We start from the raw sequence: 282971 nt of genomic DNA, 5'->3' as shown, positions 1-282971 counted from the left end.
TCTTGGTGTGACGTAGCGCGGTAATGGCCGACACCGAAAGGCCTATTTCTATAGATTATGCATATTATTCTATTAGGGAGATGGGTATACCGCTATTTAAACCAAGACATCTAACAATGCCAATGCGCGCGATGCGCGAAAAAAATTTGAAATAAGTTCAATAACTCTCCAAACAATACTCCATAATTTATGTTGATTCATGAGATAATTCTGGCCCCTCTTCAAGCTCGATGCACCAATTGGGGGATTGGGGTGGGACAGTTAAGGTCCTGCATGTAACAGATGATTACAGACGTGAAACGCGTATCTAGACTCCTCGTCATCCGATCTGCTTAAGCGGTGTTTTAAAAATGTCTGGAAGTGAGCCGTGCTCCAAGTCGTCTGATGCGGAATCATAATCAAAAATATCGGCCTGGTGTAAATTACCATTGAAACACCACCACGAATACCATGAATCCACAAACAAATCGGGCTGGTTTGCTGCATTTCCCGATCAACGTTCGCAAACCCTTTGGAGGAAAGAATGAATTTCAATCTCAAGCATACACAATAACGCACTGTCGGATTTCACGCTGCAACCAATATGACTGTGACGAAAACCTGGCTCACGAATTATTGTGAGCACGGCAACGTGGCTTGTGGCGCTTATGGGCGCAAAACAATTTAATTTTGAGGAGAATGTACATTAACTCTTCTAATCTTGAGAATATAAAGTGTTCAGAATAGTTGGAAAATTGAATACGAAAGTGTAACAGTTCGAACGTCTTCGCAGCCCACCTAAAATAGCTTCGCGGCCTACTGGTGGGTCGCGACCCGCCGGTTGAGAAGCACTGATCTAGTGTATTTCGTTCTTGATGTTGTGTGATTGCGGGTCAAGCTCACAGCAGAGAGTCACTAAATACTCACAAACGGAAAGCTGAATATTTCGAGCAAACCTATATAACAAAGCAAGTGAGAAATTTGAGATTGACAAGGTGCATCCTCGTTTAGTGTTGATTTTTTTATGCTGCCAGCGCCTTGCATATAGTGGTCCGAAGTTGAGATGACAAGAATTTAAACCAAAGATGTTAGAATGACGTGGAAAATTGTAATACATGAAAAAGGTTCACAGTGCAGAACCGAACAAAGTTCGTTTGTGAACGTGAAACTCTAAATTTCTGAGGTTCACGCACAGAACGTGAACGTGAACCTCACGTTTATACCATCCCCAGACTACACGTGACATCGACATCAACATGTAGACCCTCTAAACTTCGGGTATACGGCATCTTGACAACACCAGTAGCATCTCACGTGTTCCACGAAGGACAAGACACACAATCTACTCATGCATGTTGTTCGTGATGGAACACCGTCTTACCGTCGATCAGTGTTGGGATCAAGTCACTACCTTCGAGTCACGAGTCATCTCGAGTCATTGCACATTTTGACTCGAGTCAAGTCAAGTCAATCGATTTTCGAAGGTGACTCGAGTCAAGTCAAGTCAAGTCAAGTCAAGTCACGAGTCAAGTCACAATTCAAGTCAAATTGAATTTTCGAAGTATGAATGATGATTCAACGTCATTAACTATTGCTAGTTGTGTGAAAGACAGATTAATTGACCATTTATCTTGAATCAAACAACGAATATAAAGTTAAATACACATGCAAAAATGGGTTGTATTGCTCACGCACACCTAGAATTGCTAATAAAATACCTGAGTAACTGTGTACCTGCATGCTACAGTCTGGTATTATCAGTCAAACTAGAGGATCAAATAGGAATCCTCGTGAAGTCGATATAAATTGATATGTACATTACACTACCCATCTACACAGCCACGATCATATATACGCATTACCATATTCGTTTGATTCAAACTATACAAGAGGGTAGGCAAAGAGCACCACGGTGCAATGTAAGCATCGAGCCGTCTAAGAAACAGAGATACGTTGCTTTCAGATTCATATTCTACTACTACGACAACGTAAGCTGTGATCATTTCGTTTGCGGTCAATTTTTTTGTGATGTAATAATGGAGGTCCAGTGAGAAGTACAATCAGTGAACGCCCGGTTGTTCTCACGAGTGACACCCGCGTATCGCGAACAATCGTAACATATTTAAGATTCGGTGATTTAATCGACACTGTGTACTTGATGACTTGAAATTGACTCGTAAATTTTGCTTCGAGTCACGAGTCAATCCACATTTTTGAAGGGCCGAGTCAAGTCAAGTCAAGTCATTTTTGGAAAGTGACTCGAGTCAAGTCAAGTCATACGAAAAAGTTGACTCGAGTCTGACTCGAGTCAAGTCATGACTCGAGTCATCCCAACACTGCCGTCGATTCACTGAAATTTACCGGTGCATATGGCGAAAAACTATGTCCGGTTTTTGAACGACAAACGTTATCCAACAATAAACCGCATTCGCATATCTTTTCGAAAAATTAGACGAAAAAAAATAGAAACCAATAAAATCTGCGGGTGGATTTAGGGAAAATAACTGAATGAAGTCACAGTGATTCTAATCAGCGTAATTTAAAACAGAACCCTAAATTAAAGTACTCCCCTGCGAAATCGCTTCAAGCTGTTGTTCCTGTTGTTGTATTACCTTTGCAGACTTGTAGCGCGACTCACTTGTAGGCGTTTCAATACAACACTCAAGCATGCGCTTAAGCTTCAAGTTGAAAATAATAACTGAGTACGTCATTGTCACTTATTTCACATTTCCGATACATTTATTATTCCTATTGCTACTACACCCATTGATATTCCCTAATATTGCTAAGTGCCAGTCAGGGCTTTGGCGTTGGCACAAATCTTTAACTGCTCCAGCTCCGGCTCCGGAGCTCTCTTCTATGGTGAATTAGTTCCGGCTCCAAGCTCCGGAGATCACTGATACCGCTGCTCCGGCTCCAGCTCCGGCTCCATGAACTGTCGAATGGTTCAGTCATGTACGGGAGACCGGGGACAGTTGTAACACTTTTCGTATTTTTCAACATTACGTGTTCTTCTCGTGGAAATTTCACTTCCAAAGTTTTATATAAAGAAGCCAACAACTCGATAGTTGATATGAAAACTAAATTGGAACTCAATCAACAATCTATCATGGAAATTTTGGGTCGCAAAAATCGCTGCTCAAATGTTACAATCGCCCCGTACCCAGGGGCAATTGTACCACCCTTGCGGGGCAATTGTAACAGTGGTATTTATAACTAAACACAAACTGAATGAACAACGAAAACGGAAGCACAAATTGTAATATTGCATGAAACTAAAGGAAGAGACGTTTGAACGCTTCCAGGCTACGCCCCATCGCATTTATGGCATCTGAATGCAATATCACCCTTCGTGTCTTGTTCAAGCTTAAAGTGTACAAGAGACACATTCATTCCATCATCTCCCTACACATAGTCGGCCTCTTCTACCAAGGTTCTGTTGTTCAGCGGGCATAATGGGTTGGTCATTCAGTCACCTGCGAAGGTGCGAAACCGACCTGGCTAACATATCTTGGTTGAATGGGCCGATGATAGTATAGTAAAACGAGGACGCAACATTGTGTGGCGTCAAAGCTATAATGACATTTATCTGTGCTGTAGAAAATTAACATAAATTGTTTACATCAAATATCAAAATGTAAGTGGGTCATGATCAAAGTCAGAGGACGAGAATTAAGACATGACTATTGAAGTTCGACACACCAAAAGTCGATCAACATGAGAAAGGGTGGTTGAATCACGAAATAACCGAACCGTCAGATTCACATCACCACTATTGTATGGCCGTTTCGACAGATGATCATGTTAGAATTGGTATCGCAAGGCAGTATCTGTTCTGGTGAACTTCTGGCTGTTGCAAGATTATTCTGCAGTAGATGAATGGTAATACCAACATATGAACAAAGACATTCAGAATTGATAACATATTGTAACGGGGCAAAAGTAACAGAGTGTTACGATTGCCCCTGACACGCTCGACCATGATTTTTGTCTCAGTATGGTACCTTCCCGGCGATGCAAGTCCTATTCTTTCCACCACCACGGTAGACTATAGTAACATTGTTCCAACTACACATATTATTACGTTGTAACTACTTGAGGTACTATTCGTCCAGACAAATTATTCCAGACCAGAAAAACTTTACTCAAGGGTCAAAAATTTCGTTTTTTGCAAATTATTCCGGGGTTTCGCGTCGTAGCTCAACGTAACTCCAGGCATAATAGGGGAGATAACTACTGCATGCGCACTTAAAATATCAAGCTGATCTCTCCATCCTACTAGCGGTGAGGTCGATTGTTACATTTGCCCCTGGTTACATTTGTCCCCGGTCTCCCCTAGTCAGTAACTACCGTTGCGCCGGGGGCCGTTGCGCCGGGGGCCGTTGCGCCGAACTGTCATTTTGTGTGGGTATGTACAGTGTGACACCTGTAAAGTCCTGTGACGTCATAATTGTGTCGACTGTCGAAAACGTCATAGTCGCATGGGAACTCACTCCACGGCATTGCTGCGTACCGCATTGAAACACTAATGCAACGTTTAAAATTTAAACTTTAAGTACCGGCGCTGCGCTTAATCATATCAAGCCATGCAGTTGACTGTAATCTTGAATTTGTGGGATTGCTCAAGTGTAACAGCAGCAAGCGCAACATGAGCGCGCGTCACGACCTGAAATTCGCTTTCCAAGCCCAAATTCCCAATGGGTTGATGGTTGATGCACTCGTTCGCGTCCTTCCGGTGTCGATCAAGTTTACTGGAATATAGAAAGTTTTCCTTCAAAAGAACCGAATAAATGCTGAACAAGTGCCACTAAGAATCTGGTGTGCACTGCACCGTGTCAGTAACGAATTAAACTATACAGCAGTATACACGCTCATTGCTAGACAATAAAGGAATGCGACTGTTACAAGCAGACCAGACTGTATCCACAGAACAGATGATTACTAGGGCTGGGCACAATGATTCGAGTACTCGAATCTGGATCGAGTATTAATTTTAATGATTCGAGTCGAGTAGCAAAAGACGTTTTTTTCGAGTACTGAAATTATACGTGTCTCGTCACTGAAAGTTATTTTATCGACCAGAATTATAGTTTCGATACAAATTTTCACTGATGGAGCCTTGAAACCTTGATTGGCGGTATTGTAACATACGAAACATATAGTACAGCTACGAAGGCTAGTGGACGTAGCACATTTCCAAAGTCATGATTATCCCACAACATTGTCACCAGGAGCAATGAAATCAGTATGGTCGTAAAATACTAAGGTATCATTTATGAGATGGATACCGGGCATTATATTCTTTGTGGTGACACCATAGTGTCCTATATGGTGTCGACACAGGCAAATCTCACGCCTCAGTAAAATTGTATCACGTCACAATTTCCATTTGGCTACAGGCAATTTGACGGTCATTTTTGACCGGCTTGACGAGCATTAAATTTGGTAAAACGGGTATCAATGGAAAGCTGACTCTGCACTGATTACGAAAATATAAATTTTATTCCGCTCGTGTCCCTGGAACTCCCACAATCAGCCTCGAATTTTTCATTGTTATGGAGATTGGCATTGGGACGCAACAATGGTGTCTGGCTCTTTTTCTCTTGAGCTACTCTCTCGTTTCGCCATACAGCATTGTTACGTCCTGAGCTACTCTCTCGTTTCGCCAGACAGCATTGTGTGTGTGTGGGGGGGGGTCCGTGCCTCACCAGCCATGAACTTCACCGCACGTCACTGCTCAATCCTGTGAACGCGATTAATCTTATCCACGAACGAACACACTAATATCGGCGGGAGTAGACTTTACAGCGTTAAGGGGCTGGGCAGTTTCCAATCATTGTATAATGTATATCATTGGCTCATGCTTGGTTGCCGGTGAACTCGGACCTCGGTGAACCCGGCCTTACAAACTCGGCCCTCGGTGAACACGGCCCTCGGTGAATTATTCCGCCCTCGTAAAATTTTGTAATTGAGTGTATTAATATGGATTATTAAACTAATAATGTTATTATCAACTAATTTCTCAATCTTGTAAGGAGGTCAGGGCATGCGTAGATCACGCAGTCACGGCGTGATCACGGATTGCGCAAGCGCCAAGCGCGGGAAATAACGCGACGTTCACATGTTGACCACGCGTGGTCGGCAGAGATGCCACTCCTGGGTTTTTCCACCCAGATCTGGGTTTTTTCAGCATCATCTGGGTTTCTGGGTTTTTATCCTTGAAATCTGGGTTTTTTTCAACATCCAGTTCGCCAGGTCAGTTTTACGCTCGAAAATTAATTATTAGATTAGTATGGTCGCAATATCGTAAAATGCACGCACTTGAGTTCGCCATTGTCGATGGATTTTGCTGTTATTGTAACGACAGAGTGTTGAAAATCTATTTCACTACTAAAATGAGAGGCTTCGGCTTGGTGCGAGGGAGCTTCATTGAATGGTAACTTCCAGGTCGCAGAAAGTCATGTTCATATAGGACGATTGCCAGTAGCGAACTCGGCACTTGGTGAACAATTCGGCATGTATCGATAAATGTCATGTAACTGTATGGTATGCACAAGCACATGAACAGACCAGGTGATGATCCGACTAATATAATCCTATTGTTATCTGAGTATATTTATAGTTCCAACAGGGACACTCAGAGAGAGAGAGAGAGAGTTAGTTAGTTGGACACCCCTACCAAGTTAATAGTAGTTGGACACCCCTAGCAAGTTAATAGGAGGTATTGATTATCAGCACATTCGAACCCTAACCCTAACCCTGAATTTCATGATTTGGCAGTTATTTATTTCCACTATACATTGGTATGTCTGTGATTACTCCGAATAAAAGTGGTTGTCGTAGGAATAATCAATCGAAAGCTACTTTCAATCTGTTCAGGTCTCTGAAAATACATGAAATCATCCTTAGAAATAGGGAATGGATGGCATTGTATTGAACTTTCGCAGAGCGATGATATAATTAGTACCGGTACACTATCAAGTATTCACGCTGCGCCCCAATTGTTTCATTGCGATGTGTCGAAAGGAAAACAACATGTTTTTTGTGCGATTCGCAGTGTTAACCAAGCAAAATGTGTACTATGAACTGTTGTCAATTCAATATCAAAGGCTTCAATGACTGTATGAGTGTATTCGACGACTGTCAGGCTCCATTTTCACAGCTATCTCGTGTCTTTTGAGTGAAATATAGGATCTGGGTTTTTCTGGGTTTATTTCTCCTCCAATTCTGGGTTTTTCCGAAATATCCCAGTGGCATCTCTGGTGGTCGGCTCAGTGTTGAATTGACTTGGCGAGGGGCATACGTGCGACGCTCGACATCCTCGTATCTGTTCATGACATCGCATTGGGTCTTATCGCATTGTACATTGTGTGTGACTTGTTCAGATGAAAAATATATCCCAACGATTGTTATTGCTCACATATCAACCACGCGTGGTCTGCTCGTTATTGCAACTGTAGGTTGAGGTGGGGTGTTAGGGTTGGGTAGGGACGTAGCGTAGTGGGGAAGGGAGACATTAGGGTTAGGGTTGGGGTAGGATTAGGGTTGGGGGAGATAAATATTAGGGTTGGGGAAGGGGGACATTAGGGTAGGGGTGGCATTAGGGTTGGGGGAGGGATATATTAGGGTTGGGGTGGCATTAGGGTTGGGGTGGGGGATATTAGGGTTGGTGGTGGTTTAGGGTCCAAGTTGGGGTTAAGGTATCCCAAGATTAGGGTTAGGGGAGGAGGGACATTAGGGTTAGGGGTGGCATTAGGGTTGGGGAGGCATTGGGGTGGGGGATATTAGGGTTGATGGTGGGTTAGGGTCCAAGTTGGGGTTAAGGTATCCCAAGATTAGGGTTAGGGTATCCTAAAATTAGGGTGCCCTGACATGAATATCCACCAGTCATATTATCTAGGGTTACCATATTTTGGAAGTCTGAAAAGAGGACCACATTTTCATTTATAGTTACGGAATCAGTGCGACAGTAGCTTTTGATCAAGACCAAATTCAGTAAATTTTGTTTTAATACAAAATTCACCGAGGGCCGAGTTCACTGGTAATCTCATGCTTACTTGGTTTGTTTACTCCGACACCTTTTGATCTCGATGGACTATCGATGTCAACTTTTAAATTAAGAGCCTGTAAATTAGAGTTCCCTATAATCTGCGCACGTGCGCAAATGCGCAGAGCTGACACGGTCTCTCTATATATCATTGGTTTAATCAAATGTATAGGTATAGGAAGCTCACAAAGTTTAATATGATAGGAGAATTTGACGGAAATACGAATAAATAGTACATTTTTGTGTTGGATACATGGACAAGAATAAATATGCAGCACAGCTTCATTCAGCTGATCTAGGCTAATTGTGCCTTTACCTTTCGCACATCCTCGTATGATTTCCGTGCGGACAGATTTACTAAAATATTTATTATAGGCTGTTCGCATAAAATGGAACCGAGTTAATGAAAAATATATCAATCTGAGCTATCTTGGAAACTGGAGTTAACATGCAGAAACTAGTGCCATTTTCGAGCTCAGCGTCCCTTATATACCTTAATCGTCCTTACCTTCCATGATGAACTGTTTTGTGACCAGTGTAATTTGATTGCAACTTGTTTCTGTTCATTTTTAAGACAGGTTCCATGGAAGTGAGATAGAAACATGGTGCGTCCGGCTACTTCACATTTGAAGTAGCTAAATTTATACATCAATATTTTTCAAATGAATTGCCTCCTGTGTTTAATGATTTCTTCGTCCTTGCTCAAACTGTTCACTCACACAATACCAGATTTTCTTCCCAGGGCAACATCTATTTTCATCGACCCACCAGTAACCTCACAAACAAATCGATCGACTATGCCGGTCCTGTCATATGGAATGCTATACCCTCATCAGAGAGAGAGATATGATATTCTTTTTCGCCTGCACCATCGAGATGCTTTGACGACGGAGTTGCGATACGGCCCCATGAGGTCATCTAGTCTGCGCCCCCGGTTTTTTTTTCTCCTCCATGCTATCCGTGATTGCTGAGCGCCTAGCAGGATAGCTGCGGATACCAATTTTCGAGTGTTTGGTATTACACTATCTCGTACGGGACCTCCCATACCACTCCTTCAAAAAGGAATTATTCAGTCACCTCATCTCCCATTACCAATGATCCGCTTGTCTCACACCAAATTTGTAGTTTCTTTAGTATTTTATTATTATGCTGAGCTGAATTGATTGATCCCAACCAAATGCATCCAAATTTATGACACAATATCTGTATTTGTTAATGCAGGGTGTAATCAGACCAGTTGACCCTACCCATAGTCATATCGGTCACACCCTGTCCTATACCGTTAAGTTCATTTAGTATTGTTTCATGTGCCAATGATGTTTTCTTTACGGTTGGACAAATCAATAAATATCTCTCTCTCTCTTGATCGGTAGTTCGTGGGATCGATCCCCGGCCGGGTCAGAATAAAGACCTGATAAGTAACAATGGTATCCATGACTCCCCTGCTTGGCGCTCATGCATTCATTACTGGGATAGCATGAAGGGGTGGTGCAAGACTTCCAATCGAAAGCCGTAAAAGGCTATATCTGCACCTTATTTGTCCAGCGGCAATGCACATCATGCACTCATGGTATGTATATGCAATATGCATATGCACAGATCGTGTGTGGGTATGTATATCATGAGTAGGGCTGGGCAGAATGATTCGAGTACTCGAATCTGAATCGAGTAATCATTTTAATGAGTCGAGTCGAGTAGCAAAAGACGATTTTTTCGAGTAATGAAATTATACTCTCCTCGCAACTGAAAATTATTTTATCAACGAGAGATATTGTTCATATGCTATTTTCCACTGTGGGAGCCTTGAAACCTTGATTGGGCGTATCGCAGCCTATGAAACATATGATACAAAGCTACGAACGCTACTGGGAAAACATTTCTGAAGTCATGACTCTTCTACAACATTGTCACAAAGTGCAATGAAATCGGTAGGGTCGAAGAAATACCCAAAGTATCTTCAAATTGCTACATAACAGGCATTATATCCTTTGTGGTGGCAAGAAAGGCACATATTGGAACTTTAACATATTACATTTTGTTGTGACGTCATAATGAGTGGTACTCGATTACTCGACTCGACTCGAAGCATATTACGTGATTCAGAATCGAATCACTCAGGTACTCGATTTTGCCCAGCCCTAATCATGAGTCGGTGTATGTGCCGCAAAAACATCAATGATAAAATAAACTACGTCCTTTCCTTAGGCGAGATCGCACGGCCGATAGAGGGTATACGAACCCAAAATCATGATAGAAATATTCAAATTGATACCATATCAAAACCAACTTTTGAAATCCATTTTTTTCACGGCACCCTACACGGGTATGATGATACGTGTTTTACAGCTGTCGTTCTAAAACTACATTATTTTCTTATCTTTCGTGTATCGAAGTCTTGTGGTGTATCGAAATAAAATGATTAGCAACAAATTGAATTGCAAATCCCCTACTAGAATCAGAACTACTCAAAACAACAGTATAGTTAGTTAACCCTCAACTAACCAGACTGGTAATTCAAGAGAGTCCGGCGATAGGCTTCGTTTGACGTACCAAACAACATCAGCACTACAAGGACGCCTATATACATATTAATCATTTTTTTATATAACACAGAAACTTTTATGTAAATGCAGCAAGGAACATGCGGTCATGCGATAGTAGTAGAATTTAATAAGTGATAGGTAACACTATTGAGGTATTGAAACGGAACTATAGTAATGCTGGGGTTGCTTTGTCGTCCAAAACCACTGGTCTCCTCTTCTTAGCCTTTCTGTACTTCACATACGCCACACAAGCAATTACGAAGACAATCAATGATATGACTGCAGAAACTGCTTTCACGGCGAGATTTCTGAAATGCAAAAATGAACTGAGGAATTTGTCAGTACAATGCACATTCCGTTGACCAGTGGTTCCCAACCTTTTTGACCCCGCGGACCGGTAAAACTTTAAAACAAATGTTGCGGTCCGGTGAACCCTCAAAAATCAAAATTAACCCTAAAATTAATTACGAAAAATGTATGCAAATCAAATGTAATATTGGATACTTCATTCAGTGCTACTTTACTCTATTGAAGTTTAAGCCAGGCGAAGGTCACAAAGTTATCTTGAATACCACTAACTTCAGTGCGATTGTTAGGTATGCTTTGAAAGAAATACGACATTGCTGTTTGCTATATAGCCTAGGGTGACTTGACTTGAGTCATTTTTTTCAAATGCGTGAAATAACCCGACTCGGCTTGAACGAACCAAGTCATATGACTCGAGAGTAGGAAGGCCAAGACAGACATTTCATTGTATCCTCGAAGAATAGTGAAGTCAATGCATTATCGGTATATCATCTGTCGGTCCCAATACTTCGAAAATAGGGCCAGAGACTGTTAGGACTGAGGAAAATTATGATATCATGAATGTGAGCCATTCTATATCACTCAAGCAGAGTTGAAGAATGTAGATTGAATCGGATCGAACTCAGATGTGAGCAGTAAACACAATGACTTGGACTCGGACTCAAGTCACTGCACTATGACTCGGACTCGACCCTCTGCTCACTGATCTGGACTCGGACTTGATTCGAGTCGAAACTATAAAAGTGAGATTTACTTTCGACTCGGAACCTTGCGACTTGGTAACAGCCCTGCTATAGCCTACATTATGCGGCAGTAGTACTGCCAAGTGTCGCTTTGTTACAATTTAACGAAGCTGGTTCAAAATTTTCCATAACTTCAACATAAAACGAGTTACATGCTACTAGAGTTTCGTACAACACTTTCACCATTGTTACATACGCCCACAGTAGACAATGAACTCTCTATTACAACCCCACGATGAAAAATATGTTTCGAAATTCTAAAGCAATATAAAGTTTGAAGTTTTATTGTGTCCAGCTTCTTGCATTGTGTAATTGATATAAAAAATTCTAATATATTTGGCGGGCCGACAGGAGACTTGTCATGGACAGGCCATTGAGAACCACTGATCTAAACCATAACGACTTCAGGATGTAATGCAAGCAGGAAAAAGTATGCAGTTACTGATCACCTCGAATGGCCAAAGCACCAAATGCCACACTTTGGTATGGGCTGAAAATATCATCATCATCGACGATAACGGTAATGGCTCAAAATTCTGATACCAGTCAGAAAATTTAGAAAATGCTAGCATTTTTGTTGCTCAAAAACATAGAACTTTAAACGTAGTAATGATATGATTGCTTATACTCACAGAATATTAATTCCCGTTTGGCCAAATATGATTCTTATACTGCAGCACTTCCCCTTTGAACAACAATAAGGACTAGATGTTCTCAAACATTGCGAATCGTTCGAACAAGTCTCGTTATCTCGGTCTTCTCTAGAGCAGCATGTTGCTGTCAAGTCGCAGCAATATCTCTTGCCTCCTTCACAGACCGAGGACGAGTTGCAGGGTATTACTTCCGCGTCGTAGTCCGCTTTGGAGCAGCACTTGGTGCTGCAGCAATATGGCTTGAGAGGATCGCGACATAGAGAGTTATAGTAGCATTTCCTATCTTCCGGTTTTTCAGAGAAGGTACAACGTCTCGATGTCGAATTACAGCAGAATCGTGAGTAGCCAAATCTGCAGCGATCGAAGTCAGCAGTGATGCAAGGACCCTTTTCTGATTTCGTACAGCATGACGAGTTCTTGTTGCAGCAGTACGACTTTGCTGGCTCTATAAAATCCTCATAATTCACACAATCCGCACCTTGAACAAAATATTTTTATTAAATTTTTTTGTTCAATAACTGGTGCCGAACATTTTATAAAACACTTTCCTTGCATGTTTTGTTGTCTTTTTTCATATACAGACCGAGGTTTACAGCTAGTTCATGCAGTACGGCTGTTCAAAAATTGTTAGGTTGGCTAAAACACAATGCACACCAGTTTTAACTCTATTCAAATTGGCTACTGCAATAACTTTACTGCTACGGGTTAGAGTTGAGCCAAATTTGAAATGCATGCAAAAATTTCATCAGACAGCCAGTAAAATTCGATGTTTGGTTACTATGAATCTTCTGTTAAAAATGTCTTGCAGCTATGCTTCTAGCTTCTAGGGTCCGTCTACTTTGTGCATGTCAACTATGTCGGGTATGTAGTCTATGACACAGCTATGTCGGTAGGAAATCACCTCCAGAGCATACCAATGTGCAACGTATAATGTCCGCAAAAAGACTTTACGGTAATTTGTAAACGGAGACCAGGGGCATGACCAAAATGCCACGAAACGTTCATCATATCCGCCACATCAAATATATGATCAAACGTCTGTGAACATTCATGCGAAGGGAGGATGTTGCAGTGTAAAATCTTTTTCGTTGGTCTTTATGGAATTACACTATCTTATGAAGTGGTCTATGACCTTGGGCAATTTAAAGGGGAATGTGCAGTTTGTGGGTTTTTCATTGTAACACCAATAGGCAATAGCTGTGACATAGCCAACACACTCGACATGCACAGAGTAGACGTAGCCATGCTTCTACAGGTTGGAATGAAGCCAAATTTGATGCTCAGTGGTTTTTTAGACATTGTGTATGTCTAAAACTATGAACATGACTACTGACGAACGCATGAGATGAGAATGGAGATTGGATGAATGAATTGCCAGACAGTTATGTCTATCTGTTTATCAATCGCACACATCTTACAAGGGGTTGGCTTGGCCTACGTAACGCAGACTTCAATATTGACCTTCACTTTCAGAATAGCAGAATACTTATTAGCCTACAACTCTACAATATACGCTCTCTTTGAATCTCTATGGCAATAAAAATAACAAGATTATGACAACATTATGAGATATACTATTGCACTTGATCATTCTTGGGTAACTCTTGAGGGATTTTTACTGTTAGCCTACATGTTAGAATCAGAATCGGTTAACAATTTGCAAATGCAACTTACCTACTGCATCCTCTGTTGTCGTCGTACATCCAACAATAACCACGCTCCAGATGAATATTGAAAATATTTTTACTTTCATAATATCTAACTGATGAATGATGATTAATAGGAGTTATAAAACTAGAAGACTTTCTTTCGGGTAATATATATATTGCAACTATATACGGTATAGAATCAAACTATTTTACTCACGTCAGGACTCAAGGGGGTGAATTTAGATGCAGTCTAAAATTATTCAACATTGTCATTATACAACTTGCCTATTGTAATCCACTTAGAACACCGTGATAGCGGTGGTGCTGCTACAGGTAAATTCAGACAAGTGATTGAATATTGATTAAATGAATCGCTCATATACGTAGCACTGTAGCAGCAATGCAATGCAGCATATATTGCATGTTTTCGGTCATTCTTGCAATCACAATGTAATAACTAACTTGACACAAAATCTGTTTACGTGCGCTATCATCTGCTGCAATTCCCGTCGACATATTCGTTCGCCTCCGCCACATGCCACCTCATTTTGTCGCTTGCGTCTTATATTCTCTGCATTACTTTTCATTCAGTGTGCATGCCTCTTATTTACTTCACCTAGGCTAAGGTGGGTGTCTGATCTTAAAGGCTACTCCAAGTTGTTTCGACACCTTCCTATCTTCTCATTGTATCGCAGTCTTGTGATGTTTTGAAACGATGAAAATATTAATAAACCTGATTGATTGATTGATAATAATCATGCATCTCTATTCCGCACAACCCTATTTGCTGATGATACTCACCTCTTTATGAACTCCAGCACTGTCGATGATTTGCATGCATCTGTAAATAGGGAACTCCCAAAAGTGTCGAAATGGCTACAAGCAAACAAACTAAGTCTGAATGCAGATAAGACCGAGATGCTCCTTTTAAATAATGCCAATCATAATATCACTGTGAACATCGATCATAAAAAAATCTCCATATGTGACTCAGCAAGATATCTCGGCGTCACCATTGATGCCATGCCAAAATGTCTTGGAAGCAGCATATTGAATGCACAATATCAAGACTAGCTCGAAGCTCGGCGTGTGGGAATAATGACCCGACTGCAATCTCTGGTTTCTAGATCAGCACTACGAACCATCTACTTCTCTCTTTTCCACTCTCACCTGCAATATGGAATTGTAGTATGGGGAAATGCATGCACAACATTTCTGTGCAGAATTCGAACGCTGCAAAACCGTGCGATACGGCTGATCTCATCTGTACCTTTACGTACCAATTTATCGCCTTACTACCGTAAGCATCGAATTTTGCGAGTTGACGAACAATATCGCTTCGAAGTATCAAAAGTTATTCACAAATATTTTTCCAATAGTCTGCCTCATGTGTTTGATGACTTTTTCATACCTGCTAAAAATGTTCATTCCCATTAAACGAGATCCTTGTCAAAGGGAAATATCTACTTACCCCCACCCAATAGCAACTGGCACTTCTTCGATGGCAGTCAGAGATCGAAAAGTGTTCACCATGATCACCAATGATTGTTTTCCATGAACACGAATAAAAATTTATAAACGTCAAAATATATTGTTTTTGCGTTTGGAGAGGGGTAGGGGGATATTAGGGTTGTGGGTGGAGGGATATTAGGGTTGTGGGAGGGGGATATTAGGGTTGCGGGATGGGGGTTATTAGGGTTGGGGGAGGGGAGATATTAGGGTTGGGGAAGGGGGGATATTAGGGTTGTGGAAGGACGGATATTATGGTTGTGGGAGGGGGGATATTAGTGTTGCCGGAGGAAGGATATTAGGGAAGGGGATATTGGGGTTGTGGAGGGGGATATAAGGGTTGGAGGTGGGTTAGGTTCAAAGTTGGGGTGAAATTACCCCAAACCGGGGTTTAACCCACTTCCAATCTCCCTTTTCCCCCACCCTAATACCCCCCGCCCCAACCCTAATATCCGTCTCTCCAAAGGCACACAAAAACAATTTATTTTGACGTTTATAAATTTTTGTTCGTGTTCATGGAAAACATTCATTGGTGATCATGGTGAACACTTTTCGATCTCTGACTGCCATTGAAGAAATACCTAGCAACCTAACTAAGAGATCTATTGACTACTCGGGACCTATCATTTGGAATGCATTACCACCACATATCCGTGAATTGCCTTATAATAGATTCAAAAAAGACCTACTTGATCACCTCCTGTCGTTATACTAACACTGCCCTACCTTGCCCAGACATTGCTTCATTGATCATTTGCTACAATCGTTTAATTTTTCTTCTATTTTCCTTTTTTAACTAAACAGTTTTTACAGCCAGACTGTTCAGAGTCAAGTGTACCTGTTTGATGCTGGTGTGATCAGACTAGATGACCTTCACGGTCTAATCGATCATTCCTATCTAATACCGAATACTATGCAAGTATATTTTCTGTACCACTGTCACTGCTGTTTGTTATTTATTTTGGTCGGATGATCGTACGGCAGTACAATTTTGTTATGTTATGTCACATTTCTCGCTACAGCAAATTAAGAACATAAGCCTTCTAAAAGTGTGCAATGATATAAATGTAATCGTCACAAGAGAGAGAGAGAGAGAGAGTCTTTGTTTTCATCGAACCAATATAATATTATCAATATCATATTATATATTTTCATTCGCTGAAGACGCTCACAATGTACAATACGATACACAAGACACAATGCGATGTAATGAACAGATAGGGGGATGCCAGAACGACCAGTTACGGCATCAACCTCAACCTCGGCCTCATGGCCGACGTTAATCGTTATTCGGCTGTCTTTATGACGCTCTTACCATAGCAATTTACAACGTAGCTGCGTTGTAAATTGCTATGCTCTTACTCTTTCCATTTGCGTCTTTTAGTACCTCCTTCATTGGGTCTTTTGTTTTGTCACTGTAAGAACGATCGGCACATGGGATGAGCCCCAGATAAATCTCATCCTTCGCTGCTATTTGTGTTCGGGTTCGAGCCAGTATTGCCAGCGTAGCTGGCGGCGGATTATCACCACTACGCCAACTCACAAACAATCTATACCCGGCACGTTCTCGACCATCACTACGTGATTACTAGGGCGATTTTTTTACCTAAAAAAGATTGATTTTGACCTCACGTATGCAAATTATATAGGTGTTTCGCACGTAATGTTAGAAATGTACTACTTATATCATCATTTCTGATTGGAACTGTCTGATCCTGACAAATAAGCTTGGCCTGAAAAATCGTTTTTACTTAAAAACTGACAAATTTTTACATGGAAAAAACTTTATTTTAACGAAATCTGGCCCCATGAAGAATTCCAGTAGCCTATACCTAGTTACATTACGTATTATGGTAGAAATAATAAAATTTATTGTAGTACAACGAAAGATACTTTCCAGCATTCTCGGGTAGAAAGTGTCTGTTCTTACTAAATAGCTTGCCAAGAATGGAGAAGAACGTTTAACAGCAGCAGTTGTTTGCTGACAACACTGAAGTTGTGCGTAGGCCTACACTAGACCAAGGGCCAAAAGACCAAAGTCCCATGAAACCGATTCTTTTCCATTAAATATTTTGCGACTACCGATCTAACGGGAACTGCAATTCCGGCAAATTATAGCCTTACAGTTCGCAAAAACAAAACGAAAGTTGATTCTCAGGCACGCCTTGGGCTGTCAGTATATTTAAAACATTAGCAGCTGTCGCGGTCTACATCCGTTGTACAAACTACAAATTTACAGTAATATACAATGTAGCCTAGGCCTACATGCCGCTTCAATCGATACGCGCTACCGTCGCGATGACATCACATGATTATTTGTCTCTTTCCTTATCTGGTCGACTGCAAGCGGCATGGGAAGAGGAAAGAGATAAATCCCACTAGCAAATAGAGCGAACGCGCGTTCTGGCCTGCAGCTTTATTGGCCGCAATATCGTGACTTCGGAACTGTGCACGTTACGGAATTTTAACCTAGTGTGTTAACCATGATTTCGAGCAAGGCAAAAATCGTGGGGTGTTATGCCCTCAACTCACATGGCCACGTCACCAGTTGAATCATTTTGCGTTCACGAGTTCCGTTCGGATATAGTAGGCGGGTTACCAAACGTCCTCATGCATTTATAGGAGGATTTGTCCTCCTTTTTGACAATTTGTCCTTCTTTTTAGCCTGAAAATGCCCAAAAATACCACGATCGAAAGACGTTATATAAGTCTTGGCCTAAAACAGGCCTGGGCAAAGTGCGGCCCGCGAAGCTATTCTGTGCGGCCCGCGACAGGTTGCTTGAAATTGAAAAGATAAAACCTACTTTTTAATGTTGCTGCATGGATTAAATCCATAGGATGTATAACTGAACCAGAAATTTACTATCAAGCCTGTTCATTAACATACCACAATTACGCAGATTACATACGTGCCCCAGATGCCTAATCCAGATTCAAAGTAAAGTCAATGTAGCAAATTATGCCATTACAATCGAAGTCGCAGGAAGTCACCAAACCTTCTTTGTTGCCATTGCTACATTACGCATTACACGGCCTGCGTTTCAAATTGTTACGTGATGCGTTTCCAAATCGACAAGTCAAACAGTGCCCGTGATTTCTATGAGTATATCACCACCCATAAAGAATGTCAAAAAATGAAATCCGAAAGTTTAAATTCAAATATGGTTCGGAGGACTAAATATTTGTTTACTACCTACCCGTCTTTTAGGAGTTAGTGCCGAGAAAGAGAAATTTTGGAATATTGTATCGCCCATTTTCTTGACTTCGTCATTGATATTGATATTCGCAATATTTGAGGGCAATGGTTTCATGAAATATTCGGTTCGGGGTGACGATTGCGGGAGCGTTCGTTTTTGGTATTTTTTAACATAAAGAAAAATGTAGCCCGATCTGGACATGACATCGAATGCTTGAGTGGTATCGACAAATCTCACATGTTCGTCGTCGCATATCTGCACTGATCTCTTTGGGCTCATTAAATATGTAGTATAATGCCCGTTTTGGGCCGTTCCGTTGTGTGCGATCACCGCCATGAGGGCATATCCAACCCGGATTTGGTCAGATCCTTGGATATTTAGATTTTTACTGGGAATGACGATATTTTCCAACTTTTGAGCTTCATCACTCAAACGGTTAAGGCGCGCAGTCAGTATCTTTGGAGTTTCGTGGAATTTGACATTGGTATCCGTCATGGAACCACATTTTCACATGGTCGTTTCAAAATTTCAAATGAGTCAGCTATCGATTTTACTTCGCAATCAACGTCGAACATTTTTTGATGGTACGTTTCTGTTTGATTGGAAGTGCATGTTTCGCATTGAGTAATCTTTTCATAGTTCAATTCATGCTTCAATCCGAGCTCTTTCAATACTTTTGGCAAAGGCGAAATCCAAAAGAAGTCACAGCAATCGTGCTGACTACCGAATTCCAAATTAGTTGTGTCGCATACAGTTCGAACAGCATTCAATAACACGTCACGTGCAACCGTCTTCAAGTTTGTCAATGGAACGAGTATATTTGTTATTTCTGGATGAATTTTCATACTGTCGTCCATTGGCCCCGACAGCATACGTATAACATGAGAGTATGCCAGTAGTATATAGTTTGGGCGGAAGGTGCCCATTCGCGATTTATAAAGAACAAACAAACATTATCAAAATAATAAACAGTGTAAGAATTAGCTCATTCTCAGTTTTGCAGCAATACTCGAGGGGAATTCCCTTCTGGCTGTGCGGCAATTAAAAAAGGGGAATAATTACCAATAGAGAGAAAACGAACAAAGAATCTGGATTGACCTTTGTACTCAGACTGGAGTACTTCTACTTGTACTTTTCCACTCCTGATTCTACCTCGCCTCTGGACACGAGACTTGTATATTTGATATATATTATATTTTCCCTCGAATAACAATGGATTGACTTTTAATTTCAATGGTGTGCACGCCGACGAATCGGTATAGTTCTCCTGGCTTGACTTGTCGCTCCGCGGTGGGTTGATTAATCCAATTGCGTGTAAACATGATGGGATTTGGGAATATTTGTCCGTCAAACATGACGTCAGTATAGTATTTGTTCCTCCGGATCCGTATGTGAGATCCCGGATCGTGTTTTAGGTAGATGGTCAACGCGTTCGGCCAGACGAAACGATGCAAGGTAACGATTCTGGTCTGCGTCATACTGTCGTAGTGGTCCTCTTTTTGCTCCCTGGATAGTAGCGAGTATGATCTTTATCAACACCTCCACGCATATTTACAATATCATACTAAGGAACTATTGCTTCGGCAGCCACGCACTGTCGTATGAATTCGACAAATTTCGCTGCAGACAGTCAGTTGTGTTCGCGTATGTGTCGTAAATATATCCTCAGCACATGCTATGCCAATACCTCCAAGCATATTTACATCATACTTAGGGTTCTGGTCAGGTTGATTTAAATCATCACGTGTCGACAATCGCTCGAAGCCCGTCAACTGGTATTTTGAAAGCTCCCGGTATGGTGTATTATTGTGTATGGATTGTTGCGGTATTAGAATTGTGGTTACGGGTCGTTGGCGGTGCGAGGATCAGGTTTATAGTAGCTATAACTACTTAGCTCGGATGTTATACGACGCGCTGCTATCGTTGCTTTGTCCAAGACCTGATCCCCGATAATCGATCTCGCTGTCGAAAATGACATGCGGCCGCGTAGACTGCATAGCGCCATTTTGTTTTGTGATCCATCCTGCTGTGCCGAGGATCGAAACATATCCTCAGCACATGTTATGCCAACACCGCCAAACATATTTGCGGCATCATACTACGGATATATGGATTCGGGGGGAGTGTTACCGTCAGAGAATTGCTGTGTCACGCCTTCGGGCCTTGCATTTTCCTCTCGGTAACTGCGAGTACGATGTCAGATTCAATTGTACAGTGACGAATCTGGGATAGCTCGCTTTAGCGCGGATCAGTGGACCGACGTTATTTTGTTGAAACACGCTCGGTTGCGGTGGTGCAATAATGGGGCGATGAATTGTGTCAGATCATACGAGATGCGATCTAGCCTACTTTCGGTGAGGTGTAAAGATGAGCGAGAGATTTCGAATTCTGACTCCACCCCGACTCGGGTTGCCAAATCAAAGTCCAGAAAATGTGGCTAGCACGTAAAGTCCTGTTATTTTCACATGTTGTGAGGACAAAATATAGTATAAATCCGACTCTCAAGGTCATTTGGCCGCATCCAGACTGGCTTCCCTGAAAACTGATGAAATCTGCGCCGGGTCCGGAGATGTTTCGTGACCTCCGCCGTCCAGACAAGATTGTTCTGCTGTAATATAGGTGTCGTTGTATAATAATTTACGTACAAGGAGACTTGGTATCGACCCTTTGGCGGAATTCTGTTTGGTTCGTCTGTACAGGTGTTATTAGTGCGATCAGATTTGGCACCTCAAGGAGTATATTGGTAAAAATCACACAACGATGACAATAACTTTACCGGTCAACATTCAGTCAACGGTCAACGATGCGGTGTGATGTACGTAACAGAGATGAGCGGATTTGAAATTTCTATGTCCTAATCCAATCCAAATCCGAACCTTCAAATCCAAATCCATATCCTAATCCATAACTTTTTCATATTCAAGTCCATGTCCAATCCTAATCCGATTCCAACTGGAAATTCAGAAAAAAATACTAATTTATGCAATGGAGGGATTCGAAAATTTTCTTTCACAACCAACGATTCACTTGATTCAAGATAACTTAGTAACCATAAGTACATTAATAACTGATCTGAATAAAGTTTGTCGCCATTCGCCACACGACATTTCAATCTCCCAGAAAACATGTAAATCCAATCCAAATCCTAATCCGTTCTGAAAAAAAAAATGTCTAATCCAAATCCAATCCAAATCCGACAAAATTTCACAAATCCTGTTTTTTCAAAACCTAATCCTAATCCATGCTCATCTCTGGTACGTAAATCAGCTGTGATCAATCGAGCGTGACACAGTCGATGTCAGTCATCAATCCGCTTGTTTGACAAAACTCTCGTTTTCTGGTTGATAGCAACACAGTGCGATATATTTGATGTCCCCGTCGACCCTCCTATTTTAACGTGGTTACCATGCGGCCTCATTTAGGGGAGCATATGTCCTCCATTTCCCAGATATGTCACCCAATTCACCTAAATGTACTCTCTTTCTGTCAGTTTGTCCTCCTTGTTAGCTCAACATTTCCAAAAAAAAACTCCACGAGTAACGCAAAATGTGGGCCTAGATTACGAAAAGTCGGGTATTTACGTAGCCAAATCGGAAAAATGACCCTATGATGGTATTGTGCAGGCTATGACGTGGATACGTGGGCGTGTGTAAACATGTGAATAGTAAAAGCGCCCCAAACTACCATGAAAAAAGATCGAGCGCACTCGACCATGACGGGGCCACCTTAGTACAGCCAAATGATCCCGTGTCGTACCGGGAATAGCCGAGGTGGTGGTACATCATTCTCACAAGATGCACTTTGGAATGCGTGTGAAATCGACATCGTCCGTTACTCGACTGAAGCAAAATATAGTTTTGAAGTACTCAAGTAGAAGTAGTGTTAAAGAAATGTCGTGAAATCGCTTTCTATCCTAATGATAAAGAGTAGGTCCGCATAAAACTGTCGAGCCAAAATGCAGTTTCGAAGCGATCCGGTAATTTGTAAATCTTATTTATGGGTAGCACGCTGTGTTAATTGATTAGAGAGAAGCAGACACGGCGGTGCCTGTATAACAAGGCGGTTCTCAAATCCACATTGTCTTCGGTATCATCGGCGAGATATGGCTTTGCAGTGACATTGCGGTCGTTAAATACATTGGTTAAATACGATTTATTCCTCATATTTGGGGATCAATGGGTGAATAATGTATCGATTCAGCAATTCGCTCCGCCAAGGACTTAATTTTCTTATATCCGGCCCGCCCCCTTGTATAACACATATGTGAATGGTACAATAGCGACATCTAACGGTTGTCAATCATCCATAAAAAATACAGCTAACCAGTAATTTATACAGCTTTCAAGGATAAACTAGGAATATATGTGTGAGTCACCTCGATTGAGCCATGAGGCAAGTTTAGACACGAAAAGCTTTTTGAGGTGTGATATAATCCCAGTAATTGTACAGTATTTTTCCACGGACACATAGCGCAATCGAAAACGGATTTCATCTGTCTCATTCCCCGCGGCTGCCTCGAGCAAAAGTATAGGGTATAAGTGACCATGAGTCCACGCCAAGCCTGTCCACCGCTTTTGAGTAGGTATTTTGAAAGACCGGCTCGTGATCACCTCCATACAAGGCCTAATAGTTCTGCGTACAGCGAAACTTTGTAGCGACCTATTGGCGGGCTGTGCATGTGTTGTTAGTGCAATCGTGTTTAGCCCCACAAGAACGTAATCATTTGAGGATGAATAAAATCTTACCCCACAACGATACCAAATTTACCCCCTCAACGACTCCAACGGTATGTATTTATGTAGATTTCATATTTTATGAAAAAGCTAATCGACCACAAGATACTGTTACGTACCATCTCTTTCGGTAGGGTTTATTAGTATTGTAACATGATGATCGGGAGCTATGGTCTTTTACACTAGGTCTAAAAGGGTAGGGGTATTCGTTAGTGATACACCCGTCTGACGATGGGGTATTCGACAAAATCACTCTGTTTTTACTACGGAAACCATGATCACACTTACGAGCTCTCATCACTTGTCGTACGAATGCTTGTAATATCGGTGTGATGTACTCAAAACAGCTGTGATCACTCGAGTGTGACGCGATCGAAGTCAGTCCTATCAGCTGTCCGAGGAAACTCGTATTCTCAGTAAGAGAGAGAGAGTCTTTATTTTCATCCAACCAAAATACATAACACACGGCAGTGATGGTGGTACAGAAAATATGCTTGCACAGTATTCGGTATTAGATAGAATTGATCGATAAGACCGTGAGGTCATCTAGTCTGATCACACCAGCATCAAACAGGTACACTTGACTCTAAACAGTCTGACTGTAAAGGTTGACGGCAATGCGATATATTTGATGTCCCCATCGATCCTCATACTAATGGGGTTGGCGTACGTCCTCCTTCTCCAGGAAAATATCCTCGCGTAAATGTACTCCTTTTTGTGAATTTGTCTTCCGTTTTAGCTTAAAATACCCAAAAAGACCGTGAATAACGCGAAATAGGGACCTACGAGAAGCGGGTAGGGTCTATCTTGCTGTTTTCGCATAATCCTGTTATTCAAATGTAGGATTTTGATGTAGGTCTGATTTCTAACTTTGTAAAAGTGAGGTAAACTCATTACAAAATTACTTTCTGCTTTTAAAGTCAAACGTGCAAAGAGTAAGTAATTTCACCTGAAACGGTTGAGGAGTAAGTTACAACGACTTGGATATATAGCACTAGTACCGAGTACTCGAATCAGTAGCGTCTTTTTACACCATTACTCAACCCAAGTCCACAACATACCTAAAAACGTGGTATTGTTTTGTGTATTTCTGTGAAGCAAATTCAATTTAAATCTCAAACCATTTTATCCTGTGCCCGACCTCATTAAAAATCGATCAAAACCTGATCACCACCTGCGTAATCAATCCGCTGTGTGTAAAATGGTATACCATGTTCGTGTCGATCGTATATTAATTTTGCTTGCGATTTGCGTCGATCTGCTGTCGAACAGATATACTTTTGCCTACCCCTGAAGTATACAGTATCACCACGTTGTCTATATTACGGCTCTGTGGTTAGACAATACAGATTAGAGACGCCCCGGACTGATCAATATAGTCGGATACTCCCAATCTGCTCAGTCGCGGTTCTTGACCCTCCAAGACCTCTGTTAGCATCGGTCTATTTCACTGTTTGTAGTGCCAATTTCAAACTTCGTAATAGTGATCACTCGCTCATGTGTAGAATATAGAAATTGACGCCTGGACTATTTGCACGAGCTCATGGTTTATGGTAAACTTACTAAAGCGGAAAGTCACTGCCAAGTTGAACATTGACTGATCGTTTTCTTGTTAGCGTCGATATTCGTTCGTACGTTCTTTCATGCCTTTGAATGTTTGTTATCATCGAGTCTGGTCATAAATAGACAGGGGGGGGGACAAATTCGATGCGTTCAACACAATGCGCGTTTGCCACATCTCAGTCCGGACCGTAACCGATCGTTTACCGCACCTACGATAAATGTCGCCTTTTACTCATAGGTAAGCCGATGATCTGTGAAAACACAGGCGCTAACGTGCGATTTCGTTATTCCTTCAGCGTCACATGACCGCCTATGAAGGCTTTTTGGGTGCCCACCAATACAGTGTTGAAACGTGATCCATAGGGCCCCCACTGCGTGCTATACGCCTAAATAAATATGTTTACTCGAGTTTACACCTGGTGTGGAGCAGTGAAGTGGATGCAGAAAGTAAATTAGACAACGCAAACCAGTTGACAACGTCGATTAATATACGGGGGTTGATAAATTTTGTCAAGTGACTTTTGAATGGATGTTATTTGTTTGTTGTTTGATGGATAAGATTGTATTCATTCATAAACTACTAATATACTTCTTGTGGTGCTAAACCTGATTATACAGATGAATCAGACAGTATTCCGCCAATTGGGACTAGTTGCCCGTCGTCGTGATTGATCTCCTAGTTCGTGGTGGTAACAAAAAAAATGTATAACACAAAGTGTAAATCGTACAATAGCGACAACTAACTGTTGTCAGTCGTCCACAAAAATACAGCTAACCAGTAATCTATAGAGCTTTCAAGAATAAACTAGGGGTATAAACGGTTAGCCCTAACTTATCGTTCCACAACTGATTAATCCAATTTCGTCACGACGGGGCTAGGCAGTTGTAGCCTGTACGATATAGTAAATCAATCTCAAAATCTAATGCAATCCTAATCCAGCAAAATCTCACAAATACGTTTTTTTCTAAATCCTAATCAATACTCATCTCTGGCGTATACGTACAAGTTTTGTCAAAGCAACAGATTGATGGAGCGTGGCTGACATTGATTGCGACACTCGATAACAGCTTCTTCCGGTGGAGTTTTTCGAACGGTAAATCCAAGGCTAGGTCGAGGGGATCAAACAGCATTTCTCTCACGGTAGCACTCCGCCGAGTCAATACGTCCATAGTATGATATTTTTCGCAACTATGTTTTGTTGGGGGTGATGAGGATATTTTGCGGTACACGTTTTTCACAGGTTGCAAGTTACGATTGGGGAAGACGTATTTTTATATTTATACCGCTAATTTCATTAGATTGACTAGAAAACAATGTCATTTCTTCTGACTTGACTACCGAAATACCCGTCAATTACTTGTGTTGTGCGAGTTAGCTAAATGAAAGGTCACTCACCGAAATCGACCAGACCTACATTTCGCGTTATTCGTGGTGTTTTTTGTTATTTTAAGTTGAAAATAAGGATAAATTTACAAAAAAGGATTACATTTGGGTGAAGGCTGTACATATTTGGGAAAAGGAGTGGGACAACCCTATAAATATAAGGATCGATGTGAACATCAAATGTATCGCATTGCTGTCAACCCGCTCAAATATGCGAGTTTAGTCAAACAGGAGAGTGACGACTGACACCGTTTGTGTCACACTCGATTAATCACAGCTGGTTTGTGTACATCACACCGATATTACAAGCATTCGGACGACGAGTGATGACCGTTGAGTTTGCCGATAGTTAAGATGTTATCGTTGTGTGATGGATAAGATTTTGCCAATATACTTCCTGTGGTGCTAAATCCTACTGCAATAACAACACATGTACCGACAAATCAAACATAATTCCTCCAATGGTTCGATACAAAGTCTCACTGTACGCAAATGAAAATGCAACGAAACCCCGCATATCGTGTAATGACAGCAGAACCATTTTGCCTGGACGGAAGTGGTCACAAATCGGTTCCGGACCCCCGAATTTCATCGGTTTTGAGTAAAGTCGGGACTGGATACGGCCACGTATCTTTGAGAGTCAGATTTATACTAGATTTTGTCCTCACAATATGTGGGAATAACAGGACTTTGCGTACCAGCCTGGATTTACTCCAATTCGCAGTGCAAACAGCCTTTCGGTACACCCGATAACGCGCGTCCACCCCTCCAAACACATAGTTACGGGGTATGGCGGCGACCCGGAAACTCGGGGCATAGCTTATTAGTAATTTTACCGGATGACTTATTTTAGCACCGGTTGGTTTTAATGCTTTGCCGTTGTCGTGTTTTATCAGACGAGTTTAAAATTTCAACTAGATGTACGCTGTACACTGTGCATACCACCGACCAAGCAGCAGCGTTCAAAGTGCGTTTACCCAAACGAAACACCAATAATTACGTTACTATTTGAAACTACAGACAGAGTGGGGGTTTATTTGGCAAAAATAACATCCATTCAAAAGTCACTTGACAAAATTTATCAACCCCCGTATATTAATCGACGTTGTCAACTGGTTTGCGTTGTCTAATTTACTTTCTGCATCCACTTCACTGCTCCACACCAGGTGTAAACTCGAGTAAACATATTTATTTAGGCGTATAGCACGCAGTGGGGGCCCTATGGATCACGTTTCAACACTGTATTGGTGGGCACCCAAAAAGCCTTCATAGGCGGTCATGTGACGCTGAAGGAATAACGAAATCGCACGTTAGCGCCTGTGTTTTCACAGATCATCGGCTTACCTATGAGTAAAAGGCGACATTTATCGTAGGTGCGGTAAACGATCGGTTACGGTCCGGACTGAGATGTGGCAAACGCGCATTGTGTTGAACGCATCGAATTTGTCCCCCCCCCTGTCTATTTATGACCAGACTCGATGATAACAAACATTCAAAGGCATGAAAGAACGTACGAACGAATATCGACGCTAACAAGAAAACGATCAGTCAATGTTCAACTTGGCAGTGACTTTCCGCTTTAGTAAGTTTACCATAAACCATGAGCTCGTGCAAATAGTCCAGGCGTCAATTTCTATATTCTACACATGAGCGAGTGATCACTATTACGAAGTTTGAAATTGGCACTACAAACAGTGAAATAGACCGATGCTAACAGAGGTCTTGGAGGGTCAAGAACCGCGACTGAGCAGATTGGGAGTATCCGACTATATTGATCAGTCCGGGGCGTCTCTAATCTGTATTGTCTAACCACAGAGCCGTAATATAGACAACGTGGTGATACTGTATACTTCAGGGGTAGGCAAAAGTATATCTGTTCGACAGCAGATCGACGCAAATCGCAAGCAAAATTAATATACGATCGACACGAACATGGTATACCATTTTACACACAGCGGATTGATTACGCAGGTGGTGATCAGGTTTTGATCGATTTTTAATGAGGTCGGGCACAGGATAAAATGGTTTGAGATTTAAATTGAATTTGCTTCACAGAAATACACAAAACAATACCACGTTTTTAGGTATGTTGTGGACTTGGGTTGAGTAATGGTGTAAAAAGACGCTACTGATTCGAGTACTCGGTACTAGTGCTATATATCCAAGTCGTTGTAACTTACTCCTCAACCGTTTCAGGTGAAATTACTTACTCTTTGCACGTTTGACTTTAAAAGCAGAAAGTAATTTTGTAATGAGTTTACCTCACTTTTACAAAGTTAGAAATCAGACCTACATCAAAATCCTACATTTGAATAACAGGATTATGCGAAAACAGCAAGATAGACCCTACCCGCTTCTCGTAGGTCCCTATTTCGCGTTATTCACGGTCTTTTTGGGTATTTTAAGCTAAAACGGAAGACAAATTCACAAAAAGGAGTACATTTACGCGAGGATATTTTCCTGGAGAAGGAGGACGTACGCCAACCCCATTAGTATGAGGATCGATGGGGACATCAAATATATCGCATTGCCGTCAACCTTTACAGTCAGACTGTTTAGAGTCAAGTGTACCTGTTTGATGCTGGTGTGATCAGACTAGATGACCTCACGGTCTTATCGATCAATTCTATCTAATACCGAATACTGTGCAAGCATATTTTCTGTACCACCATCACTGCCGTGTGTTATGTATTTTGGTTGGATGAAAATAAAGACTCTCTCTCTCTTACTGAGAATACGAGTTTCCTCGGACAGCTGATAGGACTGACTTCGATCGCGTCACACTCGAGTGATCACAGCTGTTTTGAGTACATCACACCGATATTACAAGCATTCGTACGACAAGTGATGAGAGCTCGTAAGTGTGATCATGGTTTCCGTAGTAAAAACAGAGTGATTTTGTCGAATACCCCATCGTCAGACGGGTGTATCACTAACGAATACCCCTACCCTTTTAGACCTAGTGTAAAAGACCATAGCTCCCGATCATCATGTTACAATACTAATAAACCCTACCGAAAGAGATGGTACGTAACAGTATCTTGTGGTCGATTAGCTTTTTCATAAAATATGAAATCTACATAAATACATACCGTTGGAGTCGTTGAGGGGGTAAATTTGGTATCGTTGTGGGGTAAGATTTTATTCATCCTCAAATGATTACGTTCTTGTGGGGCTAAACACGATTGCACTAACAACACATGCACAGCCCGCCAATAGGTCGCTACAAAGTTTCGCTGTACGCAGAACTATTAGGCCTTGTATGGAGGTGATCACGAGCCGGTCTTTCAAAATACCTACTCAAAAGCGGTGGACAGGCTTGGCGTGGACTCATGGTCACTTATACCCTATACTTTTGCTCGAGGCAGCCGCGGGGAATGAGACAGATGAAATCCGTTTTCGATTGCGCTATGTGTCCGTGGAAAAATACTGTACAATTACTGGGATTATATCACACCTCAAAAAGCTTTTCGTGTCTAAACTTGCCTCATGGCTCAATCGAGGTGACTCACACATATATTCCTAGTTTATCCTTGAAAGCTGTATAAATTACTGGTTAGCTGTATTTTTTATGGATGATTGACAACCGTTAGATGTCGCTATTGTACCATTCACATATGTGTTATACAAGGGGGCGGGCCGGATATAAGAAAATTAAGTCCTTGGCGGAGCGAATTGCTGAATCGATACATTATTCACCCATTGATCCCCAAATATGAGGAATAAATCGTATTTAACCAATGTATTTAACGACCGCAATGTCACTGCAAAGCCATATCTCGCCGATGATACCGAAGACAATGTGGATTTGAGAACCGCCTTGTTATACAGGCACCGCCGTGTCTGCTTCTCTCTAATCAATTAACACAGCGTGCTACCCATAAATAAGATTTACAAATTACCGGATCGCTTCGAAACTGCATTTTGGCTCGACAGTTTTATGCGGACCTACTCTTTATCATTAGGATAGAAAGCGATTTCACGACATTTCTTTAACACTACTTCTACTTGAGTACTTCAAAACTATATTTTGCTTCAGTCGAGTAACGGACGATGTCGATTTCACACGCATTCCAAAGTGCATCTTGTGAGAATGATGTACCACCACCTCGGCTATTCCCGGTACGACACGGGATCATTTGGCTGTACTAAGGTGGCCCCGTCATGGTCGAGTGCGCTCGATCTTTTTTCATGGTAGTTTGGGGCGCTTTTACTATTCACATGTTTACACACGCCCACGTATCCACGTAATAGCCTGCACAATACCATCATAGGGTCATTTTTCCGATTTGGCTACGTAAATACCCGACTTTTCGTAATCTAGGCCCACATTTTGCGTTACTCGTGGAGTTTTTTTTTGGAAATGTTGAGCTAACAAGGAGGACAAACTGACAGAAAGAGAGTACATTTAGGTGAATTGGGTGACATATCTGGGAAATGGAGGACATATGCTCCCCTAAATGAGGCCGCATGGTAACCACGTTAAAATAGGAGGGTCGACGGGGACATCAAATATATCGCACTGTGTTGCTATCAACCAGAAAACGAGAGTTTTGTCAAACAAGCGGATTGATGACTGACATCGACTGTGTCACGCTCGATTGATCACAGCTGATTTACGTACCAGAGATGAGCATGGATTAGGATTAGGTTTTGAAAAAACAGGATTTGTGAAATTTTGTCGGATTTGGATTGGATTTGGATTAGACATTTTTTTTTTCAGAACGGATTAGGATTTGGATTGGATTTACATATTTTCTGGGAGATTGAAATGTCGTGTGGCGAATGGCGACAAACTTTATTCAGATCAGTTATTAATGTACTTATGGTTACTAAGTTATCTTGAATCAAGTGAATCGTTGGTTGTGAAAGAAAATTTTCGAATCCCTCCATTGCATAAATTAGTATTTTTTTCTGAATTTCCAGTTGGAATCGGATTAGGATTGGACATGGACTTGAATATGAAAAAGTTATGGATTAGGATATGGATTTGGATTTGAAGGTTCGGATTTGGATTGGATTAGGACATAGAAATTTCAAATCCGCTCATCTCTGTTACGTACATCACACCGCATCGTTGACCGTTGACTGAATGTTGACCGGTAAAGTTATTGTCATCGTTGTGTGATTTTTACCAATATACTCCTTGAGGTGCCAAATCTGATCGCACTAATAACACCTGTACAGACGAACCAAACAGAATTCCGCCAAAGGGTCGATACCAAGTCTCCTTGTACGTAAATTATTATACAACGACACCTATATTACAGCAGAACAATCTTGTCTGGACGGAGGAGGTCACGAAACATCTCCGGACCCGGCGCAGATTTCATCAGTTTTCAGGGAAGCCAGTCTGGATGCGGCCAAATGACCTTGAGAGTCGGATTTATACTATATTTTGTCCTCACAACATGTGAAAATAACAGGACTTTACGTGCTAGCCACATTTTCTGGACTTTGATTTGGCAACCCGAGTCGGGGTGGAGTCAGAATTCGAAATCTCTCGCTCATCTTTACACCTCACCGAAAGTAGGCTAGATCGCATCTCGTATGATCTGACACAATTCATCGCCCCATTATTGCACCACCGCAACCGAGCGTGTTTCAACAAAATAACGTCGGTCCACTGATCCGCGCTAAAGCGAGCTATCCCAGATTCGTCACTGTACAATTGAATCTGACATCGTACTCGCAGTTACCGAGAGGAAAATGCAAGGCCCGAAGGCGTGACACAGCAATTCTCTGACGGTAACACTCCCCCCGAATCCATATATCCGTAGTATGATGCCGCAAATATGTTTGGCGGTGTTGGCATAACATGTGCTGAGGATATGTTTCGATCCTCGGCACAGCAGGATGGATCACAAAACAAAATGGCGCTATGCAGTCTACGCGGCCGCATGTCATTTTCGACAGCGAGATCGATTATCGGTGATCAGGTCTTGGACAAAGCAACGATAGCAGCGCGTCGTATAACATCCGAGCTAAGTAGTTATAGCTACTATAAACCTGATCCTCGCACCGCCAACGACCCGTAACCACAATTCTAATACCGCAACAATCCATACACAATAATACACCATACCGGGAGCTTTCAAAATACCAGTTGACGGGCTTCGAGCGATTGTCGACACGTGATGATTTAAATCAACCTGACCAGAACCCTAAGTATGATGTAAATATGCTTGGAGGTATTGGCATAGCATGTGCTGAGGATATATTTACGACACATACGCGAACACAACTGACTGTCTGCAGCGAAATTTGTCGAATTCATACGACAGTGCGTGGCTGCCGAAGCAATAGTTCCTTAGTATGATATTGTAAATATGCGTGGAGGTGTTGATAAAGATCATACTCGCTACTATCCAGGGAGCAAAAAGAGGACCACTACGACAGTATGACGCAGACCAGAATCGTTACCTTGCATCGTTTCGTCTGGCCGAACGCGTTGACCATCTACCTAAAACACGATCCGGGATCTCACATACGGATCCGGAGGAACAAATACTATACTGACGTCATGTTTGACGGACAAATATTCCCAAATCCCATCATGTTTACACGCAATTGGATTAATCAACCCACCGCGGAGCGACAAGTCAAGCCAGGAGAACTATACCGATTCGTCGGCGTGCACACCATTGAAATTAAAAGTCAATCCATTGTTATTCGAGGGAAAATATAATATATATCAAATATACAAGTCTCGTGTCCAGAGGCGAGGTAGAATCAGGAGTGGAAAAGTACAAGTAGAAGTACTCCAGTCTGAGTACAAAGGTCAATCCAGATTCTTTGTTCGTTTTCTCTCTATTGGTAATTATTCCCCTTTTTTAATTGCCGCACAGCCAGAAGGGAATTCCCCTCGAGTATTGCTGCAAAACTGAGAATGAGCTAATTCTTACACTGTTTATTATTTTGATAATGTTTGTTTGTTCTTTATAAATCGCGAATGGGCACCTTCCGCCCAAACTATATACTACTTATGCCTGTGCAACGGAATTAAACCAGCATGTATTTCCCAAGTTTGTGAGTCCAGGAATTTGTGTGATTATGCCACTTTCAACCTTCGCATTCTTTACAATGTCAGATGACGTTATGCATTGTTGAAGCAAGTCCCAAATTATTTTCCCGCGAAATTCATTTTGTGAATACGTTTGGTGATGCTGTTGAAAACAAATATTCCACGCTGACATACATACGCAAACGCCGCATGATGACGAGTCATTTTGAATGAACTTGTCACAAAATTCCTCCCTTACGTTGTTCATATTTGCACCAGAAATATCAGAAAGGTATTTCGTAATCGAAGATAAAATTTGTTTTTGTTGGTCCGTCTCACGGTCACCGGAAGAGTCGTAAAATGTGATCTTTTTACGCATTTCTTGATAATGTAGCAGAGCAAAATGATTGGATTCCTGACGAATAAGAACTGGAAAGAGAATTTCCTTGCGAATTTGCTGATTTTTATCAACAATAGTGGCCGCAACTGAATGAGGCTGTCTTCCACTGATAATCATGTCACAGATGTCCGTATCCAAATACCCAAAATTATCTTCATTCGATTGAGGATTTCTAATCCCAACACACTGCTTAACAAATGCATTAACAATGCTGTCTGTGAGCCATCCTGCGCTCGTGTGATTTGACGTGATGTCATTAAGGTGTTCAATGGTTTCCTCCGATGCGTTGGGACAAACAGAAATTATATCAGTATACGTCACACCGACATTGAATTTCGTTGTTATAGCAGTATTCATCAAGTCAGCCCCGACCGTCGCCACGGTCTTTTGCTCTATTGCACTCCACAATATTTCTGCAAATTTCCGCTGATTTGAAATTAAGGATTTGAAATTATGATCCCGAATATTCTTTGCAGCTGCAGGAGTTCCATAATACGCTGTTCTTCTGGTGGTTCTTTTCTTGAACTTCGACTCCACAAATTTAGGCTTTTTCATCGTTGGCCGCCCTCCCTGCTCTGTCAGTTTTCGTCGGGCCTGAGAGCCGTACTTCACTTTAACCAAATCATCGGCAAACGTTTTACCGGTGACTCTTATCTCATCTTCGTACTTCCACACGAAATCTGGTATGCTTGAAGCGCGTTTGTTATTTAGATAGGTACGCTTCAACTGCATTTGCCGTTCATTGAATTGATCTCAATACAATGCCCGGCAGCGCAATGCAATGGATTTTTGGCACTGTTATTTCTAATTAACCTGGCCGATGTTGAAAACGAAAATGGGTTTTTATTGAAGTACTTTGCAAGCCCTTTCCGATGACGTGTTCATTATAGGAATTGCAAGTGAGGTACAATCTCAAAAACCCGCCTGAAATTTGGCATTTGCCGTTCATTGAATTGATCCCGATACAATGCCCGGCAGCGCAATGCGATGCATTTTTGGCAGTCTTATTTCTAATTAACCTGGCCGATGTTGAAAACGAAAATGGGTTTTTATTGAAGTACTTTGCAAGCCCTTTCCGATGATGTGTTCATTATAGGAATTGCAAGTGAGGTACAATCTCAAAAACCCGCCTGAAATTTGGCATTTGCCGTTCATTGAATTGATCTCAATACAATGGCCGGCAGCGCAATGCAATGGATTTTTGGCACTGATATTTCTAATTAACCTGGCCGATGTTGAAAATGAAAATGGGTTTTTATTGAAGTACTTTGCAAGCCCTTTCCGATGATGTGTTCATTATAGGAATTGCAAGTGAGGTACAATCTCAAAAACCCGCCTGAAATTTTGCATTTGCCGTTCATTGAATTGATCCCGATACAATGCCCGGCATCGCAATGCAATGCATATTTTGGCAGTCTTATTTCTAATTAACCTGGCCGATGTTGAAAACGAAAATGGGTTTTTATTGAAGTACTTTGCAAGCCCTTTCCGATGATGTGTTCATTATAGGAATTGCAAGTGAGGTACAATCTCAAAAACCCGCCTGAAATTTTGCATTTGCCGTTCATTGAATTGATCTCAATAAAATGCCCGGCAGCGCAATGCAATAGATTTTTGGCACTGTTATTTCTAATTAACCTGGACGATGTTGAAAACGAAAATGGGTTTTTATTGAAGTACTTTGCAAGCCCTTTCCGGTGATGTGTTCATTATAGGAATTGCAAGTGAGGTACAATCTCAAAAACCCGCCTGAAATTTGGCATTTGCCGTTCATTGAATTGATCCCGATACAATGCCCGGCAGCGCAATGCGATGCATTTTTGGCAGTCTTATTTCTAATTAACCTGGCCGATGTTGAAAACGAAAATGGGTTTTTATTGAAGTACTTTGCAAGCCCATTCCGATGATGTGTTCATTATAGTAATTGCAAGTGAGGTACAATCTCAAAAACCCGCCTGAAATTTTGCATTTGCCGTTCATTGAATTGATCCCGATACAATGCCCGGCAGCGCAATGCAATGCATATTTTGGCAGTCTTATTTCTAATTAACCTGGCCGATGTTGAAAACGAAAATGGGTTTTTATTGAAGTACTTTGCAAGCCCTTTCCGATGATGTGTTCATTATAGGAATTGCAAGTGAGGTACAATCTCAAAAATCCGCCTGAAATTTTGCATTTGCCGTTCATTGAATTGATCTCAATAAAATGCCCGGCAGCGCAATGCAATAGATTTTTGGCACTGTTATTTCTAATTAACCTGGACGATGTTGAAAACGAAAATGGGTTTTTATTGAAGTACTTTGCAAGCCCTTTCCGATGATGTGTTCATTATAGGAATTGCAAGTGAGGTACAATCTCAAAAACCCGCCTGAAATTTGGCATTTGCCGTTCATTGAATTGATCTCAATACAATGGCCGGCAGCGCAATGCAATGGATTTTTGGCACTGTTATTTCTAATTAACCTGGCCGATGTTGAAAATGAAAATGGGTTTTTATTGAAGTACTTTGCAAGCCCTTTCCGATGATGTGTTCATTATAGGAATTGCAAGTGAGGTACAATCTCAAAAACCCGCCTGAAATTTTGCATTTGCCGTTCATTGAATTGATCCCGATACAATGCCCGGCAGCGCAATGCAATGCATATTTTGGCAGTCTTATTTCTAATTAACCTGGCCGATGTTGAAAACGAAAATGGGTTTTTATTGAAGTACTTTGCAAGCCCTTTCCGATGATGTGTTCATTATAGGAATTGCAAGTGAGGTACAATCTCAAAAACCCGCCTGAAATTTTGCATTTGCCGTTCATTGAATTGATCTCAATACAATGCCCGGCAGCGCAATGCAATAGATTTTTGGCACTGTTATTTCTAATTAACCTGGACGATGTTGAAAACGAAAATGGGTTTTTATTGAAGTACTTTGCAAGCCCTTTCCGATGATGTGTTCATTATAGGAATTGCAAGTGAGGTACAATCTCAAAAACCCGCCTGAAATTTGGCATTTGCCGTTCATTGAATTGATCCCGATACAATGCCCGGCAGCGCAATGCGATGCATTTTTGGCAGTCTTATTTCTAATTAACCTGGCCGATGTTGAAAACGAAAATGGGTTTTTATTGAAGTACTTTGCAAGCCCATTCCGATGATGTGTTCATTATAGGAATTGCAAGTGAGGTACAATCTCAAAAACCCGCCTGAAATTTGGCATTTGCCGTTCATTGAATTGATCTCAATACAATGCCCGGCAGCGCAATGCAATGCATTTTTTGGCAGTCTTATTTCTAATTAACCTGGCCGATGTTGAAAATGAAAATGGATTTTTATTAAAGCACTTTGCAAGATCTTTCCGATGATGTGTCCATTGGCGGAATTGTATGTCAGGTACACTCTCAAATCCAGTCTGAAAATAGGCATTTGCTGTACATCGGCAGTTCGGTACTCAAACAAGAGCGAAATATAGCGTAAAAGTTGCTAATCGTATTCAAAATTAAGCAGGACAAAAGACAATCCCTAAATACAGTATGCCCGAATGTGTATTTTGTGAAAATCGTAATATTTCGATACAGGATAGATCCGTTTCAATGGAGCAATCGGTGGATCGTCAAGTTGAGGGTTAATATTTCGTCATGTCAAAAATCGTGTTTCACATGATCACAAAGATTTCGCCGAAATTTCGCCAGGACGACTCGAGTGAACCACTGCTATAACATCAGGATCGCACGGGGGCTATCTAATTTGTATATGTCGACGTTTGGCGTCGGATATATCAGCTATCAAGACGCCACGTGCTGCATCTAATTTGTGCATGTCGATTGTCACCGTTTGGCGTCTGAAGGGAAATATCGACTATCAAGACTCCATCGAATGCATCTCATTTGTACATGCCACCGTTTGCAGTCTGATATATCAACTATCCAGACGCCCCGGAGTGCATCTAATTTGTATATGTCGACGATTGGCGTCGAATATATCAGCTATCAACACGCCACGGGCTGCATTTAATTTGTGCATGTCGATTGTCGTCATTTGGCGTCTGGACGTATATATTGACTATCAAAACGCCATAGGACGCATCTAATTTGTACATACCGTCGTTTGGTGTCTGATATATCAACTATACAGACGCGACGGGGTGCACCTAACTTGTACATGCCTACGTGTGGCGTCGGATGTATCAACTGTGAAGACGCCACGGGCTGCATCTAATTTGTGCATGTCGATTGTCGCTGTTTGGCGTCTGAACGGATATATCGACTATCAAGACGCCACCGAATGCATATAATTTGTGCATACCGGCGTTTGGAGTCTGATATATCAACTATCAAGACGCCACGGGTGCATCTCATCTGTAGCCTACATGTCGACGTTTGTCGCATGTGAGGGCTATGCCGTAAATGCGTGGAATTTAGTTGATAGACAGCAAGCGCTAGCTAGCTATGTCATACGAGGATGAATGAATAGGCTATTTCTAAGAAGTCTGAAGGACAGAATGTAAGTAGTCTATATAAAAAAAACTTGTAATTCGGGGCTGACGTTGTGTTCTACAAAGTTAATCCAGTGTACTAGCACAACAGGATCATACAACTTTCAAAACTGATTTCGCATATACTGCAACTATCTTCTTCACAGTAACGATTTTAATAAGGTGCGTAAAGTCCTCAGCTCAAGTCATTGCTGCCAATGCTACAAGAAAACTCGTGCAGCAATCAAACAAATAACTGTAGCAGACATTATTCCTCTATCGACGAATATAATAATGCAGCGATCAATCCCTTTTATCCACCAGCCTTCCCTTCCATATGGATGAGTAACTTTGCCTATAAATCAGATCCTGTACACCAGACGCTGTGCAACTGGCTACCTACACAGTACACACGGCACGGCGGTCTCAAAATTGCCAGACGCCGAACGCCATGTCGCAGTACGGCATCCTAAAATGTTCATCAGCCAGTCTGCGTTTCAACCCATTCACACGCCAGACGCCATGTAGCAATGCAGCCGCCAGTCTGCGTTTCAATCCGTTCAGACGCCATGTAGCAATTCAGCCGCCAGTCTGCGTTTCAACCCGTTCAGACGCGACGTAAAGACCCAGCCGCAGGGTGGCGTTTGGCATGTGGCGGGTTGGCGTCTAGCGGGTTTAACCCCATCTCCAACGAACCGGCCCTCCCGAATATTTCCGAGACAGCTTCTAACTCAGCTCTAGCGGAAAAAAACTGAGTACGTGGGCTGAGAGAGGTTAACAAAATATAGCAATATATATGCAATTGCCAATATTATTGACCGATTGAATCACGAATCATGGAAAAATTCCGCGCTACGCGCGATTAGGACGTAAAACGTTGCCATACCGTGCCATACCATAAAACGTTGTATACAAGAAATCTGGCTCAGAAGTAGTGTTAAGAACGTGCATCCCGACAGGGTTTGGTCTAGGAGCGAAGCCCCAGGAGTTTGATTTATAACTCTATTAGGGGCCGAAGACCAAAGTTTGGGGCTGATGACGGGCTGTTTCTACCATCCAAGATACTTTATAATGCATTAATAGAAAAGCGCGGATAGGGGTTTAAAGAATAAGGATCAAAATGTATCATGTTTTACATTGTTTCAAAAGATGACAACAAATAAATATTATTTTGTAATCAACTGTGATTTTCTCATTCCCTAATATCAACACATCCACTGAGCACCATTTAGTGTAATTCACTGCCTTCAATTTCGAAAAAAATTCAATACGCTGGAGAATACAGCTAAAATTTCTGACTCGGCCCGCCAACATATTTTATGATTCTCATTTGGCCCGCGGAGAAAAATAATTGCCCACCCCTGGCCTAAAAGATAGACGACGGGTTACGCGGAGTCAAACCTGAAAAATGACCTTTATTTATTTTCTTTTTTTCAATCAACACGACAAAACTATAAGTAAAAAGTATAGGTGGTTTGGGAGTCAAGGCAGAGTGATGACCTTTTATTTTTAATCAATAAAACAAGATCTCCAGAAAATATTTCATTATCAGATGCTTTTAATTTCGGTAAACTAACTTTTATGATTTGATAAAAGTGTTTTCCTTTCCCGATACCAAAACATGGTAACCCTACGATATACACACCACTGGAGTAAATCCAATTTTTCGGCCGAAACCGCCGTTCTCTCTTTCAAAATGTTAAGATTCCGGTGGGTTTATTATACCTAGCGCTGGTCAAAATCGAGTACCTGAGTTATACGATTCTGAATCGAGTTTTAGGCTTCTATCCGCGTCGAATATTCGAGTATCACTAATTATGACGTCATAACGGTATGGATTTATGCAATGTGGAAATATATGTACTTTACATGCTACCAGAAAGAATACAATGCCAGTTCTACATCATTAAAGATAATAATTCGGTATAGGCCATGACTATTTCATTGCACTTTGTGATAATGCATGTTGTAGCTTGATCCAGGGCTTTGGAGCAGCCGTAAATTTAAACTGCTCCAGCTCCGGCTCCGGAGCTGTCTTCTATCATACATTAGCTCCGGCTCCAGCTCCGGAGCCGCATTATTACCACTGCTCCGGCTCCAGCTCCGGCTCCGGCTCTGAAATTATCGAATGGGTCTGTCTATATCAGGGGTAGCCAACCCGCGGGGAAAATGTGGCCCGCGAGAGGGTTTTGCGTGGCCCGCGAGGTAATTTCCTATTATATTATCGAAAATAACTTGCTCAGATTGTGAACTTGCAATGCCAATCAAAAATTACAATTCTGGCTGCGACACTTGGGATGTTGAGGACTAAAATATCAGTTCCAACGCATTGGCAGATCCAGGGTCCAGTCACATTTTCAGTAAATCGTGGTACATTACAATAAACTAAAATAGTAGCGAAATTCTTCTTCACGCTTCGCGTGTTTAATTGTCACACGAGTTCTTGCTTGGTAGCCTACCCCCTACTGAAAATGAAAAAAACGCCTAATTTACCCGATTGAGTCTAACTGTATTCGCAATTACGGGTGAAAGACGGTGAAATGTAGGCACAAAGAGATTGTCGCATATTATAGGAGACCTTCGATATCGATGTGGCCAGACGCCGAATAGTCGTGTCCTTGCAAACTGAGCCTAGCGGGCGGTATACAATAGACCCGAAATATTAGGCTTACCATATTTCGGAAATGAAAAAAGAGGACACTTTTTCAGAAATTTCTGACATGCAAAACTGGAGAAGAATTCTCAAAAACCGGTAAATTTTTCCCACTTCACGATCGGTTGACTAAAAAAAAAGGTCATCACTTCCGCTCAAAGCTTAAAATCACGTTCTTCACTCCACATTGCCAGGTGGATGACTAAAAAAAAAAAAAAAAAAAAAAAAAGGTCTTCTTTTCGCTCAGAGCTGAAATCACCGCTTTTCCCTCCGAAATACCCGCCGGAGCTTCACTTCTGCGCTAATTTGCGGCATATCACTCGCAATTTCCTCTAAATCTGACCTAAATTTTCAAAAAAGAGGACAAATCTCAAAAAAGAGGACAAAAGGGCGTCCTCCGAGGACACTTTCAAAAAAGTCAAAAAAGAGGACAAATCCTCTTAAAAGAGGACGTATGGTAAGCCTACGCAATATACTCAACTAATAATATTATTGACCTAGTTTATTTATGAACTTAATTTTACCCGCTTGGCGCGGCTATTGGACCGTGCACTCGTGCACTCGTTCGTCAATTGCATGTGTCCCTTCAACTGAAAAGGTTGGCCATTCCTGGTCTGTATAGATAACTAATCTACCCATAGGTTAGTTATCTATAGTAATCTATAGAGTCTGTCAGCTGTCAGTAACATCCGATGTAGCAACGAAGACATATAGGTGCCGCCGTGCCGGCTTTTGACGTCGTAATGAATACTTGTCAATTGTCGACAATATCATAGTTGCATTAGAACGCCCTTTTTACTCTATGCCATTGCTGTTCACAGCATTAAAATTCAGGCCTGCTGTTCAATTATGATAAATCAGCAAATGTGGTTGTTGCATATATAATAGCATCTTATGAAATAGGTCGGAGCCGGAGCTACTCCTCAAATAACGGGCTCCAGCTCCGGCTCCGGCTCCGGCTAAATTTTATGTAGAGCTCCGGCTCCGGCTCCAGCTCCGGTGAAAATGCACGGCTCCGGGGCTCCGGCTCCGGCTCCGGCTCCAAAGCCCTGGCTTGATCATTACTTTGGAGCTCGTTTGTTAGGAGTGGTTGTTGTAGGCTCATAAAACACGTTTTTTGAAAAGTATTTACACAATTAGGGCATAATTTTACAACTTAAAAAAAATAAGTTTTTTTAAAATGCCTTTGCCTAAATCACTGTTTAAAACATGTTTTAAGCAAAGTGGTGTAAAACACCGTTTGTTTTAAATGCAACCCTACTTATCAAGCTCGAAACTAACTATCGCTCCCATATTTACGAAAAAGAGGACGTATAAACGGGAAATTCATTCACCTAGCTCTGATCGCTGATGAATTGACTAAGATAGGCCAGTATGTCGAGTAGGTGCTGGGAAAACCGGTTTCCGCGTTTAATTTCCGTTGAGTTGATCTTTTTTCGCGTCATATGCAGAATAAGCCGTCACCAACACGAGTGTCGCGGCAAATCACCATAAGAACCCCATGTCTCTCGCCACCGATCAATACTACTACTCTCGGGCAATGTTCCCTCTAATTTTTGACGAGTCTGCGCTCACTCACCTACTCACTGCGCAAACCCTTGGACAACAGTGCGTAACGACTAAAAAAAAGGTCATCACTTCGGATTTGTTGTGCGCAACTTGGATTTTCTGTGCGCAGAGACCGTGTCAGCTTAGAGGGAACATTGCTCTCGGGCCAGCTACATTTTTCGTAGATGTTTGTATATGACCATAGAGTAGCATATTTCGTTTAAGATTTATTTGACTTGATATTTTTCTTGACACTTTGCGCGATTTATTGTCACTTAAATTAGTGCTTTTAGTATTGTTGCCGCCTCCAGAAAATTAAAAATACCCCCAATTTACAGAATTGAGTCGAACTATATTCGCAATTATGAGAGCAGACGTCACAAAATTATAGACGCATATGTTCACCGAAATCTTCGATATTAATATGTCCAAGCGCCCAATAACCATGTATTTGCCAAATGAGGCCAGCAGTGTACAGAGGCTACCCACAATATATGCAAGTAACATTAATATTGAGCGGATTCATTCATTAACTATGGAAAAATTTCGCGTTTAGTGCGGTTACGACATCACTGCGCATTGAGTTTTCATGACATAATTGTCCTCGATTTCGATGCGGAGTAATACAAGTCTCATTTTCACCATCGCTTAATCCTGTTCGCACCTATCGGACGACTAAAAAAGGTCAGCAACATTCAAGTGGCCTGCGCAACAGTCCGAAAATCTCATTCGGCTTGTGGGTCGAAAAGGTTGGCCACCTTAATAACTTTTCCTAACATTCTTTACTCGCGATTTTGGTGCATCTGAGAGGGTTCTCTGTTTCTACAAGTGAAACTATCATAGGCAAAATATATCTCAAGAAAACGTTGATTGCACAAAACAGTACAAGGAGTCTCAGCGTAGCGAACTGCGAAGGGTTTACTACGGAATCGGTGAGTGGTCAGGCGTGTACGAGTTTTGAGTATACGTTAAAACGGTTTGCCACGAAGAAAAAGGTTGAAGAGCATTGTTCTAGTCACCTCAAAAATTTGACTGACTTGACTCGAGTCACCTTTGAAAATCGATTGACTTGACTCAAAATGTGCAATGACCCAAGATGACTTGTGACTCGATCCCAACACTGGTCTGTAGCACCTAAGCTACGCTGGCTGTAAAAAATCAAAATTCTTCGTCATTACTGTTCACTGCCCTTATGTGTAAATTTTTTGCACAACATATCAATGCCAAAATGATGGTGTAGTCCCAACATGAAGATATGCTACCAACGTCTTGGTTAATGCCCTACCCAGTGGTAACAACTCAACTCTCGTCGACTGGAACGAAGCTGTACTGACGAACAAAATACCAGGCTGTTAAAACATTGTATTCAACGGCAAACACAATTAGACAAGAGCACGGACCTTACACAAAAGGCAATACAATATAAAGCTAACACGCGTTCTTTATAAACAAAGCTTCAAGTTGAAAAAATTGCACATTTCAAGATTACAACAAAGTCCCCCTACGGAGGGTGAATAAATCATACTATCTCTAACAAGCAATTAACGTTACTCAATTCAAAGCTTATACCCGCAAACCTGACCAGCATGTAACTCACTGTAAGCAAGGAACTGCGAAGGACCTTCCCGATTTAAGATTGTTGTATTTACAAATTTTCATCATGTTGACATTACTTCTTCAATCTCAACCTGAGCAGAGCACAGCTACGAAAGTACTTGAATACTGAGATCCACGACATATTATCGAGATGACATGAAATATTAATTCACTACAATTCCATCAGAAGGTAGGCTAGTTATGATATGAGAAATGAAGGCATTGTTCTAAGACAGAAATGGGATGTGGGGTGGGAGTTCAAGTACCAGAAACAACATGATATACCAGATTCACCCCGGTGATGAAAATATCTCGGGTGCCGCATAGCTTGGGTACACAGAGTTATTTTTGAACAGCCCTAATATCCGATAACACTCAACGGAACTGCAATATCATCACATTATCGCTGATAAGAATTTGAATTTGCTGGCCCAAAATTGTAATCATTTCAACGATTTGAGTCGAGTAGCGGCGAGATGAGCTTGTGGAGTACTGAACTAAAACTATATTTGCCACAAAGAGCTGAATTATCAACCAGAAAGATAGCTTCGATACTATTCTTAACTGTGGAAGCCGTGCAGTACAAAGCCACACATGTTACCGGAAACAACATATCCGTGAAGTCGTGATTGATCAACCACAGATTGTCACAGAGCGTCATGAAATAAGGATAGTCAAAAATGCCTAATTCAGCTTCACCTGATATAGAACTAGCATTGTGTTCCTTGCAGACGCATAAAAGGTACACATCACATCATTCATACAGTTATCATGTCCAAGTGAGTGGTCCTCGAGGCCAAACACTCGCTCAGGTTCTCGATTTTGCACAGCCCTAGTTATTACAGAGCGCAAGCGACAAACGGACATCTCCAGCCCTTCATTTTGGCAACGATGAAAAAGTGTTCGATTTCACGTCAAATCGATCGTACTTTTTGCCGGTTTGAAAATTGGTTTGCGGCAATTTAAAGCCGGCGGCTTTGTACATCCTCGCGATATCTCCGTGCGAAGAACGTGGCTTGATGATCGGAGGCACGCCGCCGGACGCACCGGGTGTTGAAAAACTAAAGTCAGGTACTGTGTTTGCGGGCGATTGAGGCGATACTTGCAGATAAGGAGCCACCGCGGCGGCGGGCTTGTTGAACCCGGTGATGTAAGACGAATGCTTGGGAGTGCCTTGCTGTAAAGCTTTCATGGGAATGCTGACGGAGATGGAGCTGGCGCCGGGACTGGCCGTCCAATCGTCTTTCATCACCTGCGGAAGATTTTGACGCGGGTTAGTTCGCTTCTATATATATTAATGTGTCTTAGGTAGGACAAAGCACAATGACTCCAGTACTCAATCCGAATTGAGTAATAATTATATTGATTCGAGATTTTTTCGAGTGCTGAAGTAACACACCCACTTTCAAAGAGTTGAATTATTGACAATTGTAGTTTGGATGCTTTTTTCCCAGCATGGAACCCTTTTGAACCGTAACTGTCTGTATACCAGCATCCAAAACGTGTAGTTTGAAGCTGCCTAGTATTCACGTTAGTGGCAATGACATTTTCTGTGAAGCCGTCATCAATCTACGCATTTTCTAGTTAAGACAGTGCTACTCCACCGGGATGCCGATTCGACTGCTCAGGGTGCTGCGAGAAAATGAAGTACCGTACCATAATGAAATTTGCACCGCCATCAACATATTCCCGAGTATCAAATGGGATGGGAGAGGCTGATGAATAAAAATTTGCCATCACATGCAACTGGCCGTGAGCGTGTGCTTACAGACGGACCGAAAATGATTACCTTTTTTGTCTGGTTTTATAGCTGTTTTTTAATTCATAGTAATCAGCTTCCCAAATCTCACACTCAGGATGTTAGGGTGCCGACAACTACATAACCTTGTCAGATGATGACGCGAGGTGAAGAAGGTTGAGAACCACCGACTTGGAAGTTAATTAGGTGAAACGACTCTATTATACATTTTGAATTTCGAAAAGCAGTAGTTCAGGGTACGGTGGCATCACTTTTACGAGTAAAATTTTGCCATAGCAATGAACGTAGTCTCGATAGCAACAATAATAACAGAATGAAAAAAGTCTGCACAAAAGATAGCTTTCCGGGTAACGAGATTGGTAGAAAGCTACCTGTATTGTGAGGACGGGCACCAGATTGGAAAATCGACTTTTCACGTGCGCCAACACCATCTGTTCGTCGGCGTCCCTCCTGACACGAACTTGAAGCGATCCGGCCAGCGCCGGGCTGCACTTCTTCCCCTCTCTATCCCTCGTTCCCACTTTCAGAGTGTAGAACTTTTCACATTTTATCTCCAGCACGCCATCTGTCGACAATAAACAAAATCCGAAATGGCGAATGAGTCAATAGGACAGTCGCATTACTGGGTAATCAGTCCTGACATTCTGAATATGTGGTTCAAAACAGAGCTTCCAACTCAGGTTTGCCAAGCCAGTTTCAGGGGTTCAGCAGACGTAAAGACATGCATACGGACTCATGTAGCAGATATTCATTACTCTTGCAGTAAATATTCATTACAATCTTTTCTTCGTTATGTGAGAAAATCTTGTTTTAATGGATTGGCTGCACAGTTCATTTTTTGCGCTAATTCTATAGCAATTTATTACATGTGTAGGTGGTGGATTTTTGTTTCCGGGATTCCTTAAAAATTTTGGGTTAGCCGAAGTTTTGCAGATTAGCGACAGGGTTTGCCAAGTTAGTATAGGTTAAAAATTACTACTCTATCGTGTTCGGGGATAAATACACAATTTTGACTGGTCAGATATGGTCAAATAAAAATTTTGTAGGTACCCATATCGATTCAAATTATCAGAGAATTGCGAACAATTCAGCATTTCGAGTATTTAGCATACAACACGTGAGCATGGAGCATATAACACTATCACCAATCTCAACATTAGTCCGTAGAATATCATGTTCCGCTTCAACCTGTTACAAGTGGGCGGGGTTTAACCAAGTCGCAAGTCAATCTCACTTATAGTTTTGAATCGAGTCAAGTCGAGTCATTTTCAATTCGTCACCAGGTCCAGTCCGAATCCAACTCGGCGAGCAGAGGGTCGAGTCCGAGTCATAGTGCTATGACTCGATTCCTAGTTATTGTGTTGAATTCTCAGTTTCGAGTAAAAATCTGGTTCAACCCATATTTTACAACTTTGCTTTGTGATATTGAATGCTTCACATTCAGAATGTAGTAATTTTCGTCGCTTTACCTATAGACGAAATACCAATAGCGTGGTAATTTTACTAATATCGATATTATACAAAGAAATGATGGTCTTGGCTGTCCGATTCTCAATTCATATGATGTGGTACAAGTCATGCGCAATGACCCGAGTACAAGTCGAGTCAATACGCAGATCGAATGAAGTCGAGTCACAAAAAAATGGCGACTCGAGTCGAGTCAGGACTCGAGTCATAACAACCCTGCTAGCGAGTTTACTTTGCAACGCACAATACTTCAACGATTGCCAAATGCACAATTCCCGAAAGGCCGCAGGATACTAACATTTCAAAGGATAGCTTCATGGACCCAAAAAGTAAAAAGTTTCGCATAAATAGAACATGATACGTACCCAACGTGCGAGCTTCACTCAAAATTTTATCAAGTTGACTCAGAAGGTAAGGCGGTATGGAGTGAAGCAACACCTTCCCACTGCATGCGGCAATCGGCCACATCGTTCCGATCGTAACAAAAGCTATGCAAATTCCCACGAAAGTATCGATTGCGTAATATGAGCTGCGGCATAAAAAGAATTAGCTGCGGTTGGGATCGCAAGAGTGCGACGCAGACTTACTCGATTTGTAGCAGCAAGTCAACGATAAGAACTCCGCATGCCGCAGTGAATGAGATGAGAAAAAACGGGTTCAGTCTCGGTACGAGTAGAGATTCAAACACTGGCAATACTCCGCATATCCCTCTGGTCATGTCCGCAATATGTTCCTGTACCCATGAAGATGAAGCCACTGTGGAAGACAGGATTGATGTTATTTTCAAATCAGATTTGAGACGAAGATAATTATGTCTGGACCCAGGGTTGTAACCAAGTCACAAGGCTCCGAGTCACAAGTCAATCTCACTTTCATATTTTTGACTCGAGTCAAGTCGAGTCATTTTCAATTCCTACCGAGTCAAGTCCGAGTCCAAGTCAGCGAACAGAGGATCGAGTCCGAGTCATGGTATTATGACTCGAGTCCGAGTCCAAGTCATTGTGTTGATTGCTCAGTTTCCAGTTAAAGTCTTCCTAAACCCACTTTTTTAACTCTGTTTGGTGATATTGAATGGTTCGCATTTATAATATATCAATTTTCCTCACTTTTAGCAGTTTCTGGTCGCATTTTCAAGCACCAGTACCAACAAGCGAAATCCCAATAGTGTGTTGGCTTCGAAATTACAATGATATGTCGGTCTTGGCCGTCTGAATCTCGAGTCAATGACTTGCATCGAGTCATGCGCAATGACTCGAGTCCAAGTCGAGTCAATACACAGATGGACTCGAGTCGAGTCATTTCCGTATTTTGAGAAAATGACTCGAGTCGAGTCGAGTCATCCGAAAATCGTGACTCGAGTCGAGTCATGACTCGAGTCATTACAACCCTGTCTGGACCCCATGCAGTACAGTTTGATGATGGGACACGGCTCTCCAATAAAATTTTAGTTTGGGACTTTCTTAACATCTTATTCATCAACAATGCTGAAATTTGTTGGAAAGGATGTAATGTATTTTTCTCCTTGATTTTTTGTGGCATATACACTAGCTCATGATATACATACACTGATACAGACAAATCTGTGTATAAATAAGCACACACAAAATTAAGACTTCATAGTTCCGCTTCCGAGTGTCAATGAATAGTATATGGGAAACTTACCTTCACATACATTTCGGAACGCATGATTAACAACGCAGTAGTTCGCAATGATATGAAAGACTAAAGCAAGAAGTGCCCCAGGCAGCAGTCGGCCTGCGTGGACCTCTGGTTGTTCAGATATTCTGCAAGCGAAACGCACCGAAAATGGTAGAAGATGGATGCAATCGTAAAAACCAGGGCCATTTCCATGTTAGTGATGAAACATTCAGGTTTTGCTAAGTAAAATTGAGTCCTGAGAACTCAGAAACTCAAGTCACCATGACTCCACAAGATTGTGAAAGATTTTGACTGCCTTATATAAAGAATCAATGTGTCATTAAAAATAAACATTTCATATATAACGAATAACAACACTTAGGCCATGTGATAGCCGCACCTTACTTGCACAAAACGCTGAAGTTGCAGAAAGTGTGTGATAGCTCTATGCACTCAAATAATTTGTTACTATAGAGATGTGTTTTGTTCATCCCATGGTAAAATTGAGTTAGAAATACCTTGAAATGACGAAATATTATTTTACCAACGTAGGTGGTAGCATACCATGGATGAACATTGTTGGAATGACAAATTCTATGCGATTTAGTGAATCACTTCAGTCATGGAGTTGAGAGCTGGTAAAATACTAAATGTTATTGAGCTATGCAAATGCAAAGATAAGCATCGTGGAGAATGGTTAACAGTAAGAAGCATCAAGACTCTTTACATTGAAGTGAACCACTGCCACCTTGAGGTTGTACATTGAAGTAGACGCCTCACAAAGCTTACCTTTCCAAAGCATCCTTGATGACGAAAACTGCACCAATTTGTGCAACAACAACGCAGGAAAATACCGACAGTACTTCAAACCGTTCGAAACCCAGCGTATACGTGTTCACGAAGCTAGTTTTTGCCTTATATTCTTGCCTTGATACCCAAGCAGACAATATGTTTGTGGAAAGCGCCAACACGTCAAATAAAGTGATGAGACTGTACGCTTTTAAAGCTGAAATGAAAGAAGAGATTTTACCAAATTAGGCATGATTCAGGTACGCAACTCAACATTGACGATAATTATCCAAAGCCCAATAGCAGAATTAGCACAAAACCAGTTGCATATAAACAGATGATATTCAGCTGGTAGGCCTATGCCCCAGACTTCATTAGTTCAGCCTTAGCATTGACAGCTGTCACTTTGGATTACCTTGAACTTGATCATAAATAGGAGCTATACGGGTACTAGAGTTGTTCAAAAATGACTTTTTTTCTGGATTCCGGGGCTTCACTGATCGAATAGCTAGGTTGCCTAAATAGACGGTGCACGCCAAATTTGGCTCTACTCCAACCGGTAGATGTGAACGCACTGGAGTTTAAAAATTTTGAATTTATTGAAAATCAATTTTGAAAAAATATTTACATTTCACTATCAACCCCAAGAAATTATCAAGTTATCTGAAAGAACGATGTTCAGCAACTATTGCTTACTTCCAATCAGTAAAAGCGAAGTTACTGCAGTTTAATAGTTTATATTTGAAAAAATAGCCTGGACAGTGGGTAATCGCAGCTTATTATTAATGAAAAACTCAAATAACTTTGCTTCCACAGGTTGGAATCTGCGTCTAATTTGTTTTCCATCATTTTTGTAGACAATTCCACTATTTCATGTGGTTGGACTCATCCCAGAAACGTGATTCAAATCTTTTCACACAAGTTCTTTCAATACAGCAAAATTCAGCAATCTTATTCGAATGACGTAGTCTGGTATATCTTACCTAAACTATTTGTGGATGAAGACCATACCGAAAGACATGCATACACAACGGTGTTGATAACGATCAGAAATGCTGCGATACGAACATTCCGTGTACGAAAAAGACCGCTGAATTCTTCATGAAAATATCCAACGACCGTCGTATGAGATTTGTGGAAAGGGTGAACTGTGCCCTGACAACAGAAAATAAATTTTTGATTGAATTATTATTACAAGAAAAGAACAATTTTCTTACCGTTAACAAAGGCTTTAAACCTTTTTTCTCCGACTGTTTGTCTGAAATATATGAGAACTTGAAGGAGTTTATCAGTATAAGATAGTATGTACAATTCAAGTTTCCCTATTGAACGTTAGACAGCCTTTACTGTAAAGTGCCAGCCGATTTGATAAGATCGTGATAACTGCACAGTGCATATACATATCAACGACAGAAGAAAATTGTTTTGACTGCTTCTTCTTGTCTTTTCTTACGGTATTTTGAACTGGTGAAATTGCTGATCAAAATATCAATTGATTTTGATGTCAGACAAGTGCTTGTGAATTCGGAACGCTCGGGCACTGGCATGGTATCAGTTGTTTAGTAACCTACCGGTCCTTTATTGTTCAGTGGGTGTCTGATTTCAAAGACTACTTCAAGTCGTTTCGACACCTTCCTATCTTTTCCTTGTATCGCAGTCTTGTGGTGTTTTGAATTGATGAAAATTATTGATAAACTGAACTGTTGTTGCAGTATACAGCTTTCAAATTATTGGATTCATGATCATGTTCGGGACAGATGGCACAATACTTGAACAATGAGAAGCTGCAGAAAAGCAGTCGGGCAATAAAGTGACCTAGTTGTAGTCACAGTTTGATTTGATGATAACACTTCGAAAAATGATGATAATCTGGTCAAAAATGTATGAATTACCGCGGTCGCGGTACATACTAACCTTGGTCGATGTTCAATGTGCAATCGTTCAAAACACTTGACGACGCTCTGGCATAATGACGCATGGCTTACAACTGACAATGACAATGATCACATGAACTAGACACAGCTGCGACGACACAAATTATTATGGATAGTATACCGAGGTGGATGAAATAAATACTGCATCCACATTACAAACCGCCGTCCAGCAGTGAACAGGCAGCTGTCAATCAACATCCATAATCGTCATCGTAGAGGTATCGCAAAATGGATGTAATCAACAATGCTCGCATCAATCAGCAGAGACCCCATTGACCATATTCAAACCTTCGTATGGAAAGAGAAGGTGATTATAATTTTCAGTGTTGGTATCAAGTCATTTACAGTAACCACGTCTTTTGAGTCGACTCAAGTCAGGAATCAAGTAACCTAGATTTTTAAATTGACTCGAGTCAAGCCAAGCGTCGAGAACACAGGGTTGTAACCAAGTCACAAGGCTCCGAGTCACAAGTCTATCTCACTTTTATATTTTTGACTCGAGTCAAGTCGAGTCATTTTCAATTCCCACCGAGTCAAGTCTGAGTCCAAGTCAGCGAACAGAGGTTCGAGTCCGAGTCATGGTATTATGACTTGAGTCCGAGTCCAAGTCATTGTGTTGACTGCTCAGTTTCCAGTTAAAGTCTCCCTAAACCCACTTTTCTAACTCTGTTTGGTGATATTGAATGGTTCTCATTTATAATATATCAACTTTCCTCACTTTTAGCAGTTTCTGGTCGCATTTTCAAGCACCAGTACCAACAAACGAAATCCCAATAGTGTGTTGGCTTCGAAATTACAATGAAATGTCGGTCTTCGCCGTCTGAATCTCGAGTCAATGACTTGCTTCGAGTCATGCGCAATGACTCGAGTCCAAGTCGAGTCAATACACAGATTGACTCGAGTCGAGTCGAGTCATTTCCGTATTTTGAGAAAATGACTCGAGTCGAGTCATCCGAAAATCGTGACTCGAGTCTGACTCGAGTCGAGTCATGACTCGAGTCATTACAACCCTGCGAGAACAATGCTTGATGAAAGTAAGTCAAGGAAAAGCGAAATGACAGCAGAAGGATCAACATCGAACATTGTTACATAGCGTACGAAGCCAGGATGGATGCTGGATTAAGAAAGGACAACTAGTCGTTTCGAACATCCTCCTGTCTGCTTGTTGTGTCGCACTGTGTCGTCTGTGTCTTATGGGCCGAAAAAATATGAAAGCCTATACTAAGATTACTATTACTACGATTGCTACACAGAGTTATGAGCTATATTACGGATGAATGGTTCAGAAAAAGTATACTATGGCAAAAAAGTATTTTAGCTCATCTGTCATCACTCAATTTTAGCGTCATAAGCGTCTCACCTCGCCTGACTTTATGCTCTCGAAAATGGACTGTTTCTCAAGTAGGCCTATATATTCGTCAATTCAGATTTGAAGTTTTAGTTGAATTAATTTTATTTTAATTTATTATATTTAAATCACGAAAAGATTCTTGACGATAAAACAACAAAGGATTCTCGAGCATTGGTGACAGCCGCAGCCGACTCCGATAGCGGTCGCTCTTGAGAACTACCGCCAGAGGACTCTGGTTACCAGCATGTGTCCACTGTCCTCGTTTGAAGGGATTTGTCCTCATTTTTCAAGAAATCGGAAATGTCCTCCGAGGATGCATGAATGTCCTCCTATATAGTGTTAAGAGTCAGGCGATTGTACAGGGACAACTATAAAATGCCATAAATGACGCGAAATCTTGATTTTGACGGCAGTGATGGCATAGTTGGTCAACGAAAACCGATTTTATGTGGGAACGTGCCTTTCAGGAGTCGAGTTGGGTTAGTCAAACCAATCAAATTGACCAAAAAAACTTCCAAATTGGCCGTTTTTTCGTTCGATAGTAATTTTGTGCCTTGTAAAAAGTGTCCTCTGTCTCGGATATGTCAAAATATGGTAATACCCAACATTATATCCTTTGACATGACGATGCCACGAAAGATGTAAACTGGAATGAATACGGCAATGATTCTGAAAACGGTCGCCAAGGCACCGGAATGCTCAAGATGCCGAGAGTTAAAAGACTACAGCATATTACCCGGTGACGTTGAATGAATATGTGGTCACACCGTTCGCTTGTACAAAACGCATTCAATCTGAAATCGTCGCTACAATATCGGATAATCCGTATAATTGCCAGGGCCTGGGTGTGCAACTGATAGGTCAGAAGATTTTGTGATTTACAACCTTCAAAATTGATTGGTTGTAGCTCATGCTCTACAAGCTCAATAACAAGTGTGCAGTAAGGCATCATCACACATCTTTCCATTAACAACTTCAACTTGGATTCTGTGCCTTCACTTAACTTGCAAAAGTAGGCTATACACGAACTTCTCGCGGACCTGCTCAATAGGTTGCCGACGACTGCTTTAAAGGTAGGCTGATATACCTGAACAAACAATTGCTTTTGTAGCCTAGCCCTATTTGTATTCAAGCAATAATTCCACATGACAAAATCCGGAGTCCGTCTTGAAAGTGGATGTGTACAAATCAGGTTGCAGATTTCGAGTCCAGATTCGGAGTCTTGCAACAGTCGGGGATGGCGAGTCGCATGAGCAATTTTTTATTCTTCAGACCCGTTTACAAGGCTCAGCATCGCACACTGCAAAAAAGGCTTTGCCGGTTATCGAATGAAGTTTATCAAAAATTACTCATGAGCAATAAACATATCAAATCAAACTTATCGCCTACGCTTGCTAGATTTTTACATCAGATAACGATGCACTCTTTGTATGAATACCGTTAATGTCAATAATTGCTGATTAATTGTGTAAGCACAATTCGCTGTCTCGCTAGAAGTAGTGTGTTTTGCTTTTCGTGTTGTGTAATTGCTGAATATTTTGAGAAAACGTTTCTTACAAATAAAATAAAATTTTAAAATTGGCAAGGTGCATGCTCGATTATTGCTGCTTTGTTTTCGTGCTGCCAGCTCAATGCATACAGTGGTTCGGAGTTAAGATGGAAAGAAATCGAACCAAAGATGCTATATAGGCGTGACTAATTGCAATCATGTAAAACAGTGGTTCTTAACCTTGCCCCCAGAGCCCCCCAGGGGGCGCTGGCGATCTTGAAGGGGGGCGGAAACGCTCAGGGGGCGATATGGGGGGCGCTGGGCTCAGGGGGGCGGTATGGGGGGCGCTGGAGAAAAATGGCTTCGCAGTAGATGATGTGGTGATAGGACATATCCTTAATGAGTATTTAGAGCAAATTAACACCGAAAACTTCGTTACATATAGCCTTCAAAATACATATAGGTTTAATTGTCCATGGGCGCCTAAATGACTGACACCGAATGTTCCTGTCTTGGCAATCTGAACCCCAGAAGACGAATTCCATCTGGCAGGGAAAAATTATATGTCAGTGAAGAAATGCCAATCTGAAATCGTGTGCGTCTTTTAGTTTAGTACGATTGGGCGACAGTGATATTCCTGTTGGGCGATATCCCCGTTGAGCGATTCTATATTTTTTGATATCGCAGACAAGGGGGTCACGAAATGACATCATGCAACGAAGTCATACCAACGGGTTCGCCCGCCCGAATATATTTATTGTTTAATTATTAGTAACGGACCCTACAGTTTCCAAGAAACCTCACAATGTTCGCTTTAAGTTTTGATGAGTCTGCGCACACTCAACAACTCACTGCGCTGACTCTTGGACAACAGTGCGTAACGACTAAAAAAAGGTAATAACTCCGGATTTGTTGTGCGCAACGTAGATTTTCTGTGCGCAGAGACCGTGTCAGCACTGCGCACGTGCGCAGCTTAGAGGGAACATTGCACCTCACTCAGCTCTACCGGTAAATGTGTTTACGTGAGCAGAGAGAGGATAAAAATTGATCTCAAATTACATGCAATTCCCGATGATATTGACCAATTCAATCATTAATTAGTGAAATTTTTCGCGAATAGGCGGGAATAGCTGCCTCAGTAAATGGACACCCAATGTAGATACCTAATAGGCTATCAGCAAATAGCGGACAGCCTAATGGGGGTCTGGGAGTGAAGTCCCCCGGAAGTTTGGTTTATCACCCGATGGGGGCCCAGGACCAACGTTTTTTTTTTTTTTTTATGGGGGGGGGGAGGGCTGACGAAGTGCTGTTACGGCCCTGGTAACGAATAATTGTCCTGCGAGCACGCCCGAATATGTTTAATTATTAATTACGTGCCCTTTATTTTCCTATAAAACAGCTCACTCAGTGTTACTGGTAAATCTGATTACGTGGGCTGAGAGGCTAAAAAGTTGATAGCGACTTATATATGTAATTACCACCTATTCATTCATGCATTATGGAAAATTTTCGTACCTAGGGCGACCAGGCCACACAAACTTTGCTGACTATCAAAATCACGACATGGGGTTTGTGGGGGCGAAGCCCTCAGAAGTTCGGTTTATCACGCTATGGGTGCGCAAGGCAATCGTTTTTAGGGGGGTTAACGAAGTGCTGTTACGACCCTACATTTTACTCATTGTCTTTATTACATTCCTTACAATATAAAGTTGGGGGGCGCTGGAGCACGATAATTTTTGAAAGGGGGCGCTGGAAGAAAAAAGGTTAAGAACCACTGATGTAAAAGGTTCACAGTGTAGAACCTGCTATGGTTAGTTGGCGAACACGAACCGCCGTATTTCTGCGGTTCACACGCCTAACGCGTACGTGAACCACCTATTCGCATCATCCCTATTGTTGACATCTTTTTCCATGGCAAATTTCAGATAAGAGTTGTTGTTGTTGTTGTTGTTTATTACACAAAATTAGGTGCTTATAACGTAGGACGGAGCATGAACCGGGGCCGGATTGAATAACCTGTCGGAGTTTCTCATTTTTAGTCGGAGCAGGTTCGGAGCCGGATCAGTACCTAGGAATATGACATGCAGCTTTACCCTCGAATCAATAGTTAAAGTGAAACGTTCATGAAGATAACCCACATGCTAAGTCCAAGTTGGCATGATTACTTCAGATAAGGGTTGGGTTTGATGTTTTGGTTTTTAACTTCCTGTTACCATTGCTTCAATCATATTCAATGTCATCCTGTGAGTAGATCGGATTTTGTCGGACCGGATCACAGTCATTTGTAAAATCCGGCCTATATGAGTCGGACCGGAATCGGACCAGAGAATTTGTCGATCCATGCACTCCGCACTAAAAGAAATGCACCAGGGCTAGGTAAGGATGTAGCCTATTTCATTTAATTTGTTCAAAAACAAATCACACTCGAAATTATTCGTGAACGTGACGAAGGTGTTACCCACTTATCGGTAATACATCAATGGTTGATCAATGTCGCTGAATGGCTACGTTGTTGTCACGAATTTTTACGATAAGGTGGTATTGCACGAGTCTTGGTGTATATCCATTGCCTCGAGCTTACCGGATGGCACAATGCACGAAACTCAATTATGTAAAAAATTCTTGATCCGCGCGAGTCTCTGACGTGACCACCTTTAATTCATATTTGTTACTTCGTTTGTGCATTTATGCATTTGACACTACAAAAATTTGGCGATTTAGCAGTGAATCGTTTTTACGCTTAGAGTTTTTATTCCCTTCCACCTCAAACCATTAATTTAGAAAACAATATATGAACTATTGTAATTTCCGTTTTCGAGAAAGGAGACCACAATCGTTCACCGCATAGCATCACATGTCATCATTCAGTCAATGCAGACGATTTCTGAGATCTGCTAGAAATCATTTAGCATGTTTTTGAGTCAAATTTTCATACAAATTGTTTGTGTCCAAATTGTGACGAGCCACGAATTGCTAATATAGGCAGACATTTGAGCCAAACACCAAAACAGTTGAAGAACCCCAAGATGAGTGTGACATTCTGTTCTAATCGTATAATCGCAGTAATGGCTGAATGTCTTACTGATAGTAAACACTGATTGCCTTCCGTTCGATAACAACCACCAGGTAGACCAATCCTTGTACACTGTACAGCGCACACTGTACAGTCGCTCATCAGGCACAGTTTAGTTGGAGGTTTACACCTCGGCTGTTTCGGGGAAGGAACGGAATTCGTTGCAGCCTGCGCATTGAAATTAATATGTACAATGTACAGTATGTTGCCAGTAAATCGATGTTAGTGTGAAAACGTCGGCCCCGTTAAATGTAAAACTGCTATACTCCTACTCGTTTTATTAACTTTTGTGCTGTGTACATCGATTGTTTTATCCGCAGTGTACGGGTATCCAAATTAGCTAGTACAAAAATGCAGCAAGCGATCATAACAACCCGATGTAGGGATCATTGCAGGATAATGTAGAACACTAATATACGATTTACTGCGCCTCGGAATCAAATGATAGGCTTCTGACAATGCTGCGAAGCATGTTCAATTCAACGTTGGCTGTTGCCAACAGCCAGAAATATTGATACTTATAAAAAGGAAAGAATGACGTACTGAACAAAGCACAACTGAATGTAGCCTAAGAGCTAATATTGAAACCAAACAGGGAAACGGATTGGCTGATGCATCAGAACCTGACTGAGGCAGATCGCAAAGACATATGATTTGTGGCATTTACTTCTCTATAAGGACGAATTCTGTAGCAAATAGATTCTCGATGTTGATGCTATTCTGAACCAACCCAAATAATTCGTAAGAGATCGAGACCATTCACATTTAAATCGAATAAGTTATTCAAGATCCGGTACCTCTAGTGTAGGGTTTGTCCGGGGATACGTGTACTCATTCGGGGTTGTTATTCTTCTTATTATTATTGTTAAAAGTTTAGGATGACACGCACTTTTCACCTGTTAGGTCGTATGTGTCACGGACTACAACGCAAACAAATTCAGGAAATCGGCAGTAAAATGAATCTACTACCATAGACAGAAAAAATTCAGCTACAACAGACGATAGGGGGTGGGAGTAGTAGGGGGATCCGGCCGCGCAGGGATTACGAAGTACCAACGTAGGGGGTGCGACATGCAATGTAAGATCATACGTTATTTAGTGCCCAAAATTGCTCCGCATGCGGTGTGATTACACGGGCAACGTGAGTGTTAATGAGCTTTTACTAGCTAGTGAGGCAGTGATTGGAATTGAGCACTGACTGAAAGTGGTAACCATTTTATTCATTTCAAGTTTTGAGGTCAGGCTACTCGGAATTTGTTGCTGTAACCCTGGCTATACTCAGGGCTAAGCTTGGGAAAAATCGACGGGGAAAGAGGGGTAGGTAGGGGTTCAATATTTGATGAGTTCAAGGGAACTATTAGAAATGTCATTCTTAAACTTTTTAGAGCTCGACTCAAATCTCGGTTTTATTACAACGATTTAGACACACCGTATTCCAAATCCCATATGACCAATTTCGGTATGGAACACAAATACAATAAATCCAGACTACAGCAGCTTTTTCGTAAAACCTGTTTGCAATATGTGACGGACCAGAGCTTTCAAAACTCCTCTCAATGCGTTCAGTGCATCTTTCAGACCTGCCTATACCTACCAGGTGCATTCCGGTGTGTACTGCGTAAGGTAATTACGCGGCATCTTTTTCCATAATCTGGTGGAAACTTACAGTGCATGTAAATCTCGGAGACAGCCGATCAAACATATGTAGACTACCTTAAGTCTACATGTCCTCTCCGTTTAGATATCTTTATCATTTATTCCTACTCACCATCAATTGCAGGATAAATGACACACGGCGCAGGTTGATTCTGAGATTCAGTCGATCTACTCCGCCTTCACCAATTCGTGTTTCATTGCAGCAAACATTGCGTTGGATCATCACTTCTCCGTCGTTGTTTTCATAAAATACTGACACTAAATTATGAATGTATCTATCGACTTAGTACGTCGATAGAAGTGACTAAATTAATGCAATAATTTGAAAGTTATCCGTGATTCGTGTAACATATAGGCTTAGGCCTACTCGACGGAATTTAATTGAGAATTAATTCTCGTATTCGTATGAATAAAATGTTGGTAGCGTACCTATAATTACCTATGGTTAAGCCTATCATTCTTTTTTTAAATTAGGAGATAACGAGAAAGGCTCGATTGAAAAACCGCGTGGCCCGCAATTGCAAATAGAAGGGGGTAATAAAAAAAAGTCAAATATCTCGGTCTCCGTAGATATCAGGAACTTGGATGATGACTACGGCGATCTCTTATCTTACAGTATCGAAATATAAATTCCTGAGATTGACCTATTTACCGGAACTGCTGTACATTCCAATTAATCGCACTGAACCGCATAGTAATCTGGTTTCACATGAATTCAACATCCGCACCAACTGAAAATGTAACTAATGCAAGTCTGATCCTGGATGACTCTGGACGGATGCTGTCAGATAATGAAATTTTATTTAGCCGGATAGTATTCGGGGTCGTGTGGAATTTTGGATTTGCTGCCAATGTGATTACTATCGTGGAATTATGCAAAATGAAACATACACCTCTCAATGTCATTATCATGGGCTTATGCTGATCTGACATCATCTCAACACTTGTATCGCCGTTCCTCGTCAAACAAATATCCAGCACGTCAGTAAATGAAGATTATCCATGGAGCAGGCTTCTTTGCATGACGCTACTTCCAGTACAAAATACAACATCGGCTGTCACAATTCAATTGGTGCTCGCACTGTCGATATGGAGATTGTATGCAGTCCATAATCCAAATAAATCAGGTGACTTTATGAATGTGAGAAGAGCGAAAATATTGGTGATCAGCGTTTGGTTGACTGTGGCTGCAGTCACCCTATTCCCGGCACCATACTATCTAGTATCTAGACATCTTCCCATCAACTGGTGCGAACAAGAAGATTTGCTTCTACAAAATGTCAGCTATGGCAATTGTGCACGTATATCTTTTCATTGACACAGTGCTCTTGACTCTTATACCGGTATCGTCAATCGTGATACTGTGCATTGCCATCGCGGCGTCGCTGCTTCGAAAGAAGATAAAGAGACAGAAACTCACTGGTGCCAGGCAATTTCGGAGAGGGGAGAAACATGCTTTGGTACAACTTTCGGCAATCACATCCATATTCCTAGTTGGCTATATCCCGAAAATTGCTTTCCGTATTTGGGCTTCCACTGGACACAGTGGACACGTACGGCGGAGTAATCGTTCCATTGCGCCGGCCTTCCTGGCGTCGCGCTGGATTGTGAATTTACCGGAATCAATCAACCCCATCATCTACATCGGTTCCAAAGATCTCTGGAAATCAGTGAAGAAGACCCTGAAACGATCGAAATGTAACTGTGCGATGTTTAGACAGTCAACGGTGACAGAGGATCCATCGGGACCGTGAATTGAAACCCAAGCGACCACTAAAAAGGAATACCTACCAAGGAAGAGCGTGTGACAGAATTATATTACTGTATTTATACTGACAATCCTATCGCTTTGCAGGTTAGGTAGCCTATTATGTCAATGAGATATAAATATATGTTGTAAGTAAATCCCTAATGCAAAAATTTTATATTTTTGGGCATGTGAGCTAACGGCGGATGATGTTTACAACCTGTAGTACCGTAGTAGCATCGTGCTCAATCCGTGACGTTTTTGTAGTTTCGATCATTGGATTAGAGTAGGAAGAGTCGATATTTCGAATACTGAAATGATACGCAATCTCGATTGTTCGTATCACAGCATTTAAAACATGTTGTAATGGAATTACTCTTCTGTGGTCTGTGATCAACACATAACAACAAGTAGGCCTACAACGATATAGGACGTAAGAAAATCAAATTATCTTTAACTTTAAAGTCTTTGTCGTCTTCCATCATTATCCTGACTGTTATGATTATAGGGCTGCGCAAAATCGAGTATACCTGAGTGATTCGATTCTGAACGTCACAACAAAATATAATATGTCAAAGTTCAAATATGTACCTTTTGTGACACCACAAAGAATATAATGCCTGTTATGCATCACATTAAAGATGATTTTGGTATTTCTTCGACCGTACCGATTTCATTGCACTTCGTGACAAAGTTGCGGGAGGATCATGACTTCCAGTAAAGGTCGTACCCTTGCACTATATGTTTCATATGCTGCGATACGCCCAATCGAGGTTTTAAGGCTTCCACGGTGGAAAATAGTATCGGAGCGTATAATTTCGGTAGTCGAAAACATCGTCTTTTGCTACTCGATTCGAATCATTAAAATAATTACTCGATTCAGATTCGAGTACTCGAATCATTAGTTATGACGGTAAGGAGTAGAACAGTGGTTCCCAAACGTCGGGGAATTCCCCACTGGTGGGGAATTCAATGGTTTCTGGTGGGGAATAGTCGCATTTCTTGAAAATTATATACAGGACAGTCAACATATTCAGATTCATGGAGACACATGCGCTATTACCGTTACCAGTTAACTGCTCTGGAATGTATATGTATCGAAAATTATACTGCGTGTTGTTCACAAAACCTCATTTTTAACTCTGGATGGTCGATGATGGCGTCACAAACGAATCCAGCACGACTAATTTGACGTGAAATAACGCTTTCGCGAAATTTTGAGCGTTACTGGTATCGGTTTAGAATACGTTTTACATTGCACTTATATTGTCTGGCGTACTGGTGTGATTGTGTGTCTTGTGTAGTCAAACCAGCAAATAGCTGCCTGCGATGACAAAAGTGCTGGGTAGTGGGGAACAGGACCGTAACTGCCGGACCTCAAACCCCCCAATTGGGGGCACGGCGAGCTCGAAGAGGCCCAAAATTATTTCGTAAATTAACATAAATTTATGCCACTTTTTCAAAAAATTTTCGCGCTACTTGCACGATTTAATATTGCCGAACAACTGATTATTGGGTACCCTTCCCCCACGAAAATACGTAGAATTTATAGAAATGGAGACTTCTGCGTCGGCCACTACTTCGCCACGACGCACCAAGGCATATGAAGTTATAGGCCATGTAACATGCAGCTCCGAGAAGTGTGTCAGAACGATCAGCAGCGATAAGACTTTGACCGAGAAGGACTGACTTGTGCTGACCGAAAACTTCGATATATACAATATACATATGGATCTGTTTGATTGTCCATAGGTGGCTAAATGGCCGGCGCCGAATGTTCCCGTCCTGGCGATCTGAAGCTCACAGGGCAAATGCCATCCCTCAGAAAAAAATTAATTGCCAGTAGGTAATACCAATTTGAAATCGTGTGTGCCTTTTACTTTGGGCAATTTCCATATCTTTTGACATAGCAGATATAGAAGGTCACGAAATAGCATAATGTAACGAAGTCATTATACCAATGGGTCCACCCGAAGATATTTAATTCTTATTTAGGGGTCACACCTTTTCCAACACACCTCACCCAGCTCTACCGGTAAATCTGACTACGTGAGCAGAGAGGGGATAAAAAATTGATAGCAAAATATATGCAATTCCCAATCATATTGACCGATTCAAACACGAATGATATAATTTTTTTGCGCCTCACGCGTTTGGTCGAAATAAGGCGACGCACTGAACGGTAGACCCAATGCAGCTGCCGATAAGTAGCGGGGAAAAAGCTTACAGGCTCAGCGGCGCTGAAGGGGTTCTTGGGGGCTTGGCTCCCCTAGAAATTGGGTTTATCACCATGTGGGGGCGCAAGAACAACGTTTTTTAGCGGGGCTGACGAAGTGCTGTTACGGTCCTGGTGGGGAATGAAGGCTCGGAATAAATATGAAGTGGGGAATGAAGACAAAAAGGTTGGGAACCACTGTTCTAGAATCTAGATATAGGCCTACCATATTTTTGTGGCTGAAATTCCGGACACTCTTTAGCGCCTACTAGCGAATTTTACAATCAGCTGTGGACACATCCACTGTCAATATGACGTCACACTAGCAAAAAATTGCCTATCGACTGTGTATTAGAGGTTGACCGATTATCGAAGTGGCCGATCATCGAGGCCGATATTTAAAGCTTTTCCGATTATCGATATCGGCCTATGAAGGCCGATATTGGGACCAATATATTACATTTGAAAAAAATTCAAAAAATACTGGAAATTCAATGCTCCGTGTTCTCAATCTCAAGAAATCGACGACGCAAAGGGTGATATATGACAGATTTATCCTTGCAGGACGGGTTTAACTGGGTGAGCATGCAGAGAAACTATGCTTCCTGCATTTCAATCTACCTTTTCTGAACTGATCTGCAATTCTGTATCATGTTTTGCTTTTTGGGTTATCCCGATTTTCAACGAATGTGTAAATTAAGCAATAATTCTTTTCAATTTCAGTTTTCTCCTTTGTTGTTCAGATTTTTGTGGCATGAACAATTGCCATCTTGCCTAATATATAATATTTTTGGTGAAATTATTCTCAGCTCCTTCCATATTAATATCGGCCTATGATATCGGTTATAAGCCTTGCGAGTCTGCCGATATATCGGTATCAGTATCGGCCTCTAAAAATCAATATCGGTCGACCTCTACTGTGTATTCGGAAGTGTAGCGTGTAGTGGTGATACTCCTAGCGTTTTAACACTAGATCCAGTGGCGTAGCAGCCACTTGGCGGTTCTGCCTCTGCGGCAGGCTCCAGGGGAGCGGCAAAATGAGGCTGCACAGTGACAGAGAGATATATATGGTATTATTTTTCGCCTGCACCATCGATATGCTGTGACGACGGAGATGCGATACAAACTTTATAGTAAGGTCATCTAGTTTGCACCCCCGCTTGTTCTCCACCGTGATTGCTGAGCGCCTAACGGGATAACCGCATAGACCAGTTTTCGAGTCTTTGGTCTGACCCGGCCGGGTATCGAACCCACGACCTACCGATCAAGAAGGCAGACGCACCACTATTACACTATCTCGCTCGGCACAGTGTACACAGCCGGCTAAAAGAAGTGTAACTGGTAGTCCTATATAGCTGGCGTCCCGTGAGCTGAAATTTAATCAAACAGGTCTCAACCGAAAGCTAGTGTCGCGTTGATTCTGAAAACACGAATTAATATGTTAACGTGGCGATGGAACCACTCCGAAATAGCTGTCAAGGCCGATTGTTCGGAGAGTTCCCAGATAAAGGAGAATGCATGGCAAACAATCAGAGTATGCTGGCCTCAGTGTTGTTGAAGAAGTTAGATGATGCATGTTTCGAGCTTTGGACGGATTTAAACTTGAAGCTGAAACTAGGTTTACCGGCATATACCCCTTAAATGATTTGTTTGGATTTTCAAATTCCTACGCGCTGCTGCAAAGCGAAAGTCACAATTTACTCAACAGCGCTTCTAGAAGCACTTATGACGACGAGGAGGAATTTTTGAAGTTAGCTGCGAAAATTGCCATGCCTTATACCTTCGAATTAGGGATCATATAAATCAGAAAATTGCTAGCTTTTCGTATAAATCAATATGATGCCTCTAGGACAGTGTTTCTCAACCTTTTTGTTTTCGCGGACCCCTTTCGGACAGTCACGGGCCCCAGCGGACCCCCACTAAATTTTTTGTCAAATTTAACTCAATTATCGCGCAGTAGTCATATGTCTTGTGCAAGTGACAACTGTAGGCTTAGTGCTAAACAACAACAAAATGACCCTTCTTGAAAATTATATCATACTATTCATGTAGAAATTAGGTTCACTTCTATTATTTCAAAGCGAATCCTGCAACGGCATTTCTTGAAATGCGTGGTCGTGTCTTGAAAATTCGCGCCTTCGATTTGGATTGGATATGAACGAGTGCCGAAAATCCTTCTCCACAAATATAGGTAGCGGCGAATGTAATGATAACGCGTAACGCATTCGACGATACACATTTGTGAATGATCGCAACAAATATGGTATTAGAATCGACAACCAATTTTTTGATGAACATAGCGTCCAGCCTGGTCATTTCTATCTAGCAGCTTATTTTGAGGTTATTATGGAAAATTGGTTGTGTATATCATAGGAGAAAATGGATATTTGTAAACATTAGGGATGGTGTGAACCTCTGAAAGGTTCAGGTTCGTGTGAACGCAAACCTTTTTGAAAGGTTCTGTGTGAACGCGAACGTGAACCCCATGACGTCACGTGACGTCATATTGCTAATTCCAACTCTACATTTCAGTGAAGTGATAGCCTATATTAACGTACACAATACCTAGCGACGATTTGGTCCTCATAATGCCACAATGCTGAAGTAGATATTCACGTTTTGAATGCCGCCAAAAATATCAACAGGGGCAATCAAATGATATAATAATCACATAATATCAATATCTTTCGTCGCTTTGCCAACAATTTCGACAAGGACTTGCAAGGGATTATAAGCTTACGCCGTAACGGTCTAGGCCAGACCGGACAATGTATTCGGCGTCTGAGTATTGCTATGTTGATATTGAGCTGAGTGTAAAACGGGTTTCTATACTTGGTACCGATATTACACCCTTTAGCAATTCGTTGAATAATTCGTTGAACCGATAGCAGACGATATAGATAATATTAAGATCTTGGTTGCTTTCACAACTTATTTAACGTCCACTTGCAAAGTAATAATTTATATTTATTACACGAGCTTTCGGAGCGCCGCTTTTTCATCAGGTGTTAAAGTGGAAGTAACGCAAAAGATTTTGAATTCGAACATATACGCATATTGTGCATACGCATATAACATACGCATATAACAAGTTATACAGCAGCAGCTAACACCCAAATCGCAAGGATTTGGTTTTTATGATACAATAAACATATGAAATCAAGATTGACCCAGTACGCCTGCTAGATTTTTTACTTCAAACAACGATATCAATTTCATCGAATAACCATCATTTGCTGACTACCTACATGTAGTGTATTCCACTCTTGCTGTTGTGTGATTGCGGGTCAAGCTCACAGCATTGAGTGTCACTATATATCCACAAACGGAGAGCTGGATATTTCGAGCAAACATTTGTAACAAAGCAAGCAAAATTTTGAGATTGCCAAGGTGCATGCTCGTTTGGTGTTGATTTCTGATGCTGCCAGCGCCATGCATAGAGTGGCCCGCAGTTGAAATGCAATAAATTTTAACCAAATAAGGTATAATGAAATGAAACTTGTAATATATGAAAAAGGTTCACAGTGCAGAGGCTACCAAGGTTCGTTTGTGAACGAGAACCTCTGAATTTCCGAGGTTCGCACACAGAACGCGAACGTGAACCTTACGTTCACGCCATCCCTAGTAAACATTTCAAAGTCACCGTGATAGACTTTACTCATCCAGCCTTTTCCCCGCAATCCTTAACAAAACATCTCTAAACAGCAAAATGTTTGTATCGGTTGGCTATTGGCAATTTAATAATTAAAATGAGTCTGCACAGTAGGATATTTTATTTCAGACGGTCATTCTGTTGATGTGAGCTCTGGAGTTTTACCAGTAATGAAGCGAAACTGCCTCGTGATTTTCCGAATTTAAAAGAATACAAATTAGGTTGTCAACAGTTTTGAGGCTTCGCGGACCCCCTGAAAATGCTTCGCGGACCCCCGATTGAGAACCGCTGCTCTAGCACGAACACAAATTAAGATATGACCAATTGACCATATGAAGTTGTTCAATTTGAGATTTTAAACGGGTTAAGAGGTTGGTGGTGTTCTGGAAGTAAAGGATTGGCTTTTCAAATTGTTCTGAAGCACGTGCAACTCAAAATTAGCTGTTGCCATGCGAGTACTGAAATAAAAACCAGGACCGACCATTACAATTTCGGAGGAATGGACAATTGAAAAGTAATCAAGAACATAAATGAGCGATTTTCAACACTTAGGAATCGAATGATCAGTTTTACAAATGCTTTTAAGAATATGCGATACAAAATTACCCCTATACATACACCCAGAAATACTGATATTCATCGGCAAAAAAGCGCGTACTTCAATCGAGTGTTGAGATGACTCGAGTCAACTTTTTCATATGACTTGACCTGACTCGAGTCACTTTGCAAAAATGACTCGACTTGACCTGACTCGGCGCTTGAGAAATGTGGATTGACTCGTGACTTGGAGCAAAATTTACGAGTTAATTTCAAATCATCAAGTAAACGGTGTCGATTAAATCACCCTATCTTATGTATGTTCGGGTTGTTCGCGATACGACGGTGTCACTTGTGCGAGCAACCCGTCATTCACTGATTGTACGTTTCACTGATCCTCAATCTACATTTTAATAATATATTCATTGCAGAAATATAATAGAACCCGAAGCTTTTCGAGCTGACACTCTACAAGGGCAATCGTCAGCAAATGGAGAATTTCAAAAACATGCATCTAGCTACATTGCATTCAACCAATTATGACGTCATAGAAACAAACAACATGAAATACAGGCAAACCGCGAGCGCAGCTAGTGGCCAATTTTTAGATTGACTAAAAATTCCTTCAGCTGACTGACACAAACGCGGTCGGTGGATTTTAATGTAAGTCGATTCCAGTGCAGACAGATGGAAATGAGTGCGGCCTCTACCTGATATAGAGAATCTTTCATCGCAATAGTTTTTGCTGCCGATACTACCCCATTACCAAGTTATACAGCAGTAGCCAACACCTCAATCGCAAGGATTTGATTTTAATGATGCAGTAAAGATATGAAGTCAAGATTGACGCCTGCTAGTTTTTTTTGCATCAGAAATGATATCAATCTCATTGATTGCTTGAATAAGCATCATTCGCTGACTAGCCTTCGTATTTCACTAGGGATGTTGTGTGATTGCGGGTCAAACTCACAGCAGAGAGTCACTAAATATTCACAAACGGAAAGCTGGATATTTCGAGCAAATTTTTGTAACAAGCAAGTAAGACTTTTGAGATTGTCAAGGTGCATGCTCGTTTAGTGTTGATTTCTAAGGCTGCCAGCGCCATGCATAGAGTGCCCACAGTTGAAATGCAATAAATATGAACCAAAGATGTTAAAATGAAGTGAAAATTTTAATATATGAAAAAGGCTCACAGTGCAGAACCTACCGATGTTCTGTAGTGAACGCGAACCTCTAAATTTCCGAGGTTCACACACAGAACGCAAACGTGAACCTCACGTTCACACCATCCCTACTCATAGCCATGGCTTGATTACGTTCTAGTAATCGCAGATCAGTTACGGCTGCATCTTCGCGAGAGTTTAATGTGCGCGATCTAAGAACGCTCGGAAAATGTTGTTTGATGCGTTCCAGCAAGCGCTGAGTTGTTCTTCCCACGTACCGACAATCACAGTGGCACTTGAAATCATAGACTATATTGCTTTTTTGAGAAGCAGGAAGAACATCATTGCGCGATGCAGGAAGTAATTGTTTGGTGGTAAACACAACATTAGTTTTTACGTTATCGTAACAGCGACTTACAGCAGAAATCAATTGCTTTTCAAAACGGGAAGAGATGGAGCCCAGCCACGGTATATGTATATATACATTCTCCTCAGACCGTGTGTTCGTGTTTTGTGATTTGCTGGGATTGAAATTACTGAGTTTTCTGTCCACAGAACTCGTAATGATGTGTTCGGGGTACCCGTTTTCGATTAGAATTTTTGCAGATATATTCTAGCTCCGCGTGTAATTTTACATCCGAACATATCATCAAGGCTCTGTGCACCAACATGCCAATCAAATTTAGTTTACGGCGATTCGGGCTAAACGAATTCCAGCGTATATATTGCCCAGTAAACGTTGGCTTCCGGTAAACCGAAGTGACAAAGCTAATACTCCGTTTTTCCACTAGATCGTCTAAGAATGGTAACAAGTTAGCACGCTCTTTTCAAATGTGAATTTTAGAGACGAGTGTAGATAATTCAAGTTATCAAAAAATCCATCGAACTCCGTCTCATTTTGACAGATAACGAAGGTGTCGTGGACATAGCGACGGTGCATGAATGAACATGTACATGTACAATTGTACACGGTATTGTTAAAACTAAACTCAACAGAGCAAAGCCGTATTAAGAAGTTCAACGAATACTTTACGCGAGAAGGAAGGTGGTGCTAAATAATCACCACCATATAGCGCGTCCGCACAAATATCAATGGTCTCCTTCAGCGGCACGTCCGTGAAGAGGCTAACGATATCATAAGAACCGAGAAACATATTCGAGTTTGGAAGGTCGGTGGTTTTCATCTCGTATACGCGAATGTAAAGGAATCAGCGACACAATGCGAATCATACATGGAACGCACTGGTTCCAAAATACCGATAAGTCACTTCGCGAGCTTGTGCTGAGCCGATCCAATCATAGAAAGAATTGGTCGAACGGGCACGTTGGTTTTATGTGTTTTTGGCAGTCCGTACATACGTGGACTCTGTGCCCCAACCGGTCTGATGGAGGCGTAGACCTCAGGTGTTATGGAGCCGTTTTTCTTGAGGCTTGGGCGCTGTATCCATATTTTGATCTTCGCAATGTCATCGCATTCAGCAGCGGGATCGAGTGTCTTGGATTTTGATTCGTCACCCAAGATTGCTTCCATTTTGAGTATGTAATCCCGTTTGTTTAGGATTACAACCACAGACCCCTTATCCGGTTCGCTAATGTGAATGTCTGGATTTTGTCGCAATGCTTTTATTGCACGAAAACATTCCTTCGTCATTAAGAAATTTGCTGAATCAATAGGATATCCACAATAGGCATGTGCCAAATCACTCAATCTTGCTTTGAGGGAAGGCAAATTATCAGCGGAGTTCGCTTTGCGATGATATAGTTGAGCCATTAACACTTCAAATTCGCGAAGATGCAGCCGTAACTGATCTGCGATTACTAGAACGTATTCAAGTCATGGCTATGAGCTCTGCCATCGGCAAGCATTTGGCTGAGAATGCAACTTGCGCTAAAACTATCTCGATGAAAGATTCTCTATATTAGGTGGAGGCCGCACTCATTTCCATCTGTCTGCACTGGAACCGACTTATATTAAAATTCACCGACCGCGCTTGTGTCAGTCAGCTGAAGGAATTTTTAGTCAATCTAAAATTGGCCACTAGCTGCGCTCGCGGTTTGCCTGTATTTCATGTAGTTTGTTCCTATGACGTCATTATTGGTTGTATGCAATGCAGCTAGATGCATGTTTTTGAAATTCTCCATTTTCTGACGATTGCCCTTGAAGAGTGTCAGCTCGAAAAGCTTCGGGTTTTAATATATTTCTGCAATGAATATATTATTAAAATGTATATTAAGGTTCTGTACCCCAAAGAGTATGATCCTCAATCGTTATACATCACAAATAAATTGGGCGCAAACGAAACGATCAGTAGGGTAGATTGATCAAATTGTAACGTATGTTTGTTTCTTAGACTTACATTTCGCAGTGCTCACCTTTACACACACTCTTGTATGATTTAAATCGAACGAATATAGTTTATGCTCTTATATTCTCACGGATGTGTAGATGGGTATTGTCTTGTACCACATCCATTTGTTCAACTTTTTGAGGCTTCGTAATCGATTCTCTATATTGACTGATAATGACATGCTGTAGCATGTAGCTATACCGTGCAAAACCGTGCGATACGGCTGATCTCATCTGTACCTTTACGTACCAACTTATCGCCTTACTACCGTAAGCATCGAATTTTGCGAGTTGATGAACTATATCGCTTCGAAGTATCAAAAGTTGTTCACAAATATTTTTCCAATAGTCTGCCTACTGTGTTTGATGACTTTTTCATACCTGCTAAACATGCCCATTCCCATTACACGAGATCCTCGTCTAAAGGAAACATCTACTTACCCCCACCCAATAGCAACCTAACTAAGAGATCTATCGACTACTCGGGACCTATCATCTGGAATGCATTACCAGGACATATCCGTGAATTGCCTTATAATAGATTCAAAAAAGCCCTACTTGATCACCTCTTGTCGTTACACTAACACTGTTGCCCTACCTCGCCCAGACATTGCTTCATTGATCATTTGCCACCATTGTTTAATTTTTTTTCTATTTTCCTTTAACTAAACATTTCTTTACAGCCAGACTGTTCAGAGTCAAGTGTACCTGTTTGATTCTGGTGTGATCAGACTAGATGACCTTTACGGTCTTATCGATCATTCCTATCTAATACCGAATTCTGTGCACGCATATTTTCTGTACCACCATCACTGCCGTTTGTTATGTATTTTGGTTCGATGAAAATAAAGACTCTCTCTCTCTCTCTCTCTCTGCTGCACTGACATCCTCTTAACACTCGTATCGCCATTCATCGTCAAACAGATTTTCACCGCGTCAGTTAATGAAGATTAATATCCTCGGAACAGACTGCTTTTTAAAAACGTAGCATCGGCCATCACGATGCAATTGGTTCTCGCTCTGTCGATTTGCAGATTCTATGCAAGCCAGAATCCAACTAAATCATAAGGTTTTAAGAATTTCAGGAGAGCGAACACATTAGTGATTAGTGCAGCGTGGCCAGCCTTTCCGCGAAAGGGCCACATGAAATTTATGAACCGTTACGCTGGCCACTCGAATACTTTTAGTCGTCCAATAGGTGTTAACCGGACTATGTAATGGTGAAAACAAGACTTATCTTAGTTCGCATCAAAATCGATAACAATATACATTATGTCATGAAACCTCCTAGGCTCGCAAAGTGCGAGATATTTTTCAAAATTAATGACTGAATTCGCACAAATTGTGACTTGCATGTTTTGCGCTGGGTTCATTTGGCAATTACTGGATTATTCGGCACATGGACTGACATATTACTATCGACGATTTCGGCGAACATGCGTCTATCATTTTCTGCAAAGTTGTCGTCGCGGATGATCTTTCTACGAGTGCAGCCTGCAGACGCGAAGTCGCATGTTGGACGACACGTTCTCACATAATTGCGAATATAGTTCAGTTATAATTTCCAGGAGTGGTACCACTACTAAAAGCAAGAAATCTAGTGACAATAAATCGCGCGAAGGGCTGAAAATAATTTCAAGTCAAATACATCTGCAACTAAATATTATACATTATGGTCATATACGAAGATTTACGAAATAGTGACCGGCCCCTGACCACGCCAATGCGTCGGAACTGGCATTTTAGTCATAAAAATCCAAATTTCGCGGTCGGGCTTATCAAATTTTGGTTGGACTTCCAAGTTCATAATAAATTAACTGGGTGATTATAGCTAATTTCAGGAAATGCCTCGCGTGCCTCGCGTATCCTATTTCATTGAAACGGTGCTCATGACGATTTTACCGGTATTGTTAATTGTCGTACTGTGCATCGTCACTGCGCTGTCGCTGCATCGAAAGAAGCTGAAGAGACAGGTTAGGCACCATTTGATTGGCAGGCACCACTTGATTGGAGGATAAGCAGGGAATTATCAACGATAAACTCAAATAACTCCGCTTCTATAGGTTGGAATCAAGTCAAATTTGTTTTGCATCGTTTTTGAAGACAACTCAACAATTTCATGGCGTAGACAGAAAAATTTGTAAATTTATTTCTCAATTATCCCTAATAAACTAAATTTGTAATTGGCTCTGTGCCGGCATATACTTGTTAGAATTGAACCAAATTTGGTTTGCAACGTCTTTTAGGGTAACCTGACAATCTAATCAATGAATGGCTGGAATCCGGAAAAAAGCTTTTTTTGAACAGTCCAAATATATAAGGACATGTGACCAAATGTGAGCTTGCAATTGTGATGAACCTGAATTTTGCCTTCATTTTCCGTACTGCCCCCGTGCCCTCTGTAGTCATTTCGACCATTAAATGTATTGATGGGCTTCTGATTAAGTAATATGGTGTAAGTGTAGGTGTCTGCTGTAGGTGTCTGCTGTACGACAAGTTCGGAGATATTATCTTAGTGTTGCAGATAATATCATATACCTGAAACATTTTCTTGTTAACCGGGTTGTCGGCGTAGGTTGCTAACTGGAATTGATCAATCAAAATTTGCGTATATCATCCTAAATTGTGATTGTAATACTGAATTGCTAAAATTAGTTTACGCAAGACCTTGGTAGCTTTCACACTCTATTTAACGTCCAATTGCGAATAAATATAACTTTATTAGTCACACGAACTTTCGGATCGCCGCTCCTTCATCAGGTGTTAAAGCGAAAGTTTGGAGGTTGGCTACACAAACCAAAATCACAACCATTTTCCAACGTAGCTCTAATTATGTTGTATATATCAAAACGTAGCCTACTTTGCGCCTGGCAATTCAAAGCGTATGTTACTATCAATGCGTTGTTGTTTATTTTGATGACCATGTTTGTTTGACGATTACAACGTAATTGGTTTTATGTCTCATATCCAAGTATTATTTCGCAAATATACATAAAATTGCTTTTAAATATGCATAATGTACAGAAATGAGTTCGCCCATATTAGCAATTATGAAAGAACGGCAACTGAATATATAGTATGAAACCGTTCGGACGATTTAGTGCAGCCTGCGGGAGCGCCACTAGTACATGAACTTGAACTGGCATTTCGGCGCTGGGCATTTTCACGTTAGAAGACACGACCTAGGTCATAACATGCAACTTCATGCGGTGTGTGCGCTGCCAAAATGATTGGCGGCGATGATGAATAAAATAACCGCCGCACGTTGGCCAAAACGTGGGACTTTCTTATGCCCACTGTCCAGGTGCCGAATAGTTAATGCACCTAAGCTTTACCCCCACGTATCAAATAGGACCCGCCGAGGAAAATAATGAGTCCCGTATCGAAATACGAATTCGGAATCGTGTTCGTCTCACGAAAGGAGATATATTCTTTTAGTTTCGTCTGATACGTGTAAGCGATTACAATATATCTGAACAACGACCTTGACCGCTTTACCGCGACCTTTGGAGCTTTGTAGACAAATCTAGTGCCGGACCAACCCTAGCCTGAAGTGAAGGTTGGGCAAATTTTTCATCATCAGGCCATATCATCGTAACAGCAGCATTTATGTGCCTGTCGCTTATTGGCTATGGTACCGAATATAGCGGACTTGGAAACGACCAAAGCAACCACAGAATATCGATCACAGCGTGACTAAAAATAAATGATGCAACTACTACGTACGTTAAGCGTTTAGTGCAGTGGTTCCTTGAATTTTCTCCTTATTCCCCACTTCCGAATTATTCCGAGCTTGCCTTCCCCACCTGAAATCTCTATATCCGCCCTTTAAAAATGCTACCTCCAAAAAATATGGCAAGACTTTGCTTAGTAAATAGGCCTACGTGATATTTGTGATTGTTACGATTCCCGGAATTGATCAGCACACAACTAAATTACCACAACAGTGAAGTGGTATTCTGGTAACCATAAACGCGCCTCCGTAAATATATATCTACCCAGGCGCACAACCAACAGAAAAACAGGAGGCTTTTGAAAATTTTCCAAAAGTTGCGAGGTAGCATCAATTGGCATGCGTAAATGCCGAATATTACATGGGTTGGATAAACTTCCTGATGCTATGAGGAGCCCATGCGTGTGATAGCCTATATATAAGCTGCAGTAAGCTACGCGTTCGTACGCTTCTAAGAGAACTCGAAATTAAATAAATATGTAGCTTCATTAATAACGAGTCCGGATGTGCTATCAATTATCGCGTCCGCAATCTCCCTTCAATACATATTCAGCAATATGAGCTCCTATTTCTATTACAACGAATTAGGATATTCCAATCGCTCCATTTCGTGTATAAATGAAGAACAACATATGCTGGAGATCACGTGCCGCTGTCCAGGCGATTTGGGCTAATTGGAGGCACTGATAATATGAATTGCTGAATTGCAAATGACCAAAGAAATATTAGAGATACGATCGGCATTTCAAAAGGACATTTAGTCATGGATATCTAGTCTAAGTATCCCTGCATTTAGTAAAGGAGATTATTGCTGTAAATATTTTTACAAAAGTTAGTCTATTCCCTACAAGAAATCCCGAAATTCCCAATGGTGGAGACTTCCCCACCGGTTGGGAACCACCGGTCTAGTGCTTTGCTTAAGTCTATTGCGATAACGACCAAAATATACGCTTCGCGACCAATACTTTAGGATGCACTGGCGTAACTGATGATGTTACCAGCTGCGATTAAGCGCTTGGTGGGATTCCTCGCCTGAAACCCCAAATATGACAAAATTAAAAATGTTTGCCATGCGAATTGGTAATATTTCTACATTTTGGCACGCTTCATGCGAAAGGTTACCGGGCTCTGCTATAAAAGTGATTTGGCTTCGATGTTTTTAATTTATTAAAATGCCCCTGTGTGTGTAGCTTTCTTTGAGTCTTTGACTATGGAAAAGCTGGAAACCATTCATTGACATCTGAGTGTGTGACGATCCACCAATTTTTGTATCCCTCAAGGTGATTGGATGGAATCAATGATGGAATCGATTTTATTTATATTCGCGAGAATCTGTTTTAGTTTAGAACCGAGAAAATTTGAATTTGCTATGGGGAAATAAAATAATAATCGATATTGTCTGATGTGAAAAAGATTGCAGAAAACGTGATGAATTTGTCATTTGTTATGAGTCTTCTCGTATCTTCATTGATGTTAACCCATGCATCCCCTCGTATTTTAGGATTTATGCAAAAGATTTGCCCTAAATTTCAAAAGTAGTGTATATTTTGTCGATCTAGTGTTTTCTAGTTGGGAAATCGAGTGTTTTGTCACTATAACCGAATATATTGTTAACGCCATTTTAAGATTTGATCAATGAGGAGTCTTGCCAACAAAGCTTAATTCCATGAAGTGAAATTCCCGATAAGAACATTCGTGATACCTGGTAATCTATATGCCGTGTGAAGTAGAGATAAGCTGTAATAAATGGTACGATGTTTTGTGCATGCAATCTCTCGCGGCTATGATATATATACGAATGTAATACCACGTAGAGATATTCATTCATTCATTATTTCGCTGATTCGGAAGTCTGCGGCATTGCCGTACGTGATTCAATAAAGTTACAAGTCGTGAAGACAGAAACAAAATATATTCGTCAGTGTGATCCATCGAATACGTGTGCAATAGACAGGCTTCGTGATACGTCAGCCTACAAGGCCGTACGGCGTGGTTACGTCGGTCCGTCGAACGGAAGGGAACACGCAGCGAATTGTAAACGCAACCTTCTGGAGTCAGATTATACAACTATAGCATCTACAAACATTCGCTCTGCGTTATAGTCACGAACATCGAGTGGCAACACTGCTTGTAACTAACCATACAGTGTCGTCACACTTGATTTCCCACACCCGAGCTTTCTTCCTATTATCCCAGAGGATATTCGATGAGGTTCTTCTGTCTACTTTACACGTCAGAGATGGTGCTTGGCTATTAGCTGGAGTAGGCGCCGGACGCTAATTTTCCGCGGGTGTGTGGTTTCAATGACGTCACAAAGAGATGACGTCATAATGTGACAGAATTGATAATTAGGCTGTGTAAATCCCAAATAAGTGGTATTAGAGCGTTTATGGAGCAAATCCCAAGCCTTAGCACACATCTTCTCAGGCAGGTTATGTTCAAGTATTAGCGGGAATCAATTCAATGTCATTCAGTTTCGCGATGCCACTTTTTAATCACATTCGCTAATCAGCATATGCACTTAATGGCATTGTCTTTAAGTCTAAGCCATCGCGAGATACGAGCCAACGCATGCTAGGCCCGAGACGCGATAGTTAGGCCAGCGATGTTATCTTTCGTACCAGGATTATTCCATATGCGATCGTTTAGGCTAGCGATGATATCGTACGCCTCAAGCCAATGCAGATGCGATTGTGCAGGCCAGTGACGGTACAGGGCTTATCGCAGATGCGATTCTTCATCTTCATAAGCCAGCGGAACTAGGCTTGTTAGAGACGCGGCAAATCAGGTCAGCGACGATTGCCAAGCGGACGGCAATCAATGACTTAATTTCGCGATCATCTCAGCGAGAGATCGCGTCGCGTTACGTTATAGATAACTAACCGACTATAGTTTAGTTATCTATAGTTATATTGTGCAGGTGCAGGTGCACACTGCACAGGCGAATCTCGCCAATTGGCAACGCGCTACTCGCTAATTGGTGCGCGCAACACTAATATGATACTACTTATCAAACGGACAGGCAAGATAGTGTGTTACGGCTCTTGTAAAACCGACGACGTCTTTATTACCGAATCGCTTACGTATCAGTCTGCGTCGCTTCTAATTACTGACATTCGATCAAAAAGTCACCTCGCTCATATAAGCGGCAGCCTGCGTTAGCGTTAGCTCATTATATTGGTACTGTGCTGATTGGAGTATTTGGTTGTATTAAGGTCGGCTCGTATTTTGTTTACAGGGATTTGTAGGTGGATACGGAACCATGAAGGTGGAGTAGGAGTTTGATAAAATGAATCCAGTAAAGGTAGCAATTAGAGTGCATCCACTCGTTTCCAGGTAAGATATATACCAAGTCTTTGATGAAATCCTAACACCTGCTGCATTGATCTGAACTAGGCTATACGAATAGAATGCAGAAATTCACATTATTTGTTCTATCTCTCTCTCGGCATTGTAACATGGCATTGACTCTTGTCTTGGAATAAATTTTTTCATTTTATTGCAGCGAAGTGTGAAACTTGATGTCTCCCTTTGCCAACCCCTGGCTCAAATAACTCAACAACTCAACTTTCTGTTACTTCTGAGAAGTCAACTTGTATTTTCAGAGAGAAAAGCGCCAAAGTATATTGGACTTACGACACTCACGAAATCAAATCCGAACATTGTAAAGATCCTTACATTTTCGGTGAGATCACATTAAGTGTTATATAATGCGGTCGTCCGAACCTCATTGTTCTTCATCACAAAACTCAGAAAGTGACTGCCTGAAAAACTCTCCCAGGCAGGCGCGTAGCCATGCGGAAAATGAGGGGGGGGAGGGGGTGTTTCGATTTTACCAAAAATTTACGAATACTGTGAATGTTACTAATAGGCTATAGCAGTAATTCATTAGCAGTAAACAGTCTCCTCATGTTGACGCACTTACGCGCAGGATAAGCTTGCCAACAAGTCCGGAAGTTCTGGAAATTAGCGAGTCCCTGATCTCTCGTGAACAATTGAATACGTGCGGTAATAATGTGCATTACATAGCCTCGGCAGCGATTTTGACTCAAGCCTTGACACGTATCTTGTGATGGATATGTCCAAGTATTAGTGGAACACTAGGGTTGTTCAAATTTTTTTTAAGGATTCGGGCCATTCACTGATTGAATTGTCAGATTACCATTAAAAACGTTGCACACCCCATTTAATTCAAATCTAACAAGTAGGCTAGCCTATTAGCCGCCGCAGAGATACCGTAATTTAAATTTTTAATCAAAATTCATTTTTTGTCAACTCCATAAAATTGTTGAGTTGTAATAAGGACATATGGTAACTTTCCACATCATCCACATTCTAATGATGTTATAATAGTCATGCTCGTCTCGAAGCTTCAGATACTCAAATTTACCCAGTCCTTGTTATGACCAAATCGCAGAAAAACGTTAGTGCAGTTCTTGAATTCCCTCAGCAACTTTTGATGCCCCATTCGCGCGAAGGTCAAGCTCTTGGCACTTCTTCGATGGCAGTCAGACATCGAAAAGTGTTCACCATGATCACCGATGAATGTTTTCCATGAACACGAAAAAAAAATTATAAACGTCAAAATATATTTTTTTTTGTGCCTTTCGAAAGATGAATGTTAGGGTTGGGGTGGGGGGTATTAGGGTGGGGGAAAGGGGGATATTAGGGTTGTCGGAGGCGATATTAGTGTTAGGATTGGTGGATGGGGATATTAGGGTTGGCGGAGGGGATATTAGTGTTAGGATTGGTGGATATTAGTGTTAGGATTGGTGGATAGTAATATCAGGGTTGGGGTATGGGGGGTATTAGGGTGGGGGAAAGGGGGATATTAGGGTTGGCGGAGGGGATATTAGTGTTAGGATTGGTGGATGGGGATATTAGGGTTGGCGGAGGGGATATTAGTGTTAGGATTGGTGGATATTAGTGTTAGGATTGGTGGACAGGGATATTAGGGTTGGGGTGGGGGGTATTAGGGTGGGGGAAAGGGGGATATTAGGGTTGGCGGAGGGGACATTAGTGTTAGGATTGGTGGATAGTAATATTAGGGTTGGGGGAGGGGGAGATAGCGTAGTCGTAACGATAAGCGCCCACCAATCTGGCGGACCCGGTTCGATTCCCGTCGGAGGTTTATGTGGGCTCCTCTTCCCTCGCCGTTGCCGCTCTTACGGAGACAAAAAAGACCAACGAAAGAAAGCACTCACAAGGAATGGAAAGAACTAGTAGAAAGGACCGCGGCTTAATAAGATCAACATCGAAATGAACTGCGACATCGGGCACGGCTTCGATAAGATCAACATAGAAAAGAACTGCGACATCGGGCACTCTAGACCGAGGTGGAAATTAGATTAAAAGGATCGCAACTGCATGCGTGTCGTTCGACATCCTCCTATCTGCTCATTACATCGCATTTTGTCTTATCGCATGTACATTGTGTGTGACTTGTTCAGATGAAACATATAACCCAACGATTAATAATATGATATTATTACTATTAGGGTTGAGGTGGGGAATGTTAGGGTCCATTCATTACATTCAGCACCAATTACCATCCGTTCAAAAGATACATATTTTCCAATTGCCAAGACAGAAAGTATCGAATCTTTCATTCGAGCACGGGGTTAGATCGTTCTAGTTCATTACAAAACTGATTCAAATATAAGCGAGTGATTAATATGATGCCTATTGAATCAATAGGTTACGTCAATTCACGCGGAGTCATCATTACAAACGATGGAAAAACATAAGCGGGTGAATTCAAGCCTGCAGGCTCGTGCCGCTAGGACATACTTTGCGATAGGTGATGCTGGAGCAAACTGATGATAATCAGTATGTTGATATTTCATCCTTTCGAATACACGAAAAGATTGCGATTGAACGAAAAAATTGGAAGGTATTGAAACGATATTTAGTAGTCGTTGAAACCGGACATTCGGACACCACACTTCCTGTAGCCATAAGACAATGTAAAGAGGCACTTACGTCGTTGTAGCCTTGTAGGATGGGCAGTTGGACACTGAATATAAAGTAACAGAAGTGATGGGATGATAGCCTAATGAAGTGGCATGTTTCGGAATGATGGGCCGATATATCAAATTGAGATTTGAATGTGGACGTTCTTGACGACTGTCGGGATGGCCTTCGAGGCTTTTAGCGATGTCTTTCCCAAACTTATTTCCACGGCGTATTTCAATATCGAATATATTTTACATATAGATAGAAAGTCTCGAATCGAGAGGTGAAGTCAATACACGCATTCATGGTTAACACGACCATATGGAATTAGAGATAACTGACCTACCGTATGTTAGTTAATTATCTATAATGGAATCAAGATTATATAGGCTTGCATCGCTGGGATAGAGATTGACCTTAATAATGTTATAGTGGACCGGACTTTCTGCCAGCACGTGAACGACCAACTGAGGCAAGGCGATATATACCCTTCGAAGAATGATGATCTTCATCGGAATCCATTGTGACACACAGAAAACGAATGTCATCAGAAAATTGGCACTAGCCAACCCAATATTGCATAATGACATATTCAAACTTATCTATAGTATACGTCCATAATATATTTAGGTCGATAGAACGTAATTGGGCTACCGCTACGGTCAATTCTAATGTCTATTGCGTGCTACACGATAAAGGCGCGGTATGTCTTGGTGAACGGGACTTTGGAATGTTCATTGCCAACCTAATAATATTGATTTTCTCGACGGCAAATTGAAAGTTCAAAATTATCTGGCTGGACGTCTCTGAACTACCAGTAGGCAAAACTACTCTTCAAAATATTGTGAAGTATACACAGTAGAGATCGTGTCGATTCCATACAGCAATTAACAATTTGCAAGTATACGCGTTGAAATTGCATGGCGATACCGAGTGATGTAATTCTCTTTAGATGGATTTCAGGTGCGATGTCAGGGTCACCAATATAGCAATCTGTCTTAGCAGCTGCGTTGACCTCCGGTTGACTCGGCATACGGGTCTCTCGATTTCGCAATACTCAACATTTATTCAATGCCGTGAACCTATGACACCAGGTCTGACAATACACGAATCGTTATTCTGACTATACGTTCATCTACAAACCTATCATATATGGCGGGCGTGGGCTGATATGGGAAAATGAAGTACTTTGCGGAACGCTTTCCTCAATCATAATACTATTCGCCTATTTCTCCACCTATACAAGGAACAAACCGTGTTTAATGTGAACTTCAAGTTGAAAACGTAGAGACCAAAAACAGTATTCAGTGAAATAATTAACGTAATGCACATGAATAGCTATTGAAGTCAAGATATATAAGCTGTTGAACTCTGACTGTGTGTCGGACGTAGAAAACGTAGTTTATATGGGCATCATATGGTCTTTAACTCGCTCTACCCTGTCCGTGCATTAGTCGAGCGTCTTCATAATTAATAATCCGTATTGCCGTAACCACTTTTCAGCGTTTCTGGATCATTGGCTGTGGACCTGTGGTACCCAACACAGTGACGTTGAAAATATACAAAATGTAGGCTACATAGGACATTGTTGGATGATATGTAACAAATATCACATAAATGTTTAACGATCGCGCTAATGCGATCGCAACCAGAATTTATTCCCTTAGCGACCTATATGTTTGAGTTGTGACAGAGAAGACATTCAACTATGGGTAGCGGTGATAAGAGTAATCAACGTTGCTACTCAAGTAGTACAAGTAGCGACTTCAAACTTGGTCAAGAACGTCCACATTCAAATCTCAATTTGATATATCGGCCCATCATTCCGAAACATGCCACTTCATTAGGCTATCATCCCATCACTTCTGTTACTTTATATTCAGTGTCCAACTGCCCATCCTACAAGGCTACAACGACGTAAGTGCCTCTTTACACTGTCTTATGGCTACAGGAAGTGTGGTGTCCGAATGTCCGGTTTCAACGACTACTAAATATCGTTTCAATACCTTCCAATTTTTTCGTTCAATCGCAATCTTTTCGTGTATTCGAAAGGATGAAATATCAACATACTGATTATCATCAGTTTGCTCCAGCATCACCTATCGCAAAGTATGTCCTAGCGGCACGAGCCTGCAGGCTTGAATTCACCCGCTTATGTTTTTCCATCGTTTGTAATGATGACTCCGCGTGAATTGACGTAACCTATTGATTCAATAGGCATCATATTAATCACTCGCTTATATTTGAATCAGTTTTGTAATGAACTAGAACGATCTAACCCCGTGCTCGAATGAAAGATTCGATACTTTCTGTCTTGGCAATTGGAAAATATGTATCTTTTGAACGGATGGTAATTGGTGCTGAATGTAATGAATGGACCCTAACATTCCCCACCTCAACCCTAATAGTAATAATATCATATTATTAATCGTTGGGTTATATGTTTCATCTGAACAAGTCACACACAATGTACATGCGATAAGACAAAATGCGATGTAATGAGCAGATAGGAGGATGTCGAACGACACGCATGCAGTTGCGATCCTTTTAATCTAATTTCCACCTCGGTCTAGAGTGCCCGATGTCGCAGTTCTTTTCTATGTTGATCTTATCGAAGCCGTGCCCGATGTCGCAGTTCATTTCGATGTTGATCTTATTGAAGCCGCGGTCCTTTCTACTAGTTCTTTCCATTCCTTGTGAGTGCTTTCTTTCGTTGGTCTTTTTTGTCTCCGTAAGAGCGGCAACGGCGAGGGAAGAGGAGCCCACATAAACCTCCGACGGGAATCGAACCGGGTCCGCCAGATTGGTGGGCGCTTATCGTTACGACTACGCTATCTCCCCCTCCCCCAACCCTAATATTACTATCCACCAATCCTAACACTAATGTCCCCTCCGCCAACCCTAATATCCCCATCCACCAATCCTAACACTAATGTCCCCTCCGCCAACCCTAATATCCCCATCCACCAATCCTAACACTAATATCCCCTCCGCCAACCCTAATATCCCCATCCACCAATCCTAACACTAATATCCCCTCCGCCAACCCTAATATCCCCCTTTCCCCCACCCCAACCCTAATATTACTATCCACCAATCCTAACACTAATATCCCCTCCGCCAACCCTAATATCCCCATCCACCAATCCTAACACTAATATCGCCTCCGACAACCCTAATATCCCCCTTTCCCCCCACCCTAATACCCCCCACCCCAACCCTAACATTCGTCTTTCGAAAGGCACAAAAAAAAATATATTTTGACGTTTATAATTTTTTTTTCGTGTTCATGGAAAACATTCATCGGTGATCATGGTGAACACTTTTCGATGTCTGACTGCCATCGAAGAAGTGCCAAGCTCTTTGTGAAATTCCTGGCGTCTTTGTTTTAGTAGCATCACGTTAGCACCTCTTGCATGACGACACCTTGTTTCAGCAAGGTTGGAACCATGTCGCAAGGTTCCGAGTCACAAGTCAATCTCACTTTTATATTTTGACTCGAGTCATTTTCAATTCACCACTGAGTCAAGTCCGCGTTCAAGTCAGTGAGTAGAGGGTCGTGTCCAAGTTATAGCATTGTGACGCGAGTCCAAGTCATTGAGTTCACTGTTCAGATTAGAGTTCAATCCGGTTAAACCCACTGCTTCCAACTCGACTCGAGTGATATAGAATGACTTGCTTTCATAATATCGTAGTTTTCCCCAAGTCCTAACAGCGTCTGGCCCTATTTTCCAAATATCAGGACTGGTAGACGAAATACCAATAATGTGGTGACTTTACTATTCTTGGAAGGTACAATGAAATGTCCGTCTTTGCCGTCCTAGTCTCGAGTCATGCCCAATGACTGGAATACATGTTGAGTCAATGTACAAATTGATTCGATTCAGGCCATTTTACGCGTTTGGAAAAATATGACTGGAGTCAAGTCGAGTCACCACAAAATATTGACTCGAATCATTACAATCCTGTGTTTCAGACCGTGTCTTCGGCAGCGACGAAGAAACAAGAGATGTTTACAATGAGATCGTTGAGCCCATTGTCAAAGAGGCCATGGAAGGATTTAACGGTAACGTCCAGGCATGGTGCGAAATATCTCGGCTGCTCATTATAGTCTTTGTTTCACGTCAGGCACTGTATTAGCGTACGGTCAAACGTCCAGCGGAAAGACCTACACCATGATGGGTAGGCCGGCTGGTCACAATCCTGGGATTATTCCCATGGCGATACGGGACACTTTTTCTCGCATACAAAAGGTACGGCTTTGAATGAACTCTTTAGGCCGATAACGGTAACAATCGATAATAAGCAGGGTTGTAACCACGTGGCAAGCTTTCGAGTCATAAGTCAATTTTACTTTTTTTTTAGTTTCGACTCGAGTCAGGTCGAATCATTTACAATTCACTACCTAGTCAAGTGAGGGTTCAAAGGTTTGAGTCCAAGTTATTGTGTCCGCTGGTCATTTTCAATTTGAACTCGCGTTTTTACAACTCTGTTTGGGTGATGTTGAATCCCTCACTGTATATTCACACTATACTAATTTTCCTAACTTTACCCAGTTTCTGGCCCGAATTCACAAACACCAGTACTGATAAACGAAATACCAATAATGTGGTAGCTGACTATTTTCGAAGTTACAACGTAGTGTCTGTCTTGGCCGTCTGTGTCTGAAGTCATATGTGATGACTCGAGTACAAGTCGAGTCAATACGCACAAATGCGTCATTTTAGGCAATTTAGAGAATGACTCGAGTCAAATCGAGTCCCCAAAAAGTTGCGGCTTGAGTCATTACAACTCCGGTAATATGCACCTTTGATTCTACTTCGATTAGACTTCTACGAGACTGGTTATGTTTCTGACCACTTCCATTTATAGTTTTGTAGACTTCCATTAGTTTCTAAAGCGGTTAAGTGGTTTGACGACTGCTGTTAGTACTTGAGTAGTAATTTATGCAGAGGTGGTCAGTATTTCTAATTATTAGGGCAAGTTTTGTTGGAGACGAATCCGTGGAATGTTGCATTTATTTTTCACAAAAGTTGCATTTATGGATAAGTTCCTTGGAATTACTTGGGTACGAGATACCTTAATCGATCCGTATCCAAGGCACTGTAGCAATACTCGGTGTCGGCGACTTCAACAAAATCAACAGCTTGAAAAAATTGACAGAGTGAAAATATAATTTTCGGCGGTCTAGCCTGAGTGTACGTCAAATCAGAAAGGCCCTCAAATTTAAACGTCGGTGAAATGATTAAGAGATCTATTTACATATAGTGCCAAATATTTCCAGTAAAAAGTTGGTTGCATGAAAAATCGAGAAAACTCGCAAAAATTTGCATAGAAAAATTGAAAAAACTGGAAAAATGTTTCATGAAAAAAATGGAGAAAAGTTGCAATGTAAGAATCCTCCAAAACAGCTTAAAACACCATACTGCATAACTTCTGAGTATTTAGGAAGCTGCCGGAGGCTGTAAAAATAAGTTGCAAACGTTGCAAAAAACTTGCCCTACTTGGAATAAGTTTTGTCGACTTCCGCTACTAACTATCGCAATTGTAGAATACTTCTGCTTCTACCTTAGAATTTTCCAGGCAAAACTAGGCCTAGAATGCTTCTATACTTGGAAATCACGACTGTACTTTTACAACATTACCGCCGGTTCTCCCATCGTATTCTATTGTTGCCGCAGACTCCGGAAAGAGAGTTTCTCCTACGCGTGTCCTACCTGGAAATCTACAACGAGGTGCTGAAAGACCTGCTGGTGCCCGCCAGCGACACAACCCCGTTGCAAATTCGCGAAGATGAGCTTGTGAGTATTGTCTGTGTGTGTGTGGCCAGTAGCCCAGTACCTTCTGAACTACTTTCCAAGGCGCAGAAATTACATTTTATGTGGACTTTACTGATGTGATCTTGTTTAGTTTTCTATTCGCTATGTGTTATCAGGTAGCTCCGACTAGGCCGCTTACCCTATTTCCGACAGCTCAAGCTTGTTTAAAAGATATTTTACAACTTGCAGTAGCCTACTGATGTATTACCATCACGTAACTTTATACAGCACTTCATTTTTTCAAGCGGTCGTGCGGATCCCCTATTGTGACTTAGTGCCTGAGAAAATTTGCTGCACTTCATAACCAGGATTTCTGTGCCAAGAATTTTGAGTAGCCTAAGCCTGAAATTCTGGGAAGACAACGACTAAAAAATGTCATTCCTAGAGACTGACCGATTATTATTATCTGTTCTCTGACACGGAGTCGATATCGTTATTGGCTATGAGAGGTAAAAATATAGCAATTTTTGTGTCACAACATGGCGTAGAAAGCAAGAGAACTATTTTCTGTGACTGTTAGACTAGGAATTTTGATCTATTTCTTATAGCTTACATGTGTCCAGGTGCAACATATCTAGTTTGTTTCGCGTCCAAGCATAATTATAGCTGCAAAGCTGCTCAAATAAATGTCCCGAAGTTAGTATCATATCTTCAAATATGTGAGCCGAGTATATATCAGAGTTATCCATGAAGGCTGTAGTTATCGATATAGGCTCTGGTCATATCTGGTCAACCTGATTACCAGTTAATTTTTTCGTCCTAAAATCGAGGATGCGCAGTATTCATCGGTACAAGTCTTGATAAAAATCTCTTTCGGAATGAAACTTGAAATCACACATTTCTTCATGTTTGTTGTCAATCGCGCATCACATTCAGCCATATTGCGAGTGTTGCGAATTAGATAGAAGCGTGTTATCAATTAGCGAGATTCCTCTGCCCTGCACAACAGCACGCGGCGACCTGCTGAGTTGGTTTGGTTTGTGCACGAGCGAAATTAGGGCATTGATCCATGATCCTTGCTAATTTATCGCATCAACAACCGGCCTGAACAATTGCTTCTACAACAGTCCATGCGCGCAAGATATAACCTTTTGTGAACCGCGAGCCTCTATGCAAAAATTTAAGTGGGTTTACAGAAATGTTCATAAAATCCGAATCGACTTGAAATTGAAATTGATATTCGCCGGTTTCAAAGACGGAAGATCATAGTGTAATAAGGCCAAGTGTTCTCGATTTTTCATCAAGAAAAGAGAAAACTGAGATTCATTTGGCTTGTTATGTTATGATGATCGCTTGGCTATCTTCAGAGTAATGTCATCCTCGAGAGAGCCCTGATTGACACGTTTACCATAATATGTAGTTTTTTAGAAATGAATTGAGGTGTAAAGTATGGTTTGCGCATGCAGTTCGCGGTTTGCGTACGATGACTCATAACACGTGTCGATTACGCTCACTGGGCAGCCACTTCTCAGCCACCAAGCTCTTCTGTTTGTGTTTCTAACTAACATGGGGGCGTATTTATAGCCTACATAAAAAATTAAAGTTTATCTGAAACTGAAACTACCGTGTAAAACAGCATTATTTATTTTACCGTCTCATTGGTTGGCTATTAGACCGTGACATATCGCAATATCATTTTAGGGCAACGTAGTAGTGCAGGGTTTGAGAAAACAGTTGGTGAGCTCTGAAGCTGACGTTTTGGATCTAATACGACAAGGAGACGAAAGGATACAAACCGATGTCACCAACATAAACGAACGGAGCAGCAGGTCGCACACTGTCTTCAGTATGGTGAGTATTCCATGTTCAGTTTTTCATGCTGTCGTGGACAAGGATTCTCGAACACGACAGCCCATTTAAAAAGCACTATTCAGACACGCGACTAGCGAGGTCCTATTTAGCGGCCCGCGACCTGATTTCAGATTTTGAAAGAACGCTTGGTAAAGCATTTTGAAATGCTGAAATTGATTACAGTTCAAGAATACTGTTGTTGTTGTTGTTCAAAATAAGCTATTCTCATGTGCCCAACATCACTATTCCTCACTAGCTGATACGGTTTGGGCGATGGTAGGTATTAGCATTCCATGGCGGAAGAATTAGCTAATACAAATGGGAAATTGTACATATTATCTTGACATGCAATGGCCCAGATATTGCCAAGACGAGAGGCTTAGAAAACGACTTGAGGCTTCCCCACCAGATCCAACTTTACGAGGAAGATCGTTTTCTTGAAAGTACCGTGTCTAGCTAACCCCAATATTGGTTATTAAGTCGCTGTTTTCAGTTGTCGCGTGCAGCTCATAATTCAAAGTAGAATGAAAACGCCCATCTTAATATTGTTTGTTGTGTATGCATTTCTTTTGTGTATTTTTTTGCGGTAATTATGCCCGTCGCCCATGTTAGAGAGCACAGCGTTGCGCTGACGTAAAGTTTGAAAAACATGTTTCTTTGGCTGTGTGCACCATTTTATCTCTATCGAATTCATGCGGCCCGCGGCTTCTACGAAATTTGAAAAGTGGCCCGCGACCGATTTTGAGTTGGTAACCCTTGGGCCATACCAACCTCGGGTTAAATTTATGTTTGTGCTTCTCAACTGGTTGCTGACGATTACATTATACCAATGTCAGCCGAAAAATATTCGGGTCTAGTTAAATATGAATATATTTTATAACTGAAGTACTGTACCTGTGTAAGTGTTGTCTTGTGTATTTCACCCAATTTTATGACAACAAAGTGCCTTGTATGGTAGATCTTGGAAAGCCACGAGCGCGTAGACGTCAACACCACCAAGGATTCAGTGACTTGCGATACGGCCGTAAAGATCTCTCAGCTGGTAAGCTGTTTTTATCATCCAATCGAACAATTGGTTTGATGACACGATTTTCTTGTTGCAGAATTTGGTGGATCTGGCCGGTTCGGAACGGGCGGACCAAACTGGTGCCGAGGGCCAGCACTTCAAAGAGGGCTGCCACATCAACAAGAGTATTTCCGTGCTTGGACTGGTCATCGATCAGATTTGTAAAGCATCTGAAAACAGCCAGGGCTCTGCGTGAGTTTGCCAGAGTTTGAACCTGTACCTCGATTGCCTTGATTTGTACTAGCCTGGTGCGGTTGTCAGTTAGAGCGCCCAAGTACTCTTGTGTATTAAGAGTAGATTTTTCGACTACTTTTATAATCACTCTTTGCCACCAAGAGTAGATATATCAACAAGAATTATAGTTTCGAACCTCGATTGTTCGTATCGCAGCATACAAAACATGCATTACTATGCTACACACGTTGGTGAAAATGACGTATCTGTGAAGTAATGATCAAATCGCAGCATTGTGACAAAGTGCAATGACCCTAGTTGTCATGGAACTGGATTCAATGGTTTGTGTTATTCTTATTTGATTGCCTGATGCCGGGGTCCCAATTGCTTTTATAGATATTTTTGGAATCAGGACATGGCGAATTTGCGATGTTCAATTTCATGAGATTTTTTACAGAATTTGCAACCTTCCAGGATTGTTATGTAACAAAATTATTTGTATTGGTAGCAGACATGGGGTAATCGCGATTAGTAATCGTAATCGATTACGACGATTACAGCATTTTCAAGTAATCGTAATCGCAATCGATTACATTCGAAAAAATTCCAAAGTAATCGTAATCGTAATCGACTACTTCCCATATCTAATCGATTTCTTTGTGAAAGAACGATTACTTTTTATTTGTACAAGGACTATGACATAAACTGAACATTTGTAGACAATGAAGTGATATTATACCAGGCTCATGATAGCACAAACGTCTGATTTTCAAATGCCATTGCTCATTATTATGTCAGAAGTAGCCTATTAGCTTTGCTAGTGATTGCGTAAGAAGTATCCACAGGAAATAGATATATTGGATGTACGTACATTAGTCTGATGGTAAGAACACCCGCCGATGCTGTATATCAGGTTATCAAAACGTTCCACACGTAATTCATAATTATAACGTCTGGTATCCTGTTTTACTTTAGTGTATGTTGTTAATTCGTGACCTCCGGTCTGTTGTATAATCAAAAGATATTGTTGTATCCCGTGCCCGGCTAAAATAAAAACTTTAGTGAGACGCAGACACAAATTGTCATGTCTTTAATGCTCTGTGGGTGCCCGGGTGGCATTTTCATTGTGGGCTCGGATTGGAAGGACCGTGGAATATTAGTCACGTCCACCCAGCGCGGCTATTGGCAATGGACACATACACTAAATTACGGCCAAGGTCTTTTTATAGTAGCACACTTCGTGAAGTCGCGTGTTGGTCGAAACTGTATATGTCTTTTGGCGCGTCGTGGCACGGTATTGACTGGAACCTTAATTCCTATTACTATAAACTATGGTTGCATTTAAAACAAAAATCAATTTAAAGCAAACATGTTTGAATCATGTTTTTTTTCCGCCATGACGTCACGAATGTGTATCGACATTGACAATAAAAAATATAGGGTAAATATAGCTCCTTTGACGAAATATCCGTCCTATAACTGTTGAACCGACTATTTTGAGGATTCCAACCATCCCGTATCGATGTATGTCGGCTAAATCGGGTGGTCACTGTCCATATAGGCTCATTCAACATGTTTTTTGAAAAGTATTTACACAATTATGGCACAATTTTACAACTTAAAAAAACACATTTTTTTTAAAACATGTTTTGAACAAAGTGTTTTAAACAACCATTTGTTTTAAATGCAGACCTACTATAATTAATGTAGGCTACGCTTTTTTTGTTGGTCTACGAAATACTTTGAGTCATGTTCGATCTCGCTCCTCACCCTATTGGGAAATTTGGGGTGTGGCAGTCATGGACCTGGCAAGAATGCAAATCGTTGGGTGCGTTGAATCGTCCTCTATAAAAATAGGCAATAGGTGGGCTCCATTATGACGCAACAAGCAAATGACGCATCTTTTTTAAAAGAAGTTTGTTATCTCATTAGGCTTTTACAGCGCAATCCATATATTGTCTTCCAATATAACTTCTAATATGCCAAATAAATGTAATCGTGAGTAATCGTGATTACTTTCCAAATGTAATCGTAATCGACTACTTCCTGATTTTGCTGTAATCGTAATAGTAATCGTAATTGCGTCATTCAGAAGTAATCGTAATCGCAATCGATTACGTTCAAGAAGTAATCACCCCATGTCTGATTGGTGGCGTCTGGATAGCAATCGTATTAAATGTAACCATCTGTTACAGCTTTCTAATCTTTGGTTATTGAAACCGGACATCAGTCGGATGATAATCAGAAGTTTTGATCACTTTCGCATTTCGTATCTTCCATGTAATATTACAGGTGTTATTTGCGCAGTGTAGCTTCAGAACTGTACTTTGTAGTGTCCGCGATGTTCTCTATCGTCTGACTCATTTTTGACAGGCATATCAGCTTCAGGGATTCTAAATTGACTCGTATCCTCCAACCTTCTCTAGGCGGGAATGCCTTGACTGCAATTATCTGCGTTGTTACTCTGGTGTCTTATGACGACACAGATAGCACGCTTCGGGTATGTCTGCTCAAATTCGCTCTTACAAGCGTTCCTGATGAATTCGACATTAGAATCATTGTCATCAAGACATGAAAATCTATTATTATTATGAAAGTGAGGCATCAATATTGTAATAATATATCCGGGGTTAAAGGTCAGATAACATTTAATTGGGGGCCTAAAAAAAGAAAATGAAACCTGACATGGAAGACGGGGTGGACACCATATTGGCACACTGGCTGGACCCCAATTTTAGAGGGAGGCAATGATCTAGGTCTGCACCTCAGTAGTTGCAGAGTTGGTTCAAGTAGTCACTGTGGCTACTCCGGTAGAAGTAAAAGTAAAATTTATATATATCTACTCAGATACAAGTAGACACAGCGATTTTCAAGTAAGCAAACAAGTATATGTAAACAAAACCTGCTCGCAGTACTTTGTTAGTTGTCAACTTTAGTTATAGTAGGGTCATGGGCCAAGAAGTGCCGATTTCAACATTCCAATTCACTGGTAACCTTTGCAGAGTAAATGGAATGCACACATACAATTTTTTGTCTCTCGGCTTAAGCTTTACCTGCTGTTCACTTACAGTTTGCCAGCAAAGCGAAACTGGTCAACAACAAAGCTCGTGTCAATGAAATGTTTTCGGAGAAAGTGCTGTTGAACGAGGTTAGTGGTGTACCGAAGGTTTTTTGGTGTTGTTGATCAATACCCCTCCCATTTCAAAATTTCTTGCTCTTTTGAAGCGGCGATTCTGTCTCAATTTTCTTGGCTCATATGCAAATAGTAGCACACCCCGCCTTGCACTTAGACTTTTGAATACATTGGCTTGTATTTCTCTCTCCTGTGCACGAACGAGAATACCGTAACTAACCCATCGCTATTCTGAATGCACTTCATCATAAGTTGCAGTGGATATATGCAAACGAAATCACATCTTGGTTTCTCTTCGATTTCTTGTAGTACCATGCGAGAGTGGAACTCATACCGCCTTATTTATATCACAAGTCCGTCAACACAAGGAAGCTTATATGAACCTTATATTACCGGCATTTACGCGTGTACTTACACCTAATGTAGCGATGCCTCCGTGATCAACATCAATAATCGTCGATAATCTTTCTCGGCACAAGGTTATCTGAGTTTGTAAAAGCATGTCCAATTGAAAAAAGTAGATTAGATAGTTTTATCAGCTAATCGGAGGTGACTACTTTAAAAATTCTCAGGTGATTATAGGTATAGGAACACAAAATGACTGATAATGGGTACGATCTTCGAAAATATATTCAGTTGCCGGGACACAGGGCTTCTAATGGTGATTTCAATTAATCGATTGGCACCGGCGAGTTTTTTCGTCAAAATTAAGTTTTCAAGGTAAAAACATGTCAAAATGTCAAAGAAATCTTCCGTTTTTCAATCGCTCAGTTAATAGGCATTCATTTCCTATCCTGTTCTCTTCCATCATAATCAGGCCGTGTTATTTTTGGCATTTCAGGAGCCAGATGCCAAAACTGCCAAAAATAAAAATTTGAAAATGCCAGAAATAAGCAATTTTTGGCATATGCCAAAAATAACACGGCCTGCCAAATAGTGTATTTCGTTCATGGTGTTGTGTTAACAGGACCGCGTTAGAAGCGAGAAGAGCGTTTGTGAAAGGCAGGTTTCTTAATCTGGGTCCAGCCCAACCATTAGGGGTGAAAGCATGGTGTCCTAAATGGTGTGGGCACAGTGTGATTGAACGGCTGACTGCATTTGGTTTACGTCATACTTTCCATTTGTCCAAAGGCAATTTTACGACCATTTTCGACCGGCTTGTCGAGCGCTAAATTTGATAAAACGGGTATCAATGAGAAGCTGCCGCAGTACTGATTATTAAAGTATAAATTTTATTCTGCTCATGGAACTGGAACCCCCAATATCAACCACGATTTTTGCATTGCGATCGAGTTGAACATCGTGACGCAACAAACTGTCTGGCTATTTCTGAGCTGCATGGGTCTCGTTTTGCCAGACAGTCTTGTTGCGTCAATGTTCTTAAACAAGCAAACCTTCCCAGGACTCTTCCATGCGGGTTGGTGATATTAAAGCCACCTGAAGTGACAAAAGTCCTCCGAAAATATATCGGTAGACTGAAGGAGAAATGATAGTCGGGCTACTAAATAGAATGTGTTGAGAGACAACACAGGAAACTCCTGGAAAAGGATGAGGAAGAAAATTATTTCCGCGATGAGATCGATGGCACTGGCGAAGTGATCTCTTTTCATGATGCATGGAAGCCGGTTCGGCCCTCCAAAGATTTTGAAGCTCTGAAAACCTTTTGTGGATGACTGGCAACATTCTTTCCCTCAGCGGCTACTGTTGAAGCCGATATTTCCCAGATTCGCTGGGCGAGAAATGAATTTAGGAGAAACTTAGCTGACCTGAGTTTGGAAGCACTGCTACAGTGCAACGATTTAAGTCTATTCAACAGCTATAACAATCAGCTGTTGAGTGTGTTTGTTAGGCTTTTCTTTCATTGGCACCGATTCCGATGGATACTGCACATTTTGTGGTTCCGTTTGATATAATTAACCTATGAAATCGTTAGGTTTTTTCTTCTTCTTATTGTTTTTTGGCACTGATTATATACGTGGCTGCTGCACATTTTGTGGTGTCTTTTGACAAACTATCCCAAATAAAGCGTTTTTGTGACTAATTCGAGGCTGAAACTATCTATTTAGAGGACGATGCCAAAACTGCCAAAAATAAAAATCGAAAAATGCCAAAATAAGATATTTTTGGCAGTTTTGGCATATGCCAAAAATAACACGGCCTGATCATTATCCATGCTCACTTGACTTTTTTTGTTCAGAGGCAAAGCGACACCAGCAGAGAGACGGGGCCCCCCGGCCTGAAGTCGGGCTTGGCGGTCTCGCCGAAGTTGGATTCGTCAAAGCGTCAATTGACCGCTACTAACCAATCTACACGTAAGTTTCGCTGTTTCTTAATTGCTTTTGGAAGTTGTTTACGTTGCGTAATTTTGCAGTGTTGAATCCTGATCATGACTTAAGTGACGTGGAATTTGCGCCTTGCATTAAACGGTCTCGCTTTTCCGATGATCCTGTGACGACACATTTTCCACCGGTATGCATTGGAGAGGGTTATTGTAGCACTTGGAGATGTTAATTGCCGATTGTACTAGGAAACGAGTAGATATGTTTTTTAAGGGAGAACTGGCTTGTGCCCGAAGTTTCATTAGAGATAATGATAAAGTTAATTTGTAATTTTTCTTATCCCGTTTTTTTAGGAATAGTGTCATTCCAAATCAGACTCGTCGGGATAGTCGTCAGCAATTAGTTGAAAATTAAATAAAGCATTGTATATCAACAATCATAATGAAGTCATATTTGGTGGTGCGATTGTTGATATACGCTTACAATGTTCTTTTCAATTCTCTACTAGTCCCTCTGGATTACCCCTGACGAGTGTCAGCCGAAAACATCCGGGTTTATTTATATGAGTATATATTATTCAATTGTATATTAACATTAGCGTAGTGAACAAAACTCCAATGCCCCGTGTCTTAAAACTTGAAGTAATTTCTTATTTCTTTCGTCACGATCGTCAGGGGCGGGAATTGGAAAAGATCCATGGCAACGAGGTTTCGATCATACCGAGAGGGCAGGTCCAGGATCCCGAGAAAATGACGGCCAAAATCAAGAGCCTGCAGTGGCCGGTGGACGTCAAAAAGCAGACTTGCCAGAAATGGGAAGAGGCGAACCAAGTGCTTGCGGGTAGGAGCAATGCTTGGTAGATTTGTGTTTTTTGTGCCGGGCTGATGCTGAATTTCGGGTTGCGTGCGCCATCAACTCTTGGAAATAGATCCACGCTCTGAATATGTACCTAAACCCATTATATGCCGTTTTAGGAACCCATCTATCCAAGGAGACCGAAGAAAACCCAGGGTGCTCCGTGATGCAGTTAATGCTAGGGTAGTCCAAACGGTCGCTTACATAGCTGAGCTCCTTACAGCACACTGACACTCTGCCTACCCTCATAACATGACACAGCGAGCACTGGTACCTTAAGATACAATATAGATTTGAACAGATGTTGGACAAATGACGAGAGGAATCGCCTTGTCTTGTGCTTTTGCTGTCAGGTACTGGGGATGGATTGATGGTGATAACCTCTCCATTCAAAACCATGGATTCTAACTCGGTAGGATCAAGAACGTCTAAAATCACATGTCGGTTGATAAAGAGACATTGTCTATCTGTTTATTTGATTTCACATACAATTGATACCTTCGTTGGAAAATTCTTCCGAATAGCTTCCGCTTCCGGATGTATCACTGCAATCTATTTCCATTGTTATTGAGCGTTGAGTTGTATATGACTATGTAGATCACATCAGATGTAGAAGGCATCACCTTCAAAAATGAGAACATATCTTAGAAATGAGGACAATGTAATATGGCCACGCTGGATATAATCGTAATCACCGTCCCCATCTCCCTACCCCCCCCCCCTTCCCGGTCCCAGTCTGTTGATTCTTTGCGGACGTATCACAAAGTTCACCTTTCTATCTTCAGAGGAAAACAAGAAACTCGAAGCCGAAGTGGTGATGGTGTTGCAAGCGGAAGTCGACAAACTGAAAGCTATTTTTGAGCAGGAGAAAATGACCAGAACTAAAAACGGGGCTGAGCAACGATCGCTATGGCAGCAGTCGGATTTGAGGAGAGAAAGGATCGTGGAACTAGGAAAGCAGCTCAACGAGGTAAAGCAGAAATACGACTTCACTGCAACATCTCACAAATATACATAGAGCGTGGGTGTGCTGTGCACTGTGTTCGTTTTTTGACAACTGAGCCAAATAGCAATAACTTGAGAAACCGGGCAGGGTTTTTAATAGTGGCAAGGCCCATCATCTCAGTAAAAATCTATGTCGGATGGCACATAGCAACTGGAACCACCAGGAGTTGAAGCACAAAAAATATTTGATGTTCTGAATTATTTTTCGCGAGATTGGCATAGGAATATTTTGATCATTTTGAATTGTCATGTCCATTCCCGTAGCTCGCTTGAGATTCAAACGTACCCACTTGTTCAAGTGGTAATGGTTTTATATGTTCCTCCTTGCGCTCGAACGAGTGCAAAACCACTTGCTGACTTTACTTAGTTATGGTAAAAGACCCAAATCTTCTTTTGAAAACTACTTGAATGCATTCTATACCTTTCATTGTCTTGAAAATATACATTTCTACATTTAATGGAAGTAGTAGAAATTTACTTGTACTTCTACTGTAATCCAGAGTTTGTAATGTCTCACAGGTCAGAGGTCTGCTTGCCATGAAAACCGAAAAATTTATGACACACGCCGAAGCGAGGGGCCAAGAAAAGGCGTCACTCGAACGCAAAGTCGAGGAGGTGCGACCTCGCTTGAAGGAATTGAGCCGCGAAATCGCTGCTTTCAAAGAAAAATCTGAAGAGTTACCAAAAAAAGGCTCCTACGAGGCCACGGAGAAGACGAGGATCTCGCTGGAGGAAGCTGAATCCCGGGAAGCCGAGAATCTCAAGTCGTTCGAATCTTTACAGGACAGGCTAGGACACGCCACGAACTCTCTCAAAAAACATACGGAAGCCGTAGCCGAGGCTGAAGAGAATTTAGCGGCTGTGACATCACACTTGCGATCAAAGTCGGATGAATTGTCCGCCAAATGTGCTTTTGTAAAAGAATTGCCAGAGAAGATGGAACTGTTTAGTCAAAGCGTTGATAAAATGAGAGAGAAAATTGGCGAGGGCGATCTGGAGATTGAAAAGAAAGATGCGAAACCCTCTGAATTCAAAGACACTATTTCTCGAAGTAAAGAGGAGCTTGAAAAGTACGAAGCCAGGCTCAAGCTGTTGACTGGTGAGGAACAGGTGCTCGACAATAAAATTCCGGCTTTAGAATCTGGATCTAAAACCGAGGACTTGGAGAAGGAGACTTCTTACAGAATCTTGCCCGAGCAATTCGAAGAAGCCACGCAAGAGAGAGATACTCTGCAGTCTCGTGTTTGTGAACTCGAAGTCTCTTCCGATGTCGAAGGAGAGATGCGTTGCAATCCGGATTGTGAGAAAGTTGAATCGCAGCAGTGTCGAGATTTGAAGGATGACGTCGCCAAAAAGGAGAGAGAAATCGAGAGGTTAACCCGAGAATTAGACGCTGTCCGAGCTCAAACCACCAACCAAAAGGTATCTGTGTCGAATCCCGGGATGAATGTTTCCATGTCAATCGATCAGGAGATGGTGGACCGCCTGTATGATGAGATTTCGGAGCTCAAATTACAACTGGAGGAGAAAAACGACGTCATCGAAGGCTTGGGCATCATCGCACGTCATTGCCAGGACGATGATGAACTTACTAGTCTTCGTCGGGAGGTAGTGGATTTGAAACTGTGCATTGAACAGATGGTGAGAGACGCCGGAGAGAAAGATCAAAGAAGTGTGTTTGAAGATCAAAGCAACATCAAAGTAGAAGATCAAAGCCAGATTTGTGAACATCAAAAGAAAGATTCTCTTTCAAGCGACATCAAAGTAAAAGATCAAAGCCAGATTTTTGAACATCTAAAGAAAGATTCTCTTTCAAGCGACATCAAAGTTAATCAAAGCGATTACACTGCTCTGGCAGAGGAGAACAGAGAGCTGCAGGAGAAAGTTGCGGAACTCCGTGAAATTTTGAGAAATAACGAGATTTTCTGTGGAAAACTGCTCGAAAACGCGGATCCAGCTGCCTTTGAGGAGCTGAAAACTCTCCGTAAACAGAAAGCGGCTGACGAAGAGAGAATCTCAGAGCTCGCCACCCTGCTGCGGCTTGAGGAAAACGAGAATATTAGACTACAAGAGGAGAACATAAATCTCATAATGAGATTGAGCGAGACTGATCTGGAGTTTAAGGCTAAACTCAACGTGAGCGAAGCCGAGAACAAGCGTCTAGTGGAATTATGTAGGAATTTTGAGGCTGCATTCCATAGCTACGAAGATACCTACGAAAAGTTGTTGGAAAAAGTCGATGCGGCTGTCATTGATAGAGAATCGATAGAGTCGCTTGAAAAGGAATTGGAAGACTGCAATCTCGCTAAAAAGAGAGATATCGCGGAAATGAACGCACGCATTTCAGACTTGATAAGTAAAAATGAGGAACTGACTGATAAATTGAGGAAGTCGAATGAATCAGACAAGGAGTCTCAGTTTGAGTACAGCGTAAACGAATCCGACACGCTGATTGAGAGTTTGCGGGATGGGATGTTGCAGGAGGCCAAGGATTCTCTAGATAGGCGGATTAACAAAATAGATACCAAGGAAGAGACGAGAAGGGAGGTTGAGAAGAGGGAGCGTATGGAGAATGTGAAGGAATTGAGCGTTGGTTTCGCTCGGGCTAAGGAGGAGTTAGCGGTGGCTGTTGCAGCACGGGAGGTACAAGGAGCTTGCGGAAGAGAGGGGGGAACAGGAGTGATTTGATGACTGAGGTTGAGGCGTTGACGGTATGGTATTTTGTGTGTTCTCTACAGTGTTTTTTGTTTGTTTTTCTAATAACCAACATAGGCCCACGAAATCAGCCATGGGTAGATCTGTGTGAAGGTGCTTGCTGTTTGTAATCAGCTACCGAATTTGAACGCAAGGTCGCGGAACATTTTCAACTCGGAAATTGGGCGTGATGTAAAAATTGACGAACGGCTGTCAGGGCTGTGGAGTCGGGGTGGGAGTTCGGCAATTTTTTTCTTAATGAAGTCGGAGTCTCTTTTTGACGCGCCTTGGAGTCGGAAAAAAAGCTATGGCGGCTGGAGTCAGAGTTTGTGAAAATTACCGTGACTCTAACTCCTTTATTATGAAAACAATTAGCTTTTCAATGGCGTCCAAAGCTATCTTTAAATCACTAATAGTAACTAGAATATGATTTTTACACACCATCAATCACTGTTTTTACTAACGATATTTATAAAATTGGACATTTCAAATTGCAATTCAGTTGCATAACGAAAGAAAATAGCAATATGAATCTTTGCGATGCAGTCACAAATTGATGCAATAGTTGAAATTAGACCATGATAACGTGACAGATTAAATAAATCGTCTGGTTTTGCAAAATTGATCAATTGATGTAAATATAACCAAACGCTGCTTCCCACTTGACAAAATTGGAAATCTTTGTAGTGTAGCTCAGCTGCTTGGCTGCAAGACTGCAAGTCCTAGTCCTTGAATACTTGGCTAAGTGCATGCAGATAGTCACACCGGTATGCTATTTGACTACCTAAATTTCGTTTCTGACCAATGTCTACTAGTAGTGAGAGTTTGTGTGCTTGTAATCAGCATAATGTGCCATAAGAAAATTAGCAATTTACATCTCTGCAGAGGTAGTCAAATTAGTCAAGAAAGCTACTCAAGTTAGAAGTAGAAGTAGCGATGAAAAAAATCTACTCAAGTACGAGTAGAAGTACTTCCTCAAGCAACCTAAAACTACTTGAAGTAGAAGTAGAATTGATCGACTAATCCACTCAAGTAAGTAAGTAGTCGTGAAAACGATCGTAATTCGTTCGCATGGACTGTCAAAAGCGGCAAATTGAGCTATGCAAAAGGTGCAGAGCTTGATTCATATTGATGCATACCAGCAGGTATCGAATTTTCGACAACGTATGCATTCGTCCACATCACGGGATGAGAATGCCGGTATTGATATGGAAATCCGATACTAATCCTCTATTTACTTGAACAGCCCGTTTTAGAAAATATGTTATGGAACCGTCCCCCATATTATAGGACCCATAGATTAGTCGAAGAGCAATACAGAGAAGTTGTATAGGATACGGTGTAAACACTTTGCACGATTAGTAAACGTCAATCAAAAATATGGTGGATCGTAAAATGCCATATTGCGTAGCTTTATTTCCAGAAATTAAAGGCATTACTACACTTTCTTCTATACTTCAACATGTGTGTTCTTGAGACAAAAGAAATGAAACTAATTAGTACTCAAAGTATGATACTGGGAATTGAAAGAGAAATATAAATATTACTTCCAAAAGCGGAAAATATATTTCGTGTCTTCAATCCATGGTGATGAAATATTTCATATGGGCGACAATGCGGTGCGAACGGAACCACGCAACCCGCTACCTAAATTTCATTCACCGATACTTTCGTGAAATATACTGGTCACTCCACTGCGCGCGAAGCGCAACGAAAATTCTGGGCTTTACTAAATTTCTATGAAAATTAAATATAGATACTCCACGAAAGCAGCACCAAAATTCCTCAGGCTATCTTCGTGGTTGGAGTATCAACTACTTCTACTTGACAAACTGAAAATAGCGAAAAGCAAATAAGTAGATCACAAGATATTACGAAGTAGAAGTAGAGGGAAATTTGAATTACTACTTGAGCACTTGAAAAAAGTAGACTTTGTTACTGACCACCTCTGCATCTCTGTATTACGGTAATTGCTGACTCATACATAGGAGCCTTGATAGTTTTATCTACATTTTAATGTTGCAGGATTAGATCTATGTCTATGAATGATTCATACATATTAGGGTATTATGAAATATGAAAAAGGAAGGATATTTGAAAAGGCGTTTTCAAATGTTAATTGCATAATGAATAATTCTATGCCACAATGAAACAATTTGCATGCCATCCTTGAACATGAACATATGTTTATTGGTCACATGATAGTCATTTAACTGTGGCATATAATCTCCGAATTGCTATTGGAGTCGGGAGCTCTCTTCAGAAAATGTCGGAGCCGGTACGTTTAAAGACTCGGCAGTGAGTTGGAGTCGCTATATTGAAAATGTGTGGAATGTCTGGAGTCAGAGTTCGAGTAATGACTCAAGTCACGATTTTCTAATGACTTGACTTGAGTCATTTTGTCAAAATGCGGAAATCACTCGGCTCGAGTCAATCTGTGTATTGAATCGACTTGGGACGCGAGTCATTGCACATGACTCAAACCAAGTCATATGACTCGAGACTAGGGCTGGGCATAATCGAGTACCTGGGGATTCATTTCTGAACCATGTACCGGTATTATGCGTCAAGTGAAGTAATTGAGTATCACACATTATGACGTCATGACATAATGTAAGATGTCCAAGTTCAGATATGGATCTTTTATGCCACCACAAATAATATAATGCCTGTTATACATCACATTAACACTAGAACTACCGGAACTTCGAACTACCTAGAACTACCATGTGGCTTTTTTGACGCATGTTGAATTTTCTTCGATTAAATGCATTTACCGGAGCTAAAAATCAGCACAAATCTCAACAAACGTTATCAGAAACCATTGTTTATTGTGCTCATAGCTACTTGCAATATTTTACTTACACCTTAGGTCAACACTTATAAAACAAATTGCCGTTTTTTGGTGTCAAATTGCCGTTTTTTGGTGTAACATATAAGTGTTGCTCTGGTGCGCATTTGGTATTTGAGCACGTTCTTTAAAAATTTAGAGTAGGTTCCAGATCCGCTTTAGCCACATCATCATTGTTGGTTATTGCTGACATATCATAAAGCTTATCAGATAACATTTGCATAATTCAATTTTGCAACTAATCCTCGATTTGCATATTTTTAGAGTATCGGCATTCTGGCAAGTAGACGATCAATCACATTCTAAGAAAACATGCACGGACCATCGTCGACTTGTTGGTACCCTCATAGAATACTGCTTTGCAACCTGACCAATAATATCCCCCTGGTTTTGTTTCGTTATAACATTTAACCGTCACTGGTTTCTTGTTTGTGTTGTTTCTGAAGGAAACAGTTACCTCAGGTTGCAGTGAACTCAATATATATGTGTACAAATTCGATCTCTACACTGGCATCTCGCCGTTACGCATATCAACAAGATGATAGCTTTAAAAAGTGTGGCTACATGAAGCTGCCTGTGCTCCTTCTGGTCCTGGGTAGCTTCAAGCAACTTTTGACAATAGTGTCAACTGGGACATCGTTTGCTTCTTCAAGCGTATACAGCCACATTCACGTAACATTGTTTCGAGATGGATTACATCAGACTCTTCACATTACTATGCTTGGCAAATGTATAGATTATGGAGGAGGTGTCCTGTCCCATCCTTGCCTAAATATGAGACGCCTTTGTATAGATACTTGGTAGCAGCAGCCTCCACCATCTGACATTTTACCCCAATTATTTGCTGGCATTTCGACCATGTAATGAGCGAAAACCATATTATCTTTATCGAATCCACACCTTTTTTACTCCTTATGTCAATGGAAAGCTCATGACTTCCATAAATCTGTTCTTCGAGGGGGCCTGACTAAACATAATGCACCCATGCCCTCAGTCCTCATATGCATTCAATTCACTAGATTCAGCTCACTCTCCCCCCGAAGATCCATCTCGTAGACCGGAGCAAAGGCCCTTTGCCCTTGTACAAGCCTAGTATATTAGTATGGACAATACAGATGTCGGCGTGGTCTAATGGTGCATTTCAAATTTCATGTCCTGTAACACGCTGAGCTTCAGAAATATAATATTACAGAGCTTCGGTGACTTGGAACGAGGAAGATCCAGGGCCTTCTATTACAAGGGATGTTGTTGCTAACAGAGTTAGACTGAATCGATATTAACAAAGTTCTGTTGTTACAAACGGTTTTCTGCGTTTATCAGATACGTAACCACTTTCAAGAATATGAAACTGCGATGCCTGAAGGTAGAAAAAGTGTAATGCGTCAAAAAAGCCACTCGGTAGCTCTAGGTAGCTCTGTGTATAACTTTTTTATTTGTACTAGATGAGTGATGAAAATCATGGGTAAGGTGGCCTACATAAAATTAATAAAAGTCAAGAAGTTTCAGCCGAACAGCGTAAGATTTGACTAAATGCCAGCTCTTCAAAAATGAAAATGTGTCAAAAAAGCCACTTGATCGTTCTAGTGTTAAAGATACTTTGCTACTTTTCACCATACCTATTTTGTTGCACTTCGTGACGATGTTGTGGGATGATCATGATTTCGGAAATATGTTATTTCCAGGAACGTTTGTAGCTTTGTACTATATGTTTCATATCTTTCAATAGGCCAATGAAGGTTTCAAGGCTTCCAGAGTGGAAAATAGTAACAAAGTTACAATTTTCATTGATAAATCAACTTGCATTGGCGAGGAGTGTATAATTTCAGTACCCGAAATATCGTCTTTTACTACTCGACTCGACTCAATAAAATTAATACTCCATTCAGATTCGAGTACTCGAATCATTGTGCCCAGTCCTACTCGAGACTCAGACGGCCATCGTAATCTGAAAGAATAGTGAAGAAACCACCCTATTGGGATTTCGTCTCTTGGCACTGGTGCTTGAAAATGCGGCCGGAAACTGCTAAAAGCGAGGAAGATTAGTAAATTATAAATGCGAACCATTCGATATTGCCCAACAGAGTTATAAAAAGTGGGTTTAACAAGACTTTAACTGGAAACTGAGCAGTCAACACAATGATTTGGACTCGCACTAGAGTCATACTATCATGACTCGGACTCGACCCTCTGCTTGCTGACTTGGACTCGGACTTTACTGGGTGGTGAATTGAAAATGACTCGACATGACTTGAGTCAAAACTATAAAAGTGAGATTGACCTGTGACTTGGTTACAACCCTGTTGAAACTAATCACTTTTCAATACTTGCAATAAGAAATAGATCTATTCCGTTTGAAAACTCGCAACTAGAACTACTCGCCTATCAAAATCTGTAACTAGAACTTATATATCGATGTTCGAGAAGTGAAGCTTGTTCACGTGTTTTGATCAATATTGATAATTAATAAAAAATATCTTTAATTCTACGTGTTTGTAATGAGCCAAATAGGACGTAGGATTTCTTTGGAACCTTAACAATTTCATGGGTTCACAAGTCAATATCGCTTTTATTCTCGACTCTACTTGAGTCATTTTCAATTCACCAACGAATAAGTCCCGAGTCATTTTGTTCACTGTTGATTGACGAGATCTATTCCGGTTCAAATCACTCTGTGAACTTTTATTGGGATTTGAGCGGAAGGAAGGTCACGGGGAAGATGACCAAAATTGCGTGTAAAAGTATAAACGTACTAAACTTCATTAGGAAGGGTGTGACCGAGGTTTCCTGACAACTTGAAATCTGAACAACCCTAATGCATATGTGACAATACATTGTCGTTTCAGTGAATATTATTCGGGTTGTACGATATTCCGACTTGTTTTCCATACTGCACTCGAGTCATGTGACTGGAAACTCAGATGCTCACTTCGAAGAAGAGTAAAGTTACTGCAGTATTGGTATTTCGTTTATTAGCACTGGTACTTATTAAAGGTCCAGAAACTGTAAAGAGTAAGAAAATTAGTATATTATGGATGTAAGGCAATTCATATCGCCAAAGCATAGTTCTGAAAAGTGGGATGAGCGTGATTGAACTCGGAACTGAGTGAACAGTCAACACAATGACTGAAACTTGGACTGACAGAACCTGTTGTCAAAAAATTTGAATCCAACTGCTGAATACGCCCCATGTGTAACGAAAGCGTTTCTCTTTTTAGAAACCACTGCCATACTGAACTCTGCCACGTAACTGCTCAAGTCTCACACCGTGCAGGATAACTGGAAAAACCAATGAGCATCGGCCCTCCTTATATCTTCATTTCTTTCCTAGTTTGCGCACGTCATCTGATACACGGCGCATTTCTTTTGTGCACGTCATCTAATACACGATTTCGTTGCTCGGAATGTTTGTAGTGTTCCTGTTTCGGGGCTGCTGATGATATCGAGCCAGGTAACATTCAGCAGAGGTGGTCAGTTCTACTTTTACCTAGTTTTACCTGCTTAATTAGGGTTGGGCGATATCATGTATCGAAAATTATGACGTCATAACCAGTATTGGATTCAAGTCACTACCTTCGAGTCGTATATTTTGACTCAAGTCAAGCCGCTGGATTTTCGGAAATGACTCGGGTGATGAAGTGATCGACATCGAAGTATGAGAAACAAACACCAAACCGCTCATGCCCTCCTAACAGTGGCCGAACAGTATTATATCTCAGAGAAGCGAAATGTGGGATGTAGCATTTTTCTCGATCTAAAAAAAGCGTTTGACTGCGTAGATCATAAAATTCTCATCTCGAAACTGGCGCGTTACGGACTTCGGGGCCCACAACTTGAGCTCATGAAAAGTTACCTCACTGGACGCCAACAAATGGTTGCGATCTCAGACACCTTGTCCTCTCCTCACCTGGTGACCTGTGGTGTGCCCCAGGGCTCAGTACTTGGACCGGTCCTTTTCACCTTATATGTCAACGACATTTTTGAAACCCATACTGTTCGCTGATGATACTCACCTCCTCTCTTCCGCATCTTCGACGGCAGAGCTGGATGCCTTGACTGGTGACCAAATGCCTAAAGTCCATGAGTGGACGGCCCAGAACAACCTTTGCATAAACACCTCGAAATCGCAATTGCTGACAGTAAATTCAAAAAATACCCTAACCGTTAATATCGCTGGTCAGCCCGTTTCCAACACCGATAATGCCAAATATCTTGGGGTTTTACTGGACTCGAACATGTCCTGGAAGAGTCATATTCAGTCCCTAGAAACTAAATTATCGCCGAAGTGCGGCCGGTTCTACAGCCTTAGGTGCTTCATGCCAGCATAGGTTCTTCTGATACTCTTTAAATCCTTAATCCAATCGAAGTTACACTATGGCATCCTATGTTGGGGGGCTGCCAGTAAAACTGCACTCAAGCCACTGCAAAAACTACAACATAAAGCACTCCAAATCATAGCTAGGGGCCTGGCTGCCCATCCAACAAGTCGCTGCTGAAGAGATTCGGCGTCCTAAACATAGAAGATATGCGGAAACTAGAAATCGCCAAGTTTATGTATCAGTTCCACTGCGGTCGTTGCCCCGAATATTTCAATGACTTCTTTACCCCGGAATCAAAAGCGCACAAGTACAACACACGCGCGTTCACGTCGTCCAAATATCATATGATCGACCGAAAAGATCATCGCTCCATCAAATATGCCCGACCTGATGTGTGGAACAGTATCCCGCCGGCCATCCGACAGTCGACGAGCATCTCCACATTCAAGTCGAAATACAATCAATTACTACTAAATAAATACAGTCCATCCTCAAGATTACCGGACCACGACTGACGTATCGATCTCGCTTCCCATGACATGCCGCCCTATTTCTTGTCGCTTTCTTTTTCTATACTATCTTCTTTACTTTCATTTAGTGTGCATGCCTCCTCTTTACATCGCCTAGGCCAAGGTGGGTGTCAGATTCCATAGACTACTCCTTGTCGCTTCGACATCTTCCTGTCTTTTCATTGTATCGCATTTTTTGTGGTGTATTGAACTGATAAAATTGCTAATAAACCAATGATGATGATGATGGGTGAAAGCATCGGCCTGGATCGATACCGCTGCCTTCTTTCTTAATAATTCAATTGAGCCCTTGGCGATATAACTTATTATATGGTAAAAGTGTGGATTTTTAAATGGTATGGAAAAGTAATATTGCTAAATTCGGGAAAATTTGCATATTTTGGGCATATGTCGTAGAGCAAGAACTTGACGTGATAGAAGAAAACCAGGGGCATTTCTGGAATCAGCACGTCAAAATTAGCCTAAATCAAGTGCAAAATCAAAGTCAACAAATTTTGCGTTCAAAACTGTTGCCCAGTGTTATTGTTGTTGACTGAGTAATATATATGTACAAACTACACTATATCACTTCGATTTATAGCGTAAAAGAGGGTAGTTAATGTGAATGCTGAGCACTGTATCAAATATAATACACTGCTTTAGATATATCCAGGCCGTGTTATTTTTGGCATATGCCAAAATAGCTTGTTTGTGGCATTTTCGGGTTGGTATTCTATTTCGCCTGCACCATCGAGATGCTTTGACGACGGAGATGCGATACGGCCTTTTATAGTAAGGTCATCTCGTCTACATTCCCGTTTTTTTCTCCTCCATGCTATCCGGGATTGCTGAGCGCTTAACAGGATAGCCGTGGATACCAGTTTTCGAGTCTTTAGTCTGACCCAGCCGGGGATCGAACCCACGAGAATCCGGACGCATCAGCTTTACACTATCTGGAAGTCATAAAATATGCTATATCCGCACTTCTGCAATATCTATTCTCAATATTCGATTCGCTATGCGTGCATTCACACACTCACACAATACCTATGATAACAATTAGGGATGGTGTGAACCTCTGAAAGGTTCAGGTTCGTGTGAACGCGAACCAATTTGAAAGGTTCCGTGTGAACGCAAACGTGAACCCCATGACGTCACGTGACGTCATATTGCTAATTCCAACCCTATACATTTCAGTGAAGTGATAGCCTATCTTAATGTACATTACACAATGTACACGGTACCCAGCGACGACTCGGGCCACATAATGCTACCAGGCTGAAGGGCATATTAACGTTTTAAGCTTCGCCAAGTGTATTAACTGGGGCAATCAAATGATGTAATAATCCCATAAAATCAATATCTTCCGTCGCTCTGCCAACAAGTTCGACAGGGAAGTAGAGGAATATAAGCCCCCTTGATGGTCTAGACCAGACCGGATAATGTATTCGGCGTCTGAGTGTAAAACGGGTTTCTATATTTGCTACAGATGCTACGCCATTAACAAGTTATTCAGCACTAGCCAACACCCCAATCGCACGGATTTGTTTTTTTATGATACAATAAACATATGAAATCAAGATTGACCCCGTAAGCCTGCTAGATTTTTACATCAGACAACGATATCAATTTCATTGATTGGTTGAATTTAAGCATAATTCGCTGAATACCTACATGTAGTGTATTTCGCTCTTGATGCGGTGTGATAACGGGTCAAGCTCGCAGCAGATAGTCACTAAATATTCAAGTAAACTTTTGTAACAAACAGGGCTTTGGAGCCGGAGCCGGAGCCCCGGAGCCGCGCATTTTTACCGGAGATGGAGCCGGAGCCGGAGCTATACATAAAATTCAGCCGGAGCCGGAGCTCGAGCCAGTTATTTTAGGGGAAGCTCCGGCTCCGACGTAGGCTATTTCATAAGATGTTATTATATATGCAACAACCATATCGCTGAGCTCAGATAATTCAACAGCAGGCCTTCGCGAAATTAAGAATCTTTTCCTCTTTGGCGCTACCTTTTCCGACTAACCATGTTTCTGGGGATTTAACAGCAGAGCAGTCACATGTTCAATGTTCAATTTTCATTCATGAGTGCCGAACCTCGGTATGCGAAATATGCCTTTGAATATTGTGGGTATTCGGCATACCCGCAATTTCATCATCAGCACAACCTTGTTGGCCAATTGTACGGTTCGAAAATAATGATCACTTTGTATTACGCGAAATGGGAGAGGATAAAAACGTGATTTAGCTGCACATGTCGATATGACGAGTACGAGTCGAGAAATTCCATCTCATCGTCGGATGAGCAAATTCTCGTTCTTTCGTGATTGTTCTTTAATCGGACCGCGAAATTGGACAGTATTACTGTGTATGCAATTATGCATGCGAACTGGAGTTCATTACTGCGCATGATCGTCATTCACTCCTATGAGGATTTTCGAGCGTAAATAGGGGGTGGAAGAAGAGTAGACCAAAACACCGTTACACTCAGCAAACAATTGTCGCGGTGCGAACTACTCAATGCGATGGCAGCACCCCATGGTATTTTATGTTGGAGACAAATTACTGATTTGATACCCGATTTCCAATTTGTAATCATCTGTTTCGTAAATTCATTCTTGATGTCTGCTTGATACTCTAGTATTCCCGAATTATCGCGCACTGTGACTTGTAAATGTGCAATGTGCATACTGCATAGTGTAATTCGTTATCGGCATGGCACAGTGTTTAATTCGGTTATTCTATTCGTTTAAACGGGAAAATATTATATTCCGATATACTTGATCGACACCAGAGTTGGATCAATTGCAATTTGTAATTGAGCTGAATGTAATTATTACATTTTTTCATGTAATTGTAATTGTAATTGTAATTGAATCATTCCTATTTTGTGTAATTGTAATTGTAATTGTAATTTGATCAAAATGTTGCTCAATTACAATCTCAATTACATTTTCATGGAAACCTGACAATCACAACATAAAATAATCATTTAATCAATCATTTATTCGTCGCACCAGTGAAAATCCGGTACGAACCAGGATGACGACGAGGCGCCTTAAGGCCTTGGTAAACAGTCACCATGTAATAATTAGCCTATTTACATCGGTGTTCTATGCGTGCTGCGTTATGACTAGATAATTCAGTCACGCTAAACTGTTTCGCATACTTCGGTAGCAACAGAAAACTTTGTGAATTACAATATAGGCTAAACCAGTGGTTCTCAAACTGGGGGTGTGCCTCCTTGGGCGGCGTGAAAGCATCTGAACGGGGCGCGACGGTCCAGTGAACTGAAATCTTTTCCGCGCTTGGCCCGATTCACCTCCGTTTTAGGGTTATTGCTCGGTGTATAGTCTGAATTTCATATTGTAGAATTCTCTCATCAACAGTCATAACCTTCCATACCATCAAACTATATGTAAGGATTGCTAACTTTCTGATTTCATTGAGTGCTATGACGATGGGGCACGAAATATTCACTTTCATAAAGGGGGGAGTGTCTAAAAAAGTTAGAGAACCAGTGGGCTAAACTAAATCTTAATATTTCAAAAATGGATGAACAGCAAATAAACTCGTCTGAAACCTGTGCTGAACCATTTCTTACACCACGGTCAAACCTTTTTTAATCGCTGGCCAGCACCGAGGCTTGTTGCAACAATAGCAAAAAAAATTCAAGTTTCCAACCAAGGCTTCATCAAACTTGATCACGCATTTGCAGAGATGTTATCCCAATTTTACCTCCAATCTTGGTCAAATTTACTGGGGCCAGAAACTTTTCGCACCCTAATGTTCATCAAATGCAATCTAACAGTTTCCGAGCAACTGAAAATGTAAATGCGAACCAAAATATTGTAATTCTTAGTTATCAGGAGGCTCTTTCCTTTTGCATTTATTTTAATTTTACGCAACTTATCGGTATCATCCTTATCGCTGACGCCTTACCAATTACATTTCATTATCCTAACTCAGCGAGATAGTGTAATGGTTATGCGTCCGGTTTTCTCGATCGGTAGGTCGTGGGTTCGTTCCCCGGCCGGGTCATACCAAAGACTCGAAAATTGGTATCCGCAGCTATCCTGCTAGACGCTCAGCAATCGCGGATAGCATGGAGAAAAATACGGAGGCGTAGACTAGATGACTTCACGGCCGTATCGCAAGCCCGTCGTCAAAGCATCTCGATGGTGCAGGCAAAAAAGAATATCATATCTCTCATTGCACAGTTTAACATTCGGCAAAAAAAAATGACTCAGCTCCGAGTAGCCTAATCGTTTGATTACATTTCATTGACTGTCCTGTAGCATATTCGTTGTTAGTCGCTCAAACCTTTGGTTCTTAACAGTCGCTTGTAACATTTTTCTGTGCTATTAGTTTTCAGTACTCATGATTAGGAATACGTTCGAGTTTTTTTTAAAAAGGGTATTCTACATATCAGGAATGAAACATGCATAGCTTGAGTTTGTTGCTAATTACGTCGCTACGGTTGTCAAAGAACACCTCTTTACTTAATAAATTACCTGTTTAAAAGTAATTGTAATTGTCATTGTAATTGTAATTTGATATTTTAAGCATTGAGTTATTGTAATTGTAATATAATTGAAACATGCAAGGAAGTAATTGTAATTGTAATTGTAATTGAATAAAAATATTGTAATTGATCCAACTCTGATCGACACCTGATTGACTGATAGCGAGTGCACGAATACCGAACGTTAAACCATTGACCATTTGGTACAAATCGAATTTGTATTGATGAGGTCGTGATATATGCCCATATTGCTCTTACTACAGTTACAGTTGAATAATAATCGCACATTTAAAGATTGAATTGTGATGTATGGCTTAATGTTAACGAGTACGGCGCCAGTGTTAAAACACCGAATCAGAATTTTAATGCTGTACACAGCAATGGCATGGATTAAAGTGCGTTCTAGTGCAACGATGATGTTATCGACAATTGACAAGTATTCATTATGACGGCACAAGTCGATGTTACTGACGGCTGACAGGCTCTCTAGATTACCATAGATAACTAACCTACAAGGTAAATTGGTAATCTATATAGACCAGGGGGGCAACCTTTTCGGCTAAAGTGCAATATGAAATTGACGAACGAGTGCGCTGCCCACTAGCCGCGCCAGGCGCGTAAAATTTTCAAAGTTTATATTATTATTACTTGGGTATATTGCGGGTCGACTGTATACCGCTTGCTGGGCTCAGTTTGCAAGAACAGGACTATTCGGCATCTGGACATATAGATATCGAAGATTTCCGCTAATATACGACAATCATTTTGTGCCTTATACATGTCATCGTCGGCGATCTTTCTGCGAGCGCAAACGCTAAAAGACTTTCTCTCGTAACTGCGAATATAATTAGACTCAATCGGCTAAATCAGGCGTTTTTTTCATTTTCAGGAGGGGGTAGGCTACAAAGAAAGAAATCGTGTGATAATTAAACACGCGAAGCGTGAAGTAAAATTTTACCACTCTTTTAGTTTATTGTAATGTACGACGATTTACTAAAAATGCGACTGAACCCTGGATCTGCCAATGCGTCGGAACCGATATTTTAGTCATCAACATCCCAAGTGTCTCGGCCAGACAAATCATATTTTTGGTTGGCCTTGCAAGTTCACAATCTGAGCAATTCAATTTCGATAATATAATGGGAAATGAGCTCGCGGACTACTCAAAACCTCCTCGCGGACCACATATGGACCTGAGGCCGAGGGTTGCCCCCCCTTGATATATAGACAGACATCTTCGATAGTTTTCAGAGCCGGAGCCGGAGCTGGAGCCAGAGCAGTGGTAATAATGCGGCTCCGGAGCTGGAGCCAGAGCTATTGTATGATAGAAGAAAGCTCCGGAGCCGGAGCTGGAGCAATGCAAATTTACGGCTGCTCCAAAGCCCTGGGCCCCTGGTAACAAAGCAACTTAAAGTTTTGAGATTGTCAAGGTGCATGCTCGTTTAGTGTTGATGTTTTATGCTACCAGCACCATGCATGTATTGGCCCGCAGTTGAAGTGCAATAAATTTTAACCAAAGAAGTTATAATGAAGTGAAAATTATGACATATGAAACATGTTCACAGTGCAGAACCTACCAAGGTTCGTTTGTGAACGTGAACCTATAAATTTCCAAGGTTCACACATAGAACACGAACGTGAACCTCACGTTCACACCATCCCTAATAGCAATTCAGAAGAGTTTCTGACACGTTTTGATCGCAGCGTTCACTACCCTACCAATGGTTAGGAATCATGAGTGACTTTAATAATAATCAATAGTATATGAAAAATTATCCACCCATAAATGAAAAACTAAGAAAGGACTGAATGTATAGGCCTATGTATTGTACGTATGGATCTGGAGACCTGGCCGTTCATCCCTATTGAAAAACTTGACAATTTGTATTTAATTGCAACATCCATCTAGCCGCTACCATTGGGAAATCCGGTGTGCTTATTCGTAATCTCTGGAAAATAGAAAAAATCACTGTTAGTTGTATTTCTCAAAAAACAAGTGCTGCAAATAGATAGCCTATGCAGTATCGGATGCTGCACATCTTTGCGAATAGTTATTGCAGACCAACGCCGCCTCGGAAATGACGTTTCCGTACAATATACGATCGGGGGTCGGCTCTTCGCCATCTCATCCGCGTAAGCGGTGTCTAATAAAGAGCCTAGCAGTGGGCCGTGCTTCAAGTCGGCAGCTTCGGAATGAAAATGAAAAAATCTGGGCCTTGTGTAAATTACCATAGTAGTCGACAAACACCATGAATAACAAAAACAAACAACCCCTGGCACGCGTGACATTTGTGACACGAGAGATGATTTTTCATGGCACCCCGAACGACTTGACGTGTTTATGTAAAAACTGGAAAAGAAGTTTTTAAATGTACAAAGCTCGTAAGCGACCTGAAATTATTTCGTAAATCAATATAAAATAGAGTCTTTTGGGCAGTTTTATGTATCTCGGTATAATTTTCCGCGCTCCGGTACATGATTTCTTGTGGGAAAGACTCCAACATGCACCTCCACGGCTGATGGAGGCAAATTTATCATTACACCAACTCCCCCTCGAGTGGAACTCCATTTCGTGACTCGAAGCCTAATATTAGATTCAAACAAATTGTGTGGATCCCTAGAAGCCAAGATCGGGTTGCCCTCGTTTTAAGATGATCATTGACGTTGACGAGAAACAGCATCAAAAAGTTATTAGTAAATTGACCGACTGACTGATTGTTCGTGTGCTGTAAATGTTTTTAAACTATTTTAGTGTATGCATTCAACAAGTAAGTTGTAAATCAATTGAGCATGCTGCCTATTAGGCTACCAACATTTTAATATACTTCAACCGATCATTGTACACGAGGGGATCGAGAAAATCGCATGAATGCTCGTCATCAATCTATACCACCAACCAGTTATTCAAAACTATTTGTGCTTGCAATTATCAGAAAGCCCCCACTGAAAAACATTGTGGGCCATTGCTGCAACCAGTTAGGCTACTTCTTTCTGGCCCCGTAAGAAAAAAAGATTATGCACCTCCCATGTAATCTAGAAATTTGACGATGATCTCACTATCTCTTGTCTTATACAATCAAAGGTTACAATTCAGAGATTGTATTTTTACCGCACCTGCTGTACATTTCAGTGGTCATATAGGTCATTACAATCTAGTTCAGTATGAATGCAACAACATCATTATCGACAAATAACACTATTGAAATTATGATTGGGGATATCTCTGGACGAAGTCTATCAGAAAATGAAATGCTGTCGATCGGGGTCGTTTTTGGCATCGTGTGGAGTTTCCGATTTGCTGCAAATGTGATAACTCTCGTGGGACTATGTAAAATGAAACAAAACCCTCTCAGTGTTATTACCATGGGCTTATGCTGCTCTGATATCATCTCAACACTCGTATCGCTATTCATTGTCAAACAAATATTCGTCACGTCAGTTAATGAAGATTGTCCTTGGAACAGGCTCCTTTGCAAGACGCTAATTTCGGTACAAAATGTAACATCAGCTGTCACGATTCAAATGGTCCTCGCTTTGTCGATTGGGAGATTTCAGGCAATCCAGAATCCAACCAAATCATTCAGTTCCATGAGTTTGAAGCAGTATTGGGATCAAGTCACTACCTTCGAGTCACGAGTCATTTCGAGTCATTGCACATTTTGACTCGAGTCAAGTCAAGTCAGTCGATTTTTGAAGGTGACTCGAGTCAAGTCAAGTCACTCGATTTTTGGAGGTGACTCGATTCAAGTCGATTCAAGCCAAATCAAGTTACGAGTCAAGTCACGATTCAAGTCAAGTTACCTTTTAAAAGCATGAGACATGATTACGTCATTGCATTTTGCTAGCAGTCTGATATACAGATTGAGTGGTCATTGATTTTGAACCGATGAACGAATATGAAGTTTAATATACGTAGAACTGCTGAACTACCTAAGTAATTGCATAGCAAGATAAGATACAATACATTACCCATTTTTAAATTGATATGGTATAATTCGAGCCTGCGCAAGTGGTGCTATTGTCGTACACTATCAACTATATTCTAATTCAATTTCAATGAAGCAAGAGGTTTGGTTAAGGTAAGTCATGACTCGAGTCATCCCAACACTGGTTTGAAGAGAGTGAAAACATTAGTGATTAGTGTATGGCTGACGGTAACCGCTTTCATCCAATATCTGTCGTCATATTATTTTGACATCATTCCATCAACTAAAGCGAGCAAGCAGATATGATTTGTAAAAAGGTCTGCCATGACAATTTTTCGCGTATCCTTCTTAATTGAAACAGTACTCATGACACTTTTGCCGGTATCGTTAACTGTCGTAATCGTTAATTGCATTGTTTTTCACAGGTAGAACCGCAGATAATCTTCATGACGAAATCTCTGATGCCTGCAACGCAAAAGGATGTGCTACCTGCTACAGATCAAAGCAACATTATATATGAATACACGTGCCGATGTGACAGTCGGTATGTAGGTCGCACGTCTCAGCGCTTGCAGCAAAGAATTCGCCAGAATATCCCACGGCAAATTAGAATAAGTAATGTTTCTCCAACTCCATCATCGCAGTCTGTTGACACACTGCGTGATTATGATCAAGTTACTGCTTGCAGTTCGGCTATTGGGCAGCATCTCATATCCCATCCAGAATGTGCTGATCATTACAATGACAGTCAATTTTCTATAGTTGCTCGTGCTCTTTTTCATTTGAAGGTCCTGGAATCTACGATCATAAAGCTGCGAAAGCCGATTCTCTGTCGCCAGAAGGAACGCCTCTAGATCATTTCATTAATGTTGTGTGGTGCTGTGTTCTCGGTTATTTATAACCGAATATGTGCTCGTTAACGTTTTTTTTTTCTCGTTACTGCCGTATCTTGTCCGCCTACTAGTTGTTTGTTTCGGTTATTATTACGTCATAGACACAAAATAGATCTTACATTTCGAATTTGATTCACCCTATCACTGACGTTCGCTACTGATGAGGGTCAGTCGAAAAGCTTTAAGCGAATAAATTAACAATATGAAGTTATTGTTTCGCGTGATTGTCATACTGTGCATCGCCGCTGTGGTGTCGTTGCATCAATAGAAGATGAAGAGACAGCAAATTACAGGCGACCAGGAATTTCGCGAAGGGGAGAAAATGCTTTGGTACAAGTTTCTGCTATTATATCGTTATTCCTAGTTGGTTATATCCCAAATGTTGCTTTCGACGTATGGTAACCCTGTGATAACTAGATGTGCAAGACGTGACTCACGGTTGAATACGCCAAGATGCATACTGCTTAGCCGGCTAAAAGCAGCATAATTGGTAGTCCTATAGTCAGGGCCGTAACTGCCGCACCCAACCCCCCCCCCCCCAATTGAGGGGGGGCTGAGCTCGGAGGGGGGCGAAAATTATTTCGTGAATTAGCATAAATTAAAGAGCATTTTTTGAAAATTTATGCAACTTTTCAAAAAAATTTCGCGCTGTGCGATTTCAATTCGCAACATATCTTGATTATTGGGTACTCTTCCCCAAGAAAAAATACGCAAGATTTAGAGAAATGGGCACATCAGCGTGTGCCATGACCGCACCACAACGCACCAAGACATATAACGTTTTAGGCCATGTAACATGTGACTCCAAGAGGTGTGTCAGAACGATCGGCAGCGAGAACGCCTTGGCCGTAAAGGATTGCTTTTATGCTGACCAAAAACTTAGAAATACCAATAACTTCGTTGTATATACAAAATACACATAAGTTTAATTGTCCATATAGGCGCCTAAATGACTGGCGCCGAATGTTCTTGTCTTGGCAATCGGAACCTCAGAAAACAAATACCATCACGCAGGAATGAAAATTATATGCCAGTGAAGAAATACCAATCTGAAATCGTGTGATGTTTCAGTTTTTTGATATAGCAGACAGAAGGTGACGAAATAACATCATGTAAAGAAGTCATACCTAGGGATCCACCCGCCCGAAGATGTTTAATTTTAGGGGGTCTGCAGTTTCAAAGACACCTCTCACTCAGCTCTACCGGTAAATCTGATTACGTGGGCAAAGAGGACAACCATGCAATTCCCGATCCTATTCACCGATTTTATCATGAATTATCGAAATATTCGCGCGTCGCGCTGTCTCCCTAAACAGTACAACTTTAATTTCGTGGCAAAAGCGAACAACGTGATGCGGGGTCAGTTTATCATCCTATGGGAGCCCGGGGTCCTGACGAAGTGCTATTACGTTCCTGCCAACGGGTATACCCCCGGAGATGTTTAATTACTATTGTGGGGGCCTATACCTTTTCAAACACACCTCACTCAGCTCTACCGGTAAATAAGATGACGTGAACAGAGACAGGATGAAAAGTGATAGCAATACATGCAATTCTCGATCATATTGACCAATTCAGTCATGAAACCAAAGAAATTTCTCGCGCGTTTAAGCGAGAAAAGCTGATTCACTCAACGGACACCCAATGCCGCGGATAAGTAGCGGTAAACAGTTTACAGTTTTGAAATCTCGCCAGGGCAATAAAACTACTCCGAAATCGCCATGATGACTGTTTGGGTCCGTTTCCAAGCCGTAGTATGCGTGCGGCCCCGACCATACTCTGAAATTCTAAATTTGGCCCTCACACCGAAAAAGGTTGGGAACCACTATTCAAGACCCTTCCTTGTGATATGATTGGTACTCATATAATTAAGATAGTATCTCTGTTTACATATTTAGGCTATAAATTTGTAAAACTATAGATTTTTATTGTGAGTGACCCGTTATGCAACTATATATGTATATAATAGACACATACGGGGTTCGTCCTACAATACAAATACATAAACTCAAACGTCCATAAAGTAGTCACAATAGCGTGATATCACCAGGGCTGGAATTCGCATCTTTTAAATTTCATCTCGGGAGTTCGAAGGGCCGCGGAGTCGGAGTTTAGCAATTTTTCGCTTAATGGAGTCGGATTCGGAATCAGAGTCTCTTTTTAGCACGCCTTGGAGTCGGAGTCATGAAAACTACAGTGGCTGAAGTCGGAGTCGCACAAAAATATTGACTGGAGTCGGAGTCGAAGTTTGTGAAACTGACCCTGACTCCGACTTCTTTATTATGAAAGCAATAGCTTTCAAAGCTATCTTTAAATTACTAATAATAAGTAAAATGTGATTTTTATACTCCATCAATCACTTGGTCTTATTACCGATATTGATGAAATTGGACATTATTTGCAAATTGCAATATATTTGCATAGAGGAAGAAAATCGCAATATGTATCTTCGCCATGCGCCAATATATCCAAACGCTGCTTCCCACTTGACAAAATTGAAAATATTTATAGTGTAGCTCAGCTGCTCGCGTCGAACAAATGATTAAGAAAGACTGCAAGTCCTGGTCCTTGAATACTTGACTAAGTGCATGTAAATAGACATATGTTATTTGACTACTTCCTAAATCTCGTTTCTGGTCAATGTTTACTAGTATAGTGAGAGTTTGTGTAATTGTAATTAGTATAGTGTGTAATGAGAAAATTAGTAAGCTAGGCTATAGTTGCTGACTCATACACAAGAGCTACCCTTCGATTGTTTTATCTACATTATAATGATACAGGATTGGATCCATGTCATCGTGGAATGATTCAGACATATTAGGGTATGAGGGAGTCCATGTTATAAAAATTCATAAAATATGAAAAAGGGAAGGATATTTAGAAAGGCATTCTTTCATATAAATTGCATAATGAATAACTCTGCGCCACAAGGAAACAATTTTGCATGTCATCGTTAATCATATGTTCGCATCATTATGTTTAAGGTTATATGATAGTCATTTAGCTGCCACTCGGGGATATAATTTTCGAAGTAAATTCGTGGTACTGTCGGAGTCAGTGCGTTTAAAGGCTCAGGAGTCAAAGTCGGAGTTGGAGTCGGTATAATGAAAATGACTGGAGTCGGAGTCGGAATATGTGGTAAAATCTACCGACTCCACAGCCCTGAGTTCGGTTTGAGTCAGGGTCGTTGATAAGGATGAGAAAAATCGAGTGCCTGAGTGGTTCGATTGTAAATCTAGTAGTAGGTTTCGAGACGAATATTTGAGTCTCACTAATGACGTCATAACAGTTTGAAAGATGCTGAAGTATAAGTATTTACCTTTTATGTTGCTACAAAGAATATAATGCAAGATAATTTGTTGGTACTATGCTTTTTGTATTTATTACCCCTTCACAGTAGCTTTGTACTGCATGTTTCGTAAGCTGCGATACGACCAATCGAGTTTCAAGACTTTCACGGTGGCAAGAATCGCGGCAATATTGTCCAGACATCCCATTGGCTGTTTGCAGGAGTTCTGTCACTTGATTGGTTGCGCACACAAACTATATCGACTGGTTATCAAGCTACTCTGTACTGTGCCTGTGCTTATCGTAACAGTTTCATAATAAATATTTGTGTTAGGGTGGAAAACTGATAAAAACGTTGGAGCAAGAGTAATTTGAGACGTGGTGAATGTGTTATGTCGACGGGTACCGACTCATTTCATTGCAGTACCATAGTGACTGTAGATTGTCAAAATATATAGATTACAATTCTTGCAGTTATTGTGGGACTCGGCAGGGAATGTAGGTAGGCCTACGGTACTTGCCGGAACTAGTGTAATGTTCAAATACCGCGTACATCGGATATAGAATGACCGTAGATACTACGAAACCATAAACAACACTAACGGAGATTATATTAGTGATCGTTTACCCAAATTCAAGATAAACTCAAGTTACAAGCTAATTTGTGTATCCGGAGATGCAACATATTATCACGCGAGATCTGGGTGTATGAAAGTTTGCTTTGTTACGAGCTTTTTTCGACATGTGCAGAATACATCTATTTGCATCAGACTAGTGTGTCTGTCTATAGGCCAACATCTTTTATGCATCACTATATCTTACAATGTGAAATAGCAATTCATCGTTAGAAATCCATTCGTTCAACTCGGTTTCGTACAGTTGCTACTGCACACTACTTTCTGTTAAATTCAGTCTTGATCTCGGCAAATGATTTATTTCTCGTTTCCGGCACTCTCCACGCAGTAAACGCAACGGTAGCCACTGCCAAGATGCAGAACAAGACAAAGGTGTATCCCCCGATGTAGGCCTGAAACAAATATGTAATGTCTCGCCGCGCTGGCAATGGCAGATCTCGCAAAGAAATGCTTAGCCGTATTCAATGATATTGATATATATACGGACGTCGATTACGATGTAGGCCTACCTCTACTTTTTGGGGTACTCAAGTAGATTTTTTTTACTTTCAGTACTTACGAACTCAAATAGATAAGGGTTTAGACAATTTCTACCTATGCGTCATAGCTTTCAGGTATTTAGGCAAAATTATAGGTCTAAAATATTCCAATTTTATTTACTCGGAAATCGCTACTACTACTTGTACTTGCGTGAGAATTCACGGCGTTACTTTTATTTCTACTTGATTACCATGGGTGATTACTTTCACTAACTATGTATGTATATAACGATTGATAATACCCATGATATCTACGCTTCACGCTCATACGGTAGCTTTACATGTAAATGAGTTTGTGTTGCAGAGTCAGAGACTCGTTGAATTTTCTCTTTTTGGAGTTAGAGCCATTGTCGGACTTTGTCAAAATGCCCCAATCCCATCCTCAATCACTTAAAAAGCGATCCAAATGTCCAAATATTATTTAAAAATAAAAGTGCTGTTTCAGTCACCGACGTTATGTTTTTCACGTCTACGGACCTTTACAAGCTTAATTTCTTACTTCGAGCAGAACGTTTTCCTTTTTACTTTGATTATTGTCGGTGTAATAAATAGCATGACAATGTGGACCAACTGGCACATCCATTGCTGTTCATTTAGGCCAGATTTAAACGGCATAATTACCAAGTGCTTCAATAATACATGCTATTGGTGGCGGCATAACCATCGAATTTTGAAATGATCCATATAAACCTAATCCAGTCATATAATTACATCAAAATCCATGCCATATCCAGTGAACAGAAAGTGATATTTGCAAATTTACGATGGATTGCATTCAATTTTAGATTGAGCTCTATTATATTTTAACGTCTCTGCTTTTATTGTCACTGTAAACTGACCGACGCTAAGCCCAGTTCTTACCAGCATGTAAGGGGTGACGACGGCACATAATGCGAACGATATCCAAATGACTGCGGACGAAATCATCATTCCTGCAGAACGAGACGCTTGATCGAACAACTCCGGGATGATCACGTGGGTCACGCAACCGCCGCCTAGTCCGAAACCGCAAAAGAATCCTGTGAAAACACCAACGATAGCAACGAATGAACAGCAGAACACATAGAAGGTTTTACGCAATCTCAAATCGTCGTTACTGTCACAATACGATGTTAATGCATATCAGCAGCATTTTATTGCTGCGTATACCTTCTTCAAGTACATGTGAAGGCGGTAAGTTGGTTTGAATCCGGGCTGCATTTGAAACAAATGGTGTTTTAAAACACTTTGTTTGACACATGTTTTAAACAGCGTTTTAAACAGATGCCTTTTAAAAAATTGTGTTTTTTAAGTTGTATAGTTATGCCATAATTGTGTATAAACAAGCAGTATGAGCGTAACGACGATTTGCACCCGATATATATAGCACGAATGGAGGTTCTAATGATGATGACGGCCGACCGTAAAATGTTGCATAACTATGTAGTCCAATTCAGAGATAGTTTTTGGTCCGTTTATGACAGGGTTCGGAAGACTTTTTCGTCAACGGAGACATATTGACCTTATATTTAATATTGTCAATGTTGATCCGCTGTGACGTCACAATGAATATTCGTGACGATATGGTCAATAAAAACTAAACGAAAACGATAAATACATATTTTGAACAACAAAGGGCCATGCTTTAAACAAGTTTGTTTTTGAATGATTTTTGTTTTAAATGCAACCCTAATTTGAATATAGTGCATAGAGTGCTTTTTTTCACTTTGTCAATAGTATGAAATTATAGCAATAGAGGCACCCACTATTATTTGTAGTAAAAGGTTCTTTTACAGAAAGTGGTATAAAAACTACTGCTAGCACGTTGCTCACAATTTGACGCAATGCCAATAACCGAGATTGTGTATTGATGCTTTGGCCTTCAATAATAACTCAACTTGTGTTAATGGTCAATGCTAAGAATATCACCCAGAAAGTATTCTCATATAAAGCTAAAACAAGTAACGCAGCATAATTCATGCAAAACTGGCCTCAGCTTGTGACAGAATTAACGTGAGTATTCTTGCATCCACTACGTGACGGCAGGTGATACAATGACGGGTGTCGGTGGTATATTGTCCAGCACATGGAGCCAATGACCAAGAACGACACTTTTTGCAGCTGACTTTTTGGAGCCTACTTTGAGGCACTACTGTGATACAGGGTTGTGATCTGCTTCACGGCCTATGTGGAATTCGGTATAGTATTTGGAGGACTATTAGAGTGTTTTTTCCAACTGGTGCTCTAACTAGAAAATATTTGGAAACCACTGTCCTAAACCAAATTCTCCTTGACTTCACTAGCGAATGACGTTACCTTTTGCTATCTTGTCTGACTAACGCCAAATACTATACATGACTCGCCGATTTTACGGTACGTACGCGAGAGAAATGACCAACCTATTGATGATGCCACAGTCATGTATGGAAGCATTGCAGACATATGCTGGGTCTTCATGAAAATCGATATCATCAGCAGGCTGACTGCTTCGAGGGAGTATCCCAGACATAACATCGATTTTCTCCCATATTTTTCAGTAAGGAATGCCTGAAATTTCAAAATATCGCCTTTTGCGTTTCTTTGCATGGCTTGTTGCAGAATTATGGTGGTTAATTTCTATTCCACAATGGGTGTCCTGTGATGAAGTGACTGTACCTTAATTGATATAAACACTTTGCATTGGTTGGGAGGAAGACACCGTCTGGCAATCTATTTCAATATCTCTAACCGGCGATGATTGACTAAGAATGGTATAAATAGTACACATTACACAATGCATCGTGGTCATCATAAATATAGAATACTCCGTTTCTAAAGTAAGAGTCTGCAATTACCAACAATATCGGCGGCAATTAAATAGATCCCGCGTAACGCGTAACGCGCAAGAGAAGGAGGTAACTACCGAGGCCACTAACCCGTTTTAACGCAGGTGTAATTGTCTTACTAAATGCTCGCGACTATGCGTCGCATAGTTTTGTGCATACTTACACAAGCCAGATTGATGAATATAACCGATCCGGATACAGCCATAGTGGCGTATGGCACGATTTGAAAGGTCAGCCCGGCTTCCACGAACGCTTTATTCATATTAAAAGCGATGCCGTTGACACCAGTCAGTTGCTGTGCTGCTGCCAATATCGACGAAGCAATCAGAGGCCACATAAGAGATCTTGTACTGAAAATCTTGTAAAAACAGAAGACTTGATGCGATTGCGTTCCCGCAATTTACGAGGTAAAAATGCCTACTTGACGTATGGTCAATTGTGTGCGCGAATCACCACATTTCTTTTCCTTGGCCATTTCGTTCAGTATCGAAGAGACATCGGCTATTCCGTTCACCTTTCGCAGTACCTCAGTAGCTTTTTCTGTCTCGCCGTTTTCAAAGTATAGTTGCCTGTACATGGGATTGATTTATAAAACGTGAAGTTTTCAAAATATCAAATGTAAGCCATTGAACCTTGGACTCTCTGGAAGTGTCTTACATAGCGCAATAAACAGCAAGGATGGAACACCAGTTAGCGCAAATAACAGCGGCCACATTGCGTCGTTGCTCAGAAGCTGTAACGGCATAAATATAGCCATGTAGGCCCACTCACCCAGATTACAATTTTGATTTCACTTACCGATGGCAATCCCAATGTGTTGGCCGCAAATATACCGACGCTTATTCCGGTTCCAACAAAAACTCCAAATTTACCACGAACTTTCATCGGACTAACTTCTGCCACGTACATAGGGCATATGCCTGCAAGAACACCGGAAAGGTTTCATTTCTCAACCAATTCTTGCAGTGGTGATAAATTACTATCTTCACTGACAATACCATAATGTAAAAGTATTATACCTATCGCTCCCGCACCGCTGGTAACTCCAAGGCCGAATCGAGCAAGGATTACTAGCTCTGGAAGATGACAAAATTTACTCAATCCCAGGATTGTTGAAAGTATCACAACGGCTACATGACAGAATAGAATCGATCTCTGTTTAAAACAAAGCATAGACTGTATATATACGTAAGTCCGGTATAAATAACTCAACATCAACAAGCTACTGTAACTCACCAATCTACCGAAACGAGTGATCAAGGGGCCGATTACGAAGCTCCCGAAGAGACCTCCAATTGGAAAGATAGAAGACGTTGTCACCCAAATTGCGTCGACGAATTCTGAGGAGACGTTACTTTGATAACGGTCCTGTGACAAGATCAAGAGGTGGTGGTATTTTCGCAAAGATAACAACACCCGCCACTGTCCAAATTCCACAGTGCATGGTAAACTGCGGACTGGCAAGTCGGTATCTTCATGTAAATTCGCTTGGTTGGGATATCATCTGACCAATGGTGAAGATAGGATAATACCCTGTGCGCCTGGACACAGCTCTGATGAGAACATATAGTCGGCATGTAAGGAAGCATCGTAGTGATCCAGATGATATTGGTGCTTCAATCGACTATAAGATTTGTAATATTAGACACTCATGTCCACACTTTTATACGTCACTCTCGTTCTAGTGGGTTACATTGCCACAGAATCGCCCAAATCGAGCGACATAAATTGAGAGAAATATGAAATGCGTATCAGTGATATCACTGATAACTGATAAGTGTTGAGTGGGAATATGGCGGCTAGGTGTTGTCGTTGTTATCTATCCAACAATATCTTTTGTCGCTTGCCCCTTATTCGCTTGAGAATATCCAGATTTGTACAAATCTGATAAATCAAGCTATATCTCAAGAGAGATCATATAGCAGGCATCAAAATCTCGCAAGGAATATTACATTATAGATATACGAAAAGGCGACATTATAAAAGTACAAATTCATGAAATTTAATATATAAGGGATAACTATAGGCATATGGTCATTATTGTGAAGGGAAGAATTCGCTTTCAACTCGGGACATTTATACCCCCATTTATGCCACTGATGGAAGTAGCATTTCCAGAAACGATGTAAAGCCGATTGGATGAAAAGATACGAACAGGATCGCCGCCGATAGAAGTTTCTGGGAATTTCTGCAAAGAGCTTAGTTCTCAGCACATAGTTCTGAATTCAGTATGCGGTGATCAGATTAATACTGTGCAAAATTCGCATTGTATTGACATAGAGACCCCAGGCAAGGCCCCAGTACGTGCGTTCAAGCCTATTGTACTCAAAAGAGTAAGTGCATATGCTGCATTCAGTCAGGTATATCGATATATCCTTGCCTTCAGCATCCACGAAGTTGAGGATATAGATTGATATTGTCAACAGTCGTTTACTGCTACTCGGGAAATCTGACATTTGTTCAGCGTGTGATGTAATTCCCCACTTCATATTTATTCTGAGTCTTCATTCCCCACTACCCGAAACTCCTATACCCTTCAAAATACGGTTACCATATTTTTAGATCCTAAAAAACGGACACTTTTTATCAATTCTGAAAGCTCCAAGAAAACTAGGGATTTAAAAAAAAACTCGACCCATAGTATTGTATTGACCAAAGAAATGTCCTCACTTTGACTCGGCTCCCGAGTTTTTACGAAACTCTGACGTTCGCCGCGTCGGAGTCGCATTTTTTGTGGCATTTAAATCCTTTTCAGAGAAAAAAAAGAGGACAAATTCACAACAAAGAGGACATTTGGGTCTCTTCCGAGGACAATTTCAATTTATAAGTTTCGATACATACATTCCAGAGCATGTAACTGGTAACGGTAATCGCGCATGTGTCTCCGTAAATATGTAGACTATCCTGTATAAAATGTTTAACATATGCGTCTATTCCCCACCATAGAAACCGTTTAATTCCCCACCGGTTGGGAGCCACTGGCCTAGACCGCGTCAATAATGAAATATGATACAAATTTAAAGATGTTTATGAGTACGGCGCCCTGATTAGTAACTTACAAATGTGGTTATTTGTGGAGACCCTGTATTTTGTATCCAAACGGTATTCGTTGTTGCGTATTTCCTCGAGAATTTTGCGGAGCCTGCACTGCACAGCATTGTGAACAACAGCTAATAGTTCTCTACGTCTGATTACTTCTGCGTTTGCATTATCACGATATACTACTACACCGAGATTAAATTCTGTATTAATATATATTATATATATATGTGTGTTTTATTAAGTTGGCAACTATCGTTTCGGAGCACTGATAAAACACCCCATTTTAATAATACATCATACGTCAATTACATTGTAGAAACTAAAATTAAATTCCTTGATTAAAACCTTATTTCTGAATTTACAGATAATTCTATTACGTATTCATATGCCGGTTACAGAAGACATTTCCCCTGTGCACATTTCCAACGTGGCCAACTTACTTCAAACTCCATTCGTATGAACTTGGTCAGTGGAACGCAGGCAGCATTTACAGACCCAATGGAGTATCCGAAATGCCACGTCCCGGTAAATGCTACGAAAGCCGCGATCCACGTAGCCCGCGCTGTTACCTTTGCTGTTTCTGGTTTTGTTGGAGCGCGTATGCTTACCTGGCACTCCTGTTCCATTATCATAACGGCTTACTAGCAAACTGTACTTAGAAATTGGGTAAAAGTCCGAGTGTTAACACAGTGATCAACTATTCACTTGAAAAAGCGAGTGCAATGCCACTAACTTGAATGTGGTATTATTATGACACTAAATAATTTGACCCTTGCTGTCTTGAATGACTCTCCATTTTCAATGCTATACTTCGAACTGGTTTGGTCCTCGAATCATACCAAATTCATTACGTGACCAATTCAGAGACCTGCAAACTTGCATCTCATGCAGTGCCAACCTGATGTCCATCTCCTAACAACAATATAGATGCGAATCAAGTTACAAGGCCCTTGAAATTTGGATGAGGAAATCTTCGTTCTTCAATATAATCTGACTCTCGCATTACGTGTCGCAAAATGCGGGTCGCAGGACGCTGACCATACCAATTCGGATGTCTGTCAAACTGAAGATTACGGGACTAGCATAAATTTTAAATTGGTTGAATCGATTGAAAAACTTAATTACGAAGCAATGTAACGGCGCGGTGCCGTTTATATATTGCGAGGGATTTCTAAGGGCTGACATAACAGTTTCTCAACCGGATAACTACCACTGTAAGTGACATATAAGCAAGAAATAATGTGACTATAATACATTTACATCAACGTAACGATCTGGAAATCGCCCGCGGGTTTAGTTGGAGCACATCCCAAAGTTTGGGTAATCGGTATATGGCGCTCTCTGTAATGGCAAGAAAGCGCCTGAAGTGAGAGTCAACTGGCCGAGCTATTTTCTATATATGATATCGGAACTGCTTTCTTTCCTACACTTACGAAAGTTGTGTATAGACTTCTTTCGACATTCTATTCAGATATACTAGCAGATATGACTGCAATCATCACAGAGAATTAACATTCGTTGCAGTAACAAATGGGGGCTTCAGAATTGAAGCGGTTTGCCTATAGCGAATAAAAGTGATCCCGACTCATTTTTACACACGAGACATTTTATACAGTAAGTGTAGTGCAAATCCCTAGTCAACGACTTTCCAGCCGAGTGGAATCATATAATGCATATTTTAGGTGAAATAAATTTATTCATGTTTTACTAACCATGCAAACTACATTGTACAGTAAGAACTAGGGATGATGTGAACGTGAGGTTCACGTTCGCGTTCTGTGTGTGAACCTCAGAAATTAAGAGGTTCGTGTTCACAAATGAACCTTGATAGGTTCTGCACTGTGAACCTTTTTCGTATGTTACATTTTTCACGCCATTAAAACATATTTAGTTGAAATTCTTTGCATTTCAATTTCGGACCACTATATGCATAACGCTGGCAGCATAGAGAAATTAACACTAAACAAGCATACACCGCCTCGCCTATCTCAAAAACTTTGCTTGCTTTGTTAGAAAAGTTTGCTCGAAACAAGCAGCTTTCCGTTTGGGAATATTTAGTGACTATCTGCTGCGAGCTTGACCCGCAATCACACAACATCAAGAGCGAAATACACGGCCATGCATGTATAGCCAGCGCATGATGCTTATTCAACCAATCAATGAAATTGATATAAATAATACATCGTTATGTTCGTAAAACATCTAGCAGGCGTACGGCATCCATCTTGATTTGATATGTTGATTGTATACTAAACACCAAATCCGTGGGGTGTTGGATACTGCATACCTTGTTTATGGGGTAATATCGGTAGCAAGTTTAGAAACCCGTTCACTCCGCTCAGTGTCAATGTGCATTGTACAATAGTCAGACGCAAAATACATTGCCCGGTCTGGCCTAGACCGTGAATTCGTAATATTTCCTTGGCAAGTCCTCGTCGAAATTGTTGGCAAAGCCACCGAAGGTATTGATTTTATGGGATTATTATAGCATATGATGGCTCCAGTTGATGCATTTGGTGACGTATAAAAAGTCAGCAAGTTGTCGCTAGGTATCTTGTATATCCCTTCACTGAAATGTAGTGCTGGAAGTAGCAATATGACGTCACGTGACGTCATGAAGTTCACGTTCGCGTTCACACAGAACCTTTCAAAAAGGTTCGCGTTCACACGAACCTGAACCTTTCAGATGTTCACACCATCCCTAATGCTTATTCAACCAATCAATGAGATTGATATCGTTGTCGTGATGTAAAAAATCTAGCAATATTGACTTCATATGTTTACTGTATCATAAAAACCAAATCTGTGCGATTGGGGTGTTGGCTACTGCTGTATAACTTTGTTAATGGGGTAATATCGGTAGCAAGTATAGAAAGCCGTTTTACACTCTTATCAATATCAACGTAGCAATAATCAGACGCCGAATACATTGTCCGGTCTGGCCTAGACCGTTAAGCCGTAAGCTTACATTCCCTTGCAAGCCTCGTCGAAATTGTTGACAAAGGGACGGAAGATATTGATTTTATGGGATTATTATATCATTTGATTGCCCCAGTTGATACATTTAGCGACGTTTAAAACTTCAATATGGACTTCAGCATTACGGCATTATGTGGCCCCAGTCGTCGCTAGGTATCGTGTACAATATAGGTTATGACTTCACTGAAATATAACGTTGGCATTAGCAATATGACATCACGTGACGTCATGAGGTTCACGTTCCCCGTTCACACAGAACCTTTCAAAAAGGTTCACGCTCACAAGAACCTGAACCTTTCAGAGGTTCACACCATCCCTATTAGATAGCATACGTGCGGCCAGTTGGTAACGCTATCGTTACCCATCATTCAACTGTGGTCCGCTTATAAAAAGGCTGCGCAACCCTGTAATATAGACAAACGTTGAACTTGTGCGTATTTCAAATTCTATCGACCGAATTCAAATCCTTCTGCGAAACTTCATCTCGGTGTAGTTCCTGATTTTGCGGTCATGACCCCACCAAATTCTCTTGTCTCCTGTTTCGTTGGAATAACCATTGAGATTGCTTACGGAGCACCAATTATACCACCAAGCCCCTTTAAATCGCGAAGCGCAATTGCCGCCTTCGTATTTATCGTGATCCGCATCTTTCGTTGTAAATGGATCAGCGTTGTGACTTGTGATCTGGTCGGTTGCATTTCCAGAGTATCCGGACACAGTCAATATGTAATAGTGAGATCCGGGCCCGATTTGAAAATTACTGAATACAAAAGATCTTGGGTATGCTATGATGAATAGCAGCAAGTGTAAGTTAATGATGGACTGGGTGCAGTTGCTATCTCCAGTTTAAAGCATATTTTTTGTGTTGTCTGACAAACGGATATCGGCGGGTGAAGCATATTTCAATCTCTTATATCGCGATAGGAACACAAGCCTATTACTTGATGCTACCATGGTGTAGTGAAATGACTGCAGCACAGACTTTGACTTACATAAAATGAGAACGATCGTACTGCATATTACAGGACTGCGTGCTGAAAAGGGAAGTTAAATTTGTTGCCTTCTAACGTGAAAGAAATTGGATTTATCAAAACGCAATGCACCTTACATATATAGTTGCATAATCGACATCTACCAGTAAAATGCAGCAAACAATCTATCAATAGCGTGATGACTATGAACAGGCCACAACTTATTATCATGATGCCATACGTATAGTTTCAAAACAGCTACCTTACGACTAAAAAGATCATCACTTTCGCTTGTGACTTGTGGGTATGCGCTAAAAAGAAGACACTTAATAAGATTGCATGTCTCATACGGATAGATGTTATAAATGGCAATTTAATTTTATAGTTATCGGGTGGTTTCAACATTGGCTTTCAATGGACCCCTTAAAACTACTCCGCGGACTCCCAAGGGATAATGGACCCCGGTTAACATCCCATATGCTCTAAGGATAAGCAATCTTCACCTGCATTTAGCAACCAAATAGACTCCACTGGTAGTAAGCATGTTGATTTGCAGCTCAAAATCTCCTGTCTTTGTTCTTTGATGCAATTCCTCAAGTCCTGGACAGAAACATGTTTTCAGTTGTTGTGATCAAAAAAAAGCCAGTATTAAAATGCGTATGCCAGTATTAAAAATCTACATTCACTAAAAACGGATCTTGGCGCCACGGTGAAGCGGTGGTGTCAGTCAAAAGCAATTACGCTGTTGAATGGTTTATAATTGTTGCTCAATACTTTATAACATTTTATATCTCGCAAATAACAATAGCTATCTTCGGTATACTTACAAACATTCAGGATGTATAACAAAACACTCAGATGTAATAGGAAACCATATGAACTAAAGTCCAGTCTGTATGCGACAACGTCAATCATATAATTTTTCAAATGGTCATATTGAGCACAAGATATTGTTGCATCCTTTGGAGTCGGTGTGAATATGAGTGATTCACCGCACTTGCCTATATCTGATGGGAACGTTGTGATGGAATATAAACGTTGCTTCTACCACTGCAATGATTATCAGTCAGCTTCCTAATACGCGAATTTGGCGTTGTAAAATCATTGTATCGTAACACATAACGACTAAAATGACGAGGAAGTTCTGAATCACCGCGGCAAAAGGAGTGTGAATCATTGACACAGATACCTAACTATGTAATTATAACTATCAACTATAGTAAAAATCTTTATTGGCAAAATTTGTAAACGTTCACAATCCTAATCAGGCAGGCGATGATCATAATGGTACAAGCGAGGAAACATGTCGCCATTTGTTGCATGCTAACCCAGGATTGTATCTAAGACACCAGGTCGCGAGTCACAAGTTAACCCTACTTCTATACTTTTCACTCGAGTCAAGACGAGGCATTTTCAATTCGCCAACGAGTGAAGTTCGAGTCCGAGTCACAGTGTCTAGAGCCGAGTCTGAGTCCAAGTTGTTATGTTACTGTTCAGTTTATATACTTCAAGTCCTGTACAGTTCACTTTCTTTACTACTCTGATTGGGTGATATCGAAAGCCTCGCATTATAATATAGTGATATACCTAACTTTTAACAATTTCTGGTCCTATTTTACAAATACCAATACTGATAGACGAAATATATATAATGCGGTAGCTTACCATTATTCGAAATTACAATGAAATACCTGCCGTCCTAGTCTCGAATCAAAGGACAAAGACATGCGGCTGTCTTACTAACTAATACCGTGCGTTTTTATTGAATTGCACAGGTCAAACCCCCATACCGAGCCAGAAATTTCTTTCAGGATTTCCAAATCCATTCACGTATTCGTCCCAGCCTCGATAAAAGTCCACGCTTCCGTTCACTCTTCGCTGGAAAACCTTCAATGAAATTAAACCATCGATCGCCGTTTCTGAATTACTAATTATTAGATTTCATCTCGTGATATATTTGACTGACTGATTGTTATCAATTTCGCTGAGTTTATCAGTTCATGACGTTGCCGATATGTCAGAAGTTCACCTCGCAACAGATGTTTTCAAATGATTCCGATTGTTGATATACAATGTTCTTTCCAATTCTCTACTAGTTGCTGACGATTACCCCTGACGAGTGTCAGCCGAAAATATTCGGGTTCATTTCAATATAAATATGCTATTCTAAAGATTCCCTGGAGAAACAGAGATAGATTTCATAAATTATAGAAATGAAAAATTAATTCTCTGATCAAAGGAGTGGAAATGTTTCGAGACATTCGGATACTCATAACGTTAGGAAGAAGTAAAATCCATGATAAACTCACAATCCAATTGTTCTCGTCTTCTGCTTTAACTTTACCTTGGTTCTTTATCTCCGACATCCTTTTTGGATCCTCCATGCAAGGTACGCAAGAATATAACCTTCAGTGACGAACTAACACTACGTGTACTAACCTCACAATCCCCTTTTGAGATCCATTTACCGTCGACGTATCTTCTCATGCAGAATTGCGCTTAAATAGGAGATGTTCAATCATCTCTAAACGGAACTTGAGTTAAAACTTATCTCCGTACCTGACGAATGCAAGTAGATCTGCACAGTTCCAACCATCAGAAGGATCCAAATCTTGTGCGATATTTTTAGAAATTCGATTCAATGTCGCCAGATGTGTTCTCCTAATGAATTTAATGTCGATCTTAAACTAAATAATGTAGGTATCAAGGATAGGTGTAGTTGCAACAGAAAACGCTAACAACTTTCATCGAGTCAGGCGATGAAATGGGTATCCATTGTGCGTATAAACCAGGGGTGGGGAACATACGGCCCGCGGGCCGGATCCGGCCCGCAAAGGGATTTTGTCCGGCCCGCGTACAGTTTTCCGTTTTACATGATAATGTGGCCCGCGGCCCTAGTCTGCCGAGATTTCCCACTACTTGCTTACAACGTCAAATATTAGTTACTGCATGTGCAATGTGCATGTTATTATATACGTATATGCGCAGCGTGCTAGAGTGGAGCTTACGCGTAAGTTCGTCGAAGCGAGAAGACTTGCATTATCGGCATTTGCGATGTACTCAACCCTAATTTCGTTTGTGGTAATCGTGGTGTTTGTCGACTATACAATGGTCAATTACACCAGGCTGATATTTCTTATTTTTCATTCTGTAACCGCCGACTTGTAGCACGGCACACTTCTAGGCTTTTGTAAGACGAAAACACTGCTTATACCAGGGGTCGCCAACTCAAAACGGGTCGCGGGCCACTTTTCAAATTTCGTAGAGGTCGCGGACCGCATGAATTCATTATCGAGATTTCTCAGGCCACACAGTTGAACAACGATGCTATCTCGTCACCTAGTCAACCCTAACGAATATATGTGTTGGTAAATTAGGGGTACCGGAGTTATCGAACTCCTTGAAATCCTAATTGAGGATTGCACCGTGCGTTGAATGATCAGATAGAAGCAGACATGGCGGCGCCTGTATGACAATGCTATTCTCAAATCCACATGGTCTTCGTCATTATCGGCGAGAAATGGCTTTGAAGTGACATTACTGTCGTTAAAATGTATTCATTAAATGCGATTTATTCCTTGTATATGTGGAATGTGGATAAATGGGCGAATATTGTATCGATTCAGCAATCCGGCCCGCCAAGTACTTAATTTTCCTATATCCGGCCCGCCGACTCGAGAAGTTGCCCGCCCCTGGTATAAACGGATTTCTAATGATATCGCGTTTAGGCAGATCGCGGTTTAACATGTTCCTCACTATAATTGCACTACGTTTGTGATGATAATTTGCCGCCTGCATATATTGCGAAATTACTGAATTCCTGAAATTCAGAGGAATCTAACGCCTTTCTTACGAAGTGTTACAACTTACAACCATGGGGGAAAATAAAACTGTGATATGATAACCGCCCCTATCACGATTGGACTAATACTAACCGTAATAACAAGGTGTTAGTGTATTCATAGGTATTATAAAACCTTTATGAAATAGGCTACACGGAACCTCTTTCTTTTGCATTTCCCGGAACGTCCAATCGAGTCCATAACTATTTCATAGTAGCAAACACGGAAATTTACGCGTTTCGCGCTGGTGTGTGGCCTTCATCTAACCCCGCCAAACACTATATTAGGGTTTAGCTGCATTTGTTCATCGGCGAGATTGCAACTACTGTATATTTGAACATCGCGTTTCATCATAACTTTACGCGGCAATTCATCTGGTAGTTATCTAGGGCTGGACATAATGATTCGAATACTCGAATCTGAATCGATATTATTTATTTTAATTATTCGAGTCGAGTAGTAAAAGAATATTTTTTCAAGTACTGAAATTATGCGCTCCTCGCCACTGAAAATTAATTTATCATAAAAAAATTGTAGCTTCGATACTATTTTCCACTGCGGAAGCCATGAAACCTTGATTGGCCGTACCGCAGCATACAAAACAGGGTACAAATTACTAGTGCAAAGCTACGAACGTTAATGGAAATGCCATATTTCCGAAGTCATGATCATCCTACAACATTGTCACAAAGTGCAATGAAATCGGTACGGTCGAAAAAATACAAAGTATCTGCAATGTGATGGATAGCAGCCATTCTATTTTTTGTGGTCACATAAAAGGTACATTTTTGAACTTTGACATATTATATCCTTTTATGGCGTCATAATGAGCGATACTCGAATGCTCGACTCGACTCGAGGCATAGTACGTGATTCAGAATCGAATCACTCAGGTACTCGAATTTGTCCAGCCCTATAGTCATGACAAGTTAACGCGGATAGCTGCGACATTAGCTGAAGTATTGACTACGCATGTAGGACTCTTCATAATCTGACTTGAACCACTATATAATTCTAGTTGTATAATTTCACTAAATTAGAGCGATGTATCGGCATATTTGTCTTTACCATATCTACGCAACAGCTGAATAATGCATTTGCACGTCATAGTCAGTTATCGAAATCCACTAAAATACATAACTAAATAAGTAAATACCTTCAATGACGTGTTGCTTTCGGATCGAATAGCACCTACATTACAGGATCGGCATAATACGCAGGCACCCAGTGCAGAGAAAGAAGCAATTATAATAAGCGATGGCAACAGAGACCGGATATTTTGCTTCGTGGACTTTTCTTCGGAATCACAAATTTGCTATAAACCTGACTATCAGTTTATTTGTTTTGAGGTATTCAAGGCGTGTGTCGACTGCTATGGTCATTTACACCAGGCCAATTTTCTTCATTTTTATTCCGTAGCTGCCGACTTGTAGTACGGCCCACTTCTAGGCTTATACGGATGAGATGGCGAGGATGAGCCTGAATACGAGTGAAGCCAACTTGAACTTTCAATACTGCGATCGCTTGCGACATAGCATAGCAGGATCATTGATCCGTCATGAGATCCGTGCAATATTAGATATTCTCGTTTGGGTTTCGAGGAAGAGTAGCTGGCAAGATTGTAATAACTCGAGTCCGAATCGAGTCGCAATTTTTCGGTTACTCGACTTGACTCGGGTCATTTTCTGAAATATGGTAAATGACTCGGCTCGACTTGAGTCACTTTGCGCATGCGCATTGACCCGACCAAGTCACATATGACTCGAGGAAAATTGGGTCGGAAACTACTATCTGTTATCTATTTCAACAAACCTGTAAAGAGTAAAGCTCGTCAAAGTACTCATCGTTGCCCATCCATTTAAGTAAAAGTAATGACATAAATTAACGTAAAGCTAGCGGTTTTAAATAAGTAAAAGAAATATTCCAGCGCACTTTTGACTAAATGCCTGAACTGTGAAGTAGAAGTAGTCTAAAATCATAATGACTTGAGGAATTAGTACAGGTAGGCAACACCTACTTGAGTGCTTCGACAAAGTAGGAGTGCTTCTTTACCGACCATAGCAAGTTAAGAGTGAGGCAAATGAGTATATTGTGAATGCGAGGGATTCGTTTTACCCGAGTACACTCTCAACGAGAAGAGTGTGTACTGTGTATTAACACCCTAAAAGTGGTCCATGATAACAAGAATTATATCAGTCAGAATTATATCGACGTTATAAATACTACGTGCGTACGCGCTAGAGCTGGACATGGATCGGAGCCAGATTGTAAAGCCGGCTGGATTTTTTAGTTTCTGGCCGGAGCCCGTTCGGAGCCGGATCAGTCATTTTTCTGATACGGCCGGGGTCGAATCGGACTCGGATCAGTGCTTTTTACGAAGAATAGGGCAGGCTTACCCAATGGGGGAGCGAGCTCGAACGGGGCTCAAAATTATTTCGTGAATTAGCATAAATTAAAGAGCAGTTTTGAGAATTTATGCGTCTTTTTCAGTTTTTTGTTCTATAGGCGTGATTTCATGTGCCAAATATCTTGATTTCTGGGTACTCAGCCCCAAGACAAATTGCGCAGGATTTATAGAAATGGGCATTGGGCATATTGGCGTTGGCTATTACCGCGCCACGACGCACCAATACTAATTATGTTTTAGGCCATGTAACATGCGACTCCAAGAAGTGTGTCAGAACGATCGGCAGCGAGAAAACCCTGGCCGAACAGGACTGCCCTTATGTTGACCAAAAACTTCGCTATATATACAAAATACTGTCTTGGCAATCTGAGCCTCAAGAGATAAATACCATCCCACAGGGGAATACTTTATTCCAGTGAAGTAATATCAATTTGAAATCGTGTATGTCTCTTAGTTTAGCAGCCTACATTTGGGCGATTCCATATTTTTTTTGATATAGCAGACAGGAGGTCACGAAATAACATGTTACGGAATCATACTAATGGGCCCTACAGTTTCCAAGACACCTCACTCAGCTCTACCGGTAAATCTGATTACGTGAGCAGCGAGGACAAGAAATTGATAACAATATATATGCAATTCCCGATCATATTGACCGATTTTATCATGAATTATCGAAAATTTTCGCGCTTTGGCTGGCTCACTTGACAGTACAAATAGTTTCGTGTCAAAAGCGAACAAGGTGATACGGGTAGGTTTATCACCCTATATGAGAGCCCAAGACCCAAGTTTATTATTATAATATTTTTTTAGGGGGGGGGCTGACGAAGCGCTGTTTCGTTCCTGCCAACGGGTATACGCACGAAGATGTTTAATTATATTGTTGAGGGGGCTCTACCTTTTCAAACACACATCCTTCGGCTCTACCTGTAAAACTGATTACGTGAACAGCGAGAGGATAAAATCGATGGTAATATATATGCAATTCCCGACAATATTGACCGATTCAATCATGAATTACAGAAAAATTTCGCGCTTCACGCGTCTAGGCGGTAAAACCTGTCTCATTAAATCGCGACAAAAGCAGCATAATTGGTAGTCCTATATAGCTCATGACCGAAGCATCCGTATAATTTGATAGGTCCGGTCTTTATTGAAAGCTACAGTGTCGCACTGATTCCAAAATACAAATTGCAATAATCCACCCAGGGCAATAAAACTACTCCGAAATAGCCACCAAAGGTCGACTGCTCTAAGCAATATAGCGCAGCAACACAATGACGATACAATGGCCATGGCGTCAAGCGATTGATCGGAACAATGCCCATTTTCATATTTTGACGACTATTTTAGGTCCGTTTCAATGCCCTGGTATTCGTGCGGCCCCTACCGTACTCTGAAATTCTAAATTTGGCCCTGACACCGAAAAAGGTTGGGAAGCACTGGTGTAGAGTTTTAAAAGATTGGTTGAACATGACTTGCAAGGACGACACTTTTCGGTACCGATCATTTTGGAGTCCAGCGACGGTCATTTTGGGCCTCGCTTTCATCGCCGCCTATCACGTTGGCACCACCGTTTTCCCCGCCGTATGCTGGCCAAACTACATGTCTACCGCCGGCGTGGAGTGGATCAGCCCCGAAATACCTGTGTCTAGTAATCCCGCAACTGCCTGTTTCACACTCCTTGACGACAGTATTCGAACAATGTCCGGCAGCGTTAAGCGATACTATAGGGAAACACCGGTCTTTCACAATTTCGAATACATTTTGATTCATTTATGTACATTGTACATCATATATGTGGGGTGCGGTAATTACGGTCCCATTCTTTCCCTCGACCTCGACCGCATCATGTGATATAATGTTGTTAAAGAACTGCGGTTCCTAACTTTCTTTTGCCACAGATCCCATTTCAGAAAATACCATGGTCTGGCGCCCTTCCCCATAAAATAAGGCCTGTACAGTGTACATACCTGAGATATACGTAATTCTATTGGATACTGCGTTAACGGTTTGCGTCATTAGGAAACTAACTCAAAATATGTTAGATAGCATCAATACATTAACATTTAATTTTACTTACGGAAAATAGACAGATGCAATGATGCACTTTTTTTTTTAATTTCAACAATAAATTTCATGTCTTTTGCCAAGAAAGCTTCAACGTTATAGTTGGTCTGCAAAAGCAATGTCCAACGCTCAAACGTAGATGTGTGGCTCACGTCACCGGTTTCAACATCACGAACTACATATACCGGGAGTTTTCAAACTGAGGTAGCCTACGCGAGAATATTTTCGTGGGTACCGGAGCAACTTCTAGTTTTCTCGGGTATTGTGACAATTTTCTGCCACATCGATTATAACGTTTATGTGACAAGCGGTGGAAAAGTTCAAGCTTACCAAATACAGCGTATATTACGGCTTGAACTATCTTGCTTTTATATTGCCCATTAACACCTTTCTCGCCTCATCTTCACGCTTACTTGGGTGAAGTTTTGAGAGGCACGTGTACGTAGCCTAGTGTAGGTCTCATATTGGTCCTACCATAACCAGTATCATATGCTCATTATGAAGGTTACTTGATTACTTGAAATCGTCAGTGTTAAGCTCATTGGATTCTTCAACTTTTTTGATCGCAGACCCGTTTAAGTTTTGTATAGACGGTTTAGCGTACCCCCAACATTTCAGAAGCCAATGGCTAAAATAAGGAAAAGGCTCATGACATCAAGCTCAACTCTATTTAGGCTATCCCGTGCCTAAAATAAGCTGACTAATGACTAAACAAGGTAGTGGCGTCATGACCGACGTCATTGCCGACTGACAATAATCTGGTTTTGCAGTTTCATTGCCTTTCACGGAGTCTTAACACTATAACTCAGAGACCCCAGTTTAAGAACGAAGGCTTTAGCCCAGTGGTTCTCAACCGGCACATTAGTGAGCTGATTGGACTGCTCAAGGGTGCCGCGAGAAAATATGGTAAACAAGGTCGACAACTCGACATATGCCAAAAATGAAGGGAATCCAAATTCTGAGAGTGGCATAATCGGTGGTTCTATTATTTTTACCCACTCAAGAAAAACATTATACGATGCGATGCAATGAACTGATAGGAAGATGTCGAAACGACCAAGTTTTGACCTTGGGCTTATTTTGAATTCTATCGGCCAGATTTAGACAACTAAAATCTTTTCGGCTTTCCCAAATTCGATTAGAATTCGAAATGCAGCTACATAGTTTTCCAAATTATAGATTCGAATTTGAATTACTGAATTCGCAAAAACTTGGGAATTAAAATTGATTCGGAATTAGAAACTGATACGACAAATTTCACGTTCAGTGCATATCAAATCAGAATTCATTCTCATACGCATGACAATGGCATGTGTCTACACACCAAGTCAGGCTGGTTTTGAACGACGCAGTTATCTCGTAACATTTCAGGAAAGCTTGAAATTAGATTGGAATTCAAATAAAGCATGGAAGCAATTCACAAATTAGAATATAAATACATTTCCGGCATTTCATGGTATTTAATCGAATTATACAACTAGAATCATATAGATATCCAAGTTTGCTATCGGTCGAATTCAAATTCTTCTGCGAAACTTCATCTCGGTCTCGATCATGATTTTGCGGTCTTTACCCCACCAAATTCTCTTGTCTCCTGTTCCCTTGAAATCCCCGTTGAGATTGCTGGCGGAGCACCACCTATACCACCAAGCCCCTTTGAATCGAATAGCACAATTGCCAGCACCGTATATATCGTGGTCCGCATCCTTCGTTGTAAACGAATGACCGTTGTGCTTTGTGATGTGATCGGTTGCATTTCCAGAGTATCCGGACGCGGTCAATTTGTAATAGTCAGACCCGTTTCCGATTCGAAAATTACTGAACACAAAATATTTTAAGTATGGTGAATACCAGCAAATCTAAGTTCGTCCCATTCTGTGACAGAAATTGGATTTATCGAGACTCAGTGTACCTTACGGTCGGATCGCAACAGCGTATAATAACAAACGCAATTATTTTTCCCGCAGATAATAGCAGATAAAGCAGATAATACATTGACGGGCCAAGTTGAAGATGTTAACTATATTCTGCGGCGTAATAATTGTATTCCTAAATTGAAAGCAGTTGTTGTTGTTTGCGGTATTCATGGTGTTTGTCGATTACTATGGTCATTTACACCAGGCCGATATGTTTGATTTTTATTCCGTAACTGCCGTCTTGTAGCACGGCCCACTTCTAGGCTTTTTGTAAGACACCGCTTACGCGGATGAGGTGACGAGGAGGAGCCTAAATAAACCTCCAACACTTAGGTACAGGTATTCGGAAGTCGACCCCGAACCCGCAACCCGCAACCCGTTGGTGTCGCAGCCGCGGATTATACCATACTGCGCTATCTCGCCACATTGAAAGCAGTGAACTACATTGTTACTACATGGTGTTCAGTGGATATATTGATATTAGGTAATGAGAAAGTGACGACGAATTAACAAAAAATATATTGATTCGCCATCATAATTAAAAACAATAATGAACATGATATTATTTAAACTCTTTTTTAACCCACAGACACGCCTTTTTTTATTAAATATACATTAGAACGTAATTGGAATACCACAAAGCGTGTTTTGTTCGCTGCCTCCCGAGCAGTGTATTTATATATAGCGTGGTGAAATATGGAAACTAGCAGTACTTCCGAAATTAGCCCTCCCTTAGTCGAGTGTCTGTCTTCATGTTTTTGCCATAATACCGACTTAAATTATACTCCAGAGCGACCTGCTCGCCACAAACTAAAAGGACGGATCCAACCCTGACTCCAGTTAACAAATATTTAATGCTCCGAATATTCTTGGAATTTCGGCCGTCGGCCCGCAACTTTCTATTTTTTGAGATGCTGCCCGCCCGTTCATCGTTTCATCACGAGCACTGATTGACTTGTTGTACGAATTAGGGATTTGGAAGCGTATCACGTAGCAATTTGAAGCGCGGAGTATGTAAATGTGATACTGGCAACAAAAAAAGTTTGAACGAAACTATATGGAAACTGTGTTTTTTTGTGACTTTGATTGTTACTGCACACTTTTCTACATTGGTTTAATTTTGAATATCTATTACTCGTATGACGTACGTAAACGTAATCGCGGCAAATGCATAAACAGGATTGACAGTGAACGAATGTCCGATTCAGTTTATACAGCTTATGATTCCGGTCCACGGATTAACAGGATTAACATTGAAAAGTAGGTTTTATGTTCTGAATTCCAGCTAACTTTTTGCGGGCCACATATAATCGCGTCGCGGGCCGCACTTTGCCCAGGTCTGATGTAGCAGATACCGATATTTGAAGAGTTACTGATATGTGGCACGACGTCAAACGGGATGGATTGCACAGCGGCGATTTCGTACGTCATCGTCTTACTTTACAGAGCTGACTGGAGTGCCGATTATGGTGAGGATTAATATCAGGATTATGGTGGGGGTTCGGGTAGGTTTTTGGGTTGTAAGGCCGCGCGCGAAAGTGACGCATGCTGATCTGATCGTTTTTCATTGAGTCGCATGCTCATGAGCAGTTACGCGCACTGTGCCTGACGAATAGCCTGAGAAATTATTTTTCCGGTACCGGACGAATAGCCACTGCCTTAGTGAAATTCGTCTATCTATCATTTTTTCAAATTTGGAAACGTTCACAATCCTAATCAAGCAGGCGATGCTTGCAATATTACAAGTTGTTACGAAGACACAATATCCCGAGTCACAAGTCAATCCTAGTTGATTTTGATTTTCTACTAATAGCTCATAAGTGCCTGAAACTAATGATGGCCAAGACATGCGTGTCATCACATACCATATACGAGCTGAGTGTATGTCGTGACCTCCAGAGATCCTCTGAGACTGTCTCAGGGTTATGGAACACCGTTTAAGAACTACTGCAATGGTGTAAAGTTATATTTAAAAATATCACTGTAGCTCGCTCTAAGTTTTAAGCAACATTTACCTGCATTTAGCAACCAAATGGGTTCCGTTGGTAGTAGTCATGTCGATTTGCAGCTCAAAATCTCCTGTCTTTGTCATTTGGTGCATTTCCTCAAGTCCTATGGACAAAGGCATTTTGGTAGTTTTGTTCAAGTAAAGTGAATATCAAAATTCTCTGAGTGCTATGTAATTTGCATACAACGATTTACTGTTGGCGTTTTCGCTTCTGAAATCTTCTGGTCGATTTTGCCTGAATAAAACTCTGAACCGGATGTGTCACAGACTTGTTACTAATGATGACCAGGGTGGAAACTCCGACGAAGGACGATTCTAATGAGCCATATAAATATGTTCGAGATTTGCTTTCTTGGGAGATTATTTACGGGAAGTATTTCCGTGACAGAAATCTATTACGCGCATTGCTTCCGCATCCGGCCCGCGAGTCGTATGTTGCACACGTCAGATATACACGGATGCTTCATAATCGACCGGTATTGCCATCTCCAGTAATATTCCGCTCTATTTCAATATGACATCGCGCGTTAGGAAGCATGCCTCAGTCTGCGACACGCTATAGGCTACTTCAGGCTCTAATTCTAGGGGAAACGAATCCAAAGTCCTGTAAGTACGCCTCGCTGCAGAAATGCGACCGTCTTGTCCAATAGCATAGTACTTTTTCAATGAATTGCAAAAGTAAACAGCCATACCGAGCCAGAAATTACTTTCGGGATTTCCAAATCCATTCACGTATTCGTCCCAGCCTCGATAAAAGTTCACGCTTCCGTTCACTCTTCGTTGGAAAACCTTCAATCAAAGTCAACTAACAGTCAAACAAATGCACCCTAAACTTGTGACAGATATAAAAAAGACCAATCATTTGATCTCGTGACACATTCGAGTGGTTAAATTTTAACAATTTTCGCCCGAGTTTCTCCGTTCATAACATTGCAACGATGCCGGAATTTCGCCTCACAAAAGATGTTGCATAAAGACTCTTCGGATAAACATTGACAGATCCACGGATTCAATTCTCGAGTCAAACGAGTGGAAATGTTCCGAGACCTTTGAATACTCACAGTCCACTTCTTTTCGTCGTCTGCCCGAGCTTGAAGTTCCGTCATTATCTCCGACATCGTTTTTTGACCCTTCATTAAAAGGTATACGTGGCATATTATCATCAGTGACGACGGCGTGTATACTAACCTCACAATCCCCATCTGATATCCATTTACCGTGGACGTATTGTCTCGAGCAGAATTGTGCTAAAAATGGAGATTTTAAATTCGTTTGGTACAGAAAGTTAAATTTTTTCTCCGCACCTGACGTATGCAAGTAGATCACAGTTCCAAACATGAGAAGAATCCTAATCTTGTGTGACATGTTTAGAAATTCGATTCCATGTCGCCTAACATAACCGTCTAATGAATTGAATATCGATCTCAAACCAAATAATGTGGATGTGATGGATATACGAAGCTGCAAAAGGAAACGATATAAATTTTACTGAGCTGAGCGATGAAATGTCTCTCTTTTTCTGCGTATGAACGGAATGGTATCGCTTTTTTCGGGTACTTCCCTGTTTTAGCCTACATGTTTTTTTTTATCAATTGCACAACGTTTGCAATGATCATTCGCGAGCTACAAATATTTCGTAACCTGCAATTCTAAGAAAGTTAACCCCCTAGATGCAAGGCTGTGGTACATAAAACCGATGAGATAAGCGCCAGTGTCACCATTTGACTAATAATTACAATAAAAAGAGGAGTTAGTATATCCACCATACGTATAATCAAGTGTTTATAAAATACACGGAAATCTCTTTCCATTTCCCTCAACATCTAATCGAATCTATGCTATTTCACAGTAGCCAACACGGAAATTTTCACGTATTAGTAAGGTCACAGAGGTGATAAAAGTAGTCACACTACTGCTAATGTAAAAGTATCATTACCGCCGTAAATTTATACTCAATTACAGAGGTAGCAATTTTCAAAACATGTCGAAATTACTTCAAGTAAAAGCAAAAAATTAAAGCTCCGAAAAGTACTCAAGCAACTCGTTTCAGTAAGTAGATTATTCGGTAAGGGTGTATGTAATCTACGTATACTTTTTATAGTCAATGGGAAATGGCTACAGTTACGAAACTTTATGATTTTGCTTCCCGACTAAGGCATATTGAATAATAATAATGCTACAAATAGGTAGAATCATCGAAAATACATTCCAGTTACAATTCAATGGCATATTCTTATTGAAATATACCCGAATATTTTCGGCTGACACTTAAATCAGTTCGGCACAAATTGTATCACGTGAAGGCAAGATTGGGTATGGAATATTTTGAAATCCTGACAAGACATAATCAATATCAATGCCCGATACAGCAAATCGCGCGAAGAACGGGAATTTTTCGTAGATTTGTTATATTTGTTCATAAACGTTCATCCAGTTGTCATAAAATGAGCTTTTGGGAGTTGAATCTCTCCTGGCTTGACTCGCGATTGCGTAATGCGTAATGGTGACCATCGGTGATTGTCTGATAAATTTCAATAACGTCGAAGATTATCAGTTAACTGGGACCATGTAACCCAACGTTAATTGGATACATAGCAAATCAGAAATCTTGACCTCAATATTTGTTTTTCAATTCATAAATTCATAGGTTCAATGAAGTTACTCGCTTACCACTTGAGGTGCTCCCCCGTACCACCTACGTGTGCCACAGTTTGGGAACCACTGAGGTAAGCAGATGGTACAAGCTCAATATGTAATTGTTAGGTTTTTTTGGCACAAAACTAGGTCGACTGATTTTAATAAATGTCGACTCCAGGTCACGTAATTGCAAGTATTAACAACCTCTCACTCTATATTATGCTACGACCTTTTCTTGCCATACCGTGCCACTTAGCTATGCCACATAGCTCTTATGACCCTTTCCCTCACGAAAGAGATGGAAACTTATACCAAAATATTAAAAAATTACGTGTTTTTTCCAAAACTATGCAAGTAGAAGTTGACGTAGTCTAACAACATCACCACTTAAGTAAGTCGAGCCAGTGAAAGCAACCGACTTGAGTGCTCCGAGAAGGTAGAAGCAATGCGTCACCAACCAGCTTTGGATACAATCATTTAAATACGGCGAACAGATGAATGTTATTGGCAGACACGCATTTAAACCGCCTCGATACGCTGTTTCCATTCGCATCTCAGTGATTACGCGTCAAACGAAAAGTGACATCATATTGTCCTAAATGGTGTAGAGTAGTGGTTCTCAACCGCCGGTTCGCGGACCGGTGCTGGTCCGCGACAACTTTCCTGCCGGTCCGCCAGGCATATTACAATTTTATAACTTGATTTAAAGATGCAATATGTTGAAGGCTTGTCCATTGGAAAAATAAATAAAACGTAAAATTTTTAACTGATTCAGAACTTCGTGAGGTGACATTATAGGTCTGGAAACATGTTTGATTTGACTTGACGTTTAAGACGTCATTCGACGACATGCGAGTCACAAGTTCGAGCTGACTCGCTATTCGCGCGATTTAGTGTCACTGAATGTCTTGCTTATTAGGTGCCTTTCTCCAAGAAATACAGATGATTTATAAAAATAGGCATTTCGTCGTCAAACATTACCGCGCTACGACGCACCCACACATATTGAAGTTTTGGCTAACACGGGACTCCGAAATGTGTGCCAGAAAAATCGGCAGCGAGTAATCCCGGACCGAAAAGGACTTCTCTTTGTCGACCGAAAACTTCGATATATAGATGTCTAATTGTCCATATGCGCCCAAATGGCTCGCGCCGAATTTCGCTATCCTGGCAATCTTGTACCCCACACGACAAATGCCATATCCTACAAAGAAAAATTATTTATCTGCCAGTGAGATAAATACAAATTTAGAGTATTTTCCGTCTTTTAGTTTCGTGCGCATGGGCGATTACAATATCTCTTCACTATATAACAGACAGTATAGGTCTCGAAATAATGACATGCAACGAAGTAATTACTTCAACACGCACGCCCGAATATGTTTAATTACTAAGTACGCGCCATAAATTTTCCAAGACGACACCTCACTCAATTCTACCTGAAAATCTGATAAATATGAGAGGATATAAAAATTTTGGAAATATATATGCAATTACCAATATCATTGACCGATTCAGTCATGAATTAAAGAAAATCCACTGTGGGGTCTGGGAGCGATGTCCACCAGAAGTTTGACTCACCATCATATGGTGGCCCAATACCAACGTTTTTTTGGGGTAGCTGAGGAAGTGCTTTTTCGGACCTGATTTTGTGGAATGCCGGTACAGCTGTTGTCAGGATTTTTCGTGCGGCACATTTTATTCGTAGCAGCCAGAGTAGCCTACGTCTGGTGATTTTGGGCAATGCGCAAGGTAGCACAATAAGGTGCTTTGTTCAATTCCGAAACGCTTCTTGTCTCGATGTTGTCGAAGAGAAGAATATTATTCGAGTTGCCGTGGTCAATTAAACCCACGGCATTTGGCGCGAAAGATTGTAAACGACTCTTGTCGGTAGTACGTTCATCTAGACAAGGCAATTTTACTTAGACTCAGCAGACTCACTATACCATGAAATCACATGGACGTCATCGTGAACATAATTAGTTACGATCAAAACCCCGTAAATGTCACTCTCTGGCAACAAATACCTGCAAAAAACAGTTGCATATTTACATTTTGGGTTGATTTCAATTTTAAATGTCCACCGGTCCGTCAATTATTTTTTGAAATTTTACCGGTCCGCGAGGAGAAAAAGGTTGAGAATCACTGGTGTAGAGCAGTCCCAGCGTGGAATATATCGCCCCCAGTGAGCGTTTTTGAGAAACAAATGAGATAAAATACCAAAGGGAGTGACAAGGGGCTATAGGGGGCGAAAATGTTGTAATGTCCTGTGAGATATATTTAATTTACACTGCTAAAAATGCTTGTGAAGACGACTTATTCTGCATATGACGCGAAAGGCGATGAACTCATCGGAAAGTAGACGCGGAAAATGGTTTTCCCAGCACCTATCACCTAGGAAAATGACCTATTTTTAGTAAATTTAACAGCGATCAGAGTTAGGTGGGAGAATAAATTCTTAATATTTTTCGACTTGTGGCGCATTAGAAAAATTATATAGAACGACCGCGGCACACAAAGAAGAAAGTTGCTGAAAATGCGATTCACGTGGTAATGCGATGGCTAGTGATTTAGTGTTTATACAAACATATCTTCGACTAAAACGAGGTTTAATTGTTGACAGACATACCCGCATTTTGGCGTTTTCTAAGCAATATTTCTCAGTCACCGCTTCAAACTTAGGTCAAAAGACGACAAAACATGTTCACAAACACATTAAGGTGCAGATGGCAATAAAATTTCAAAAATGATTTCAAAAATACAATTTAGGAATTGGAAGGAGACATCGAAAGCTGATCATTTGTTTGTGAAAACAGCCTTTTAAAAACGGCGCGTTTGGTATAGCAATGGGCTGTTCTTCTGCCAAACCATTGCTTGATTTAGGGCTTCCGAATGAACTACCCGCCTCTATTTATTCACAACAAATCCCGATAAGTGTTGTTGAAGTGTACGTTGAAGTCCAGACAATTTTTTCATGATTTACGGCGCGATTTCTTGTTTTTGAGTTGATTTGAAACGAATCAAGGAATTTCTTAGATACACAGCAACTCAATTATGATGTGGACATTATCCTACTCATCAGCAATGCCGCGATTGGTTTTATGGACATGGTCGGGTCAAATGCATAGGCGTCAACTTACGAGGTTACGAGGTGGCGCAGCTGCATGTAGTAAAGTGCTCATGGCTCTGAAATCCCCCATAATTAGTAATTAGCCTCGAACTTTGCATTGTGACTGGTTTGGATTTGTGACGCAACAAAGCCATCTGGCAACGCTAGGCCGTAGTTCAGGAGCGGTGAGCGGTGAGCAAGTTGGAGCTGCTCAGTCGGCGTCGCGGCAATGGGCAATAAGTGCAATCAGCGTGTACTCAAATGGTGTGGACCAGGGATTCCCAAGTGCGGCCCCGAGGGCCGCATGCGGCCCTCAGATAGCCTTCTTGTGGCCCCCAAAATATATTAGGAAATCGATTTATGACAAAAAATAAAATTTATTTATATAAAATACTCTTGCTTGGCTTGACCTCTGTAGTTTTTAATTATAGAATTGCAGGAAACTTGTGAGTATAGACTGCTAACGTTAAGTCACTACTGTTTCAATGCAATGTGCCCTAACTTTGCAGTTGAACGTGTAGTAGCTATAGATATAATAGGTACCGTATTGATAACTTTCAAAACCGGAGGGAAATCCTGAAAAAATGGTAAATTTTTCCCACTTCGTGGTTGCTTGACTAAAAATATAAAAGATGCTCAACTCCCGGAAAATACAGTTTTTCTTCCACATTAACTGGTGGTTGACTGAAAAAAAAGGTAAACTTTCCGGTCCAGCTCCGGAAATAGCCGCTGTAGCGTTCCTACAGTGCTGACTTTATGTTATCAGTCGAATTTGGCCCTATATGTAACCAAAATCCTCAAAAAAGAAGACAAAATCTCAAAAACAAAAAGCAGGACAAATCATCTTAAAAGAGAACGTATGGTAACCCTATGATAACTAGATGTGCAACACGTGACCCACGGTTGAATACGCCGAGATGCATACTGCTTAACCGGCTAAAAGCAGCATAATTGGCAGTCCTAAATAGTCAGGGCCATAACTTCCGCACCCCAAACCCCCCAATTGAGGGGGGCCGAGCTCGAAGGGTCCCAAAATTATTTCGTGAATTAGCATAAATTTTCACGCTAGGCGCGATTTCAATTCGCCATACATTGTGATTATTGGGTACTCTTCCCCAAGAAAAAATACGCAAGATTTATAGAAATGGGCATATCAGCGTTGGCCATGACCGCACCACAACGCACCAAGACATGTGACTCCAAGAAGTGTGTCAGAACGATCAGCAGCGATAAAGCCTTGGCCATGAAGGACTGCTTTTATGCTGACCAAAAACTTCGTTATATATACAAAACACATATAGGTTTAAATGTCCATATAGTTGCCTAAATGACTGGCGCCGAATGTTCTTGTCTTGGCAATCTGAACCTCAGAAGACAAAGGCTACCATCCCGCAGGAAAGAAAATTATATGCCAGTGAAGAAATACCAATCTGAAATCGTGTGACCTTTCAGTTTAGTAGGTTTGGGCAATTCTACATTTTTTAATATAGCACACTGGCGGTCACGAAATAACATCATGTAAAGTAGTCATATCTAGCGGTCCGCCAGCCCGAAGATGTTTAATTTTACGGGGTCTGCAGTTTCAAAGACACGTCTCACTCAGCCCTACCGGTAAATCTGATTACGTGGGCAAAGAGGACAACCATGCATTTCCCGATCTTATTCACCGATTTTATCATGAATTATCGAAATATTCGCGCGTCGCGCTGTCTCACTAAACAGTAGGCTACAGCTTTAATTTCGTGGCAAAAGCGAACAACGTGATGCGGGGTCAGTTCATCACCCTATGGGAACCCGGGGTCCTGACAAAGTGCTGTTACGTTCCTGCCAACGGGTTATACCCCCAGAGATGTTTAATTACTATTGAGGGGGAGTATACCTTTTCAAACACACCTCACTCAGCTCTTCCGGTAAATCAGATTACGAGATTACGAGACAGGATGAAAATTGATAGCAATACAGGCAATTCCCGATCATATTGACCGATTCGGTCATGAAACTAATGAAATTTCTCGCTTCGCGCGTTTAGGCTAGAAAAGCTGATTCACTCAACGGACACCCAATGCAGCAGATAAGTAGCGGTAAACAGTGTACAGTTTTGAAATCTCGCCAGGGCAATAAAACTACTCCGAAATAGTCATGATCACTGTTTGGGTCCGTTCCATAGCCGTAGTATTCGTGCGGCCCCGACCATACTATGAAATTCTAAATTTGGCCCTCGCACCGAAAAAGTTTGGGAACCACTGGTGTGGACACTCGGAAAATCACGTGACCGTCACGCCCTGATACCTTTTATGACTTTGTTATTGTCGACCCGTTAGCAGCACTAATTAAAGGCAGAGTCACTATTGGTCTTTGTTGATTTTTACTGTGTTCCATATCGAGTTGGGTGACAGGATTTAGTATGGTATATTTTGATGCTGCCATCTAGCACTGTACCAAGTTTCAAGGCTGTGACTCAATGATTAGCGTAGTAATTTCGCTGTCAAAGTCGAATATCTGGTAGATGAGCACGCACCGATATATTGCCGACTTTGATAACGGAATTACCATATGCTAATCATTGAATGACAATCCTGAAACTTACTGCGAAGTTAGATAACACAACCAGGATATGCCATACCGAATTTCGTCATCCATCTCGGGATGGAACACTTTCAAAATTCACATATACCAATATCAAATTTTACGAAAATTCATTTATGCGGTAGGCTCAAAGCCAAATCAGCGCACGCAGACCCTGGATACTAGACTTTGATAACGTACTTACTAGGGATGGTGTGAACCTCTGAAAGGTTCAGGTTCGTGTGAACGCGAACCTTTTTGAAAGGTTCTGTGTGAACGCGAACGTGAACCTCAAATCGTCACGTGACGTCATATTGCTAATGTTAACCCTGCATTTCAGTGAAGTTGTAGTCAATATTAATGTACACGATACCTGGCGACGACTCGTGCCACATAATGCCACAATGTTGAAGTACATATTGACGTACTAAACGTCGCCAAATGTATTAACTGGGGCAATCAAATGATATAATAATCTCATAAAATAATATCTTCCGTCGCTTTGCCAACAATTTCGACGACGATACTTCCTAGTGAATATATAAGCTCACGCCTTAACGGTATAGGCCGACCGAACAATGTATTCGGCATGTGGGTATGGCTACTTTGATATTGAGCAGAGTGTAAAACAGGTTTTTGTACTTGCTACGGATAATACTATAACAAGTTATACAGCAGTAGCCAACACCCCGATCGCACGGATTTGGTTTTTATGATACAATAAACTATAGATAACTAACCTACCTAGGTTAGTTATCTATAAATAAACATCTGAAATCGAGATTGACCCCGTTCGTTAGGGGTTCTCAACCCGCGGCCCACAGAGGTTTATTTTGTGGCCCGCGACATCTTTCATCATGAACGCAATTATTACTGACAGGGCATTGTTACATATTAATTTATCTGCATCGCACCGTCTCTGTTTCGTTTGATTACTCATTTTTGATGTGTTCTGGTTTCTTGATATATGCTCGACTTTAGATTGTTATTGTTTTGAATCTGTATTAGATTGGACTCTGTTTCAAGAGAATCCCGCTATGTAGTACATTTTTTAAAGAGTTTTTCACTCACCGCGAATGGTTTGAACAGAAACAGAATAAGGAATGGGAAATTAAACGGCGAAACTGGGTTTGTAACTTTGCGTGGAACAATGAAATTGCTTTCCCAGATAATAATAGAGAACCGATGTGTCATATTTGTCGAAAAACAGTTTTCACAATTCGTAACGAAGCGTTGAACTTTAAATTAAACTACAACAGTTTCGTCTGGTGTTATACATATCGACTGATCCTGAAAAAAACGTTGCTAGCTAGGTGTCAATCCATATTTCGAGGCATTTTAAAATTGCCGACGAAGTTGCAGACACATCGTTCAAAATTGCTGGGAATATCGCTGAACCCAAGAAATCTGCTAAAGAAGGTGTGATTTCACTATAACTGTACGAGTATTCACTGTTTCCGGAACTTAGCAGCAATTATAACACCACCTGACATATTTCGACGGTACAGTTGTCCGATTAAACCGTGACCAAAAGAGTAACAGCAATGTCAGTCAATATTCTATCGCATGTTCTGAAACACGTTGCCGTGTAGACCGCTTTAGCCTAGCATTGGACGAATTCACCGACTCCAGACATTGCATATCTAATTATCTGGGTGCATTTTATCAGAGTGGACATGGACAATCACGACATATTTGCAAAGGAAATGCTGGCTTGGCGAGCGTCGGAGGGTGACCAGCATAAAAATCCAACTTGACCAAGCTAACTTGTGTAACTAATTGTGCAGGGCCCCCGCCACGGATAACGGCCTCTGTAACGAAAAAGTGACCGTAATTTTATACTTGCTCGCTCACGCTTTGAAGCGGACAGTTTTGTTCTCGGGTGGAAGGGTTTAAAGGTGCATATACCGGCCCTTATACGACCGGTAAATAGGGTATGACAGCCTTAATTTGGTAGTAGCCCACAAATACACGGTATTAATGTTCTGCGGCCCACAGCGTCTTTTGCTGGTAAATGCGGCCCGTTATACAAGGGAAGTTGAGAACCCCTGCCGTACGCCTACTAGATTTTTATTTACAATGATTTCAATTTCATTGATTGGTTGAATAAGCAATATTCACTTACTACCTACATGTAGTGTATTTCGTTCTTGATGTTGTGAGATTGCGGGTCAACTCACAGCAGAGAGGCACTAAATATTCACGAACTGAAAGCTGGCTATTTCGAGCAAACTTTCGTAATTAAGCAGGTAAAATGTATGAGATTGTCAAGGTGCATGCTCGTTTAGTGTTGATTTTTATGCTGCCAGCGCCATGCATAGAGTGGCCCGCAGTTGAAATGCAATACATTTCAACCAAAGATGTTATAATGAAGTGAAAATTGTAATATATGAAAAAGGTTCACAGTGCAGAACCTACCAAGGTTCGTTTGTGAACGTGAACCTCTCAATTTCCGAGGTTCACACACAGAACGCGAACGTGAACCTCACGTTCATACCATCCCTAGTACTTACAACTGTAATTATTAAGTCACAGCCTTTAAACTTGGTACGGTGTTAGATTCCGTCATCAAGGAACCTATAGTGATACTATATTAGTTTTCTGATAGGCCTATACGTGGCAACACATGGATAACATTTCGGTCATATCTCATCTTCGTTTTTCTCGTGGTCATCTCCTAATCCCGCGGGGTGGTAGAAATCTATTCAACAAGTCCCATTTCCGCGACGGAATAGCTATATCAGTGGTTCTTAACCTTGCCTCCAGCGCGGAAACGCTCAGGAAGCGATATGGGGGGCGCTGGGCTCAGAAGGTCGATATGGGGGCGCTGAAGAAAAATGGCTTCGCAGTAGATAATGCAGTAGTAGGACATATCCTTAATTAGTATTCAGAGCTAATTAACATTCTCCAAAACATGTCAAATCTCGAAATGTTTGGTTGCGCTACGCGGCGACGTTTGCTACATATGTTTTCATAAATGTAGTGGGTTATTATAATTCATGTAAAATGAATTGCGCGTACTTTTGGATCGCCATTTTATCGTTAAAACACTACCGTCACGCTTGCTAGTGCTATTTGCAACAAAATGTTTCGAACTATGGATTTTATCCTGCAGCGCACAGCGTGTGGAAATCGAAGAAGGAGGCGGCACTGTATATCACTTTTGAAAGTGAGAGCCCCTTGTACATAAAATATGTTCTGTGCACGAAAGCAATATCTAAATATACTTGTATTGGAGAGCTACAAAATTAAATCGTCAGAATATTTCTTCATCGTATCATAAAGGATGATACTATCTAGTGCTGTGGTCCACAACCTTACATGAACGTTATATAAAATGAGTTGCTTTGTTTGGAATACATTAATGTTAAAGTTAATAACTGGGTTCAGTACTAAATTCAATGTGACCAGATCAATGCATCCCATTCGCAGTTGACGTACTTGGTCACACAAAGCGCTAAAACAAAATCCAATAGGGCCTACCATTAATTTCCCCGTATTGCCAATCACAGATGTGAGTTCGGGATGTGTACATCTGGTTCGAACTACAGGGTATGAGAACGTACCCGTTTGTTGTTATAACAACCTTGATTTGACCCTGAATATACCACATACAATTAATATATGGTTTATTATAATCGAGTGGTCCTCGAGCGCGATAAAATCACGAAATACTTCCAATTAGAGCCCGACCAATTATCGGCTCGCCGATAATATCGAGTCGATATCACGCTCGGAGAGAAATATCGGTATCGGCCATTGAAGGTAAAAAAATATCGGCCATTTTCGTGACGTCACAACATGGTGGCAGGGTGTCAAAGAAGTCGATAGAAGACGTGAGGACGGTAAATTATAAAAATAAATGGCCAAGCTGCATATAGTGCATACTGCATACAGGGCAGTAGGCGTGCCTATCTGAAAAATATTATAGATAACTAACCACCGTTATGCCCCACTGACTTCGTTGGAATCCCCCAGCAGTAATCGATCACCAACGACAGAGGGCAGCTGGATGGATAGTTGTCTGCAGAAGATTTCAATCAGTAAGAGAAATGAGAACTTCAATCATGCTGGACTGACCCTCGTAATGATAGAGAAAAGCGTCGCGTCGAAACATATCACGGTTCGGTACCAACAGAGCTAATCATTCCAGTAATGTAAGAAGTCGTCTGACTGAGGCCTGCGGGGCCACCATGATAGGAAATATGCAAGCATAGAGGGCAAGAAAATCAAGCAAACGTGGAGTAAAGCCAATAATTGATACCAAAATTTTTGATTCCATGATGACATTGGCCAATTCTGACAAAAGAGCGTAAAATGTTGATTGTTGAAATGCTTGTCATGGTCAAGGCCCAAGGGGAATGGGTGGAGCAGTTGCAGACGTGGACAATTTGAGTTGTTTTGCACATTCTCTTCAGCAATTTGTTAATGATTTGCTGAAGGCTCCAGGTGCATTGCCAGAAGAATATCAATAATAATATTAATATATGGTGAAACCATTGAAGGAAAGATCCCCTGCAATGGAGCGGTGGAACCGAAATGAAGAAAGATTTCCAATTCTTGCTGTGCCACTAACTATGGTACCAAGTGAAAGACTGCTCAATGTGTTTAGTACTATATACATCATCTATGGAAGACCACAGAAGTTCACTCCGAGAATTTGTGCTTCGTGAACTGTAATCTGCAATTGCTGGATTGGTGCTTTTGATATCATTTTATAGTTCCTGGATCATTTATTTCATGTTCAATCATATCAATGGCGGTAAAGTTGTTGAAAGAAATACTCTGATGTGTTAAATATGGACCTTAGCTAGATTCCATATCTTTTGAATATCGGCTGAATATATCGGTGTTATCGGTGGAGGTACTGGATATCGGTCTTATCGGTATCGGCTCAGAAATCCAATATCGGTCGGGCTCTACTTCCAATACTAAAGTCCCGAAAAGACCGACTGGACTTTCACTAGGGCTGTTCAATAATATAATCTTTTTTCCTGAATCTTACTGGCTACGTGATTAAATCGTTAGGTTGCCTTTAAAAACGACGCACACCGAATTTGAATTCATTATAACAAATATTCGCGGGTTTGGTACAGTTTGTAAATTTTGAATTTGCCCAAAAATGCCCAAAAAAATTTTTTTCAAAATTTTCTGGCAACCCTATGAAATTGTTGAGCTGTCTTCAAAAACTATGCAGAACAAATTTGACTCAATTCCAAGTCGTAGAAGCGGAGTTATTTCAGTTTTTCTCTTACAATTCTTGGATTATCCACTGATCATGGAGTTCGCAGAAAAATTTGAAATTTTTTTTTTTTGCATTTTTGGGCAGATTCAAAATTTTCAAACTGTACGAGACCCGCGAATATCGGTTGGAATGAATTTAAATTTGGTGTGCGTCGTTTTTTAAGGCAACCTAACGATTTAATCAAGTAACCAGCAAGATTCAGGAAAAAAAGTTATTTTTGAACAGCTCTAACTTTCACCTCTTACCAGAACCGAAACTGCTGCAACCCGAACCCCCAATCGAGGAGGTGAGCTCGAAGGTTGCCCTAAATTATTTCGGTGAAGGCACATAAATTACACATCATGTTTCAACGACTCCCCCACGAAAAAATACGCATAATTATAGAAAATAGAAATAGGCATTTCGGCGTCGGCCGTTACCACGCCACGATGCACGAAGACATATGAAGTTCCGGCCAATATGGGACTCCGAGAAATATTCCAAAAAATCGTCAGCGAGAAAAACTTAGCCGAAGAAGATTGCCCTTATGTTGACCGTAAACTTCAATGTATATAAGTCTAATTATCCATAGGGGCTTAAATCGCTCGTGCCGAATTATCACGTCGTAACGATCTGCACCCCACAGGACAGATAACATCCATTGGAGATAAATTGTTTACCAGTGAAGAAATACTAATTTTGAAACATGTGCTTACTTTAGTTTAATACGTTTATGCGTTTCAATATCTTTTGACTATATAGCGGACAAGAGGGAACAAAATAACAATATGTAATGAAGTAATTTGTACAAACGGGCACGCCCGAATATGTTCAATTATTAATTACCTACCTGGCCTTCATTTTCCAAGACAACAGCTCACTCATCGCTACTGGTAAATCGGATTACGTGGGCCGAGAGGATAAAAAGTTTATAGCGACATATATATGCAATTAGCAACTATTTATTCATGCATTACAGAAATTTTTGGCGTCTAGGGCGATCAGGCCTCACAAACTTTGCTAACTATCGAAATCACGCGTAGGGGTTCTTGGGGGCGAAGCCCCAAAAAGTTTGGTTTGTCGCGCTATGGGCACCCAATATAATCGTCGTTTTAGGGGGACTGACGAAGTGCTGTTACGGCCCTCCTTCTTACCCATTGGCTTTATTACAGTTCTTACAATATGGGCTGGGGGGCGCTGGAGGAAAAAGGTTAAGAACCACTGAGCTATATAATCAGTCCTCGGATAATGTGTGTTTGTTGAGGATGATCACAGGCCAAAAACTATAATGTCATATACGACTGCGTAAAATGTCTGAGATCGCATATCGGATCATCGCAATTTCTACGTAGGTACAAGTCCTGTTTCAATAATGGCCTTTATCATCCCAGTAACTCAGGAAAGGATGCAGATCGACGCTTTGTATCAGATATAGACGTAATCATCCTCGACTAGTAATTATTCAATCATCAATTTGTTATCGGGGCTTCCAAGTTATCATTGAAGTATCGTAGAGCCAGGATGGTCGCTATGAAAGCGCTCGGATTAGGAGTCTGTGAATACTGGGTGGTTATCTGTTATTGGAAGCGCCATGATTACTGTGCATATATTAGAGAGAGAGATTTTACACCGAATGGGAACTGGCTCACCAACTATCGCGTTCTTTGCTTGGTGGTTATAGTTATAGTATGTATTGGCCTTCATATGTATCAGGGTTGTATAGTCTTTCTGGTTTTCCGACATATTGCAATTTGGCGACGGAAGAATCCTGATCCGATTCTAAAGCCTGAGCAGTTGCGGCGATTTTAGCAAAACATGGTGTTTGTGTAACGTTGGCGAAGACTTTGGATCTATATTTCAAATTTGCGCTGAGCATAGGGTTTATTCCATATTTTCTTGAAATATAGAAATACCCAGAGCCTCGTTGTGCCGGGATTTTCGGTCCATTCTGAATTTCGAAACCTTAAGCATGACCGAGATTCATTCGGATTCCAAAATTGTATTTTAGATGATGGTCCAGTTCACTGCGGTCATCACATCATAAAGGATAACTCAGCGCAGAATATAAAAACTTCGACCGACTTCGGATTAAAAGCCAATTTCATTTGATACAGTCAGATTGGGGATAGTATAGCTTGGCCGTTAGCGTCGGAACAGAATGTATAGTTGACGAGTAAAGAAGTCAGCACCCTCCCCACTCGGGTGTTCGGATACCCATTTATAATAGCGATACGTTACTGTTGCCAATGCCTTCACTTTGAAGATAAACGTATTCCGATTAGTGCTGTATGTGTATAATACCCCTACCCATGGGTTTATCTGAATCATGGTGTCTTGGACGATCTCAGACGCAGGAATATTTTCAAGTGTTATTCATGATTTGTGATATAAGCAGGCAGCATGACGTTGAATATTTCATGTATTTATGTCTGATTTGAAACTTTGTTTTAAATTTGTTGACAGTAATTCAGGTTGTATCTTGCAATGGTCCCCCAACTTGGTGAGATAATACTATCAAACTGATTATTTGATTTGAATCCGATAGCTTCCAGGGATGGCCCTAAATACATTGGCGCTGTTTTTTTATTTATTTATTTTCATTGCACAGTTATATATATCATCCAGAGGCAAAATTGGTGGGCCTGTCCGCGCCATATCGTGTCCTAATTGTCTTTTTATCCGGAAAACGATAATTCCCTATTTTGCAGTTCCACTTTGCCATAGTTAACATGGTTCCTGACAACGACGACGACCGCAACTTATTGGTAGAAAATTTGGATTGCCGTGTGACAGAAGAGATTCTTCGCCAGCTGTTCTCGCAAGTCGGCCCTGTGGAGTCTGTGAAAATACTGACAAAGCACCAAAGAGAAGATTTGAAAAACATTGCGTTAATCGTATTTCGACTACAGGAATCAGTCGAATCTGTGATTAAATCTATGGACCAAATAAGATTCTATGATACACCATTGACTTTACAGCGGATAAATAGCTCAAACGATGGTAACGATGTTTATGTAAATCAGTATATTCCACTGCACAAGTATAATGCTGGCATAGACCGACTGAGCGCTGACGTTCCGATGTCTCCCTTCCGCCATGCTGTGAAGCAGTCGAAATTGCCATTCGATGTAATGGTGGCAGACTGGTCAAAAGAACCCGATTTGCGTACGTCGCATGATCGCAAAGAATATCAGAACCCACACCGTCGAAGATGGGAACTACATCTAATGCGCCAAAGATATGTGTCCTCACATGGTTCGCATGGAGTAAGTCGCAATCATGAGTCCTATCAGAAGAATAAATCAACGACTGATAATGATGCTAACGTAAATACGTATAATCTAACGCAGCGCGAATATGCAGTCACTGATCAATTCGGGAATAGCATTCCTAAGCCAGCTACCTACTCCACTAGGATGCAAACTATGACAACGTTTAGTGTATTGACGACACATCCTATTATGACGCCACACTGTTCGTCTGGCTCGCTTGATTGGGAAGAAAATCTGAACCCACACCGCCGCAGATGGCATAAGTTTCTAAAGGATAAAAGTAATTCGTTCCTCCATCACGGGCACGAGCCATACAGCCATGGTGAGCACCGTGTTAAGATTAAGTGCTGATTACATCGATGGGTTTTCTATTTCACGTAATAGTATAGCTGTCAATTTCTGTGACAATGTTTTTATTGACATTAACGTTTCTCTGGTAAACCAGTTACACACCGATCATGCATTCAAATCTTCGTACAATTGCTAATTCGTTGTTGTTGCTCTTTTCTTGATGTTGTGTTGCTTTCTACATTTCATCGTTTATTAAAGCTAATTTGTGCTATGACTGTCACAGTGTCTTCTTATCAAAGACAATCATATAATCCCGCCCAGGCTAAAGATTGCACCGAAAATGTCGGCACGAGGCTGTGGGTATTTGTATATTTTAAGAAAATATCGTATAAACCCTATGCTCAGCGCAATCTTCAAATATAAATCTAGAGCCTTCGCCAATGTTACATCAACACCATGTTTTGCTAAAATCGCCGCAACAGCTCAGGCTTTTGATTAGGATCATGATTCTTCACCTGCCAAATTTTTATGGCGTGATATGTATCGTTGGCATATTGATCATAATTCAATTTCGGACCGTCACGGACCCCGCGGACCCCCATGAAGTTTTAGTTCAAATTTAGCTCAATTATCATGCAATCGTCATCTGTCGTGTGCAAATGATAACTAAGAGCCTTGGTGATAAAGCGGCAGGGTTGTAATGACTCGAGTCATGACTCGACTCGAGTCAGACTCGAGTCACGATTTTCTGATGACTCGACTTGACTCGAGTCATTTTCTCAAAATGCAGAAATGACTCGACTCTAGTCAATCTGGGTATTGACTCGACTTGGACTCGAGTCATTGCGCATGACTCGAACCAAGTCATATGACTCGAGACACAGGCGGCCAAGACCGATATTTCATCGTAATTTTGAAAAATAGTAAAGTGACCAGTGACCACCCTATTGGGATTTTGTCTATTGATACTAGTACTTGAAAATGCGATCAGAAACTGCTAAAAGTGAGGAAAAGTAGTATATTATAAATGCGAACCATTCAATATCATCAAACAGAGTTATAAAAAGTGAGTTTAACAAGATTTTAGCTGGAAACTGAGCAGTCAGCACATTGACTTGGAATCGGACTCGAGTCATAATACCGTGACTAGGACTCGGCCCTCTTCTTGATGACTTGGACTCGGACTTGACTCGGTGGTGAGTTGAAAATGACTATAAAACTATAAAAGTGAAATCGATTTGTGACTCGGACCCTTGCGACTTGGTTACAACCCTGATAAACAGTGGTGGTTTTTGGGGTGGGCGAGGTGGGCGGTCGCCCGGGTCCCCCTAGTCGAAGGCCCCCCCTCCCCTATTTGGATGATGCTCTTTTTTCAAGGATAATAACGAAATAGCATGGAAATTCGTGTACCAAGCAAGAATATGATTCCGCACAGATGTGTCGTCAATCATCATCAAATCTCTGCATTTGTTAGAAAAGTCCCGCATCTCGATAATCATCACGTCTCTGCATGCGGTAGAATTACTTAGTTTTGATGTAGTCTATCCTTGCACACATGCAATAATAGACATGGCCGAATCCAGCACCTGACCGAACCTTACCAGGGTGAAAGCTAGATAATAATAAAAGATGGCAAGGGGGTCTGGGGGGCGTATCCCCCAGAAGTTACGGTTAGATGCTTATAGGGGGCCCCCGGTAAGTCTCGCACAGCCCCCCCCCCACGTTCTTAGGGCCACCACTGGTGATAAACATCAACAAAAAGTATTTTCATGAAAATAAGATCATAGGCTACTATTCATGTAGAAATTGGGTTGACTTCTCTTATTTCAAAGCGAATTCTGCAACTGTATTTCTAGAAATAAGTGGTTGTGTCTTGCAAATCCACGCCTTCGATTTGACATGAACGAGTGCCGAAAATCCACTTCCACAAATATAGATGGTGGCGAATGAAATGATAACGCGGAACGCGTCCGACGACACATTTGGGTACGATCACAACAAATATGGCACCAAAATGGACAGACAATTTTTTTTTATCCGGCAGCTTATCTTGAAATTATTATAGCAGAATCGTTATCTATCACAGTGTTGGAGGTTTACCTAGGCTCCTCCTTGACCCCTAATCCGCGCAAGCGGTGTCTAACAAAAGCCTAGAAGTGGGCCGTGCTATAAGTCGGCTGTTACGGAATAATTATGAAGAATATCGGCCTGGTGTGAATGACCTTGACCATAGTAGTCGACAAACACCATGAATACCTCAAAACAGACAAACAAACAAACAGGAAAAAATGGATTGTTGTAAGCATTTCGAAGTCACCGTTATTAACCTTACTCATCTAACTTTTCTTTCCCACAATCCCCAACCAAAATATCTAAACAGCAAAATGTTTGTATCAGTGGGCAATTTAGTAATTAAAATGGAAGGAAGGAAGGAAGGAAGGAAGGAAGGAAGAACGTAGTTTGCTTTTGTCCTTGATGTTTTTGCGGCATATACACCGACTCATAATATACATACACACGACCTGTGCATATGCATACCATGAGTGTATGATGTGCATATGCCGCTGGACAAAGAAGGTGCAGATATAGCCTTGTACGGCTTTCAAGGTCTTGCACCACCCCTTCATGCTATCCCAATGCATGAGCTCCATGCGGAGAGTCATGGATGCCAGTGTTACTAATTACGTCTTTGGTCTGTCCCGGCCGGTCTGTCCCGGCCACTATAGATAACTAACCTACGTCGGTTAGTTATCTATAAACCCTCGACCTGCCGATCAAGAAGCCGGACGCTTCATCATAACGCTATCTTGTCGGTAAAATGATCTGCCCAGTAGGATATTTCATCTCAGGCGGCCATTCTGTTGATTTGAGCTTTGGAGTTTAAGTAGTAATGAGGCGAAACTTCCTCGTGATTTTCCGAATTAAAAAGTACAAATTAGGCTATCAAATATTTTAAGGCTTCGCGGACCCCCTGAAAATTCTTCGCGGACCCTCGGCTGAGAATCGCTGCACTAGAACGCACTTTACTCTATGCCATTACTGTGTACAGCATTAAAATTCTGATGCGGCGTTTTAACACTGGCACTGTACTCGTTAACGTTAAACCGTACAGCTGAATTCAATATTTGAATGTGCGATTATTATTCAACTGCAACTGCAGTAAGAGCAATATGGGCGCATATCACGACCTGATCAATAAAAATTCTTTTTGCACTCGTTACCAGTCCATCCGGTGTCGACCAAGCTCATCGGATATAATATTTTCCCTTCGAAACGAATCGAATAATCTAATTAAACACTGTGCCATGCACATTGCGCTGTGCCCTTAACGAATTAAACTATGCACACTTTCAAATCACAGTGCGTGATAATTCGGGAATACTGGAATATCCAGCAGACATCAAGAATGAATACACGAAACAGATGATTACAAATTGGAAATCGCGTATCAAATCACTAATTTGTCTCAACATCATATACCATAGGGTTGTGACATCGCATTGAGTCGCTCCCACCGCGACAATTGTTTGCTGAGTTTTACGGCGTTTTGGGCTACGCTTCTTCCAATCTGCCATCCCCTATTTACGCTGGAAAATGCTTTCTGGAGTGCATGACGATCATACTCAGTACGGAATTCCAATTCACCTGCATAGTTGCATTCACAATAACACTGTCCAATTTCGTGGCCCGATTAAAAAACTATCACGAAAGAACAAATATTTGCTTATCCGATTCATAGCAACGATTAAATGCAATTTCTCGGCGCGTGCTCGTCATATCGACATATGGAACGAAATCACGTTTTTATCCTCTGTCCTATTTCGTGCAATACATACTAATCATTATTTTCGAACCGTACAATTGGCCAACAAGGTTGTGATGATGGTGAAATTGCGGGTACGCCGAATACCCACAATATTCACAGGCATATCTAGCATACAGAGGTTCGGCACTCATGTATGAAAATTTATTATTGAACATATGACTGCTCTGCTATTAAATCCCCAGGAACATGGTTAGTCGGAAAAGGTGGCGCCAAAGAAGCAAAGATTCTTAATTTCGCGACGGCCTGCTGTTAAATTATGTGAAATAAACAGATATATGGTTGTTGCATATATAATAGCATCTTATGAAATACGTCGGAGCCGGAGCTACTCCTCAAATAACTGGCTTCAGTTCCGGCTCCGGCTGAATTTGATCTGGAGCTCCGGCTCCAGCTCCGGATCCGGTGATAATGCACGGCTTCCGGGCTCCGGCTCCGAAGCCCTGGTCAAATGTGCTTATTCATCAGCATGCTGAAGAAGTTGCAGCGCTTTCAAGTTTTATCTGCTTGTCTGCATGCCTTATCTTCAATAATATAGCAACAGATTACAACACAATGCAATCGTTGAGTTATATTTTTCTTCTGAACAAGTCACATACAATGTACACTGCGATAAGACACAATGCAATGTATTGAACAGATAGGAGGATGTCGAACGACACGCTGTTGCGATCCTATTAATCTAACATCCACCTCGGCCTAGAGTGCCCTATGTTACAGTTCTTTTCGATGTTGATCTTTTTGAAGCCGCGGACCTTTCTACTAGTTCTTTCCATTCCTTGTGAGTGCTTTCTTTCGTCGGGTCTTTTTCTGGGCCTTTTGTCGCGGCGCACTCTTTGGAAATCTTTGCACTACCCAGTGATCTGAATGCCTAACTTAGTAAAGAAATCCATCATAACACGGATATATACCGTGGGAGTTACTGTTAGCCATTTCCATTAACCAGTACCCAAGAAGTAGCTCTTGGTTTCAAAAAGGGGGCTATCCCCTGGTGTAGACTCAGGCAAATCGCACGACTCACTGCGACTGGGTTACGTCACACTTTCCGTTTGGTCAAAGGCAATTTTACGGTAATTTTTACCCGGCTTGCAGAGCGTTAAATTTGATAAAACGAGTATCAATCGAAAGCTGCCGCTGTACTGATTACGAAAATATCAATTTGATTCTGCTCATGGCTCTGAAACTCGCCACAATTACCTTCGAACTTTGCATTGTGACGGATTTGACTTTGTGACGCAACTGAGCTATCTGGAACAGCGACACCGTAGTTCAGGAACGGTGAGCAAGTGAGAGTGCTCAGTCGGCGTCGCGGCAATGGGCAGTGAGCTTGCGCTTCGAAGTGCAATCGCATCGCAGATTAATGTTGGGCTGTTGATAGTTTCTGTAGGCGCCAGCCTGACCTTTACTTGTAAGGGTAGGACTTGTATACCACAAAATGCATGGGAACCTTAATATCTGTCGCACATTCTTCAGCAACTTTAAGAGATCTTTTATTCTAGGTAGCCTATAGCCATAAACATTGAACCTGTCAGATTTGATGAGGATTGGCTTAGTCCGGTGGTTGTGTAGCGCCGCAGAGGCTTATATGCAGAGGCTGTTGATGGCGAAGGTGTCGAAACTTTTTATAAACTTTTTATAAAATTTCTAAGTGTCTAGGACCCTATAGTGATATCATATTAGTTTTCTGATTGGCCTATACGTGGCATTACACGGATAGCATTTCGGTAATGTCCCATCTCCGTTGGTCTTCTGGTCATCTCCTAATCCCGCGGGGTGGTAGAAATCTATATAACCAGTCCTCGGATAATGTGTGCTTATTGAGAATGATTACAGGCCAAAAATTATAATGTCAAATGCGACTGAAAAAGGTCTGAGCCCGCTTATCGGATCACCGCAATTTCTACGTAGGTACAAGTCTTGTTTCAGTAATGGCATTTATCATCCCCGTAAATCAGAAAAGGATGTTGATCGACGCTTTGTATAAGATATAGACGTAATCATCCTCGACTAGTAATTATTCAATCATCAATTTGTTATCGGGGCTTCCAAGTTATCATTGAAGTTTCGTTTGGTCAGGATTGTCGCTATGAAAGCGCTCGGATTAGCGGTCTGTGAGGACTTGGCAGTTATCTGATTGTTGGAAGCGCCATGATTACTATGCGTGTATTAAATAGAGAGAGAGGGAGAGATTTTACACCGAAGGGGAACTGGCTCACCTACTATCGCGTTCTTTGCTTGGTGGTTATAGTTATACTATGTACCGGCCTACATACATATTAGGGTTGTATAGTCTTTCCGGGTTTCCGATGTATCGCAATTTGGCAAAGGAAGAATCCTGATCCGATTCCAAAGCCTGAGCAGTTGCGGCGATTTAAGCAAAGCATGGTGTTTGTATAACGTTGGCGACGGCTAAAGATTTATATTTCAAATTTGCGCTGAGCATAGGGTTTATTTGATATTTTCTTGAAATATGCAAATACCCACAGCCTCGTTGTGCTGAAATTCCCGGTCCATTCTGAATTTCAAAATCTAAGCCAGAGCGAGATTAATTCGGATTCCAAAATTATATTCTAAGTAATGTTCCAGTTCATAGCTGTTATCACGTCATAAAGGATAACTCAGCACAGAATATAAATACTTCGACCATAGTGTCCTATATGGTGTCGACACAAGCAAATCTCACGGCTCAGTGAAATTGTATCACGTCACATTTTCCATTTGGCTACAGGCAATTTGACGGTCCTTTTTGACCGGCTTGCCGAGCATTAAATTTGGTGAAACAGGTATCAATCGAAAGCTGACTCTGCACTGATTACGGAAATATAAATTTTCTTCCGCTCGGGGCCCTGGAACCCCCACAATCAGCCTCTAATTTCTCATTGTTATGGAGATTGGCATTGGGACGCAACAATGCTGTCTGGGTCCTTTTTTCTTGAGCTATTCTCTCGTTCCGCTAGACAGCATTTTTGCGTCCCAATGCCAATCTCCATAACAATGAAAAATTAGAGGCTGATTGTGGGGGTTTCAGGGCCTAGAGCGGAATAAAATTTATGTTTTCGTAATCAGTGCAGAGTCAGCTTCCGATTGATATCCGTTTTACCAAATTTAATGCTCGGCAAGCCGGTCAAAAATGACCGTCAAATTGCCTGTAGCCAAATGGAAATTGTGACGTGATACAATTTCACTGAGCCGTGAGATTTGCTTGTGTCGACACCATATAGGACACTATGCTTCGACCTTCTTGGACTAAAAGTCAAATGCATTCGATACACTCAGATTGGGGATAGTAGAGCATAGTATAGAACTATAGATAGTGTAGTATAGTATAGTTGACAAGTAAAGAAGTCAGCACCCTCCCCACACGGGCGTTCGGTTACCCATTTATAATAGTGGCACGTCACTGCTGCCAATGCCTTCACTTTGAAGATAAACGTATTCCGATTAGTGCTGTATGACTATAATACCCCTACCCATGGGTTTATCTGATCCATGGTGTCTTGGACGATCTCAGACTCAGGAATATTTTCAAGTGTTATTCATGTTTTGTGATATAAGCGGGCAGCATGACGTTGAATATTTCATGTATTTATGTCTGATTTGAAACTTCGTTTTAAATTTGTAGACAGTAATTCAGGTTGTATCTTGCAATGGTCCCTCAACTTGGTGAGATATTACTATCAAACTGATTATTTGATTTGAATCTGATAGCTTCCAGGGATGGCCCTGAATACATTCGCGGTAGTTTTTGTTTTGTTGCACAGTTATATATATCATCCAGAGGCAAAATTGGTGGGCCTGTCCGCGCCATATCGTGTCCTAATTGTCTATTTATCCGAAGAACGATAATTCCGTATTTTGCAGTTCCACTTTGCCATAGTTAACATGGTTCCTGAAAACGACGACGACCGTACCTTATTGGTAGAAAATTTGGATTGTCGTGTGACAGAAGAGATTCTTCGCCGGCTGTTCTCGCAAGTCGGCCCTGTGGAGTCAGTGAACATACTGACACGTCACCAAAGAGAAGATTTGAAAAACCTTGCGTTTATCGTATTTCGACAAGAGGAGTCAGTCGAATCTGTAATTAAATCTATGGACCAAATAAGATTATATGATATACCAATGACTTTACGGCGGATAAATAGCTCAAACGATGGTCATGATGTTTATGTAAATGAGTATATTCCAATGCACAAGCAAAATGCTGACATAGACCAATTGCGGGCTGACGCTCTGATGTTTCCCTTCCGCCTTGCTGTGAAGAAGTCGAAATCGCCATTCGATGTAACGGTGGAAGACCGCTCAAAAGAACCCGATTTGCGTATTTCGCATGACCACGAAGAATATCAGAACCCACACCGTCGAAGATGGGAACTACATCTAATGCGCCAAAGAAATGTGTCCTCGCATGGTTGGCATGGAGTAAGTCGCAAGCATGAGTCCTATCAGAAGAATAAATCAACCACTGATAATGCTGCTAACGTAAATACGTATAATCTAACGCAGCGCGAATATACAGTCACTGATCAATTCAGGAATAGCATTCCTAAGCCAGCTACATACTGCACGGGGATGCAAACTGTGACAACATTTAGTGTAATGACGACACATCCTATTACGACGAAACACTGTTCGTCTGTTTCGCTTGATTGGGAAGAAAATCTGAACCCACACCGCCGCAGATGGCATAAGTTTCTAATGGAAAAAAGTCATTCGTTTCTCCATCACCGGTACGAGCCATGCAGCCATGGCGAGCACCGTATTAAGATTAAGTGGTGATGACAGTGACTGGTTTTGCATTTCAGGCAATAGCATAGCTGTCAATATCTGTGACAATGTTTGTATTGACATTTCTCTGGTAAACCAGATACACACCGATCATGCATTCAAATCTTTGTACAATTGCAAATTCGTCGTTGTTGCTCTTTTCTTGTTGTTGTGTTGCTTTCTACGTTTCATCGTTTATTAAGGCTAATTTGTGCTATGACTGTCACAGTGTCTTCTCATCAAAGACAATCAACTCTTGAGTCTTGAGTACATAAGTAAATAGAATACGCAATCATATATTTCCGCTCATTGTGTTTGGCATCCTCCATGAGCCTTGAGCTGAGGGGGTCCAATTATTCATCATTGCTACTCAAATCGGTGTAGAACCAATGCCGCTAATTTCGACTCAATTACAATTAGAAAAGCGAATTCTAAAACAGATCAAAAGTACTTCATGTAGAGGCAGTGTTGAAATCTAGTCACTACCTTCGAGTCACAAGTCCTCTCGAGTCATTGCACATTTTGATTCGAGTCAAGTCAAGTCAATCGATTTTTGTAGGTAACTCGAGTCAAGTGAAGTCATTCGAATTTTTGAGGTGACTCGTGTCTAGTCAAGTGAAGTTGTCTTTACGAAGTACGAGGTATGATTTAGTCAATGTATTCGCCGTCGAGGACCGCAAATAGGAATAAATGGACATGGAAAAGGCGGTGTATAGCTCACGCATGCGTAGAATTGCTAAACTGCGTTAGTAACTGTCCCTCCGCATATAATGATCCGCCAAAATAGAGAATAGAATACGAAACTTCAGATGAAACTTCAGTGAATTGATATGATGCACTCCCCAAATACATATCCATGGGAGAGGTGGTCAAAGTAGTCAAGAAAGCTACTCTAGTAGAAGTAGAAGTAGCGACGAAAAAATCTACTCAAGTGCGAGTAGAAGTACTTCTTCCATAATCCACCTAAATCTACTTGAAGTGGACGTAGAATTGACTGATTTTAAATCTACTCGAGTTGGTATATAGTTTTGAAAACAGTCTTAATTCTTTCGCACTGGCTGTCAGAAGCTGCAAATTGAGCTATGCGGATAGTACGGAGAGAGCTTGATTCGTAGTGATGCATCCCAGGAGGTATCAATTTTCGACAGAATAAGCATTCTTACGCATCATGGGATGCAAATTATAGTATTGATATGAAATTGCGATAACCAACCCTTTGTTTACTATAGAAGACCCCGTTTTAGACAATATCATGGCATGGCGCCCTATACCCCATATTATAAGGCCCCAAGTTTAGGCAAAGAGCAATACGGAGAAATTGTATCGGATACGGTTTCAACACTCTGCGCGATTAGTATCACCAAATATTGTGGATGTGGATGGTAAAATTTATATTTAGTGTAGCTTTATTTTGGAAAAATAGAGGCATTACTACACTTGCTTTTATGCTTCAATAATCAACATGTATGTTCTGTAGACAAAAGAATTGAAAGTAATTAGAACTCAAAGTATGCACTCGGAATTGAAAGTGAAATACAAATACCGCTTCTAAAAAGCGGAAAATATATTTCATGTCTTTTGTCCATAAAGCTTCGACGGGGATCTGGTAAAACAAGCGTAACGTTAAAAAAGCCGGATTTCTCAGATTAGCAGGACACGTCATGGGCTGCTAGATTATACGATATGATAGGTAATTGCTGGATTGCGAAACGGCAGTTTCAAAAGCTATAATGGCCATATTTACTGTGATGAAATATTTGATATCGGCGGCAATGCGTTGTGCGCGGAATCAAGCAATCCGGTACCTAAATTATATTCACTGATACTTTCGTGAAAATATATGTGTCACTCCCTAACTACTTTGCGCGAAGCGCAACAAAATTTCATCACTTTTCTTGACTTTTATGAATATTAAATGTTGGTACTTCGTGAAAACAGCTCCGAAATTCCTCAGGCTATCTTTCGTATTGGGGGATTAAACTACTTCTACTTGACAAACTGAAAATAGCGAAAAGTAAGTAAGTAGATCACAAAATATTACGAAGTAGAAGTAGAAGTAGAGAAAATCAGATCTACTTGAGTATTTGCCAGTGGTAGAGGGAAACTACTTGAGTACTTCCAAAAAGTAGAAGTACTTCGTCACTGACGACCACCTCTGGATACAATTTAAGCCTGCGCCAATGGTTGACGAGTATAAAACTATATTCGAATTCAATTTAGATCATACAAGATGAGCACCGGGCACCAAAGACCAGTCAATATAACAAACATAGATACTTATTATATGATATTATATTACTTTCCTACTAGTACTAATACGACTAGCGAACAGCGAACGACGTGACAACATATTCATATATCGCTTGTCAGTGCACAGATATTAATAGACTATTAATTAATGGATTTCCCACAATGCTTTCAATAGTTCCAATTTGCTCTCGGCGCCCCCAATCGCCCTGTTGGTAACTAGCGCCCCATTCGGAAATGATCACTACCATAACATTGTAAGATTTTACCATGACCCTATAGCGATATCATATTAGTTTTCTGATAGGCCTATACGTGGCAACACGTGGATAACATTTCGGTCATGTCCCATCTCCGTTTGTCTCGTGGTCATCTAATCCCGCGGGATGGTAGAAATCTACTCAACAAGTCCCATTTCCGTGACGGAATAGCTATATAATAAGTCTTCCGATAATGTGTGCTTGTTGAGGACGATTACCAGCCAAAAACTATAATGTCATATACGACTGAAAAAAGTCTGAGACCGCTTATCGGATAATCGCAATTTCTACGTAGGTAGAAGTCCTGTTTCAATAATGGCCTTTATCATCCCTTTCCAATAACTCGGGAAAGGATGTTGATCGACGCTTTGTATCAGATATAGACGTAATCATCCTCGACTAGTAATTATTCATTCCTCAATTTGTCATCGGAGCTTCCAAGTTATCATTGAAGTATCGTAGGGTCAGGATTGTCGCTATGAAAGCGCTCGGATTAGGGGTCTGTGAGGACTTGGCAGTTATCTGTTGTTGGAAGCGCCATGATTACTATGCGTATATCAAAGAGAGATTTTACTTGGTGGTTATAGTTATAGTATGTATTGGCCTACATTAGGGTTGTCCAAAATTTGGAAAATCTCAAAAAGTCTCCGTGATTGTGTCTCATTCTATAGATTATTGATAAAAAACAACAATTAGCCTGAAAGAAGCTTACAGGAAAGCCGTTAAGATTTCGGACAAAGCGTTTGAAAGTAGCTGCTCAAGAATGGGCGTGCCACTGACCATAGAACGGCGAGAAGACTAGTAATCAAATAACCACGGCTCTTGATTGGCTAATCGGCTATGCTTCAATGACCACGGCAGCAGATGCTTGCTGATTAGGTGTTCGATAAGTCTGCTACCGGCGGGGATTCTGAGTGCGCATTGTTAGTAGTTTGGCAGGTGATGATTTAAGATCAATTCAGGACATGTTGAGGTACGAAATACATGATGAACAAACAACACCTGCTTCAGAAGCTTTTACAGCATGACTGCTTTATTGTGAAGGAAACGGCTGAAGCCTACATGTCGTGTTTTGATCGAGAGAAAGCAAAGGCGCTTATGCAAGTGTTGAGCAAATTCACCGTTTCAGTACGGATCCACCATCAGTGAATACAAATATATAAAGCTTAACAATGACACTATACTTTGTGTGATCTTATTGGGCTGAAGCTGTAGTATAGTTGAGGTTTTGAATGCTCTAGGGATCGGCGGAATCAGCCGGTTATGCTTGGCACTTATCAGATGCTTACAACAAATTGAATGTACTTGTAGGCGTTGTTAAGGTCCTTAATGATAACGCAGAAAATACGTGGTAATGTACGCGCACTCGCACAGGCTGTGCTGGCTACAGCCTATGGTATGTTAAAAGTCCTTATTGATCCCGCAGAAAAGAGGTGTGAAGAAAAGCACAGACTATACTGCATATGGTATCCAGCATAGTTTGGATATCATATTCAGCATAGCCTGTGCTTACCTTACACCTCACTCTGCAGCATCATTAAGGACTTTGACAACTCTTATAAGTGAATTCAATTTGCTGTAAGTATAACTGCCAAGCATAACCGGCCGATTCAGTCGACCCCTAGAACCTTCAATACTTCGACTATATACTACAACTTGGGTCCAATAAGATCACACAAAGTATAGTGTCATTGTCAAGCTTTATATATTTGTATTCACTGATGGTGGATCCGTACTGAAACGGCGAATTTGCTCAACACTTGCATAAGCGCCTTTGCTTTTTCTCGATCAAAACACGACATGTAGGCTTCAGCCGTTTCCTTCACAATAAAGCAGTCATGCTGTAAAAGATTTCGTGAAGCAGGTGTTGTTTGTTCATCATGTATTTCGTACCTCAACATGTCCTGAATTGATCTTAAATCATCACCTGCCAAACTACTAACAATGCGCACTCAGAATCCCCGCCGGTAGCAGACTTCTTGAACACCTAATCAGCAAGCTGCTGCTGCCGTGGTCATTAAAGCATAGCCGATTAGCCAATCAAGAGCCGTGGTTATTTGATTACTAGTCTTCTCGCCGTTCTATGGTCAGTGGCACGCCCATTCTTGAGCAGCTACTTTCAAACGCTTTGTCCGAAATCTTAACGGCTTTCCTGTAAGCTTCTTTCAGGCTAATTGTTGTCTTTTATCAATAATCTATACAATGAGACACAATAACGGAGACTTTTTGAGATTTTCCAAATTTTGGACAACCCTAGCCTACATACGTATCAGGGTTGTATAAAGTATCAGGTTTTCCGACATAGAATATCGCAATTTGGCAGCGGAAGAATCATGATCCGATTCCAAAGCCTAAGCAGTTGCGGCGATTTTAGCAAAACATGGTGTTTGTGTATAACATTGGCGAAGGCTATATATTTATAATTCAAATTTGCGCTGAGCATAGGGTTCATTCGATATTTTCTTGAAATATACAAATACCCACAGCCGCGTTGTGCCGAGATTTCCGGTCCATTCTGAACTTATAAATCTTAAGCCTGAGCGAGATTCATTCGGATTCCAAAATTGTATTTTTGGTGATGTTCCAGTTCACCGCGGTTATCACATCGTAAAGGATAACTCAGGGCAGAATATAAAAGCTTAGACCGACTTTGGATTAAAAGCCAATTGCATTTGATACAGTCAGATTATAGCTTGGCCGTTAGCGTCGAAACAGAATGTATAGTTGACGAGCAAAGAAGTCAGCACCGTCCCCACTCTGGTGTTCGGTAACCCATTTATAATAATGTTACGTTACTGTTGCCAATGCCCACACTTTGAAGATAAACGTATTCCGATTAGTGCTACATGTCCATAATATGCCTATACCCATGGGTTTATCTGATTCATGGTGTCTTTGACGATCTCAGACGCGGGAATATTTTCAAGTGTTATTCATGTTAGGTGATATGAGCGGCCAGCATGACGTGGAATATTTCATGCATTTATGTCTGATTTGAAAGTTCATTTTAAATTTGTTGACAGTAATTCAGGCTGTATCTTGCAATGGTCCCTCAACGCCTCCCGCTTAAATGCTTCTATTGTTTTCATAGTGAGATAATACTATCAAACTGATTATTTGATTTGAATCCGATAGCTTCCAGTGATAGCCCCAAATACATTCGCGGTGTTTTTTTTATTGCAGAAGTATATATATAATTTAGAGGCAAAATTGGTGGGCCTCTGTCCGCGCCATATCGTGTCCTAATTGTCTTTGTATATGGAGAACGATAATTCCCTATTTTGCAGTTCCACTTTGCCATAGTTAACATGGTTCCTGAAAACGACGACGATCGCACCTTGTTGGTAGGAAATTTGGATTGCCGTGTGACACAAGAGATTCTTCGCCAGCTGTTTTCGCAAGTCGGCCCTGTGGAGTCAGTGAACATACTGACACGTCACCAAAGAGAAGATTTGAAAAACCTTGCGTTTATCGTATTTCGACAAGAGGAGTCAGTCGAATCTGTAATTAAATCTATGGACCAAATAAGATTATATGATATACCAATGACTTTACGGCGGATAAATAGCTCAAACGATGGTCATGATGTTTATGTAAATGAGTATATTCCAATGCACAAGCAAAATGCTGACATAGACCAATTGCGGGCTGACGCTCTGATGTTTCCCTTCCGCCTTGCTGTGAAGAAGTCGAAATCGCCATTCGATGTAACGGTGGAAGACCGCTCAAAAGAACCCGATTTGCGTATTTCGCATGACCACGAAGAATATCAGAACCCACACCGTCGAAGATGGGAACTACATCTAATGCGCCAAAGAAATGTGTCCTCGCATGGTTGGCATGGAGTAAGTCGCAAGCATGAGTCATATCAGAAAAATAAATCAACGGCTGATAATGCTGGTAATATAAATACGTATAATCTAACGCAGCACGGAGATACAGTCACTGATCAATTCAGGAATAATATTCCTGAGGCAGCTACATACTCCACTAGGATGCAAACTGTGACAACATTTAGTGTAATGACGACACATCCCATTATGACGACACACTGTCGGTCTGTTCCGCTTGATTGGGAAGAAAATCTGACCCCACACCGCCGCAGATGGCAGAAATTTCTAATGGATAGGAGTGATTCGTTCCTCCATCACGGGCACGAGCCATACATTCATGGTGAGCACCGTGTTAAGATTAAGTGGTGATGACATTGATTGGTTTCGCATTTCAGGCAATAGTATGGCTGTCAATTTCTGTGACACTGTTTGTATTGCCATTGACTTTCTCTGGTAAACCAGTTAGAGACCGATCATACATTCAAATTTTCGTACAATTGCAAATTCCTTGTTGTTGCTCTTTTCTTGCTGTTGTGTTGCTTTCTACGTGTCATCGTTAATTAAAGCTAATTCGTGCTATGACTGTCACAGTGTCTTCTTATCAAAGACAATCAACTCTTGAATCTTGAGTACAGAAGTAAATAGAACACACAATCATATGTTTCCGCTCATTGTGTGTGGCATCCTTCATGAGCCTTGAGCTGAGGGGGTGGAATTATTCATCATTGTTACTCAAATCGGTGTAGAATCAATGCCGTAAATTTCGACTCAATTACAATTAGAAAAGCGAATTCTAAGTCAGATCAAAACTACTTCAGGTAGAGGCAGTGTTAGGATCAAGTGACTACCTTGGAGTCACAAGTTTACTCGAGTCATTGCACATTTTGACTTGAGTCAAGTCAAGTCAATCGATTTCTGAAGGTGAGTTGAGTCAAGTCACGTCACTCGAGTTTTTGAGGTGACTCGAGTCAACTCAAGTCAAGTCACGATTCAACTCAAGTCAAGTCACGATTCAAGCCACAATTCAAGTCAAATTGTCTTTTCGAAGTACGAGGCATTCGCCGTCGAGGACCGCAAATAGAACTGAGTAGACATGGAAAAGGGGTTGTTTAGCTCACGCATGCGCAGAATTGCTAAACTACGTTAGTAACTGTCCCTCCGTATATAATTATCTGCCAAAATAGAGAATAGAATGATATCACTTGAAGCTATGCTGGATCTTTATTTCTCACACTTGAGGTTTTTGCACTTATCAAGATGTTAAGACTCGTTGGAAATATTTGACATTTTTACGAATTGCATAGTGCAAATAAAAATGTTTCAGCCAACCCAAACATACTACACCAAAAGACAGAATGTATCTGTCAAACTCACAGACTCCATAACTCGTACAAACAGGTGATAATTGCGTATGAGGAAGTTCAGTGGCAGTATGTCATCATTACAAAGGAATATCTGAGTGGAACGATTCGACCATCGTATTGGTTGAGAACTATGAAAGTATTTCTGTCTAACTGTATAATCGTGACATTTTTACGAGTTGCTTAATGCAAATAAAAATGTTTCAGCTAACCCAAACTCACTCCACCAAAAGACAGAATGTCTGTGTCCAACTCGCCGAGTCAACAACTCGCACGAAGAGGTGATAATTGCGTATGAAGAAGTTTAGTGCCAGCATGCCATCATTATCAAGAAATGGCAGAGTGGAACGATTCGACCGTCGTATTGAGAACTATGAAAGTATTTCTGTCTAACTGTATAATCGGAAGCACATCTCCTTTACCTGTCAGATACCCCTTTTAAAATACGTTTCTCCTCGGCCCATGTAACAGATAAAAGGAAACTGGATTGATCGCGTAATATTTCAAAGAAAGCAAGTATATTTAGTATTTTGATCGTAAAGTGTAGACGTAAGTCAGTGACAAGGAGATATCGGAATTCTTAAATAAAGATTTACGAACATATTTTTACAAAATCAAGCTACTCCATTCCCCGTGCCTTTTTTATAGATGCGTTTTCCCAGCAACTCAGCATTAATTTCAGCAAACGACTTATTTTTAGTTTCCGGCACTTTCATGGCCGTAAAGAAGATGGTCGCAACGGCTAGAGCAAGAAAGGGAACGAAAGTGTATCCACCGATGTATGCCTGCAAATAAAATTGGACCCTTAGCAACCTATGTCTAAATCAGCGGTTTTTAACCTTGCCTCCAGCGCCCCCTAAGGGGCGCTGGCGATGTATAAGGGGGCGGAAACGCGGACGGGGCGATATGGCGGGCGCTAGGATCAGGGGGCGATATGGGGGCGCTGAAGAAAAATGGCTTCGCAGTAGATGATGTAGCAGTATTATGTACCCTTAATGAGTATTCAGAGCAGATTAACATTTCCACAAAACATGTCAAATCCTGAAATTTTTGGTCGCGCTGTTTTCGAGATGTGCTTTCATAAATGTAGTGGGTTATTATAATTCATGTAAAATGAATTGCGCGTACTTTTAGATCGATAATTTCCCGTTAAAACTCTGCCGTCATACTTGCTAGGGTCATTTTCAACAAAATGTCTGGAACTAGGTATTATATCCTGCAGCGCATAGCGTGTGGAAATCGAAGAAGGAGGCACTGTATATCACTTTTGAGAATGAGAGCCCCTAGTACATAAAATATGTTTTGAAGCTTTGTGCACGGACTGACTATTAAATATACTTGTATTTGAGCGAGCTACAAAATTAAATCTTTGTAATATATCTTCCAGGATGATATTATCTAGTGTTGTGGTCCACAACCTCACATGCCCGTTATATAATATGAGTTGCTTTGTTTGGAATAAAATCATGTTAAAATTAATAACTGGGTACAGTACCGAATTCAATGTGAGCAGATATATGCATCCCATTCCAGTTGACGAACTTAGTCACACAAAGCACTAAAACAAAATCCAATACCATTAATTTCCCCGTATTGCCAATTGCAGATGTGAATTCGGGATGGTTCGAACCACAGTGCATGGGACCGTACCCGGTTGTTGTTATAACAACCTTGATTTGACCCTGAATACATCACATACAATTATTATATGGTTTATTATAGTCTAGTGGTCCTCGAGCGCGTTTAAAGCGCGAAATATCTCCAATACTAAAGTCCCGAAAAGACCAACTGGACTTTGATCTCTTACCAGGACCAAAACTGCTGCAACCCAAACCCCCAATCCGGGGGGGGGTGGGTTGAGCTCGAAGGGTGCCCTAAATTATTTCGGTGAATTAACATAAATTGCGCGTAATGTTTTGACGTCTTCCCACGAAAAAATACGTGTAATTTCGGCGTCAGCTATTACCACGTCACAATGCACGAATACATATGAAGTTCCGGTCAATATGGGACTCCGAGAAGTGTGCCAAAAGATCGTCAGCGAAAAAGAAAGCTTAGCTGAAGAGGATTGCCCCTATGATGACCGTAAACATCCATGTATATAAGTCTAATTGTTCATATGTGCTTAAATCGCTCGTGCCGAATTATATTGCCGTAGCAATCTGCACCCCGCAGGACAAATAACATCCATCAGATGAAAATTACTAGCCAGTGAAGAAATACCAATTTTGAATCGTGTGCTCACTTTAGTTTAATACGTTTATGCGTTTCAATATCTTTCGACTATATAGCGGACAAGAAGTAACAAAATAACAACATTGTAACGAAGTAATTGTATCAACGGGCACGCTCGAATATGATAAATTATTATTACGTGACTTTAATTTTCCAAGACAACAGCTCACTTAGCGCTACTGGTAAATCTGATTACGTGGACTGAGAGGATAAAAAGTTTATAGCGACATATATATGCAATTACCACGTATTCATTCATGCATTATTGAAAATTTCGCCGCCTAAATAGGACGACCAGGTCACACACACTTTGCTGACCATCGAAATCACGCGACGGGGTTCTTGGGTTTATCACGCTATGGGTGCACAATACAATCGTTTTAGGGGGCAGACGAAGTGCTGTTACGGCCTCCCTCTTACTCATTGTCTTTATTACAGTCCTTACAATATGGGGAAAAAAGGTTAAGAACCACTGGTCTAAATGATGACATCAGGGTTACTATAGGTCATAAGGTCATAAGATCCGGCAACACGAGGCTCCCTGTTGCTTTATAAAATGTCAATAACTAACACTCTAAAATATTAGCTGAAGTCTGGGTAACATTAATATGAACTGTCTTCGAATCAGACATGGGGTAATCGCGATTAGTAATCGTAATCGATTACGACGATTACAGCATTTTCAAGTAATCGTAATCGCAATCGATTACATTCGAGAAAATTCCAAAGTAATCGTAATCGTATTTGACTACTTCCCTTATTTAATCGATTTCTTTGTGAAAGAGCGATTATTTTATACTTCTACAATACTATGACATAAACTGAACTTTCGTGAACAAGGAAGAGGTATTATACCAGTTAGTGATAGCACAAACGTCAGATTTTCAAACGCCACTGCTCATCATTACGTCAGAAGTGGCCTATTAGCTTTGTCTGTCATTGCGTAAGAAGTATCCAGCCAGTTATCCACACATAGTAAATAGATATTCGATGTAAATTAGTGTGATTCTAACTCTAAGAACACTCACCGTGCTGTCTATCAGGTTATCAATATATTCCAGACGCCACTACCTCGCATTAGGATAATTAATCACCACTCTGCCTAGTTTAAAATAGTAACTTTTGTATTGATGTTTGGTTTTGCTTAGTTCAACGCAGTTTGACCGTTGCTGCTTGGCGAGCAGTAGGCCTATGTAGTACGAACGTATATCTGACAAAGGTTTGAAATTTTGTAGCCTACTCGTCAAATAAAACATTACGGTTTCCATGACGAAGCATTAAAAATCGACAGCTGCTGATATATATCATAACCGAGCCGTTTCTCGTAATGGCCGCTTGCATCACATTATTGGTATTAAGTTGAAGGCAGAATTTTATGTTAACTTTCGCTTATTCTCATATGAATCTGCTTGAAACGGGCGCCAATCGTTATTTCACAATTCTTTACTCAACATTTGAACCTGCCGCCATAGCCATCGGCTTATATACAATGTTAGCGGGGCTTGTAGCTAGATCCAGGACAAAAACAGCAAATCGTCCCCAACTCCAGACGTTGGTCTTGGGCCCCCATAGGGTAGTTAATTTTCAAGTTGAAGATTTAATTTCGTCAATAATATTGGTATTTGCATTATATTACTATTCATTTTTAATCCTCTCTCAGCCCCCGATAGTCAGATTTACCTGAAGAGCTGGGAGCACGTAATTCATAATTATAACATCTGGTATCTTGTAATAACTACTTTAGGGTATGTGGTTAATTCGTGACCTCCGGTCTGTTATAAAATCAAAAGAATTTGTTGTGGCCAAAACGTAGCAGACTAAAAGAAATACTTGCGTGAGACGCACACGCAAATTGCCATGTCTTTAATGCTCTGTGGGTGCCCGGGTGGCATTTGCATTGTGGACTCAGATTGGAAGGACCGGACTATTAGTCTCGCCCACCCATAGCGGCTATTGACAATGGACACATACCCCAAGTTTCGGCCAATGTCTTTCATTAGTATCACACTTCGTGGATTCGCATGATGGCCGAAACTGCATATGTGTTTTGGTGTGTTTGTTTGTTTTGTGGTATTCATGGTGTTTCTCAACTACTATGGTCATTTACACCAGGTCGATATTTTTCTTTATGTTCCGTAACTGCCGACTTATAGCACGGTCCACCTCTATAGGCTTTTAGTAAGACACTGCTTGCGGATGAGGTGGCGAGGAGGGGCCTAGGTATCGGAATTGTGAAGTCGACCTCGTTCGGACTCGAACCCGCACCCATTGGTGTTGCAGCCGCGGACTGTCTTTTGGTGTGCCGTGGCGCGGTATTGACGGGCACCTAAATGCCTGTTACTATAAATTATGCATGTTTTTTCGAGGAGGAGACGTGGGCTATGTATTTCAAAATCAATCTATCTGGAGACATTTAAATCGCGATGCTCGTAGACAAATTTCAAGTTCATGAAATCTCTCGAAAATAGTCTATAATTTGTGTTGGTTTACGAAATACGTTTGAATCCCCTTCGAGCTCCATCCCCACCCTATTAGCAAATTTGGGGTTCGGCAGTTGTGGACCTGGCAAGAATGCAAATCGTTGGGTGCGATAAATCGTCCAATATAAAATGGGCAATGGGTACTTTATGACGTGACAAGCAAATGTGGCATCTTTTTTTAAAGGAAGTTGTTCTCATTAGGTCTTTTCAGCGCAATCCATATATTGTCTTACAATATAACTTCTAAGATGAAAAATAAATGTAATCGTGAGTAATCGTGATTACTTTTCCAATGTAATCGTAATCCTAATCGACTACTTCCTGATCTTGCTGTAATCGTAATCGCGTCATTCAGAAGTAATCGTAATCGCAATCGATTACATTCACGAAGTAATCACCCCATGTCTGCTTTGAATATCATTTCCTTGATTCGGTCCCGATTCATGTATGCCCTGTGTAGGGTTGCATTTAAAACAAACGGTGTGTGTTTTAAAACAATTTGTTTAAAACATGTTTTAAACAGTGTTTTAAACAAATGACTTTTAAAAAAATGTTTTTTTCTAACCTTGTATAATTATGCCATAATTGTGTAAATACTTTTGAAAAACATGTAGTATGAGCCTAAGCCTATAACGTACGATTCGCACCCAATGTAGTTGACGTATACGATATGGAGTGGCTGGCACCCTAAAAATAGTCTTTGGTTCGACAGTTATAGAAAGTAGATATAGATAATAATTGGTACGGAATAGGTGTTCTGATTGTGATAATGATGAGTTGATGACCGCTGACCGTACAAATGACTTATAACGATGCAGTTCTGGTTAAGGATATTTTTGATCTGTTTATGACAGTCGACGGACGCTCTTTTCGTCGAATGAGCCATATTTACTCTATATTTTCATTTGTCAATGTTAATCAACTGTGGCGTCACAATGAAAGTTCCATGACGTCATTTCTAGAAAGAAACATGTTTTAAAGGAGAGCCATGTTTTAAACAAGTTTGTTTTAAATGCAACCCTACCCCCCGTGTATTGACAAGTTAACCGATCCCAAGTATAAAATGAACTATTGGTTGTTACATACCAGCATGTAAGGTGTAATGACGACACATAGGGTAAACGATACCCAAATGACAACGGAGGATACCACCATTCCGGCAGAGCGGGACGATTGGTCGAATAGTTCCGGAATCACTACGTGCGTGACGATCCCACTTCCCAAGCCGAATCCGCAGAAAAACCCTGATAAATAACGCATGCGTCTGAGCTATTGTTAAAAATAAAACACGAGAAGATAGCGACTCTTTTCCCATTCAAGTCGTTTGCGTCAATTCCACGTAGGCCTACATATTATGAATCACGCATGAATATTATGCTATGAATGCTAGAATGATACAAACAGGCAAGTGCTCTTCGACAAATGAGCGGCACGGCGAAATATAGGCTAATTGCAAGTTCATATATATTTATATCTTCACACACAGCACGTAGCGCTGGCCCTGTTTCATTCGCATATTAAATTACAAGCTTCAGCGTGTAGTTTTATAGTTGCTCTGCTTTGAAAAGAAATTTACTTTCTACTAAAGCGTTTGTGGTTTACACTGTGTTTGCATAGTCCTAATTAATCAGTGCAATACATATTGTTCGACGGTATCGGGTGACAAGCATTGGTCGGAAAGAAAATTACTACTCATCCAATCTTCTGTAAGTGGTATAGTTGATTCGACAATGGCGCGACCACAAGCGCATGGATTGCTCTTTTTCCACTGCTAAGCATGATAATTTGTCGACAGTCATGTTTAGCGAGGTCACCTCCAACTAGACGTCTTAATTGTTTCAGTTAGCACTGTTAAGGCACTGCGATGTATTATTGGGGAAATTCGAATAGCAATTAAGTATAGACAACGGTGGTGGTGCGACAAATGTACAGTACACAGTATTTCTACCTAAGAGGAAGAGTCACTGGCCAAATTTGAGAACACGCCATTCAGTGTGATGGTTGCATTTAAAATAAATGGTTGTTTAAAACACTTTTTTAAACAAAGGCCTTATTAAAAAACTGTTTTTTTCTAAGTTGTATAATTATGCCATAATTGTGTAAATACTTTCCAATAACATGTTGTAGGAGCCTACGAACAACGATTACCACCCGATACAGCCGACGTATACGACATGGGATGGTTGGAACCCTCGAAATAGTCGGTTCAACAGCTGTATACGTAGATATAGATCATTGGTACGAAATGAATGATCTGATGATGATGACCAACCGTAAAATTGCTGCATGACGATGTAGTCCAGGTTAAAGATATTTTTGGTCCGTACCTAACAGAGGTTGGAAGCCTATTTCGTCAAATGAGCTATATTTACCCTATATATTCAATTGTGAATATCAATACACTATGACGTCACAATTGAATATGTGCGACGTCATGGCTTAGAATAAAAATAATGAAAAACATCTTTTAAAGAAGGGTCTTGTTTTAAACATGTTTGTTTTAAATTGATTTTTTTTAACACAACCCTAAGTGTGATGCTTTGTTTGGAAAAACAGGTATACTGCAGTAATGTAAGTCTATTCATAACTTTCTTGTACGTCAGCAATGTATACTGACAACAGCAAAATTCATCTCTGTTGTATACCCATATTCTGCAATTCACCATGAAATATTAATGAAAGTTTTCGTGAATTGGTGGCAAAAGCATCAATCACAATAATGAGTAGGCTATATGATCTTGGTGGTACGCGGGTACCGTCATATTCCAGAGCACGGCATTTCATATCGACAGTCTATATACGATCTAACACATAACTAGTCATCATCCAAACTTATTATATTACTCAGATTAAGCTAGTGTTACCATATTTTTGTAATCCGAATTCCGGGCGCTCGTTATCACTAGCGGATTTCAAAATGAGGTTTGAGGACATTTTGGATCAATATGACGTCACACCAGCAAATCTTTGCTTATCGATTAGAGGTAAGTGGTAAGTGGTTGTGTGTTGTGGGTTGTAACCATAGGGTCGAAGCCATATTTTTCAGCCTCCTCCCGCCGAAATAAACACTGATCTTGAGCTTACTACATGGCTTACTATATGCATGTGGTTTCTATGCATCTGGTCGTTAAATGATTTGAATGAATTATGCCAATAATATTGGTTCTTACATATATTACTAAATAATTTCATGCTCTCTCCGCCCACATGATCAGAGTTAGCGGTGGAGCAGGTGGAGGATGATGACTTCGAAAATGCAAGGAGCGTAATTGTACATGTACATCGTTAAGTCATGTCCAAACAGCCTAAACCGACTCTATGAAATTACCGTTATCTTGTAATTGCGATAACAATTAGACTCGTTTCGGTAACTCAATGTCATTTTTATTTATTTTTGATCGCAGTTTTGCGAGGGTGGTAGTCCCCGTATCAAAACCTATATACATGATACTAAATCGCGAAGAAAATGTTCATGTGGCATAAATCGGCGCAAAAATAATATTGTTTATGTTGATTTAGGAAAAATTATGAGCTCACTTCAAAATTCCGGACATTTAGGCATATTTTAAAAATTCCTCCCGGACGCAGTTTTAAAGGGGCACTGCACTCTAAAAGTGATGTGGTCTCGAATCGAAGGGCAAAACGAAAGAAAAATTTTGGCCGCAGCCGTTTTCTTCGGAACGCCACCGTAATGGAGCTGTAATGTATTGAAATTTCCAGAGTTGCAGCACGCTCCGGCAGTCACGCAGAGATCGAACTTTATATAGTTGTCAGCCGATGTTATGAAGGAACTACAATACACTAGGCCCGATTTTGACATAAATCTCCTGACTGGACATCTTCCGTTGAACGCGGTATCCAAACCACCTTGGCGTGTACGACATATTTCCTTCATAACATCGGCTGACAACTATATAAAGTTCGATCTCTGCGTGACTGCTGGAGCGTGCTGCAACTCTGGAAATTTCAATACATTACAGCTCCATTACGGTGGCGTTCTGAAGAGAACGGCTGCGGCCAAAATTTTTCTTTCGTTTTGCCCTTCAATTTGAGACCACATCATTTTTAAAGTGCAGTGCCCCTTTAACAATGAAACTCCGGACATGTCCGCGAAATTCCCGACGTATGGCAACCCTGGCATTAGGCTACCTAGAGATCCGACATAAAAAGACACTGCCAAAGATAGTCCTAATTTGATCAGGCACCTTTTTCGGACAGAATAGTTTCTACTATTCTGGTATAGTTGTCTGGTATAAGATAATTTCAAAGTATGAAATTCAGCTATGAGCAACAAACCTAATGAGGACACTACCGTCAGATACGGTAAAACCGGAGACAAATGTTGTAGCTGGATGAAGATGGTTATCAAAACCAAGCTCACAGCCTCAATAGTGTAACCTGAACACAGCATGATCTTTCTTCCGTATCTTTCGGTCATGAAAACCTGGAAAGTAAAACAAAACTTAAATATATGGCTGTTGTTGTCGGTGCTGCTTTGGTATCCATCGCGTTTCGACTCTTATGGTCATTGATCATTGGTCATTTACACCACGCCTACATTCCTTGCTATGATTCTAGATCTTCCGACTAGTAGTAAAGCCCACTTTCGTTATAGGCTTTTTGTAAGACACAGGTTACGCGGATCGATAGACGAGGGGTAGATGGGATGCTGTTTCAAATATGAATAATGACTACATAGCTGGGTGCAATGATTCGAGTACGAAAATTGCACTTCCGGTTTTATTTTACACCCTGGAAGGCTGTAAACTTCTATTGGTCATGACGAGGGCGGTTTTTTTTTACCTAAAAAAAAGTAAATTTTGACCTAAAAAATCAAAATTTTGACTAATTTTGACTAAATTTTGACCTAAGATATGCAAATTAGGTGTTTTCCCACATAATGTTAAAATTGTACCACTTATCTTCATTTCTGGTTGGAGCTGACTGTCCTAACGAAGTAGTTTGGCCTGAAAAAAACGTTTTTGGCTTAGAAACAGGCAACTTTTTACATGAAGAAATAAACAATATTTTAACGAAATCTGGCCCTATGAAGAATTCCAGTGGTTACAATATGTATTATGGTAGAAATAATTAGAATATATTTTATAGTACAACGAAAGATACTTTCCTACATTCCTGGGAAGAAAGTGCACGGACTGCACATCCTTACTAAGAAGCTTGCCAAGAACGTTCAACAGCAGCAGTTGTTGGCTGACAACACTCAACTTGTGCGTACACTGCTGGTGCTGGTGACTCACCGTGTTGCTTCATTCTGACAATGTTGTCTACATCACAATTTTTCATCATGCGCTTCTTAATATGAGAATGATGCATCGCACAAGAAAACCTTCTTCAGTTGGGATATTGCGGTACGTTGACCATAACACCATGCCTACCTATTATTTGTTTTATTCGACCGTTTATGATTCACAATGAGCAGACGATTAGCCGTTTACAACAGTAGGCCTATAAAATAGGCCAGTGGTTCTCAACCTTTTTCGCCTCGCGGACCGGTGAAATTTCAAAAAATGTCTGGCGGACCGGTGAGCTGTCAAAATTGAAATGAAGCCAAAATGTAAAGTATGCAACCGTTTTTGGCAATTATATGATGCTAGAGAGGGACATTTGGAGGGTTTTGATCGTATTCAATAATATTCATGATGGCATCCATGTGATTTTATGGTAGTAAGTCTGCCAAGTCGAGGTAAAATTGCCTTGTCCAGATAAACGTGCTACCGCTGAGAGTCGTTTACAGTCTTTCGCGCCAAAGGCCGTGGGTTTAAACGGCCACGCCAACTCAATACCGACCGACAATATCAAGACAAGAGAAGAACCGTATCGGAGTCGAACCAAGCACCTTGTAGTGCTACCTGGCTCATTGCCCACTGCCACCAGACGCAGTCTACTCCGGCAACTGCGAATACAGTGCGTGCCGCAATAAAACACATTACAGCAGCTATACCGGCCATCCGCAAATCCGGGCCGAAAAAGCACTTCGTCAGCCCACCCCCAAAACGTTGATCTTGGGGCCCCCACAGGGCGATAAGCCAAACTTCCGGGGGCTTCGCCCCAATACCCTACATTTGGGTGGATGTTTTCACCTGTACTTGTGATCACATCCATTCTACTCACCGTAAGCAGAGAGTTTACGTAGCTTATCGCGACAATGGCGACAATTTTCGATCATTCACGACTGAAGCGCTTTTCTCGCGATCGAATTTTAGGCCCAAATTTTGGAGTCCCATATGTTAACCTAAACTTCATTATGTGTGGATACGTCGTGGTGCGGCAATGGCTGACGCCGAAATGCCTATAAATCATGCGTATTTCTCGGAGAAGGGCACCTAATAAGCAAGACATTTAGGGACACTAAATCGTGCAAAGCCCGAAAAGAAATTGAAAAATGTTGGAAAAAGTTTCAAATAAAACGCTATGATTTATATTAATTTGCGAAATAATTTTGGGCCCTTTTCAACCTCGGCCACTCTCCAATTGGGCGGTATGGGGTGCCCCAGTTACGGTCCTGCACAAAATATATGAATCGAAAACCAATGATCAAACTGCGCTGCTTAGCGATGAGTGAGCTCGTATCTGTTCTGTATTTATTGCTCGCATATCGTCAAATGAAACGTCTTGTACTTTAAGTCAAATCGAACATGTTTCTAGCCCTAATGTTACCTCACGAAGTTTTGAATCAGTTTAAAATTAGATGTTTTATTTATTTCATCCAAGGACAAGCCTGCAACATTGCATCTTGAAATTAAAGTATAAAATTGTAATATTCCTCGCGGACCGGCAGGAATGTCGTCGCGGACCGGCACCGGTCCGCGGACCGGCAGTTGAGAACCACTGAAATAGGCTAAAAGCGGTAAAATATTACATTATAAGTTCACCAATAGTGCAAAATCTACGATACAAACAAAATGCAGACTTCAAAAAGTTTTTGACTTTATGAAAAAATTTGACAAATTTTGACCTAACGCTACAATTTTGACAAAATTTTGACAAATTTTGACATGTCAACAAAAACCGCCCTAGTCATGACAAACATGTTGTACGAAGCTGTGCGCTTTTGTGGAATTGACATTTCTGTGACGTCGTGATGGACCCACAGCATTGTCGCATATAGTACAAAGAAATAAGTAGAGTTGAAAAATATCAAATAATCTTTAATGCGATATAGAACTGGCAACATATTCTTTGTGATAGCATAAAAGTACATATACCATCATACTTACACAAGCGAGGTTGATGAATATAACGGTGCCCGAGACTCCCACCGCGGTATAAGGTACCACACCATCAGGTATCCCAGCTTCGACAAAGGCGTCGTTCATGTAGAATATAATTCCGTTCACTCCTGTCATCTGCTGGGCTGCGGCCAACACCAATGATGCGATAACAGCTGGATATAAACTCTTGCGACTTAGAAGCTGTGTAGGATTGACAGACAGTAAAGTTCGTGACACCGAGTGTCTTTTTTGTATTAGGCCAATAGATATACCTGCCTAACAGTTAACCGAACGGTCGATTTTGAGTTTACTTTCTCTTCGGCCATATCCTGTATGATTGGAGATACATTGAATATTCCGTTCATACTACGCAGCACATCAATGGCTCCTTCCGTATCGCCATTTTCCATGAACAATTCCCTGTTATTTTGTTAATTATTATTACTTTTCGCTTCAAGGATTTGGTATAGTTAAAGTTGTAAACTTAATTTGCTGACTTTCCGGCAAATTTTGTCGCAGTTTTGATATGCGAAGGCCTTCTAACCATGTTTATAAGACCAAATACGCAGAATTTTATGTAGATCTATAGATAATGTGCTGCCAAGCAGTAAAATGGTAGGGTGAAACTCGGCATAACAGCTAATAACAATAGAGTGGTGATGCTGAGACCAGGGTAAGTTATATGTAAACGTGATCTTACTGATCAGTCGAATTATCCATAGTAATCTCGAAATTCATACTGATCACACGCTTTGTCAATATATTTTTGATTGGTCGCAATCGCAACGCCAGAAAAGATCTTGAAGGATTTTACTTAGTCCGTGGGTGGAGACGTGGGTCAAATTCATAATATTACAGGCTCGATATATTTTGCATTTTGAACTTCAATAAAAAGGATTTCAATACCGGATAATGTCAGATCATCCGAAACCATCCCAAGAACAGCGATTTCTGTTTTTCACTGAGGTATTTCGGAGTTGACACATAGTAGGCTACCATATCTTGGAATCGGGAAAGGAGGACACTTTTATGGAAACATAAAAGTTTAAGAAAACAGCCGATTTTGCAATAATTACTGGAAACCTTGTTGTGTTGACTAAAAAACGGGCATTTTTCAGATATGACTCCCGCATAACCCGTCGTCTACCTTTTAGGTCAACATTTAACGTCTTTCGTGGTCTTTTCGGCATTTCAGGCCAAAAAGACGGACAAATTGTCAAAAAACTAGGAGGGCATTTGGGCGAAGAGGTGAAATTTTTTCAGAGAGGATGACAAAACCTCCCCCCAGAGGAGGTACGGCAACCCTACATATAGCCTACATAGCCTTTAAAGTTTGGAAAAATTACCAATCTCTTCCTTACCACCATTCAGATATCTCGTGAGCTGAAATGGCGCTAAAATCAGTTGGGTCGCTTCGTGCATGACTACTGAACACACACGGGGGCTTTGTAAAGGCTACCCTGCGAAAAAAACCTCAATCGCCGTGTTTAGGAAGCTTAACACGATGTCTCACTCAGCAAAATCACGCTGCAAAATATTTTAGCGCTCGCCCGGAATATTTATACGGTACGGTACCTGATAGCCCGCCCACAACCAAAAATATTAGAACTGTGACATCGGGCACTCTAGGCCGAGGTGGATGTTAGAGTAAAGGATCGCTACTGATGCGTGTCGTTCTACATCCTCCTATCTGTTCAAGACATCGCATTGTGTCTTATCGCATTGTACATTGTGTGTGACTTGTTCAGATAAAAATATAACCCAACCATGTTATGTTATGTTATGTTATTGTCACTGAAAGCGTGCACTCTAATGTCCACATTATCCGCGTTGAAATCGAATTTAACGCCCCCCGGCTCACACCATTCATGAGAAAATTTGAACATACCATTTCTTTTAACATACCTTGGACTTTCCGGAAGTAATTTGTAGAAGATAACAAAGAAAAGCGATGGTAATCCAGTCAACGCGAACAGAACGGGCCATAGCGCGTCAGTACTCAGCACCTGAAGAACAATGAATGTAACTATATAATTAATGACTTTCTAATAACGTATGTAATGATTAGTGTTGCATTTAGCAGTACTTATGAACTTTTGGCAATTTGTGTAGGCTATATATATTTCGAATTGCCATACACTTGAAAATTATCAGAACGCCGAAATGATATGTATTGTATATACATGAATTTCATTGCGCTGTCAGACAATGCTGCCGGTTCAGTACTACCTCGCATAAATATCGCCTCTATACTTGCGTGCCTAACTTTTGGTCACATGTTTGGACGCTATGATACGACCTATCGAGGGTTCAAGCACTCGCATCGTTGTGCTCAACCCTAAATCAAAACGTTACCCGATCCCGGCATCGACTGCGAAGCCCTTGATTCTCGAATGCGCAATTTTCATAGCCTCTGCGATCATTCAACCATGCAAGTGCATACCAATTAGGTAAAACCATGGACATTCAATAACTACCCAGCGCAGTGCTCAAGTGCTCATGCAGGGGTTGGGAACATTTTTCGTCCGAATAGCCATATTCGCCCTATATTTTCCATTGTAACTTCCAATGAGCCATACATGTCAATAATCTGTTACGCCACAATTGAAATTTCGCGACGTCACGGAAGCACTAAATCGAAGTCACTACATGCGATTCGCTGTGCGTGTGTGTCGTATTTTCTCTGTGAAAACAGAGGTGGTCAAAGTAGTCAAGAAAGCTACTGAAGTAGAAGTAGAAGTAGAGACGAAAAATTCTACTCAAGTACAAGTACTTTTCTCATAAGCAACCTGAAACTACTTGAAGTAGAAGTAGAATTGGCAGACTTTAAATGTACTCAAGTAAGTAAGTGGTTGTGAAAACGATCGTAATTCGTTCGCATGGACTGTCAAAAGTTGCAAATGGTGCTGGTAAAGAGCTTGATTCATATTGATGCATCCCAGTGTCAATTTTTGACAGACTAAGCAGTCGTCCACATCATGGGATGTAAATCATATTATTGATATGGAAATTCGATACTAATCCTTTGTTTACTCGAACACCCGGTTTTAGAGAATATCATAGCATGGCGCCCTCCCCCACAAAATAAGGCCCTTAATTCAGTCGCAGGGCAATACGAAGAAGCTGGGTCGGATACGGCTTTAATACATTCCGAGATTGGTATACGGCAGTGGTTCTCAGCCTTTTTGTCTTCGCGGACCCTCTTTGGACGGTCAAGGACCCCCGCGGACCCCCAAGTTTTTGTTCAAATTTAGCTCAATGATCGTGCAACCGTTATCTGTGTTTTGCGAATATTAACTGTATGCTAGTGACAAACAGTAATAAAATGATTATTCTTCAAAATAACTAAATAAATATGTATCACACTATTTATGTGGAAATCGGGTAGACGGTAGCGAATTCCGAAGCTGCATTTCTTGAAATACGTGGTGGTCGTATCTTGAAAACCCGCGCCTTCGATTTGATATGAGCGAGTGCCGAAAATTTATTTCCACAAAGATAGGCGGTGTCGACTGATATAAGAACAGGCAACGCTTCTGACGACCCCTTTGGGTATGATCACAGCATATATGCCGCCAAAATCGGGACACGTATTTTTATGGAACATATAACGTTGATTCTAGTCATTTCTATCTAGCAGGTCATCTCGAAGTTGTTATAGAATAGTGGTTATTCTTATCACAGGAAAAATGGACTTTTACAAACATTTGAAGTCACTCTGATTAACCTCTCTATTCCTACTTTTTTATTTTTTCCACAAACCCCAACAAAACATTTATAAACAGCAATATGTTTGTATCAGTATAGCAGAGATGAGCGGATTTGAAATTTCTATGTTCTAATCCAATCCAAATCCGAACCTTCAAATCCAAATCCAAATCCTCATCCATAACTTTTTCATATTCAAGTCCATGTCCAATCCTAATCCGATTCCAACTGGAAATTCAGAAAAAATACCAATTTATGCAATGGAGGGATTCGAAAATTTTCTTTCACAACCAACGATTCACTTGATTCAAGATAACTTAGTAACCATAAGTACATTAATAACTGATCTGAATAAAGTTTGTCGCCAATCGCCACACGACATTTCAATCTCCCAGAAAATAGGTAAATCCAATCCAAATCCTAATCCGTTCAGAAAAATATGTCTAATCCAAATCCAATCCAAATCCGAGAAAATTTCACAAATCCTGTTTTTTCAAAACCTAATCCTAATCCATGCTCATCTCTGCAGTATAGGCCAGGGGTTCTCAAAGGGTGGGCCATGGCCTACTGGTGGCCACAGAGCATTTTCAGGTGGGCCACAAAGCTATTTAGAAAATATTAGAATTCATGTAAGTTTAGTTATATTTGTTATGTTAAATGCTAGAAATATATTCATAAACTTTTCATCCGACTCTGATGAGACATAGTGGCACGTATGGAGTCAGCATGTACAAGTCGAAAACGGGAGGGACAAACGGCGGCTTTTTCCACTGGCTATGACAACCTACGGCTAACAGCAAATAAAGTAATTTCGAGTATATGATAACTGGACGGTAATGCTGAAGTAACCAAGTATTTCGGCAGGGTCATATGTCGTATGCCGTTGGAAGGGTGTGCAATAAACTCGGAATGAAGTGTAATTGATGTTTAGATTTACTGTACTTCGGCAGGTCGAATTATTGTAAGACAAAAATAGCCATAATTGAAAATTATTAGCAACTTCTGGTGAAGGTATACTGCACCACAGCAACGAATCGTGATCGATTGAGGATTTAGCGGAACTCATTAATCTTTGTAGTCGATTTAAAATGTCCGGCCGGGAAATCATTGAACATATAATGTAAGAGTCACATGAATTGTTTGTATCATTAGATTGAATATCCTGACATCGCTTCTTCAGTTGGTCTGGTACAAGACATACAATGTACATTGTACAGCATGCATGTTAAAAAACTCTTTCTCCACTCCTCTGTAGTACTATTAGCAAACCATTCAATAATGAATTGTTTGAAGCTGGCCCAGAATGATTATATTATTCCTCGCAATAGTGGAACTGAAACCCCAATCACACAGTGGATGTGGGGATTTGATCATTGTGCGAATGGAGCAGCGGACATAATATATAAAGGAGTTTTAGTCTATGATCTACCAGGGCCGTAACTGCTGCACTCTAACCCCCAATTGGGGGATCTCGAAGGGGCCCCAAGATTATTTCTTTGGTAGTTTGTTGGAGGATATATATTCAACTCAAAAGTTTCCGTCGCGCTTCGCGCGATTTCATATCGCTTAAGGTCCAGATTTAAATATCATCAGTAAATCAAGAGAAAAATGCTCATATTTTAGATGAATAGGCACACCGACGCCGTCGATTACCACGTATTGAACAGGATTATGACTCTAAGATAAGAGGTGGGTCACAGCACATTTTCAAACCGTAAAATGGGCCACAGCCAAGAAAGGGTTGAGAACCCCTGGTATAGGCTATTGTTAATTTGGAAAGTAAAATTTGCACAGTAGAATATTTCATCTCATACTGTCATTCTGTTGATGTGAGTCATGAAGCTGTAGCAGTAATGAAGCGAAACTCCCTCTCTATTGAAACATAAAATAAAAATACGGCTATTTTGTTAATTCAGAGGCTTCGCGGACCCCCTGAAAATGCTTCGCAAACCCACGTTTGAGAACCACTGGTATACAGTAATTCAAAATATGGCAGATCGTGAAAATGCCATATAGTGTATACTGTATAGATTCATTTTCGTAAAATATAAGGTATTACTACACTGGCTTTTATACTTCAACATCTTTGTTCTCTGGACAAAAGAACTGAAACTATAATTAGAACTTAACGTATAATACTTGTTATTGAAATAAAAACAAAAATACTACTTTTAAAAAGCGGAACAAATATTTCATGTCTTTTGTCCAGGAAGTTTCAACGGTGGTCTGCTAAAACAGATCAAACGATAAAAAAAAAGTCAAAGTCCACTTTTCCAAATTAGGTCAGAAAAAAATTGTGTTTTTTTTAAGTCGTAAAATTATGCCATATTTGCGTAAATACTTAAAAAAAACATGTTGCATGAGCCTACGGACAATTACCACCCGATATAGCCGACGTATATCGATATGGGATGGTTGGAACCCTCAAAATAGTCGTTTAACAGCAATAGTACTCATATTTCGTCAAAGGAGCTATTTTTACCCTATATTTACAATGGTCAATATTAATCAACCATGACGTCACAATTGAATATTCGTGACATCATGGTTTAAAAAAACAAACATAAAAAACAATAAAAAAACATGTTTTAAATTAGGGCCTTGTTTTAAACATGTTTGTTTTAAATTGATTTTTGTTTTAAATGCAACCCTAGGTAAGGTAATGATTTGGCCTGCTTTACGAGCATAATCAGCTTATCTGAAGCGAAGCGTCTGGTAGCGAGAAGCGAAATCGTGCATAAACGTGAATTTCAGTTTGGCGAACATCGGCCTGTTAGCTCATGCAAGCGCAATGTACCAGATAAGGCCGTAAGTATCGTAATCTCGTAAACAAAGTATCGTAATCGTATCGTAAAATCTAAATATTGATCGAATTCCCAGTTCTTAAAGTACGCGACGGTAACATATAACGTTGCACTATACACGCCTGCATTTAAACGACAGTACTAGAAAGCTTCTTACCAATCAAGAACGTGGATTGGATAGCTATGGTGTTGTTTGTAATTGCGAATGACACTTGAAAGGCAGTTCATTTCTTCCCGTAGATCAAGAAGACGATATGTATTTGAAAACTGCATTGTCATACGGGCGTAATCTTGTCTGCTATATTTTCTTTGATCAATCAACGTATGGTGCAATCCAAGATTTTGCGACGCGTAATGTCGGGTATATAGGATTCGTGACAGGTATTGGTCGCTAGCGCGACAGTAGCTTCAATTTGAGGATTTTTTTTAAAGGGAATCCTATAGGCCCATATCCTGGAACGCCACTATCGTGACCCCTCAAAGACATGCTCATGCTGCCACGAGAATAAAATTAATCTGACCGCTAAGAAAATTGATTGATAAGTCGCTGCAATTTTGACAAATTAGGTATACAAAATTAAGATTTGACGAAGAGCAATATGGCTCGTGATCCATAGGCTCCCGACCCCTGCTCTAGATGGAAATACGCATACATTTGTATTGGGTATTCTCAATTTTTTTACTGCCTTTATTTGGATGTGGGTTGTAGACCTATATATCACCATAGTGGGTTTTGTTTTCGAATATCAACACAAGAAGACACAAAATATGTTGACACACGTACGGTAAAAAAGATTTTTACCGATGGCAATCCAAATGTGTTGGCGCCAAATATCCCGATGCTCATGCCAGTTCCAACCAACGATCCAAATATCCCACGAACGTGCTTTGGGCTTATTTCCGTAATATACATAGGTGAAATCCCTGAATTATATTTAGAAACCATGAATATTCAAACAGCAGATTGATTCGTGGCTGAAATAGAAAGCCAGATCCCCGACCAAAACCTAATTTTCCTCGCCAGGGCAACTTCCGTATTCAATCTTATTTTCTCACAAGTTCGCGGGTGCATTCGTGCCACGCCCACTCACCGTCCCGAATTAGAAGTTGGTGGTCTAACGGCCATGGTCAGAATACGACTTCAACGGAAAAGTCATCAAAGAAGTAGTTATGTAAAGCAACGACATCGCAGTTTTTGTGGCTAAATTGGAGATAAATTACTATAGCAATTGACAGTCTATTCTAGGATTGGTTGGAGTCCCGTCCTTCTATGAATCATATTCCTAACACACTTTAGAAAGCATGTTGACACTTCGACAGCCCCAGAGCGTACATAATTATTAAACTTGCATTCAGTAAGTCTCAAAGACATCTGACAGATTTCGTGTTGTCCAATGATATTTCTGGTCACACAGCTGCCAATAAACTGTCGCTCTGCTTCAACAGCTTCGAGAAACCTTGACCCCATGAGCCCTAATGTCATTTACGCTTGCACCATGCACAACAAGTTAGTTCTGCCGTTGCCGGGGATTAGTATCTTGATACAATCGCTATTAGCCCGTGGCTGGATCAACTACACAGCAGTGAGTTAAGCGAGTCGTAATAATTTCTACACTTATAATAGCGTTATATTGGAACAAAACCTCTAAACAACCATGTTCACATAGCGAATAAGAATATGAGCCAAACGTTCGCATCATCCCTAAAGCTATCCGGTCTTCCGAAGCGGATTTCACAAATATTAAAACCGGACTTACCGGTTCCACCTGCTGCGCTCGTCACTCCGAGACAGAATCTGGCCAATATGATAATCTCGGGGAGTCGGAATACTTTACTCATGGCCAGTAAAAATGACATCATCAGAACCACCACGTGACATAGTAACAGCGATTTCTGTTGAAATATAAGATAAATCATTCTAACGTGTAGTTTATCAGTTTACAATTACATTTCAAGATCACGGATTCGAAGGTTTGGGCCGGATTCCAATCGCTGCCTGATAGGGGAGATGTGGTACCGATGGATCAAAAATTGGAAAATGATCGCTGGCCCCAAAATGTTCAGCCGAAAACAGCAGATCTTTTGCTGGCTCAGCACTTTGATACAAGCTCTACCTATCGCGCACATATACATGAATATCCGTCTTTTGGAAAAAATATTTATGAACGTTTAAAATTTGTTGCTCGAACGTGTCATCGGTCCCCACCCGGTGGGTCCAATGGCACACGACACATATACCCTAAAAAACTCAGATGTGACAACTTTTCTTGCTCAGTATTATAATCTAAGCTAAAGCAAGCCAAAGAAGAATTTTCGGTCGCAACCGTCAAAATATGGATTAAACATTAACTCAAATGTTGTCATAAAATCACGTTTCGATTCAGGCTCGGACTTATAAATTTGAGGGTACATGCATATTGCCAGAAAATCGACAGTGTGACTTCCAAATACCTCGTTATAGCGATAAAACATCATTATGCAATTATTACATAAAGATTTTCTGTACGTAGTCATCTCTCATTTGTTTCGTGATTAGTATGCTTGATTATTTTGCTTGATTTGGCTATTGTATCATCGGTCCCCACCCTACTAATTTTGTACATGAATCGAAAAAAAAATTCCACTCAAGGAAAGTACTGAAAAAATAATAGGTTCCATTATATAGCCTGATACAAGCCCTAGACTTCACAATAAAAATGATTGCTGGTTTATTCGTGTTGAAGGTTACAAAGAAAAACTTATATGTCGATCTAAATTTAGTTTACACCCCGCAAAACAAAAAACATCTGTGAGAGACCCCATAGTTCGCGCACGTCCAATTTTTTTGTATGTGAGGAAAGGTGTTGCCAGCATGCAATTGTAGACAAGTTCACGGAGTGTAATCATGGAATTATCATAGAGAATTTTCAAAGTATTTTCGGTCCCAGTGATCCATCGGTACCACATCTCCCCTACTCCTATGTATCTGATCACAATCCTAGATTTATTCATAATTTGTATTTGGAGATATAAATTCCTATAATTAGATAATAAGGATAACCATTTACACCTTCGGTCTCCAACCGAAATCTCTGGCGAAGAGGATATCCCTAGTATAGTATACATTATGCATTTAATACATTATATTCGGACATAGTATTGGCACGATAACGCGATGTTGGTCCACATTTGTACTTGGAATAGCATTAGCCCGGTTAAAAGCAGTCACCTGTCACTGTTTCCGTATCATCTATAAATCGAATCGCTAGAAGTAAAACATATTACAGTCCTTCGAACCGTGGCTATGCTTTCAAGAGTAAGGTTGGAGCATTTAGCTTTAGCAGGTCAGGTCAAACTACCCTTCTAACGTCACCACACCGCCAACCAATGCAGCGCTATCGCGGATATACAAGCTGAATAGCACACATATACTTGCCAATCTGCCGAAGCGTCCCACGAGGTTACCGATCAGAAGGCTACCAAAAAGTCCCCCAACTGGGAAGATGGAGGATGTAATCACCCAAACCGCATCAACGAATTCCGCCGTAACATTTTCCTGGTAACGTTGCTGCAAAAAGATCACCAAACCTCAATTTCATTATTCGTTGTCTGTTTACTGTAGGCCAGTGGTTCCTAACCGGGGGTCCGCAAAGCATTTTCAGGGGGTCCGCGGAACCTCTAGATTTGAAAAATGATTAATAACCTACTTTGTATTTTTTTAAATTAGGGGAAGCATGAGACAGTTTCGCTTTATAATTGCTAAAACTTCAGGACTCACATCATCAGAATAGTCGTCTGACATAAAATATCCTGCTGTGCAAACTCATTTTAATTGCACAAATTGCCAGTAGCCTACTGAAATTCCTGATTTTTCCCTAATCTTTTCCAGTAAAAGGATTGTAACCTCGCTACGAAATCCATTTTCTCCTGTGATATACATAATCACTATTTCATAGTAACTTCAAGATGAGATGCTATAGCTAGAAATGACTAGTCTGGACGTTTGTTCATTAAACACTATGTTTCCCAATTTTAGTTCCATATATGTTGCGGTGATACCAAAAGGAAGCGTTACGCTATAATATTTGGCCTGCATACGCCAGCACCTATCTTTGTGGAAATATTTTCGGCACTCGTTATTGAAATCGAAGACGGGGATCTTTAAGAGAATAAATACAGCTGCAAAATCCGTTTCGAAATAACAAAAGTCTGCCCAATTTGTACATATAGTACGACATTATTTTCACGAAAAGTCATTTTGTGGCTGTTTCTCACAAGCCTACCGTTAATATTTGCACAAGACAGATGACGGTTGCACGATAATTGGGCTAATTTTGAACGAAAACTTGAGGGCGTCCGCGGGGGTCCGTGAATGTCCAAAATTCGTCCGCAAAGACAAAAAGGTTAAGAACCACTGCTGCATGCCTACAATGAACTACATTTCACTAGAACGTCGTGTATTATCACAGTTTTATATAATATAGCGATAAGACATGGCCTACAGCAGGGGTCGGCAACCTTTTGCTAGTATAACGGACCAAATTTCTAGTGCACAACATTTTGGCGGGCCGGAATTTCTTTTAATACTATATTTATCGCTCACGTCGGTATATTACCCTAAAATGCTGCAATCTCAATCTTACAAATCACAAAAAGAGCAAAACACATGTATTTACACTTCGACAACGCAGGATAAATGTGGCACTTGGCGCAGCTTGCTTCGTGAAAGGTTTTCAACTTCTGGTAACAAGTCAGATGAAGAACGAATCAGACCATATTCTAAATGGGCGTTGGAATACGTGATCTTAGCTTGCTCTTCGTGAATTTCATTGTTGCCATTTCTTTTGCATTGTTGGTCAAGCCGCGATGAAGACCCATTTCAAGAAGTACTCTTTGTCAAAGTCTTTCAGCGATATGCTCTTTGTATGAAATTTGTCATTCAATTCAACTTCAACGCATTTCAAATGGGCGCATTTGAAATTTTCTGGCAATGGTTTTGGCGTCCACATTAAACAGAGTACTGAGTAGTCAGAATTTATTTTGTACAGAACGAATGTCGGAAAAGCGGGTGGAAATTCAGTAATTAAATTTCGTATATCACAGTTACAAATGTATAGTGCTGGTACTAGGTTTACTCTCCTCCAGTATAGGAAAGTGAGCATAATATTCTTTGTACTGTTGACACTCCCAGAGTCGCAATTTTGTTTCGAATGCGTGTCAACATCATGTATTTTGTTGTTTCCCCCTGATGTTGCATAGGCTTACCATACGTCCTCTTTTAAGAGGATTTGTCCTCTTTTTTGAATTTTTTGAAAGTGTCCTCGGAGGACGCCCTTTTGTCCTGTTTTTTGAGATTTTGTCCTCTTTTTTGAAAATTAAGGTCAGATTTAGAGGAAATTGCGAGTGGTATTCCGCAAATTAGCGCAGAAGTGAAGCTCCGGCGGGTATTTTGGAGGGAAAAGCGGTGATTTAAGGTCTGAGCGAAAAGAAGACTTTTTTTTTTTAGTCATCCACCTGGCAATGTGGAGAGAAAAACGTTATTTTGAGCTCTGAGCGAAAGTGATGACCTTTTTTTTTTGATCACGAAGTGGGAAAAATTTACCGGTTTTTGAGAATTCTTCTCCAGTTTTGCATGTCTGAAATTTCTGAAAAAGTGTCCTCTTTTTACATTTCCAAAATATGGTAAGCCTAATGTTGCATATTCAATTTGTTTAGATTTGACGTTAAATATAATACTAAAGCTAGATTAGATACCCATTTTCCATGACAAGATTATGAATCGGCGATGTTTGTATTTTCAAGTAAAGGGTTAGGAAAGGCAGATATGCAAGACATCGCCATATTGATGCTCTGCTTCGAGTAATATCTGAGGTAGGCTAACTGTCGGTGATTCAGTTTGTGAGACAAAATCAGCTTTCACCATTGTGTCCAAAACACCATTTAGGATTGTTGTCTTAGCGTAAAATGTCTTCTGGTGAATTAAGCTAGAGATTAGTAACCTACGGATGCTAGTTATCTATAATGAAACAGGGAAAGTTTTAGATTTTGTCATTGCGTCTGAGTTTATTGTCGCACCCTATCTGAGTGGCAAACCCTTAAAAAAGTAAGGTATACCCTCGGTTCCGCGACACACCCGCTTGATAAGCACTGGTCGAGTCTACTCCACAGACATTCTCCATCTCCTACTTTTAGTACGAGATTGGCTACTAGTCGACCGCCTTCGCACCAGTTTTATGGCGTTACAATAGACTAACACGACGTTGGATACTTTATATCGGAGCAATTCTTTCCAAGCAGTGCTGCACTGCAGATTAGAACTCATTACGAAACGGCGGGCCGTATTCTCGTGGTAACTAGTTATTTCGTCGCGGGCCGGACGATTTCGCTTGGCGGGCCGGATCCGGCCCGCGGGCCGTAGGTTGCCGACCCTTGGCCTACAGCTTCCCATACCATTGGACGTGATTCTGCACAATACTTCAGAACTCAGTATTAAAGCCACTGCCTGTAGACGTAACACTGGCACCCAAGCAACTGGTGTAGAGTACGAATATCAAATACGGCTTCGCGAGGCAGATACAGTCAGACTGTTTTGAATTAGCTTGATGTAACCGCATCCCTCGCCCATTCTAGGCCTAAGCCAGGTAGATTACCAGGTGTAAGCCAGGTGTAGGCCAGGTAGATTACACTTTTGAAAGGATGGCTTAAGCCACGTCACTATAAAATTGTATTCTGTCTCGTCAGACGACAGGGATTTTTAACAGAATGCTATGAATATTTCTTGGGCGTCAATGCATTGTTTAACCGCTGAAATCGCACTTTTTCAAACCCTTTCGATATCGTCGAAGTAAATCTGCTTTCACTTTAAAGAATCATAGTGAGAAGCCCTACCTCGTATTCTGACTTTATGAACTTGGTGAGTGGAACAGACGCAGCATTTACGGAACCGATGGAGAATCCCATGTGCCAAGTCCCTGCGAAAGCCACAAATGTAGCGGTCAACGCGGCTCTCGTTGTGGTCTTGGCTTTTTCTTGCTTCTCTGGATACGATGACCATGATGATTCATCCATATTCATATAGAATTCCTTCTACAAATAATTCGTATTCTATTCCTAACACATTTTATTACAAAATACCGAAGTAGCTGGGAATATGAAAAATGAAAGTGATTCGTCTAAAGTTACACCAAGGATGACGCTTGATGATAGTTTTTATTCGTGCATTATTCTAGTCTCATTTATTTTTCTCCGCGGGCAGGTTTACATGTAAAAATTCTATACTGCCCCATATCGAATAAGCGACAGAAATACTGCATATTATGCACCATTGCTAATTTTTTGCAATTGAATGAATAAATAAAAAGAAGAAATAATAGAATAAGATAGAAAACGTCTCATGTTCCTGTAACTCGCATGCTTGTTGCGTTGATCCGATGTCAATGCCATTGCAAAATCCTACTTCACATTAAAGAGGTGTTGAAACCGGATTTACCAATGGTAGCTGGGAGACGCATTTAGAAGTCAAACTAAAATGTTTTTAATACAGCAATCTTCAAAATGCGCTCACTGGAACTTTCAACGTTATATGGACGGTCATTATTAGGGCTGGGCATAATGATTCGAGTACTCGAATCTGAATCGAGTGTTAATTGTATGATCCAAGTCGAGTAGTAAAAGACGATTTTTCGAGTGTTAAGATAATACGCTTCTCGTCCCTTAAAGTTAGCTTATCAACGAGAATTATAGTTTCGATACTAATTTTCACTGTTGAGGCCTTGAAATCCTGATTGGAGGTATCGTAGCAAACGAAAAATATAGTACAAAGCTACGCAGGTTACTGGACATAGCACATTTCGGAACACATGATTATCCCACAACATTGCCACCAAGTGGAATGAAATCGGTATGGTCTGAAAAATACCAAAGTATCATTTATGAGATGGATAACAGGCATTATATTCTTTGCGGTGGCATAAACGGTGCATATTTGAACTTTAATGTATTACATTCCGTTATGATGTCATTATGGGTGATACTCGATTACTCGACTCGACTCGAAGCATATACGTGATTCAGAATCGAATCACTTAGATACTCGATTTTGCCCAGCCCTATAGTCATTATATGTAGCATACTCTGCTTGATATACATCATAAACACACACGGAATACTAGCTCTTTTAAGGCAGCTTATCAAACCTATCGAAGTGGAAGATATTCAAGTCGGAATTCGTCCAAAAATCGTTAAATGTAGATTTCTCAAGCAAATATATAATTACCCATTTGAAGGTGATAAGAACACACTTGATAAAACTATTGTGTTATGATGTGATGTGATGTAGCAATTACACTATTCCTCTGGATATTTATTTGTGTGACATTGACATTTTCTTCAAAGTTTTAGCGTCACTGCCCTTGGTCCGAGTACAAGACAGAGAATAAACGTGATATTTCATGTGGTTCAATTCCTGATTGCTTTCTTTAGCAGCCCCCAAATCTAGAATCACCACAAAAATAAGAAAGTAGCCTATAGTTTTGATATAGAAAAGTTAAGATTTAATATTCAATATGACAACAGATAGGTCTATATTGCATCAAACATGACATAAATTGTACTGTATGAAAATCCAGAGTTATTTTATATCTGTATTTCAGATGAACTATTCCCAATTATGGCTTTCCATTTCGACTTCCTTTCGAAAACACCCGACAATATCTTATGGCCGTCAAGGCGGCCCTTGCGCAGAATCGTGAATTGGGTGATCGATTGTGCAGGTTATGATACAATATATTCCGGATTTCCCATCGTCAAGATGAATTTCATTAGTCTGCCTTTATACCCGGACAAAAACGTCCATCACACGCCTACAAATTAACCGGCATTTACCGCTGGAATTCCACGTAAATAAAGGATTGCGGCCGATTATGTCATATGATATAGGGGCCTGTATAACTTACAGTTAACGCCCTAGAGCAATCGAAAATCGTGTGAAAGGTTATATGTAATGCCGCGGCTCTTGACCCTGAGTAGACCCATACCACAGCATCTCATGTCACAGTCAACCGCAGGTTCGTTACAATGTTTAGGTTTTGTCATAGAAAACATTGAATATCTAATTCATATTAAAGGCGAACGTCAAATTGCCTACCTCTTTTCTCATAAGTTCAGACATGTGTTAATCAGTAATCTCCAACAAATCGAACATTGACAGTTACCACTGAATGTTAACTAAATTTCAGAATGCTTCTCCGTAGCTTTATTTCATTAGAAGCATTTTATTAATTTTCACCAGTTACACTGCATACGACAGCATCTGACAATCCTCTTGAATATTTATGATTCCTTAGCTAGATCGGGTTGCACCAAACATAAGATTGTGAATTAACCGCGAACTTTTGCAGAGCGTTCTGTCGCATTGACTTCAATGTGGCGACGTGTTGACAGACTTTATCCTTTTGTCCATTTGTGCGATTAGAAAAGAGGTGACTGCGGATGATAGTGAAAGTTCGTACCGTGCAAATCTGTCGATTCGTAAATACACCATATCCAACACGAAATTATCATATCAGTGAAGCAGCACTATAATCGTAAACACACTAAGCTTTTCCAACGTAATGTGGCAAGCGGACCGAGATTAAGACCGAATCCTGTCTATGTATTTGTTGACGTATGAAGAATACTGCTCGGTGGCGTACTACGCGTGTACTTGCGATCACTGCAACGGTCCATAGCGAAAACAGAAATCCGCTACAAGAATAAAATTGGACAATCCTCTAGGTGACATTCTCAAAACCATGGCGTTCACCCTATATAACAATAAAAATATATAGTCTGCAGATTGCAATAAGTCATCGATACACATTGTATCATCGGTAACTGATAATTTTGCGCAGAACTTCACGAGGGACTGTTTATATATAACTTGATTGCGGGCTCCCTCTACGAAGCCAATGTTGCAGGGGAGATGGTGTAGTGGTTACGATAAGCGCCCACCAATCTGACGGATCGGGTTCGATTCCCGTCGGAGGTTTATCCGGGCTCCTCTTCCCCCGCAGTTGCCGTTCATACGGCGACAAAAAAGACCCGTAAAAGACTCGACGAAAGAAAGAACTCATAAGGAATGGAAAGAACTAGTAGAAAGGGCTTAAAAATAACAGATCAACATCGAAAAGAACTGTGACATCGGGCACTCTAAACCGAGGTGGATGTTAAAGTAAAAGAACTCTACCGATGCGTGTCGTTCGACATTCTGCTATCTGTTCATGACATCGCATTGTGTCTTATCGCATTGTACATAGTGTGTGACTTGTTCAGATGAAAAATACAACCCAAATGCATCTTGACTTATCATCCAAATAATAAAGTTTTTTCAATAAGCGCCAACTAACTTCTCCGACTTACCAGCCTGCCTATGCTTCACACTACATATTACAATTCAACTCCATTTACGCGCTTTTTTATTGCAATAGTAGGCGTATGTCTCCAACAGGAAGGAACGCCTCCTACTTATAGAGAATACGCCCTCGTTTAAGTACAAACGCAGTGTTGATTGCAACATTCCGTATTTGCATGGTAGGATTGCATGGCCACAAAAATTAACCAGCGACAATAGTACTTACTTCCGCTCAAGACCCGAAATGCTATGCAATGAACAAAAAGCCGTTAGAACAGTGTTTCTGATTCGGGCTTCCCGGTAGCCACAGGGGTTCCCTACGCCAGTCTCAGGCGGTCCAGTGAAGGTCAAAACATTGATTTTACTCGTACATATGATTTGGAATAACATCCCTGTCTTGACGATCAGTAACTACAGACAAGTGGGCGCGATCAGTAGTAGAATTGTGGTGGCACGACGTGTACAGTACAGTGGCGTCAGCAGGAGAGTTAATGGTTCGAAATCGAAATTCCGTTCTTCTGAAATGCCGATTCTATCTCCAATATTTTTAGCTCAATATAATTAAATCATACACTCTGCTGCATCGTTGTCTACTTTATCGTCATTTACTAATTCTCGAGCTATCATGAAATCCAGATACTTCCCGAAACCAAAAGACTTAACCGATAGTGTTCTACATCTACAGCATAAAATATCAACCGCGAGTACGGCCCAGTCAAAGTTTACGTCCAAACACCTGATTTATAAATATATATGTCATATCTGGGCAATGTGCGGCCTGTGGGCCAAATGTGGTCCACGACGCCATTTTGAGTGGCCCTATAAAAGATACCTGGAATTCAAAACATAAAACCTATACTTTTTAATGTTGATCCATGGACTAACATCATAGGCTATGTAAACTGAACCGGACATTAGTTCACTTTGAAGCCTGTTTACTTATTTGCCGCGATTACGTAGCCTGCGTACGTCGTACGAGTAATCCAGACTCAAAAATCCAAGAAGATTCGGGGCACTAAATATTTGCTTATTGGAATCAGGGGTGAACCCGTCTTCTTGGTCTATGGCGAGCAGGTGGCCGTGGGGTATAATTGAAGTCGGTATTGTGACAAAAACACGAAGACAGACACTCCGCAAAGGGAGAGCGAATTTCATAAGCACTGCTAGTATCCATCAACACCAAGCTGCACATGCACAATGCACACTGCTCGAGAGGCAGCGACAAGACAAATTTTGTAATATGCCAAACACATTTTAATGTCCTAACAGAAAAACGTAAATGTGGGTGAAATAGAGTTATGAATGTATCATGTTTACCATTGTTTTGAAGACGGCGAATGAATATTATTTCTTGTTAATTAACCGTCACTTTTTTATTGCCTAATATCAATACATACACCGATGAGCAGGTATTAACAATGTAATTCATTGCTTTCAATTTGGAAATACAATTAATACGCCGCAGAATACAGTTAAAATGTTTGAATCTGCTCGCCAACGTAGTTTATGCTATTCATTTATCCCGTGCGGAAAATAATTCCTCACCCCTGATCTATGTCGTGGATTAAGTTTACTGGGGCGATCTTTAAGAGTCACGTATTTAGATGAGTGATGAGATGAAGTTCGTGCAGCTCCAAAATCAATATTGTGGAGAGTGTTAGCTGCCTGTGAAGATATAGATGAGCTCTCTGTAAGTTCACCTTCACTACTTGATGCTGGTTCAGGCTTTCCCGCGGTTGTGTTTTCTTGTTCCGTCATTTACACTATCAGCACTTTTATCTTTGCCACGGTTCCATCCTATTTTAGAACCCTCTGATCACGATAAAATGCTATACGCCTTAACCTGTTTCATCGTATGGAAGAGGTCCTTTTTCTTGGATAGTTGAAATCGCGTGAGGGCTTCCATATTCTACAGCGTACTCAGATCTGTTATAGATTTCATTTGCTTTCTTGTCGCATTTCGCGAGCCCGCAGTTTTATTTAGTGGCGGCAGATTTTCCAGTCCATCAAATGTTTTGTGATTGACTTTGCTGCTGAAATTGGTCTACAGCGGGCACAGGTACGGTGACTACGTAGCAGTTGGCACCACTTTCAGCGTGTAAAGCGACGTACTTGCATCAATGCGACGCCAAGCGCTGATTACCAACATTCCATTAGCGATTGATTGTAAACTACGCTTCGCCAAAGCGGGCGTCCCAAAATTCTTGAAGTAGTTTTGAGAAGAGGAAGTCGCAAACAGTATGTTTGATCGAACAAACAATACTAACAGTTACGCGGAGCGCAAAAGGCGATACGGAAAAGAGACCCGTTGTTTCATCAATCAATTGTGTTCAGATGTGTCGCTTTCTGGGCACATGATCTGGCAGCACATGGTTCCTAAATTGCCTCAGAGCTGCTACGGGATATGCAGCCTTGACGCCATTTACTGTGATCAGAGGTGTCCCAGATTATGAAAGATTAGTGGCAAAGATAAAGTGCATTCATTGTCCTGATTTGAACTTGTGTCCTTATTTCGGTAAGTTTGTCAATATTTTTTACAATGAGGCCGTGATTTTTATGCTTTTGCGTCGTCAAATGGAAGATACTTCCTTAGCGTACACCTTACATTTCACACTGTTGGCATGAGTGCGATCGTTGGGTGCGATAAATCGTCCCCTTATGAAGTTCGACAACGGGTACATTATGACGTATCAAGCAAATGACGTATCATTTATAAAGAAATTTATTATCTCATTAGGTCTTTTCATCGCAATCCTCATATTCTCTTCCAATACTTCTACGATTTTAGTTCTAAGAAGCAAAATAAATGTAATCGTGAGTAATCGTTACTTATTTTCCTATGTAATCGTAATCGACTACTTCCTGATTTTGCTGTAATTAGGGCTGGGCACAATGATTCGAGTACTCGAATCTGAATCGAGTATTAATTTTAATGATTCGAGTCGAGTAGTAAAAGACGATTTTTTCGAGTACTGAAATTATACGCTCCTCACCACTGAAAGTTGATTTATCAACGAGGAGTTTATCAACGATCAACGAATTTATGCTAATTGCACTATTGAAGCCTTGATTGGCCGTATCGTACCATACGTAACATAAAGTACAAAGCTGCGAACGTTACTGGAAATAGCACATTTCCGAAGTCATGATCATCCCACAATGTTGTCACCAAGTGCAATGAAATCGGTATGGTCGAAAAAAATAACAAAGTATCCTTAATATGATGGATAACAGGCATTATATTCTTTGTGGTCGGTTAAAAGGTACATATTTGAACTTTGACAAATAATATTCTGCTATGACGTCATAATGAGTGATACTCGATTACTCGACTCGACTCGAAGCATTTTACGTGATTCAGAATCGAATCACTCAGGTACTCGATTTTGCCCAGCCCTAGCTGTAATCGTAATCATAATCGCGTGGTTTAGAACTAATCGTAATCGCAATCTATTACATTCATGAAGTAATCATGTCTGAATCCGAGCAGCCAATGTAGTGGCCATCGAGTCCGCAGTGACCGGTGCATAGTTTCACCTCCCGGTTTGGTTTAAAGATTTTTAATGTCTTCCAGCTTCGGAAATTAGATAATCCAGGTTACAAATAGTTTTGCATTTCCGGTAAAGCGCTCTTCTTTGCATCCTTTATTCATTGAAAATTCGTGAATTGTAAGGGCACGACGTGAGGATACCGCCAGGCTAAACGATCGGCCACTTTATATCCGGAAATCCCTGCATGGGCCGAAATCCATATGAGCGTGATTGACCTTCATTCGGCTGTCAATCTGTAAGTAGGCTACCTAAACGATTTGATTAGTGCTCACTTTGGTTTTCAACCACTGGCAGTGTTTTAAGGCATCTGAAGCAAAGTACCTTTGAATCCCATAGCTTCCTGAACAGTTTGAGCGTGGATTGTCGTCACTGTGTTTTACGTGTGTATAAGGAAGATATGGCGGATTGTAATATATATCATCACTGTAATGCATATCATGCACATACCACATAGTTGGTTATAGTCACATTTTCGGAATTGGTAGTATAATCAGAAGTTCTATCATTTGATCCGCTCAAGACACACAATGCCCAATGCGATGCAATAAACAGAACAGATTGACGAACGCTAAACTACCAAGTACGGTCTCTTTATCGAACACCTAATGTCTGATGTAACAATGTTCGATAATGATCTCTTCGGCTATCATATTTGCTCTTTTTAATTGGGGTTCCTTGTAATAGTGCTTCACCCGGTATTTGTCTGGACATTTTATGTAAAGGCGCCGTAAGAACAGTGACGCAGAGCAAGGGGAGCCAAGATAATAAATCTCCGATACTTCGAAAGTTGCTACATCTGAAAACCGAACTGGAGCCTGAGCATGGATGGCGGTGATTAGGGGAGATGTGGTACCGATGGATCACTGGGACCGAAAATACTTTGAAAATTCTCTATGATAATTCCATGATTACACTCCGTGAACTTGTCTACAATTGCATGCTGGCAACATCTTTCCTAGCATACAAAAAAATCCGACGCGCGCGAACTATGGGATCTCTCACAGATGCTTTTTGTTTTGGAGGGTGTAAACTAAATTTAGATCGACATATACATTTTTCTTTGTAACCTTCAACACGAACAAACCAGCAATCATTTTTATTGTGAAGTCTAGAGCTTGTATCACGCAATATAATGGAACCTATTATTTTTTTCAGTACTTTCCTTGAGTGGAATTTTTTTTTGATTCATGTACAAAATTAGTAGGGTGGGGGCCGATGATACAATAGCCAATTCAAGCAAAATAATCTAGCATACTAATCATGAAACAAATGAAACATCACTATGTACAGAAAATTTTTATGTAATAATTGCATATGATGTTTTATCGCTATAACGAGGTATTTGGAAGTCACACTGTCGATTTTCGGGCAATATATATGTACCCTCAAATTTATAAGTCCGAGCCTAAATCGAAACGTGATTTTATGACAACATTTGAGTTAATATTTAATCTATTTTGGACGGTTGCGACCGAAAATTCTTCTTTGGCTTGCTGTAGCTTAGATTATAATACTGAGCAAGAAAAGTTGTCACATCTGAATTTTTTAGGGTATATGTGTCATAGGTCCCCGGGTCGTGTGCCATTGGACCCACCGGGTGGGGACCGATGACACGTTCGAGCAACAAATTTTAAACGTCCATAAATATTTTTCGAAAATACGGATATTCATGTATATGTGCGCGATAGGTAGAGCTTGTATCAAAGTGCTGAGCCAGCAAAATATCTGCTGTTTTCGGCTGAACATTTTGGGGCCAGCGATCGTTTTCCAATTTTTGATCCATCGGTACCACATCTCCCCTATGCCACTCCGACAACTCTCACTGCACTTAAATTGAGTACCATTCAGTTCGGCGACAAGAGTTCTAATCCCACAGCTGTCACATCCGCAGGAATCTTTGTTATTGTACTATAAAGTAGGGATGGTATGAACACCTGAAAGGTTCAGGTTCGTGTGAACGAGAACGTTTTTGACAGGTTCTGTGTGAACAAGAACGTCATGACGTCACGTGACGTCATATTGTTAATTCCAACCCTACATTTCAGGGAAGTGATGGCTTATATTAATGTGCAGTAGTACACGATGCCCAGTGACGACTCGGGTCACATAATGCCACAATGCTGGAGTACACATTGACGACGTCGACGATGTATCAACTGAGGCGATCAAACGATACAATAATCCCATATAATCAATATCTTCCGTCGCATTGCCAACAAATTCGACGAGGACTTGCAAGGGAATATAAGCTTATAGGCTTTAACGGTAGGCTTACCATATTTTGGAAATGTAAAAAGAGGACACCTTTTCAGAAATTACAGACATGCAAAACTGGAGAAGAATTCTCAAAAACCGGTAATTTTTCCCACTTCGTGATTAGTTGACTAAAAAAAAAAAAAAAAGGTCATCACTTCCGCTCAGAGGAGCTCAAAATAACGTTTTTCTCTCCACATTGCCAGGTGGATGACCAAAAAAAAAAAAAGGTTTTCTTTTCGCTCAGAGCAAAAATCACCGCTTTTACCTCCGAAATACCCGCCGGAGCTTCACTTCTGCGCTAATTTGCGGCATATCACTCACAATTTCCTCTAAATCTGACCTAAATTTTCAAAAAAGAGGACAAAATCTCAAAAAAGAGGACAAAAGGGCGTCCTCCGAGGACACTTTCAAAAAAGTCAAAAAAGAGGACAAATCCTCTTAAAAGAGGACGTATGATAAGCCTATTTAACGGTCTAGGTCAGGCGGAAAATATATTCGGCGTCCGAGTAGCCTATTGCTACGTATAGATGGGTATTGAGCAGAGATTCAATCGGGTTTCTGTACTTGCTAGCAATATTACCCCTTAAACAAGTTATACAGCAGTAGCCAACACCCCAATCGCAACAAAGCAAGTAACATTTTTGATATTGTCAAGGTGCATGTTCGTTTAGTGTTTTTATGCTGCCAGCGCCATGCATAGACGGCCCGCACTTGAAATGCAATAAATTTCAACCAAAGACGTTATAATGTGTCGAAAATTGTAATATATGAAGAAGGTTCACAGTGCAGAACCTACCAAGGTTCGTTTGTGAACGTGAACCTCTAAATTCCCGAGGTTCACACACAGAACACGAACTTGAACCTCGCGTTCACGTTCACACCATCCCTATTATAAAGTAAAACAGATCTTGAATCTTATTTCAGATTATATCTATTCGTCACGACTCACTATACTTGCTTGGGAATATATTGGGCGGTATGATGGTCAGATTAATGCGACGTGTTCGTGGTAGCGTGGCCGAGTGGTCTAAGGCGCTGGTTTTAGGCACCAGTCGTTTCGATGGCGTGGGTTCGAATCCCACCGCTGCCAATACTTTTTCGTGAATTGATAATTCGACCATTAAATCAAAAAGTTCTTGGTAGTGATTTTTTAAACGTGTCCTAGTGTCATCGACACTACCAAGAACTTGGTGATTTAATGGTCGAATTATGAATTTAATAAAAAGTATTGGCAGCGGTGGGGTTCGAACCCACGCCATCGATATGACTGGTGCCTAAAACCAGCGCCTTAGACCGCTCGGCCACGCTACCACGATACCGCTGATAGGGTGTGACCAACATCAGCCCCAATATATCCCCTAACAAGAAGTGAGTCTTGCCGAATAGCTATGAACTGAAATAATGCTCAAGGTCTGTTTTACTTCATAGTGCAATAACAAAGATTCCAGCGGTTGTGACAGCTGCGGGATTACAACCTTTGTTGCCGAACTGAATGGTACCGAATTTCTGTGCAGTGGGAGTTGTCGGAGTGATACAATCACCGGCATCGATGTTCTGGCTTCAGCTCGACTCTCGGATGTAGCAAGTTTTGAAGTATCAGAGGTTTATATTGACTATCTCGCTAACAGCGAAGGGATTTTGAGCGGCCCGCCGTGAGCTTTCACACTGAAACTGAAATTTTATTCTGAAAGTATTGACAAATTTTATGCGTTACAGAATGATTCCACGTTTGCCAACCTGAGAAAGATGGACATTAAACTGCTTGCTCTGTTCAGGTCTAGATACATTTTCGACCATGAACCAGTGTTGGGATGACTCGAGTCACCTTTTTCGTATGACTTGACTTGACTCGAGTCACCTTGGAAAAATGAATTTACTTGACGTGACTCGACGCTTCAGAAATGCAGATTGACTCGTGACTCGAAGCAAAATTTACGAGTCAATTTCAAGTCATCAAGTAATCGATTCGATGTCGACTAAATCGCTGTGTTCGGATTGCCAACTAATGAATCAATGATTGTGCGTTTTACCGAGCCTCCGTTGTTATATCACAAATAAACTGATCGCAAAAGCAGTGATCGGAGATTATACAACAGTTGTAGTAAACTTGCTCACCTCAATAAACCCTCTTGTATATAATTTAAATCGAACGAATATCGCTCATACGTTTATAATTGTATATCATGGATATATGTATTGTAGGTGGGTAGGGTATTGGACTATATCATTTTAAACATTTCTGAGGTTTCGTGTGTTATCCTGTATTTTGACTGATATTTAAAGACTGAGGTTATACCCATGGAAAACTGAAATCCCATTCAGTTTTCCATGTTATACCGCTATACTTTCTTAGTTGAGCAGTTCTACATATGCATGAGCTATACAGCGCCTTTTGCGCGTATAATCAACTCCTTATTCGTTCCTCGATTCAGAATAATTGGGTACTTCATCTGTATTTAAAACAGTTAGCAAAATGTAATGACTTTGAATCATGTCTAGTACTTTGAAATCATGACTTGACAAGTGACTTCATCATCATCATCATTGGTTTATTAGCAATTTCATCAGTTCAATACACCACAAAAATGCGATACAATGAAAAGACAGGAAGATGTCGAAGCGACAAGGAGTAGTCTATGGAATCTGACACCCACCTTGGCCTAGGCGATGTAAAGAGGAGGCATGCACACTGAATGAAAGTAAAGAAGATAGTATAGAAAAAGAATGCGACAAGAAATAGGGCGGCATGTCATGGGAAGCGAGATCGATAGGTCAGTCGTGGTCCGGTAATCTTGAGGATGGACTGTACTTATTTAGTAGTAATTGCTTGTATTTCGACTTGAATGTGGACTTGACTCGTGACTTGACTTGAATTGACTCGACTTGACTCGAGTCACCTCCTAAAATCGAGTGACTTGACTTGACCCGAGTCACCTTTGAAAATCGAGTGACTCGACTTGGCTCTAGTCAAAACATGCTATGACTCGAGATGACTTGTGACTCGAAGGTAGTGACTTGATCCCAACACTGCCAAGAACATTAACGAGGAAGGCTGCGTTCCAATATAACGGAGGTTCGCGTGCAGTCTTTACTAAGGGTTTCTGCATACGACATGCAACCAGAGTTCAAAAAACTTGTTGACAATATTGAACGACCACATATGTCTGATTGACTTCAATAGATGTTGCAAATAAATTTATTCAATACTGTATTTAGTCTCTATGCTTTAAACTTAAAGTTTACATTAAATAAAATTGATTCCTTGTATAGGTGGATAAATACGTGATTAAGGTATAATGTATATATTCTGTAATCCTGCCTGCCAAGTGCTTTATTTTCCCATATCCGACCCGCCGACGACCGGAGAAGTTGCCCGCCCCTGATATAGTGTATACTGGACAAATGCCCCTTCGACAGATTTTTTTATATTATATCCGACGATTTCCATATCAAATGATTAGAGCTCAACGGTTGCTATTATAAATCGTATTTTAACAATTAACCAAGTCATTATTTGGCGGTAGGCTATACTCGGGTTAAGCAGCGAAGACGTGCAACCGAGCAGCGTAATAGAGGCAGTTTCGGAAAAAATCATTTAGCTGCAGTTTCATATATTACAGTGGTTTTCTGAAGATGTTGATGTGAGACCTCATTATATTTAGAGCGCTGTGCTCCTTTAAACGAAATCTGTCTCAACATCACACGATGTTATAAAAACTCCTAATTTTATAATATCCGGGGCCCTCAAATTTCTTCCGCCCGTCCCAAATTTCGATCCTGGCCAACACGCCAATGAATATGGGCTAAGGTCAAGAACAACAGTGACGAATGCGCGTCATGTTCTTATGGACTAAACCAGGCAACATTCTAAATATCGATATGATTTAACGTCACGAGTCATCATGAGTTGATACATATGCAGGGAATTTTGTACCATACATGTTAAGATTCCTAGCAAATACTGGTATTTCACAAAAATATTCGCAGGGTGGAACTTACTAAGGTTAATCTGCGAAACTCTGAATTATCAAGGTGGACAAACTGGACATGGACAACTGGACATGGACATATACCGAGCACGAACCGAACGTATAAACTGAACGTTCAACCACCCGTAATTAATAATATAGGCCTACTACAGGGGTACATCACCAGACCTGCTGATTCATACGCCAACCGTATATGAAGAATCCGGTGCATCCGAGTTGCATACAATTGTCTTAATTAAAGTTGGGGTTAATTTTGATTTTTGGAGGTTCACCGGACCGCAACACTCTTTTGCCGATACGCGAGGTCAGAAAGGTATCAGAATTCGCAATGTGGTAGATTTTAGTATTTGTGACTCAGCGAAAAATTGAAGTAGCCGAATGCTTCAGGTATGGGTTCGCCAGGTTAGTCTATTAGTAGGCCTACCTGCTGTGTTCTGCAAGAGTAGAGCTACCAATATTATAATGTTATATCTGTTTAATGTTTATAATAATCAATTATGTGACTGAGATGACAGGCATTCAATCAACAAATGATTTTATACCCTGCAGACATAGCAAAAGCTGCTGTGAATGAACCAACAACAACGACTCATTGACTCGGACATCTTTAAACCAAGCTTGCGAATATCTGATGATTACGCAACACCTGTGCGTAAATATATGTCACTCTAGCGCTAGCCGTCAGCGACTAGCAGTTTTAATCCATCGAAAAATCTACATTCTACAGCTACACGAGAAGAGTAGCGAGCAGTGAACTTATTAGCTAATGCATTAAATTCGTAGCCAATCACTATATGGAGATGTTGCAGTTTCTTAGGTTTATATAAGCATATCTGAACGAATGGGCGCAGATGCTAAACATGTGATGTGGTTCAATGATCACCAGCTGTTTGCAAACATAGTAAACCGATTGAAGCTACATTGTTCCTCTTCGCAGAGCAGGTTCAGGGCTGTAGTGAAGTGACAGCACATGGCTCGAGCGTGATATAGTTACTGTCTCACATAACTGTAAAAAACCCTGCGCAGTTGTCACTAGCACGAATGAAAGCATGGCAGATAAGTGCTTCGCCACGACAGCGAAATACGGTTATTTTGTTACAGCTTCTGTAATTTGTAAGCCACGAGCACGACTTATAGTACCGTGTGCAGTGTAGCCATTATTGTAATGTACTGGCTACAATTCCACAGGTTTAGCTCAAATAATCAACAGCAAACATGTTATTCAGACCAAGCAACTTACGCACTGCCAAAACACTGCTATCCTGTTCGAGGTAAGCAAGCAAATGCCGCGCATTTAGGCGTATGCTGGTATTCGTCGCGATGCATTTAGAATACCATCTTCGAGCTTCCTGAGAAGCTATTCCAAGACTGCCTCGCTGCAAAGCACGTACAAGCTAGTGATATTCGATAAGGATGGAACTTTGACTAGTTTCGACTCGATGTGGGGACCATGGAGTGAATACAATGCTAGCAAGTAAGATATATCTGTACCGAGTACGGCTAGTACAGTAATGTTTCTATTATACGACAGCGCTGATCAAACTTGTAAGGCAACCTGATTCATTGCGCATAACAGGTTAAGTCGGCGGTTCTCAACTTGGGGAATCTTTAACTATAGATAACTAACCTAACGACGCTACCGTAGGTTAATAAACTATACTTAAACCTACGCTAAACTACAAGCCTTCGGGGGAACCCCTAATTTTTGCCGAGTCACTAAAACCAAAATTTACCACATAACACATCTAACTACACATATAATACAGAATCATGGTCAAATTCTGTAGGCGATTGTGAAATAATTTGATGTATAATTTTAAATTAACATCTAATTTCGGAATCGCACCTCTGCGATATTTACGAGTATGCGTTATTATAGAATTGCGCTATCGCAAAAGCACTAAAGACGGAGACGTAGTTCACTGCTTTTTACTTTCATTTGAATACTGAGAATTTCCGCTACTAAATTCCGTCCCTATCCGCCAAGATTAGAAAGCTTCACCGGAAAGAGCCTATCGGATGACATATACGAATATTTCAACTACGACAAGCACCAGAAGCGATATGGCAAAAGCTGCGTTGCGCACGATACTCACGAGGTCGTCAAAAATGGCATCCTCGATTTAATGGTAAGTGATATGATAACAAACGTTGCCAACGTAGTCTGCGTTTCTAATCAATTAAACGAAACAGGGATTTCAAAGAATTATCTAAACTACTTTAACTGGAAACTACTAAACTAAATAGTTTGAAAAACTGCATTTACTTAATATAGTGCCATATTTTTAGCAGTTTATCGGAGGCACCTTTCGAAATTGCAAATTGCTTCACCGCCACTAATTCAAAATCACCAATGACACAACAAATAGCTGCAACTTTCGGAAATATATTCAATTGCAGTGATACAGAGGTTCGTTTCGCCCAGTTGTCGTGATAATTCTTGTCGTAAAAGTGATGAAAGCAGATCCCGAAACTAGTTTCTACTTCACAAAATCCACATGTTAAAAAGTAAGCAGCTTTGCAAAATAAACTGCTTGGTTTCATTGCATCTAGAAAGTCACGTTGGTGAATTGCGGGTCGGATTTTTAAATTACGAAAATGGCAGCGGTGGGATTCGAACCCACGCCATCGAAATGACTGGTGCCTTAAACCAGCGCCTTAGACCACTCGGCCACGCTACCACACTCCCGTTGGGTTGGTCTGAGTGATCATGACACAGCCCAATATTCCCAAGGAAGGAGCGACTCGTGCCGAATAGCGATGATCTGAAAAATGTTCTAGATGTTACAATGCAGAAACGTTATCGCCACCGGTACTGTAAACCCTAAAAGCATAGCAATTTACAACGTAGCTACGTTGTAAATTGCTATGCTAAAAATCTGCAGCCGTGGGATCTGAACCCACGCATTCGGAATGACTGGTGCCTTAAACCAGCGCCTTAGACCGCTCGGACACGCTACCACGTCAATGGTCTGTCATTAGCCGAAATTGAACCTTGAGTAGTCGGAAAAGCAATAGTACTTCGTTAACGACCACCTCTGGCTATATTCGGAACAGTAAGCATGTGGCATGGTGGATAATTTTCGGACATGTTGTCCTGCATCGGGACTTCTCAGGTGAAGAAGCATGGCTTCCCTCGAGTCGAAGCGAAATCGGTGTTTGAAGAATGCTGGGAAGACATTTTCGACGTGGACGCCGACGGTATCGCGAATAAAGTACAACCGCTCGGAAACGTAAAGCATATATTCGAGTCTCTAAAGTAAGATCCTTTCCCGAGACGTGGACAACGAGATAATTCTAGCTGGGCTAGTAGAATATTCACAGCGAAATGCCGGTAATATAATTCAAATCTAATTTGTGACATGTTTCCACTCTGGTCGTAATTCCTGAAAACATTCCGTGAGAACTGTACAGTAGGGCTCTTCAAAAATGATTTATTTTCTCAAATCGCACTGGCTACTTGATAAAATTGTTAGGTTACCTAATTTAAGCCTACACACCAAATTTGGTTCAATTCCAACCAGTAGCCGGATTGCTACAGGAGAAGAAAGATTCTATTTATTATATCAAAATAAATAACGTAAAATTTGAAAATTTTCTGTTCACCCCACGAAAGTGTTAGGTTGTCTATAGAAACGATGTTCACCAAATTTGGTTCAATTCCAACCAGTAGAAGCGGAGTTATTGCCGTCGAAAATTTTGGATTATGAATAAAATAGTATTTACGATGACCAATTTTTAATTATTTATTATAGTGGTGCTCACCGTAAATACTTTTTTATTCAAATCCAAATTTTTCGACGGCAATAACTCCGCTTCTACTGGTTGGAACACTTTCATGGGGTGAACAGAAAATTTTCAAATTTTACGTTAATTATTTTTATATAATAAATAGAAACTTTCTTCTCCTGTAGCAATGCGACTACTGGTTGGAATTGAACCAAATTTGGCGTGTAGGCTTAAATTAGGTAACCTAACAATTTTATCAAGTAGCCAGTGCGATTTGAGAAAAAAAGTCATTTTTGAAGAGCCCTACTCTACAGTAGGGATGTTCAAAAACAACTTTTTTTCCCGGATTCCAGCCAGTCACTGCTTGAATTGTCAGGTTACCCTAAAAAACGCTACACACCAAATTTGGTTCAATTCTAACAAGTATAGGACTCCGCAGATCCAATTAAAATTATTAATTTATTATGGAAATTTAAAAAATAAAATTTTTCGAATTTTTCTGCCCACCCCATGAAATTGTTGAGCTGTCTTCAAAGACGTTGCAAAACAAATTTGAGTCAATTTCGACCAGTAGAAGCGGAACTATTTGAGTTTTTCGATGATAATCCTCGGATTATCCTTGATCGGCGTATAATCCGCAATTTGTCGACGAAAAACACACATAGCTCCGCTTCTACTGGTCGGAGTTGACTCAAATTTGTTTTGCGACGTCTTTGAAGACAGCTCAACAATTTCATTGGGTTGGCAGAAAAATTCGATTTTTTTTTAAATTTTCCATGATAAATTAAAAATTTTAATTGGATCTGCGGAGTCCTATACTTGTTCGAATTGAACCAAATTTGGTGTGTAGCGTTTTTTAGGGTAACCTGACAATTTAAGCAGTGACTGGCTGGAATCCGGGGAAAAAAAGTTATTTTTGAACAGCCCTACTGTACAGTGTACTGGGCGAGCCCAGATAAGACTGGTGTAAAGACATTCGCTATTCTCGTGCTTATGGGAATGATCTCTGATTTGTTACATTATTTCCAATACAGAATTTAGTTTAATTTCCTTTTTTCAATTCTAATCTAATTTGGAAAAGCTAAAAATTCACTAGTTGTCAAGCTAGGCCAATTTTCCCATTTTTTCACACAACGCCCCCTCCACCGGGCCGCAAAACAGGTGTCAACACTTCTCCCAACCCCTCCTACTCGCGACAAAAGGTTTTTGACTCGTTGCACATTCACTATTGCGTGGACTTTTTGTGTTGATTAGTTTATTGGCAGCACGATACACGCTATGTCAGATTCGCATTTTTGTGAGAATTCTAGGATATAGGCCTACACAAACATGTTCCCTCTAATTATTCACGAGTCTGCACGCAATCACCAACTCACTGCGCGGTCCCTTGGACAACAGTGCGTAACGACTAAAAAAAGGTCATGGTCATCACTTCGGATTTTTTGTGGGCAGCTTGGATTTTCTGTGCGCAGAGACCGTGTCAGCACTGCGCAAGTGCACAGCTTAGAGGGAACATTGGACACAATCAGTGAAAACAATCGTACAAGGCAATTTTCCTTCAAAACCATCGTACTTCGTTGCGGTGCGTTATGCGCCTAAGACTTCTTCGTTCTCATTGTACATGCGATTTAATGTGTACTCGTAACTTGCGCTCGTTTATTGTCACTCAATAAAAGTCTATTCTTTCTTTGATTGTTTGGTTAGTAATAAAACTCAATGTTGCCAAACAATGATCCTCTGCGGAGAGCGTTGGTGACTGTTTTCGATAGAATGCACCTTGTACGACCACAAACGACGCGACCATATATTTGTTACTATGACTTTGGTTCACAGAGAAATCCATCAAGTTACGGATTTTCCCAAACAGTTTCCCATAGTCACTTAGTGCATAGCGCTCACATTTACTCTCATCGCCGCAATCGCACAATTTGTAGCTAGCGCCCCTTCGAGGGCGCAAACGCCCCGGGGGGCGCTGGCGTCCACTTTGAGAACCACTACCTATTTATGCCCTTTCTTGCTCTGCTACCTGTTGCTACTCATCTGAACGTCGATTTCAGAAATCATTCCATTAAAACCGCTGTGTGCTCGAGCGATCAAAGAGACAGCGTGGAATTAGCGATGAAAATACTCGACATTGAAGATCTCGTCGACAGAACTGTATGCGGCAACGACCCGGACAACACGCCGAAGCCTTCGCCTGAAAATGTTCACATGATATGCCGGGAAATGGGTGTCGATCCCAAGGAAACTGTGATGGTCGGTAAGTGATTTATCCATCTCGCCTCTCTCGTTTTCAACCCTCCGTGCTTTACGACTACGGGTATGAATTAGTTTATTTGAAGAAATAGAAATGTGTGTGATTGGTCGTAACCGAGTCCTGGTAGCTAGTACTGAGTCTGAGTTCAACCAGGACACTTCACAGAAATATATCGTTGCTCTAATGGCCATATCAAGATCTCAGATGTCACAATAGCAGCCGAGAAGAGTTCTTTAATGTTTAGGAGGTCTTTATTTCGAGATATTTGGTTTATAGCGACGTTCCGTTGGAGGAGGCCGTAAATTGTGCCGGTGCCCTGTATGATGATCAACAATGTACATGGCCCAATTCTCCTCTATGTATCTTGGAGAAGCTATACTGACCACGGCGATAAAACACCCACCTGTAGTCACGCCGGGCGCAACTCATCGCCTGGGACACATAATTAAGCAATCCAAGTTCCATCAGATCTCAGCACCCGACGCAAACCAAAAACAAGACTATTGGGAACTTGTAAAATTATTTGGCGTTTCGTTGACACACACCTATTACAAAATTCGATTTGTGCTGCGAACTATGACATTACGGTATTTCCATTCAGTGAACATGTCACTCGGCATTCAATTTATATGTATTGGAGGCAATATTTTGATCAAAAGCGATAGACCAAATCCCTGTCCGCCTAAAGAATGCCGGTACGGGTTGAAAATGTCGAATGACATTTGTGGTGTACTATATGCCAACAAATCAAATCACTTGGCTTGACTTGTTACATTGTTACTGTGTTATCTTACTATATTCTGTTCAATTTATATTATTTATATTAGCCTTCGGAGATACGCAACATTTCCCTAACGACCAGCGTTTCGTCGATAGTTCTCAAGATGGGGCATGATGCAACTTAGGGAACGAACAAAATGCCCGATGGAAGAAGCTCTGCATTTTACTAACCTCGATCTTTTAAGGCGATACATACTACGACACTAAGATGGGGAAAACCAGCGACTGCGGACTAGTCATTGGAATCATGTCGGGACAGAGTGACGAACACGATCTGCGAGACGCGCACCACGTTATCACAAATCTAGACGAAGTGTTACCGCTGATTATTGACCAAAAACCGGATGGAAAATGACAAACGACGGTTTACCTCGTATCTCGAATGAGTCCGTTATTGTACCGGCCAGGAGAGGCGAACTACCAATTATGACACTGTGTCACATTTTTCAATGGAGGGAGATCCAATTTACATACGATTACATGCAAGCAAGCGAATCTATCACGATTTTATTATACTCGACATGTATCTCAAGTGCAATGGGCGTGAGAAACATAGAACCAATAAAATTTTACAATGCAAAGTTGTTCGATTAGTAAGCTATTCACTATCACAACTGGAACAGGTATATCGGACATTTGCTAACAGAACGTGGTCATTGACATCACAGCCACATCGTCAAGAACTAATTGGAAAGGCCTGAAAATAGCTGTGCTTAAAATATATTTTATATAATATATATATGTGTGACATACTAATAACGTGAACCGTAATCTGACTCCACGCGTAGTGCGTACACAGACAAAGGATGAAATATTGAACTTTGCAGCCACGACCGTCATATCTCCGCACCGCAGACTGTAGCGCGAGTATTCATGTACGTGGAGGTGTTATCGTCGTCAAAGCATTACATGTAGCCTAGTGAATCAATGGAACTCAAATGATAAAACTTTAGTCTTCATACAAAATGAGATGATATTAGATTGCACGAAAAAATATGGAAGTATTTACGCCGCAATAGCTCTGTGTTCCACATCCGAGCAATTGCAAGTTACACTTGTTACGAAGGCAAGGTAACGTACTCTTTTCTGCTGGATCTCATTCCTGTTCCTTTGAGGTAATGATTTGGTAAAGACGCTGAATAATTGGCACGGAATCGTTTTGATCTTGAGTCGTTCTTCGACCAAGCGTCGTCAACGATGTCGTCGATATCTGGAAAGTAGTCGTCTTCTTCTAGTTCCACGCAGCTCGACGGTCGGTGCGTTAGTATGTCTCGCGGTGGGGGAATCTTTGGCGGCATTGTGGAAGACCTCGCTAATCTAGTCTTATTGAGAGGTGTGAAGTCTTCCAGATTGTTCAAGCTGAGGCAGCTGTTGGATCTCGATTCGATCAGTTCGCATTCTCTGTCGAATTCTTTGAGGCTGCCCTCGAAGTCGTCAGGCATGTATCTTGACATTGTTGACATAAATAAGTCCTCGTCCAACTTCTCCGTCGGACTGTTGGCGTGTATTGATCTGCTGGGAGGTGCAGTGCGGTATTCGGAAGGGAGTTCTTCAGATTTCAACCTGTTTATGGTCCGTAATGATAAAATGGCAGTGGCTAGAGACAAAACGGCAATATGTAGCCTAATGTAAAAATTTCGACGATCTGGGCTTTCATACACTAGGCCTAGATCAGTAGTTCTCAACCGCAGGACCCGTGGCCAATTTCCTGCCGGTCCGAATGTATATGAAGATTTGACATCTCAATACTAAAATGCAAGAAGTTGGACGCTTGTCCATTAATTTGTGAAATGAAGCATCGAATTTTAAGTTATTTTAGAAGGTTGGAACACTTTTCTCCATGGTGTCGTTATAGAGATTTCATGGTCCATGTTGGGTGTAGGCCGACGTCGCAGTGGTGCAAGTGTTTTACGAAATTGTTTAAAAGTCTCATGCAACTCGTTATAAGGACAACGTGCATATGAAAGCTATGGAGACTTCGCCTTGCAGGAACTTCATAGAACAACGCCTAAACATCTAATATCAAAAGACAACATTAATTGAGGTTTCAAATATATTTGAGTTGCATGCATTTTGGCAATTCAATTTAGGGTTAATTTTGGTTTCTGAAAGTTCACCAGTCCGCAGCATTCGTTTTGAAGTTTCACCGGTATGTGAGGTCAGAAAGGTTAAGAACCACTGCTGTATAAAGTGCGTACACTGCATATTTTCATGTAACGTCGCGTAAACACGTCTGGTATTTACATTTTTCGAACACGATTTTTCTGTAGCATTAAGCGCTCTCTCCGCTCCGATTATCCGAAATTTCATGCCGGTAACGTCATATTTTGTAATGCGATTGTTGATATATACAAAGTTCTTTCCAATTCTGTACTAGTTGCTGACGATTACCCCTGACGAGGGTCAACCGAAAATATTCGGGTTCATTTCAATATGAATATACTAATCAATTGTACAACTGATCGTGATAACAACCTGCTGTAACATATTGTGCGCCCAGTGGACCAAAGTGTCGATCATGTGTAATTACATAACTCTCAGTGAAGCAGGACTATGTAACGAAGCCTATTGAACATAACTCGGGTCTTTCTTTATCGACCAGCTCAACATAATAAGATTTCTTCCCTATTGAAATTCCTGCCACCAGTCCAGTGTTCCGTCTGTTTTAGTGTCCTCCTCAATTACTATTACTGACAGCGTGAACCTAACCCCAAGCTGGCGTACATCAATTACACATACACCATGCAACAGATGACTTGACGGCGTGAGCATTGTACAATATTAGTATTCTCTTGCAAAAACACAAGCACTGTAGTACGAATGACAAATTGCGATCGCACGCGCGCGTAGCCTCGTCGCAATTTCACAGGAGACGAGCTTATTACATCAAGGAAGATTACTAGGCATCGATTTTGAAAAAAGTTACAACACTAGGTTACTTTGGCGAAGCATGCCAGGTAGCGGATACAGAATAAAAGTAGCGGTTTGGTCAAAAAGGCCTATCACAGTGCGAAAGCATACCGCGCGAAAGGTGGTAGAAGTACAGAAACTGATGCTCCATGCGACTTTCGTTATAAGAGGCTTCATGCAGCACGATAATAGTATTAAAATGAAAGCGCACAGATGGATTCGTAAGGAATACTGTCGAGAACGCAAGGAAAGATTTGAAATCAACATTTTCGCGCAAAAACAGACAGGCAGACAGCGCATTGGGGAAAATCGGTGTGAATCTTAAAAACGGAGACTCACACCAATCCCCCCCCCCCCCCCCAGATGCGTTAATAAAATGGTCGAGTCACGTTGAGTCGCATGCCTCCGATACTACCTAATGAATTTCTTTGGACGCGGCGGTGGCGGGGTCGGTTGTAGGTTTTTCGACATGCTGGCCGCTGAGCTGGTGGCCGGTGACATTGGCCCCGTCTTGATGGGTCCCAGTCTGTTTGGAGGCGATAGCGCCGACTCTATCGTGCTCATGTTCGGGACGTTGACGAATTGCGAGGCGAATCTACCCGACTGAGGCATTCTGTCGGCCTTTTTCTTTTGCTGGAATAGAGGCAGAAAAATTTATAATTGCTCACCAAGGTTTATACAACAAATACTTGCTAATAAGCTACGTACAAATTGTGGAAGGTACTGAATTGTTACAGTGTACCATGAAAACTGATCAAGTGCAGTTTGGATAACATCACACCTACAACTTCCAATTTAGTTGATTTCCCAGTTTGTGGCTCTAGCTATGTCGATGCATCTCATGAATTTGATGCAATATATCCCACGATATATACTTGTTCTAGAATTTATGCCGAATGTGGTACTCCAAAAATTTGTAATTCGAGACTAAGGCTCGCACTACCACGAAATAGCGAAATAATTTGGATCGAACTTTTGAGTGAAATTTCAGCAGCAATTATGTAATGAATGTACTCACCGCGTTCAAAGGATTGAGAACGCCAACATTTGGAGTAGAGCTAAAGACTTTGTTGAAGTTAGTTTCTCTGTTCACAAGTTCCAGCTCGTAATACTTTTTGTCGTCCTAAACGCAAGTCAACGGCGAAATTACAAATACAGAATAGCACAGGTCGTTAAACCTGAGAGGTGCATTTTCAAGCAAAGAAACAAATCTCTGATACCTAAAGTGATGGCAGCACCACTTCTATAGGCTTTTAGAAGCGCAGAACTTCCAATAATGTAACAAACAATATGTTCCTACTACAGAATTGATTCCGCTTGAAGCTTTCGACTGACTCTTATTAGAACGGAAAAATAATAGTGGTTAGCCATATATAACTTATAGTTCCTAGCATCAGCATTTCCAAAATATGAGCCTATACAGAGAAAATTACTCAAAATTTTATAGACGGTTGTAACGAGGCATATTACGTTAAATGTTGATTAAGCCAGAAGTCATTCTTCTGAATATGGCATTGCTTCTAAATATGACAATATAAAGTGAATAACTGATGTCCATTTTGGAGAGGTTGGGGCACGGGATTTCAGACATCTAGATGTGGGCAAATCAGACATCGACAAATATGGCAAAGCGAATTCAGCTTGAAAACAGGGTTCTCATTATTGCTATTGAAAACATAGTTTAGTGAACTAGTTTTATGTTTATTGAAATTTACAAACCACAGGTCACAGTCACAGCATAGGTTTGAAAGAGTCGCAGGTTGTAGGAATAAGGCTAATTCCCAGAAATAAAATAGTTCTTCGCCAGAAGAGCTGTATGATATCGGTAACTCGAAAATAAAACGACTATTACAAGACTCGAATCATCAAAATCCATATATAAATTCAAACGCAATCTTACAATAAGTTTTTGTACGAGAGATTCCTTCTCCTGAACGAGCGACTTCAGTTCCTTTATCGCGTTCAAGTCTTCAAATCGACTCTCTCGCCGTTCGTACTTATCTTCCGCCTCCCGCAAGCTGCAACGAAAGCAGAGCTAGGCAAAGACCTGATTGATAGCACTGGCATCCGTGATTTCCCTGCTTAACGCTCACCATTACCGGGATAGCATGGTGGGATGGTGCAAGACTTAGAAAGCATTGCAAGTAGGGACACTGGCGTAGCAGCATGTGGTGCCGCCCCTGGCTCTCGCTTATAATGCCGCCCCCCCCCCCCCCCGAGTAGACAGCAGCAAATTTCGACATAGATGGATTTCCAAGCAATCTTGTCAATAAAAATAATTACAAATAATATGCCGTGTCTCAGCGCCACCGCCTCAACGTTAATAAGGCCAAAAATAATACAGACGAGAAACAGCCAGGGAATGTATTATGCAAATAGAAAATCAATAGCCGCCTCAAAACTTAACTTTTCGGGCTTTCACTGAAGCAAAATCACAAAAATATCCTCAAATTAGTTTTTGAACGTATAGTATCTTTCTATAGACAGAATGTATGGAGCTGATGGCCGATCATCATTCATGGTAGAACGGAAATAAGTCTTAATCACTTTGAGCTTTGAGAAGCTCCTCTCACAGCTCGCAAATTGAAACACCAATGGTCAGATAAAGTTTCAGGCACGAGCATAAATATGGTATCGAATCAAGTAGCTTTGCATTAAATAACCACTGTAAAACATCAAACGCTGTTGCACTACGATCAAACGTGGCTTCACTGCTTCGCACCAGCCTCTTAAATCTGTCAATTTCCACAGCTAACTCCAAAAAGTCCACCTCGTCATCATAAGTGCTTTTACAAGCGCTGCTGAAAAAATTCTGACTTTCGCTTTGCAGCAGCGCGTGGGGATTACAAAATCCAAACATATCATTTAAGTGGCGTATGCCGGTAAACCAAGTTTCAGCTTCAAGTTTAGCTGTCACACTTAAATGCCCACACAAGCATACTGCTGAGCCAGCTAAAAGCTGCATAATTGGTCATGGTCATCCTATAGTTGACCATGCAGGCCCTCCGAGCGCTCAAATTTAACAATACTGATCTTAATCGAAAGCTATTGTTGCCCTGATTCCGGAAATACAAATTAAATGCTGCTTGGTCTGAAAATCGGCATTGTTCCAAATAATCGCTCGAAATAATTTCCATTATCATGGTCAATTGGTCAGTATGTTGCGGCGCTCCGATTGTTAGGAACAATCGGTCTTGACGGCTATTTTGGAGTGGTTCCATTGCCATGTTAACATATTAATTCGTGTTTTCGGAATCAGCGCGACACTAGCTTTCGATTGAGACCAGTTTGATTAAATTTTAGCTCACGGGACGCCAGCAATAGGACTACCAATTACACTGCTTTTAGCAGGCTGTGCACACTGTGCAATGTGCAGCCTCATTTTGCCGCCCCCTTGGAGCCTGCCGCCCCTGGCGCAGAGCCAGAACCGCCAAGTGGCTGCTACGCCACTGAGTAGGGATGGTGTGAACGTGAGGTTCACGTTCGCGCTCTGTGTGTGAACCTCGGAAATTTAGAGGTTCGCGTTCACAACAGAACCTTGGTAGGTTCTGCACTGTGAACCTTTTTCATATATTACAATTTTCACTTCATTATAAAAGATCTTTGGTTCAAATTTATTGCATTTCAACTGCGGGCCACTCTATGCATAGTGTTGGCAGCATTAAAAATCTACACTAAACGAGCATGCACCTTGACGATCTCAAAAGTTTTACTTGCTTTGTTACAAAAGTTTGCTCGAAATATCCAGCTTTCTGTTTGTGAGTATTTAGTGACTCTCTGCTGTGAGCTTGACCTGCAATCACACAACATCACGAGCGAAATACGTGGTCAGGGAATGATGCTTATTCAACCAAATAATGAGATTGATATCGTTTTCTGATGTAAAAAATCAAGCATGCTGGCGTACGGGGTGAATCTTGGCTTCATATCTGAACTGCATCATTAAAACTAAATCCGTGCGATTGAGGTGTTGGCTACTGCTGTAGAACTTGTTAATGGGGAAATATCGGTAGCAAGTCTAGAAACCCGTTTTACACTTTGCTAATTATCAATAGCAATACTCAGACGCCGAATACATTGTTCCGTCTGGCCTAGACCGTTAAGGTGTAAGCTTATATTCACTGATAGGTCCTCGTAGAAATTGTTGGCAAAGCGGCGTAAGATATTGATTTTGTGGGAGTATTTTATCCTTTGATTGCCTCAGTTGATACATTTAGCGACGTTTAAAACGCCAATTTGTACTTATGCATTGTGGCATTATGTGGCCCGAGTCGTCGCTAGGTATCGTGTACATTAATATTATAGGGTATCACTTCATTGAAGCTAGGGTTGTAATTAGCAATATGACGTCGCGTGACGTCATGAGGTTCATGTTCGCGTTCACACAGAACCTTTCAAAAAGGCTCGCGTTCACACGAACCTGAACCTTTCAGAGGTTCACACCATCCCTAATTGCAAGACTATCTCTGCACCTTCCTTGTCCAACAGCATATGCACATCATGCACTCACAGTATGCATATGCACAGATTGTGTGTATGTATATCTTAAGTCGGTGTCTATCCCGCAAAAACATCAAGAACAAAAATATACAGCGTCCTATTCCTATCGCTAATTGTAGAACCGTTGAAACAACTCTGATTCTCATTCACAAATCAGGACTGGTATACCATGGACACAATGATAGGACAGATTAAAAGATTTGCACCATATCTACGATATGTTGAATAACTGAGTTTGATTCAAACAATCGTAAATTGAAAGTATTGGCAGTAAAACAGCAGTCTTTCTGTTATCAGGCGGGACGGATTGCGTTCTACGAAACTTACGCGATATTGAGAGAAGATATTTTATCTTTCAAGGTGTCGATGACTCTTGTGAATTCGGAAACCAATGTCTGCTTCTGTCGAAGGCTTTCGGCTTCCAGCTTGTCGTGTTCCCTCTGAAATCGACGAGACAATTCCTCTTCGTAGCGACGCAGTTCGTTATTGGCTTCGCTGCGGACGCGGAGAATCTCTTGCCCTATACGTAGATACACAGAAAGCCCGCTTCAAATTGTGAACAGTTGAAAAAGTGAATTCTAGCGCCACACTGGACAGAACTGGGCTAAAAGGTTAAAACAAACAAGATGATCTATCTTTTTCCGAAAAAAAATGAAAGTGCGTGCAATTGGACGTGAGATGAGACAGAGGCATACAGAATTTACCACTCCATCAATAAAACGAGTATGCGGTCTAATTTTATTGCATTTCGACATGAAACACTCACAATACATCTTACCTTTCCGATCGATTTCCCTGTTCAGGCTAACGATTTCGTCGTGCTGTTGGGCGGATTTTTTCTCTGAGGATTTGATCAATTTCATTTTCTGACCCACGTCGTCTTCAAGGATTGCGATCTGCGATAGATTCGATTATGTGCCGTCCTCGCAATTGAGCAAAATGTGTTACGAAAATTACTCCGAAAAAATTATTACGTTACTAACCACATCTTGTGTTACTGACCTTTCTCGACAATTCGCCTTCATGTCTTCTTGCGACCTCCAACGCTTTCTCCAGCTCCGACCGGACGCCCATTAACTTCTGTTGGCTTTCTCTCTCCAAGTAGTCCATCTCGGACGCGTGCCGGCTTAGAAGTTCGTTGCGGAGTTGTTCTAAATGGGACATGATGGTTAAGATTGGAATGGGACAAGATAAAAATGGATTGAATCGCCAGGATTTGAAATGTCGAAGCCACAAAATAACGAAGAGGATGGATAAGCACCCCATAACGTTAATCTTCACTTTTCGAGTTTAATAATTGTTGAAACTAGACTTTCGTGTATGAGACAAGGCTGTAATTGAAACCAAAAACATTTTAAATATTAAAGATATTCCTGTAAAATTATGATAAAGAAATTGGGTCGTATTAACTACATGAGATCATTTTCATGTTCTTATGTGTGTTGTTCGTCAAGACACATGAGATTTTGTGGTAATCTCGACCGAATGCAATAGGGCAGAATATAGGTCCAATTAATCCTGTTTAGGTAGAATTATTCCAATAGCTGTCGACTGTCGCTATGAAAAGGCAGCAAATAGTTAGACAAATACTATAAGTCACTTATGAGGATCCATATCTGTACAATTAAATATGCATACAGAATTACTAAATAACAGAAATTTGACAAAGGTCGATAAGTAGCCTAATTGTCTCAACTCCAGAAAACACAAGTATTTCAGATAACCAGATAAACAAATTTTGACTGTCAATAAAGCGTTTCCGGACTTGACCCTAGTGTTGCATGAAGATTTCGTGATACAAAAATTATTTTAAGACCGGTATGGTAAATATCACGTAGTGTATGAAAGGCAAACGCTCAAAACCACAAAACAATACATTCCAGTGAGCTTGCTCCTACATCTACCAGCTGCTTATGCTTGTAATGTAATGACATAATAATGAGACTCTTATCACATGCTTCCATGAGTCATGAGTATAGTAAATGACATTACCTCACAACCTCGTTCCTGGCTTTCTATCGGGCATGATATGATGTATCAAATCAATCATAATAGGATTTGAAGAGTACAGTAGGGTATCATACCTAGTTTTTGCATTCCTTCGTGTTCCTTACGCATAATTTCTTGTTGACGTTCTTGGTTCAATTTTTCTTTCAACGATTCGATGGCAATTCTGTTGGCCTGCATTTGGCTTTGCTGGTCTTCTCTGAAAACCAGAACAAGACTTTATATCCAGGGATCACATTCAACAAACTGCACTACAATCGAATCAATAATTTCATAATTTTTTCATCAGCTAGGAATAAAATGCCAGTAGCACTTCGGATTATCGGCATCTTGAAGAGAGCTGAACGAAGTGGTTTTGACAGGGTAGTAACCAGGTCACAAGGTTCCGAGTCACAAGTCAATCTCACTTTTAAAGTTTTGACTCGAGTCTAAGTTGAGTCATTTATTTTCAATTCGCCACCAACTCAAGTCCGAGTCCAAGTCATTGGGTTCAATGTTCAATCAAGCATTCTGTTTACATCATGGCTGGGGCTGTTGAACTCTTCTAGCTTGCAAGCCATTGCATCATAGCTAACATTGAGATGCAGCTAATCCATCCCATAGGTTATGTAAATCAAAGAGAGAACCATACTAGAAATAGTTTTATAGCATGTTTTTTAAATCAATCCTTTAGATTTTGTTGCAGTAAAAGGTTGCATGAAAAAATCGAAAAAGTTGCAATATAAAACTTGTACGAACAGCTTAAAGTACCGTATCACAATACATAAGTTCTGAGTATGTTTGAAGCTCCCGGAAGCTGTAAAAAATGTTGCAAAAACTTGCCCTACCAATCACTAATACCAATACAGAGTAATAAGATATCCACTGTCCGATAAAAATGTCCGAAGTCAATACCTATGTTGAGATATCAGGCTGCTCTCCAAAGCACGCAGTTCCTGATCCTTCTTATTCTCCAAAGACGTCAGCTCTGATCTGTGAGCGTTTTCCATATGTGCAATCTACATCAAATTGAGATGATGATCACTGCATCCAACACCACACCGCAGCGTTACCTTAACAGAATATTCATTGGCGGCTTCGTGGGCCGCGTTCCGCAAATCTTTCTCGGTTTGCGAGAAGGTCGATCTCTCTTCGGCCATGGATCTGTCGTAGTCTTTTTGTTGCATTTCCAAGGCGTTCTTCAACTCCGATATCTAAAAAAATTCAGAGTGCGGGATCAAAGGCTGTATATCAACTGAGTGAACTTAAAAAACCCTAATGTACTTTAACTCTTGCCCAGAGGGGGTGGAGGGGGGGGTCATGAAGTTGTTTACACGGAGCTTTTCTGATGTACAGCACTGGTATTCAATCTACCTTTTTCAGCAATCAACAGTCCCATGAGTACTTGTTGGCTTTTTTATTGGACTTACCAAACTGAGAGATGTGCCTCTGAAAATTTTCTAATGTGCCGTGACGAATCATGCTGGGGATATTTACTGACTTCCTTCGAAGTACCATATCATACTCCAAATCCCCAACAATTGTGATATCAATGAAGTTCAGAAATTGCGCTTTAGTTACCAGCGACGTGAGCTGTCGGATTTGTTCTTGCCAGCCCATTTTCGCGGCCTCCATTTCCCGGTCTTTTTGCGATTGCACTTGTTCCAAAGCGGTACGTTTGTCCTGACTGTGTTGGTTTGTTAATCGTTGGTGCATGTCTGTGATTTCGGACCTGCGCAAAGGTTTTAGATCAATTAGGCCATGATGGATGGGCACATTTTTGATCTCAACTTTGAAATTGAATATCAAAGTCAATTTATTGCACACACAAATAACATTGCAGCTGTTGTATCCCAATTCCCGCTACAGTGAAATACCAAGATATGCCTCACAGATTGCAATTATGAAGATTGCTTGCATGTAGCAGATTTCAACCATTTTTTTTTGCATTATTTCCTCAGATGCAGGCCTAGTTGGAATGGGGATATATGTTTATAGTCTAATAAATATTCTAGGTGAATAGTCTGTCCTGTAATCAGTTCATCATCAACAGGAGATGAGACTTATATTAAAAGCTAATGGTCTTTTTAGGATTTTAGATTTCAGCCAAAAATATCATGATAGTCATTCATAAAGTATCAGCTTGATCAAATTCGAAAAATGGGAAGAAAATTGCAGAAAATTGCACCAGTAGGAATGCAAACCATGTGAGTAAGAAAAAGGAGGTCTTACTCAAGTAAAACTACAAATTTTATGTCCCAAAAGTGATTAAGCTCAAATTCGGAAGTATCAATGGAGTGTTTGGCTGATTTTTTGATGCTATTTGTCATTAAATACCTCTCGAGCCAATGTTCTGTGAACTGTTGCAAATTGGGATGTGAAATGCAATAATCTTGAATATTTATCATTTTTATCAGAAATAATATCTGAGAGTTAATTTTGCGTTGCAACGCAACAGCAGAAACGAAGACGTCATAATCTAAAGTCTAAACAGGGAGTTATGAATATTACATTCGTTGGCATCAATAATTCAAAATGATTACACAAGAAGCCAATGCACCTACCGCATTTGTTCTTGCCATTTCGTATCAAGCTCGATCTTCAATTTTTCCGTTTCTATGGAATGATCGCGGTTCAAGGACTGTATCCGATTTTCAAACGAGATTGTGCTGGATTCCATGTCTTTTCTGCGGCGGAAAAAGTTCCCATTACGTTTTACAGAAGAAAACCATAATCGCAATTCAAATATTTGGCAAAAATTTTACAGCATAATGGCGTTTCGAGGAATCTTCTGCCAAAATTGTACGATATCGTCAGTCAGTCATTTATTTTTTGAAATTTTTACCAGTTCAATACACAATATTGCGATTCGAAAGGGCTTGGAGTATTCTTTTAATCAGACACCAAACTTTGCCTAGCTAGAGCACGTAAATAAGAGGCAAGAGGCAGACTGGATGAAAGACAACATAAAAGGACACGCGACCGAAATGAGCATGTGTCGATATGGTGAAATGTGGCTATTCCTCGCCACTAACATACCTGATATACCAGGTGAAGAACAACACACAACTTCAAATAAAAACTATATGAGCAACGATCCCTTATTGTAATAAGAACACTAAACGTTCCTGTAATCGACCCTGGAATACCTAGTTACTTTTTACATTTGAAAACGAGAAGGAAGGAAGTTTCCATCCCATTTTAAGAGTGAAATTGCCATAAGGATGGTATGACGAAAGTATCTGCATGTGCAAAAGCAAACGGCAGCGAGTACCTCAAAGCCGCCATGCTGGCATCCGCCGTCCTCAACCGGCCTTGCAACATCTCCAACTCGCGTTCCAGCTCGTCTATTCTCGCCTTCAAACTGTCGATGTGCGAAGTCGCGTCGCCAAGCCCACTTTCATGCTGTCGAAGCAAGTCTTCGTACCTGGAAAGCTGAAAGGATTTTTTTGAATAGGGAATTGAATTGCCGTGGTGGTATTGCAGATTGTTCACGACTTAAGCCTGCTTGCGTCGGAAGACGCATTCTAAATAGGAACTTGTAATGGACTCTTGGAGGTACAGAAAATATCGCGGTGTATTCTTGCGGTGTATTGATATTATAAAAATTTTAGTAGAATGATGATGGTAATCTAAAACAGTACATTGCTTGAATTTTCAAGTATGTGACTTCATATATGGCAATACGATTGTTCATATACAACGTTATTTCAAATTCGTTACTAGTTGCTGACGATTAGGCCTACCTCTACCGAGTGTCAGCCGAAAATATTCGGATTCATTTCAATATGATTTATATTTTATTCGAGAGCTTTTTGGAGAACTTCAATATGCAATCGAATAGTATTCTCATGTTGAAATGAACGCGAATATTTTCCGCTGACACTCGTCAGTGACAATCGCCGGCACAACTAGTAGAGAATTGGAAAGAATATTGTATATCAACAATCGTATCACAAAATGTGACGTTACCGGCATGAAATTTCGAATTTAACTGTTCAGTAGTTGCAGACGATTAACCTTAACGAATGTCAGTCGAAAATCGAAATTATGATGTGTATATTGTTCAAGTGGAAAACAAGTAGGCCTACATAATTATGTAACTTTTCATTCGATCAACAAAGCAATGAATAGAACTGATCAGTACTTGGACTTTTTCAGAGTACCGTATTCAAATAGGTTTCACTTGAAGTAGATTTGACATATCTTGGGAAGTTGCTCTTGTAATTGAGTTAAAAGTGACAGCATTACTTCTACTTCTACTAACGAACTAATAATGACAACCTTGACCATCTCTATTGATCAGTGGGATCGGCGATGCGTATCGTCGATGCTTACTTCGTTCTGAGTCGATTGCAGTTTATTTTGAAGTTCCTTCTTTTCGGCCTCAATTTTGCCGACTGCCGCGTTTTTGTCTTCGAGCAATTCCGTTGTTTCCTTGCGTAACCTGTCCTGCATATCACGCAACATGCTCTCCATCGCCTTGTCGGCCTGAAAGCGGGAATAATATGTCAAACAGTAATTCCCTGTATTAAGCCCGACGATAAATAACACAGGATTTAGGTAGGAGTTCGTCAACTTTTTGACACACATAGGCCAGAAGACTCGTTATTGTATGTAATTATGTATGTAATTTTCATGATTGTAAGTTTACATGCAACAGTGAATTGAGATGCAAGAAAAAAGACCTAAACAATAAAATTACTGGCCGAACAGGCCTATCGGCATCGAAATGCTGCAGAAATGATCTAGTCTCGAAAGCATGTCGCATTAAGTGTGATCGCAATAGGGCCTTATATATTTGAATAGTATATTCATATTGAAATGAACCCGAATATATCCGGCTGACACTTGCTTGGGGTAATCATCAGCAACTATATAGTGGAGAATTGGAAAGAACATTGTATATCAACAATCGTATCACAAAACATGACACAATGTCAAAAAGTACAGCTGAGCAGTTTAGAACATCTTTATTCATAATATTACTGATTGCAATAACTCAAGGATGGTGCTAATCACATTTGTTACGCAACAAAATCTTTCCAACAAAAAGTAATCCGGACTAATTCAACAGGTAGGTAACTCAATTCTGGAAGTGTGGCTCACGAAAGGTAATCCCATGTTTCGCCCACTTATGCCCAACATCAAAGCGAAATAGAAAGCATGCAAGGAATGTGGATGTAAGCTTCAAAGGGACATCCTCAGAGCTCTTTTGTCCATTCTCTGACTCATTGCAATGTTGTTAACTTTGATGCTTATAGTATGGTAGGTGCTTAATGAAGCATTGTAAATTTGAAATGTAAAGTCTTAGCAGATATTTCACATATCTAAAGAGGGGCTGATTTTCTTGCAATCGAGATTCTGCACACATTTTCCAATTGATAAACTATGATAAATCAACATTTTCTGGCATGATATTGGATCATACAGCAATTCATCAATCTACAAATGAGATTGACGTTTTCAAATTCGGTGATCTATTGACGTTTTCAAATTCGGTGATCTATTCATGTCATAATATTCAAGTATTCAGATATACTGCAAATACTTTTATACATGCTTGACAGAATGGATTGTATAATTTCAGTGATTTATTCAACATACTAGCATGACAACTCTTTGAGACAAAATTTGTATTAAAAACTTTGCGTTATTTTGGCTTTACAATATCGTGGTAACGATGCACATCACATGAGAAGCATTGTCGCTAACTCACAATTCTGTTCAGGAAATAGCAGTCTTTCAAGTCAAGGGCAGATAGCATTGTCTAGAGCGATATGCTTCACCGACATTGAAGTAGCCCAATGCAAACAATGGTAGAATCAATGAGAATCACATAAAAAGAGGACATATTTCTAACCCCGTTGGCCCACACTAAAGCCTTCACGTTTATGCACTGATAAGGTTGAATGGCATGAACCCATTTAGGGAACATTAAACAATCATCATGTCCAGCACACTGTGAAACCAGGCTCATGTTTTGCAATTAGAATTCAATTTCAAAACTGGATTCCATGGGAATAATCACACCCATGGGAGTTAGCACAACTAACTATACGGTACATCAGATTATTATTTCAATAGGGGATGACTTACAGACACTATTATCAGGCTTTCAAGCCAGAAACATAAACACAGCATATTCGATCTCTGTGAAATACTAGTTTACGCCTGAGTGATAGGAATGTATACAAACATAGAGGTTAGGAATTTAAGGATATGAAATTGACACTTGAAGAATACCAGTTGTAAATTGTCAGGCCTGTGAGTTCTCTGCACATATACAACCGTTATGCATACACCACAATGAAAAGAGGAGAATTTCAAAGGATTTACAGTTCCAGGCAACCAGCAATCTCACTTAAATATAAAATATGATGTCATAAAATAGTTGGAAACATTCCTGAAAAAGAATAACGCCCGGGGCTGCATATTAATTGCAATTATAAGTCAACAAAGCGCGATAAGATCTAAAATTCATACGCAAATAACGCACAATTTTCCGGCCAATATTGTCGTAAAATGTTGGCGTTAACAGTGAATATTATTTCACAGAAAGGACATACAGAATACCGTACAGAATACTGACCTCTGATTTCATTTGATCTATAACGACTTGGTGTTCCCTTAGTAACGTCTTTTTCTCCTGCTCATATTGTTCCATACGTTCCTTGGTTTCAGTTGCGTGTGATAATTTGGTATCTTCTAAAGTTTTGGTTAATTCGTGTTTTAAATTTGATTTTTCCTCGACGACAATCTCCAGTCTCTGTGTGACAATGATGATAACAATAATGTTATTACTTATGACATAGATTATAATCTTACTGAGTTACCGAGAAGATAACAGTCATATAAATAAACATGTGCTATCAATTTACCTGTAAAAGCAATTTCAAAATAAATAACAGTAAAAATAACTCATTTCAATCTAAATTTATGATCCAATAGCAGTACTATGCTCTGCTGCGGCCAAAACTAGCTGCACTCCAGTCTTGATATATATTCAAATTGATCTAGAACAGTGGTTCTTATTAAGCTAGGGGGCACACACATAACGCAGGTCAATTATTAGGGTACCATAAGCACAGCCCGGCTATTAAACTTAATTGGTTATGTTCAGCTATATTACAATAATATTACTATATTGTTTGCAGCGATATTGAGGATTGGTACTCACAGAAGCAATTTCAATTGAGGAATGTTTTTAACAACCATGGACTTCTTACTCACTTTGCCTAAAGCCAGCATTTGTTCCCTGAGCTGCTTGGCTTGTTCCGAGCTATCGTTCTGAATCGATTGACGGTCCCGCGATAAATTAGATATTTCTATCTTCAACGAGCCGATTTCCTTTTGCAAATCCTGAATCATGGCGTCCTGCATCGCTTTACCTGCTTCCAATGATCCGATCAAACCTAGCAGGTAAAATGAACTTGGTCATTTGTACTTTTGTCACAGGAGAGTAGGAATTCATTTCCGAAACGTTTCCGAAATTTAGATAGAATGTTTGTATTTTGTAGTAATTTATTTTAAAGTGATATTTCATGCACGCACGTAGGCTACGTTATACTTGCAGTGAATTGCGATTGGTAGGAGCATTGAAAAGAGCGTCGATTGTTTTACAATACGGCAATCAGCCCACTACAAAATCCACAATCCTGAGATGACCAGGTTGGTTTTAGAACAATATTTCAATAACAATATTAACAATACGTTATACTTGCAGTGTATTGCAATAAGCATACAATGTTTTAAAATACGGCAATGAATACGAAATGCACATTACTTTGACATCCAGTTTGATTTTAAAGCGATATTACATTTAGGCTATATTATAATTGAAGTGAATTGTGATTTATAGAAGCATTAAAAATAAATTCAAATGCGTTGTAGGCTACTTGCATTTCTCTCACATGATCCAAATTTACATATAAAAAGAGTTGACGTACTTGACTTCTTTAAAATATCGGCCTCTTGATTCTGTATTCGGGTATGCATGATTTCGAGTTCGTCGCGAGCGTAATGTAACTGTTCCGATGTCTTCGTACATTCTTTTGCAGCTTTATTCAAACCGGCAGTCAAATCCTAGAAACAAGAAGAAACAAGATTTATTCACCGATTCATGGTATGTTTCCCGTCATTTCGAATATGGAAAAATTATAAAACGCAATAAAAGGACAGGAAAATGTCGAAGCAAGTGTTTCAAATATGCAGATATACTAGTAGTCGACCAGAAGTCTTGGCCTGCAATAGTATGGAAAACATTTTCAAAAGAAGATGGATTCTATAAAGCGGATACAAGCACACGAAAATGACAATGTAACCTGAGCCGCCTGTAATACAAAAACAGCAATTGCTGATTTGCCAGAGATAGGAACGGATTTGCCTACATTCAGAAACCAGATAAGTGAATTAGGACTTTCCTATACCGTAAATCAAATAAGACTTGGATACCAGTATGAAATTCGGACAGACTTTTGACTACCGTTTCCCCTAATGGGTATTGGATTTGGGACAAGATCCAACACTGATATCAAAATAATCTCGGATTTTAATATGGAAATATGATACCGTATCTTCCTAAAACGAGTTAACAAAATATCCCAAGTGAAGACATATTCACAGGTCTGCTACCATGCCAGTTAGTAATTATACAAACAAAAAAATCATTTTATAACACTTCAAATATCTTACAGTGTTTTCATAGCCTACTAGCCTACTATGATGAAAATCTGTAGCCAAGCCGGCTCATTAATTAAATTCCACACTTCATGCAGGATGTATGACCCTATCAATGCATCATCAAATCAAGCGAGTGCCTAATAACCATGAAGCAGAGACACCTTGAGTTGACCACATAAAAATCAAGGCATTTGTAAGTTCAGGTGATTTTCAGTGTATGCCAACGTCCGGAATAATATTGTTTCGGACATTCATGATTGGGCTAAAAATCAGACTTTTAGAATGGGAAAGTGAAAGAAGAATACCATCCATTGCTTACCTCGGTCTATGTCAGCATGAAAAAGAAATCAAAAAATAGGTAATAAGGCCAAAAACACAAATGCAATTCACCGATGATACACAAGTCTAAGTAGAACTAGTACTGTAAAATTATAGCCAATCACTAGTAAAAAAGAAGTAGTGTCCCCAAATTAGCCTGAAACAGCTCTAAGTACTCAACAGAGCAGGCCTTTGAAATAAAAACGCATGGCTGAGGTTTATTTCTAAATAATTCTCAGCAGATGCAATACTCGTGTGGCTGTCGCTCATGTGTACAAAAACCAGGGAAATATAAGCGGATGTGCTCTAAAATAAAACCAGAACAACTAATGGCGCCATCGGCATGATTGTAAACTCAAAAAAGGTAGGATACTGGTAAGTAGTCTGCTACCAACAAACCTACTTGACACAGATAGAGACAAAATGTGCATGGACCAAGGATGAGGCTGCTAGTTAGCTCGTCAACTTTCAAAACGACGTAACTTTTGACCCCAAAGGTCAATTTTCATAAAATAAAGCTCATTCTGCTTTGAATTAGCTCATCTATGCAGGCGCAAAATATCAGGATATTTCAAACCCACCGGTGATAACGTCAACAGTCAAACTTTGGAAAGGATCTAACATTTATCAGTCTATCGGTCCACATATTGACACAACCGCGGACTCAGCCTATTGAATACCACCCTATGAGAAAATGAGGCCATGGAATCGAAAAGACTGAGAGCCAACGGCACAAAACACCTCCTACGGATGCTGATAACACTTACGGAATTGGATTCTTCCAAACTTTTGATCTGCGCCGCGGTGCCGTCCAATTTCTTCTTCAAATCGTCAACTTCCAGCGTTTGGACTCGCATTTCTTCTTTGGCCGCCGTCAGCTTCTTCTTGAGCGCGTACTCCGTTTTCGAGGCTTCCTCGCGTAATTCAGCTTCACGTTCCCGCCACCTGAGCCATAATTGGTCAAAGTAATCAGTGTTGCTACTCCAGTAGAAGTAGAAATGGTGTCGTAAATTTATACTCAATTGCAAGTAAAAGTAGCAATTTCAAAGATACGGCAAAACTACTAAAAGTGGAATAGAAAAAGAATGGTTCACATTCTGTGGTCAAAAATCATGTGTGACGACATTCATTTAACCCGATGTACGGCCCTCTATTACACACGTAAATAGCCTTTGAGGTATGCAATACATGAGAGTGAAATCTCGCAAGCTTATAGTTGGTGAATCCATTGTTATGTCACGCTGCAAAGAAATTGACCTCTGGTAGAGTTTACAGAGCTCAGTGAGATCGGAATCATTCACACACACCACAGACTCAATTAAATACTCATTTGACAAGATGCACGGCACATGCGTAGTATTGAGAATTGGAATTTCTTCGCCAGCCACACAATATTTCTATGCGGGCCGCAGGCTGCACGCCATTACGATATTTCATAATCTGTATATAACCACAGAAATTATTCAAGAAATCGGACAGCTTGCTAGGTCAAAGCTTCTTTAAATGAGGAAAAAAGTGACCGTGACGAAAATAATATTTGGCGATTAAAGAAAGGAAATGCAATACACAGACGATTACATGACCAAGGCCAAAAGTGAGATTACCTTTTCAACGCCCCCTCGTCAGTTTCCGATGCTTTAGAACGAATGGCGTCAAGTTCCCTTTCGTAAAATGCCTTCGATTTGGCCATCTTCGTATCGAAATCTTCCTCCATTTTCTTGAACTCGTTTTTCAAATTAGAGATTTCCGTTTCGCATGCTTGCACCTAAACGAAACGAATATCTGTAAGGACAGTAAATTTTTTAATTATATCAGCCTTCCAGGGTTGTAACCAAATCACGAGGTTCCGAGTCACAAGTCAATTTCACTTTTATAGTTTTGACTCGAGCCAAGTCGAGTCATTTTCAATTCACCTTCGAGTCAAGTTCGAGTCCAAGTCATGGCTCGCATTCATAATATCGTAATTTCCCTCATTCTTAACAGTTTCTGGCCCTATTTTCCAAGTAACAGGACTGATAGACGAAATAAAATGTGGTACTTTACTATTCTTCGAAATTACAGCGAAATGTCGGTCTTGGCCCCCCTCGCTTCGAGTCATATGACTTGGTCCGAGTCATGAACAACGACTCGAGTAGGCCTACGAGTCGAGTCCATACACAAATTGACTCAAGTTGAGTCGAGTCATCAAAAAATCACAACTCGAGTCAAGTCATGACTCGAGTGATTTCGACCCTGAAAATTTCATTAGTGACCATCTCTGGTATGGATCATAATGACGGAAATTGAAACTTGGACATTTTCCATATTAAGTGAGAAAAATGATACAACAAAATATTTACAACTCGTGAAAGCGCATGTGGACCTACTTGTTTTTCATTGGACGATATTAAATCCCTTTTCTCGTCTTTAAAAGCTTTCTCTTTGTCCTCAATCACCGTGTGGAGTCTCTCTAATTCTTTCCGATGCTCGTCAGCCATTCGTTCCAGTTCCACGCCGCCTTCGTTGCGCATTGAAGACTTGAGGTCATGAAAGTCACGAAGTCTTTGTTCGAATTCCGTTTTGCATTCCATGAGTTCCTTCGTCAAACTCATCACCTGGTAAGTAGATGTACAGTTCAATACTATATATTTATATTGAAATGAACCCGAATATTTTCGGCTGACACTCGCCAGGGGTATTCGCCAGCAACTAAGCTGGTAGATATTAGTTGTGTAAGGCATAAGATACACTTTCATCAAGTCAAGTGCACTTTCTCTCAATTTTGCAACTGTGAATTGATAATTTAACACCAATGGTTCCCAAGCTTTACGAGGTCAATTGTAGCAAACAGTATCAGCTTCAATACCAACATGTCTTACCTTCAGCGCATTGTCGGATTCGAGACGCATTTCTCTCTCCTCGACAAGTCTCTTGAAGGATTCAAACTCGATCATGGCTTGTCTCTTCTCCTTTTCAGCGGCATGCACCACTTCTTCCAGGTTTGTGATTTTTCTGCAAATGAGACGTCATGTCTCATATTTATCCAACGTAATTTCATCGTGTGTATCAGCATTAAAGCATTATTTGTAACACTTATGGTACTCGCATTTGCTTAAAAATATGACAATAATAATATTAAATACAAATAGATGGCGAAATAGGAATGCACAATCAAAGGTGGTCGGCAAAGAAGTCGCATACATTTAGCAATCAATCAGAGGTCACTACTTTGTAAATTGCATGGTGCAATGTCTGATATGACACTACAAATACTGACAAGTCTCAAAAATATATTAAGTTACCATCATACACAGACCATTTCGACCAGTTGTTATGGTAATCCCAGAATCCCAATACAAAATAATATTCTACTTTACAAAGTCAAAGGGTAAAATGAAAGTATTTTCGCCTAAACAACTGTTAAGCAGAAGTGGAAGTGGTACAAAGTGCAAGTGCGCAAAAGGTACTTGAGTACGGAACTCTGAAAAAGTAGAAGAACTCCGTCTAGGTGTTCCTCTATGCACAATACAAAAGCAACAACTACAAAGTAGCTTACACACAACTACAAAATCCGTCATAAATAAAGTACCGTGTATCAAAAGTAAATAACGTACTTCCGTAAATCAAACTCATTCCCGATTTTTTGTCTATAATGCTGCAATTTGGCCGCGGTCTCCGCCATGAGCTGCTGAGATTCCTCCTCGTGGGCTTCTTTCAACACAGCCAAGGCAGTTTCGTGCTCATCATTCTTGGTGTTGAGCGCATAAATCACCTGAAACAACAATAGGCCAACTTAGCAAACGAAAATTCAAAAATCACGACATCTAAACACTTACTTTGGTCAGCTGCGCGATTTTTTTCGACATTTTCAAATGCATGTCTTGCATGTCGCCCCCGGCATTACCGTGGGTATTTGGCGGCGGCATTTTATATTTCGAAGAATTACTATTATGATATTGCCAAGAGGTACCGCCGGATGCCATGGCAGAACATTGATATCACGGTCGTTACCGCAAAAGCCAGAAAAGTCTCACAACAACTTCGACATATCCGTGAGAATACAAGTAGATTACATCCGTTTTACGAACCAAGCCAAAATTCAACCCTGAAAAAATACAGTGCATTAAAATTTCAACGTGATTCACAATGATAGTGGATTTCATAGATACAGTGATTACCGATAAATTATTATCGTAAACATCGATACATAAACTCTACAAAAAGCGTGCTAAATCTCAAAGCAATGGCATCCACCAGTAATATCAACCTCAATTGAAAGGCATCACAAATTTGAACAATATTCCTGCTATGTATGGCTTTTTCTTTAAATCTCGGGATGGTTTACAATACTGAGCAATATACCAACTCTAATAAAAACACTTATAATCTCGTGGCCGAAATTATGGCGACATGGGTCAATCGCAATATTATGCGAGGAACTAAATGTGATGGCATATAGGCTACACAGTGGGTAGATTCATGCCATGATTAACCATACGTATGTTATTTTAAAACAATGACAGTGAATTTAAAATATTAGGAAAATAAATTGATCCTCTAAACTTCACAACAATAATTGATTTTGCAGATGTAGTGTAGGCTAAAATTATAATATCTGTCCTGAATTGTGCAAGTCAAATATAAAAATAATTTAAATTTCACAATTACAGACCGTGACACATGTTGGTTCATTTGCAAATGTTTGCCAAGAATCCAAAAAGGATATTAACAATTCAATCAGTAATTATAACATGCAACAGAAATTGTTTGAGCACAACACCAAGCCACTTAATTAATCGTTTAATAGGTATTAGCACAAATAATGTTATCATCGTTATTACCAGACCTTTGATGCTTGGATAAGCCTGAACAGTAGAACAGCGATCACATGATGCTTTCAAAGTTTCAACAAAAACAAATATATAGAAAGTGGAAATCATTGTTAACTGTATACCAGGGGTAAAATCTATAACGGTACTAATCTCAGAGTCAAGATAACTTATTCAAAATACAATTTGAAATAAGCAACCCTGTTCCGAAATTTCCGGGTCTCCTTGTCTCCAAGTAATTCGGTTTTGAAGGTTCTCTTTGGCGTGACAGGGTGAATCGGAAATATCGGCGGCCCAAATTGCTTTGACCAGCACACGTGACGATTTTTTTCAATATCATGCTCATTAGTACCAGGACCAGGAGTCAACATCTGATCTACTTTTCGGGCCTTGAATCTAACTTCCGAAACTCCGAATGGTTTGTAGGCTGGCTGCGACGTTATTGGTTTTGTCCACTCTGTCTGATACTCCATCGGGCTTGGGGTACTGAGATTATGAACTTTGCGGAATCTCTTATCTGTTCTGGCCATAAAGGTGTATCCTCTGTTGCTGCATACTCTCTTATCCAGATTATAAGTGAAGCTAGTCAGCTCCGCATTATTGTATTTGCCTGGTCCTCGATGCGGTGAGCCTTTCAGAGGATTAAGCTCGTTGCCAACTCGGTCCGGAGCGCATTTGAAGGGGAAACAACCTCTATCAAGCGTTGTTCCAAAGGATACCAGTTTCTTTGCGGCATTTTCTTCGAATAAGAAGTCCATTTTTAACAAACCATCGACATATATCCCCAAGCAAACCACTCCTCCAGATCAAGATTCCGCAGATTCCCGGCAAGTATTGAGATTCTGTGCTCGTTCAAGCATAGCAAACGTCATCATCAACAAATCTAATGTTGTCACGGATACGGTGTTTACGGAAGAGTAGTTTCATATTATTACGCTTTTCGCCACCGATCCATAGGGCTAAAATGAATTGAAATTATTTAGAAAACTACAAAAATTAGCGAATAATAAACAATGTAAATTTCATAAGCTGAGCTAATCATCAATTTATAAACATGCCCCTTTCGCTATAGCTATTAATGAACGAGTAGTCATGGTTACGATAGGCGAAGCAAAACATTGCATTTTGAAGAGGTTGTCTTTTTTACGAAGTTTGGGGATTTGCGTGATACGAAACTGCAGTAGTTGGCAATAGCTGTCTATGAATTTTAGTGGCATTTCTCTGTAAGGTTCGTTATCTTGATATTTGATGGGAAGATCTTAACTTTGCTTGTAATTGAGTTCAGTTTATTAATAATTTCATCGTTCCAAAGCATCAGAAGATTGAGAGAAAATGAAAAGATAGGAAAGAGTCGAAACGATTGAAGTCTTTCAATCAATTATCCACCTTGGCATAGAACATGCAGATAAGAGGCATCTACACTGAATTGAAAGTTTAGAAGATGACATAAGAGGGACAAGGACAGGCGATGAAAATGTTCAAAGTGGCATGTGCCATGTGATAGGCAAAATATCAGTCATGGGGTCCGGTAATCCCAAGTGCGTTCATTCAGTAAATCTACTTGTATTAGGACTTAAATTTGGGCCGTCTTATTCATGGTCAAACACTGTTCAACGGGTGGGGCCGGCCAGTCATATTTGACATACCGGTATCGATGTGTTTTCATCTTAGGCCTGTAATTCATGTTGAACATATGGTAATTACAGGACGACACGCGTGTGTTGTAGCCTAACTTATGCACTTTGAAGAAGTGTAGTTCCGGGTAGCGAGAGAGAATTTTCATTTATCAATCGTGCAAATGAATAACATATGTAGCCAACGCAACAAACAATAATGTAATTGAGTTAAATGTGATATACAGATGAGCAAGGTAAAGACTGGAGGCTCGATTTAACATAGTCTGGTTAGCCGAGCCACCAAGGTCAGCCCAGCTATACAAATATCAGTGGGCCTACTCAAAAATTTACGTTAACTACGGTAACAAGATAGAAACATAGAAAATATATATAATTAAAAAACACAGCATTATAGTACTGTAAATAATTAGAAATTAAATGATCATCGTAGTCAACTAAATATTGACTGAATTTGTCCCACTTGAATGACTAGTTTGATAACCGCCACATCATTTTCTTACAGATATTATGTCTTAAGCAACCCACAATCACATATGCAGGAGATACTAGACAACGCGCAAATATTCAATGGCGTCGACGACTCAAGTCACCCCGATGACGTCAGACTTCTCCGACGCCGACCGGCTTGGAAAACCGACGAAATCAACCCGCTGCTGATCCAACCTCACTCTGACTTGATAGTCACCGACGTATCACAGGCCCGGAAGTTAGAAAAAGTCAAAGCACTTTCAGCCATCCCGGACGAAAGTCAAACCAGTGAGGAATGGCTCGAAAACCACTCTCTCACATACCAGCAGCTCACTCTCAAAGATTTACTATCGAAAGGGAAGAAAGTCAAGAAATTCGGGGAGGATACGCATATGGTTTTCAGCGGTACTGTAATCAACGAATTTGAATACAAGCTAAACTCAGCCATCGAAACATACCACAACAGAGTAAAGTGGCTGTTTGAAGGCACTAAAAAGACTTTTGGGCTCATCAAAGGCGACCGTGTTGGCGTTATTATCGATTCATCCGATGCAAACACCGGGTTCGGCAGGTTACAAGTATTTCAAAAATCTCTGCTAGCTCTCATCAACGAACAACTTTCCGCCAAAAAAAGCCTGTACTTCATGACGTTTGGAACTGATGTCGATTGCTTGTGGCACTGTGCGAGAGACGTGAACTCCAGAATTACAGAAGAGGCTAGGGATTATGTTCGTGAAATGAAGTCCAGCGGAGGATGTAACATGCTCAAAGCGTTCAAAAAGATAATGAAAGTCAAACGGTTAGATTCTCTAGTTCTAATACTAGGCGGTTGCCCGGATCAAAGCTCCAATCCTGTCTTTGATTACATCGAACAATGCCTACTCGGCAAAGATCTTCCGATACACGCTGTGGCGTATGACACCACGAATCATAAAACACACGAGGCTTTGCGTAAAATCGCAGACATATCAAAAGGCCGATATCATTATTACAATTCGTCGGAGATACGCGATTGCTACAAAAGCAGTGATGTGTCTTTGTTGCTTCGTGAATCGCAAAGAACTTTAGACATGTTGTCGAAAATTAAGCAAATGCGCAGCGGTATGTTGGGGAATGCTCTTATCAGTATTGAGAACGAGATAGCTTTGGAAGTGGAACACAACAGCTTGTCACGATTTTTGCCAAGGCCCGTCAACCACCATCAACCTTTAAATATCCACAAATCTGACTTTCATCCGTCTGATAGCTCCATTTGGATAAAAGAGAATGGTTTACGTTCGCAACAGTTGAATTTGTATCAAGTCCTAGCACCAGATGCATTCGACCCGGTCCGAGATTTTGTGCCGATTCTTCGTAAATCTGTAAAGTCCAGAGTGAATCAATCAGCCATGCAGCAATTCGAATGGCATGACGGTTCGGTAAAAAATATGCACGTTGATGTCGCGATGTTGTACGACTATCAAAAGCGCCTCGGACACGCAGTTAACACTTACGAAGCAAGGATAGAATGGTTGGCATCGGCCAGTCGGCGAATATGGGGTACGGTTTGCGAGAAAAAAATCATTATTTTGATTGATGTTTCTGTATCGAACAAACCGTATTTAGTCCATTTGCAGCATTCAATTCGATTACTGCTTGAACAGCAAGTAGCCAACAAAGAAGCTTTCAATCTTATCGCGTTTGGGAGTCATCCGAACATGTGGAAGCCACAAATGGTCAAACCCACCAAAGAAAACCTGCAGGCAGCTTGGCGATGGGTGCTGCACTTGGAGACTGGGGGCAGCCGCAATTTTCTCAACGCATTCCGGTTCGCTATCGAAAACTCAGAGGATATGCAAGACTTTGGCGGTCCTCAAGGGATATACTACATAGGAAGTGGCATACCCGATCAAATCGAGGACGTGGCGTGTTCCTTTGTAAGCGAAAAATGCTTCGGACGTGATTTGAAACTGCACACTATTCTGTTCTGCATCGACGATTACCATCAGGAAAGCGAGCTGCCTAGCAGATACGCGGATTTGACGCATACGGCGAGTTACCTTCGAAATTTAGCCCATCAAGGAAACGGGCGATTTCATTGGTTCAGAGAATCCGGGATCATTGAGAGTGACGACGTAACGGCGATCATGCAAGAAATGGAGAAAGCTGTCTACTATTCGCAGAGATGCGCGACACTCGTAAACGCCGTCAAGCCGAAAAAAGAAGATAAATTGAAAGCCATCGAGCCAAGGAAAGGGAAAAAAGTGATTATGCCTCCACCTCTTGAACATCCCAGACAGACAGCGTTGAGTTTAGCAAGAGAGCAACAGGCCATTAGAGGCGAAAACCAAAAATGCTTGGCATGGCGTTCTCCTAAGAAAAAAGCAACACTTCCACCGGCACCTTACAAGAATCCAAAGTCGAATAAGTCCGGAAAAACCGACTTATCAGACAAGGCACAAGTCGAGCCGTTTTACACCGAAGACAAAGGAAATGTAGGCGTTGTTTTCAAGAAATACCCGAAAAAGAAAAGCGTCCGTAAGGTCATTCCAGAGCCGATTCTTCCAGAAATGGAAGAGAGACTGTCTTCGAAACAGTGGCTGAAAAGATATGGCATCAACAAGCTCAAATTGAACCTAAACAGATACGTGTCAGGCCCGGTTTGCGTACACGACAAGACGAACGTGAAATCAACGGGTGGTCAGGCGCACGCGAAATGGTTCTGTTCCATATTCCCAAGCGTTGAAGTTAACGATAAAGTGCGGCACATCGACATGAATATCAAAGAAATCGAGGACTACGTCACTCAACTGACACGTGTCGGTAAACGTTACTTGCAACGCACGCAATGGCTGCTGTCGGCAAGTAAGAGAACTTTTGGACTTGTCCTCGAGAGTAGAGTTATTATCCTCGTGGATGTGTCAGGCTCAATGGAAAACCGTATGGATGATCTGAAAAACGAACTCAAACATCTAATCTGGGAGCAGCTTCGGAATAACCGTGTCGGTTTTAACATAATATCATTCTCGGATCACATAAGATCTTGGCAAGACAGCACAACTGATGCAAACGATACTACATGTGAAGACGCAACAAAATGGGTAACGTCCCTTCACGCACACGGCGGAACAAAAACGCTGGATGCTTTAAAAGAAGCTCTCTCTGACAACACAGCTGAAGCGTTGTACCTTCTTTCAGATGGTAAACCGGACACGAGTGTAAAGCTAACTTTGGAAACCGCAGTTAAACTGAACAGAAGACGAATACCGATCCACACGATACTGTTCAACAGCAATGACAGCAACCACGCGATGTTCTTGGCTAATCTCGCACACCAATCTGGCGGGCGCTACCACGTATGCAAGGGAGATAGAGACGCAAACTTGACTGCTTACAAGATGATGTCGGAAGGATTCGTGGATGAGGACGACCCAAACCTTCCTGACTTTCAAGGTGACGATTTGAAGCGGCTACGTTCTGAGATTACAACCGCAAGGAAATACATAACGCAAGCGAGATTATACAAGAAAATCGTAGAGCAGCATAAGGAAGAATGGGTTTCGTCCCGGCAAAACGAAAAGGCCACACCGGGCGATGGAAGCGCGATATCAAAACGACCGTTTCTGCCATGAAAAGGTGCAGTGCTGACTGTATACTGTGTGGGATTACATGTTCGTCCCCTTCATCTGGACGTTCGAGCAGGGCCTTTTGGAAGTTGTAAAAATTACCTTTTTTGTATGATTTTAATCAACAAAACAGTATTTCATGTGGAGATTTTGCAATTACCCATTTTCTCGACCGACATTATCAATTTTGTGGTTTTTATAAAGTGTCCTCTTTTCCATATCTCAATATGGTAACCCTACTATAAAAATAATTTGGTATTTTTTCACCATGCTCATTTCGTTAAGCTTTGTAACAATGCTGCAGTTTGATCATGTTACTTCACAGAAATGGCACTTGTAGGACCGTCCATACTGCATATCTTTCTACTGCATGCATTAGATATTGTGGTATGACCAGTAGAGGTGTCAAGGCTTTTAATATGGAAAGTAATTATTGCAATTATTCTTCTTGTTGATAATATAACTCAATGGTAAGGGCTTATAATCTAAGTACTCGAAAAACATTGTCCATTGAATCATAACAATTATTACACAATTCGGATTCTTGTACCCGAATCATTGTGTTCAGTCTGCATATTGATTCATATGTGCACAGCGTACTCCGTATCTATTTTGCCGATGTGTCAGCGGAATTACACATGAGCATTTTACTTGACTGGTAGCCTATATCATACTGTCCCCGATTACAGTATTGCAAAGCTACTTGTGTAATGAACAACCCAGTGTATATTTCAATGGTCAATTTTAGAGTATAATGTCTTGTTTTGCTGTATTTTGGTGATTCTTTTGCATATGCTCATTATCCTCTGCGTGAGAAATTGCACATGCTGCTATCTGATTCAAATGATAAAAGAAAATTTTTGCTGAAAATCCATGTATCATGTTGCTCTGTATATTTTCACAATATCAATAGTTCATCTTGTGATGTTTTGGAATAAATCAATGCGCATCGTTACATAGTCGTGAAAGATGTATATATTCGCGTGAGAAACTTGTTACTAGGGTTGTAATTAAGTGACAAGGTTACGAGTCACAAGTCAATCTCACTGTTATAGTTTTGATTCGAGTCTAGTCGAGTCATTTTCAACTCACCACCCAGTCAAGTCCAAGTCATAGTGTCGTGACCCGAGTCCAGGTCACTGTGTTCACTGTTAAGTTTTGAGTTCAATCCGGTCCAACCCACTTTTTACAACTCTGCGCAACTTATATAGAACGGCTCGCATTCATAATACAGTATTTTCAATCAGTCGTAATAGTTTCTGGCTCTGGACTGATAAGACGAAATACCAATAATGGAGTAACTGTGCTATTCTTCAAAGTTACGATGAAATGACTGTACAATGGACAGTGTCCATGACTGTCCTGTCCATCTGCCTCTAGCACCATCTTCTGGCTTTATATAAAATGCTATTTCCATCTATAGTTTGTAGTGTATTTTATTAAATCTCATCCATTATTCTCATCCATTATGAGAAAGCACAAAATCTATAATCATAATACACCCAGGATATTTATTGTAGTATGCAGTTCAGCCTTATAAAGCAATCTTCATAGAGTAGTCAGAGGTGGCCATTGGTAGAAGTAGCAGAATTGGATAGAATCCTCTTGAGTACTACTTTGAAAAAGTAGAATACGTCATTACTGAACACCTCTGAGTACAGTGGATGTTCTTTGCAGATCATATCAATGGCATAAAGGAAAATAACCATAGAATGGCATGACATACAAGATATCACAAAGCATTTTCTAAGCTTATCACATCAATGTGCTTGACCTTTGTAGACAGACTGCATATGTTTGTCACGTTATCGGCCACTATATCTCGTCAGTATCACAATAAATAAGTTCAATGAAACGAATTGTCGAATATACTCGGGGAATAAAATTGTTTACCGAGGTAGACTTGCTCAAGTCTGTACATTCGTAACAGTATACTTTGATACAGGATTTCATGAACCTTTTCATTTGTGATGAAACTACACGTAAAGAGTTACCACACAAAAAGGAATAATAAGGACGATCAACTTATAATGTTTTCGTGAGATTTACCAGCAACTATTAAATTTGTATTTATAGTAACCCACTAATGACAATTATGATGCAAGTTGAAAGTCGGTGAACTGGATATTGTTTCCACCTTCATAGCACCAACCTTCACCACATTAATTACAAGAACTGGTATGGAGGATCATCATTGATTGTGCATTTGCACGTGCTATGGAAATGGCAGAAGTCCCATGCAGGTAGAAAGGGCAATATCTTTGAAAAGAAGATTGCATACACTATGTTGTAAAAATAGTTTGCTACTTCGATCACTTACACCAACAAATAGCCACAGCTGGGAAGGCAAATGTTATTATGGTACCGGAGATAGCTGGAGGTACCACAGTGGATAATAAATTGTTGGAACATGCACTTTAGTCCCACACCGACAGACGTATTGATTGAGCTGGTTTGAGCAATCCAGTCATTGATATCGGAATGAATACCAGGATTCTACTACCTCCTGGAAATGAAAATGGTTCCAGAAGTAAAGCACTTATCTTGACCGACATAGCCCTACTTTCTTAATCACAATTCGAATATTATTGTGGAACCCAGGTATTTGTAGTTTATTGTCATTGCAGTCAAAATTTTTGTACTTTGTACACAATGTACATTATACAAGGATAGCTGTTTGTGGAAACAACATAACATGATACATGGTATGTAGGCCCATTGGATATTCAGCTCAAAGAATTCCCAATAAATTAATGCATACCAAATTATTGTTAGTAAGAGTCCATATAGAGTACATATATCTACCAGAATGAAAGGTGCAAAAAAAATATTTATTGTGAGGTGTCGCCTTCAAAATATGAGGTCGTTAATCATTAGGAACCCAAGGGCAACCAGTTAAATCAGAGTAAAATAACCTAAGTGTTCAACAAGAACCAGCCAAATAAAGAGAGAATTACATTCCGTATTTTCTCCTTTGCGCATATCACCAACCAAACAATTCCGTCACCGTATACCACAAAAATGTAAAAATTTCTAAATAGAATTAATGTTGATCTTGAACAATATCAAATCTAAATTTTAATTTTCACATAATTATACAGATTATAGACCTATTTCAATGGTTTCACAACTGTTCGTGACTATGCTTGGAGAAAGACCCGACTCTGTTAAAATACAAAGCCGGATACCGTTCACTCAGATTGAAAACGCAAGTACTCTCAGTGCCAAGCTTCTCGTATTTGGTGCAGCACGAATGATGAATCCAAATCAGCTTATTGAACTTTCTCCGCGACGATGTGGAAACCAGTTTCATTTCGACATTGAACTCATTCACCTGCTTTGGTTGGTTATTCTGATTTTGCCGACGGTATCTGTGAGTCTGAGCGATCACGTTGTCTTTTGGCGTGTAGTAACTAGTTAACTTTGCGGTGATTATGTTATCCTCATCTCCTTCTCTCAAATCGTACTTTCCATGCAAGAGAGCTTGCACTTTTCTGTTTTTATGTTCTAAAAGATGGACGACTTGTCTTGGCTCTTCCGGGGTGGTTAACATCAGGACTTCGCCGTTTGGGAAGAATCTCATTATCCTGTAGTATTCCACTATATAATATGGTTTACTTGACAATCCACTGCCAACGCCTGATCGAAAGTAGGATGTTTTACTGATGTAAACACCGTGAATGTGTACATGCGGTCTCAAAGTAAAATGATTCTGCCAAGAGCGGTATGGCTTGCGTAGGACTCTAGCGCCCCATATTCTTTGGCACATGAGATGCCAGATGCTGGGGTCTCGAGAGAGGACATGAAAATCTTTGCATACGAGCGATAAATTCGCGAGCGATACCACATCCAGGCGGGATGACACAACCCATTTTACAATGTTTGTGAGTACATCTCGCGGAAGCTGGAGTATGATAGGATCTGTCTTGTTGTATTGGCTGTTGATTGCGGCAGTACGCTGTCTCTCAAGCTTCATTTCAGCCAAAGTATCCTCATTCACTGAATTTGTTTCCGCATCAAAGCTCTCTGCATCTGATCCATCATGGATATCAACCTCGTCGAGCAAGGCTTCGCAGATATCGATGTCTGAATATTCCATGACGAATACACTGTTATTAATGGACCCGATTTACCAGAAACCTTATTGATTCGGAGGTATTACTAATGATAAGCTAATTTTGTAGTATCTTCGCTTAAAAGCAATCGGGAGACGAGGCACTCGAGCTAATCGGAGAGAAGCACGAGTATATTCTGGGACAGCAAAAGCAACAGCGGGAACTCGACTTCGAAATGGACGCTGCTAGTCTTCCTTGGATTCGGCCTTGCCATAATGGATAGTAAACAATATTCAATACATGAAGTGTCACAGACGTGATCCACTATACAAAGTTGATGATTCCTCTGCAATGCAAATATATAAGAATGAAATCAACGGTCATGGAAATTTCGACGTCAGTTGTCATCGATCCCATAGGACAGAGTATATACCGGAGTGATTCACACATTATAACGTCACAACAATATGAATAACGTGGTAATGTCTACCTTTTATGCGACCACAATGAATAGGCGATACCAGTTCTACTGCCGAGTTCAGACTAAAGATTATTTCATTTCTTTGATCACACCTCACACCTATATCTCATTGCACTTGACATTGCTGCACATAACTAGGGTTACCATATTTTGGAATCGGGAAAGGAGGACACTTTTACCAAATCGTAAAAGATGGTTGACGAAAATTGAAAACAGCTGATTCTGTAAATTCCCGCTCGAACGTCCGTATTATATATTTCAAGTCATTCATGCCGATTTTCACTTGATTCAGTCCATTATTGTAGCTGTAAAAGCTGTAAAGCTGGACGAATTGACAAAAAGGGGGACATTTTCAATTTCCTTAGAAAGGAGGACAAATCCACCTATTACTGAGGACGAATGGTAACTCGGTACCGTAACCCTAACATAACTATAAATCATGATATGTCATTTCTACCAATTCTTAATTGACATATATCTATGAAACTCTTTCAAGGATATCCATCAAGTCCTGGGCATCCCTGAACTCTGTTAACCGAGTAATTCACATATTTCACAGCAGAAAAGGAATTGCCTTTATGTGCACTGTGCAGTTATGCAGCTTCCTCGTTCCTTGTAATGCACTGATGACATTGCCTCTATTATTATTATTTTGTTTCTGCAAGTCGGTGTCTCTGAATTACGTCACTCTACTAATCACTCACTCGTGACTAACCCTACCACAAGTAAAAGTATGCTTGGTATCGATTTTATGCTTGAAAAAATTATTGATGGATTTACAATTTAACGAGGTAAACTAAAATCAATAAGAATAATGTAAAGATGCTTCGTTTACTTCGTTACGCCTGAGCAGCCCAATCGTAAACAAAAACACATCATTCAATTTTTCAGATGGTTGCCAGTAAACTCGCCCCAAAGTAAATTCGGCCCGTCGAATTCGGCCCTCGGTCACTTTGGCCGTCGGTGAATTCGGCCCTCGGTAAATTCGGCCCTCGGTAAATTCGGCCAGGGCCAGAGTAACAAAAACAGTTACAATACCATTACCTGACCTGAACCCTAACCCTAATCCTAACCTAACTCTAATCCTAACCTAACCCTACTCTTAACCTAACCCTAATCATAACCTAACCCTAATCCTAACCTAACCTAAGCCTAATCGTAACCCTAACATAATCCTAACCCTAACGCTAATCCTAACCCTAAACGTAACCCCTAACCTCCAAATCACTTGATAATATTATAATTATGTAATATAATACACATTATTAGTTATTAGGTTTAGGGTTAGGATTAGGGTTAGGTCAGGTTAGGATCAGGGTTAGGTTAGGATTAGGGTTAGGTTAGGATTAGGGTTAGGGTTAGGTTAGAATTAGGGTTAGGATTAGTGTTAGGGTTCAGGTTAGATAATATTATAATTATGTAATACAATACACATTATTAGTTCGTAATACAATTTCACACAATGTTCTCCGAGGGCCGAATATACCGATTGAATTCGGCTGTCGGTAAATTCGGCCCCGTAAACATCGGCATATATATATACATATATATATTTATACGCATACCCTGTTCCCCAAATCACTTGATAATATTATAATTATGAAATTAATTCACATTAATAGTTGGTAATACATTTTTGTAAAAAATTCTCCGAGGGCAGAATTGACCGAGTAACCAGTGAATTGACCGGTGAATTCGGCCGTCGGTAAATTCGGTCCCCGTGAATATCCGCGCTATCTCCCGTGATTACGCGATCTACGCATACCCTGACATCCAAATCACTTAATAATAGTATAATTCTGTAATTAATTCATGTTAACGGTTGGTAATACATCTTAATACAATATTCTCGGTGGGCCGAATTTACTGATGTAATGGCCGAATTTGCCTGGGCCGAATTTACTTTGGGGCGAGTTTACTGGCAACCCTCGTCGGCCTTGACGCGTAAATGTATTCAAGTTTTTGCATCACGAAAAATGGATATCCTTCTGAAGTGCAGTTATTTGTAGTACTGAGGGGTCCATTTGCGTTTGCCGTCATTGTACACCCTGCCCTTTTCAAAATGACATTTTGAAAGTACCCGTTCCCCAAGCTATATAAAAGTATGTAACCACACCACCAAATCTATATACTTTTCAAAAATTACTGGAGTAATTTTCTGCCGTCATCTTCCACTTGAAATATTTATGGCATGTCTTGTTTAATTGCAGCATCTATACTTGTGATTGAGTATGTATATAGAAAGGTTTCAGGATACTTCTACTTGAGGACCCTTTCCCAATCAAAGCTATAGATAATTTAATTGAGTGTTGGTAGACTTATGCTATCATTAGATGACTTAACTTAAATATAGCTACTATTACAAGGTACGTATGAATTCAATGTCTTTTTACCTTCATTTGGACAAAACGATATAAATTTATGTGTACTCTGGCTCTGTTGTTCAGTATTTGCCAGGCTAGTCCTGAGTTCCGATTGACAAAAGCTGTTATTTGTTAGTCTTGAGGCAGTAAAACTATAAAATAAGCAATGTTTGTACAATCGTGCATTGTAGCCAACCAATCCTGCTTTGTGAGTACTATTTTCGTGTATACGTCACCAACTGAAATGTGATTTAGCTTCAGGTATGTTCAATCATGTACAAAATTAACAATATGTAGGATGGATTTCAGGGTGTTCTCTTTGGATATTTTCTTGATGTTTTTTGTGTGATTTTAATTGATTTTCATTTCAATTGATAATCTATATCAGATACGGTATTGTCACATTTTCGTGGCTAATATATTGAGTATAGAGATGGTTGAATATTAATTATTTGAAGGTTTGTTGGCAGATATATTATTTTCCATCCTAGTGTGTACTAAAAGAATCATGGAACGTTTGGAAATATTCACTATGTTGTGTTTCATTACCGTTGTTTCGTCCACACATATTCCGGTATATGACATAGACTTGGATGCTCCACCCAAGTCAAGGTGAGTTGAAGAACTTAATTTTAGGATGTGTATTTGTGTCTGACTGGTTCATTGTTATATTACAATATTATAGATGGCTTACTCTGATTTCAATTTAATGCTTCTACCGGTTTCCTTTGTTATTGAGTGCGGCCTTGGGTTTATCTGTAGTGCAATATTGATAACCCTATGACTTATGAGTATAGACCAACATGTTCATTGTACAATATGCCTCTGTGTTGTATATTGTCGTGAACTTGAAGGTTACTGTCGCTGATAACTTTCGTTGTTCTTTGTTTTGTTATGCAATTTCAGTAAAGCAAACATAAATCTTGTATAGCCTATGCTTAATATTGAACTTTACAAGTTTGTTTTTATGCCTTTGTCTTCTATGATAATAAGTGTCACATGCAATGCATATCTGATAGGCTACTATTAGATATTGGTTTTAGACTTATTTACACAGCAATGTGTTTTTTTACAGATGGGATCATGTTGCTGCCTATTATGATGGAAGCTTGTTTGTGAAGGCAATCGATGAAGCAATGGAGTATGTACCAGTACCTGGTAGCATCTAGGCCTGTGGTTCCCGAAGTAGGCGCTATTGCCGATTTGGGGGAGCGGAAACGTACAAAAGGAAAGAGGGCAAAAATATTTTCAAGTTCATTCAATTATACTTAATTAACTGTTCAGTTTTTTGCCTTGCTCAATTTATTATTATTGATGAATGTTAATATGAGATTAGTTCAATGTTTGTTTGAAAAGGATTTATGAATTCTCTCATCTAAAAATTACTTTTTAGTAATAATAAATTTATATTTCAGCATTAAAAAACTATTTGTGTGGAATAGAGCTACTTGAGTAAATGATACAAATAGATAAATCCATCTTGACTGCTACAGAAAAGTACAAGTAGCCTACTTTGTTACTTACAAGTTCTGGCTTCCACGGAGGAATAAAGATATATGGAGATTGCTAAGGGGTCAATGAGTCAAATGGTTTGTAACCACTGATGTAGATGCCTTTTTCAAATCTATCACCTCACTGATATGATTCCAATCATAATAATATGATTGATTGATTGATTGATTTAAACAGATATATATGAGTTGATACTATAGTCTCCCACTGCATATTTCTTGCAACACTTCCCAGGTCAGCGAAGCGGAATGCTGAATTGTCGCTTTATGACAGAGAAAACAACGAATGATAAATGCTGACCGTACTGTGGCCTGTGCTAGCATCAACAAAAAATTCATTTTACTTGCAGTAACATAATATTCCTACCATAGGCCTAGAGCAGTGGCTCTCAACTGGGGTTCGCATGAACCCCAATGACAGTCTGGAAGGTTTCTTGGAGGTCAAGACACACACTTGTCTCATACAGCAGAAGTCTCACTGATTCGCAGTAGATATTCATTATAATCTTTTTGTTTGGCGTGAAAACCGTGAACATTTGAATGGTTTTGGTCTTTTAGCACTGCTGTTTATGATGCTCTTCATTTTCTCCAGATGTGTAATGTGGTAGGGTAATATCATATCACTTGGTCCAGGCCATATCCCAACTATCTCGAAACATCACGAAAATTGGCATGCTTACAGAGCTTTGTTTTCTGATTCAGAAATCCAAATTTCAACTAAAAAAGGTCAACTAAATCCGAAGGTATGACCGTCCAAAAATTGCCATTTTTGTGATCGCTCAGGCGGAAAAATTGTCAGAAATATAAACATGTAACTTAAATTTGCCATAATTCGATCAAATTAGGGTTGTTGAGGATGAGACTTTCACAATTGTTCATTTACATCCTACTAGATACTTTGCCCCCTACTTTGACTCCTGGGGTTGCATAGTCTGACCTTTAACCCTTTGATTCTGCGCATGTCTTTGAAAATCGCTCACGCGTGACGTCATTTTTAAGTGCAAATTTCTTTTGACCAAGAGGAGGTGTCATCAAGTGTAAGGTGTCATTGGAAAGCTCCTGATAAGGACTTTCAGAATCAACTATAACATTCCTCGCTATAGAATCATTACATACCATAAGAGTGCCATGAAACTAACCTGCAAATAACATGTTTCAATTGAAAATCTCACCTTTCTTAACACGACACAAACTTTGTAAAACAACTAATTTTACTTTTATTCTATATACAGTACCTATTGTACTACACACAAGGTAGTCAGTATAACTCAGAACAGATAATTGCCGAATTGCCGATAATTGCCGCTTGAACGGCCACATCTTCAGTTTTACTTGACCGATTTTCATAAAATTTGTTTTTCTGAAATCAGAAAGAAAAGTTTTCTAAGCATACCAATTTCCATGATAATCTGAGATGGTGGGGGCATAAGTTGAAATTTTTCTGGGCCACCTGACATGATCTGACCCGGTAGGTGTTTGACTAGGCGAAAATTTGGGGACATGGTAATAACCGCATGCTACACAACTCAAATCTGTCCAATCAATAGCCTACTCAGATACGCAGATGGTAATTATGTGAAATTCTATGCGAATTTTCAGCTCTCTCAACATCAGCCAAAAATTGAGGCCCATAGCGTTGAAGATTGCTGGCGATTTGGATCACTACATTCCCCAGCCGTACGCCGATGAAATGCGTGGAATAGGCAATGCCCTGAACATCGAACTCGGATATGTCATACTGGGAAATGTATTTTATGACCTGTACACCTATGATGCTCACTATGACACCAACAAGTAAGCTTATTCGTATTAAAATTAGTAATGTCTGTGTACAATCCCTTTACTCACATGCCACATTATAGCCGGGACCACTATGGCTTTCACTGTAAGTGATCTATGAGTGTTCTCTATGAGCAGTAGACTTGTAAACTATGATCTAGCATGAAAACCAGTGAAGATTTGCTGACATTATAAATCATGTACAACCTGCAATGCAGATTATGTCGAAAGACTGTTGCATTTATTGGCACTGTGAATCCGCAATGCAGTCATTTCCTAAGTTTGCTACTGAGTTAAAGGTTAGCGATATTCATGACAAGGTGAGCTGCAGGGCAATGCATTATGTTCAGAACACAGATCAATAAAGGTTAGGACTCTGATGCATCCATTTATGTCTACCATTGTGACTAGAATCATAGGAGACTCAACACCAGTCTGAGTACCTGCATATGATAACCAATGTATTGTGTAGAAAGACTGCAGCATGTATGATGCGGTTTGTTGGGAAACTTCCCTCCTTCGAATGAGATGGTGAATTTAATATTGTTTCGTCAAATTTTAGGCCGAGGCAGGAAAAATTTGTCTCATTTATTTCTGTGATGTCACTGCTTGCTAATCGTTTCTGTGATCGAGCTCAAGCAGATATAGAAGCAGGCTAAAATCAAAACCACACTTGATTAGGCTACCCAGAAATACTAGAAGTATTTGGTTATTGAACGCCGTGTGTGCGTTGGATGGGTTGTAAGTTGTTAACTTTCAGAGCCTGCACCTCGATTGTGGCGAATGATGACACGGGGCATGTAATTCACGGACGGAACCTGGACTACATCATGGCCGACGTTCTTTCGTATCTCGTTGCTCGCATTAGATTTCACAAAAGTGGGACGGTAAGAGTCGCATTACTTTTTTATCGTGTGAGATTTGGTGTGCGATAAGTAATTCGTAGCAATCAAGGTGGTCAAGATAACCATTCATAAGACTAAGGCTGAGATGAGAGTTCACTGTAAACTTCTACCTTAAGTTTGAAACGTAGGTTTACTCAAGGCAATTACCTCTATCTTACTCAACAAGCCATGTTTGTGGACTAAATCCATTTCCTGTTAACAACTACTTACCTTTTTTTCTTTCTTAACCGATTGGCAACGTTAGGTTTTTCCAAATAATTTTGCATCACTATTCGAAACTGTAGAACACTACCTTAATGGGATGCGAATTTGCGAAAACCAACAAGTAATATACCGTTGCGTTCAGAATGTCAACGAGTGATATAGAGTGGCTCGCATTCATAATATTGTAATTTCTCTCAGTCTTAACAGTTTCTGGCCCTATTTTCCAAGTATCACTGATTGATAGACGAAATACCTATAATGTGGTAACTTTACTATTCCTCGAAGTTACAATGAAATGTATGTCTTGGCGGTTCTAGTCTCGAGTCATATGAATTCGTTCGAGTCATGCACAATGACTCGAGTACAAGTCGAGTCAATACTGAAATTGACTTGATTCCAGTCGAGTTATTTTATTCATTTGAAAAAATGACTCGAGTCGCGTCGAGTCACCAAAACATAGCGACTTGAGTCATGACAACACTGCTTCTACTTGTAATTGAGTAAAAATTTTCAGAATTACTCTAGTACTTGGTGCCATGCTGACTTCAACGATATCTGTAGGCTATATTCTTCGAAATATTTTCAGCTAATATTTGAATCCGTGAGCATCGTGGGTCAGGTCGGATTCGTCACTGCCTTCAAAGCGGGCAAGTTTTCAATGTCTCTAAACTCGAGAAATACCGGCTACTGGTGGAACAACGCTCTTTCTGCGCTGGAGGGATATATTCCGGCGTTTATTTACTTCAGAGAGGTAGGCTTATTCACTGCTCGTACTTCGAAATTTTTCAGAGAACCAGTTTTTGTCAAAAAACTTTCGTGTGTGGTTTTGTGATACGGTAAGTACCAGTACCCGACTGATATCAGAAATTTGAGCCGATACTGATATTGCTAATATAGGCCTACACGTTTTACTGGGTCTGTGGACATATGAGCATGCCACGCTTAGACATGTAGGTTTGATTTAGGATGAGGTTTCACTTCGGTTTGAATTGTGGTTAGACTTGGCTTAGGGTTTGAAGTTCTGGTTGGGATTGAGGTTACTTTTGGGGTTTCACAGTCACATGCTCAACAGCTCAAATGCTGTACGGTATTCTAAAGTGTTACACGCTCAATTGACGTTTTTCATTGTGCCGCATGCTTACATATTGGGCAAACATCTTGCTGTTAAGTTCTACCAAAATGCGACATCTTTTCACAAGAACTTTCGACTAGGAGCAGTAATTTGAGAAGTATATCCCCTATAAAGCTACATTTCTGTACAATAAATATCCAGCTGTGTAACGAGTGGGCCTACTTCCAGTCAGTAATGTCATCGGACCATCACACTGGAAACATTTGTAGGAGTGGTGATGCCATTGGACAGGGCTATGTTAATATTATTGCCGGTCAGCTACCAGTTGGAATCAAATTTTGAACCTTATCTGTTGTCTCAACTTCCTGAACATCCGTTATCTTTAAACGGTGACCCATTGTTGAGGTCACCATATGTGTGGACTTCCATTTCTGGTGATTATTGAATTCTTCTTCGACTACCATCTAGAACCGCTTCACCAAATGAATCACGATATGTGTACAAAATAAGGAAACCCACATGCTTCCGATAGCTCTTGGTAAAATCTTAGCACAGCTACAGTACCGGTACTTACTAATGCAGATCGCAAGTATGATGTATGCGCTTAGGCGATGTCATAGAGGATGACTTGAAACCTGTCATTCTTTGCAACTTTGATGCTTAGAGTATAATTAGATAGGCTACAAGACACATTTTATATTAATATTATAATTAATATTATGGACTTCATCAATTTCTTTCAACTCATCACTGCTTCTACTGCTATGATGCTTTGAAATTTCCAAATTCGTTCTTTCCGTGACCATTCATTCATTCATAATAACGGAGTACGGTATAATAAAGTTACCACAATACCAGCATCGCACCTGCATAATGATGAACGCCATCTTTTCAGAAATCTTTAGTTATTATCGTAATTTTTCCTTCACAATCCCCTATACTGTACTCAACTGCAGATTATGTAACAAACATCCGACTAAACCATAGTAGGATTTGGGCAGTGTTCTATTGCTCCTATCTTCATTTAGTTAACGTTAAATGTGCAGAGTATGTAGTATCGAGTAAACTTTTGCAACATACTAGCTACTGTCAATTTAACTACACTAAATTTCATTCCTTATACATTTGCGAAAATATGGTAATCACCTATTTTATTGTAACTTTCTTATTCAAAATAATACAAACATTACTACACAGTAAAAATAGAGAAGAGAGTGATAACGATTTGGAGTAGTCAATCAATAAAACTCTCTTCATGGCCATTGGCCAACAAACAGGCAAATAAGCATGCACACTCAATGAGCAGAATCCTACTAGCAAGCAATGAAGAAGCATTTTACAGCATGCGGTACAGCTCGGTGTGTCAAAATTGACCCGTAAATCTCAGAATGCACGCTAATATAAAGCAATTCTTAGCGGTTTGTGTTAAAATAATGTACTTGTCCTCAGCTCAATTCGCGGTATGTATATATGGTGATGAAGTGTCGACTCTCTCCACTAGGTGATGGAAAAAGAGAACAGTTACGAAGAAGCTCTACATTTCCTGACTGATATGAGAATTATATCCCCCGCTTATCTGATTGTGGGCGGAACGCAGCCATACGAGGGGGCAGTCGTCATAGGAAATCGTAAAGGCGCCCATGTCGAAAGAATGAACAACACTAACCAGCATGGGTGAGCTCCAGTCAGCTAAATGTAGGGGTCTACATTGTGAAATGTATATACTGTAGCCTACAATCTTTTTGAAAGCAGACCTTATATAAATAACTTCCTTAACTGCTGGCCGCACATAGGCCGTATGGTAGTTGCAAAGCCCTCTATCTTGTTAACCTAGGTTGTCAAAATATACAGCGTTGCTACTCAAGTAGAAGGAGAAGTATGCCCCGAATTTCTGCTAGATTAAGTAAATCGAAAAGTAGATTTTGTAGATTTTTCATAGAAGTGTCGATAACTCATTTCAAAACTGCTTTCTTCTTTTCCAAGTTGTAAATTGTACTTTTGCCTGAAAACTGTTCAACTAGAAATGGAGTGTAGTCTCAACACATACCGGTAACTACTTCCGTAAGTGATGACAAAATCTGCTCTTTACAGGTCGTTAGTTCTAGTTCTAGTTGCGCGTTTTGAAAATCCTGTAGTTTGTAAAAGTCCGAGTACAAGTAGTCAAAACCTACTTGAGTAATTTGGAAAAATGTAACTCCCAGTTGAACTGGGCTCATATGTACCAAGCACAAATTTTCTCTGTGGGCTGCAGGTTGCACGCACCCAAGCCAGAGTATTTTCAAAGCTTGATTTTATTCTGTAAGTTTTTGCTTGCAGTTGGTTTGTTGTGGAGACAAATTACGACCCATGGACGGCACCGCCTCCTGACGACGACAGGCGCGATGTGGCTATCAAGCTGATGAACCAGATAGGCAACAAAGGAGTTAATCCGCACACTTTATATCAGGTCAGTGTTACTGGCGATGATTTCAAGAGATGTTCTGTGGTCCACTGCATGATTCGAGTAGGGTTACGACACTGGTTGTTTGTGCGTTTTAGTTATATTCAGGATGATTAATATTCTGGTGTGATGAAAGTAATGAGACTAAGACTAACTAGCTACTCTAGTAAAAGTAGTTGATATGCCATAATTTTTCACTCGATTTCAAGTTAAAGTAACAATTTCTAAGAGAGGAGAATATAATTAATGAGAGGGGATATGAACTCAAGCAAGTAATCTTAGAAAGCACATTCGGCCGTGGCACTTATGAAATATCAAAATATATCTTCAGGATTAACCCAAAATGAGCAATATCGCTATGAATAGGCGAATTTTTCGAATATTATTTAATTTCCGTGACACAGAAACTATTCCGTCTTATAATAATTTTGTCAGTTCAAATATCATTTCATCATTCCATTTGTATGCCTTGGAGTCGACTTTTCTCAAAATACGCCAACCTAGTTCGTACCGAAAGAAATAGTTCGTGTACCATCTAATAATAGCACAGTAACCTCTTCGCTATGATTATTCGAAATTTCATGCTTGTGAAGTCATACTTGGTGATACCATTGTTGATATACAATGTTCTGTCCAATTCTCTACTAGTTGCTGACGGTTACCCCAGACGGGTGTAATCCGGATATATTCAGGCTTATTTCAATATGAATATATTATTCAATTGTATCTTTGTGGGAAAGATCGCTAAAACATGACATCACAACACCGCTGATTCTACTATTCCAGAATGAGCCTCAATGTGATAAACCTCGTATGACAAATCAGTTTACTTTTCAGGTACTCTCAACAAGTCCTGTTCTTGGCGTTGATACGATCTACACCACGCTAATGAGTGCCAGCAACTCTTCAATCTTCGCCACAGTCCTACGCAAATAGCCGCAAATTGAAATTATCTAAGATGTTATTTATAGATCGCCTATATAATTTTTCGCTTCTTATCTTTCTTTTTTATATTTTTCCGAGATTTTAAATGTCTGATGCAGTCAACCGCCTAACTGGCGTGTGTCAAAGATTTATCATTTTGTTTCATGTCATTTCTCGAGATTCCTATTGTGATGCAGTATGTTCGTGGTGGTGGTGGTTAATCGGAAATGGAGGATGCGCATAGTTTAACTTCCTGTGTGTGTTGCAGGATTTATGTAGTGTAGTCATAGGCGTAGATATTATGCACGGAAGATACACTTTCTTCATACCCCCAAACTTAAAGTTCAATCCATGTGCACTCTGCCACAATGGTGTACGGGACGCAGTTTTGCCGAGTGCCGCGTTATAAACAGATACGCAACATGTATGATCGGCTTTTGTTCACAAATTTCCTAGTTTCTCTGCCTATCTATCTTGCTTGCAGTGGAGATCGAAGAAGTGTAGGCCAACGAAGATCCCGGAACTTAACAAAGGTGTCTGACTCACAATCTTTCCGAATATGCGTATGTATTGCTAGTTTTGATAGATGAATTGATATTATGCACTTCTATGATCGTTTGAGACATCGGACGCTGCTGACGAAACCAAAAACGGGCAGTAGCGTGTCTCTAGTATCTTTGTATTATGTAGAATTCGCACTGTAAGATGCCCGTAGTCCAATTTGATTCACCCGCTATCAAGTCTATAATAAGTTTATTATTGGCTGTGTGCAGCTTGACAAGGCATGATTCCACCCTTTGCACGCTTGAGAAGTATATCTATTTTATTGTATGCTCAAAAATCGACCACTATTACTGCAGACTTGAGTAGATACGGTGATGCGATTTTTATTGGAAACCATGTTTTAAGTCTCTCACAACCGCACTTGAGTTTGCTGATTTGGATTATAGAATGAAAAAATAAAGATTTTCACCACCTGAAGAGATGAGTTTTAAAATATCTTTCGAAAACATTGTGGCGTAGGATTCAGGGGCAATTTTGTGTCGGTATTATCAGGGTTGTAACCAAGTCACAAGGCACCGAGTCACAAGTCAATCTCAGTTGTACAGTTTTGACTCGAGTCATTTTCAATTCACGTCCAAGTCAGCGAAAATAGGTTCGAGTCCGAGTCACGGTATTATGACTCGAGTCGAGTCCAAGTCATTGTGTTACTGCTCAGATTCCTGTCAATGTCTTGTTAAACCCACCCTTTATAACTCCGTTTGATGATATCGAATGGTTCGCATTTATAATATACTAATTTTCCTCCCTTTTAGCAGTTCCTGGTCGCATTTTCAAGTACCAGTACCAATAGTCGAGATCCCAATTGCGTGGTAACTTTACAATTCTTCGAAATTACAATGAATTGTCGGTCTTCAAAGTCTGAGTCTCGAGTCATATGACTTGGTTCGAGTCATGCGCAATGACTCGAGTCCAAGTCGAGTCAATACACAAATTGACTCGAGTCGAATCAGTTCTGAAGTTTGCGAAAATCACTCGAGTCAAGTCGATTCATCAGAAAATCGTGAATCGAGTCGAGTCATGACTCGAGTCATTACAACCCTGGGTATTATCTCTGGTGACGGCCTGAAAACTTCAGAGATTTAATTTAGACTACAAATGGCATAGGAAATATTGAACGGCCGCAGCAAGGGAAGTGTATTTCAAAAAAGAATTGCAATATCACTGATATGAAATCGAAGCAAGCTGTTGATTATCGAGTCAACTGAAGTGGGCTACGTTAAGGCTAAAACAGTGAACATGTCATATAGTATAACGCGTGAAAAATAACCGTTGGTGTAAGAGTCTGGAGAGTCGTTTTCTCAGTAACGGGTAATAACGACATACGGATTTTCTATGTCAGTGGTTCTCAACCGGAGGTCCGCCAAGCGCCTCCACGGGGTTGCGCGAAATTTCCAAAATGGTTGATAAAAACCTAATCTGTATTTTCTTGAAATTAGAGGAATCACGAGGCTGTTTCGCGTAATAACCAGAGGTGGTCAAAGTAGCCACCTTCGCTACTCAAGTAGAAGTAGAAGTACCGTCGTAATTTCTACTCAAATAGAAGTAGGAGTTGTGGTTCACAAGTAAGTAAGTAGGTATTCAACGCTTAGTTTTGCCTACAAAACTGTCAAGTAGAAGTAGAAGTATTCTAAAATCAGAAGTACTTAAAAAGTAGTTTATGTTGGCAAAATCTATTTCAAGTACTTCAAAAAGTAGAAGTACTTCGTTACTGACCACCTCTGGTAATAACTACTAGAAATTCAGGACTCACATAAACAGAATGGCCGCCTGAGGTGAAATATCAAATTGTGCCTACTCATTTTAATTGCCAATAGCCTATACTGATACAAACAAAGATGCTTTATCAGGGTTTCGGAAAAAATTTGTTTGCAAAAATCGATCTGCTCCTGTGATATACATAGCCGTTATTCCAGAGTTGCTAGATAGTAATGACTAGACTGGACCTGAGATATCTTCATGAAAAATATATTTCTCAATTTTGGTACGACGTATGTCGTTATCATACGCAAAGATGTCATTGGAATGGAATCGTTGCTATCACATTCTCCTCCACCAATCTTTGTGGTGAAAATCGTTATGCGGCAGTGGTTCATATGAAATCAACCCCCAAATTTTCAAGAAATTTCAAGCAATACATCTACAGAATTCGCTTTGAAATATTTAAAGTCTTTCCGATTTCTGCACGAATAGAAAGTTATTTTGTTGCTATTTACCACTAGACTAGTCTACAATTAATATTTGCACAAGACAGATGGCAGTTACACGATAGTAGATTTATATTTGAACTAAGACTGTGGAGAAGGGTACAGTAGCGGACCGTGGCGGTCCAAGGGGGGTCCACGAATAGAAAAAGGTTGAGAACCGCTGTTTTATATCTTCCAGGCTCTGAGGCGGACTTTATATGCTAGGCTACTAATGTGCTTGATCCATGATCAGATCAAGAAGAAACAGATTGAAAAACATGTTGAACGATACTTTCACCCGTCCGTTTTGACGTGGTCTGCAGACAGCCGTGTTGGGATGACTCGAGTCAGGACTTGACTCGAGTCAGACTTGAGTCAACATTTCCGTATGACTTGACTTGACTTGACTCGAGTCACTTTGGAAAAATGACTCGACTTGACTTGACTTGGCGCTTCAAAAATGTCAATCGACTCGTGACTCGGAGCAAAATGTACGAGTCGATTACAAGTCATCAAGTAAACTGTGTCGATTAAATCACCCTATCTTATGTATGCTCGTATTGTTGGCGATACGCCGATGTCGCTTGTGAGGGCAACCAGTCATTTACTGATTTTAAATTGACCGCTAACGAAACGATCACAGCTTCCATTGTCATAGCAGTAGTAGCAACGTGTATCTTTGTTTCTCAGACGGCTCAGTGCTTGCATTACCCAGAGCTCACCTTTACCAACCCTCTTGTATAATTTAAATCGAACAAATCGATCGCAATCGAATGCAATCGTTTATGTGTTTATATTCTCGCGGATGTGTAGATGGGTAGTGTAGGCTACTGAAACATATTAATTTGTCACGACTTCTCGAGGTTTCGTATTCGATCCTCTATTTTGGTTGTTATTATCAGGATGTATCATGTAGCTATACGCAGCACTTACTCAAGTATTTTATTAGCAGTTCTAAGTGTGCGTGAGTGATACAACGCCTTTTTGCATGTATAGCCTATTTAACTTTATATTTGTAATTTGATGCAACATAAATGTCCAATTAATCTGTCTTTCACCCAGTTAGCAAAATGTAATGACTTTGCATCACCACTCATACTTTGAAAATCCAATTTGACTTGACTCGCGACTTGACTCTTGACTTGACTCGACTTGACTCGAGTCACCTCCAAAAAATAACGAGTGACTTGACTTGACTCGAGTCACCTTCGAAAATCGATTGACTTGACTTGACTCGAGTCAAAATGTGCAATGAATCGAGATGACTCGTGACTAGGGCTGGGCAAAATCGAGTACCTAAGTGATTCGATTCTGAATCACGTAATATGCTTCGAGTCGAGTCGAGTAATCGAGTATCACCCATAATGACGTCATAACGGAATGTAATACATTAAGGTTCAAATATGCACCGTTTATGCCACCGCAAAGAATATATTGCCTGTTATCCATCTCATAAATGATACTTTGGTATTTTTCAGACCATAATGATTTCATTCCACTTGGTGACAATGTTGTGGGATAATCATGTCTTCCGAAATGTGCTATGTCCAGTAACCTTCGTAGCTTTGTACTATATTTTTCGTTTGCTACGATACCGCCAATCAGGGTTTCAAGGCCTCAACAGTGAAAATTGGTATCGATACTATAAATCTCGTTGATGAGGTAACTTTCAGTGGCGAGAAGCGTATTATCTTAGTAGGCTACTCGAAAAATCGTCGTTTACTACTCGACTCGAATCATTAAAATTAATACTCGATTCAGATTCGAGTACTCGAATCATTATGCCCAGCCCTACTCGTGACTCGAAGGTATATAGTGACTTGATCCCAACACTGGCAGACAGCAAGCATCGGAAGCTTAGGCGGCTCTATTTAGGTAGACACATTAGGTAACTGTATGCCATTCATATCAATCGGCGGCAACCTATTGCGTCTGCCCAAGCCAGTAGGTAGGCCTACGTTGGTCGGATCGCTGATAAATGCGACATTGTTAGCTCCTTTCAGCGGTGTAAGGCGTGGCAAGTTAAGTTCTGGTGTAACCGACTCTTTCGTCTGTGAGCTGGTGACAAAAGTATTCACATTCCTCATGCTTGAGTTAGCTGGTGCCAAAAACGATGAATAAGTACCAGTTTCTGCAGTCGGGTGGATAGAACTTGGTTTGCAGAAAGAAGTTGACAATCGGTTTTTATCTGGCACTGCCAATTCTGCATCATTGTCATTCTTTGCCTCTGATTGCTCAATCGTGGATGTGTCGTTGTAATGATCTGAAGCCTGCAAGGATAGCGACGAAGCATGTCTGACATTATCCAACGTAATGTAGGAAACTTGACTCGAATCATCGGAGAATAGGTCATCGTTTTCCATCGTCACGTCTTGTTCAAGCACCGCCACGTTTGCGATCGTTCTAGAATAAAATTGATTGCAGTTGTGGAAATACGTCTCGCCTAAGCGACTTATTGAAAGTAAGCAACTAAATCGAAATGCGAAAAAATAGAACATTTAGGCGTCCTCGGAGGACTATTCACTTTTCTCGGGAAGGAGGACAAATCCTCCAAAATAGGACATATGGTTGACCTACGTTTGTTTGTTTGTTTTATTGACACAAGAACAGTGGCGCTTTTCGCCTAGTAAGGCCATGTGCGCCACGACATTAACATTTGTCATATTTCATTGTCTTTGATTTTCGTCATCTTCCGGGCGACTTTGCACACTTGCACTTTGTACAGTTTATTCTCAGCCTGTACGCGTCAAGAAAATAACGCAAAGCGGAAATATCCCCCAAATTTTAAACAGGGTATCAATTGCCCACCCATTCCCCCAAACAAGTCAGATATTACACCCCAAATTCCCCATGTCTGCAAGCTTGGCCCACGGCATTGCAGAAAAAGGTGACGGAGTGAAAATATAATTTTTGGCAGTATCGCCTAGGCGTATGTGAAATGAAAAACTACATTAAATTTAATCGTCACAGAATGAGTCAAGCGATAAATTTAGATATATATATACTTCGGGTACGGTCGTCCTTAGAGTAGCTGAACTTCTAGCTTGCAATTCGTGCGTCATGGATAGAGCTGCAGCTAATCCATCATATAGCCGTTTTTTATTATGCAAATCAAAGAGAATAGAACTACACTAGAACTAGTTTTATAGTACGCTTTTTAAATCAGCTCCTTTTGGTAAAGTTGGAGTGAATATCTGCATGAAAAATAGAAAAAAGTTGCAATATAAGATTTCTAGAAACAGCTTAAAGGGGCACTGCGCTCTAAAAATGATGTGGTCTCAAATTGAAGGTAAAAACGAACAAAAATTTTTGGCCGCAGCCATTTCCTTCAGAACGCCACCGTAATGGAGCTGCAATTTACTGAAATTTCTACAAGACCAGCTGCCGTGGCTGCTTAACCCGTTACATGGCACGATGTCTTCATCGTCGCACTTGCTCGAAGCAATAAGGCAGTCACGCAGAGTACGAAACTTGGACACATTTCCTTGATAACATCGGCTGACAACTAGATAAAATTCGTTCTCTGCGTGACTGCCTAATCGCGTCGAGCAGGTGCGACGGTGAAGATATCGTGCCATGTAACGGGTTAAGCAGCCGCGGCAGCTGGTCTTGTAGAAATTTCAATAAATTGCAGCTCCATTACGGTGGCGTTCTGAAGGAAATGGCCGCGGCCAAAAATTTTTGTTCGTTTTTACCTTCAATTTGAGACCACATCATTTTTAGAGCGCAGTGCCCCTTTAAAACATGATGCTTCATTATGAGTAGCCTACCTAGGATGCTGCCGGATGCTGTAAAAAAGTTGCAAAAACTTGCCCTACTGATCACATATAATCAAACGACAGTCGCTCGTTCTATTTCATCGCAAAATGACGATAACCACACAGTTTCATTTTAAGATTTTGACATTCAGAACGAAATTCGAGCAGTTGCTATACTGATAAATACTGGCTATAGTCTGCCCTATGTTGTGATTACCGTGGCGTAGGCTATACCGTCTCTAAAATCTATTTGACCTGTGCAGCGTGTAGCATGTAGCGACGAAACCGCACATATACCGTGTACAGATACTACGTGTTTATATCTGCAATATTGTTGTGGACTAGGGATTGAGAACACTGCATGCATGCACTCTTAGCGAAAAGATTGTGCAATGTGGATTCACACCCAACGAATGTTACATGAAAACAGAACCTAACTCAGAATTATATCGCGGTCATAAATGTTAGAAGCATACGCGCATATACCTTCCTACGTTCCTATACGTCAGGGGTGGGCAATTATTTTCCTCCGCGGGCCAAATAACAAAAATAAATACGTTGGCGGGCCGCGTGAAAAAACTTAGCTATATTCTCCAGCGTATTTTAATTTCATTTCTAAATTACATTGTTAATAAATGCTGCTCAGTGAATGTGTTGATATGAGGTAATGAGAAAGTGACGGTTAATTAAAAAATATATATCTAATAACTGTCCATGATTCGAAACAATGTTAAACATGATACATTTAGCTCTCTTCAAACCCCTATCCACGTTATTCTTTCTATTGGGGCTCTAAAACAGTGCTTCTCAAACTTTTTTAAGCACGCCTCAATTTATGACAGTGAACAATTTCGCGCCCACTTATCATGATATCACAAAGCATTAAAAAGTGCAACCAGTGAGCTAGCAATCCCAACGGATAATTAGATGGCACGGAAGATTATGGCTGTTGATGAGAGAATTGTGAAATATCAAAGTCGGACAATACATAGAGTAACAACTATAAGCCATGGGGTATATCGCGCCGAGCGCGAAATTTTTTTTCAATAAACTTCGACTTCTGATGCTGCCGTCACGTCTCCCAGTTCGAGAACCACTGCACTGAAATGTAGGCCTATATGCAATTGTACAAAGCTTATGTTCTTGGTCGCTGCCTTCCGAACAGTATGCATGTTAAATAACCTTTGTGTTGAGCGATGCTTGCAGTTTTTCTGAACTTCGCCCTCCCTTGACCGAGTGTTTCGTGCTTTTGTCATATGACCTACATTAATTAAAATCAGTAATCTCGGCGACATGATCGGCAAAAACTAAAAGGATGGGTTTACCCCTGACTCCAGTATGCGAGTATTTAGTGCTCTAAATTCTAAATCTAAACCTTCTTTGAATTTCACTTTTCGGCTTTCTTTTTTTGGCATGCCCGTTAATCCTTTATGGGTGATAGATATGATGAGTCATATAGTAATCGCGAGCAATTGTTGACTTGTTTTTCGAATTAGGAGTTTGGAACCATCACGTCACAAATTGAAACACATACCGTATAATGTGTAATGTGACAATGTCAACAAGGAAGGTTTAAACTAAACTATATGAAAATAGTGTTTTCTTGTTACTCCAATTGCTACTCATACTTCGCCACATTGCCTTAATTATGAATCTTGATTACGCATACTAGGTACGTAGGCAGCGTAATCGTGGCAAGTTTTATGTTTTGAATTCCAAGCAACTTTCCGCGGGCCGCACCGAATAGCTTCGCGGGCCGCATTTGGCCCGCGGGCCGCACTTTGCCCAGGTCTGCTATACGTGTTAGCATAATTTGGATCAAGAGAGAGAAAGAGAGGTGATATTCTTTCTCGCCTGCACCATCGAGATGCTTTGGCGACGGAGTTGCGATACGGCCCCATGAGGTCATCTAGTCTGCGCCCCCGTTTTTTTTCTCCTCCATGCTATCCGTGATTGCTGAGCGCCTAGCAGGATAGCTGCGGATACCATTTTTCGAGTCTTTGGTATGACCCGGCCGGGGATCGAACCCACGACCTACCGCTCGAGAAGCCGGTCGCATAACCATTACACTATCTAACGACGGTCAAAATGTTGTATTTGATTGATATCGCGGTGAAAGTCCAAGGCCTGTACTGGTTTGGTGTACCACGGGTGTATATTCACACCTATAGACATGACCGCAATGAACCAGTCTTTAGCTTTCTGATATCTTCTGTAAGTTCAACGCACCAAATCTAACTTCGAACTTTATGGTTTAAATTACGTAACACACTCAGCCTACCTTGTCAGATTTGCTTTTGTGACTGATGTCTGCTGGTCGATCTTGTCTTTACTCAATTCAGTTTCATCCAACACTTCAATCTGGCACGTAATCCATATCAGAAAAAAGCCAACGCAGAAAATGAATGCGATTCCCCCCGCGTAAAAGTGCAGATCATAGAATTCGTGAAAGTAAAGCACTCCGGGAATCGCCAGAAAAACGCCAATGATCGCGAACATTACTGAGAGTCCAAGAAGCCAGCGATAACGACGCCATCTTACTATGGTGACGCTGAATTGCATCGCATAATTTGCGAACAAGGTGCGCACGCTTTGTCGAAAGTTTATATAGTTACCGACTGGGACTGACGTTGTGAATTTTCTGCATCCATAATTTATCGCGTTAAGTTCGCCAGCATACCTAATCAATGACTTGACGATGTCGTGTATAATATGAATACACGAATCATCTAATAAAGCGGAAACTGCTAAGTAATAAGTACCCTCAGTGATTGCCATACTTCTAGATTTCCAACACGCAGTTTTAACGTTTGGCTGTCATTTTCCAGCCACGCAAACAAAATCTTTTGCTTTGCAATGATCCGAAAATTAAATGAACAATACATCAGTCTAAGTCACATTCAGTTTTTGTCCGTATGAAATTTGAACGTGTTTCGGTAGATTGTGGTTCATTTTACTGAAATTTTTATCGTTTCAAAACACCAAAAGATTGCGATATAATGAAAACATAGGAGGGTACCTACATAACGACTATGATTAGTCTATAAAATCAAACATCCACCTTGGCATTAGAGCATGAAAATAAAAGTCATGCCCATTGTCCATTGCCCATACGTGATGGAAAGACATAAAGGGTAACATGAAACCATTAGCTATGAAAATGAATGGGGCATGTTTCCATAGATGAGTTCGATATGTCAGATCGTGGTCTGGTAATTGGGAATGATGACTAGTATTTATCAAGTAGAAACTGGTTGTATTTGGACATGAATGTGGACATGCTCAGCGATTGTCGGATAGCCGGCGAGATATACTGCTCCACATTTCAGTCCCAGACTCATTAAATTCTATCGAGTAGGCCTATACGTCACAATCGAGAGTAGATTTATTGCCTGAGTTGACAAATCAATTTTCCGGATATCATATGCTGCCGGAATGTCATACGTCTTTTGATGATGAACAGATCAGTGGATGTTGCGGATCTGAGATGGATGGTTGTTGAATTACGATCCTGCCCGTCACATGTCACGCGAGGGAATAATTCAACTTTTGGCGATCAAGCAACCAAACAAGGAGCAGAAGGTACGACCGGTAATTGAATTCCGGGAGCTGAATTGGTTGAAGGTTCAATGCATAAGTTCTCGAAAAACGTAAACATAAACACACACACTCAAACCATCAGCACACATCTAACCACAGTCCCTTTTATCAATAAGACATCCGGCATCGGCCGTTGATATGCCGGTTCGAGTCTCGAAAGTATAGCACGTTCTGGGGTGTCGAAGTGTCGGGGAGTTATCTGCGCCCCTCCTCCCCGGCCTACGTCCCTGTTATTACAGTGTATTTCCAAAATACACACAAAATACCCGGTAAGTAGCGTATACAAATGTAGGCGAATGAAAAACAGCTAAGAAAGGGCATCTTGATAGAAGGCAGCCGAAGACATCAATATCAAACACTGCTATCGCGAACATGAGGTCGAGGTAGATGCTACACGTTAAAGAACGTACGTGGTAGTTCAATCATCGTCCTATCTGTTCATTAGGCTACATCGGTCTTTGTCTTGTGTATCGCATTGTACAACGTGTGTCTTGAGTACATACAAATATTAATAATAATAATTATCATTATTATTATAACGTCATAACATTGTGGATTATCTGGAAGTGGCAAATACTTGACTTTCATGCGACTACAAAGCCAGTTCATCACCAATTTCAAGATAGTATAATTTATATCTTCTTTTGCCCATACCATATCATTGCTCTTTTTATACTGCCGTGGGTTGATCGCCATTTCACAGAAAAGTCATTCCATTACAAAATATTTATAATGCTGAGATACGGCCAATCGAGATTTCAAGGTTTTGGGGATGTGAAAATGCATCGAAACTATAATTCCTGTTGATAATATCACTTTATTGGTAACGGGCGTATACTTGTAGGGTAGCAGACATGGGGTAATCGCGATTAGTAATCGTAATCGATTACGACGATTACAGCATTTTCAAGTAATCGTAATCGCAATCGATTACATTCGAGAAAAATCCGAAGTAATCGTAATCGTAATCGACTACTTCCTATATTTAATCGATTTCTTAGAGGAAGAACAATTACTTTTAATCTGTACGTACAAGAACTATGACATAAACTGAACATTCGTGATCAAGGAAGAGATATTATACCAGGTTGAGGTCAGTGATAGCACAAACATCTGACTTCCAATCGCCGCTGCTCATTATTACGTCAGAAGTATTAGCTGTGTTCGTCATTGTGTAAGCTACACACATAAAATAGAATGAATGCTATGTTGCGCGTATACCAGACGATATATATAAACCTAATACCTTGGTAGCTTCCACATCCTATTTAACGTCAACTTGCGAATAAATATAACTTTATTAGTTACACGTAAAATATAGATATTCGATGTAGGCCTACATTGTAGTGTAGTTGTGAGAACACCCGTCATGCTGTATATCAGGTTATCAATACACTCCACACACAACTACCTCGCAGCAGCATAATAATCACCATTCTGCCTATATTTTCAAATACTGACATTTGTATTTATGTTTGGTTATGCCTATCTGAAGCAGTTTGACCGTTGCTGCTTGGCGAGCAGTAGACCTCGCCTATGTAAGTTGGCATACTTAGGTACGTACATCGAACAAAGACGTGAAATTTTGTACTCGTCAAATGAGACATTACGATTTCCACGACGAAACAATAAAAATCAACAGCTGCTGATATTTATCATAACCGAGCCGTTCTTTGCCGTTTCTCGTAACGGCAGCTTGCAGTATCTGTATTAAGTGAAACACCAAATTTTATGTTCACTTTATCTTATTATCATATGAGTCTGGCTGAATCGGGCGTCATCGTTATTTCGCAATTTTTCAGTCAACATTTGGACCTGTCGCCATAGATATACGCTTATACACCATGTCAGCGTGGGTTGTAGCTAGAATCAGGACCAAAACGGCAAGTCACCCCCCCCCACTCCTAACGTTTGTCTTTGATTATTCAATAATAATCCTCTCTCAGCCCCCGATGGTTAGATTTACTGGTAGATCTGGGGCACGTAATTCATAGCTATAATATCTGATATTGTTATAACTACAATTAATATATGTTGTTAATTCGTCACCTCTCGTCTGTAGTATAGCCTATAATCATATTGTATATTGTAGTCGTCCAAACGTAGAAGACTAATGAAGAACTTTCCTGAGACGAGAGACGAACAATGTGCGTCGCACACAAAAATTGTCATGTCTCATTCATCTGTGGGGGCCCCGGGTGACATTTGTAATGTGGCGCTCAGATTCTAAGGACAACGCTCTATATATTCGTCACACCCACCCTGCGCGGCTATTGATAATGGACACACAGGCGTACCCAACATGTCGGTAAAGTTCTTTCTTTGGTAGCGCACTTCGTGAGGTCGCAAGTTGGCCGAAACTGCGTATGACTTTTGGTGTGTCCTGGCGCGTTAATGACCGGCACCGAAATGCCTATAAATTATTCCCGTCTTGTCTTAAGGGGACAGGTATGCATTTCAAAATCAAGCTATCTAGAGACATTAAATCGCGGAGCTAGAAGAATGAAATCTCTCGAAATACTTCATATAATTAATGTTGATTTACGAAATACTTTTAAGTCTCCTACGACCTCGCTCCGTACTCCATTGGGGAGTTTGAAGTGCGGCAATTACGAACCTGGCAAGAATTCAAATCGTTGGGTGCGATGAATCGTCCAGCACTATAAAGCTGGGCAATGGGTACATTATGACGTAACAAGCAACTGACGTATCATTTATAAAGAAAGTTGTCATCTCTCATTAGGTATTTTCATCGCATCCTTATTGTCTTCAATATATATTCTAAGACTAGTTCTACGAAGCGAAACAAATGTAATCGTGAGTAATCGTGATTACTTTTCCAATGTAATCGTAATCGTAATCGACTACTTCCTGATTTTGCTGTAATCGTAATCGTAATCGCGTGATTCAGAAGTAATCGTAATCGCAATCGATTACATTCATAAAGTAATCACCCCATGTCTGTAGGGTAGTAGTCGAAATATCGACTCTCACACTACTTCAGTCGTTCTTAAACTCTTCGAGCCGCGACCCAAATCTGAGTATAAATGGCATGTCGCGACCCAAGCCTTTAGACATAAAAATGCCTTTTTATTTTTTATTGTACTTGGCCCGGTCTCGGAATACGACAATACTGCAAAGTCTGAAAGACGACTACAACGACGCCTTCGAATCTTGAAAAACGATGACGTAATATCCACCAGACATGGGGTGATTACTTCATGAATGTAATCGATTGCGATTACGATTACTTCAGAATCACGCGATTACGATTACGATTACGATTACAGCAAAATCAGGAAGTAGTCGATTACGATTACATTGGAAAAGTAATCACGATTACTCACGATTACATTTGTTTTGCTTCTATAAGGACTATAATCTTAAAGGATATATTGGAAGACAATACAGGGATTGCGATGAAAAGGCTTAATGAGATATCAACTCTCTTCATACATCATGCGTCATTTGCTTATTACGTCATAATAGACCAATTTCCCAAGTTTATTGCGATGATTTATCGCACCCAACGATTTGCATTATTGCCAGGTCTTTACCTGCCGCACCCCAAATTCCTTAATAGGGTGGGGAGCGTGCTCGAAGGGAACTCAAAAGTATTTCGTAAACCAACATAAATTATAGAGTATTTTCGAGAATATAATTAATTCTTTAAAATGTTCTTCGAGCTTCGCGATTCAAATGTCTCTAGTACAGGGGTCACCAACGCGGACCAAATGAGTCGCCTGCGGTCGCTGTAGCGAATATTCAAATGAAAGAATTGAAAGTTGAAGCTGGTTTCATATGAGCATGAGCAGCAGTTGAGTATGGGTCGGCCGACCCCAAGGAACATACGAACGCAGTCGCTCGGGGCATTGCTCGTCTTCGCCCACGCGGCGGCTCAACGGGAGTCTATAGTTAATATTCCCGAGTCTCGACGCGGAGATTAGTGCTTTGGCGCGCACTGCAGCAACGCAACTGAGCCCGGAGGAGATGGTGTGAGTCCCGGCGTGTGAGCGTTTTTTGTTCTTGGTAAGGGGCGGAAACCCGGCCCAGTGCTCTGATTGTCTTACTCTAAGTGAAGAAATCCAACTAACACGGATAAACGGTGGGAGTAAGTGGTAACCCGTCGGTCGTCGTAATAATCAGTACACACTACACAAGAAGTAGTTTTTTGTTTCAAAACGGTTGGTGACCCCTGCTCCAGTAGATAGCTGGGTTTTAAATACATATACCTCTTCCCCCCAAGAAAAAGCATGCATAGGCTATTTTATGGGAACAGGCATTTCGGAGCCGGTCATTACCGCGCCATGATCCCACAACACACCAAAAGACATATGCAGTTTCAGACAACACGCAACTCCACGGGATGTGATACCACAGATATACCTTGGCCGAAACTTAAGGGTATTCGTCGATTGTCAATAGTCGCGCTGGGTGGGCGTGACTAATAATCGTCCTGTCCTTCCAATCTGAGCCCACAATGCAAATGCCACCCGGCGCATCCACATAGGAATAGAGCCATGACAATTTACGTGTGCATCTCACGAAAGATATTCTTTTAGTCTGCTACGTTTGGGCGAGTACAATATCTTTTGATTAGTCAACAGACTGGAGGTCACGAATTAACAGCATACAATAAAGTAATTATAACAACATACCAGATGCTATAATTATGAATTACATGCCCCAGCTCTACAGGTAAATCTGACACTCGGGGCTGAGAGGGATTAAAAATGAATAGTAATCTAATGCAATGACCAACATTATTGACGAAATTCAGTTTTGAAAATTGACCAACGGTTGGACTGGGGGACGAATTGCTGTTGGTTCACATTCTAGCTACAACCCACCAGGGATTTCTAAAAATCCCTGCAACCCACGCTAACATGTCAGGCTATATAAGCGGATGGTTATGGCGGCAGGTCCAAATGCTGACTAATGAACTGTGAAATAACGATTGGCGCCCGTTTCAAGTAGTTATTTGGGAATAAGATATAGCGAACATAAAAATTCTGCCTTCAACTTGATACAGATATTGCGAGCTGCTGTTACGCGAAACGGCTAAGCACGGCTCGGTTATGATATATATCAACAGCTGTTTATAGGTAATGCTTCGTTCTGGATACTGCAATGTTTTATTCGACGAGTACAAAATTCCGAATTTTTGTCAGGTGTACGTGCGTACGTAGGCCTACTGCTCGCCAAGCAGCAACGTTAAAACAGCATTTAACTAAGCACAACCAAACATCAATACATAAGTTACTATTTGAAACTATAGGCAGAGTGGTGATCAATATCCTGCTGCGAGGTAAGGGCTTCTGTAGTGTATTGATAACCTGATATACACCACGGGGGGTGTTCTTACAATTACACTACAATGTCCATCGCATGTCTGTTTACTATGTGTGTACTGTGGATACTTCTTACGCAATGACGAGCGGAGCTAAAACTTCTGACGTAATAATGAGTAGTGGCGTTTGAAAATCAGACGTTTGTGCTATCGCTAACGAGGTATATTATCTCATTCTTGTTCACGAATATTCAGTTTATGTCATAGTCCTTGTACATACAAAAAGTAATCGTCCTTTGACAAAGAAATCGATTAGATATGGGAAGTAGTCGATTACGATTACTTCGGATTTTTTTTCGAATGTAATCGATTGCGATTACGATTACATCAAAATGCTGTAATCGTCGTAATCGATTACGATTACTAATCGCGATTACCCCATGTCTGATATCCACTGAAGAATATGACTCCATCAGGCCTGCTGGCTCCCAAAGACCGCGTATGTATGGATTTCCGAAGACGCATAAAGACGATGTGCCACTCATACCGATACTCAGCATGAGTTGGTCAATGCAACAGAAGTTGGCGAAGTGGTTGATCAACATACTGGAACCTGTTCGCGAACTTTACGGGTCGCATTGCGTACGCGATTCTTTTACCTTCGCTGATGAGATGCGTCGCTCACAGCTATCCGCGCGCGATAATTTTCTAGGCTCATTCGACATAAAGAGCCTTTTCACCAACGTACCACTAAATGAGACGTTGAATATTTGCGCTGATGCTCTATATAACGGTAAGCTAATACCCCCTCCTTTCTCGAGAGCTACCTTCATTGAATTGATGAGAAACGCTGTGTGTTCTGTTGAATTTAGTTTCAATAATATCATGTTGCGACAATCTGACGGTGTAGCAATGGGATCACCATTGGGTCCTATTCTAGCCAATATATTTGTAGGATTTCATGAAGATAAGCTCTTCTCTTCTTGTGTTAAACCGCCCTTATCATACCATCGCTATGTCGATGACACGTTCGTGATATTCGATAATGAATCTGACTGTGATAGTTTCCTGGAAAATTTAAACAAACCACATCCAGCATTGCAATTCACGTCGGAAAAAGAAATTAACAATCGCCTGGCATTCCTTGACGTTCTTGTGGAGAAACGGGATGGCAAATTCCTTACCTCCGTTTATAGGAAGCCCACATTTTCGGGTCATTACCCTCGATGGAGCTCTTTCAGCCCAAAAAGTCGTAAAATCAATTTAATCGGCACCTTGGTTCACCGGGCGTTGATGATTTGTTCCGAGGTCAAATTGAATAATGAACTTGACTGCATCCGTA

General features: G+C 40.7%; 13 protein-coding genes and 3 non-coding genes across 18 annotated transcripts; 5 read left to right on the top strand and 11 right to left on the bottom strand.

Annotated features, from left to right (window-relative positions):
- Positions 1-10608: 10608 nt before the first annotated feature.
- On the bottom strand, positions 10609-15369 carry LOC145453824 (uncharacterized). The gene is made up of 3 exons (XM_080331812.1): positions 13946-15369; positions 12251-12749; positions 10609-10877 (listed from the first exon to the last, which is right to left on the bottom strand). The coding sequence occupies exons 1-3, from the start codon at positions 14022-14024 to the stop codon at positions 10736-10738; spliced, it is 720 nt and encodes a 239-aa protein (XP_080187938.1). The 5' UTR covers positions 14025-15369; the 3' UTR covers positions 10609-10735.
- Positions 15370-43716: 28347 nt separating this feature from the next.
- Positions 43717-51750, bottom strand: LOC145453920 (zinc transporter 6-like). The gene is made up of 9 exons (XM_080331885.1): positions 51535-51750; positions 50838-50878; positions 50604-50775; positions 49621-49837; positions 48856-48977; positions 47781-47949; positions 47559-47722; positions 46098-46291; positions 43717-45219 (listed from the first exon to the last, which is right to left on the bottom strand). The coding sequence occupies exons 1-9, from the start codon at positions 51596-51598 to the stop codon at positions 44845-44847; spliced, it is 1518 nt and encodes a 505-aa protein (XP_080188011.1). The 5' UTR covers positions 51599-51750; the 3' UTR covers positions 43717-44844.
- Positions 51751-77690: 25940 nt separating this feature from the next.
- On the top strand, positions 77691-251455 carry LOC145453807 (von Willebrand factor A domain-containing protein 3A-like). Its single transcript, XM_080331790.1, has 2 exons — positions 77691-77732; positions 246930-251455. Exon 2 carries the CDS (start codon positions 246961-246963, stop codon positions 250504-250506), a length of 3546 nt encoding a protein of 1181 aa, XP_080187916.1. The 5' UTR covers positions 77691-77732; positions 246930-246960; the 3' UTR covers positions 250507-251455.
- On the top strand, positions 77740-105541 carry LOC145453806 (uncharacterized). 2 transcript variants are annotated; one of them, XM_080331788.1, is made up of 16 exons: positions 77740-77853; positions 78123-78202; positions 84449-84538; positions 84601-84725; positions 86154-86273; positions 87933-88082; positions 89041-89124; positions 89186-89340; positions 91696-91822; positions 92393-92470; positions 94653-94767; positions 94827-94924; positions 95409-95574; positions 96375-96559; positions 97114-99305; positions 105355-105541. In XM_080331788.1, exons 1-15 carry the CDS (start codon positions 77807-77809, stop codon positions 99280-99282), a joined length of 3789 nt encoding a protein of 1262 aa, XP_080187914.1. In that variant the 5' UTR covers positions 77740-77806; the 3' UTR covers positions 99283-99305; positions 105355-105541. The 2 variants fall into 2 exon arrangements, with proteins under 2 accessions (XP_080187914.1, XP_080187915.1); XM_080331789.1 differs by lacking the exon at positions 105355-105541 and adding an exon at positions 102404-102559.
- LOC145454105 (solute carrier family 2, facilitated glucose transporter member 5-like) lies at positions 120297-127422 on the bottom strand. Of its 2 annotated transcripts, XM_080332124.1 has the most exons (10): positions 127058-127422; positions 124812-124943; positions 124595-124730; positions 124374-124495; positions 124208-124308; positions 123997-124144; positions 123739-123933; positions 123150-123297; positions 121633-121790; positions 120297-120624 (listed from the first exon to the last, which is right to left on the bottom strand). In XM_080332124.1, the coding sequence occupies exons 1-10, from the start codon at positions 127247-127249 to the stop codon at positions 120490-120492; spliced, it is 1467 nt and encodes a 488-aa protein (XP_080188250.1). In that variant the 5' UTR covers positions 127250-127422; the 3' UTR covers positions 120297-120489. The 2 variants fall into 2 exon arrangements, with proteins under 2 accessions (XP_080188250.1, XP_080188251.1); XM_080332125.1 differs by lacking the exon at positions 121633-121790.
- Positions 127749-133163, bottom strand: LOC145454196 (fibrinogen-like protein A). The gene is made up of 5 exons (XM_080332212.1): positions 133127-133163; positions 133007-133065; positions 132877-132945; positions 132358-132454; positions 127749-130381 (listed from the first exon to the last, which is right to left on the bottom strand). The coding sequence occupies exons 1-5, from the start codon at positions 133161-133163 to the stop codon at positions 130056-130058; spliced, it is 588 nt and encodes a 195-aa protein (XP_080188338.1). The 3' UTR covers positions 127749-130055.
- Positions 176684-201798, bottom strand: LOC145453418 (solute carrier family 2, facilitated glucose transporter member 5-like). The gene is made up of 10 exons (XM_080331393.1): positions 201523-201798; positions 198071-198202; positions 196413-196548; positions 195458-195579; positions 190049-190149; positions 188416-188563; positions 188150-188344; positions 185208-185355; positions 181998-182155; positions 176684-176981 (listed from the first exon to the last, which is right to left on the bottom strand). The coding sequence occupies exons 1-10, from the start codon at positions 201706-201708 to the stop codon at positions 176811-176813; spliced, it is 1497 nt and encodes a 498-aa protein (XP_080187519.1). The 5' UTR covers positions 201709-201798; the 3' UTR covers positions 176684-176810.
- Positions 211840-211921, top strand: Trnal-uag (transfer RNA leucine (anticodon UAG)). The gene has a single exon. It is a non-coding gene; the product is annotated as a tRNA-Leu (tRNA).
- Positions 212061-212142, bottom strand: Trnal-uag (transfer RNA leucine (anticodon UAG)). Its single transcript has one exon. It is a non-coding gene; the product is annotated as a tRNA-Leu (tRNA).
- On the top strand, positions 215251-222167 carry LOC145453823 (pyrophosphatase PpaX-like). Its single transcript, XM_080331811.1, has 6 exons — positions 215251-216091; positions 216151-216294; positions 216808-216949; positions 217937-218079; positions 220607-220809; positions 221772-222167. Exons 1-6 carry the CDS (start codon positions 216036-216038, stop codon positions 221939-221941), a joined length of 858 nt encoding a protein of 285 aa, XP_080187937.1. The 5' UTR covers positions 215251-216035; the 3' UTR covers positions 221942-222167.
- On the bottom strand, positions 217420-217501 carry Trnal-aag (transfer RNA leucine (anticodon AAG)). The gene has a single exon. It is a non-coding gene; the product is annotated as a tRNA-Leu (tRNA).
- LOC145453805 (protein FAM184A-like) lies at positions 222068-243944 on the bottom strand. Its single transcript, XM_080331787.1, has 23 exons — positions 243798-243944; positions 243576-243733; positions 242841-242973; positions 242349-242576; positions 241587-241747; positions 240750-240927; positions 238932-239067; positions 238216-238397; positions 237575-237751; positions 235321-235473; positions 234257-234417; positions 233547-233669; positions 232564-232714; positions 232056-232196; positions 231898-232001; positions 231081-231202; positions 229999-230147; positions 229775-229892; positions 229324-229516; positions 226397-226514; positions 225515-225619; positions 224912-225129; positions 222068-223149 (listed from the first exon to the last, which is right to left on the bottom strand). Exons 1-23 carry the CDS (start codon positions 243942-243944, stop codon positions 222645-222647), a joined length of 3861 nt encoding a protein of 1286 aa, XP_080187913.1. The 3' UTR covers positions 222068-222644.
- Positions 244067-245633, bottom strand: LOC145453826 (ciliary microtubule-associated protein 3-like). The gene has a single exon (XM_080331814.1). It carries the CDS (start codon positions 245546-245548, stop codon positions 244961-244963), a length of 588 nt encoding a protein of 195 aa, XP_080187940.1. The 5' UTR covers positions 245549-245633; the 3' UTR covers positions 244067-244960.
- Positions 251456-251918: 463 nt separating the features above from the next.
- Positions 251919-255120, bottom strand: LOC145453822 (F-box only protein 9-like). Its single transcript, XM_080331810.1, has one exon. The coding sequence runs from the start codon at positions 254597-254599 to the stop codon at positions 253625-253627; it is 975 nt and encodes a 324-aa protein (XP_080187936.1). The 5' UTR covers positions 254600-255120; the 3' UTR covers positions 251919-253624.
- A 2718-nt stretch (positions 255121-257838) lies between these two features.
- LOC145453820 (N-acylethanolamine-hydrolyzing acid amidase-like) lies at positions 257839-267215 on the top strand. Its single transcript, XM_080331808.1, has 8 exons — positions 257839-258011; positions 258475-258540; positions 260510-260704; positions 261450-261576; positions 262385-262549; positions 264372-264544; positions 265187-265316; positions 266148-267215. Exons 1-8 carry the CDS (start codon positions 257908-257910, stop codon positions 266244-266246), a joined length of 1059 nt encoding a protein of 352 aa, XP_080187934.1. The 5' UTR covers positions 257839-257907; the 3' UTR covers positions 266247-267215.
- A 2350-nt stretch (positions 267216-269565) lies between these two features.
- LOC145453821 (uncharacterized) lies at positions 269566-275715 on the bottom strand. Its single transcript, XM_080331809.1, has 2 exons — positions 275021-275715; positions 269566-271384 (listed from the first exon to the last, which is right to left on the bottom strand). The coding sequence occupies exons 1-2, from the start codon at positions 275515-275517 to the stop codon at positions 270853-270855; spliced, it is 1029 nt and encodes a 342-aa protein (XP_080187935.1). The 5' UTR covers positions 275518-275715; the 3' UTR covers positions 269566-270852.
- Positions 275716-282971: the final 7256 nt, after the last annotated feature.

The sequence above is a fragment of the Botryllus schlosseri genome, chromosome 13, assembly GCF_051294905.1.
Source record: "Botryllus schlosseri isolate E-star chromosome 13, Bs_hap1, whole genome shotgun sequence".
NCBI classification, from domain to species: Eukaryota; Metazoa; Chordata; class Ascidiacea; order Stolidobranchia; family Styelidae; genus Botryllus; species Botryllus schlosseri.
The sequence above is the reverse complement of the archived record's forward strand: the minus strand, read 5'-3'. Positions and strand labels throughout refer to the sequence as shown.

Bases quoted from the DNA above. Each gene is read 5' to 3' on its own strand.
- LOC145453824 (XM_080331812.1), bottom strand. From the start codon at position 14,024: ATGAAAGTAAAAATATTTTCAATATTCATCTGGAGCGTGGTTATTGTT. The intron at 12,750-13,945 runs GTAAGTTGCATT...ATTTTGTTCAAG, and splicing joins GACAACAGAGGATGCAGTAG to GTGCGGATTGTGTGAATTAT. The intron at 10,878-12,250 runs GTGAGTATAAGC...TTTGCATTTCAG, and splicing joins CAAACGGGAATTAATATTCT to AAATCTCGCCGTGAAAGCAG.
- LOC145453920 (XM_080331885.1), bottom strand. From the start codon at position 51,598: ATGCGTCATTATGCCAGAGCGTCGTCAAGTGTTTTGAACGATTGCACA. The intron at 50,879-51,534 runs GTTAGTATGTAC...CATATATTTCAG, and splicing joins CACATTGAACATCGACCAAG to ACAAACAGTCGGAGAAAAAA. The intron at 45,220-46,097 runs GTAGCTTTCTAC...AATCTTCCGCAG, and splicing joins TGCCCGTCCTCACAATACAG to GTGATGAAAGACGATTGGAC.
- LOC145453806 (XM_080331788.1), top strand. From the start codon at position 77,807: ATGAATCCAGTAAAGGTAGCAATTAGAGTGCATCCACTCGTTTCCAG. The intron at 77,854-78,122 runs GTAAGATATATA...TTGTATTTTCAG, and splicing joins GTGCATCCACTCGTTTCCAG to AGAGAAAAGCGCCAAAGTAT. The intron at 89,125-89,185 runs GTAAGCTGTTTT...TTCTTGTTGCAG, and splicing joins CCGTAAAGATCTCTCAGCTG to AATTTGGTGGATCTGGCCGG.
- LOC145454105 (XM_080332124.1), bottom strand. From the start codon at position 127,249: ATGATAATGGAACAGGAGTGCCAGGTAAGCATACGCGCTCCAACAAAA. The intron at 124,944-127,057 runs GTAAGTTGGCCA...ATCTTGTCACAG, and splicing joins TCATACGAATGGAGTTTGAA to GACCGTTATCAAAGTAACGT. The intron at 123,298-123,738 runs GTAAGTATGCAC...TTGAAATTTCAG, and splicing joins TATTCATCAATCTGGCTTGT to GCATTCCTTACTGAAAAATA.
- LOC145454196 (XM_080332212.1), bottom strand. From the start codon at position 133,163: ATGGTTGGAACTGTGCAGATCTACTTGCATTCGTCAG. The intron at 132,946-133,006 runs GTTAGTACACGT...CCTTGCATGGAG, and splicing joins TCTCAAAAGGGGATTGTGAG to GATCCAAAAAGGATGTCGGA. The intron at 130,382-132,357 runs GTATGGGGGTTT...TATTCATCATAG, and splicing joins TGAAAGAAATTTCTGGCTCG to CATACCCAAGATCTTTTGTA.
- LOC145453418 (XM_080331393.1), bottom strand. From the start codon at position 201,708: ATGAATATGGATGAATCATCATGGTCATCGTATCCAGAGAAGCAAGAA. The intron at 190,150-195,457 runs GTAAAAATCTTT...ATTGTTCTTCAG, and splicing joins ACACATTTGGATTGCCATCG to GTGCTGAGTACTGACGCGCT. The intron at 188,564-190,048 runs GTATGTTAAAAG...ACAAAATAACAG, and splicing joins TTACTTCCGGAAAGTCCAAG to GGAATTGTTCATGGAAAATG.
- LOC145453823 (XM_080331811.1), top strand. From the start codon at position 216,036: ATGTTATTCAGACCAAGCAACTTACGCACTGCCAAAACACTGCTATCC. The intron at 216,092-216,150 runs GTAAGCAAGCAA...CGATGCATTTAG, and splicing joins ACACTGCTATCCTGTTCGAG to AATACCATCTTCGAGCTTCC. The intron at 216,950-217,936 runs GTAAGTGATATG...GGGACTTCTCAG, and splicing joins ATGGCATCCTCGATTTAATG to GTGAAGAAGCATGGCTTCCC.
- LOC145453805 (XM_080331787.1), bottom strand. From the start codon at position 243,944: ATGGCATCCGGCGGTACCTCTTGGCAATATCATAATAGTAATTCTTCG. The intron at 230,148-231,080 runs GTATGATACCCT...TGTCCCATTTAG, and splicing joins CGAAGGAATGCAAAAACTAG to AACAACTCCGCAACGAACTT. The intron at 225,620-226,396 runs GTAAGATTGCGT...ACTTGCGTTTAG, and splicing joins CTCTCGTACAAAAACTTATT to GACGACAAAAAGTATTACGA.
- LOC145453826 (XM_080331814.1), bottom strand. From the start codon at position 245,548: ATGGACTTCTTATTCGAAGAAAATGCCGCAAAGAAACTGGTATCCTTT.
- LOC145453807 (XM_080331790.1), top strand. From the start codon at position 246,961: ATGCAGGAGATACTAGACAACGCGCAAATATTCAATGGCGTCGACGAC.
- LOC145453822 (XM_080331810.1), bottom strand. From the start codon at position 254,599: ATGGAATATTCAGACATCGATATCTGCGAAGCCTTGCTCGACGAGGTT.
- LOC145453820 (XM_080331808.1), top strand. From the start codon at position 257,908: ATGGAACGTTTGGAAATATTCACTATGTTGTGTTTCATTACCGTTGTT. The intron at 264,545-265,186 runs GTGAGCTCCAGT...TTTTGCTTGCAG, and splicing joins AACAACACTAACCAGCATGG to TTGGTTTGTTGTGGAGACAA. The intron at 265,317-266,147 runs GTCAGTGTTACT...TTTACTTTTCAG, and splicing joins ATCCGCACACTTTATATCAG to GTACTCTCAACAAGTCCTGT.
- LOC145453821 (XM_080331809.1), bottom strand. From the start codon at position 275,517: ATGGCAATCACTGAGGGTACTTATTACTTAGCAGTTTCCGCTTTATTA. The intron at 271,385-275,020 runs GTAGGCTGAGTG...ATTTTATTCTAG, and splicing joins ACAAAAGCAAATCTGACAAG to AACGATCGCAAACGTGGCGG.